The following is a 215,671-nucleotide window of genomic DNA, read 5'->3' on the forward strand; positions in this document are numbered from 1 at the left end:
TTGTGAGGAATAAATACTCAGTCACACTATGTCATTGTGGCATATAATGCATAGTATATATTTTGTCTCTTCTCCCAGTTCCTGAAATAGGGCTCCTAAAACCCTTGTAATTTTCTGAGTGAGAGGGATGCTAAGAGTATCTTTTATTTTAACATTTGTTCTTTGACCTTGGATCCTGACACAGGTTCTCACTTTTGTCGTAGTGAGGCAACTTTTGGTGGGCTCTTGGATAGCTTCAGGATGGGGGATGGTCACCAGGAAGACCAAGCCATGCCTAAAAGCTTAGAACTTTTAACCCCACCCCGCATCCTCTGGGGACAGGAGCAGCTAGAGATTAAGTTAATAACTGATCATGCCTACATAACGAAGCTTCCATAAAAATCCCTAAAGTACAGAGTTTGGAAGGCTTCCAGGTTGGTGAACACCTCCACATGCCAAGACAGCGGTGCACCATGACTCCACGGAGACAGAAGCTCCTGCACTCAGAACCCTTCCAGTCAGATGTACCTCTTCATCTGGATGTCCATCTGTATCCTTTATTATATCCTTTGTAATAAACTAGCAAACATGTTTTCCTGAGTTCTATGAGCCACTATAGCAAATTACCAAACCTGAGGAAGGGTTTGTGTGAACCCCCAATTTGCAGCCAAGTCAGTCATCTGGGGACCCACTACTTCTGGTTGCCATCTGAAGTGGGGGATAATCTTAGGGGACTGAGCCCTTCATCTGTGAGGTCTACACTAACTCCAGGTAGTTAGTGTCAAATTGAATTGTAGGACACTTAGTTGGTGTCCAGACATAATTGGAGAACTGTTTAGTGTGGGAACCCCATACATTTGGTGTCAGAAGTGGTGTGAGAGTATAGACAGAGGTTTTTCCTTTTATTTACACAGGGCTTACTATGCACATGCTCAGACACAAATATGGAAGATGGGATTTCATGAAAGAAAGAAAAAAAAAAAAACAACCCAAGAGAAGTTGTAACTGGGTTAGGCTTCTTGGGAGTCCAGAACTAGGGAGGAATTCTCTATTCTAGATCACTCTAGGGACCATGGCGCTGGTGGGTCTTTACACCACAGCCCCGCTCTCAGCTCCCCTCTGCCTTCCCTCTAGCTCTCTGCTCCTGCTTTTTGTTTCTTGTCCTAAATTTGCACCTTTTCAGCACAACTTTATTCTCCTTTGCTCCTCCATTCTCTGAACCTGAATGCCTTGCTGCAATTAAACAAATGGTTTTTACCTCCAAGTTAATGACAGAGATGATGACTCATTAATACAAGAAAGGTATTTCCCCTTCCAAGGGTGATGTATTCAGTTTTTTTTTAAATATTTTATTTTTTAGTAATCTCTACACCCAACGTGGGGCTCGAACTCACAACTCCAACAGCAAGATTTGCATGCTCCACCAACTGAGCCAGCCAGGTACCCCTGTATTCAGCTTTTGAGTTAAAAAAGAGAAGCTGTCAATCACATGTGGCTATCTTGGTAAGTAAAAAAAAAAAAAAATTAAAAATAAGTAAATGAATAAATAAACTTGGTTCCTCAAAATATTAAATAGAATTATGATATGATTCATCAATTACACTTCTGGCCATATACCCCAAAGAGTTGAAAACAGCGATGTGAACAGAAATTTGTGCAACCATGTTTGTAGCTGCATTATTCACAATATGCCACAAAAGGTGGAAACAAGCCACCTGTCCATTGATGAATAAATGGATAAACAAAATATGTTCTAGTCACATAATAAAATATTGTCTAGCCTTAAAAAGGAAGGAAATCCTGGGGCACCTTGGTGACTCAGTCAGTTGAGCATCTGACTCTTGATTCAGGCTCAGATCATGATCCTAGAGTCATGGGATCGAGCTCTGCATTGGGCTCCATGCTGAGCATGAAGTCTGCTTTAAGAGTCTCTCTCTCTCTTTCTTCTCTCTCTCTCTCCCCACTCACTCTCTCTCTCAAATTAAAAAAAAAGATGTTTTTAGAAAAGGAAGGAAATCCTGACACATGCTACAATATGGATGAACCTGGGAGACATTATGCCAAATGAAATAAGCAGACACAAAAGGACAAATATTGTAGGACTCCAATTATATGAGGGACCTGGAATAGTCAAGTTCATAGAGACAGAAAGTGGTTTCCAGTGGCTGGGAGAAGAGATGGGGAGTTAGTGTTTAATGGAGACAGAGTTTCAGCTTGAGGTGATGAAAGAGTTCAGAGATGGATGTTGGTGATGGTTGCCTGTGAATGTACTTAATACCATTGAACTGTATACTGAAAAGTGGTTAGAATGGTGGGCACTTGGGTGGCTCAGTCAGTTGAGCATCTGGCTCTTGATTTTGGCTCAGGTCATGATCTCACAGTTTGTGATTGAGCCCCACACTATCAGCACGGAACCTGCTTGGGATTCTCTCTCTCTCTCTCTCTCTCTCTCTGCCCCTCCCTTGCTTGCATGATCTCTCTCTCTCAACTAAACATTTTTTAAAAATGGTTAGAATGGTAAAAAATTGTTATGTTTATTTTACCACCATCTCAAAAATGTCTTTGGGTTTTGGAAAGTTAGAGGTAGTCAATCCATCTCTCATTTGAGTGAGAGCATTTCTTGTGTTAGTTGGATTAAAAGAGAAGCTGGCAGAACTGTCACAGGGAATGAGAAAAGGGAAGGAAACTGAGCCTTCAGTGTACCTGAGTCACATCCAATAGCATATTCCAGGATCCATCTATTACCAGGAGATGCCAGGGCAAGGGCACCAAGGAAAAGATGACAGAATAGATGGCCTGCCAGGATGATGGACCTAAGACACATCCCAGCACCCAGGAAAGTTGCCTCCTGGAATTTAGGTCCTTGCTTGTCTCTGTACTTCAGGGAAGCTGTTCACTATGAAAGCACATAAGTTGTATCTCTACCTGTTTTGGGTTTCAGAGATGTCATCTGCCAGCCTCCCAGTGAACTTTGTAAGGGTTCCCAGCAATGCTTCTTAAATCGGAATGCTTTGGGTATGAGTAACAAAAAAGTCCAATTAAACTGACTTAAATAATGTATATTTAAAAAGAAGTCCCAGGTAGAGTGGATTCACAATTAGTTAACCCTTGGGGCACCTGGGTGGCTCAGTCGATTAAGTGTCTGACTTTGGCTCAGATCATGGTTTCGCAGTTTGTGAGTTCAAGCCTCACATAGGACTCTGTGCTGACGATGCAGAGCCTGTTTGGGATGATCTCTCTCTCTCTCTCTCTCTCTGCCTCTCCCTCACTCGTGCTTTCTCTCTCTCAAAACAAATAAATAAACTTTTAAAAAAAGTTAATCCAGTGGCTTCAACCAAGTTCTTTCCATTGTTTTGCTCTGCCGTCCTGAGCATGTCACATTTGAAAGACCATTTCAAGGTCTTTCTTAAGAATGACCTCCTTCTTCAGAAGATTCCTAAAAGGGATGCCTGGCTGGCTCAGTTGGTTAAGTGTCAACTCTTGATTTCAGCTCAGGTTGTGATCTCACAGTTCGTGAGTTCGAGCCCTGTGTCAGGCTCCACACTGTCAGTACAGAGCCTACATGAGATTCTCTCTCTCTGCTTCTCCTTTGCTCATTCTCTCTCTCTCTCTCTCTCTCTCAAAATAAATAAACATTAAAAAAAAAAAGAAGATCCCAACTTTCCCTCATGTTTGAGTGTCCATAATGGGCTTTCGTACCCATTCCTGAAGCAGTCACCTACAGATAGAATGGGATTAACATGATACCCCTGAGTTGGGGATAGAGTTCTCTTTCCTGAGGGTTTTTACCTGAACAAAACTGGGAACACTGTTAACAAAGAAAAAAAGAATAGAGTTTGAGTGGACAATCCAGTGTCTGCTAACCCCCCAGATAATGATTAGCTCTGGAGATTAATTGAATCTTGGAAAGAGTTATTTTGGGCTTGCCTCTGTATTAACTAAGTGGATGAAGAGTCTGATTTCTGATACTCTGGGCCAAAGATGGCTCACCTCCAGGTTTCACTCCAGCCTGTGAGAAGGGGAAAGAGAAGAGTGGAGGGCATGCTCTTTTCTTTTTTAGGTCATGACCTCAGCACACAGAGTCCTTTCTATTTCCTGCCCCAAGTATAACCTGGCTCCCCACTGAGAGACCTCAAAGCCCTCCCCAGAGGATGCTAATCCTTTTCCCACTCTCCTGGTGTCCTCCATACTCTCTGCCTCTAGTCCCAGATCCATGAGCCCCCGTCTTGAGTAAACTCAGAGGCTCACAGCATCTGGCTGAACCACCTTCTATGCCTTTCCATTGCTGATGTCTACCAATCAACCAGTCAATTCATTAATCAACCCTTATTCTTAGCAGACTTTGGCATCTAGCTCATCCTTCCCCCTGACCCCAGTTCCTACCACCATATTGATGACTTTCATGGTTGTAAGATGACCCAAGACATGGTCAACCTCCTGGTCATTGTCCCTGCTCTTTCCCTGCTCATTCCAATTATTTTCACCTTCACTCTATTTTAGCTACCACATCCTTTGACCATATCCTGGACGTCAGTTTCTCCTGGAACTAGTCTTACATTTCTCTGGCCACCAGTTGTATCCTCTGTTTTTTGTTTTTTGTTTTTTTTTTTCAGTTGTTTCAGGCTTAGCAGTTCTTTGAACTCCAGAATCCTTTGACTATTCTACTTTTTCCCTCTCAGGACCCTCCTTCCTTCACAGTCCAGCATAGATTCCCTGGTCCTCATTTTAGCCACTTTCTTGCCAGTGCTGGAGTAGTAGACATTGTGGACTACTGCCCAACATCCACCCCAATCCAGATGATTGATCCAAGCTGGTCATGGTCATTTCCTTTTGCTTTCCAGGGGAGGATCAGGAGTGTGACTCACTTCCAGCACTAGAGAGTAGAGTGAGGTGAGGAGAAAGGGGCTCCAGGAAAGATTTTCCCATCAGAGAGACAGAAGAATTGATTTTCTTTCTGAGGATGAAACAACAAGGGCAGCAGTGCAGAGAGATGGAAAGAACCTGGATCCCTGATGATGTTTTCAAGCCCCAAATCAACCCCTTCTATATTTTGCCTTCCCTCTGGGTAGCCTCTATATGAGATAATACTTTCTTTTCTATTTCAGCCAGTCTGTGTCTGGTATTCTGTTACCTTCAGACAAAAGCACCCTAACTAACATAATTCTAGACTTCCAGCAAAAGCTCAGCCTTGGATCAATGTAAATTTCCTTCTATTCTATTTTCATATTTGTTCTGCTAAGACTGATAGAGCAGTGGGTCCTCTAAAACCTCAGACATCTCTCTACCATCCACCGTTAGAAGGAAATTCCCAGTTCTCCCCATCCAACCCCAGCCTCTGTGATTAGGGTTGCAGAAGACCTAGTTATTACCTGAAGTGGCCAGATGTCTTGGTCAGGAAATCAATTTTTGAAGTTCCCAAGGAAAGTGTGTGTTATGGGTTTGGATGGAGTGGAGGGAAGGGAAGATCCTGGGATTAAAGGAAATCCAGCATTCGTGAGAAGGATAGAGCAATTTTACCCAAATAAATGGAGTGAACCAATCATTCCCAGTGCCCGGGCTGAGTTGGAGACAAAGAAAAGCTTTCTGCTCTGTGTCATGGGGATGGCAAGGGACAGGAGCCCCAGGGAAGGGTAACTGAGGGGGGCAGAGGGGCAGAAATGTAGCTCCACGCACACTGTTTCAGGAACAAATGTAAAAGACCAAAATAGACATACTAGATGCCAATGCTTACAAATTCTAAAACTATCTGAACTACTTGGCAAGGCCTGATGGGTCCCTGGGTGTGGAGGTGGGAGGCAGATCCTGTAGGTGGGAAGGCCCGGGCCCCTGTTGTAATCTCAGTCACGTAGACTGCTGCAATAACCAATTCATGGTTTTTAGTTCTCACTGCCACCCTGGAATTCCGGTTTTCCCTGTTGGCTCTCTTTTCCTGTTCACCATAGCAACTGTTTTGAATCTTCTTCACTCGCATCAAACCTCCCACCCCTCTGCCTTCTTCTCTCTCCGCAGATACATCTGCCTCTTATTTCCCACAGAAAATGGATGCCATCTGACTAGGTCCTGCCCTCACCATCCTCAGTTACCCGCAACTGTACTCACCTTTTCCTCTATCCCACAGACAGCAGTACTGTCCAATAGAACTTTCTACAATGGTGTAAATGTTCTGTATCTTCACTGTCCAATATAGTATGAGCCACATGTAGCTACTGAGCACTTGAAATATGGTGAGTACAAATGAAGAACTGAATTTTAAATTTCATTTAATTTTTTTTTAATTTTTTAATGTTTTTTTGTTGTTGTTGTTTGAGACAAAGAGAGACAGCACGAGCAGGGGAGGGGTGGGGGGGGGGAGACACAGAATCTGAAGCAGGCTCCAGGCTCTAAGCTGTGAGCACAGAGCCTCACGCAGGGAGAGAGAGAGAGAGAGAGAGAGAGAGAGAGAGAGAGCACACATGTATGAGTAGGGGAGTGGCAGAGAAACAGGGGGACAGAGGATCTGAAGTGGGCTTTGTGCTGACAGCAGACAGCCCCATGTGGGGCTTGAACTCACAAACCGAACCATGAGATCATGACCTGAGCAGAAGTCAGACACTTAACTGACTGAACCATCCAGGCACCCCCCAATTATTTTAAATGTAAATGACCATATATGGTTAGTTTCTACCTTTTTAGGCAGCACTGGTTTAATGTAACTCAAAGAAAAACTGTTTTGAATACCAGGGCACTGGGATCTCTCCTAACTCTGTGACATCCCTAAGCAGTAGACTCTTGATCAACTTGTTACAAAAATTCTGAATTAGATAATGAGAGGGAAGGAAGAGAGGGTCAGAAAGGCATGTTCATGAGAAATTGCCATGGAGAAATACAGAGGGAAAAAAGCATCATTTGACATGCTTTTTTTAAAATATTTTTTTTAATGTTTATTCATTTTTTGAGAGACAGCGAGTGGGGGAGGGCAGAAAGAGAAGGAAACAGAATCTGAAGCAGGCTCCAGGCTCTGCACAGTAAGCCCAGAACCTGCAGCAGGGCTCGAACCCATGAACTGTGAGATCATGACCTGAGCCGAAGTTGGATGCTTAACTGACTGAGCCACCCAGGCGCCCCAATATGCTTTGTTTTTTTAGTGGCTCCAGTTGCCAAGAAAGAAACCACAGTGAATCCTGGCTCAAACATTGTACTCCTGAAGGAGAATAAGAGGCTCCCTTCATAGTATCTTTACTGCAAATCCACACTGGTATTGACACCAACACAGAGTCTGGTGGGAGGAGGACCTAAACACCAGCCAGGTGACAGTGTGGTGTCAGTTATTTCAAAAGGAATCCAGTTATCTTTGTTTGGATTCTCTACTGAAATGCAAAATGTACACAACACAAACAGAACAGTAAGTGACTTGCATGTCCCTTTGTGTAGCTGATTTTGCTCATTAAAATTTTTTCTAATGTTTATTTATTTGGGGGGGGGGCACAGAGAGAGAGGGAGACACAGAATTGGAAGCAGGCTCCAGGCTCCAAGCAAGCTGTCAGCACAGAGCCAGACACGGGGCTTGAACTCATGGACCTCGAGATCATGACCTGAGCCAAAGTCGGACACTTAACTGAGCCACCCAGGCGCCCCTGAGTTGTGCTCATTTTTTATCATTCTATCACATTTCAAACAGTTACACATCTTTTGAAATATAAAAAGTTAGAATACCACATCCTCCTACCTCCACCGACCTCCTCTAAATGGCTAGCCAATGGCTCTGAGATCATATTTTGGGTAATTTTTCTCCTTTGGTTTTAAACGCTTTTGTCATATGCTAAGTACTCACCTATCTTTGTGTTCAATACTTGACTCTATCCTGTTTCATTAATTTATCTGTCAGTTTCCTCACTAGTGCCCTTGCTTTATATTGTTCTTGCTACCTCCTGTGGCCACGGGCTTATTGGTGAACAGCTCTTCCGTTGGTTTCTGGGTATACACTCCCTTCTGGTTTTCCTCTCCTTCCCTGATGCTTGTTCATCCCCTTGGTGTTGGATCCTTTAGGGATCCATCCTCAGCCCCCCCTCCATGTCACTATACCTTCTCCCTGGGCAGATTCCCTGCCTCCATTCTTGCCCCTTCTGTCTGCGTTCCACTGTGCAGCCAGAGTGATTTTCACTAAAGTGTAAGTGAGGTGTTACGACTCTGCTTACAAATCCACCTATTGCTGTCAGGAATAGATACTTTCCTGACTCCTTAACAACAGCCTTAACAACAGGATACATTCCTGACTCCCTAACAATAGGAGGTGGGAAAAGACTGAGTTTCCCCCAAAGTGGACCCTGAGACAAGGATTCAGGTGCAAGTAGTTTATTTGGGAGGTGAAGTTAGGAAGGGCACTGGGGAAATGGGACAGGGAGGGAAGGCAGTCAATATAAGAAGCATTCAAGAACAGGTCATGCTGTAGGCATCTGGGGCTCAATCCCACTAGGGACCTCTGGGAAACTGCACAGACTGCATCGTCCCACCTGAGAGCAGTAGTTAACCTGAGTCTCCCAGCCTAGGAGCCTGTATTCCCTGAGAGCTACACTTCTTTCTCCCTCTCCTTCCCTTTCTTTCCTCCCAGCCTTTCTTCCCTCCCTCCACTCTTCTCCCTTTCTTCCCCTTCTCCCCTCCTCCCCTGCCTTCCCCAATGGGTCCCTGACACCATGTCTGTTATGTGACCCCACCCACAACCTTAAGCTGATTGGACTAGAGATAAATAGCTAGACCAATCAAATTCACTCCTCTGGGACTCCAGAATTAAGCCGTAGGTCTGGGCTTTGACAGGAACTGTGGCCAACCTGATGTGGCTGCCCTGATGACCTTGTTTGGTGACATGCCCTCGGAGCAGTAGAGAAGTCCAGTGCTTAGAGAGATATGCAGTGGGTACACAGAGAAGCAGGCAGAAAGAGGACCCCCCAGCTTCAGACAAACTGCAAGTGCAACCTCAGAGCAGGACATTTTAGTTTCCATGTCTATTAGTAAGTTCTTACCACGTTGGGCCACGTTTCCTGCACTTGTTAAGATGATAGTGTTTCCTCAAAAAACTACCTTTTCTGCTGAAGGAAGTCACTTGATTTTCTGACTTGTAACCAGAAACACACACACACACACACACACACACACACACACACACACTCGCCCTTGACTAAGAGAAATTCACCCAAGCCCCATTCCATTCAAGACTTAACTTCCTACTTCACAAAGAAACAGAGACCACCATTCTTGACACTCCACTTTGAACATCTTTGAATGGCTCAAATGTTTCCATATTAACTACCTCTCTCCCCCAATCTCCTCTTGATGCTACATTTCCCATTAAAAAGCACCCTTGGGGTGCCTGGGTGGCTCAGTCAGTTAAGCGTCCGACTTCAGGTCGGGTCATGATCTCACAGTTCATGAGTTCGAGCCCTGCATCGGGCTCTGTGCTGACAGCTCAGAGCCTGGAGCCTGCTCTGCATTCTGTGTCTCCCTCTCTCTGCTCCTCCCCTGCTCACTCTCTGTCTCTGTCTCTCTCTCTCAAAAATAAAAAAAAAACATTAAAAAAAATTTTTTTTTAAAAAGCACCCTTAACCCTCAAGCTGAGCTTAGAAGGAAAGTGGTCCACATCCGGTCTCCACTCTCTTCCTCTAATCAGTCCTTACAAGCACTATTATTTTGTGGGGAAGTGTGCCATTCTAAAGATATGATTTTAAGTGTCTATGGGATTTTTAGATCTGGGGGTTCATAGATTGTACCAGTGTGGAGCTCAGAAGGCAGATTTGGTCTGGAGATATAGATTTTTAAAACAGAATGCATGAGTATGGTAGAAAAACTTCATAGAAAGGTAAGAAATAAGTTTCTTGACAAACACTAACTAATCCTCCAATTCCCTCCCCAGAGACCATCTTGTATATCCCTCCAGACACAGCCAGCTTCATGGACATGGGATCTGTGCAGTTCCATTAAGGACCCATACTTAAGAGAGACCTGAGCTTGGTCTAATGCTCTGCTGTTGCCATCTTGAAGTTCCTTATCTTGAATAAGGGACCCCCCTGCACTGGTCCCCCAAATTAGTAGTAGGTTTTATTTCCAGCTATATTCCATGCATAGTTAAACACGTGATATACACATATACCCCTCTTTCCATCTCCTTTTCTTTTAGCATTTGGTGATTCTAAAAGAATGTGTGTGGATGAAATCTCCCAGGGAGAAGATACAAAAGTTATTAGTGCAATTTACCAAATATTTCTGCTTCTTCTGTTTCTGGGTGAGATTGCATTTCCTGATTCCCTGGGACCAAGTTCCTGGGGCCAAGTGACTAGTTTTGACCAGTGAGTTAGGGGCAAAATGGAATGCATCGTTTCTAGATCAGAGCATTTAAATGCCACTCTAAGACCTGCCAGATTTCTCATTCAAGAGTTCAAGATAGTGGCTATTCCATTAGTTTTGTTTTCTGAGTGACTACGATGAGCAGAGCCTCCCAGGTGACCCATGGTGAATATTTATTGTGGATGAGAAATAAAACGACATCGTTTTTAAGCCATGGGATTTGGGAGGGCTGTTTGTTATTGCAACATAACCTGTCATGACTGATAAAAATATAAAAAATGCTGAGGCAGAATTTGCTGGAACTGACACATAAAAGGAGAAGAGTCCTAGAAAGATACGACAAAGAACATAGAGGCAAAGACAAAAAACTAGGAGAAAGGGCCCAAGGGAGTCATGAAGATCAAGGGAATAAATTGCTCAAGAGGTAGAGAGCGGTACATGGTGTTGGTCCAAAAGGCCAGGTGAAATAAGGAACAAAACATATCACTAAATATGGCAACTGATAACTTATTGGTAAGCTTATTAAGAACAGTACCCATGAGGGGCGCCTGGGTGGCTCAGTCGGTTAAGCGGCCGACTTTGGCTCAGGTCATGATCTCACGGTCTGTGAGTTCGAGCCCTGCATCGGGCTCTGTGCTGACAGCTCAGAGCCTGCAGCCTGTTTCAGATTCTGTGTCTCCCTCTCTCTGACCCTCCCCTGTTCATGCTCTGTCTCTCCCTGTCTCAAAAATAAATAAAAAATTAAAAACTTTTTTAAAAAATTAAAAAAAAAATTTTTTTTTAATTAAAAAAAAAAAAAAAAAAGAACAGTACCCATGAAGTGGTGGTGGGAGAAATAGCAGACAGAGGGCTGAGGAAGCGGAGAAGGAAGAGCATGAGATATCATTGTCTGAGTTCAGCAGAAAGACCAGGATCCCTGCCACGAGCACTTTTGAGAAGGGTCGAGAAAATTTGCATTCAATCTCACCTTTCTTCCGCTCTCCAGTCTCCCGAACTGAGAGCCAGGAGGTAATGTAGCCCCTGGTGCAGCTCACATGAGTAAGAAAGTAAAATTTAGCTCAGACTGGAAAAGTAAAAATTGGCTTGGCCGCTTAGCAATCTGGAAGAGCAGTAATGAGTAAAGTCAGCTGCAAAAATAACACCAAACAGTATTTCACTGTACCTGTAAAGTGATAATACCACCACCCCCAATCTTTTTTGTTTTAAAGATAAACTTTCATTTTACTGTGGGGGATAAGCTTAGGAATCCCCCAGGCTTACATCAATGGGTTAACAAGACATAAAGAAATACAAAGTCATAACATGCTCACACCCAAGTTTGGGTAAACCAGATCGGCACCCCAAGAATAGGGCACCCCAAGAAAAGGGAGGCGCAAAGGTGCCAGAAATAGGGAGGTGCAAAGGCAACCCAAAATAGAGAGGGAGAGGCAAAGGTCTGAAATAGAAACGGTGCAAAGGTGCCCAATATATAGGTATATGAAATAAACAAGATTAGATGTTCAGGGTGGAAGCACCCCAATTTAGTACTATAGCAGAAAAGCTGCTTTCACAGGAGAATAGGACCAGGTTAGGTAAATTGGTGAATTGGACTATGGACCACTGTGCTGCAGGCAAAGCAGCCCAGAGTGGAGATGGTTAACAAAAGAAAAGGTGCCTTATTAACCCTGAGGTTATTCCCCCATCTGTCTCATCCCCTAGGCTGGCTAAGGTAAACAGAGGTGCTGCCTCACGTCCGAGGTAAACAACCTTCCTCCCGACTGCCTGATGCCCGGATTTTGTGTTATATTGACCCAAACCCCAAACACTGTATATCTTCAAAACCCCCCTTTTCCCTCACGTCCCCAAGTTAATGTTCTTAGTTTCTTTATCTCTTTGTACATGCCCATCACGTTTGTAAACCTTCTGGCATGAATGGATACAGGGCAAGGACCCTTAATCAGGGCTTTTGTCTTTTCTTGTACATTAGCCATCTCTCGCTTTAATCCTCATCTGCTCTTTTGCTGGCCAAAAGAAAACTTTAGACTTAGAATCTACGACATTTTACAACAGTTTTAAGTTTGCAGAAAAATCACAAAGATAGTACACAGCTTTTCCATATATCCTATACCCGGTTTCCTTGATTATTAACATCCTACATCAGTATGGTACATTTTTATAATTAATCAATATTGATATATCAATATTAACTAAAGTTCATATTTTATTCACATTTCTTTAGTTTTTAAATGATGTTCCTTTTCTGTTTTAGGATCCTATCTAGGTTATCACATTACATTTAGTTGTCATGTCTCCTTAGCCTCCTCTTAGTTGTGACAATTTATTAGGGTTTTCATTGTTTTTGATGACCTTGAGAGTTTTGAAGGGTATGTTAGGTGTATTGTAGCACCCCCACTCCCATTTTTTTGAGTGATTGTTGCTTTCTTACTGAGAAATATCATCCTCTAAAATAATAAACTATCAGAAAATTTGCTATTGGGAATTGCATCAATAAGAACGAAATACTCCACTTTTGCCTGGAGGATCTAAATCACAACCTTGCCAAAGAGAAGCAGCCTCAAATTGCATCTCAGGTACAAAGCTTCGGATAAAGGGTTTCTAGACACAACATTCAACATCCATCTTAGGTTTATTGCTTCCAAGGAAGCAGGGCCCTGGGTCCACTTTGCAATCCAGATCTAAAGATGACCGTTGTATACAAACCTGCTTTGCTCTGAGTCTATCAAAATCTGTTTTCATTTAAATTTAATCTAAACCCCACCATTCCCCATAATCCTATGATAGCTCTGTCCCTTTAATGATGCCCCTAGATCCTCTGGCATGAGCTTTTTCTCATGGAATGAGTCAGTAAACCTAGTTTTGTTGAATGGTAAGTTTGTTTCTGATGGTCTTAGGCAGACTGGCCTACATCACACGTGTAACTCAGGGGGCACAGAAGAGGGCAGAGAGTGGATCTAGAGGGTCACGCAGGAAATATCCAGTATAGAAATAAAGCCCTCTTCCCCTCCCAGCCCCAGCAGATCTGATGCCCCCCTCCCACCCACCACCCCCATCTACAGACCAGAGTGCTGTGGAGGATGTGTGAGAGGGAGGAGAGGAAGATCTTCATTCACCCAGTGTTCACAGACATCTGGGGTTGAACAAAGGGTTGTAGAAATGAATTAGTCAGTCTCTGAGTGGGCCTTGAGACAGTAGAAAGATCTAGGCCCCTTTATTAAGTCACAGTGGAAACACTGGGTCTCCTGACCTTTGAAAGGCTGCCCCTTTCCCCTAACTGAAATGAGTCCAAAAAAAGTCAAAGAAAAAAGGGGATAAGGCAGAATTCTAAAAATGCCCTTCCTTTGAACACCATCTTTGTGCAGGCATCTGGGGGAGGCCGGCCGGGGCAGGGTTATCTGCCAGCCAGGCCTGTAGGACTTCGCTTCTCTTGTTTATCCCCGGCCACATCTGGGGCAGCTGCCAGGACCTGCCCCCACTCTGCCGTCATTGGAGGAACTCAAACTTAAAGGCTCCTGCTAAGAATCAGGATGTTTCATTTTCCTCTTACTGGTGGGCTTGCTGTGGCTGGTCTGGGAAGGCTGAGCCCTGGTCCAGACCCTTGTGGACAGTGAGTCTCTCGCCATGGCAGCCTGCTGCAGCTGGAATGATGTTTTCCAGTATGAGACAAACAAAGTTACCCGGATCCAGAGCATGAATTATGGCACCATTAAGTGGATCTTCCACATGATCGTCTTTTCCTACGTTAGGTAAGTGGGGTGCGGGGATGACCCCGGATGTCTGCAGGGGTTGACAGCACAAGAAACCTCAAGGTGCAGCTTCTGGTGCACGCCTGAATTCCACGTGGTTTTAAATCTGAGACTTTTTTCTGATAGCAAGCTGGGGCTGGAGGTGGGAGTGGGTGTTGGGGTGGGAGAGGCAGGTGGTTGGAGGGGGGTGTGTGGGAAACAGTGCCAGGCTGCTGCAAAAAGAAGCCACAAGAGGCAAAGCCATACTCAGGGTTCTACCCCAGGCCTGCCAGGGTGAGCTGGGCAAGGCATGCCCGGGAAAAGTGGGAAACAGGGCAACACCCTGGATTCCTAGGGAGGAAACAAGGATTCGGGGCACGCCTGGTGATAATGCTGGCATCTGTCTGAGTCATCACTGCTTAGGGGAGGAATAGGACCAGACTTGTCAATGTAACCAGGTCCTCTCCAGTGGCAGAAAGGCCCCCCTTGCTCATTTTTGGTTTTGGTTTTGTTTTTTAAGTTTACTGAGATATAATTCACACACTATACAACTCTCTCGTTTGAAGTGTACAATTTAGCAGTTTTCAGTATATTCAGAGTTGTGCAACCATCACCACAATCCATTTCAGATTTTCATCACCTCCAAAACCAACTCCACATCCCTTAGCCATCACTCCGAACCCTTTGCTCACCTGTAGCTCTGGTGACCCACTGATCTACCCTCTGTCTCTAGGATTTGCCTGTTCTGCACATTTCATATAAATGGAATCAGGCAGTATGCGGTCCTTTGTGTCTGGCTTCTTTCACTCTGCATTATGTTTTCTTTTTGTTTGTTTAGGTTTATTTATTTATTTTGACAGAGACAGCACGAGCGGGGGGAGGGGCAGAGAGAGAACCCCAAACGGGCTCTGCATTGCCAGCACAGAGCCTGATGTGGGGCTGGAACTCCCAAATGGTGAGATTATGACCTAAGCCAAAATCAAGAGTCAGGTGCTTAACTGACTGAGCCACCCAGGTGCCCCTGCATCATGTTTTCAAGGTGTATTCATGTTGGAAAATGTATCTCTATTTCATTCCTTTTGATGGCCAAGTAATATTCCATTGTATGGATAGACTGTTTTCTTTTCTTTTGGTGGACATTTGGGTTGTTTCCAGTTTGGGGCTATTATGAATAATGGTGCTATGAATACCAGTGTACATGTGTTTGCATGAACATGTTTTCAGTTTTCTGGTGTACCTACTAGTGAAACTGAAAGATCATTTAGTAACTCTACTTTCGACCTTTTGAGGAACCACCCACCTGTTTTCAAAGCGGCTGCACCATTTCATGTTCCCACCAGCAGTGTGTGTCCCATTCCTCCACATCCTCAACAAACACTTGTTCTTGTCTGCTTTTTGGATCATGGGCATCCTAGTGAGCTGTGAGTGGTTCTCACTGTGGTTTTGATTCAGGGTTACCTAAAGGCTAATGCCCCATTGCTCTTTGTGATGATAATAATGAAAACTTGCATCTCTATAGGCAGGCAGTGTAGTTTACTGGCTAAGGGTTACAGCAATTATTTTATAATCCTGGGTAAATTTCCTTGGCCAGGTCACTTAACCTCTCTGAGCCTCCCTTTCTGCATCTGCTCATAGAGTTATCATAATTAAACAAGAAAAGGCATGACAAGTGCTTATCAGTGTCTGGCACAGGGTAAGAGCTCCACAAATAGCAGCTATTTAAAAAAAAATAATCTTTTTGACTTAAAAATAGAATTATCATAGAGGCGCCTGTGAGGCTCAATCAGTTAAGCATCTGACTCTTGATTTCCACTCAGGTCATGATCTCACAGTTCATGAGTTCCAGCCCCACATTGAGCTTCAAAGCCTGCTTGGGGTTCTCTCTCTCTCTCTGCCCCTCCCTTGCTCATGTAATCTCTCTCTCTCAAAATAAATAAATAAACTTAAAAAATAAAATTACCACAAGATCCAATAATTCCACTACTGGGTATTTACCCAAAGGAAATGAAAATTCTAACTTGAAAAGATATATGCACTCTTATGTTTATAGCAGCATTATTTACAGTAGCCAAGATATGGAAGCAACCCAAGTGTCCATTGATAGATGAGTGGATAAAGAAGATGTGGTGTATATATACAATGGACTATTACACAGCCATAAAATGAATGAAAGCTTGCCATTTGCAATGGACAGAGCTAGAGAGTATAATGCTAAGAGAAATAAATCAGTCAAGACAAATACCATATGCTATCATTCATATGTGTAATTTAAGAAACAAAACAAATAAACAAACAAAGAAAAAGGGGATGCAAACAAACAGACTTAAACACAGACAACAAACTGGTGGTTGCCAGAGGGGAGGCGGGTGGGAGGGATGGGTGAAATAGATAAAGGAGATTGAGTACACTTATCCTGATGAATACTGGGAAAGGTATAGAATTGTTGAATCATATTGTACACCCAAAATGAATACAACACTATGTTAATTATACGTGACTAAAACAAGAGTCTATTTTCATATACATTCTCTCCTTTGACTACCAAAGTAACCATGCCCATGCCTGGGATTTGAGGTCTGGAAATGTGGATTCAATAATCCTTCACTTCAGGGTCCATAGGTGGCTCAGTCGATTAAGCATCCAACTTCGGCTCAGGTCATAATCTCATGGTTTGTGAGCCCACATCGGCCTGTTAGTGCAGAGCCTGCTTTGGATCCTCTGTCCCCCTTGTCTCTCCACCCCCTCCCCCGCTCATGCTTGCTCGCTCTCTTTTCTCTCTCAAAATAAATAAACATTAAAAAGTTTTTAAAAAAAAATCCTTCGCCTCTTTAAACCTTGGTTTCCTCATCTGTAAAATGAGGACAAAGTTTGTCATAAGAATTAAGTGAGTTACTAAATACAAAGTTGCTTGAGAAATACCTGGTGTATGGCAACCCCTTACCAAGTATTAATTCTTATTAATATTATTAGGATTATCATGATTTGATTCATATGTTTATTACGCAACAAATACTGAATAATAAACACATATAGTACATTCTAAAATAAGGCTCATTACTTAAGCCAGGTATCATAGAACTGATGATGAAGGACAGAGTTAGTAAATGCTCCTTTATGCACCAATAGGTAGATCGTGTGTCACAATTCCATGTAACAGGTGACGTGATTTCCTGATATTCCTGGCACACAATTTCTTAAAAGCAAATTATTGTATACATAAGAACAGATTGCTATGAGAATGCCTTATAATGATAAATATTTTTCTGTCATATGGGGGAATCTTACCTTACATGCATTTAAGGCCCTCAGATTCAGTTACACATGTTCAATGGGAGCCTGGAGAGACAGCACAGTTTAAACAGTGCGATGACTCAGTGATTGGGTGCCCCAGACTAAGCATGAGGGGGGTACTTGAGTTGGGGATCCTTCAGTCAGTCTCTGTTCCCTCACGCTTCTCACAGAGTGACCACCTGGCACCCTGCCTGTGAATCTCAATCCATACTCCCCACCCAACATGTCCCTGAAAATAAGCCACATCTTTCACCTTCACCTAGAGCAAAACTGGAAAAACAGTAACTTGGTCCAGAGTCAGAGGAAAAATGGACTCTGATGGACTTGTTGGAAGGTAGAAGGTCTGTTCGCTATGCTTTGTGGACAAGTCAAAGGTTTAACCAAAGGCAATTAAAAAAAATTTTTTTTAATGTTTATTTATTTGTGTGTGAGAGAGAGACAGAGTGCAAGCAGGGGAGGGGGAGAGAGAGAGAGGGAGACACAGAATCCGAAGCAGGCTCCAGGCTCTGAGCTGTCAACACAGAGCCCGATGCGGGGCTTGAACTCACAAACTGTGAGATCATGACCTGAGTCGCAGTCAGACACTCAACCAACTGAGTCATCCAGGCACCCCTAACCAAAGGCAATTTTGACAGGACATGATTTTTACCTTGAGCACTGACTTTAGAAGGTAACCCCTATGTAAAATGCTACTCCATTTTTTACATTTTAAAATATAAAATTAAAGAAAAAATATTGCCAGCTTTGTTTTTTTACTCTATGGTAATGGAATACCTATTTATATTCCACTGAATGGAGTCCCATGGACAACAGCTTAGGAAATCCTGCCTTAAGTTTTACTGTCAGGCCTCAATTTGACCATTGACATCAAATGGGACTGGTATGAACCACAGGGGGAAATCCTGACAGGCTCACGTAATACTCAAGACATACAGCAGCAGCAGGTCGTGGGCTCTAGCTATGGAGTTCCAGGTTCAGAGTCTGCCCTTACTAGGGTTGAAAAGGCAAAGAGCCAGGATAATGAAGTAAGATGGGGCTTCAGTTATTGAGACTGGGGTACAAGGCAGGGGCTGTCAATAAAAGAAATAAGACTGGTTAGCTTCTCTTAGTCCCTCAAAACCAAGTTCAGATTGGAATCAAAGGCAGGGCTGCAGCTACAGGCAGGGTCAAATGGCCCCAGCTCCTGGGTTGCAGGAGTGTGCAGACAGGATGCTGAGTAGGCCTGTGTTAGTCAGAATTGTTTGGATAATAAGTGACAGAGACCTAACTCAGGTAAGCCACCACATCACACAGTGGAAGAGATGGGACTGCTCTCAGACATGGATGGTTCTAAAAGCTCAAACTATGTCATCAGGGCTGGCTTTCTCATCGTGACTCCATTTGGCTTTGTTCTTGAATAGGCTCTCTATGTAGCAAGATGCCATACTCACATCCTCAGCAACTCCAGAGGGGCAAGCAAGTCTTTCCTGATAGCTCTGGCATGAAAGTCCCAGGAAAGTCTCTGATTGGTAGGGCTTCAGTTACATATCCATTCCTGAATCTAGCCTTGTGGCTAGAGGCATGGTGTCACCTGATTGGCCAATCCTGGGTCATGTGCTCATTCCTGTGGCAGGAAGTAGGGAGAGAGTGGCAGGGCTGAATGAGAGTGGCAGGGCTGAATAAACCACATCCAGTGACTTTACCTTAGGAAAGAAGAATACCGTTCCCAGAAGAAATGGGAAAAGAAGGGGGGGGGGATGGGGCAAAGAAAAAAATAAACATTCATTACAAGGTTTTTCCAAAAGCCAGAAATTTCAGAGACTTCTGAAGTCTACTGCTTTATCCCTGGCTTGTCTCAGCCCCGCGCCTGGGCTGTGGAGACTCTGCCCCAGGTTATTGCCATGGCAGGGACCTCGGGATTCTCGACAGAAATTTCCTCTGAGAATCAGCTCCTAGAATTCCACAGGATTTTCTAACCCATGACTCTGGCATGGGAAGAATGGGATAATGATGATTATACTCCCAGGAAAACTGATACCAAAAAACCTGAATGACAATAAAAATAACTTCCTTACACTGCTGGCTTTATTTGTATCATCTCATGACATGCAGGTATTCTTTTCATTATTGCACGGATAAGGAAAGGGAAGCTATGAAAGATGGAGTTAATTTCTGAAAGATCATCCAGGTAGAGAGTGGGTTTCAAAAGGGATTCAAATCCAAAACCAATGCAATGCTCTTAACCCAGAAACCACACTACTGAAGTGTTTACCTGGCAGAGTGCAAAAGCCCAAGTACTAGGCCTCCTGAATCCTTGGCCAAGCGTTCTTTATTCTTCACCTTGATTCGTCTTTCTGGGCTGGCCTGGGCGAGTGCAGGACAAGGAGGGAGGCTGGGATGAGGATCCCATTAGCTTGTCCTTTTCCATTACTCATTCATTCTGGCAAATAAATTTTAGACTATCTACTACGAGTTGGGCACTGTCTGTTGCTCTAGAGATTATAATAGTGAGTGAAACAAAGTGCCTACAACTCATGGGGCTATATGCCAGTGGAGGAGAAAGATATGATACCAAAAAGCAAAAAAGACATAATAAAATGTCTGATGGTGATAAATCTATGAAGAGTAATAAAGCAGAGAAGAGGACAGACAACGAAGATGGGCAAATGTGAGCATGTGTGATAGAGGCATTTAGGTTAGATCTGCACAAAGAGAGGGACAAACCATGACGTATCTAGAAGAGTGTTTCTGGTGGGAGGGTACAGTAAGTCCAAAGGCCCTGAGGTAGAGATTTGATAGGGTGTTCAAGGAAAAGCAAGGGGGTCAGGTGGTTGGAGCAGAGTGAACAAGTTAGCGAACCGAGAAGTGGTGTGTGGACTGGCGAGGTAACATGGATGGGGTTGGAAGGGCAGATCATTCAGGGCCTTAGAGGCCACTCTGAGTTCTTTGGATTTTATTCTGAGTGAGTTGAGAAGCCATGCGAGGATTTTAAGCAGAGAAGTAAAAGAGATTTGAAGATTTCCCTCTTCCCTGGAGACTAGTCCTCTCAGAAGCTTCTCCAGTGATACAGAAGACTAGAGACGATTGAGAGAAAAACAGGAAAACAGACTCCATTCAAACTGCTTCTTCTCCCTCACCCAGTCAACCTCTACTTAGGCTAACAGAGAGCGCAATATTGTCCTGCACAGCCTCGGGCTGTCTGTCACCATGGAGACAGTGCTGTTGTGCTAGTTTGTGGCTGTTTAAATGTAGCTCCTGGCTGGCTGCCTGTTACATGGGAGGGTTGCCACACACCTTTGAGGCTGGGCCTGTTCCAACTGAGTGGAAGGGAGTCTACCATAGAGGTGGGAGGAGGCACCGGGGGCAGGGGAGGGGCAGGTCCAGCCCATGCACAGCCCCTCTGGCCCCTGCCACTTGAGGGCAACAGAAACAGGAAGAGATTTGCCACATTCTCATCCCACTCTGGACCCCGCTGTGTGATGTGATAGAGAAGGGGGGTCCAGAGAAGACCCACTTCAGGAGGAAACAGCTCTAGGAGGAGGAGAATCCAGCCACCTGATCCACATATCTGAAAGCAAAAAAAAAAAAAAAAAAAAAAGAGGAACAGCCAGAAGGACCTGGTGAAAGCCAGAACCTGGTGAAAGAGGAGGGAGGAGCAGGGGCTGAGCGCAGAGAGATTTGGAATTTGTTTCTCAGGGCCCTGGGAAGCCACTAAAAACTTTTACAGAGGGGAGTGAAACCATTTGATGCCTGTGTCTAAAAGTGCTCTCAGGCCTCTGTGCAGAAGGTAGACTGTAGAGGGCAGGAGTGACAAGGGGAGGGCAGTGAGAAAGCCACCAGAGTCACCCAGATGAGAGAGATGGCGACCTGGATGAGAACGGGGCGGCGCAGGTGGACCAAAGTGGGCAAAGCGGGGATATGTTTTGGAGGCAGAACTGACAGATTGCTAGGAGGTAGAAGATGACTCTGGGTTCTCTGGTGGCCGATGACGCCTTGTACTGACAGGAGGAAGACCAAGGAGGCAAGCTTGCCAACTAAGCATTGGTAATGATGTTGAGCAAGCAAACAACTACTACCATCTATTGGCATCCCTCCATTAATGTCTAAACTAAAACATTAAAAGAGCTGGAAGCACATAGTCAAAAAAAAAAAAAAAAAAAAAAGGTGCTTTCAAATGAATAAATTTAGCTTTATGAAGGCCCTGCCTCGTTGTCCTGTTTTTCTCATTTTGCCCTAGAGGCCAAGGCTTCTCTGTGGACCAGCTGTCACACACCCACGGGCTTCTGGAGACCAACACTCCAGCCCAGGCCCCCACCCAGGGCAAGCACCTCCCAGCCCTCCTGGGTTTTTAGCATAGCACTGAAAAGAGAAAGGACCCGAATATATGGATTACTCACAGAGCAGCATGCGTCAACTGGCCAACACACAAGATGCCAAGAAGAGGAGGCAAAGGTGGGACTGGAGAAGCCAGCAAGGATCATGTTATGAACAGCCTTGAACTTCATCCTGAGGATACGGAGAAAGCATGAAGAGTCTTCCCCACCCTGCCACCAACATTTCATTATGAAAAATTTCAGCCATTTGGATTGCCTTTTCTAAACCGTATTTCCTCTCAAACTCAGCAGAGTGGATTCTGTTTAGAACCAGATACCCTGCCCAATATAATACTAACATCTCCTTATTACAGAAGAAGAAACAATGACCCAGAAAGGTTCAGTAACTTACACATGATCGTGTAGCTGGTAAGTGGTAGAGCTAAGATCGAACCCAAGCTTCTCACTCCAGAGTGCAAGCTTTTACTAAATAATGGAGGAATGGAGGAGACAGGAGCACAAATGGAGACAGCGAGACCAGTCAGGAGGCTACAGGGCAGTCCAGGTGAGAGCAGATGGTGACCTGGACTGAGGAGGTGACAGGGGCAGAGGACAGAAGTAAATGAATAACATGAGGAGGATAAAACAACAGGATTTGACAATTGAATGGTTGAGGGGTAATGAGGGAAAGGATGTTAAGGAATGTTTCTGGATTGGGCAACTGATGGGTGGTGGGAGAACTTGTTGGGATAAGAAACGTTGGGGTGGGGGGAGCCCATTTGGGGCAGAAGATGAGTTCAGAATTGGAGGCACAGAGTTTGACATATCTATGGGACTTACAAATGTAGACACTTAGTGCGTAGATGGATATGTGAATTTGGAACTAGAGATGGAGATCTATGTATCACCAGCATATAGATGGTAACTAGAACCATGGAAGTAGCTACAACTGGCCAGTAAGAGAAGATGTAAATGAGAAGGCAAGAGGGCTTAGAACAGACCCCTGGAGAATGCTGACCTTTAAGTGATGGGGAGCACAGAAGCCCCCAAAGGATTCTCAGAGGGGGTGGCCATGGAGATGCAAAAAAGTCAGGAGAAGGTGGATTCCAGGAAGCTAAGGGAAGAAGGGGAAGGAGGTGTTGCATGGTCATCAGTGTCAAATGCTGCTGAGAGTTTTAGGAAGATCAGATCTGTAGTATGTCTATCAGATTTAGCGAGGATGACGTTGCTGTTTACTTGGCAAGAGAGGCATTAGAGAAGTGGTGGAGTGGGAGCCAGACTGGAGTGGGCAGGGGAGTGAATGGAGATGCGGAAATGGATGTGGTGACTCACTCTTTCAAGGGAGTTGGCTACAAAGGAGAAGAGAGGCATCGAGTGGTGGTGGGAGAAGAATGTGGGGTCATGAGAGGATTTATTTTTAAGATGGGAAATGATGTTGAGTGCAGATGGAGAGGAGGCCAGAGAAAGGGAGATGATGAGATAAATGAAAATCATCATCACCATCATCATCACTGTCACCAACTAACAACCACAAAGAGAGCTTGTTCTTTTCTGGGACTAACTGTTAGACATTTCTTCCTTACTTTGAGTCCAAATCAGTCTCCCTGTAATTTTCCCCGTTAGTTAGAGTTCTGTGATCTCTGTTGTAGTTGACACTCTTCAAATGGCTGCACCCTGCTATTGTATTTTTCCTTTACTTTAAAGGAATAACGCCAGTCCCTCTGGCCATGTGCCCTCAACACGGTACCCAGATATTTTAATATCTCAGCCACTCCCACACAACCACGCTCTTGTTTTGTCAAAGCCCTCTTAAAAGTGGTCCATGCACTCTGGCTTTGCTGGTGGAAGCATGAAATGGTTCAACTTTTTGTGGTTTGGCAAAATGAATTGAAATATAAAATGTATGCATCCTTTAACCCAGAAATTTATCTTAAGGTGTGAAATTTATCTTTGGTGTGAAAAGATTCTTTTGCAAGTACATGCCTGGCAGTGTGAGAGAGGAAGATGGAGAGGCAACAAAGCACAGTGCTTAAGAGAACAGACTGAGCCTCAGTGGTGAAAGACTGCATGCTTATCCTTCCAAGATCACGAACAAGACAAGGATGTCTGTTTTCACTGCTGCTATTCAACATTGTACTGCAAGTTCTAGCCAGAGCAGTTAGGCAAGAAAAAGAAATAAAAGGCGTCCAAATTGGAAAGGAAGAAGTAAAAAACCACACTCAGATAATACGATCCTATATATGGAGAATCCAAAAGAAATCACAAAAAGCTATTACAGTTAATAAACCAATTCAGTGAAGTTTCGAGGTACAAGATCAACATGTAAAAATCAGTTGTGTTTCTATACACCAGAAAGGAGAAACTCAAAAAGAAAATTAAGAAAATAATTGCATTTATAATAGCATCCAAAAGAGCATAAGCTGTGGGGCCAGGGTTGCTACACACGTGTCTTAGTCTGTTGGGGCCACTATAACCACAGATGGAGTAGCGGCTTATAAATGACAGAAACTTCTCCCGGTCTCTGGTGAGAATGCATTTCCTGGTTCATAGACAGCCATCGTTTTGCTGTGCCTTCACACGGTAGAAGGAGCAAGAAGCTTCTGGAAACTTTTTTTTTAATTAAAAAAAGAAAAGTTTATTTATTTCTGAGAGAGACAGAGCGTGAGCAAGGGAGGGGTAGAGACAGAAGGAGACACTGAATCTGAAGCAGGCCTCAGGCTCTGAGCTGTCAGCACAGAGCCCAATGCGGGGCTTGAACTCACAAGCCGTGAGATCATGACCTGAGCTGAAGTTGGACGCTTAACCAGACTGAGACACCCAGGTGCCCCTGGAAACTCTTTTATAAGGGCATTAGTCCCTTCAGCTTTCATGACGTAATTACTTCCCAAAGGCCCCACCTCCTAATGCCATCTCATTAGGGGTTAGGTTTCAACATTTGAATTTTATGGGCAGGTCACAAACATTCAGTCTATAGCACTATGTGAACTTAGGCTCACTTTATCTGTTCCGCAGTTTGCTCAGATATAAGGTGGGAGAAATTCTAGTACCTTCCTTACAGGGTGGTTTCGAGGGAGGTGAGGGTTGAAAGAGTTAATACATATTGTTTATATATACTTAAAAGAATGCTTGGCACATAGAACTCTATCAGGGTTACCAAAACAAACAAACGAACAAAAAAATTTACAACTGGAAAAACTGACCAAAACTTCCAGTTACATACCAACCAGTAAGAGACAGGGGGCAAATTATCACAACTCACTTAGGTTGGACTACATGGAACTGCTGATATTCTATTCCTTTGGGCTACAAAATGAGCAGTTTCATATGTTCCAAACTAAACACCAGAATGTTCTGTAACTATTAAAAGTGATTCCATATCATAGGTCTCTCTTTACCATACATATATCACTATTGTTGTAGAAGGATTTAGCAATAGGGGCACCTGGGTGGCTCATTCTGGTAAGCATCTGACTCTCAATCTCGGCCTAGGTCATGATCTCACAGTTTGTGAGTTTGAGCCCTACATGGGGATCACTGCTGTCAGCCTGCCAGCACAGAGCCCGCTTCAGATCCTCTGTCCCTCCCTATCTGCCCCTCCCCTGCTTGCAATCTCTCAATAAATAAATAAATATTTTTTTAAAAAAAGAAAGATTTAATAATATATTATTAGTAAAAATAGCAAGTTCCACGGAGCATGCAGAGTGTGGTCATGTTTGTGAGTCAAGATGTGGGCATAAACAGATACCTGGAAGATACTCTCACTTTCAACAGCAATAACTTCTGGGAGGGAGAATGTTGGGAGCGTTTCATATCCTTTGTGCACTTCTGTGAAATTTACACTTTTACAACAACTAAGGCGGTTTTCTTGAAAAATGTGGCTCATAAAACCTGAACAGAGGGCTGCTATCGCTTGCTGCCTATTGAGGCCACAGGCCACTTTACCACGACCCAAGGGTGAAATATTATGCTTTTCTCACCAAAGCTTAAGACAACACTAGTTGTTTGTTTTGTTTTCTTCTGGATGATATAACACAATGTTGGCTCCTATGGGCTTAGGGTTATCTAACATTTTGGGGCTTCTAACATAAACTTCTGCCAATTTGTGTGGTCTATGGTTTGTACTGGCATAACTGAGTTTTTAGTTCAAGGTCAGGATTTTACATGTATCCATTATTTTCCCTCTAATTGATAAACATTAACTAGTAGATTAAGATTCACTCTTTGTTCTCTGTGCAGTTGAATGTGTAGACAGCATTGTGTCCTGGAGTAGGAGTTCTTTGGATGAGAGAGAGAATTCGGGAAGCGTGAAAAGGAAATGCTGGCTAATGGAGAAGAAATGCAATGGCCAAAGGGCATTAAGAGGAAAGATGATGTCTTAGTCAAGCTGTGAGTTATAAGGAACTGAAACCCCTTCGCTCTAGCTCAAGGAAAGGTGGGGTAGGGTGGAAAGGGTTGCAGCTCTTATAAAGCTACAACAGGCCAACTATATCGCAGTCGACTGAATAATGGCCTGCAAAAGATCTCCACGTCCCAATCCCTGGGACCTGTGAATCTGTTACCTTATGTGGCAAAAGGAACTTTGCAGGTGTGATGGAGTTCAAGGCCTTGAGATGGGGAGATTGTCCTTGACTATCTGAGTGGCTCTGATGTAATCACAAGAGTCCTCGAAAGAGGAAAAGGAGAGGCTCAAAGTGAGAAAAAGGAGACATGACAACAAGAGCTGAGGTTGGAGTGACATAGCTACAAGCCCAGGAATGCCAAGGCAGCTTGTAGAAGCTGGAAGAGCTGAAAGAGATTCTCTCGTGGAGCCTCCAAAAGGAACCAGCCCTGTGTCGCCTTGATTTTAGCCCTGTAAGGTCAATCTTAGGCATCTGATCCCCAGAACTAAGAGAAAAAAATTGTATTGTTTCAAGACACTAAGTTTGTGATAATTTGTTACAGCAGCAATGGGAAGCTAATACAATCAGTACTTAATTTGCCTTGGGGGTGGATGTTCTCCTCTGCTTTCTTCTCAGTTCATCTCTTGCTGTCCTTGGCCCCTTACTGACCTCCCCCCACTGCTGAGTGGGCCAGGGATGGAAATAATCAGATTCTTCTCTTGGGATTTTAAATATAAGAAGTAGAGACACAGAGGACATAGTGCCCAGGGCCCATGGTTCCTTTAGGGGCCTAGAGAATGTCTGTTGGCCGTGGGGTAGGTGTCAGTTACCCGACTTTGAGGGCAGTTCATTTTCAAATCCCACCCTTTCGCTGTGTGAGCCCAAGCACAGTGAGGGAGAGCCAGGCTTTGCCAGGAGGCGCTTGCAGCCTGTGGTCCTCTGAGGACTCTCTCACCACCTGGGCATGGGCCAGGGCCCCCTGAGGTGCCAGTATGAGAAAGCCATTCACAGTCAGAGCATGTGGGTCCTCTCTGTAGTGGGCACCTTGGTCTACACCTGGTGATTCGGTGCTGTGTGCAAGCCTCAGGCTCCACAGCTGAGCTATCCTCTGTCCTTCTCTCCTCCCCACCCCTCCACAGCCCCCTCTGCGGCCAGACCTGCCCTGCTGGTGAGTGCCTAAGTCCCTCAGATCAGTCCACTTCCATCTCCCCAGACTCCTCAGCTTTCTGCCCCAACATTTCTTTCTCCGGTCCTACCAAGCACCACCAAAACCCAGCCCTTTCCTGCCGGTGTGCTAGAGGGTCCGATGGGTTTGCCGTCTCCAACATGCACAGAATTGCAGCTTCTTCAAGCTGCAAGTTCACAGGGATCAGGGAGCCAGGCAGCCCTCCCCTTGTTCAAGGACTACACCCGTGGCAAGAGGTGACATGGCTTGTCTGAGTCATTAGGGATGGTCGTTAGGGCAGGATACCACCAACTCTTTCTTCTCCTCTTTTTTCCTTTGCTGCAACTCTGAAGCATTTTAATTCTTAAAATGGTAAGTTCGTTATCATACAAAGATAAATTTTCTGACTTATGAAAGGGTTGGATTCCATTATGGCTGATTTATGATATGTTGTGAATTCTGGAATGAATATGACAGATTTGAATCGAGCTTCCAAATGGTGGGCCAAATGGACCCAGTGTTATTCTGTGGGAATGTCGCCATATCCAACAGGGAACACTGCACAGACCATGTACATATTGCAATGCTAGGCTGAGACACATTGTTGAACAAGTATTATATTTGTCTATGGAGTTATATGGAATGGCCCTTTCTTATATATGCTGATTGGACCTCAAATCTGGATCTCTAGCCCCAATGTCCTTTTTGATGAGCTTTTTTAAATGAATGGTATATAAATACTAAAACATGTTGAGAATAATATAATAAACACCCATGTACCACCATCCAACTTAAATAAAACATTACTGGGGCATCTGGGTGGCTCAAGTTAGTTGAGCAGCCAACTCTTGACTTCAGCCCCAGGTCATGATCTCATGTTTCATGGGTTCCAGTCCAAGTCAGGCTCTGCGATGACAATGTGGAACCTGCTTGGGATTCTCTCTCTCCCTCTCTGTCTGCTCTTCCTGCGCATGCTCACTCTCTGTCTCTCTCAAAGTAAATAAATAAGAACTTCTTTAAAAATTATAAAAAAAGAAATAAAATATTACTAATCCAGTTTTAGCTCCCTGTAAACCCAGCCTGGATCCCATCCTCTTTCCTCTCCCCTTATAAACACCATCCTGAACTTGGTGTTTGTCATTCTATGTTTTTATAGTTCTACAACATTTGTGTATATCTACAAAAATATTTTCCTTTTTTTATTGAGGTGAGATAAAATAACCATTTTAAGGTGATGAAGCCAGTGGCATTTAATAACACACCATATTGTGTTTACACAACCTAGGTCCCAAACATTTTCACCACTCTAGAAGAAAACCACACGCATTTGAAGTCACCCCTGCTCCCCACCCCCTTGCACTCATCAATCTACTCTCTGTCTCTATGGATTTACCTATTCTGGATTGTTTCATATAAATAGAATCATACGATGTGTGACCTTTTGTATCTACCTTCTTTTATAAAGCATGTTTTCAAGGTTCCTCCACAATATAGCACGTCTCAGTGCTTCATTCCTTTTTTTTTTTTTTTTTTTTTTTTTGAGAGGGAAGAAACGCATGTGCAGTCATGTAAGGGACAGAGGGAGAAGGAATCTTAAGCAGGCTCCATGCCCCGCACAGAGCTAGATGCAAGGCTCAATCTCACGACCATGAAATCAGACCTGAGCCAAAATTAAGAGTCAGATGCTTAACTGACTGAGCCACCCAGGTGCCCCTCATTCCTTTTTATGGCTAAATAGTACTTCATTGTATGGGTAGACCATGTTTTGTTTATCCATTCATCTACTGATGAACATGTGAGCTATTTCCATCTTTTGTCTTTTATGAATAGTGCTGCTATGGGCATGCGTAGACAGGCATTTGAGTGTAAAATGTTGTTTTGGATTTCTTTAAATTTCGTATTCATACTGTGGCATGTTTTGTTTTCTCAATATTATATTATTTCCATTTGTTATGAGTAGCTCTTCATTTATTCTCACTAGAGCATCCTATTGTATGAATCCAACAATTCATTTACCCATTAAATATTTAAGGACATTTAGGGTATTTTATTTTCCCTCGTACAAATGATGCTGCCATAAACAGTCTTGTACCTAACTCTTTGGGCACATGTATAAGGATTTCTCTAGGGAGTGTACAAAAGCATGGAATTGCTGGGTCCTAGGAGATGCACTTCCTCGAATGCACTACATATTCCCAAATGTTAGTTGTCTTTTCAATAGTCTCCCAGGGTTCTCAACCCTGGCTGTGCATTAGAATCACCCAGCAAACTTTAAAAATATATATAAGTACCTGGATAACTCCCCCAGACCTACTGAAGCAGAATTTCCAAGGATGGAACTGGGGAGCAGCAATTTTGAAAGCTCTCTGGGGATTATACTACCCAGCCAAGGCTAGGAACAGCAGCGACCAAGTCATGGCCCACTCTGTCTTTGGTTTCATAAGGCCAGGTCATAGAAGGCAGCCACTGGCTTACACTTCCTAAATCATTTGGATATTAGGTGCTGGCCAGAGGGAAGAGACCAAATAAACACATGCTGAATGAATAAACAAAGCATTTAAAATAAAGTCGGAATTTGGGGCGCCTGGGTGGCGCAGTCGGTTAAGCGTCCGACTTCAGCCAGGTCACGATCTCGCGGTCCGTGAGTTCGAGCCCCGCGTCAGGCTCTGGGCTGATGGCTCGGAACCTGGAGCCTGTTTCCGATGCTGTGTCTCCCTCTCTCTCTGCCCCTCCCCCGTTCATGCTCTGTCTCTCTCTGTCCCAAAAATAAATAAACGTTGAAAAAAAAAAAAAGTCATATAAAATAAAGTCGGAATTATTCAGGGCAATGGGAGACAGGAAAAACAAACGGTGGTGGAATCTACCATTTTGAATTCTTCTTCTTCTTCTTCTTCTTCTTCTTCTTCTTCTTCTTCTTCTTTTGAGAGAGAGGGAGAAGGAGAGAGAGAGAATCTTAAGCAGGCTCCACACCCAGCGCAAAGGCTGACATGGGGCTCGATTTCACAACTGTAAGATCATGACGGGAGCCTCAATCAAGAGTTGGATGCTCAACTGACTGAGCCATGCAGGCGCCCCTACCATTGTTGTTAATTCCACTTTCCCCTTCTCTTCCTCACACTTATAATAATTTAAATTGATATTCTAAAGAAGGGATTAACAGGTAATGAACTGACCAAAGGCAGGAAACCAGAGTCAGAGCCAAATCATGCATGAACACGTGTAGCACAGGGTTAAGAGGTCTGGCTCTGGGCTAGAAGGTAGACCAGTTGAGGACCTCAGTATTGCCACTGACGATCTGTGTTATCTTGGGTGCATTCCTTTACCTCTCTGAGCCCATTCTCTCATCTACAAAAGGGATGATTATAGTAACTATCTCCTATCACTGTGAAGATTAAACAGATGATGCATATGGAGCACTTGGCATGTACTAATTGCTCAATAAAGGGCGGTTACTATTATCAATATTATTTATAAGCCAGGTGAGTGTTTCTGGAAAACAGGTGGCTGACCTGCTGGGTACTTCCTTAGGTGTTGATGTGTTGCTTCGCCCCAGGACAAAGCAAGTGGACCAATCTGGAGCTGGACTTTATTATTTAAGAAGCTGTCCTATAAATTAGAGTCTGTATTAGGCAGTATTGGAGGTTGACATCAGGGGCAGTAGTTTCCAGATAGTGAGTGCTCAGTGTGCACTCAGCATATGATGCTGAGGAGTTTGCACACGTATCTCATTTCATCCTCACAACAACCCCTAAAGTAGGTATGACTATTCTTCCCACTTTACAGATAAGGAAAATGAGTCACAGAGAAGTCAAGTAGCTTGCCCAAAGTCACCCAGCAAAGCTAGGATTTGAATGGAGGCAGCCTTCAGAACCTGCCCCCCAAGTCCCCGCACTGTGCCTCCCTTGAGAAAACCACTGATGCTTTTCTGTGTCTGCCACTTAGCTTTGCTTTGGTGAGTGACAAGCTGTACCAGCGGAAAGAGCCTGTTATCAGTTCTGTGCATACCAAGGTAAAAGGGATAGCAGAGGTGAAAGAGGAGATTTTGGAGAACGGGATGAAGAAGGTGGTGTCCAGTGTCTTTGACACGGCGGATTACACCTTCCCTTTGCAGGTGAGCACTTGCCAGCCACCCCCTCCCAGGACTCCTCCCTGGGCACTGTCCCCAGGGCCTTGCCTCCCTCCCTTGGGACCCAGAGCCTCACTGCAGAAAAATGCTGGCCCTATTTTAAAAAGCTCTGTGAAAATCCCAACTGAGAAAACCTAAAAATTGCAAAATTGGGTCAGATCCAGCAGCTCAAAGACGATTCTTTGCTTTATCAAGTCCTACAGGGTTTCTCAGAATAGCAGCGTGTCCTGGTGGTGCATTTAAAGCACGATTTGATTCACTCACACTTGATTTATGCACAGCTTTTTGGAAGCAGGGCCATCAAGTCAGCAAGGTCTGTCTAGATTCAGAAGGACAAAGAACTTCCTGCCTGGACAGGACTAGCCCTTTTATGTGGTTTGTGTGGCATTTTATCAACAAAAATGTCTCCAGGAAAACATTTTCTCAAATACATTTTTGCACAAAGGAAGGATATAGATGACAAAGAAAGGAAGGGTGTGCATCACAGAGAAAGTGATGTGACTGTCTATATTTGCAAGAAGATAAATAAAAGCAAAACAGTCAAAAAGGAGAAATCAAAGTAGGAATGAGAAAACCAAAGAACAGATGGGGGTGGGGGTGCCTGAGGGACAAAAGGGCACTTTTGCAGCCTCTGGGAGCTGGGGTGCTCAGCAAAACCATGAAACCCAAGTCACTGTCTGTCGGTTTCTAACAGTGGGTCAGTAAGATCTCCAGCTATTACCCGGGTTGCGGGATGCCGTCTGCCCTTTAATTAAAATCCTGGATAATCTGAACAGCATTCTGATGAAGCCAACACTGCACCCCTCTCACCCCGCCCCGGGTTCTCTTAAGTTTCGATTTAATGGGATTTTACTGCGTCCAAAAAATGACAAGGCTGCTTTTGAGGCTGGAACGGAAAATGAATACTCAGTCAGTTAGAATGCCCCTTTGCTTTCCCTCGGCTCAGTGGGGTGGCTCATCAGCTTTGATATTAAGCCCTCGAGCGCAGTCCACGTTGCTCCCAGACCTGATTTGCTCCCAGACCTGATTTCCAGAGTGTGGTTTAGAAAGGTGGAAGGTTCGCCCCCAAGCACTAGGCAGGCTAGATTATTCTGATTAAGTAGTTCTGCCCTCCAACGTCTGGCATTTGCCTACTCTCTCCTTTCTCTACAGGGAAACTCCTTCTTCGTGATGACAAACTTCCTCAAGACAGAAGGCCAACAGCAGGGGTTATGTCCTGAGGTAAGGAGGGGACCAGAGTGGTTGGCAGGTAATAAGGGTCGCTGGAGGGGGCACAGGTCAGAGGAAGATAATGAACTGCTGATGCTATCCTCCACCCCCCACCCTAAGGTCAGGCTCTGGTTCCCCTAAGACTGGCCGTTAAACCTCCTCCCCAGAAAAGCGGAAGTCAAATGTGCATAAACCAGTCATCTCATTTCTTTTTCTTCTTCTGTCCTCAGGCCTAAGACGGGGCTGACCTCATTTTCTGAGGCCAGGGGAAAGTGCTGGCTGGCACCCCTTACTTCCCATTTCCTGCTGAGCCTTTGAGCTTGTCTCTTGGCCCAGTTCTGCAGCCACAGAGGTGCTTGGACCAGGCCCCCTCCCCCCTCCCCCAAGGGCCTTCCCTGAAAGTGGTACCTGGTTACATCTACCTTTTGGATCTTTATTTATTTTTATGTTTTGCTGACATATAACTCATATACCATAAAGTCCACCATTTTAAAGTGTAGAAATGAGTGGTTTTTAGTATTTTCACAATGTTGTACAACCATAACACTACCTAATTCTGGAACATTTTCCAAATGTTCCCCAAAATAAGTCCTGTACCCGTCAGCTGTCACGCCCCACTCCCCACTTCCCTCAGCCTTTGGCAACCACTGATCCACTTTCTGTCTCTGTGGATTTGTCTGTTCTGGGTATTTCATATCATTGAGATCGCACAGTATGTGGCCTTTTGGGTCTGGTTTCGTTCACTGAGCATCATGTTTTTGAGGTTCATCCATATTGTAGCAGGTGTGTTTCTTTCCTTTTTATGACTGAGTCATAGTCCATTGTATGAATACACTACACTGTATTTGTCCACGTATCAGCTCATGAATACTTGGGTTGTTTCTACTTTTTGGCTGCTGTGAACATTTGTGTATAAGTTTTTGGTGCAGGCACAGGCACCTGCTTTTCTGTATCTTGGAGACCCGCGTTGCTTACTCCCCACTATCCCATCCTTCTCCCTGCAGTTTCCCACCCGCAGGACACTCTGTTCCTCTGACTTGGGCTGTAAAAAGGGACGGGTGGACCCGCAGAGCAAAGGTATGTTATGTTTCTTCTCTGGGATCCTGGGGGTTGGGGGTGGTCTGGTATCTTGGTGACATTCACAAATGCCCTAAAGTTCAAATCTTTAGACTCTGGCTCTCAGATGCCTTCTTCCACCCTCACCAGGCCCTGGGGGAGCCTGTGTCTGCCCCCATGCCTCTGCTCTGTCCCCAGAGGACTAGGAATGTGATCTAATTCCCCAGGGAGGGCAGCTCCTGAAAACCTCCAGAATTAGCATCTTCAGGGTTCTCACTGACAGGAAAACTGAATGGCCCACAGTACCTTCTGTGTATGCTGAACTTTCCCCTTTGAGTTTCCCTGGAGGTTGAGGAATATGAATTGTACCCTCAGGGCACCTGGGGACCGGTACCACCATTAACCGTCAGAATTTCTCTATCTCTTACTTGAACTTAAAGAGGCACATGACAATTAAAAAATGACCACAAAAAAGAACATATCTTTATATGTTATAACATATACACATACACAAAAAAAGGCCTATGGATGTCACACTCTGTTCCTTTAGATGTATATGTCTGTCTGAGTTGGTATAGAGATCATTCAGACATTACTTACTATTTAACTTTCCCCCTCGGAATCTGCGAGTGGCTCTGATGCTCCAGAAAGATGTGCCGTGCTCATTCTGTGGCTTATGCACATCCCTGGTCCGGGCTGTACACCCCTAAGTGGCTCAGATGCCCACTTAAAAGCCAGGTTCTAGTCCATTCATGCCAGGCGAGAGAACATGCCCTGTTCGGCTCCTTTCTCAGCATCTTTTCTGGCAAAGAAACCAAAAGAGCCAACAGCTATCCATGGTCTCTCTGTGTTCTCTCCAAATCTTTTTTTAAAAAAGCTTACCGTCCGATGTGTTCTCTGCTTAGGTTTCCTTATGTAAGTTTGTGGTTCAAATGAGGTTTTGTGGAAGTTAAAACTGCTTGGGCTGAAAAGCATAAATAAATAGTCTCTTGCTTGGGTTGAGTTCAAGATGTGCCTACAGTTTTCACACTTGTGCTTTTTTGGCCCCTTGGCCCCACCCCACCCCACCCCACCCAGGGATCCAGACCGGAAGGTGTGTAGAGTATAAAGGGAAGCTGAAGACCTGTGAAGTCTCCGCCTGGTGTCCCATCGAGGCAGCGAAAGAGCCCCCCCGGTGAGCTGCAAGGTTGGGAGAGATGTGGTGGCCCTGACCAGTGATCAGATAAAAAGTCTTGAAAAGTCCTGGGTCCTACTGACTTGGTGACCCTCTGTCCCAGGCACACCAGTGGTCTCTGTGGGGCCCATGCTAATTGTTAAAATATTGCAATAATTCTGTACTGGCTGGTAAACAACTACTACCCTGAGCACCCTTGGCTGCCCCTGGACCCCTGGCTGAGGACCCCTGGAGCCCTCCTCCAGCACTACCGCAGACCTCATTCTGATTGGTCAGTGTCCATACTGAGTGATTAAGTATGGCAAGGTGGTAAGAAGGGGGGGAAGAAAGGAAAAGGGAAGAAAGGGGAAGGGGAGGGGAGGGTAAAGAGGGCAAAAAGGGAGGGAGGGAGGGAGGGAAGAGAAGTTTTCTTAAATTAAGTGGTCACAGTGGCACACAGATTTGTTGATCCCTGAATTGATTCTTCTCTTTAAATTTTTTTTTTTCAACATTTATTTATTTTTGGGACAGAGAGAGACAGAGCATGAACGGGGGAGGGGCAGAGAGAGAGGGAGACACAGAATCAGAAACAGGCTCCAAGCTCTGAGCCATCAGCCCAGAGCCCGATGCGGGGCTCGAACTCACAGACCGCGAGATCGTGACCTGGCTGAAGTCGGACGCTTAACCGACTGCGCCACCCAGGCGCCCCTTGATTCTTCTCTTTAACACACAACGTCAGGCCCAGAAGGCAGAACTTGATGTTAAATCTCAGAAACCACAGGGATTGGTGCATTTCAGCAGAAGAACAGAGAGACCCGGATTCAAATTTGACTCTAACATTTCCTTGCTGTGTGACCTTGAGCAAATGGCTTGACCTCTCTGAGCTTCAGTTTCCTTATTTGTAAAATGAGGCTAATAGTTGCCCCTACCTCACGGGACTGTTATGAGAATTAAATGAGATGATACTTGTACAGCAATTGCAAAGTGAGCCCCATGCCTGGCTTATAGTAGTCAATAATGTGTGCGTAGACACGCATACGATTTATTTTACATGTAACTATGCACAAGAGACTGTGCTAAAAAAATAGAAGCAGACCCAGATATGGAGTAGGTCCCAAGCCTCTTGTAATCTAATCAAAGAGATAAGACATGTGCATAGAGAGATATAATTCAAGATAGAAAGTTAAGAGTGTCATAAGAGAGAAATAAAGGACTTTGATCCTTAAAGTTTCAAAATCATGTAGTCCTCTTATTCTTAGAATGTTGCCCAGAAAGCATGGGATTTAGGATGTTCTAAAAGTAAATGGTCTAGCATATAGTAGGCATTTGTTGTAAATAAGATTTTTTTTAATGCAAATGCCAGAAATACAACTTAAACTGGCTTCAGGAAAAAAGAAAATGTTATTTTCTTATTCCTGTAAATGAAGAGTCCAAAAGTACTAGCTTCAGGAAAGACTTGATCCAGGCTTCAAATTAAAATGATGTCATTAAGATTCTCTCCCTTTCATTCTGTCTCTTCCCACCTCCATCGCACACCCACCCTCCAGTTATTCTTTCCTCCGTTTTGGCTTTCCTCACACTGTGGCCCAGGGAACTCCAGGTTTACACTGTGTTTACTACTAGTAATCCTAAAGAAAGTGAGTTTTTCTTTTCCCAGTATTTCCTACAAAAGCCCTAGAATGTTTTCATTGGCCTAAGTCATGTGACAATCTCTGAACCAATCACTGTGGCCAAGAGGATTGAGTTATACTGTCTAGCAAGCTCTGGGTCACTTGCCTACCCTGGGAGCGGTAAGGATGGGTAGGAGATAGATTCATCCTCACCCAACCTTCTGGGCTGAGAGTGGGAGAGACATGGCTTTCCCACCGGGAGAAAACTGAAGTGCTTCTAACAGAGGGGGAATGGATGTTGGAAAGGCAAAAACTGGTGTTCTCTATAGTTACATCTTTTTTATTCTGGAATAGAAAGTAGATCATTCTTGGTGCCCCCTTCCAAATATGTCTGTCCTTTCCCGGTGCTACTCCCATTATATATACCTGCCACCCACTCAGGCATGCCAAGCAATAAAGTACCAGTTGTATCTCTTTATTCATAGCCAGTTGTCTCCATCTTTAGCCGACTGTCAACTGCATGAGGACAAAAACCTTGACTGTTTTGTTTAGCACTACATTCCCAATGCCCAACCCTGTGCCCAGCAAAGTAAATATTTGCCAAATGAATGGATGGATGGGTTGTGGGGGGCACCTTGCTACAGTCTAGGATTTGGTCTCCTCTAACTCATGGAGAATTTATGCTACTCAGAGCCTCTAGAGAATGAGTGATGAAGTCAACTCTATGTGTGTGGCCCTGTGCTAAAGCCTGGGGATGCCAGTCCAAAAAAAAAAAAAAAAAAAAAAAATCATTATCCTAGCCCTGCAAGAACTCCAAGCCTATTGGGAAAGATACAAACAAGGGTGTGCTGGAGCTGGCCTATACTAGCTCTGAGCCCTTTATGCTCATCCCTTCCCAACTCCAAGTTCAGTGATACCTACTAGTAGCTTGAGATCGGCCATGGTGGGAGGGCTTATACTACAGTCATCAGTAATTGCTACAGATCAGAGCTCCACCACCTCACCGCCCCCCCCACCCCGCCCGGAGACCTGGTTGTTAAATATTTACCAGCACACCACTGCACATACCTAAACACAGAATTACATCAGAGTGTGAGAAGAGTTATAGTAAATGCCATGGGGTCTCAAGAAAAGAGAGCTTCTTCCTCTTTTTTAGATTTTTAGCAAGGTTTTGCCCACTAGACTACATTTCTCTTCACTCATTGCAATGACCCAAGCCAGAAACCAGAAGCCTGTGATCCCGTTGGCCCACTGACCCCCACCCGGCATCTCTCTCTCTCAGGCCTGCGCTCTTGAACATTGCCGAAAACTTCACAGTGCTCATCAAAAATAACATTGACTTCCCTGGCCACAACTACACCACGTAAGTGTCCAGAATGTCAGACTGTGTTAGCTATCTACTGCCATATAACAAATAATGCCAAAACTTAGAAGCTTAACAACCAACATTTATTATCTCACGCTTTTTCTGTGGGTAAGGAATGTGGGAATTACTTTGCTGGGTGTTTCCGACTCAGGGTCTCTCAGGTGGCAGTCAAGCTATCTGTCAGGGGGGACTGCAGTCACCTCTGGGCTTGACCGGGGCTGAGAATCCTCTTCCAAGTGCACTCACCTAGATGTCAGCAGGGAGTTCAGTTCCCCACCATATGGACCTCTCCCTAGGACTGCCTGAGTATCCTTAGGAATGGTGTCTGGCTTCCCCCACAGCGGGTGATCTAAGAGGTACAGAGAGCAAGCCAGCCAGACAGTAAACAAGATGGGAGCCTTTTATGACTTCATCTTGGAAGTGACACAGCATCACTTCTGCCATATGCTATTGGTCACATAGACTAACCCTGCACAGTGTAGGAGGGGACTACACAAGGGTGTAACTCCAGGGACTGAGGACCCCTGGGGCCCCTCATGGAAACCAGCTAACAATTGGCTCACTCCTATGAAAGAGATGGGTCTCAGTTTCCAATAGACATTTTTGTTGGTTTGTTGCTTCTCATTGTGTGCAGGAGAAACATCTTGCCGGGTGTAAACATCACTTGTACCTTTCACAAGACTCAGGATCCACAGTGTCCCATCTTCCGACTAGGAGATATCTTCCGAGAAGTAGGAGATAATTTTTCAGATGCTGCAATTCAGGTTGGTGGCTTCTTTGTACAGTGAGTCAGGGGATCTCAAACAGCCAAGAGGCTGGGCCTCCGGGTCTTAATTATAAGGCTTCCTTCACTGAGCATTTAGTAAATCTCACACTCTGCATTACCTCATCTAATCAGGCAACAAAGCTGTGGGGGAGATCCCTGGTTTCCTGTGGCTGCTGTAACAAACTACCACAGTCTTGGTGGCTTACAACAACACACTTTTTTTTTTTTTTTTTTTACACTTCTGGCAGTTGGAAGTCTAAAGTCAGTTTCACTGGACCAAAACCAAGGTATCAGCAGGGCCATGTTCCCTCCAGAGGCTCTACAGGAGAATCCGTTTCCTTGCCTTTTCCACCTTCTAGAGCTACGGTCCTTGCATTTCTTGGCTCGTGGTCCCTTCCTCCAGCTCTGAAGCCAGCTGCATGGCATCTTGCTTCAGTGGTCCCACTGACTTCTTGTTCTGTGTCAAGTCTCCCTCAGCCTCCCTCTTATAAAGATACTGATCTTTTTGAGAACATTTATAAAAGGAAACATGTAGGGCCCATCTGGATAATCCAAGATAATCTCCCCATCTCAAGATCCTTAATTTAATTGCAGTCTCTTTTTCCCTATAAGATAATATATCCAAAGAGTCCAAGGATTAGGACCTGGGATTGGAATATCTTTGGCAATGATTCAGACTACCATACTTGAATTAGTCAGAATTCTTCCAGTTGTACGTTATAGACATCCAAACCAAATGATGTGAGCAAAGAATAAATTAAAAAGCATCTGGGGGGCAAAAAGAAACCAAATAATTGGTTTAAGCCAAAAAAAAAAAAAAAAAAAAGAGCCATATTAGCTCATATAAAGACACCAGGGGAAATGGACCTTTTAGTACAGCTAAGGCACTTTCCTACCTTGGAAATTTTCTTCCTTTCTGGAAAAGTCTTGCCCCAGACATACCATTAGCTGTCTCCCTCACCTGCTTCCAGTCTGTGCTCAAATATAAGTTCAGTGAAGCTTTCCCTTACCACTTCATTTAAAATGACAATTTCTAGGGGCGCCTGGGTGGCTCAGTTGGTTAAGTGTCCAATTTCAGCTCTGGTCATGGTCTCACAGTTCATGAGTTTGAGCCCCATGTCAGGCTCTGTGCTGACAGCTCAGAGCCTGGAGCCTGCCTGGGATTCTGTGTCTCCTTCTCTCTCTGCCCCTCCCCCACTCATGCTCTGCCTCTCAAAAATAAATAAACATTAAAACATTTTTTTAAATTTTTTTGTGTGTTTATTTTTGAGAGAGAGAGAGAGAGCATGAATGGGAAAGGGGTAGAGAGAGAGGGACAACAAATTAGAGGTGGGCTCCATGCTGTCAGCGCAAGGCCCGATGTGGGGCTTAAACCCACAAACTGCGAGATCATGACCTGACCTGAAGTCAGATGCTCAACCGACTGAGCCACCCAGGTGTCCCCCCCCCCAAAATTTTTAAGTGACAATTTCTAACCCTATCCAGCACTATCTGACATACTATATAATTTACATATCCATTTGTCTGTTGTCTGTTTTCCCTGACTAGAATGTAAGTTCCATGAGGGCAGGGATCTTTGGCTTCTTTCGTTAGTTTTTGTATAATGCTCAGCATAAAGGACACTGAATAAGTATTTGTCGACTGAATGAAGTGTATGATAGCAGCAGGCATGGCTGCATCCAGGAACTCAGATGAGGTCTTTAGGAATCTGGCTCCCCATCTCTTTGCTTTTTCTTTAATGACAAGGTCACTCTCAGGCAGATCGTCCTCATGTCAAGACAAAGGCACCAGAGCCTTTAGAACTGCACTGTCTGATACGGTAGCCACTAGTCACATGAAGCTATTTAAATTTAAATTAATTGAGATGAAATATTTATTTCCTTTGTCATGCTGGCCACATGTCAAGCACTCAGTAGCCACATGCAGCTAGTAGAGACTTTATTGCACAGCATGAATATAGAATATTTTCATCACAGAATATTCTTTTGGACAATGTGGCTCTGAACTCTCACACTCTCTAGCTGGTGGTCCCAACCAATAGAGGACCTCTTTTTTTTATGGTTCTGGCAAAATGTCTCAGAGAGGGCTCTGATTGGTCAATCTTGGGCCACATACCTATTCCTGAACCAGTCACCAGGTCCAGAGGGATGCCTAATCCTGACTGGCCAGGCCTAGATCATGTTCCCACTCCTGGAGCTGGGAGAGGCGACAGTCCCATCCAAACCACTCAGTTGGGAGAAATGTTTCCCAAAGAAACTTCCAGGGACTTTTACCAGGAGAACTGGATGCTGAGTGACAGAAACATCAGATATTCACAATAATATGTACAGTGCTTGGCTTAGTGCCAATAAATGATAATTGTGATTATTCTGTATTATTTCCCCTTTCTCCAAGTCAGAGTCTGCTTGTTTTTCATCTTTCTATCCCTAGCATCTAGATACTGTCTTGAAATACCATATTATATCAATTCAAAGACATACTTTTTTCTGAAATATTTAATATTTATATTTCTGAATCAGGAAATACTTTAGATTCATGGAATTTCACAGTTTAATTGACAACATTTGTTATGTTCCTTCTCAGAGGAACATAAAAAGAAAATTATGTATCTGATAAGCAATGGTGTCTAAGATTCAGTGAAATAGGACAGTCAGTGTTCAAAACATGTTTGTAGAAAGAAAGAAGTACCAAGTAGAGGTAAAAGATTAAAAGATTCCTTAGAAGTTCAGAGAAGAAAAAGGTGACCCTGAACTGCGGAGAATGGGGTGGCTGAATTGACAAGGAAGGATGTACATTAGGTCTTGGAGGCAGATGAGGACTTAGCTAGAGAGATGGGTGGGAGAAATATTTCAATGGGAGAAAAGGACAAGGGCCAAGACTTAAAAGTTCAAAGTGTACCCAGAAATTCCACTCAACATAAGTAGACACAGAAGAGAAAGGACATCATATGTCCACACAAAATCTCGTACTAAGTGTTTGTACATAAGCTCGTACATCAGCAGCATTATTCATAATAGCTAAAAGGTGGAAACAATCCAAATGTCTATCAGAGGATAAATGGATAAATCAAATGTAGTCTTTCCATACAAAGAAGTATTCTTCCACCACAAAAAAGGAATGAAGGATTGACACAGGCTACAATATGGATGAACTTTAAAAATATTACAAGTGAAAGAAGCCACACACAAAAGCCACACACATAATCACCTATTATGTGATTTCATTCATATGAAAGTTCAGAAGAAGGAAGTCTATAGAGACAGAAAGTAAATTAGTGGTTGCTTAGGGCTGAGGGAGGGGAGAAAGGGGTGTTGACTAAAAGTTCAGGGGTTTCTTTTGGAGGCAATGAAACTTGTAAAATTTATTATGGTGATGGTCACACATATATGTGAACGTACCAAAAAATATTGAATTAAACACTTTAAGTGCCTAAACTGTATCTCAATAAATCTGTTAAAAAAAAAAAGAAATGAAAATTTCAAGTGCTTTAAGGGAAAAGTATACACAGTTTGGAATAAGAGCTTTCTCCAGGGGGTTGTTGGGAGGTAAAGCAGAAAAGATATGTGATGGGGCACCCTGAATTCCAGTGTAATAAACTTCAACTTCATCTTTAATGGGAGGAGGGCAGTCAAGGTGTTGATTATGGGAGAGATTTATTGAAAGTTGTATTTTAGGAAAAGAAATCTAACGGTGTGTCCCAAATGGGAAGAAGAGCAGGGAGACGCGTTTGCAGCTACTTGTGTGTGTTAGATGGGCTCATGTACTCATGGCTCTGAAATTTAATCCGTGTTTTCCTCTAAAAAGAAAACCTTTGGGGTGCCTGGGTGGCTCAGTCAGTTAAGCATCCGACTTCAGCTCAGGTCATGATCTCATGGTTCGTGGGTTCCACCCCCACATCAGCCTCTGTGCTGACAGCTCAGAGCCTGGAGCCTGCTTCAGATTCTGTATCTCCCTCTCTCTCTGCTCCTTCCCCACTCATGCTCTCTCTCGCTCTCACTCTCAAAAATAAACATAAAAATTTTTTTTAAAAGAAAAGAAAAGAAAACCTTTGCCTTAATGATCATCCCTATGCAGGGAGAGGTCTGGTAGCTGTGTCCCACATGCAGCAGGACTTGCAAACTGTGTCTCCTTGTCTTCCCCAGGGAGGAATCATGGGCATTGAGATCTACTGGGACTGCAACTTGGACAGCTGGTTCCATCGCTGCCATCCAAAATACAGTTTCCGTCGCCTTGACGACAAGACCACCAATGAGTCCTTGTATCCTGGCTACAACTTCAGGTAACAGCGCTCCAGGTCAGACCGGCCACCACTGGCTCTGCACAAACCTCCAAGGCCAGGCTGAATTGCATAACCAGCAGCCGGCAAGAATTAATTTTGGTTCCCAAGGCAACAAGATGAATGCAAAAGTCCTCTACGAGCTAGGGAATGGCTGGATTTTTGTATGAATTTTTTTTTCTTTTGGAAAAAAAAAAAAAAAAACAGAAACAAAAGTAGGCAAACAGGGAAGAACATAGAGAAGAGTATAAAAATCACCCGTAAGTCCTCAACACTGAGATAATGAAAGATAGCCCTCTGGTGAGTGTTCCTTCCTCTAACTGACTCTTTTATGTGGCTGCTAGGAGATCGTATCATGCTTATAACCTGCTATTCTGTGTTTGTGCGTTTGTTTTGCCATATCCTGGGTCACTCAGAATTCGTTGTGACCATCACGTTAATGATGCCAATGGTGGGAACGTAATGATATCAACAGCCACAACTTAGGGAGGGTCTTCTATATACCAGGCCCTGGACATCATCACCCCTCTACCTCACGTCAACCCTGAAAAGGGGATATTAGTGTTCCCAGGTAGAGCTGAGAAAGGTGAAATGATTTGCCCAGGACCCACAGCTAACAGTAGCTCCATAATACTAACTAACCTAGGTCACTCTGACTCCCAAGCCCATGCGCTTTCCCTTCCATCTCATGATTTTCTCACCCGTGCCTCCATTACTGGACATTTGAGGCACTTCTAGTTTTTCTATGACAAATAATTCTATGCTGCAAATTTGTGTACATAAATCTTTGAATTCCAGAGTGTTTCCTTAGGATAAATTTCTAGAAGTAGAGTTATTGGATCAAAGGTTATTAACATTTTACCATACGTTGTAAAATTTTTTTTTCTAGGACTCTTTTTCATTTCTCGGTTTCATATTTGGTTCTTTCTCAAAGCCATCTATTATTGTTTCGGTGAGGTCCCTTCTTACCTTATGGATCCTCTTCTCTGTCTGTTCTACTGTATAACCTCTTTCAAATTGACCCTTATCTGTAGTAACTAGAGTGGGATTTCTTCTTCCGAAGCGTTGGAGTATTTGTTGGTGGGTTTCAGCAAGAAAGACCTTGTGCAAAGTTCTGTGTATACTGTGGGATGTGAATATTCCTCAGTGGGGATTATGTAATTTTGTAATCTGCCAGGACTGTGTGACATCTATCCATTAACCAGTTTGGGGGTTAATTTCTGGGCATTGGATGTCTTCACTCTGCTAAAAGTATCCCATCCCTGCTCCCTTGCTATGTAGGGCTTCTGCAGCTTCAGCTCCCTTCCCCATAGGTGTAAGACTCTAGCTCCTAGATACAGATCTGGCTGGGGTACCCCTAGGGCACAGACGCATGGCCCCAGTTCCCCCCATCACTCATCTCTAGCACCTAAAAAATATCTGTCCTTGTTTTGAGCTCAGTAATATATTGATATGACTTTAATAGGTATATATATATATATATATATATATATATATATATATATATATATATTATCTTGTATTTCTTTCTGTATGGGAGGTGGTAGGCTTACTGTACTAGAACATCTTAAAGACTCCTGAGGCTACAATGCGTCCACACCGGCAGTCTTGTCTGACTTTTAAGGTTCTTTGATGCTTCTTGCTTCTGGACTTCAACCCTATAAGAATTGATTAGAATCCTGGTTCCTCTTCACCATTTAAACAGGCTGGTGCTGGTTTGGTGCTGACTTACTCTTGTTTTGACCCTCTGCACAGTTCACTCCTCTGCCCCTGACTTTTCCCCAGTGGTGATCCTGTGCCATCCTAACTTAAGTTTCCATGTTACCTCCTATGTCTGGGTTATTTTTTCAGCCCATTCCTACCATTCTGTCTCAGCACTAACTTGGCCTTTAAGTTTGAGGCTCCATGACCTCTCATTGCTTCTGGGTGCCAGTCAGGTTTTGGCAACTGTAATTATAGTTGATCATTTTGGGCCCTGGTTCCAGACACAAAGTAGGCTTATGCTGTTCCCTTTTCAAAAAGAGTTGCCAATTACATTCCTAGAATGGGGGCTAGCCATCATTTTGCCTATGGAGCCCGTAGGAAATTGATATTGGCATTCCTCATTTATTTACTCATCAAATATATATTGAAGAAAACATATTGTTGTGACAGTGGGTTTATATTGGTAAACAAAACAGACAAAGTTACTACTTAGCCTATATCTAGTAGGGCATGAATATAAGTATATTATAATACGTAAGACAAAAATATAAGAAAATCCAACAAGGCAACATCATCAGTCATCAGAAAAACAAATTTAAACCACAATGAGATACACCTACACACCCCCCAGAATAGGTAAAAATTTTTAAAAGCCTGGCAATTCCAAATGTTGGCAAGGAGAAGAAGCAACTGGGACTCTCCTATTTCCCTGGTAGGAGTATTAGATGGTACAACCACATTACAGAACTATTGGGAAAGTTCTTAGAAAGTTAAACACACATCTATCCTATAATCCAGAAATCCCACCCTCAGGTAAAGAAACAAAACCTAGGTACACACAAAGATCTATACATGAATGTTCACAACAGCCTTAGTTGTAAGTACCAAAACCCAGAAACAACCCAAATGTCCAGCAACAGGTGCCCGGAGAAATAGTGATATATTTATACAATAAAGTACTAGCTAGTATAAATAAAGAAGGAACACACTGCTCGTACATGCAATGGCATAGAGGAGTCCCACCAACATTACATTGAGGGAAAGGAGTCAGATTGAAACAAGTCATACTACATGATGCCATTTATATGAAGTACAATAGGCAAAAATTTTCCGTGATGATAAAAGACAATGGTGGGTGCTGGGCTGGGGGTTGGGGGATGGGAAAAGGCAAAATAGGAACTGATTGGAAAGGAGCACAGGAGAGTTTTCCGGAGTAGTGGAATGTTCTAGATCTTGATAGGGGTATAGGCTATACCGTGTATTCATTTGTCAAAACTCATCGAACTCAACTCATAGGACTTGTGTACTTTATTATACATAAATTATACCTCAATAGAGAAAAAAAAAAAAAACTCCAACAAGACCATTTCAGATGATGATAAATGCTCTGAAGAAAATCAAACAAGATACTGTGATGTAGGGTTGGGGCAGAGAGGGCTGGGGAGTGACCAGAGAAAGCCTCTCCAAGTTCAGGGTGGGACCCCTACAGATACCGTGAGTTTTCCTAAGGACTGTGCTTTCCTAGTTAAGAAGAGCAACTGCACAGACAGGAGCCCATGTTAGTGGAATCATCTTGCAAAAATGTGTAGCCTCTCTGAATACCTTTGGTATTAATGGTCCAGACCAGCTGTTCTCACAGTGTGATTCCCAGCATCAGCATCACTTGGGAACTTGTCAGATGCAAATTCTCAGGCCCGGCCCTGTACCTACTAAATCAGACACCCTGGGGATTGTCTTCACAAGCCCTCTAGGTAAGAGCCTCTCAAGTGTGAGAACCACTGATCTAGAAACTTGGTACTCAAAGTGTGGTCCTGGGACCAGCAGCAGCACGGGCCTCACCTGGGAGCCCGATGTAATGCAGAATCTCAGGCCCTATGCTTGATTTACTGGATTCAAATCTGCAATTATTTTTCTGTTTTGTTTTGTTTTAATGTTTACTTATTTCTTTTTATTTCTTTTCTAAAATAATTTTTGTTTAGTTTATTTTTTTAATTTATATATAAGTTAGTTAGCATATGGTGTAACAATGATTTCAGATTTCTTAATGCCCCTTACCTATTTAGCCCATTGCCCCTCCCACAACCCTCTAGCAACCCTCTGTTTGTTCTCCATATTTAAGAGTCTCTTATGTTTTGTCCCCCTCCCTGTTTTTATATTATTATTTTTGCTTCCCTTCCCTTATATTCATCTGTTTTGTATCTTAAAGTCCTCATATGAGTGAAGTCATATGATACTTGTCTTTCTCTGACTGACTAATTTCGCTTAGCATAATACCCTCTAGTTTCATCCATGTAGTTGCAAATGGCAAGGTTTCATTCTTTTTGATTGCTGAGTAATACTCCATTGTATATATATACCACATCTTCTTTATCCATTGATGGATATTTGGGCTCTTTCCATACTTTGGCTATTGTTGATAGTGCTGCTATAAACATGGGGGTGCATGTGCCTCTTCAAAACAGCACACCTGTATCCCTTGGATAAATACCTAGTAGTGCAATTGCTGGGTCGTAGGGTAGTCCTATTTTTAATTTTTTGGAAACCTCCATACTGTTTTCCAGAGTGGCTGCACCAGTTTGCATTCCCACCCACAGTGCAAAAGAGATCCTCTTTCTCCACATCCACGCCAAGTTGTTAATGTTAGCCATTCTGACAGCTGTGAGGTGGCATCTCATTGTGGTTTTGATTTGTATTTCCCTGATGATGAGTGATGTTGAGCATTTTTTCATGTGTCAGTGGCCATCTGGATGTCTTCTTTGGAGAAGTGTCTATCCATGTCTTTTGCCCATTTCTTCACTGGATTTGTTTTTTGGGTGAGTTTGATAAGTTCTTTATAGATTTGGATACTAACCCTTTATCTGATACGTCATTTTCAAGTATCTTCTCCCATTCCGTTGGTTGCCTTTTAGTTTTGTTGATTGTTTCCTTCGCTGTGCAGAAGCTTTTTATTTTGATGAGGTCCCAATAGTTCATTTTTGCTTTTGTTTCCCTTGCCTCCGGAGATGTGTTGAGTAAGAAGTTGCTGCAGCCAAGGTCAAAGAGGTTTTTCCTTCTTTCTCCTTGAGGATTTTGATGGCTTCCTGTCTTACATTTAGGTGTTTCATCCATTCTGAGTTTATTTTTGTGTAGGTGTAAGAAAGTGGTCCAGGTACTTTTTTCTGCATGTTGCTGTCCAGTTTTCCCAGCACCACTTGCTGAAGAGACTGTCTTTATTCCACTGAATATTCTTTCCTGCTTTGTCAAAGATTAGTTGGTCATATGTTTGTGGGTCCATTTCTGGGTTCTCTATTCTGAGTGTCTGTGTTTGTGCCAGTACCATACTGTCTTGATGATTACAGTTTTGTAATACAGCTTGAAGTCCAGGATTGTGATGCCTCCTGCTTTGGTTTTCTTTTTCAAGATTTCTTTGGCTATTCAGGGTCTTTTCTGGTTCCATACAAATTTTAGGATTGTTTGTTCTAGCTCTGTGAAGAATGCTGGTGTTATTTTGATAAGGATTGCATTGAATATGTAGATTGCTTTGGGTAGTATTGACATTTTAACAATATTTGTTCTTCCTATCCAAGAGCATGGAATACTTTTCCATTTTTTTGTGTGCCTTCTTCAATTTCTTTCATAAGCTTTCTTTAGCTTTCAGTGTATAGATTTTTCACCTCTTTTGTTAGATTTATTCCTAGGTATTTTATGGGTTTTGGTGCTATTGTAAATGGGATCCATTCCTTGATTTCCCTTTCTGTTGCTTCATTGTTGGTGTATAGGAACTGCATTTTATTTTTTTTTTTTAGTTTATCTATTTATTTTGAGTCAGAGAGAGAGAGAGAGAATAAGCAGGGAAGGGGTGGGGGTGGGAAATACAGTGGATCTTAGAGAGCCTGATATGGGGCTCAAACTCACAAACTGTGAGATCATGACCTAAACTGAAGTTGGATGCTTATCAGACTGAGCCACCAGGTGCCCCTCAAAATCTGCATTTTAACAAGATTCCCAGAAGATTCATGTGCACATTGAAGTTTGAGTTCATTTTTGTTTACTTGGTTTTTTTGCCTACACGATGTTTTGAAAGTTGAGGCATTCTACATAAAATTCTGGACTTCCTACTTTTCTTGAAAAATTTAACTATTTAGGGGTGAAAAAAAAACTAAACCATTTGACAACTGTGGGTTCATATCCCACACAGCAGGACTCAGCTGGAGGTATCTGTCGTTCCCTTTGGAAAGGGCATATGTTTTTTTTGGTTTGCCATTGTCCCCACCACTCCTTATTCCCTTTTACCTGGCCTGCATCACTCACTTCTGTCATCTGCCTGGTCCCTGTAGGCATATGAGTTTGAGACCCTTGACTAAAGGCCATCTGAGATCAAGACAGGATGCTTTTTGCCTCCTCTGGGTCAGTGGAGTTTCATCCAGGGCCCTGAAAGCAGCTCCTAGTTTAGATAATGTTTTGATATCCCCTGCTGCTCTCCTGAACAGACTTAAGGCCATTAGCAGAAGAGACGATTGGATCAGTGGTCCCCTGACTGTCTTTGCAGGCTCTCAGGCTGTTTTTTGTTTTTTGGGGTTTTTTTTGTTTGTTTTTTTTTTTGGTTTTTGTTTTTGTTTTTTTCAGCAGTCTGCAGAAGCATGTAGGGCAAAGTCCCAAACAGATGTTGGCAAATGCCCTTTGAATTGCTGAGCTAAGCCTGAGAACATCAGCTCCTGGAGAGATCTGAGCTTTCTGAAGAACTGAGGTGGTTATGAAGTTAATATTCTTTTAGAACAAAATGATAGACATGTTGTCTGGAATGAGCACCAAAAGAAATCTTTGGCTAAGAATAGTCAAGTCCTGATGGAAAACTGGACAGGCTACTTTCAAATAGCCACACAAAAGAGAAGGGAATTACAGGTTAAGTGAGGTATATGAAAAAATATATATAACTTCCAAAAACATAGAAGTTGAAGAAGTTGATCATATTACAGAATTTTGTCCTTTATCAAAAGATCCATGGCAAATGGTCCTTATTCAGTGAACATGTGATTCAGTTTATTTACAGCAAGTATAAAGTAGGGCAGACCCACACCATATGCCCAATGCTCCTTTCTGGTTCAGAATGGGTACATCCATGTGTTAGTTTCCTGTGCCTGCTGTGACAAATGACCACAAACTTGGTGGCTTAAAACAACAGGAGGGTATTCTCTCAGCTCTGGAGGCCAGAAATCTAAAATCAAGGAGTCAGCAGGGACACACTCTCTGAAGTCTCTAGGGAAGGATCCTTCCTTGCCTCTTCCAGCTCCCGGTGACTCTGGGTGTTCCTTGATTTAAGGCCACATCATTCCAGTGATGATCCTCCTTCTTTACATGGGCTTCTCCTCTGTGTTTCTGTTTCAACTCTCCTCTCCTTTCTCTTATAAAGACACTGGTCATTGGACCCACCCTAAATCCAGGATGATCTCATCTTGAGATCCTTAATCACATCTGCAAAGGCCTTATTTCCAAATAAGGTCACATTCACAGGTACAGGGATTAGGCACTTGGACCTACCTTTTTGGGAGGCCATTATTCAAACCATTACAGTGTGCAAAAAACATCCCACTCAGAGCATGGACCACTGACTACACATACCAGACCCACCTGGTACCTTTCTAAGAACATCTCAGACCTTCTAAAACCATCCCCTGGAGGGTGAGGCCCAGGAATCTACCTTTGAACACACTTCCCATGTGATTCTTATCCTGAGTTCAAGAACCACTGTACCAAGACCCTTTTGCTTTGTGTATTAAAAAAATAAATCACTCAGTAGAGCAGCAAAAGAAACAACAGTCATGGAATGAGAACAATAAGAAGCAAAGAAATCAAAACCCCTCTGCCCAAAAATAGGTGCTGAAGCACCTGGGAATACCTAACCGATCTCAACATCACATTTTGAGAGTTAAAAGAAATTAGAGTTTCAAATGCTCCATAGTATATTCTGGCAGAGCATCTGTATTCTGGGTGTATTCTCTCTGCACCTGTAAATAGATGGTCAACTAATAACTCAGAAAGAAAATACCTTACCTAAAAACCACCACCAAAAGGTGGTAAGAGGGAGGGACAGATTTAAAAAGTTTTGTGAGGCATGTGGTTTAAGCCTTCCTAATTATCCATGAAAACAAAACATTCCACTTTTCCTGACTGCAACACTGGGGAGAGCTGTGTATTTGGGCCGATTGTGATTTGTGCCCAGGTCTTAATTTATAAAGGTGGCTGAGTAATGACACGGAGAGGTCACTGTCACTGGAAGAATTTTATTACTTACATTTCCCAAGAGGAGGGGCACACCATGCCACACAAGCCCACAGGGGAAGGACCAGATTTGTTGGGAGGTGGCCCAGAACCTTTACTGTGTTTTCCATGGGACAGGCAAGACAGGGCAGCGGAAACAGCTTAGGATTTGGCTGGCCTGAGTAATGTGGGCAGGCTCTGGGCTACAGGTGCAGTCTCCAACTGTCTGGTACCTGGCCCTGGGTGACCTGGCACTGGGGAAATATTGGCCGGGGCTTGAGGGGGTGGTTGGGGATATGGATTCAGTATGGGGTATGGGCTCCTAACATGATTTTCACTCACTCCACAAAAGCTGGATCACAGGGAAGATATAAACAATTTGGGCTGTTAGTTTGGCCCTGTGATAACAGATGCAAATAGACAAACACAAAACCTAAGAAAATACAATTAGAACAGATTGCTGAGGGGCACGTATCCCCAATCCAGCAATTAGTATCTAAAGTCCCTCCACCCCACTTTGTTCTAGAAGCCAAACCCTCTTAAGAAATAATCAGATTTGCTTGAAGCTATTTTTAAAGATTTCTCTGCTCATTGTGAACCCTGTATTGGTTAAAAATTGTTGATTTTAATCTTAAATGAAAAGCAGATTTTCCATAGCTCTGTGATTGTGGAAGAAGAAGAGGTGTTGTACGGAAATGATCTTCAGTTTCAAAAGAGTAATTTGTGGGTTTGGATTATGTTTTTCACTCTGTCCACTGCAGCAGAGCTAGAGGATGAACAAGAAAAACTAGCCTAGCTCCTGTTTGGGGTTTTCCTTTCATGAAATACCAGCACGTTCAGATAGAGCTTTATAAACATGGTTCCTTCTCCTCCTACAGATATGCCAAGTACTATAAGGAAAACAACGTTGAAAAACGGACTCTGATAAAAGTCTTTGGGATCCGTTTTGACATCCTGGTTTTTGGCACCGTAAGTCTCTGCTCCCAGCCACTGGCACCTCCATTCCTGTGACTGCATCCTAATTATTGTTGTAGTGCCTGAAGGGGTGAATGTTGCCACCATAGTCATGAGCTGGCACTGTGCATCAGCATGTGGGATAAGAGGGGGAAGAAGTGTCCTTGGGGTCCTGTCCACAATGAAGTCATCTGATGAGTACAAGAAAGGGACTGGAAAAAAATTTTTAATATTCAATTTAAAAAACGCTCTGAGGGGCTCCTGGGTGGCGCAGTCGGTTAAGCGTCCGACTTCGGCCAGGTCACGATCTCGCGGTCCGTGAGTTCGAGCCCCGCGTCGGGCTCTGGGCTGATGGCTCGGAGCCTGGAGCCTGTTTCCGATTCTGTGTCTCCCTCTCTCTCTGCCCCTCCCTCGTTCATGCTCTGTTTCTCTCTGTCCCAAAAATAAAATAAAAAACGTTGAAAAAAAATTTTAAAAACAAAACAACAACAACAAAAAAACGCTCTGATGCTTAGGGGCGCCTGGGTGGCTCAGTCGGTTAAGCGTCCGACTTCGGCTCAGGTCATGATCTCACAGTTTGTGAGTTCAAGCCCCATGTCGGGTTTTGTGCTGACGGCTCAGAGCCTGGAGTCTGCTTCAGATTCTGTGTCTCCCTCTCTCTCTCTGCTCCTTCCCCACTTGTGCTCTGTCTCTCTCACTCACTCTCTCTCTCTCAAAAATAAATAAACATTAAAAAAAATACTCTGATGCTTAGAAAAAGAGAAAGAGAAAGAAATCCCTTTGCAACTTTGAGCCAACTCAAACTGGCTTAGGGGAAATTTTTGTTTTAATTTCACATAGTTAAAAAACTCAGGGGCAGTTTTCAGGATTCAGGCATGGCTGGATCCAGATGTTCAAATAACATCATTAGGAATCTGCCTCCCTCCATTTCTTACATATGTTCTCCTCTGTTTTGGCATCATCCTCAGCTGTCCATTTCTACACAGTGGTTTCAGGCAGCTCCTTATATCTTGCCAGGTTAGCAATCTCAATACAAAGAGAACGTGTCTTTGCTAAAAGTTTCATCAAAGGCCTCAGGCAGATGCCATTGGCTCTGACTGGCCCAATATGAGCCCCATGCCCACTGCTGAAATAATCACTATGTTTGGATCATACCATACTCTCAATGGCTGATCTTGGACTTGCCTTGAACCAGCTCCTTGCCTGCAAACTACATGGACCAAGTACGGACAGAGACGGTTCTCCAAAGGGAAACTGGGGTGCTATCTCCAGAATAAGGAGGGAGGGGATGCTGGGCATGCAAAATCCATAGATGCTCACAATGCCTTCTCCAACAGTATATTATTTATGTCATATAGTGCTAAGCAGCACAAGAGTCAGTGAGATAGAAACTGAGAGGACAGAAAGACCACCGAGAATAAAAACCACAAGGGCCCCTAAGGGAAGACCATGCAGACATTCTTCCCCTCTGCTTCCAAAGTAATCGTAAACCACTTTTAGGGCAAACTTGTCTGAAACTCTCACCTTGTATGGAAAAACAACAAACCTTTAATGGTTCTCCTCTTGGTGTGTGGACTCCAGTGCTTCTTTGTTTAAAACACTCATGTTTTTGAGCACATCCCAGAAGGCAGAAGCAGAACGAATGGGTATCCTATTTTCAGTCTCTGCGGCCTCTGTTACCGTGAACAACTTGGACTCGTCTATGGAAGTCACGGTCACAGACTCCCTCCTCTGCTGGAGCTAACAATTACATGTTAGAGCAAAAGAGCACTGCTCTGAATGTCAATGAAGTAACCTTTTCCATTCTGTTTTCAGGGAGGGAAATTTGACATTATCCAGCTGGTCGTGTACATTGGCTCAACCCTCTCCTACTTTGGTTTGGTAAGGGATTCTTTCCCGTGCTTTAGGAAAGTGATTTGGCAAAAAGAAATCTCGCTAACATGGCCCTGGTCTGGGTTTTTTCCCAGGCCACTCTGTTCATTGACTTTCTCATCAACACTTACTCGAGTAAATGCTGCCGATCCCACATTTATCCATGTTTCAAGTGCTGCGAATGCTGTGCAGTCAATGAATACTACTACCGGAAGAAGTGTGAGACCATCGTGGAGCCCAAGGCGGTAAGGCGCGTCGCGTCAGGAGGTGCCAAAACACCCAGAAAGTCCATCAGATCACTGAGAACTGTGCAAAAATAAGGCCAAAATCACAAGTGTAATCCCATGGTGGACAAGTGTCTGGACTCTACCCTGATCCACCACTCTCAGATGAATCCTTTTTGGTCTTAGGGAAGAATAGAAATAAAAATAAAGAGGCAAGATAGAGGGAGAACAAATTTTTATGTTCTAGGACTTGTCAATTTCATCAGAGTTATTAATTTAGGTCAGCAAAAAAAAAATAATAGTAAAATGACTTTGGAGAACAATTTGGCAGTATCTAGTAACATTTAAGTGGGACATACTTTACAGCCTGGCATTTCCACTTCTCTATACCTGCCCTTGAGAAGTACACTTGATCCATTGCAGCACTGTCTGTAACAGTGAAGAAAGAGCATCTACCCAAGTGTCCAACAGGCAGACGGTGAAAGAAACTATGACTGGTCCATAGCAAGGAGTACCAGGCACCAGTTTAAAAGAATGAGGTGGATAATAATAAGAGCAAACATTTTACAGCACTTCAAAGTGCCTCATATCTATTAATTCACTGACTCTTCACAACAACCCTATAAATAGATGCTACTATCATCTCTTTCTAAAGATGAGGAAGTTGAGGTGCAGGAGGGTTAAATAATTTGCCCAAAGCCATACAGCTACTCAGTGGCAGAGCTGAAATTCCAGCTTTAGGCAGGCTGGTTTCAGAATCCAGAATGCATCTTCAGGACCACTGTGTCATAAGTACTGGCATGAACAAACATCCAAAATGCGTTGTTGAAAGCAAAACAGCAAACTACAGGACAACATATATGTATGGCATGATATACAGGCTAAAACACAACTACAGACATATACTTACTTTATGTGTTTTCTACATGTATATTATATGTGTACACATATACACACAAATACACACATATATTCTATATATATGTATTCTCTATATTTTCCACATTTATTATACACACACACATTTGTGTATAGGGAGGGTAACATGTACACTGAAAGTTACTGGACACACACAAAAGTGACAACAGTGATTCCTTCTGCAGAGGAGCCTAGAATGGGGGACTTGTCAAAGGGAATTTTAGCTCATCTGCATTGTTTCAACTTATTTAATTTGGGTTTTAGTAAGCAAGTCCCCTACACTTGGTTCCATGATTTCCCCCCATCAAGGAGAGATCTCCAGTACCTAAAACAACAAAGAAGATTTCTTTGTCTTTCCCTCATCCAAGAATATTATTGTTCTTTCCCAGCAGCTGAATGCACAATTCACTGGCCACTGTACATGTATTATACAATTTGAAATAAAAGTTCATTTTGAAACTGAAAACAATTACCATTTCACGGCCCAAGATGGGATGAAACTCGACAAAAATAATAAACAGCTTAAGTTGCAATAGTACAGTTTTCTGGAGATATTCCATCTAGAGTAACTGAAATTGAGGGAACACAACAAAGGACTTTTACATCGCACGTGGGAGACTTAAAAATAGCAGGTGGTAAACCGAGGAGACTCCAAGCCGGCATATTACGTGCATAGGGCTCCACAGCTAATTTACCTTTAGACTCAGACATCATTCTTGGCTAGCAAGAGTTTTGGGTCAGCTTCTCTACAGTATGTTGTTGGGTAAATAGGAATAACATTTGCCTTTAGATATGTTTCAGGTGTGTGATTGTTGATAATTCTGTACAAAAATGGGTAAAAATTTTAACCCTTTTTTCCTAGACATTAAAATATGTGTCCTTTGTGGATGAATCCCACATTAGAATGGTGGACCAGAAGCTACTTGGGAGAAGTCTGCAAGGTGTCAAAGGTGAAAAAATCCCAGTAAGTTAAAACATTTAGTCTTTTTTTTAAAATAAAATTTATTATTAAATATAAATATATCTATCAATTTGGGTGAGTCACAATTGATGAATTCTAACACAGTTAAGTACATGTAACCAGCACTCAGAATATTATTAGCAGAAACACTTTTCATGCGTCCACCCAATCACACTACCTTCTCTTAAAAGTCATCACTATCCTGCACCCAAAGATTAGTTTTATCTCTTCCATAATTTTATAAAATTTGAATCCTATGTGTATTTATTTATTTTTTTTTTAAATTTTTTTTTTCAACGTTTATTTATTTTTGGGACAGAGAGAGACAGAGCATGAACGGGGGAGGGGCAGAGAGAGAGGGAGACACAGAATCGGAAACAGGCTCCAGGCTCCGAGCCGTCAGCCCAGAGCCCGACGCGGGGCTCGAACCCACGGACCGCGAGGTCGTGACCTGGCTGAAGTCGGACGCTCAACCGACTGCGCCACCCAGGCGCCCCGAATCCTATGTGTATTTAGTATATACTCTGTGGAGTGTCTGGCTTCTTTCATTCAACATTATTTTTGTGAGTCATCCATAACACTGAATATAGCAATAGTTCATTCTCATTGTGTATCATTTCCATTTTATAAACATCCAATTTATTTATGCCTTCTATTGGTGATGCACATTTGGGTAGTTTCCAGTTTGGAGCTCATGCCAAAAATTCTGCCATGGTAAACATACAGTACCTACAAGTGGACCTGCTGGATCAGAAGACAGGCATATGATACTACCAAACCATTCTCTAAAGGGGGTGGTTTGTTTTTTGTTTGTTTTTGAGAAGGGAAGGGGCAGAGAGATCGGGAGAGAGAGAGAATCCCAAACAGGCTCCTAGCTGTCAGCACAGAGCCCCATGCAGGGCTCGATCTCATGAACCATGAAATCATGACCTGAGCTAAAATCAAGAGTAGGTCACCTAACCATCTCAGCCACCCAGCCACTCCTAAAGGAAGTGCTTTAATTCCCACTCTCCTCAGCAGCTCTGATTGCTGGATAGCTTCACTAACTGTATTATTTCTATAGCTGCCATAATAAGTCACCACAAATTAAGTAGCTTAAAACAACAGAAATTCATTTTCTCACAATTCTGGAGGCTGTAAGTCTGAAATCAAAACATTGGTAGGGCTCCGCCTGAAGGCTCTAGAGGAGGATCCTTCTTTGCCTCTTCCAGCTCCTGGTGTTTATTACACCTGCTAGGACCTCTGGTACAATACTGATTAGAAGCTGTAATAGCAAGCCTCTTTGTCTCCTTCCCTATCTCAGGAAGAAAACTTTCTATATTTTACTATAGTATTTGCTGTAGGTTTTTTTTTTTTAAGTTTATTTATTTATTTTTGAGAGAGAGAGCGAGAATGCAAGCAAGTGGGGGAGGGGCAGAGAAAGAGGGAGAGAATGAGAATCCCAAGCAGGCTCCACACTGCTAGCACAGAGCCCGATATGGAGCTCAAACTCATGAACCTTGAAATCAAGACACGAGCTGAAATCAAGAGACAGACACTTAACTGACCTAGCCACCTGGGCACCCCTGCTGTAGGATTTTAATGAATGCTTTATTAGATTAAGAAAAGTCCCCTCTGGGGGCACCTGGGTGGCTCAATTAGGTGAGTGTCCGACTTCAGCTCAGGTCATGATCTCACAGTTCGTGAGTTCAAGCCCCGCATCTGGCTCGCTGCTGTCAGTGCAGAGCCCATTTCAGATCCTCTGTCCCTCTCTCTCTCTGCCCCTCCTAGTTTGTGCTCTCTCAAAAATAAAATATTAAAGAAAGAAAGGAAGAAAGGAAAGAAGGAAGAAAGGAAGGAAGCCCCTCTGTTCTCAGCTTGCTAAAAATTTTTATCATAAATGGATACTGAATTTTAAAATAATGCTTTTTTCTGCTTTTTAAAAAAATGATCAATGAGCTTTCCTTTTTCTGTTATGTGGTGAATTACACAAATTGATTTCCAAATATTAAGCCAACCTTGTATTCCTGCAATAAAATCAACTTGAATGTAATGTATTATTCTTTGTATTTATTGCTGGATTTGATTCACAAATACTTAAGATTTTATATCTCTTATTGAGAGAGGCTGGCCAAAATTTTTCCATTCCTGAAATGTCCTTGCTGGATTTGGGTGTAATGTGAACTTGGGGCAGGGAGGAATACACACAACATAAAATTTACCATTTTAACCATTGTAAAGTGTACAATTCAGTGACATTTAAAATTCAAAATTCAAAAGTTTATCCACAATGCTGTGCAACCATTGCACTATCTAGTTCCAGAACATTTTCATCAACCCACAAGGAAACCCTGTATTCACTCAACAGTTACTCCTCATACCCACTTCCCCCTGGTCCCTGGAAATAATTTTTTTCCTGGCAATCATCCATCTGCTTTCTGTCAGCATGGATGCACCTATTTGGGACATTTCATATAAACAGAATCATACAAAATTCGTATGATTTTTGTGTCTGACTTCTTTCACTTTTCATAATGTTTTCAAGGTTCATCCATGTTGTAGCAGGTGTCAGTACATTGCTCGTATTTTTTTTTAGATGAATAATACTCCACTGCATGGATATAACATATTTTTAACAAACTATAGAAATGATCTCTGAAAGTACAAGTCTTTGGACATAACATTTTTTTTTTTAATTTTTTTTTCGACGTTTATTTATTTTTGGGACAGAGAGAGACAGAGCATGAACGGGGGAGGGGCAGAGAGAGAGGGAGACACAGAATCGGAAACAGGCTCCAGGCTCCGAGCCATCAGCCCAGAGCCTGACGTGGGGCTCGAACTCACGGACCGCGAGATCGTGACCTGGCTGAAGTCGGACGCTTAACCGACTGCGCCACCCAGGCGCCCCGGACATAACATATTTTTATCCATTCATCCGTTGGCAGACATTTGGGTTGTTTTTACCCTTTGGCTACTGTAAATAGTGCTGCTGTACGCGCTCATGTATAAGAACTACTTAATTTAAAGGAATGTACTCAGGGGCACCTGGGTGGCTCAGTAGGTTGGGCATCTGATTTCAGCTCAAGTCATGATCTCACTGCTCATGAGTTCAAGCCCCATGTCCGGCTCTGTGCTGACAGCTCAGAGCCTGGAGCCTGCTTCAGATTCTGTGTCTCCTTCTCTCTCTGCCCCTCCCCAACTCACACTCTATCTCTCTCTCTCTCAAAAATAAACAAACATTAAAAATAAATAAAGGTACAGACTCAAACTCTGTGAATGAAGGTCTGTGTTACAAAGAACAGATATGAATTATGGCAACTTTTCTTGGAGGATAACAAATGGATTTGCCAGAAGAAGGAGCCTGGTGGAAAGAGAGAGGGCAGAGCAAAGTCAACAAACATTTACTGCCTATAATGTGCTGGGTACCGTCCTAGGCACTGGGGATACAGCAGTAACAAAGCCCCAGCTTTCATGTGGAAGAAGAATCATCAGGAGAACATATCAATTAGGAAGATTATTTCAGATAGTGATAAGGACGATGAAGAACACAGTATCTCACGATGCGCCAAGAAAATGACCTGGGTGGCGGGAACTCCCTAGACTGGGGTGGTCAGGGCAAGAAAGTCTCTCTGAAGAGGTGATACCTGCCTTGAGGCCTGGCTATTCTGAATTTCACTTTCCAAATCTGTAAAATGGAGATAAGGACACATATCTCATGAGGTTCTTCAAAGGCTAAATAAGTCGAGTTTATAAAACACTAGCATAGTCTTGATACATACATACATTTGATAAATGAAAGCTACTATTCATGGGATATTAGGTGTAATTTTATAAATTAATACCAAAATTAAAGAACCTAGACACCTAGGGGTTGTCATTGCTGATGGGCTTGGGAACTTGACTTTTTCAGAGACCCTCAACGGACTTCACAGACTTGTCCAGGCTGCCCATGTCTCTCTGTGACCCACCCCCTATACCTGGACAGCCGGAGGAGATGCAGCTGTTAAGTGAAGTGACTCCTAGATTCGGCGACAGCCCTGCCTGGTGCCAGTGTGGACACTGCCTCCCGTCCCAACTCCCTGAGAGCCACAGGTGCCTGGAGGAGCTGTGCTGTCGGAAAAAGGCTGGCGCCTGCATCACCACCTCAGAGCCATTCAGGAAGCTCGTCTTGTCCCGGCGCGTCCTGCGGTTCCTTCTGCTCTACCAGGAGCCCTTGCTGGCGCTGGACGAAAACGCCAACAGCCAGCTGCGGCACTGTGCCTACAGGTGCTACACCACCTGGCGCTTCGGCTCCCAGGACCTCGCTGACTTTGCCATCCTGCCCAGCTGCTGCCGCTGGAGGATCCGGAGAGAGTTTCCCAAGAGTGAAGGCCAGTACAGTGGCTTCAAGAGTCCTTACTGAAGGCACGGGGCTGAGCAGTCATGTGAACATGACCTTTGTTTGCAACCTGAGCTTGACCTGCAAAGATCTGTGGCCAAATTTTCAGCCAAAGGGAAATGTGTTTTCCTCTCCTGCAGCTCTATGTGTGTCAGAGAGCAGACCGAACAAATAGGCACATAAGCCAGAACCCCTCAGCATGGACCGAGTCAAGAAATTCAGATTGATGTCTCAGTTCTGTCACTGGGAAGTTGTGTGATCCTAGGCCTTTAACCTCTGTTCCTCGTTGCCCTATTACCCAACCTATCTCACAGAGATACTGGGAGGACAAATTGGGAGAGTGTACATGAACTTTCTTGTTCATGCACAAAGAGCTACATGAATGCAGAGCCTCCTTATGAGGCCAGAGTGGGATAATGGACAACTACGAACAAACCCTAACAAACCGTTTGGGTGCTGGTTGGAAAATGTGGATGATTAAAAGTGGCCACAAATTCTTCGGCGCTGATGCCTCAGAACCTGAGGGTTATGTCTCCTCCCCTTGCATCTGGGCAGCTCTGATTGCTTTATCCAGTACTACAAGTAACGCTGTGCCAGCTTTGGGGTCTTGGTCTTGAGGCTGACAGGAAGCTTCCGCTTCCTGTCCCTTGACACATCTGCTGTGAAGGAAGCTAGCCCCGGTATACACGTCCATCCTGAGACCACCCTATTGTGAGGAAGCGCAAGTGGCCACATGGAGAATAGAGATACCTGACCAGTCCCCAGCTTTCAGGCCTTCCAAACCCACTCACTAGACATGGGAAAGAAGCATTCAGGTCATTCCACACCCTGCTCACATATTACTGCAATTGCATGAGACGCTTCCCAGGGAACCCACAGAACAAAATTGTTGCTGTTCTTTTTGTCTTAACGTTTATTTATTTTGAGAGAGAGAGTGAGCACGTGCAAGCGGAGGACAGGCAGAGAGAGAAGGAGAGAGAATCCTAAGCCGGCTCTGCACTGTCAGCACAGAGCCTGACGGGGGCTCAGTCCAACGAGCCATGAGATCACGACCTGAGCTGGAATCGAGTCAGACGCTTCACCGACTGAGCCACCCAGGCACCCACGGAACTGTTGTCTTAAGCCACTAAATTTGGGTTGTTTGTTACACAGCAACAGATGACTGGGACAGAGAGCAAGCCTGACTCACTGGAACAGAGGCTCAGCCTATACCTGGACCACCACAGAAGTCCCTTAGGGGCTTAGGTGTCTGTTCAGCAATTCTATCGGGGCTGCAGACCAAATCAGGTAACCCACCAGACCAGCTCTGGAATCCATCCGATCTCACTGCTGAGCTACCCAATACGTTCTAATCCACATCCTACTTCTATGACTGGAAGTAGCTACTGCTGTTAAAAACTAGAAAAGGCCACGTTTATGCCTTTAACGTTCTGTACTTTGCAGACAATTAGAATGGATGAGGTTTGGATGCTCCTTCAAAAGTAACTCACACCCAAACCTTTACCATTTCTATATGTCAACTGCTAAGAATATGAAAATGGAGAGTCAGGAGGTTTTAGGATCCTCCTTCAGGATTTCCTTTTCACGGTTTTGGCACTGGAATTGATTATTTCTAAACAACTATTTTAAAGAATAAATAGAGACCACTATTCAACACTGTGAGTGATGAAGGATCTGTGATTTTTTAGCACATATTCCAAGATTTGCCATTTAGATACTTTTTTGAAAACCAGATGCTTTCTACTGTATTAATGTAAATCAAATATGAACAAGACACTTTTTTTTTTGACCCAGGATTTTATCTGGCTTTAAACTCAGGAATAAGCTAGGCCAGACTGAACTTTCATTTTTGCTACTGTTCAGAGGTAGTAGATAGGACTTCTTATATATATGAGATCTTTTTGAAAAGTGAATGATACATTACTTCTTCGGAATTTAAACTTTTACTCCTAGTATTCTATGTAAGAGCTACAGACCTCCATTCTGACAGCCTCTGAGCCTTTATACTTTTTTTCGGGTTTTTTTGTTTTTGTTTTTGTTTTTGTTTCTGGTGCCTTCTCCCTGGTTTCTATCACCTCTGGAGGTCCCAAATGGAGTCAGAATGTGGAATGACAGGTAGTCACTGGATCCACCTACTATTCTCCTCTGCCTTCCTCACAGATGCTTTAGGTGAGAGAGTGATGTGTTATGCCAACCGTGTGTGAAATGTCTGACACTTCCTGCAATAATATGCACCACATTTGTAACTTGTTTTTAGCCTACTGCATAAAGTAATGTCATCAGCAAAGGCATCCCAAGGAGAATCACGCTTTGTAGGGACTGTTTCCTTGGACTTACTTCCATTATTCTATATGGTAATTGCCGGGTAGTCACTGTTTCCTGTCTGTGTTCATGCTTTTTTTGTAAACGTTGACAGATTTCATGTAGCATTGGTAACGAACTTGCATTCCTCTCTTCAGAGGGCACAAGTCTTTGAACACTTCCTAATTCTAGCTTGGCAATGTACTTGTCTTAACTAGACTGTTTTGATAATAAAAAGTAATGTATAATTTATGATAACTGAAGTGCTCCTTTTACTTCCTTTTCTCAGAAGATCCCCAAATCACAGTCACTCATTGACACTTTCATTCAACATATATTCACTGAAGCACTATGACATAGTAAGATATATATTCGGTCTCTATTCCCAGTTCCTGACACCAAGATACATATTTGGTCTCTGTTCCCAGAGCTCCTAAATCCCTTGGAATTTTCTGGGTGTTAAGAGTGTCGTATATTCTAATGAGGCAACTCTTGGTGGGCTCCTAACTTCAGGACGGGGGCTGGTAACCAGAGAGACCAAGCCATCATCGGAAGCTTAGAACTTTGAGCCCCACTCTGCATCCTCCAGGACGGAGAGGGGTTGGAAATTTAGTTAATAATTGATTGTGCCTACGTAACAAAGCCCCCGTAAAATTGTCTAAATTGTGAGATTTGGAGAGCTTCTGGATTGATGAATACATCTACATGCTGGAAGGGTGGTGTTCCCCAACCCCACAGGGACAGAAGCATCTGTGCTCAGGCCCCTTAAGGACCTTGCTCTATGTACTTCTTCATTTGGTTGTTCATCTGTATCTTTTATTATATCCTTTATAATAAACCAGTAAATGTAAGCAACGGTTTCCCTAAGTTCTATGAACCATTACAGCTTGACATTTGGTGAAATCAGGAGGGCGTAGTGGCTTAAATGCAAATTCCCTTCCCCAACCTGTTCCCATAGAAGAAGTCACCTAGACAAATGACCTTCTTTGGCATATGGAGCAGATGCACTTTCTGCTGACCCCTGAATAGTTTGAGTTCTCTGCCACCCATGGAATTATCCAAAAGACAATCACATCCTCCTGTGGGAGCCACAGGGCACCTCACTCTCATGATACTGCAAAACATTACTGCCTCCCACTGCCTCTGGTTGTTCACTCTGTTCCCAAATGCAACCTTCTGGCCTCTGATTATGTGATTAATAAACTGCTGCCAATTTCACCTGTGTAATGATGGGTATCATGCATTTGGCCATCTCCAAAATCTTAGGATGGGAATCCTTCCCTCACCAATGGGGTGAAAAGGAGGTGATTAAAACACCCCTAATTCCTGGCCAACTGGCCGCCCTCAAAAATTAAAAGGCTCGGCATGGTTTCTGCACAGTCACTGTCTGTATAAAGCCCTGCCTTGTAGAGCCTGCAAGAAACTGGGACCACCACCCCCCTTTTATTCAAATGAGCCAAACGTGTGCACTGGGTGTGGTTTTTCACTTCCTACTGCTTATATATTTCTCAACCCATATTCTAATCCCATGCAGTCATCATTCTGGGAATCCCGAGTGTCCCCTGACTCATTTCTGCCCTCTTTGGAAGAGATCACTATCTTTTTTTGCTTTTACTGTGATCTTTCAGTTTCCTCTTTTCCAGTCCCAGAAGGATTACAAATTATGTTTCCAGACATGATTCACAGAGAGGATTTTGCATTTCTAACATCCTTAGTTCCTCTTAATTGTCAAGGTCACATGAGACTGAGTCTTCTGGAATCAGCAGAGGAGGTAGCTAACACTGACTGGCCATTTTAACCAAATAATTGCCTTTTTTTTTTTTAAGTTCATTTTATTAATTTTGAGAGAGAGAAAGAACAAGGGAGGGACAGAGAGAATGGGAGAGGGAGAGAATCCCAAGCAAGCCCTGCACTATCAGTAAAGAGCATGACACGGGGCTCGAACTTACAAACTGTGAGATCATGACCTGAGCCAAAATCAAGAGTCAGATGCTTAACCAACTGAGCCACCCAGGCACCCCTAAATAACTGCCATTCTTGACAAGGTTGAATAAGTGTCTTATGCAAGCTTGTTGAGTATGGTAACTTATGAGCTATATTTTATTTCCCAAGCAAAAAATAAGCTCCTCAAAGGCAAAGGGTTCATCTTGGTTTGGGGTCCATTGCATGCCTATTCCAGCACATGGTACAGTAGGAAAGAGACTCTGGAAACTGATCACCTGAAGTCAAATCCTGCTCACTCACTAATTAGCTCAGTGGCCTCAGGCAGTTTATCCAATTCTTAGAATGCTCAGTTGTATCTTTGTGTCCAAGGGTTGTTTTAAGTCTTAAATATTATAAGTGTGAATGTATGTAGAGCACTTCGCTCACCACCTGTTGCAGTGTAAACACTCAATAATGTTGGCTATTATTATTTTTTAAAGTTTCAGGGGCACCTGGGTGGCTCAGTCGGTTAAGCATCCAACTTCTGCTCAGATCTCAGATCATGATCTCGCAGATCATGGGTTCGAGCCCCACACTGGACTCTGTGCTGACAGCTCAGAGCCTGGAGGCTGCTTCAGATTCTGTGTCACCCTCTCTTTCTGCCTCTCTCCCACTTGTGTTCTCTCTCCTTCTCTGTCTCTGTCTCTATCTCTCAAGAATGAATATCAAAACAATTTTTTTTAAATAAAGTTTTAGCCATAGGTCTAAATATGCTAGCTAGTCATTGATGTTATTTTTTTAAGTTTATTTATTTATTTTTAGAGAGAGAAAAAGAGAGACAGCATGAGCAGGGGAAGGGCAGAGAGGGAGAGAGGATCCCAAGCAGCTTCCACGCTGTCAGCATGGAGCCCAACTCAGGGCTCTATCTCACAAACCATGAGCCAGATGCTTAACCAACTGAGCCACCCAGGCGCCCCTGTTATTTGGATGGTGCCCTAGTATCACTCCTAAACCCCAGGCCCATATATTTAACCACCTCTAGGTATTCTACTTAAAATACTTTAGAGGCAAATCAAATGGGTACAAAGGAGAAATTACTATCTATCTCTGCTCTCTCCACCTCACCCACAGGTGCTCCTCCAGAAGTTCCAAGCTCAGTAATAGTGTCACCTGCCATCAGCTCAATTTCCCAAACCAGAAATCCAAGGGACAGTCTCCATGTCCCCTGTCCCCTTTCTCTATCCCCATTCCATTCAATCTCAATTCCCTCAGCAAACATTTACCGAGCAACCCAGCACTGCACAGTTGGTGTGGATAAACAAGTAAACAAGACAGGCTCCCCTGGAGGCTAGGTGCAGCGAGGGAAGCAGGTAAGCGATATGTAAAGAAATGAGATGGGAATGGCTTGGGATAAAGGATATGAGAAAAACAAGCAGCATGCTGTGAAGAAACAATAGAATTACTTCTGACAGGGGTCAGGGATGGCCTCTCCAAGGAAGTGGCATTTAAGCTGGATCTGAATGTCAGGAAGTTGACAAGTTGGAGGAACACAGGGACAGCAAGTGCAAACACTGAAGTGGAAAAAAAGTGTGTTCCACGAGCTGTCAAATGGCGAGTATGACAGGGACATTTACTATACAGTCCTCGTCTTCTGGGTCTATTTGGGGAGGGACTTGTTTTCTTACTGCTTCATAAATGGTGTGGGTCCATCCCAGTGAACCAGAAGGTTAAAGAAAGGCAAAATCCACACAGGCAAGAGTAACCATGGGGGGCTTTGTGGAGCTCGTGAGGCATGAGCTGGCCCTCCCTAGACGAAGAGAGCGGGAACATGGGACACACTGTCTGGTGGGATGAGAAGAGGCACTGCTGACAGGAACAGCAGCATGAAGCAGGCCCAGAAAGAAATGAGAATGTATGTGCTCAGATTACTGGTAGACCTGGCTGGCTCCCCAGAAAGGAGATAAAGATTAAAAAGAGACTGATTTGAGGAACTTCCTTAAACAAAACAAACAGAAAAAAAAAAAAGCGTAGATGTTTGGACCAATTGCAAAGTCAAGATGGGGCAACTCTTGGGTTGCCCAGGGACATGAGGAGAGCAGTGACTCAAGAACATCCTTTGGGCAGTCATGAGGATGTTGGCTGGAGGGGAAACCTAGAAAGTTGGCTGGGATCATATAGAAGTGACTAAGGAAGCAACCTGACAGGAACCCATGGAGGAGGGGAAGGAAAAGAAAAAAAAAAAAAAGAGAGAGAGAGAGAGAGAGGTTAAAATGGGAGAGAGCCAAAGCATAAGAGACTCTTAAAAAATGAGAACAAACCGAGGGCTGATGGGGGGTGGGAGGGAAGGGAGGGTGGGTGATGGGTACTGAAGAGGGCATCTTTTGGGATGAGTACTGGGTGTTGTATGGAAACCAATTTGACAATAAATTTCATATATTTAAAAAAAAAAAAAAAAAGGAAGCAACCTGGACTCCTAAGTTGGTGATGGTGACAGGAAGAAAAGAAAGAATCCAAGAAAGAATTGTGTTAAATTCCTTCAGGTCCAACAATGGGGGATTGGTCAAATACGTTAAGGCACACTCATGTAACAGAGTTGCACACAGCAACTTAAAATGATGCCAGAGATGGGTATCAAATGACACTGAGAGACAGTCAAGGCAGGACACAATGTGCATGACATTTTTCCTTAAGGACAAGGTGAGCCTTTAATAAGAGTGCTCTCTCGCTCTCTCTCTTTTCCAGCAAAGATAGTATTTGTTAAAAACCTTTAATCTTTCTTGAATGTACATTTAAGAAGAGCCTCCTCATTCCTCATTGGAATATACCATGGATAATGGCAAATCAATTTAGAGATATCAGAAAAGGTCAATGGCATTTCCTGAAATCCAAAAATCCAGATTAAAAACCATCTTTTCAGTTTTCCGTCTATCATGGTTTGTTTAGGTAAGTTAATGAAGAGTTAGCTTACGGCTGGCTCTCTACCCTGTCATGGGCTGAAGTCTGCACCCCCACTGGATGCACATGTTGAAATACTAACCCCCATTATCTCAGAATATGACTGGTTTGGGGGATATAGCCTTCAATGAGGTGATTAAGGTAAAATGAGATCATACAGGTGGGCTCTATTCCAATCTGACTGGTGTCCTTATAAGAAGAGATTGGGACACAGGTGCAGAGGGAAAGGACTAGGAGAGAAGCCTAGAAAAAATGAACCATGTTGATACCTAGACAGATGTTGGAGTTTTACCCTCCAGAATTGTGAGGAAACAGATTTCTATTCTTTAAACCACACTGTCTAATCGAGTGAAGAAATGGGCAGAAAACATGAATAGACACTTCTCTAAAGAAGACATTCGGATGGCCAACAGGCACATGAAAAGATGCTCAACGTCACTCCTCATCAGCAAAATACAAATCAAAACCACACTCAGATATCACCTCACGCCAGTCAGAGTGGCCGAAATGAACAAATCAGGAGACTACAGATGCTGGAGAGGATGTGGAAAAACGGGAACCCTCTTGCACTGTTGGTGGGAATGCAAACTGGTGCAGCCGCTCTGGAAAACAGTGTGGAGGTTCCTCAAAAAATTAAAAATAGACCTACCCTATGACCCAGCAGTAGCACTGCTAGGAATTTACCCAAGGGATACAGGAGTGCTGATGCATAGGGGTACTTGTACCCCAATGTTTATAGCAGCACTCTCAACAATAGCCAAATTATGGAAAGAGCCTAAATGTCCATCAACTGATGAATGGATAAAGAAATTGTGGTTTAGATGCACAATGGAGTACTACAGGGCAATGAGAAAGAATGAAATATGGCCCTTTGTAGCAACCTGGATGGAACTGGAGAGTGTGATGCTAAGTGAAATAAGCCATACAGAGAAAGACAGATACCATATGTTTTCACTCTTATGTGGATCCTGAGAAACTTAACAGAAACCCATGGGGGAGGGGAAGGAAAAAAAAAAAGAGGTTAGAGTGGGAGAGAGCCAAAGCATAAGAGACTCTTAAAAACTGAGAACTAGGGGCGCCTGGGTGGCGCAGTCAGTTAAGCGTCCGACTTCAGCCGGGTCATGATCTCGCGGTCCGTGAGTTCGAGCCCCGCGTCAGGCTCTGGGCTGACGGCTCAGAGCCTGGAGCCTGTTTCCGATTCTGTGTCTCCCTCTCTCTCTGCCCCTCCCCCGTTCACGCTCTGTCTCTCTCTGTCCCAAAAATAAATAAACGTTGAAAAAAAAAAAAAAAAAAACTGAGAACTGAGGGTTGATGGGGGGTGGGAGGGAGTGGGGGGAGGTGATGGGCATTGAAGAGGGCATCTTTTGGGATGAGCACTGGGTGTTGTATGGAAACCAATTTGACAATCAATTTCATATTAAAAAAAAAAAGAAATAGACTAGCTTTAGGGTATTTTTTCTGATATACAATTTTTTTATTATAATAAATATTTCTTTATTAAAATAAATAAATAAATAAACCACACTGTCTATGGTGCTTTGTTATGGCAGTCCTACCAAATACACCTCCTTTCTTTCTTTTTAATTGTAACAAATATATCCTGAATATAAAACATAATGCTTGGACTTGGCAGTTCGTCAGATACTGAAATATAGAATTTCCATATGATCCAACTATTCCACTTCTAGGTATACCCAAAAGGACTGAAAGCAGAGACTCAAATACATACCCATACACAAATGTCCATAGCAGCATTACTGACAATAGCCAAAAGATGGTAACAACCCAGTGTCCACCAACAGATGAGTGGATAAACAAAATGGGATGTATCTATACAATGGAATATCATTTGGCCATAAAATGGGATGGAGTTCTGATACATTCTACAACATGGATGAACCTTAAAAACATTATGCTAAGTGAAATAAATCAGACACAAAAAGCCACATGCTGTATCATTCTATTTACACGAAATAGCCAAAACAGGCAAATCCATAGAGACTGAAAGTAGAATAAAGGTTACCAGATGCTGGGGGAGGAGGGAAATAGAAAGCTGGTGTTTAATGGGTTCAGAGCTTCTATTCGGGAGGATAAAAAAGTTCTAGAGATGGATGGTGATGACGGATGGTGATGATGGTTGTATAACATTGTAAATATACTTAATGCCACTGAATTGTACACTTAGAAGTAGTTGAAATCAAATTTATGGTATATATATATTTACCACAATTTTTTAAATTGCCAAAAACAAAACCAAAAACTAATGCATAGGCAACTGAGCAATTTTTACATTTTGTGGATATTTCTTTATGGTATTAAAAATATGTACTTTCTTTACAGCATCTAGACTTTCTTTTAGTCTGAGTCTCAAATGGAGGCTGCGGCCAGCTTTCTGTTCAGATTTCCTCATACCCCCAAAGGCATATAAATGTGTCTTGTAAGCAAATATTCCAGTGGAGACCCCAGCAGGGCCAGCAAGCCAGAAGAACAATATTTGCAAGGATGTGCAAGGAAGAAGGGATAAGCCAGAGGTTGGTGGGTATAAATCTTACCTTTGGCTTTCTTAGGGTGCAACTCAAGCACTGACCTTGCCTGAGGCATTGACTTTGCCATCCACCATCAGGAAAAAAAAATGTCTACTTTCCTAATGGGAATAACTGCCTTCACTTCAGATAAAGCGCTAGAGGACAAGGTTCACAAAGGCACTTGCTGATCCCTGTGTTGAGTCAGGCTCATATGCAGGTAGGCATCGAATGTGCATTGCGACCATTCACAGTTTGAGGACTGCCTGGCACGGCACTTGGATTCAGCTTTGCTTGTTCAGGGTACGTCTACAGCTGTTCCTGTTGCCAGGAGAGCAAAGTGGTTGGCCTCCACGGAGGGTGAGGTGGGAAAACCTGTCTGCAGCCAGGCAGAGCCAGTGAGCCATTACTGAGCGTCTTCATGATGCAGAGGCTTCTGAATGTGCCACAGAGGCCTCATCAAAAAAGGGCTGGGAAGGTCGTCCTGGAAATGAAGGTGGCACCCAGGAGAATAAAGGGCAGCTGAAGCTGCTGCCTCATAGAAACACATCCAAATGTCGACCTGAAGCAGAGGGGTAAAATGACAGTGAGCAGAACATTTTAGAAGAGAAAGGAATTCCTGTGGGAAATTCACTTTAAATAAATCCAATCTAAAAGAATCTACATCTACAAAAGAAGTAAATAGTGTGGGTGAAAGTGATTTTTGTTTTACAAAGGGGTTCATAACAAGATAAGATTCCTTTCAATAACATTTCAATGAAATTATATAAAAATGGAGTTCTCCTTTTTAGGAGCTAATCTATCAAAGAGCCTGGGCGGCAAACAACTAGCTGTGAGAACCCTTGAGACCTCATCTTAGTTTTCTTATTTGCAAAAGGAAAAGGCAGGGCTGAATATGATCTCTTAAGCACTTTTAGTATGAAAATGATTCCTCCAGGGATGCCTGGGTGGCTCAGTCGGTTAAGCGTCCAATTTCAGCTCAGGTAATGATCTCACAGTCTGTGAGTTCGAGCCCCGCGTCAGGCTCTGTGCTGACAGCTCAGAACCTGGAGCCTGCTTCGGATTCTGTGTCTCCTTCTCTTTCTATCCCTCCTCCACTTGCACTCTGTCTCTCTGTCACTCAAAAATAAACATTTAAAAAAAGAGAGAGAAAAATAAAATCCAAAGTCCATACCATCGTCTCTGAGGCCCTATTTGATCTGGCCCCTGACTACCTCTCAGGGTCTTAGCTCACTTCACTCTCCTCCTTGCCCACTACACTCCATTCATACTGCCCTCTTTCTGCTCCTGGAACATACCAAGCTTGTTTGTACCTCAGGGCCCTTACACTTGTTCCCTCTGCCTGGGATCCTTTCTTCCCGATTTTCAGAGTTGGCTCCTTCCTGATGTTCAGATCTCAGCTCAAATGCACTTCCTTAGAGAGGGCCTCCCTTGAGCTAGTAGATATATAAGGAATTCAACACCCAGCCAAGGATGCACATTCTTTTAGGGTACGCATAGAACATTTACAAAAACAGACATTAATTAGAATATATATTTCCTTCGATGATCAATATGATACAGACTAGGTTCTCCAACTGCGTATCAATGAAATTAGAAATCGATTTTTAATTTTTTTAATTAATTAATTTACTCATTTTGAGAGAGAGAGAGAGCAGGAGAGGGGCAGAGAGATAGGGAGACAGAGAGAGACAATCTCAAGCAGGGTCTGTGCTAATAGCACAGGGCTTGATCCCACAAACCATAAGATCATGACCTGAGCCAAAATCAAGAGTCGGTTAATCAAGTTTAACCAACTGAGACACCTAGGTGGCCTAGAAATTGATTTTTTAAAGATGGATTTTAAAAATGTTTGGAAACCAAATAACATATTGCTAAATGACTTTTGGAAATATTTAAAACTAGATAATAATAAAAACACCATGTCAAAATTGGTGGGACACAGCAAAAGCACTACTTTAAAGGGAAATTTATAGTTTTAAATACATTTATCAGGAAACAAAGTTTAAAAAGACATGACCTACAGTCAGTTAAGTGTCCAGCTCCTGATTTGAGCTCAGGTCATGTCTCACAGTTCGTGAGTTCCACACCCGCCTTGCGCTCTGCTCTGACAGTGCGGAGCCTGCTTGGGATTCTCGCTCTCCCTCTCTCTCTCTGCCCCTCCTCTGCTCGTGCCTTCTCTCTCTCAAAATAAATAAACAAACAACAACAAAAAGACATGAGCTAAGCATTCAACTCAAAACACTGGGAAAAAAGAGCAGCAGAACCAACTGAAAGAAACAAGAAGCAAGTAATAACGATTAGGGCAGAAACCATTGAAATACAGAGCAACAGAGACAGCTAATAAAACTAAAAGCTGGCTCTATGAAAAAACTAAAAAGACAGAAGCCTTGCCAGAGATGTGTGTCTAATAAAAAGAAGCAAATAAACTAAAGAAAAAGTAGAACATAATGACAGTCACAACAGAATTTTTTTTTAAATATTAAGATGATTATAAACAACCATGGGATAATAAATTTGCATGGCTTTCTCTGACTGCCCCTACTTACTATTTTTATTGTCTGTTGCCTATCTCCTGGCACTGGAATGTAAATTTCTGGAGGCAGAGGTTTTTGTCTGTTTGGTTCCAGATAAACACCACATACTGTATAACTATTTGATGAACGCATGGATGGATGTCCCCAGTAAACCAACACAATGAGGTCAGGTGAGTTCTTCCCAACACAGATGTTTCGGTTTGTCTTCAGAAGATTTGCCCAGGTACAAGGACAACTGCAAAGGAATCCTGGAAAAGGTCTCTGGAAGCTGATCCTACCAATGATACAGGGCTACCACACCTTGGTTATTTTGGGAGCCACTCAGAGAAGCTATGACTTTCTGGCTCACAGGCCACAACCGTGCACACATCCTGGATATGAGGAATAACAGAAGGGAAAATAGTTTGGTGGTCCCACAAGAAGTTAAACATAGAATTACCATAGGATGCAGCAATTCCGCTCTTAGGTATATACTGCAAAGAATCAAAAACCAAGGACTCAGACTAATACTTGCACACACGTGTTCACTGCCACACTATTCACACTAAACAAAAGGTGAATGCAACCCCAATGTCCATCAGCTGATGAGTGGATAAACACACAGGATATGCCCATACAACAGAATATTATTCAGCCAGAAAAAGGAATGAAACACTGATGTGTGCTACAATATGGATGAATCTCAAAAACATTATGCTAAATGGAAGAAGCCAGACACAAAATGTCATGTGTTGTAGGATTCCATTTATATGAAACATGCAGACGGGGTGAATCTACAGAGACACAAAGCAGATTGGCAGTGGCCAGGAGCTGGGAGGGAGAGGGAAGTGGGGAACCACTGCCTAATGGGTGTGGGGTTTCCTCTTGAGGGGATACAAGTGATCTGGAACCAGATAAAGGCAGTGGATGCACAACACTGTGTGTATGTTAAATGTCATGGAATTGTTCACTTTGAAATAGTTAATTTTATGTTATGTGAATACACACACATACCATACACAATACACAATACAGACCAAATACACATTTGGCCAAATGGCTACGTGTTAACATCAATAACCACAGCCCAATGTCTCTGCCATAGTACAAGCATAAATCCGAAGATTTCCCAAAGGTTTGTTATTTCAACTTTACTATTACATTTTACTAATCAAATTTTAAAGTTTGAATTTTATAGTATATGAACATTAATTCCCTAAGACTGTCCCCGGGATTGTTCCACTGAACAATTGGATATTGATTTGATGTTCACTTCAAATTGTTCAAAGGCAGAGCTAAGATACTTTTGGCTGTTTTGCCAGAACAGAGCACTGTTGATAGTGATGTTGCTATCAAATTATCAAATTTTCCTTCCTTCTAGAGACTATACCATTGTGGTAAAGACATGTCCTCCTCAACTTCTGTACTTGAAAACTGTGTTGACAATGATGATGCATTTTCATGGAAATGATCCCACAAACTAAAGCTTTGCATACTGTTTGAGGATACTTCCTGAATATTTTCAAAAGCAAGCTACAGATTTTTTTCACTCGTATTTTATTTTTATTGTATTTTTTTCAGGTTTTATTTTTAGGTAATCTCTCCACCCAATGTGGGGCTTGAACTCATAACCCCGAGATCAAGAGTCTCATGCTCCACCGACTGGGCCAGCCAAGTGCCCCTCTTCACTCATATTCTAAATTTCTTCTTTCTTTTAATGTTTATTTATTTTTGAGAGAGAGGTAGGGGGAAGGGCAGAGAGAAAGGGAGACAGAAGATCCAAAGCGGGCTCCATACTGACAGCACCAAGCCCTATGTGGGGCTTGAACTCACAAATTGTGAGTTCATGACCTGAGCTGAAGTCAGACACTTAACCAACTGAGCCCCCCAGGCACCCCACATATTTTAAATTTCTATTATCTTCAGGCCTTTATTCTTATTCAAATTATTATTTAGCCACCAAAAAATCTCTCCTAATAGCCTGCCTATCAATTTTTCTATTAAACTTTTTGAAAGTTCTTTTTATTTTGAAAACAAAATCGTGTCAATCATTATTTTACTTTAGTTATAAATGTATTTTATTTATTTTTTAATGTTTATTTTTGAGAGAGGGAGAGTAAGAGAGACAGAGTGTGAGTGGGGGAAGGGCAGAGAGAGAGGGAGACAGAATCTGAAGCAGGCTCCAAGGCTCTGAGCTGTAAGCACAGAGCCCAATGCAGGGCTCCAACTTACAAACTGTGAGATCATGACCTGAGCCGAAGTTGGATGCCCAACCAACTGAGCCACCCAGGTGCCCCTCTAAATGTATATTTAAACTACTGATAACATTTCAACATATAAAGAACCTAAGGAGACCTTTTTCATTCCAGTTACAACTAGAATACTCACCTACATTCAAAAGTGAATATTAATGTAGTAACAACATATTGCAATAACTTATAGGCCTCATTCATACTGCTCACATTGATACTCTGATTGGAGACGATGGTTACTCAGGCAATTCCACATTCATTGATGGCGTAAAAGTTCAGAGAGGCTAGAAATGATGCTGAAGTAGTCAAATGATTACTTGTCTTTCCAGAAACTGAGACCAAAACCAAAGTCAAATGGCAGATTTGGGCCAAACAGAAAGCTGAGGCCAATGGGTCCCACCTCTAATAAAAAGGCTAATTACAGGGAACAGGAGATGAGCCTTCTGGATATTTCTCAGGGCAGGAAAGAGGCAACACTTACCCTCAGCTGGCTCAAAGAAAGTGACTGTAGTTTGTCACCTCACTTCCCATTTAATTTCCTACTGACAGAGAAATGATAAAACGAGAAAAGAGGAAGTAATTGAAGAGAAAAGACGCCTCTTTCACAAACACTTCCTCTTGGTTGAGCTAACTCCCAGGCACGCCATACATCTCTCGTATCTCAGCACAGCTCATGTCACACACCGAACACTTGAGAGTTATCAAACTATTCAGATGCATAGTGTTCAGACTACACTTAAGAACAGGAAAGAACTGGGAAAATTCCAAGAGAAGGCTTTGTGATTTGCTTACATGAACTTAGAGGTGACTATTATCTGTACCCAGACAATGGAAATTCAAAATGTTATTATCAGGTAGATATTTTTGGAGTGTGACGAGTCCTTCCCTCTGTGCTTTTGTTCTCTCTTCGCCACCAATTATTACCAAGAGAAATTTTTAATGACAGACGGGGGCATAATAACTAGGAAAAAAGCAACATTTCCAGAGTGTTTTATCAAACACTAATGAGACTGAGCTTTTACTCAACTGTAAAATGGGATTCTGAGTATCACTCACATGTAGGTGGTTTTCAGAATAGACAGTGCTATGCAGAGCCAAAGAAACCTGTATTCCATTGTGTTGGATTTAGATCTGCTAGAGCTATTTATTTGGCTAATAAAATACAATAATCGCTGGGGGCTGGGAAAGATTAACACACAGTTCTGTGTATTCTAGAAATTTCTTTCTGTCTTCAATAGAGAACAAAGTAGATGGGTTTTGTTTGTTTTTTTTTTTTAATCCTGTTTCTAGGTTTATATTAGGATTTAACGACTATATATTTTTTTGAGTATTTATTTATTATTGAGAAACAGAGAGAGACACAGCATGAGCATGGGAAGGGCAGAGAGAAGGGGAGACACAGAATCCAAAGCAGGCTGCAGGCTCTGAGCTATCAGCACAGAGCCTAACGCGGGGCTCAAATTCACAAACCTTGAGATCATGACCTGAGCTGAAGTTGGATGCTTAACCAACCGACCCAGCCACCCAGGCGCTCCTAGATGGGTTTTCGTTATGAGACAAGTTACATAAAACGTGCACCTTTATTGCTTTTTGTTGTTGCTATTGTTTTGTTTCATTTTTATTCAGACTTCCAGGTAGGCATGAAGTGGTTGGATATGAGATCAGGAAAAGTGAGGTTTAGAGGCTACATTTCTTGGAAAGCCTTCCTGCTTCTTGCAACAGTCCCTTCTGTTTTTTAACAGATCTAGTTCAAGTTTTACCAGTACAAGTCTCTTGAGAGTGAAGCTTGGGGTGCACCCAGGGAGTGTGGTAAGCACTGTCAACGGACAGTGAGGGCCTGGCTCAGAATCCATGCTATCATGAGCCTTCCTGAAGCTAGTTAGTCTAGCTTAGTCCGTCTGAGAGTTACCCACTCACCCCGCTTGCCAAGGGACTTCCCCAGCTTTAGCAACGAAAAACCCCATGTCCTGGCAAACTTTTCAGTCCTAGGCAAACCGGGGCGGCTATCACCTAAGGATTTACCTCTCTTGCTTTAAGCTGTACTATATACATCCTGGGTGGGTTTCAAATCACTATAAACTTTTCAAGTTAAATCTGTGTGCTTTGTAGACTTTGTCTCTTTATATCACCTACCACAGTATCTTTTTCTATCCTTGAATAGGACTCCCACCTAGTTACCAGAAAATCATCATTAAATGAGGCAAGCATTTCTACTGTTATAAATATTTATTTTTCCACTTATTTTTTAAGAGAAAAAATCCAAATTCACACAAATGGTCTTAAATTTTTTTAAAGCTCTCATTTTGTTTGGGTGAGAGACTTATCTTCTGTGCTTATAAAACTTATTTTGTAGGGGGATATCATTGTCCTAAATGAGTTAGCTTTGTACATCTCCCTTGAGCCCTGGTCCTTTGCCACATACTTGAGTGTACAAAGAAAAACATACACTGAAATCCTCCCAGAAGGAAACAAACAAAACTGTCCCGAGATTAATCACTAACTAAAGTCCTTAATAATAAATTAAATTCTTTGTAGCTTAATCTGAATTAAGAATCTTATGTTCATAATACTTCTATGGAGTTAGTAACCTTATTAGTTTCCTATTGATGCTGTAACAAACTGCCACAAATTTAGTGGCTTAAAACAACACAAATATATTATTTTATAGTTCTGGAGGTCAGAAGTCCAAAATGGGTCTTGTGGGCTAACATCGAGGTTACATTCCTTCTGTAGGCTGTAGAAGGAATTCACCTGTTGCCTTTTCCAGCCTCCTTCCTTGGCTCACGGCCTCCAGCTAGCAATCTCTTCCCTCTGACCTGCACTGCTGTTGTCCCAGGCCTTCTCTGACTATGTCTTCAGCAGCCCCTCCTTAACATTTTTGAAGGACCCTTGTGAAAAGCTCACCTGGATAATCCAGGACAATCTCCCCATCTCAAAATCCTTAACTTAATCACATCTGCAATGTCTCTTTTGCCAAATAAGAGAACATATTCACAGGTTTCAGGGATTAGGACATGGATGTGGAGGGGGCACATTATTCTGCCTCCCACAGTAATTAAGACACCATCTTAGAAAGTTACCAGATTTGACACTAATGGCACTGTATCTTTGGGTCTTATTTTCCTGAGTCTGTTGGATAATCCTTCCAAATATTTAGAATCTAATAGTTGTAAGTAAATTTGAGATATTTGATGACACTGTATGCTAGCATCAGGGAGCATGATGAAACGTACGGGGTTTCCAATAACTATCACCTCCATAAGCAAGATTTCTCCCATGTCAAGTTGACCCCCACAATCCTCATTATCCCTTAATCTTGGTACACACCAAGTAGTCGAGCCACAAAAACAATCCCACATAACACTGCACACTGATTTAGAGTGAACAAAACAGCTTCACCGCATCTGAAGGCTGCATAATGAAATAATTAAGAGCCAAGATTCTGGAATCAGACAAACATGGACTCAAATCCTGGCTCAACTGCTTGTATGGACTCTCAGAGTCTGTTGTTCTCTTCAATGCCTACCTCATGCTTCATGGGAGACTGAATGAAATGAAGTTTATGAAGCATTTAGCAGTGTCTTGGCTGTTGTTATTACTATCATAAAGACAATGCCATACTTGACACTGTAACACTGATCTCCATTTGACATAAAGAAACACTGCCAAAAAGTTAATAGCTCTAAGGATGCACAACCAGCAAATAACCATATTCCAGTGCCTGGCATACACAGGACCCATTCCTGAATACCTTGTTTTCAATTAGAGCAGACCCAGTCCCTACATGTCAACCTCACAACTGTCCCATTATCTCCTGAGTTCGCAATTTCATCCCCTATGCATCCTCTACTCTCTGTCACCTTCCAAAGGGGGTGGTGTCCAAGGTCTTTTTTACATCCAAGACCAAATGTCAAAGGCACTCGGATTTCAAAACACAGTTACAGAAAAACATCCCGTTCAGCAGCAAGAATATCATACTTCCCATTTTCTCCGTTTCAATAACCTGTAATCCCTGCTACCATGAATGAGAGAAGACATTTGCGGAGCATATATCTGATATAGAATTGTACCCAAATACATAAAGAACTCTTAAAACTTAAAGGGGCAAATCACTCAATTAAAAAAATGGGCAAAGGATCTGAACAGACATTTCTCCAAAGATGTACAGATTGGCCAACAAGCACATGAAAAACTCAATTATCATTAATTATGGAAATGCAAATCAAATATACATACAAACATTTACATGTTTGAGTATGGGTAGATTACAGTCCATATTGATTATTTTCAGGAATCCTACTGAGCTATTAGAAAATTTTTTTTTTTCAACGTTTATTTATTTTTGGGACAGAGAGAGACAGAGCATGAACGGGGGAGGGGCAGAGAGAGAGGGAGACACAGAATCGGAAACAGGCTCCAGGCTCCGAGCCATCAGCCCAGAGCCTGACGTGGGGCTCGAACTCACGGACCGCGAGATCGTGACCTGGCTGAAGTCGGACGCTTAACCGACTGCGCCACCCAGGCGCCCCATATTAGAAAATATTTCTTGTTAAAGGGACTCTGGGTTGGATAGGGTTGGGACACACAGAGGATTATCTGTGATTAGCACATGGCCTCTAAAAGAAGAGGGTTTTTTTTTCTTCCACAACAGCTTCAGGCTTAAGGACTCCGTGGGGAAAGAAACAGTAAAATTATAAAATAATTTATTCCTCACTTTTGCTATCAACATGTTCTATATTTAGGGGATAGGCTGTTTCTGGAGGTATATATAATTATACATTTGGACTACATGTATCTGTCATTATGTTATACAATGACGTATTTCACAAGGTCTATGTGCCAGATAAGTAAATCTTACATCTTTTAAATGCCCGAACATTTAATTTAAACATTTTTTTTCATTAAAGATACTCCTGAACAAAGAATACAGCTTCATCTGACAGGCCTTTTGTGGCTCAAGACCATTGTAACAAACATCATTCTTACCATGCTATAACCAAATGATGCCCTAAGGTGCACTGAGGTCAGCCACCGCAAGCCTCTCAAATAAATGGTCCTAGACTTATGCGCTTTTTGGAGTTTTTGGCTCTACTTTTCCCAAAGACTTGTTTTTATGGGCTATTAATTTCTTTTTTACTGCTCTTAGTATTGGTGGCTTCAGGCAATTCCTCCCTTTAATTGGCTGCATTGATACAAATATTTAATGCCCACATTACTGGTGACAGTACATCTTTCACCTCTTGGAACCCAGCACTATAGCCAAAGTCTTTTCAATTCCAAGTTTCAAAGCCTACTAGGTTAAGGAGGGGAAAAATTAACATTAATTATGAGGCTATGAAGATATCTTAGTGGCAAAAGTGAAGCAAGGGGGCAGAACCAGGAAACGAAACTCAGCAGAAACCAAAGAGGCCATTTTCTTAGTCGCTCTCACCTCTGTGCCCCTTTGCCCATTTGTCTCATTCTTTTGTTTCTGCAGACTCCCCTCCTGGGCTTCTCCATGGACATGACTCTGCCACAACTGGAAGGTTACATCAACTCAGTTCTGGTCACTTGCAGAGAACAAAGAACTTCTTCTCTCCAATTGCCACAGTCCCAGAGGAGAGAATCGGGTTGGCCCTTTGGGGTTAGGTTTCCTCTGTGGCCCAAATGATAAGGTCACACAGTATAAAAATGGCTGTTGGGGCCACCTCTGCAAGGGAGGGCAGTTTTTAGAGGAAGAGCATGGTGGTAAACTGGCTTAGTGTACAACAAAGGAGCCAGATGATTCATATGTCAGAACTTAATCTAAATTAAAAATAAGCTCTGTGTGAGGGCCCAAGGAGCTCCCCTGTGAAGAAAAAAACATGAGGCTTGGCCCCATTTTTGTGTATGTAAATTGTTTTTTTCTGAGGCCTTGGTTGTCTACTCCCTGTTTCTTTTCTTTTCTTTTCTTTTCTTTTCTTTTCTTTTCTTTTTTCTTTTCTTTAATTTGATATGATTCACACACCATACAAATCACCCTCTTAAAATGTGCAGTTTGGTGACTTTTAGAATATTCACAAGGGTTCTATAATTATCACCATTATGCAATTTCTGGAACATTTCATCACCCCAAACAAATTTCATGCTCATTGGCAATCAATCCCCATTATTCTTTTCCCCCAGCCCTAGGTAACTGCTAATCTACTTGCTACTTTTCCTACTCTGGACATTTCATTTGAACAGAATCACATAAGATTTGGCCTTTTGTAACTGGCTTTTGTCAGTTAGCATTATGTTTTCAAGGTTCATGCACATTGCAGCATGTATCTGGGTTCCATTTCTTTTTATGGCTAAGAAATAGTCCATTGTCTGGACATACCACATTTGTTTCTCTATTCATCAGCTGATAGACGTTTAGGTGATTTCCACTTGTTGGCTACCAGGGATGATGCTGTGAACATTGATGCACAAGTTTTTGCATGAACATCTTTTCAATTCTCTTGCTGTACAGAACACTGTCATCTGGTAATTGTGTAACATTTTGAGGAACGGCCAAACTGTTTTCCAAAGGGGCTGTACCATTTTACTTTCCTGCCAATTATACAGCAGTGTAGGAGTCTTCCAATGTATCCATAGGCTTGCCATCTTTTTGATTGTCCCTCATCTTAATTATAACCATGCTAGCGGATGAAATGGGATCTCACTGTGATCTTGATTTGCATTTCCCTAGTGCAGGACACTGAACATCTTTTTATGTTCTTATTGACCATTTTGTATCTTCTTTGTAGAAATGTCTATTCAAATCCTTTGCCCATTTTCAATTGGGTTGTCATTTTACTGATGACTTATAAAAGTTAAATAAGAACTCTTAGTTAGGATATTTAAGATACTATACCCTTATCAAATACATGATTTGTAAATATTTTTCACATTCTGTATTCTTTTCATTTTCTTGATGTCCTTTGAAGCACAAAAGTTTTACATTTTGATGAAGCCCAATTTGTCTTTTTTTCACCTGTGCTTTAGGCATCATGCCTAAAAAACCACTGCCTAATCCAAAGTCACAAAGATTCACACCTGTTTTCATTTGAGTCTTACAGTTTTGCTCTTATGCTTAGGTCTTTGATGCATTTGGAGTTAATTTTTATACATGGTATGAGATAGGGGTCCAACTTCATCATATGCATGTAGATTTCCAGTTGTTCCAACACCATTTATTGAAAAGACTTCTTTCCTTATTGAATTATCTCGGCACCTTTACTGAAAATCTCATTTTTTAAAAACTAAATTCCCAAGGTTGCTCAGTAACTGACTATACTCAGTCAAGTATACAGCAAATATGCAACTGGATGTGACTTAAGATGTAGGTATGTGAAAAGTCCCAGCTGTAATCAGCAGTTACTTTCACTTTATATAAACTAAGATTACTCTGGCTAGTACAATGGATATATTTTTATTTATTTATTTTGAGAGAGAGAGCGCACGCAAGCAGGGGAGAGGCAGAGAAAGAGGGAAGAGAGAATCCCAAGCAGATTCTGGGCTGTCAGTGCAGAACCTGATGCAGGGCTTGATCTCACCAATCTCGAGATCATAACCTGAGCTGAAATCAAGAGTTGGACACCTAACACTAAGTGACACCCAGGTGCCACTATATTCACTATCTTGACTAGTGATAGTTCCCTGGATATATACACATGTCAGACTTAAACAATTGTACACTTTAAATATGTGCAGTTTACTGTACGTCAATTATACCTCAAGAAAGTGGTTTTATTATTTTTATTTTTATTATTTTTTAAATTTAAATCCTAGTTAGCATATAGTGTAATAATGATTTCAGGAATAGAATTTAGCAATTCATCACTTACATATAACACCCAGTGCTCATCCCAACAAGTGTCCCCCTTAATGCCACTTACCCATTTAGCCCATCCCCCCACCCAACACTCCACCAGCAACCCTCAATTTGTTCTATTTAAGAGTCTCTTATGGTTTGTCTCCCTCTCTGTTTTTATCTTATTTTTGCTTCCCTTCCCTTATGTTCATCTGTTTTATTTCTTTTTTTTTTTTTAATTTTTTTTCAACGTTTTTATTTATTTTTGGGACAGAGAGAGACAGAGCATGAACGGGGGAGGGGCAGAGAGAGAGGGAGACACAGAATCGGAAACAGGCTCCAGGCTCTGAGCCATCAGCCCAGAGCCTGACGCGGGGCTCGAACTCACGGACCGCGAGATTGTGACCTGGCTGAAGTCGGACGCTTAACCGACTGCGCCACCCAGGCGCCCCATCTGTTTTATTTCTTAAAGTCCACGAGTGAAATCATATTTGTTCCTCTGACTTATTTCACTTAGCATAACACACTCGAGTTCCATCCATGTTGTTATAAATGGCAAGATTTCATTCTTGTTGATAGCTGAGTAATATTCCATTACACACACACACACACACACACACACACACACACACACACACACCTTTTTTTTTTTAAATTTTTTCTTAACGTTTTTATTTTTGAGACAGAGAGAGACAGAGCATGAACGGGGGAGGGGCAGAGAGAGAGGGAGACACAGAACACACCCCACATCTTCTTTATCCATTCATCAGTCATTGGACATTTGGGCTCTTTCCATACTTTGGCTATTGTCGATAGTGTTGCTATAAACATTGGGGTACATGTGCCCCTTCGCACCAGCACTCCTGTATCCTCCGGATAAATACTAAATAGTGCAATTTCTGGGTCATAGGGTAGTTCTATTTTTAATTTTTTGAGGAATCTCCATACTGTTTTCCAGATGGCTGCATTCCCACCAACAGTGTAAAAGGGTTCCTTTTTCTCAGCATCCACGCCAACATGTTGTTGCCCGAGTTGTTAACGTTAGCCATCTGACAGGTGTGAGGTGGTATCTCATTGTGGTTTTGATTTGTATTTCCCTGATGATGAGTGACATCGGTTGGCCATCTGGATGTCCTCTTTGGAAGTGTCTGTTCATGTCTTTTTCCCGTTTCTTCACTGGATTATTTGTTTTTGGGTGTTGAGTTTGATAAGTTCTTTATAGATTTTGGATACTAACCCTTTATCTGATATGTCATTTGCAAATATTTTCTCCCATTCTGTCAGTTGCCTTTCAGTTTTGCTGATTGTTACCTTCACTGTGTAGAAGCTTTTTATCTTGATAAGGTCCCAATAGTTCATTTTTGCTTTTGTTTCCCTTGCCTCTAGAGACATGTCAAGTAAGAAGTTGCTGCAGCTGAGGTCAAAGAGGTTGTTGCCTGTTTCCTCCCCTAGGATTTTGATGGCTTCCTGTTTTACATTTAAGTCTTTCACCCATTTTGAGTTTATTTTTGTGTATAAGAAAGTGATCCAGGTTCATTCTTCTGCATATTGCTGTCCAGTTTGCCCAACACAATTTGCTAAAGAGACTGTCTTTTTTCCACTGGATAATATTCTTTCCTTTGTCAAAGATTAGGTTGCCATATGTTTGTGGGTCCATTTCTGGGTTCTCTATTGTGTTCCATTGATCTGAGTGTCTATTTTTGTGCCAGTACCATACTGTCTTGATGATTACAAGCTTTGTAATACAGTTTGAAGTCTGGAATTGTGATGCCTCCAGTTTGGTTTTCTTTTTCAGGATTGCTTTGGCTATTTGGGGTCTTTTCTGGTTACATACAAATTTTAGGATTGTTTGTTCTAGCTCTGCAAAGAATGCTGGTGTTATTTTGATAGGGATTGCTTTTAAGTTTTTTTTTTTTTTTTGATGTTTATTTATTTTGGAGAGAGAGTGCACACACAAGTGGCAAGCGGAGGAAGAGCAGAGAGAGAAGGAGACAGGGGATCCAAAGCAGGCTCCACACTTTCACTACAGTGCCTGATGGAGGGCTCGAACCCACAATCACGACCTGAGCCAAAGTCAAATGCCTAACCGACTGAGTCACCCAGGTGCCCCAAGAAAGCAGTTTTTAAAAACAGGTAAACTAAGGGCAAGAATGTACATGAAATAACTTTCTTTTCCTAATCATTTTTCAAGATCAGCTTCTCTGGTTGGTCCTAAGGATAGATTACCAACTAGTAATTTAGGAAAACTTGTTTATACATTTCTCTTACCTGCTTTGTTCCCAAACACAAGCAAACCATTTAAATTCAAGATTTTTAAGGCTGGGACCATCTCATTACTATTGGATAAGTATGAATGAGAGCTAGAACTGAGTTTGGGCCCTTAAGGAAAGCATTTTTAAGTTCCCTTCCAATGAGAATTTAGCAACTGGATTTTCCTTTTCTACATAGAATTTAAGACCTCCCAAAGGCACCAAGCTCCATTTTGGCAGAGATTTCATCTATCTGTTCGCCCTCATACCCGTAGCATTAAGAATACTGCCAAGCACACAACAGGCACTCGGTAAATATCTGTCAAATGAATGAATAAAATTCCACTTAAGCTGTCACCACCTTTTCTTGGGACCATTTTGGACTGAGGCAGGTAGCAGTTCTATGCCTCCTTCTAACTCAACAATTCCATCTCGAGAGGTAGATATTGTCTGTTTTCTCCAAATTTTCTTATTATTCACTTTTTTGTATCTGGATAAATAAGGTGGTATGGCTTAGGAAACTCACATCCAAGAAATGAACTAAAATATCATATCAAAGATTATGCCTAGGATCCACAAACTAGAAGCAACCAGATAAGAACAGTTAGGAAAATCACGGCATACCCTCTGTAAGAAATAGTCCATTTATTAAAAATGAACATTATTCATGCTCTGTCTCTCTCTGTCCCAAAAAAATAAACGTTAAAAAAAATGAACATTATAACTAGACTGCAGTAACATAGAAAACAGTAGTGTAAACCAGAAAAAACATCATCATTGCCTATGATTTACAAACTACAATTTTATACACATCTACCTGTGAGAATTCATACTTCATGAAGGCAGGCTGTTTGGGTTTGTTCTGTTCACTGAACAGTGCCCAGCGTATTGAAGGTGCTTATTAATGCTTGTTGAATGAATTAATGAAACTAAATATAAAACATATCTTTGAAAACATACCTGAAAGGGAATGAGCAAACGTGGAAAATTATGTTCGAGTAGCGGAACTGTGGGTGTTTCCTCCACTTCCCTCTATTTTCCAAGTCTCCCTAAAGTTGTGATAAAACCGTCTCAGTTGAAAGGATGGTCACAGAAACCCCTTCCTTGTCCTGTAGCTAAGGAAGCATCTGAATTGGAGTAGGGATGCGACCTGACTCCAATTCCAAGAGGGCCACTTGAAAGGGTGTGTGACTCCAGCCAAGGGCTCCTCGGGCACCTGACATACAGGCTTCTCCTCCAGAGGTTGAGAAGGCACAAGTTTGGACCTCCAAAGGGACTACTTTTTCTTCTATGCTGCCCCCGTCCCCGACAGGTCACTCGTACCTCCTAAACCACCTAAAGGAGTCGCTCACTATCCCCCCGCCCTCCCACTTCAGCCCCCCTGAGGCGTAACTCATTCCCAAGGGAGCGGTCACTCTCTCCTCCATGGCTCTATCTCCACTAAGCCGGTCACTTGTTCTCCCCGGCCCTCCAGAGGGCCATTCATTCACGGAGAGAGGGTCACTCCTTCCTGATAGAACCAATGCCACTTTGCGGGGGTCGCTCGCTCTCCCCGGCCCTACTGACGGGGTCACTCGTCCTCAAGGGGGAGCTCACCCCTTCCCCATCGGCCCCACTCTCCGTGGAGAGAGCCGCTCGTACCGAGGCGGAGCGTCGCCTTCGCCCGGCCCCAGCCTCGAGGCGCAGCACCGCCTCCTTCCGGGCCCTGCCTCGCGCGTGGCGGCGCCGCGAGCTCCCGGAGGCCTGGGCGGGGCTCCCGCGCGGATACGAGGAGCGGGCCGGGCGGCCGGGCCCAGAGCGCCGAGCTGGGGCGGCGGGACGGCAGCCAGCGCGGGCCATGGCGGGCTGCTGCGCGGCGCTGGCCGCCTTCCTGTTCGAGTACGACACGCCGCGCATCGTGCTCATCCGCAGCCGTAAAGTGGGGCTCATGAACCGGGCCGTGCAGGTGCTCATCCTGGCCTACGTCATCGGGTGAGCGCGACCGCAGGCGCTGTCCCCGAGGGGTCCCGGGGTCAGGAGTGTCGTGACGGCCGGGAACTCCCCTTCTGCGTCCCGCCCGTGCACCTGCTCCTCGTGGCCTAGGTCACCCGGTGAGCCCCTCGAGCGGCCTCCAGGTGCTGTCCGCGAGGGGTGGGGGGGGCGCGACCCGAGACGGGTGACACACCCCTCCCCGGACCCTGGCCTCCGGGGGACCGGGCTCTGAGTCAGGAGACAGCTTTGATGTTGTGTTTTCAGGGCAAAGCCTGGCTAGACCTTCATCCTTCCTGCTTCTTGTTCTCTGACTTGCTCCGTGTTGTCCTTTGGCGGCGGGGGTGCTTTGTCCTAAATGGCTCAGTCTTTGCACTTCACTTCCCATTCTAATGATCAGCTGACAGAAAACAAGACTTGGGATTTCCATTTGGTTCCTTTTGGGTCTGTGGCTTCCGGTCCTTTCCTTTAAGTACCGTGTGGTAACCCAAGAGAGTGAAGAGGTCACACTTCTAAAAAGCATTTTAGCATTTCAGTTCCTTTGTTTTGTGAAGTGGTTGGGTTTTTGGTATAAGTACTTTACTTAGCCTCATCATTCTCTGTGCTCCCTTTTTATGCTTCCATATGCTCTGCCACCTTCTAGTCTCACCAAGTGCTTAATTTTAATTGAATGCATCCATTACAATTTAATGACACTCAAAGAGGAGGTAGAAATTAACTTACCAATTGGGCCCACTTTCAAGGTCCACCTGGGTGTTACAGCGTCTACAGCTGATGAGCTGACATGTTATCTACTCTGGCATTCCTTTTCTTGAAAGGCTTAATGCAGTGGTTCCCAGCTGCACATTAGAACCTTTTGGGAACCTTTTAAAAATACAGATTGCTGACTCCCATCCCCAGACCTGATTTCATTGCTACAGAGTATGACTGACTCCCAGCGTGATTCTGATGTGCAGCAAAGTTTGAGAACCAATGTCCTAGTGTTTTCTAAACCTACCTGATTGTGAAAGATTCACCTGAGGAACTGTATAAAAGTAACAGATCCCCCACCCTGGAGTGGGGCTTGGAATCTGTTAACACCGCTGTTGGGAATTCACATGGTCTGGCTGTTAGGTATGGGTTCTAACAGCTGTCAGCTGAGCAGCAGTAAGCACTGACAGGATTCAATAAAATGGTTTCCCACATATGGGCTCTACATCAGAACCACCTGGCCCACTCCCAGGTTTGGATTTATTAAGTCTTATTACATACCACCACCAGTAACTCCTTGCCCCCCAGTGATTGTTGATGCACCTTAAATTTTGAGACCTGCTTCTAACTGGTTAAGTAAACTCAAATTGCTGGATTGGACCGGAAGCACTTAGAATCAAAAGCTCTCAGCTTTTTCCTCTTGGCTTTCGATCCTCAAGGGAGGATTAGTTTAAATCTACCTTAGGGTATCTATAAAGTTCTAGACTACAGAAAGTGTCTATAGCTGCCCATAAAGATGTGAACTATCACATTAATACATCTTACATTGATAACATGATAAAATATTTTGGATATATTGGGTAACATAAAATATATCATTATAATTAATTTTACCTGTTTTTCTTTTGTAAACCCCCTGATTTCGAATCCGAGAGACCACCAAGGAGCCGATACCGATGCAAACGCACGAGGGTTTATTTGCAAGCTCGAGCTTAGGCCCAAGTATACCCGACACAGGGGAGCAGGGACTTGGACCCCTAGGTTAAGAGGGGTAGCAGTTTTATAGGGGCCAGTGGCCAATGAGATTGTAACACACACAGAAAGTTGCGTATTCATGTCAGTCCACACGCAGGTGGCCAATTGAATTACAATTTACCCCATAGTAACTGTTTGAACTAGCCTATCACTCTGGTCAGAATTGGCGTGCAAGTTTGGCGAGCAAAAGGCGGGGTTTACATTATTTGGCGGTTAGGGGTTCTGCATTCCTAAATGAGCCGGTTTCCAGTAAGGGTGTGCTCAGCGTCTTGACTAGGGTGGGGGAGTGTCTTAAGCAATAAGTAGGTCATGTGGGGGTTATACATGAGATGGTGGGTGTAGCATAAAATGGAGTTAGTCTTGCTCTGCTTGTCCAGGGGTAGGGGATTTTTGTAAAATTCCTTGGGTCCCACACTTTTTACTTTTTTAACATGGCTGTTAGAAATTACATTACATATGTAGCTTGTGTTCTATTTCTGTTGGGTAGCACAGCTTTCCAAAGTTCCCATAGAGTGTGTGCTACCTTGATCATGAGGATTTATAAAGCAGTAAATGCTTTGCTTTTCCATCTTCTATGATCAAAACTGACTCAGGAAATTAAAGGCATTTTTCTTTTTTTTTCTTTTCTTTTTCCTTTTTTTTTTTTAAACTCATCTCTTAGCTTCCTAATCCAATTCATCTTAGACTGGACATGGATTTCTCAGTTATCTGATTCTGTCATCTATCACATGATGAGGCAGTAGTTAATCACATAGTGATTCGTGTGAAACCATGTGTCTCTGATTTAGCAACTCACTGTACTCTGTGGTAAAATAAGCTTCTGTGTGTCTCAGTAGAATTAAATGAAAGCTTACATTGCAGCTAAATTCCTAGAACACTTGAAGAAAAGGACTTGTTTGGGGAAAAGCCTACCTCTAGGTTGGACAATGAATTTGGAGACTGCTCAGACCAGCCAAACCCATAAATAACCAAAGCCAGTGATTTTTTGGAGTCTTAGCAGCTAGAGCTTATAAGGAGAGGAGAGGGATGCTAGCATTTCTTGATTCTAGAAAAAATAATAATGGTCGCTGGTAGGTGTTTAATAACAGCTCTGGTGGAAAGGAGTTCTCACTTGTAGTATTAGCCAACTTCCATGGTGTAAATCCTCCCATCATGGCCAATTTTAGCCTTTTGATGGCAACACAAACATTGTTCTAAACATTTGACATGCATTAACTTATTTAACCTCACAACTATCCTATGAAGTCCTATCATCATTCCCATGTTATTGATAGGAAAAACTGAGGCACAGAGAAAGGCCAAAGTTATGCCTAGTGAAGGTAGAGCTTAGAAATGAACCATGATCATTGACTTCAGTCTAGGTTCCAGTGTCCTAACCACTATGTGCTAATGCCTTTAGATTTTTTTTAAGTTTATTTATTTGAGAGGGAGAGAGAGAGAGAGAGAGAGAGAGAGAGAGAGAGAGAGAGAATGAGAATACAGATGGGGAAGAGGCAGAGAGAGGGGGAGAGAGAGAGAATCCCAAGCAGGCTTCGAACTGTCAGTGCAGAGCCTGATGCGGGGCTTGACCTCATGAACCATGAGATCATGACCTAGCCAAAGTCAACGCTTAAATGGCTGAGCCACCCAGGCCCTCCTTTAATTATTCAAGCTGGTTGCAACACCCTCAATTCTCCCCAGAGAAGAGAAGCATACATGGGACCTGAATTCTTGGAGAAAAAGTATGAAACTAATATAAAAAGTTACTTTAACAGTGAGATTCTCTTTTCTGGAGGGAGTATAGCATACAGGACAAGAAAAGAGGCTTCAGAGGCAAAAGACTTGAGTTCAGATCCTCACTTTGTCATTCACTAACTGTGTGACCTTGGGCAAATGACTTAACCTCTCTCTGTCTTAGTTTCCTCCTCTGTAAAAATAGAGAATAATAGGGGTGACTGGGTGGCTCAGTCAGTTAAGTGTCTGACTTTTGATTTTGGCTCAGGTCACAATCTCCCAGTTCGTGGGATAGAGCCCCACGTGCAGAGGCTGCTTGGGATTCTCTCTCTCCCTCTCTCTCTGCTCCTCTGCTCATGCATGCACACACTCTCACTCTCTCAAAATAAATAAATAAACTTTAAGATAAATAGAGAATAAATTTTAAAATAAATAGAGAATAATATCTGGTTATAAAGTGGTTAGGATTAAATTAGTTAATAAATATATAGAGCTTAGATTAGCACCTTGGATTAGAAAACACCCAGATGGTAACTATTATCATAATTTTTATAATTGCTTTGGAGATTCTGCAGGTCATAGTGCATTGAAAGTGCTCAACTATAGCTTTTGAATGTCAAATAAAGACATTCATTGAGTACTTTCTTTGTGCTGATCACTGTGCTAAGGGCTTTACCTACATCATCTCATTTATCTCCCACAAACCACCCTGTGATTTATGTTCTATATGCCCATTTTGCAGAGCCCCCCAAGTTAAACAGTTTTGCAAATTTGCATAATTAGTTAATGTTGTACTGTCAGCCTCTGGCTATCAGAGACTCCTTAGTATCAATTCAAAGTCACTGAATCCTAATGGCAATTTAGAGGAGTGTTTTATTTTGTAGGTGGGTGTTTGTGTGGGAAAAAGGCTACCAGGAAATGGACTCTGTGGTCAGCTCTGTTACTACCAAAGCCAAAGGCGTGACTGTAACCAACACTTCTACACTTGGATTCCGGGTCTGGGATGTGGCGGACTATGTGATTCCAGCTCAGGTATGCCTCCCACCATGGCTTCTAACACTAAAGCTTCTCATTAGCTCCTTTCCCTTTACTGACTTTGCTCTCTTGATTAATGATTCGCCGAGTTCTAACATCACTGATGCCCAGACTGATTTTCTTAGTCCAAGAAAGCAACACAGGCAGATCCCTTTCTGGCTTGGGGTCAAATAAATAATATTCAACCAGCTAGGTTGCTTCAGCTCTAAATCATGGTTGGCTTAAACACAGACAACTCGGCCTGTCTCAGGCCCTGAAAGGTAGAGAAGCAAATGTTTTAAATCCTGGGAAAAATTCAGGTGGAAATACCACCATTCCACACTTTGTATTTGCTTTATTGTTGTAAATCCACAAGGTAAACCTTTGCAGACAGTGTAAAAAGTTTATCAGCAGTTCGAGACCAAAGCCAAACCAGAAGGAAACAGACATGCCCGTATAGGATTTTGTCAGTAATAAAGGTAAGGGAAGAAAGTGATACAGCACCCTAGTATCCAGTCTGTTAATTGACACAGCTCCAAGTTAAGTATTAACTGTCTTTAGCCATGATAATGGCTGTGGTCCATGGCCAGACCCTGACATATCCCTCCAGATGCCTTATATGCTAGGGTCCTGGGGTGGCTAAATGCAAATAAGCTGTCAGCTCCTGGCTCAGAGCTAAGCAAGGAGTTGAGAAACTCTCTTTCTTCATTTCCCTCCCCCCACCCCCGACTTCTCAAGAGAAGGGTTTTGTGGGGAGCCCAGAGAATACCAAAGCTAATGAGGAATGAAGGTCAAATGGAACAGCGGATTCATAGTTTGCTGGAGGCAGGTGGTCCTGTTGGCATGCATCTGCGTCAACAGAGAGACCTCTGCTTCCTGTGAAGCCATGGGGACCATCATACCCAGTCTGTTTACTGGGGCCAAGGAAGACCGTGGACCCACTGCTTCTGCCCCTCAGTGGAAAGGAATAGGCAGCTGCTCTGCCTTCCAGCTCAACTCTGGGCTGGGGGCTGCGTGAGCCCCACAGTGCTCTCTCTTCATGAGCTTGCACAATGCCCTCTGCTTCTTTGCGGATGGGCCACAAACATTTGTTTGCAGTGCTCATCTCCAGACTGAAGTTTCCCTGAGCTTAAAGTAGATAAGAAATAGGGGTGCCTGGATGGCTCAGTCAGTTAAGTTTCCGACTTACGCTCAGGTTATGATCTCATGGTTATTGAGTTCGAGGACCACATCGGGCTCTGAGCTGTCAGCCTGCTTCGGATTGTGTGTCTCCCTCTTTCTCTCTGCCCCTCCCCTGCCTGAGCTCCCTCATGTTCCATCTCTCTCTCAAAAAAAAATCAAACAAAAAAAAGCCAGGAGAGCCTTGGGCATCATGCCACATCCTCATGCTTCTTCAAGACATTTCCTTGTCTCCCAACTTGGCTTGTTCTAGATCTTTCTTTGGAAGATGCTAGCTATTCCCAGAGCTTCCAACACCTTGTCAGACCTGGGGGTGGAGAGGTCTACAGACATTTTGATCCCTGAGTTACCCTGATCCTCCAGATGGCTCCCGGTACTGACTCCACTCTTCCACAGAGTACGAAACACTAACAGAAAGCTTCTGGTATTTCATTTTAGAATGCCAGTGTTCAGTGAGGGGGAGGTCCAACTAGGATTTTTGGACATCTTTTATTCCTTATGTTGGAAGGTCCTTAGCAATTCTTCAGTCTCATCCCCAGTGAATTGTTCTCTAGAAACTTTTGTTTTCTAAATATTGATTTTTTTTTTATGTTTTATTTATTTATTTTGGCGGGGGAAGGGGCAGAAAGAGAAAGAATCCCAAACAGGCTCTGCACTATCAGCGTGGAGCTTGAACCCACAAACTGCAAGATCATGACCTGAGCCAAAATCAAAAGTTGGATGCTTGGTGGGGGGTGCCTGGGTGGCTCAGTCGGTTAAGCGTCCAGCTTCAGCTCAGGTCATGATCTCGCAGTCTGTGAGTTCGAGCCCCGCATCAGGCTCTGTGCTGACAGCTCAGAGCCTGGAGCCTGCTTCAGATTCTGTGTCTCCTTCTCTCTTTGCCCCTCCCCTGCTCATGCTCTGTCTGTGTCTCAAAAATTAATAAAAACATTTTTAAAAAATTAAAAAAAAAAAGAGTTGGATGCTTGGGGCACCTGGGTGGCTCAGTCAGTTAAGCGTCTGACTGTGGCTCAGGTCATGGTCTCACAGTTTGTGAGTTCGAGCCCCGTGTCAGACTCTGTGCTGACAGCTCAGAACCTGGAGCCTGCTTTGGATTCTGTGTCTCCTTCTCTCTCTGCCTCTCCCCAACTTGTGCTCTGTCTCTCTCTCAGAAATAAACATTGGAAAAAAAAAAAAGGAGTTGGATGCTCAACCGACTGAGCCACCCAGGTGCTCCCTCTCCAGAAACTGTAAATCAACCTTTTGGCACATTCCTGGGAGGAAAAAACAACCTTCTCAAATGGAGAAGTATCAATTGCTGACCCTGATTTAATCTTCTCTAGAATGTTTTATTTATTTATTTTAATTTATAGAAAACCAGCCAAATTTGGGGACTTTGGTGGCCTTGCGTTTTTGTACCTCTGAGGTAATCTGTTTGGCAGAGGATGTCTTGAGCACTTTTTGGGTCTTTTCCCTTAACAAGCCAAGCTTTATTAAGGAACCACTTCAGATTATAGACATTTTTTTCCATTGAGGGAAAATTCACATGTCATAATATTAGCTATTTCAGATTGAAAAATTCCATGGCATTTAGTACTTTCATGATATTATGCACCTATAACTTCCTTCTAGTTCCAGAACATTTTCATCACCCCAAGAGGAGACCCCATACCCATTAAGCAGTCACTGCTCATCCTACCCTCCACTTTACCCCTGCCTCTGAGACACCCACTCACCTACCTTCTGGCTCTATGGAAATTTCATAGAATCATAAAATATGTGGCCTTTTGTGTCTGGCTTCTTTGACTTAGCATCATGTTTTTGAGGTTCACCCAGTTGTATCCTGTTTGAGTGCTTCATTCCTCTTTATGGCCGAGTCCTATTCCATTGTAGGTGCACACGTAGGTATAGATAACCACAATCTGTTTATCCATTCATCTGTCAATAGATACTTGGGGTGTTTCCACCTCTGGGTCACTATGAACAATTCTGCCATGAACACATATAAACAGTAGCCACCCCCCACCCCACCCCGCCCGTCCACAGTTTCAGTTACCCATGGTCAGCCGTAGTCTGGAAGCAGATGGTGCTCCTGACATAACCTCAAGTCAGTAGCAGCGCAATGCTTCAAACATTCACCTCACTTCATGTCTTCACATAGGCAATTTATCATCACCCAAAGAAGGGTGAGTACAATACAGTAAGGTATTTTGAGAGAGAGAGAGAGAGAGAGACTAAATTCACATACCTTTTATTATAGTATACTATTATAATTATCCTATTTAGTATTAGTTATTGTTGTTAATCTCTTACTGTGTCTAATTTATTTATTTATTTTTTAAATGTTTATTTTTGAGAGAGAGAGAGACACACACACACAGAGTGCAAGCAGGTGTGGGGCAGAGAGAGAGGGAGACACAGAATCCGAAGCAGAGTCCAGGCTCTGAGCTGTCAGCACAGAGCCCGACGTGGGGCTCAAACTCACGACCCATGAGATCATGACCCAAGCCGAAGTTGGACACCTAACTGACTGAACCACCCAGGTGCCCCTTACTATGTCTAATTTAAAATTTAACTTTATCATAGGTATGTCTGCATTGGGAAAAAACACAGTATATGGAGGGTTGGGTACTATCTGCATTTTCAGGCATCCCCCAGGGGTCTTGGAACGTTATCCCCTTGCAGATAAGGGGGGATTGTGGTACAAGTATTTACTTGAATCCCGTCTTCAGTTAGCTTATAAACTCTCAGAGAACAAGATATAAAAAAAAAAGATCAGGGTTGTTTTTTGTTTTTGTTTCTTTAATTTTTAGTGTTTATTTTTGAGAGAGAGGGAGAAAGAAGGAGAGTGTACCCAGGAGGGAGGGGCAGAGAGTTGGGAGGGCGGGGGACAGAGGATCTGAAGCAGTCTCTATGCTGACAGCAGAGAGCCTGATGCGGGGCTTGAACTCACGAGCCATGAAATCATGACCTGAGCTGAAGTCGGTGGCTTAATCCCAGGTGCCCCAAAAGATCAGTTTTTAAAATGTTTTCTGCATGACATATGGGAGAAGTGAAAGGTACTGTCCTATTAAATGAACACCTGGCTTTCTTTATGGCTTGGCCTGACTCCTCTGAAGGTAACACAGTGGTGCTCTCTCCCCCCTTTCTCCCTCTGCAGGAGGAGAACTCCCTCTTCATCATGACCAACATGATCACCACCGTCAACCAGACCCAGGGCCTCTGTCCTGAGGTAGGCAGCTTCTCAGGAAAGAGCTTCAGGCCCCTCTCCCCCACCTGACTGACTACATGGAATTTGTTTTCACTCTTTCTTCTTTTTCCAGCTTCCAGATAAGACCACTGTGTGTAAATCTGATGCCAACTGTGCTGCTGGCTCTTCAGGCACCCACAGCAACGGTATGAGCATGTGGCTGTGACCCCACAGTAGACATTTAGCGTGGGGAAGGCAGCCCCTGACCAGACTGCCTCCCCTGTGGGGCTTCTCTCCCAGAGAGATGTTCGGGACGAAGAAATCCCCTACATTCCCCAGTCCTTCATATGACCTTGGGTGAGCCTGGTGTACCGATTAGGCTCTTAGGATCTTCTCGACATTCACCTGTTACCCATACTCCAGAGGCCACCCCAGATCTTGTCCTGTGCCATCACCCTAGGCTTGCTGCTGGACTCAGGCAACTGGTTTCCTCTAATTTGTGGAAACTGTATAAAGCCTGTAACTGGAACAGCTCAAGATCAATTGCACAGGATGTTATGGCGGTGCTTCCCCTTCTCTCCCTTGCAAAAGTAGAAAATAGGTGCCCCTTGCCCCTGCAGGAATTGCAACAGGAAGATGCGTGCTGTTCAATGAGACTGTGAAGACGTGCGAGGTGGCAGCCTGGTGTCCAGTGGAAGATGACACACATGTGCCTGAGTGAGTCCTGCCCAAGGGAAGGCGGCAGGGGAGTTAAGCCTGTGTGTTGTGCTCTTGGTGTCTTTGTGGAATCAGGCTTCCCCAGGGCCGGGACCAACGGCAAGGTGGGCCACAGCATTTGTCACTTGCGAGAAGAGTGCAGATGATTTATTTCTATGTTTGGACTTTGTCAGTTGCAAGTAACTAACAGGAAACAGTTCTTGGTGCCTCAAGCAGGACACACACATGGCAGGGGCAGTTTACTGTCCAGCTAACTATGAAGAGCCCAGCACGACTAGACCTGGGACTCAAAGGACAGCTTCAGAGTTTCCACCTTTTGACTCTGCTTCCCCCATATTGGCTTCATTTGCAGGACTGTGGTGTAGTCCTAGGAGGCATCTCTGGGCTTATATTCTCCCAAGTCTCCCAGCCCGGTTGTCCATAAAGATTCTAGACCTGTCCATCATCACATCTTCAGCCACATCCCTCCACCCATCACTGTAGCCGAGGCATGGATTTTGCTTATCAGCTCAGGCCTGGGTCACCTGCCCACCTCTGGAGCTAGGGCGCAGTCATTCCCACCCAAATCACATAGCCTGAGAGTAGAGAGGTGTGGCTTCCAAAGGAAATTGGGGGATCATTACCAGAAAAGAAGGGAACAGATGCTGGGCAGGAAAATAATTAGTGTCCACTGTAGTGTGTTTTATAAAGGAGAGCAGGCTCAGGGCTGCCCTAGAATAACATTCTTCCCATTAGTAATTTGCTCACTTTGATTGGGTGGGTCAGAGGTAACGCTCTCAGAATTGCTTGCAACTCCAGCCTTCCTGACCCAGAGTTCAGACAGAGGCCTGGATAAGCCTGGCAGGGAGCCAGCCACGTTAACCTCATCTGGGGTACACTGCAACGGAAGAAACGGCTGAGAGGTGCCGATTGCAAGATTGCCGAGGGCAGCAGCTCAGGCTAGGGAAGGAAATACTAAAAGAAAATGAATCCTAGCATTTTTGAGCTGCAAAGGGTCTTATGGAGCTGTGCTCCCTAACATCGTGCTACTGGCCATGGGTGGCTGTCGAGCACTCAAAAGGTGTCTGGAACCAAATAAAATGCTCAGTGTAAAATGTACTCCAGAGCCTGAAGACGTTATGGGAAACAAATTATATGTATGTATATTATATATATGATACTATATACATATATATATGATACTTTGTGTTTACCTGGTGAAATAATACTTCAGATATATTGGGTTATTATAGAAAAGTTAGTTGCACTTGTTATTTTTACTTTTTAATGTGACTACTAGACACTTGAAATTGCAAGGTGGCTTGTATTTGTGTCTCAGTATATTTTCATTGGACAGCACTGTTATGTATCTAATCGAGTGGAAGATGATTTTTAAGTATACACTGATAACATGAAATAACATGAGTCACATGAAGAGAAGGACATTCCCATTCTTATTCAGCTTCTAAGCTTATATCAAGGAGGAAATCCTGGTTTGGGTTCTTTTAGAACTTGCTGATTTCCATTTCTCATAAATTACAATCCCCAGATTCAGCACCTTGGGCAAACAGTAATATTAAGTAGAACTTTTTTTTTTTTTTTTTTTTTTTTGAGAGAGAGAGAGATAGTGTAAGCAGGGGAGAGGGGGGGTGGGGGGGGGGCAGAGAGAGAGAGAGAGAGAGAGAGAGAGAGAATGAGAATGAACGAACGAACTCCAAGCAGGCTTCACTCTAGGCATGGAGCCTGACATAGGGCTCCATCTCATGACCTGAGCCGAAATCAAGAGTTGGACGCTTAACTGACTGAGCCCCCCCAGGTGCCCCTTAACTACAACTTTTAGTAATCCTGTTTTGATATGATTATATTTATTTGAACAATGACCTCTGACTTGGGGCAAATGATATTTCTTATGGTCATGATGGAAAGTTTCATTTCAAAATGAATGTCAGTAAAAAACAGTCAGTTGATCCTAAAGGCAGGAACAACACAAATGTCCATCAGAGAAAGAGATAAACAGATTACAGTCCATCCATGCAAAGGAATAGGACACAGCCATAAAAAGAGAATGAAACGTTAGATGCTACAATGTGGATGAACCTAGAAACATGGTGCTAAGTGAAAGAAGCCAGACACAAAAGGCCACATATTGTATGAATCTGTTTATATAAAATGTCCAGAGTAGACAAATTTGGAGAGACAAAAAGTAGATTATTGGTTCCCAAAGGCAGGGGGTAGGGTAGGGCATAGGGGTGGGGGGAATAGATATTAGTGCTTAATGGGTACAAAGTTTCTCTTTGGGGTGATGAAAATGTTCTAGAACTAGATGTGTGATAGTTGTACAACATCGTGAATGTATTTAATGCCACTGAATTAACACTTTAAAATGGTTAATTTTATATTGTGTGGATTACACCTGCATTTTTTTTTTTTAAACTGTGAGCTAGGGGCACCTGGATGGCTCAGTCAGTTGGGCAACTGATTCTTGATTTCAGCTTGGGTCATGATCCCAGAATCCTGGGATCATGCCCTGCATCGGGCTCTGCACTAGGCATGGATCTTGCTTGGGATTCTCATTCATTCCCTTTCTCTTTCTCTCTTTCTCTCTCTCTCCCTTCCCTCTGCTCCTCTCCCCCACTTGTGTGCTCTCTCTCTCTCTAAAATAAAATTAATTCATTAAATTTTTTAAAAAATTAAAAAAATAATAAAACAGTTAAAAGTTTTACATATGAGTTAGACAGATGTGGGGGGAAAGCTATGGTATAGAGAATGGCAATAGTTTGAAAAACCCTAATATAATCCATCCCTCTTGATACAGGGATGTGGGAACTTGAAGCCCTGAGAGAAGTACCTTGGTCAAGGCCTTTCTTGGCATCAGTGGTGACAGGTTCAGCTGTCTTTGCTATGTGGACTCGCTTCTGTCTCAGGGTTAAGAAGACTATGGATACTGTTTATAAACTCAAATATTCCACCTGGATCAGGGAAGCCTCCCCTGCCCCCTCCCTGCCTGCCCTTCCCCACAGAGGGGTCTGCCCCCAGCACTGGATTCTCCTGTAGAGACGCACCAAAGAAGTGGGGTCCCCTTGGAGACAGATTTACCGTGTACCTGTCAGCCAGGAGCTGATGTGGCACTTCCAAGGAGAGAGTGCCAGCAGACACGTGATTTTTGTGTACTTTTGCGATGAGGTCAGGATCCACCCTGTTGGTGAATTCACCTTTGCTTGGACTTGTAAAACCCGATCTGTTGAGCATTCCCCTGAGGGCACCTGAGTGAGGAGATGCGCTCACTCTGAAACCCTGAAACCCCGAAACCGGCTGCAGGCTGAATAATTTCAAGGGAAGCTACCAGGCATCCTTTCTCCTTAGCTATTCCTCAAACTCTTAAATGCCCACTGCCTTCGGCAAGAGGCATGACAGGAAGAAAAGGAAAGGTTTAGTTTACCCTCCTCTGTTAACCTAGTGTTTATGCAGAGGACGGTAGAAAATGCTCGAGAGGTTATCATGTTTTTTCTTGACAAAATGACATTGTAGGACACGTGTCTGTGCTTTTTAAAAATATTACATAAGGAGGAGGGCATACATCTACTTGTACTTTTATTAACAATATGTTACGTTATCTTTTTCAGACCTGCTTTTTTAAAGGCTGCAGAAAACTTCACTCTTTTGGTTAAGAACAACATCTGGTATCCCAAATTTAATTTCAGCAAGTAAGTGGTGGCCAGCTGTGTGAGTTCACCAGTGTCTTAGAGCAACTTCTGGCTCCTCTTTGAGGTTTCCCTCACTTCATTTCTGCTTCCTCCTGACTTTAGGAGGAATATTCTTCCCAACGTCACCACGACCTACCTCAAATCGTGCATTTATGACGCCATAACAGATCCCTTCTGCCCCATATTCCGTCTTGGCAAAATAGTGGAGAATGCAGGGCACAGCTTCCAGGACATGGCCATTGAGGTAGGCAGAGGCCCCTGGCTTTTCTGACACAGCCTTTAACGCATCTTGTTCTAGAATGGGCCCCGAGGAAAGCTTGCTGTCTCTGCTCACAACCTGCAGGGAGGTATCATGGGTATCCAGATCAACTGGGATTGCAACCTGGACAGAACCGCCTCCCTCTGCTTGCCCAGGTACTCCTTCCGCCGCCTGGACACCCGGGATGTGGACCACAATGTGTCCCCCGGCTACAATTTCAGGTAGGCGTGAGCTTGGGGCCCGGTTCTCTTGTGTTGGGGGGTGGGGGGCGACAGTGCCTGGATCACTCCCCAGCGGGGGCGTCCGTGCCCACCAAAGACCGCACTCGGGCAGCCTCTGAGGGCAGGTGGAGAGGTATGTACCAGAGTGTTCCTAGTAGATCTTGTGCCCACAGTATCCTGGCCCATGAGAGCCTCCTGTGCCCCTTCTTACTTCAGAAATCATGTTGAGGGGCGCCTGGGAGGCTCAGTCGGTTAAGAGTCCGACTTCAGCTCAAGTCATGATTTTGCAGTCTGTTGAGATCAAGCCCTCCGTCACGCTCTGTGCTGACAGCTCGGAGCCTGGAGCCTGATTCAGATTCTGTGTCTCCCTCTCTCTCTGCCCCTCCCCTGCTCAAACTCTGTCTCTGTCTCAAAAATAAACATAAAAAAAAAAAAAATCATGTTGATACAATTTTCAGAGTAGCCCAGAGAGGCTGGCTGCTTGAGCTCCCTTGGGCCAGCCTTCTAAGACCCCTGCTCACTGATTTTGAGGAGTGGGTGAGCTTGTGATCCTCCAGTCTGAAGACCTCTGGGGCCTGACCCAGGAATTAGTTTCTCAAAGACCCAAGTCTGCCTTTGGAATGCCCAGGGTGCAGGAGATACAGGCTTAAGCCTCAGGAAAGGCCTTTGCTAGTACTTCCCTACCGAAAGTACCAAGTATTCATGTCCTGGGACTGCCACAACAAATTACCACAAGGTGGGTGGCTTGAAACAACAGGAAGTTATTCTCTCATGGATGTGGAGGCCAAAGTCCCCAAATCAAGATGTCAGCAAGGCCAGCTACCTTTTTTTGCCTTTTCCAGGTTCTGGGGGCTCCCAGTGTTCCTTGATTCATAGACTCATCACTCCCACCTCTGCCGCTGTTGTCACACAGCCTTCCCTCTGTGCGCATCCCCGTGTGTCCTCTCTTCTTACAAGGTCACCAGTCATATTGAATCAAAGTCCACCCTAATCCAGTCCGACCTCATCTCAACTAATTCCAGCTGCAAAGACCCTATTTTCCTATTTCCTTTTCCCATTCACATGTTCCAGGTGGATTCGAATCTTGGGTGACAGTGTTCAGCCCGGTACAGCTGGTAATCTGATGGGAGGACCAGGGGGCCAGGGTCACGTTTCCTGAGGCAACCAGACCCGTAGCCACGTACATTGTTGTGTGCCCTTTGTGGCATCTCTCACGCATTTTGCCACTCAAAAAAAGCATCCCCACAAGGGGCCACCTGAATAGGTCTGAGGTGCTTTTGTGTTGCACTTGTCTCCCTCTAGTGGTGACGTGTGCAAGCCAATACGGGATCACAGAAACCTCCAGAATTACAGTCAGCTATCATTTTGAACCACCTGACTCACTGATACTAGGGCAGATATTTGGATTTTTTTTCCCTAGTAAAGGAATTAGATTTGTGTTGCTGTCTCTACTGTTACACAGTTTAGAAACCATTGTGGAAAAACCTCAAGCTTGGGTCAGAACCTCAGAACAGAGAGAAGCCGATGGGAACCGTCACCAGAAAGACACCCATCCCCTGACCTCCACTAGCACCAGGCCCCACCTGAATTCCCCAGGCCTGACCATGACATAGAGGTTGTGGGCCAGACTAATCATGGGCCAAGAGTTTAGGCTTCTCTGAATCAACGTGCTATATGTATAACACGGGCAGCAAATGGCATCATGGCTCAACAGACCCCCCACTATCACCATTCCCCCATGTGTATGTTTTTTTTTTAATGGCTTTATTGAGATATAGTTTACACAACACTCTTCATCCATGTAAAGTGTGGGATTCCGTCATTTTTAGTTCATTCACAGAGTTGTAGCACTCTCGGCGTAATTTTGGAACATTTTCATCCCCTCAGTGCGAAACCCCTTCAGCCATCACCTGTATCTTCCCATCTACCTCAGTCCCTGTCAACCATCATCTGCTTCCTTTCTCTCTGGATTTGCATAAATGGAATCACACACTATATGGATTTCTGTGACTGGCTTCTTTCACTCAGCATCATGTTTTTTTTCCAAGGTTCATCCATATTGTACATTTATCATTACTTCATCTCTCTTTATGGCCAAAGAATATTCCATTTTGTGGATATACCACATTTTATTTACTCATTTATCCATCGATGGGTCAGTTCTTTAAAAAAAAAAAATGTCCAGGGGCGCCTGGGTGGCGCAGTCGGTTGAGCGTCCGACTTCAGCCAGGTCATGATCTCGCGGTCCGTGAGTTCGAGCCCCGCGTCGGGCTCTGGGCTGATGGCTCAGAGCCTGGAGCCTGTTTCCAATTCTGTGTCTCCCTCTCTCTCTGCCCCTCCCCCGTTCATGCTCTGTCTCTCTCTGTCCCAAAAATAAATAAACGTTGAAAAAAAAAAAATTAAAAAAAAAAAATGTCCAGCACTGATTCTGTGAGTTTTGTGGAGTTTCATGGCCAGCTCCATGCCCCTACCTACAAGGCAGTCCTAGGGCTAGCTGCTGGCTGGCTACATGCTGTTGGTGACCAGGATCTCCTTGAGAGAGGCAGGTGGTTCTGCTGTGTCAAGGAGGAGGTTCAGAGCATGAGGTTCCAGCTCCACCGTAGGAGGGGACAGTGATGATAGAGTAGTTCTGGTGCCCCAAGGGCCCTGGCATCCTCCTGCCAACAGCCCAGCCCACATCCTGCGCAACCCACATTAGCCGGGAGAGGCCCTGAGGTGCTCAGGTATCATCTGTCCAGCAGGCAGTGCCGGCTCCCGAGGGCCTCGGGATTTCTGCTCTGATGTCCCCCTTTCCCTAGGTTTGCCAAGTACTACAGTGACCCGACTGGCGCCGAGCACCGCACGCTCATCAAGGCCTACGGCATCCGCTTCGACATCATAGTGTTCGGAAAGGTAGCCTGGCTGCCGGCTTCTCTCGGGGCTCTGGTTCAGAGCTTCCGAGTTCTGAACCCCGGGCTTCTGGGTTCGCCAGGGTCCACGGGCCCTCTCCCCACCTCTTATCTGCTCTTGCCCACCTCTCTCACAACTTTGTCCTTTTCTTCTGTCATTTGTAGGCTGGGAAATTTGACATCATTCCCACCATGATCAACATTGGCTCGGGTTTGGCGCTCTTAGGGGTGGTGAGTGACTTAGACCGCCCCTCCCCCACCCCCCCAGCTGCCCGCCCTCCTCAGCAGTAGTTAGCACAGTGAGGTGAGACCCTCCACTGGCATCCTGGTTCCTCCCCTTGACACTTGTTTCTGGAATCAACCCTCCAAGTTTCTTGCCCTTGCCCCCAACCCCACCTCCCCTTCCCTTCTCCAAAACCATGGCCCTTGGGGCCTTGCCTTCTCCTGAGAGGTGGAGCCTTGCCCTTTCTATCCTTGAAAGATTCCAGGCTTTGTGGGAAGGGGCATGCATAGAATAACAGGGGCTGAAGCATCCTGTCTCGCTCTTTCTCGCCCTGTGCTGCACTCAGGCGACAGTGCTGTGTGACGTCATAGTCCTCTACTGCATGAAGAAAAGATACTACTACCGGGAGAAGAAATACAAGTATGTGGAGGATTACGAGCAGGTAGGCCACCTCCTGACCTCCTGCAGGCAGGAAGGTCCAAGCACCTTGCCACCTCCGCCTCTTTTTTGTGCCAGTGGTGAGCACCTGGGGCGCTGGGCCATCTGGGGGGAGACCCGGGTGCAAAGTTGGCACTCCTTAGACATGTGGTCACCCCAGGCAGCGGCACACTGCTCACTACCCTCATCCTCCGCTCCATTTCTAGACCATCTGTACTAGTATTCACTTCATACTTTTCTTCAAACGGGCTCACTCTGTAAAATCTAGCCTCATTTTAATTAGTGACATCTCAGGTTACTTATAATCATGAATATTATGACAAAATCTATGTCCACACACTCCTTAAACTTGCCTCACATAGCAAGAGGGGTTGGGTACCATGCTTTTTGAGAACCCATGCACCGGGCTAAGCTGAGTATGTACAGTTATGAAGGGCTGCCCAAAGTTCTCAGGGTGAGTGCCTGGCTCTCGCCTGCCCCAAGTGGCCCAGGCTTGCCTATGGGCAGCCCATGGTGTCTATACATCTATCCAGAAGCGTATCAGTCAACGATAAGCATACCTTTCTTTGCAGGGGCTTGGCAGTGAGATGGACCAGTGATGCCTCCACACCTGGGCTCCCCATGGCCCTCATCAGAGCACAGCGAGGAGGGAGAAAAGGCTGCCATTGTCACCCCAGAGAAAGTTCCAGATTCTGAGTCCATCTCCACTGCACAAGAACTTCATGGTTGCCCAGCTGCTCCCGTGTTTTGTGTGTAGGGCGTGTGTAGTAAACCACCCTGCACAGTGGGTCACCTCAATGTGGGGTTGTTGGGGCAACCTCTGGCCTAAGGGCTCTGGCCCTACTGCCGCTGCTGGGCAGGGCCTCCTTCAGGACCAGCCTTCCTCAGGGGCTCCAGTCTCCAGGCCACTGCGAGACCGGTCCAGCTGGGGCCCAGCAGCTCTGTTCAAGCACTTTATAAGGGAAGGAAGGGCACCTGGGTGTGGTCACTGGCTCTTGGTCACCCGGTCCACTCTTCCTCCCCTCAATCCATACTGTCATGGGACAGAGTTAGCACGTCTCCTCGAGAAGAGGCATGTCGAGGTGATCAAGCACCAAACATTAAAACGATTTTCTCAATCTTTGTTCTCATAGCATGAACTAGAACTTTCCTCTCTTCCCTTTTACTTCGACCACTAAACCCATTTGTTGTCACAGCTCACCATGTTCAGAAAAAGCTTCCTGAAACAGTCTGTTGTTGGGGCTTTAGGCATCTTCCCCGACTTCGACCTTCTCTTGAAGGCCTCGGCATCTTGATATTTGTAAGGCTGTGTTCCTACAGAATTTACAAGATTTTGTCCTGTGGTGACTGTCTTTTTTTTTTTTTTTTAATGTTTTTATTTATTTTTGAGACAGAGACAGAGCATGAGCAGGGGAAGGGCAGAGAGAGAGGGAGACACAGAATCTGAAGCAGGCTCTGAGCTGTCAGCACAGAGCCTGACGAGGGGCTAGAACTCACAAACCGTGAGATCATGCCCTGAGCTGAGGTCGGACATTTAACCGGCTGAGCCATCCAGGTGCCCCCTTGTGGTGACTAGTCTTACATGTGCATGTGGTTTTTTTTACATAAAACTGTGGTCCTGCACTATGGGGGACACAATTTTAAGTAACAAGAACATGGCTTATCCTGTCCCCTCCCCATTTGCTTTCCAGAAGTCTCCAACCACAAGCAGCACCACCTACACCTACCTTGTTTGAAATGTTAATGAAGTTATTTCTAGCTTCGCCTTCACACCGACTTAATTCTGCATGGAGTCTTCAGGATCTCCTTAAAGAAAGCTGCTTGCCCCTCCCCCCCCATCACGAATTCATTTCCAAGTACTGAAGGGAACGTTTATTTTAGAAGTGCCTGCTTCTGCTGCATAAAACCTGGGCTTTTCTTGCTTTGGGGGGGGGGGGGGGGGGGAAGTTTACCGAACCCCTTTGAATAAAAAGCTCTGGTTCGTGCTGCCTCTTTGAAAACAACGCCTGCCTGAACACATGGATCAAATGGAAGTGGACGTTTTAGGGATGGCTTCTCATCTCGCAGGCTAAGAACGGAGTTTCTGGACTGGGGGCCACTTCTTTCGGCCTCAGCTCAGATGGAACGCTACAGCCAGCTGGGGTGAAGGGTGGGGGAGGGATTGCTTATTTTACTCACCAGGCATCTTGTATTCAGCTATATTCCCACGTGCTGGCACTCCCTGGTGCTGCTGCTTCACCTTGCACTCGTGGATGGACTTTCAGGAGTCTCAGGAACCCTTAAAACTCAGCAAAGGGATGCACCTGTGTGCATTGTTTTTAGCTTTCATCAGATTCTCAGCGGGGTCTTTGAATAGGAACACCTGCTCTTAAAGACCCATATTCCAATAATCACAGTTCTGCAGCAATAGAACAGGAAGTTTTCAGAACTTATCTGCCATCCCTTCATGACAGAAAACCGAGGTTCAAAGCCAGTGAAGCAATGCTCTGGGCTCACTTCATGTTTGGAGTACAGGGAACCCCCAGCCTCTAGTCTAGAGGAAGCATCAGTTCTGAAACAGTCTCCAGACGCCACGAAAACCGGCAACTGTCCAGGTTCTGTAGAACGCTGAATTTGCTGACAAAGAGCCTTCAGACAACAGACTTAAGTAAATTTCTGAGCCTCAGTTTACAGGTGATGATCCATAAAGCAGGCTAAATACCTACCTCTCGGGGTGATGTGTCCTGTAACCTGCCTGCTCACAGGACAGTGTTCCGTGTGCAATTAATGCGGCTCCCAGAGCTGTTCATCTGGTTCGTCTCCACTGGGAGAATCTAGCCTGCTAGAGCAGTACTTCTCAGACTTTAGCGTGCACATGCGTCACCCGGGTATCTTGTTTAAGTGGGGCCTGGGAATTTGCATTTCCAAAGCACTCTCAGGAGATGCAGATGCTCCTGGCCCGGGGACCACCCTTTCAGTAGCGGGATACTAGGAGATGGTTATACTGGGCATGAATAATGTAATGCTGAACACATTAGCCCTGGCTTGGGCATTTGATCTCATAGCCTAAGGAAGGAAAACACCCATAAAGACGATGTCCTAGAGACACCTGTAAACAACAACCAACAAAAATATCCCCCAAAGGCCCAGGCTTTGCACCATTTTGCTGTTTATTTCAAGTTTACAGAGAAGCTTAAACATCTGTGGAAAAAACACCAAAGGCTTATTTTTCTCTTAAGTTCATGTACTTTTTAAGTGATAAATACACAGTATTTAACTTTGTACACCTGATAAAAGGAAAATGCATAGTAGAAAGGATCAGGAATAAAACAGAAGCATCAGGCATTAAATCAAACACAGAATAGAAAACTCAGCAGTCCCACAGAACTCGGCCCATAAAGCTGTGAAGAGGATGGGAACCGACGACCTGGAAACATTCCCTAGCACCTTGGAAGCAAGTGGAGGTCATGGTTCTTCCTCGCCCAGCAACGCAAAGCTCCCCTTTGGAAGATGAGTGAGAGCAATAGGTTGAGCCTGTGTGTCCAAATGCTCAGGTATTCGCCTCCTTGTTCCAGAAGGGCTTTTAGGATGGGAGCCCTAACTCACAGGAAAGGCCAGACCCTGGGAAGCCAGCCTCTCCAGCCCCCAGAGCCAATGAGGGGCTAGCTAAGGCTTTCTGCGAGCCCCTGGTAAGCCTGCGGAAGAGACGGGGGATGTGGAGCAGGGCAGAGGAAGAAGGAGCAAGAACTAGCACAAGGGCCCAGGTTGCTTATACCAAATTGGTCCCACAGATGAGCCAGCAATGGAAGAAACTGATAGGGCATCCTTTGGCTCACCTAGAAAAGCTGCCCGTGACAGCTTCTCCCCTTTCCTGACAGAGCCGGCTTCTGAAAAATCAATGTTTGTGCTCTGAGAGAATGGTAGCTCTACACTTTATGGTACGGCCCTCTGCTTATACTTTCTGGGGGTAGTGATTCCTTCCCACAGCTTTCTTTGGTGATTCTTTGAAAAAAAAAAAAAAAAAGTTATGAATACGGGCCTCCCCCCCACCCACCCGCCTAAACAGCAGGCATTACCCATAGGAGGAAATCCGACATGGGGAGTTTCATGGTGGAAGAAACAGTCTTGCCTGATGCAGCTGTATAAACACAGAAGTTCTAGAACGCAGAAGCTCCACATGCTGCCCGCCCTCCCTGGGCAAGCCACTCGCCCAGGCCAGAGTCCACACAGACAGGCTGGGACCTAGGACAGGGTGACTTTAACTAACGCAAGGTGCTTACTGCAAACTAACCAGACCCCATCTGCTCCCAGAAGGGGTGTTGCCCATATACATAAACAAGCGCAGGAATGCGAGAGGAAGTACCAGGTTACAAAAAAGAAAGTAAGCAGGCCAGACAACCCTTCATCTGATGGGTGTCCTTTGCTCTTAGAAACCAGCATTCCCTAATTCTGTATCGTTTGCAAGATATCAAGAAAAGTCTGGCTAAATAAATGACACTCAAGAGCTTACGAAGATCTGTGGAAGCCAGTAACACTCAGGTTCCGTGAATAAACCAGGCAAGGGCAGGAAGGCCTTGCTTCACTGTCTCTCTCCAAGAAGTCCTCCTACCAATAATGATCAGACAGAAACTACAGAAAAGCATGGCCTCTGGACCCAGTTACTGACGCTATTTCCCCCAAGCCAGAGTCCACAAAGCACTGGGAATTTCCCAGGGCAAAGGCCTTCTAGTTTTCCTCCACCTTGAACTTCACACTCACCCGTGTCTGGCTCTGGAAAAAGTTGCACTTGAATAGCAATGAAAGTTCCCAGTATTAGTTGGAAGTCAAAAAGGTAAACCTTTTCTCTCTGGACTTTTGGCTACAAAACAGAACTCCCTGTGCCAAGCCCTGGTCCTCGTGGACCCTGAGGACTGCTCTGGGTGTCAACAATCTTCTCTAAAAGGGTGCCCCAGAGTTATTGGGTAGATCCTAATAGAACTTTGCCTGTCAGGATGAGAATCAAAGTATTTCATAACTGGCCCCCCAGAAACTAAGTGTTTCACGGACTACAACAATCAGCTAGTATTTAAGAAAACAGAACCTTGGCGTCTCTAGAATACACAAGTTACCAACAAGCTAAACTGCTAATATACAGGCAGAGGCTCTAACTGGGATCTAACATGCCTGAAGCCGGGGAACATATCCTGGAAGCTCGAAATGACCCCTGAACTACTCTAGAGTTCAGTCTTGTTAGAGAATTGAAAATATTTTGTTTACTCTTAAGCCATGTAATGTACATGGAAGTGTAGGATTTCACCCTGAAGTTTTTGTAATTTAACAAGAGATTTACCAGAGCTCAGTTAACTATTTCAGAAACCTGCTGTGACCATCAGTCCTTTAGGTGAACCCTTTCCCCCCTCCCCAAACAAGCACAGACTACCCTTCTGGGGGTGGAAAATCCCCCTTTGTGAAGCAATTAAGCTTCAAGCCCTTTCCCTTTTCCTGACTACAATTCCACCCATAAAAAAATTTAAAGTCCTTCTTACAAATAAGTTGCATCGAAGCTCCCTGCAGCTACTGAGGGCTGGCCCTGCCCTGACTCCGGGAGTCCACAGTCCTGGAAGGTGCCAACTGGCTTGGAGTTCGGGGGTTTCAGGGTTTGTAGGAGGAATCACACCCCCTCTTCCTCTCCCTTTCAAACGCAGCAACTAACTCTGTGGTCTCAGCCCACACCGCCAGAGTTTTCTGCCAGTTTTTCATGATTTTCAAACCCCACACATTCACTTGGTATATCTGACATGGTTCTGAGTTCACAATGAAAGATTTTTGGCATAAAAACGTTTTAAAAAGCAATTGTCCCAAAATGCATGTGGCTTTGGGTCTGCAACTCCTCACACCTGCCCGTTCAGCCAGCCAGCGGCCAAGGTCGATGTCATGGAGTCAAGTCTTTTTTTTTTTGTCCCCTTTAAAACAACAAAGGAAGGAAAAAAAAACAAACAAACAAACAAACACCAGAGATGACGGTCAAGGCTCTACACACGTGCTGGGTTTCCGTAGGACATGCTGCTATGGAAACGCAGGGTGCAGCCTACATGCGAGGTCGCGCGTCCGGGCAGCTACTCCATCGCCTCGTCGGGCCGCAGAGGATGCATGCGTGCGCGGGGGCCGGGGGCCGGGGCCCCCCAACTCTCGGCGCGGGGACCGCCTTTCACAAGAGCACTTCCTCCTCCCCCACGGGGGGCGGGTCGGGGCCCCGGAGGCTGTCTTCGCTGCCTTGCTTCCTGCTCACCGAACAGAAAACCCACGTTAAGGCAAGGCTGCGGTGGCCTGACCAGCGTCTCCCACGTTCCCACACCACCTGGAACGTCATTGACTTGGCTTTTCCTTCTAGATGCTCTCCCCTTTTCTTGTCTATATAAAAGTTTCAAAGGAGACTCTGTAACCCCCTCTGTGAATGGAAAAGCAGCATCATTTGCTAAAAATAGAAAGGAACTATATAAAAATAGATGCGAACCTATCCCTGTAACACCTCAAATCATCCCAAGTGAGTAGTGTGCCGCCAGCTTTGGGGCCTGTTCATGGGGTTTTTTTAGAGATCTTGATGGGTCCCCCACCCCACCTCAACCTTATTTCTTTACGCTAAGATTGAAGATTCTTCAGTCACCTGAAGGTGAGCTTCTTGAGGGGCAGCAAGCAGGCCAACCTGCATATGTCTGCAAATGGTGGTCAAGAGAACTGCCCCCCGCACACAGGCCCAAGAGACACCTTGGATGGAGAGAAGGCCCCTCCTCTTGGTGATGTGAGTGATCAGAGCAGAAGAGACCAAGGAGGAAAGGCATCCCTGTGTCCCTGAGAGCCCATATCCTGAAGCTAGACCTGCCCGGGGGACAGACTGGGCTGTTATGGGAGCTGGGAACGAAAATCCCTGAGAAGAAGGCTGAATCCCTTGCCACCAGCAAGAGATGACAGCCCCATCTAAGGGAAGCCACTGGGCTTGCCACATTGAACTAACATCTGCTGTATGTCCCTGGCCAGCAGGGAAACTCTGTCCCTGCACAAGAGAAGAGAAAAGCGTGATGTCTGTACATTCCTAGGAAGAAACATCTCTTTGTTTAAAAGGCAAGCTCATTGGCTTTTTATGTTTCTGCCACAGAAGAAGGGGTCAGATCTCCAGGGAGGAAAGCGGTAACTAGATGTCAAATCAGGTCCCTCACTTCTGCCCTAGAAGCACTGCTTGGTCCAGCTGTCTTTTAGTGCAGATGGTCGGCTGCAGGCCTTGGGCCCCAGGCCTCCAACACCTGAATAAGCCCTATGAACTCAAGTGCTGGGTCATCTGGACAATCGAAGCATCCCACCAGCAGGCTGAGGGCAAGAGCAGGTAATGCCCAGGTGCTACTGGGACTGCAGGTGAGGGAATAAAGGGGAACTAAAACCCTCTGGGCCAATCTCAGTCTGTTGGTATCTTGTGATTTTGAGCTCACTGAAAATAATGAATGACAGACTTGCACACAGAGGGGAGGTCAACCCTAACACTTAAGGTTGAGAAGAAAAAGACCTGGCTGGTTCAGTCCATAGAGCATGCGACTCCTGATCTCAAGGTTGTTGAGTTCAAGCCCCACGTATGCGTGAAGCCTACTTAAAAAAAAAAAAAAAAAAAAAAAAAAAAAAAAAAAAAAAAAAAAAAGCCTGCTCATTAGGCTTCCACTCTGTCACCATGGCAGGTCAAGGAGTAGACAGGGCCACCCTGTCATCTGGCAGCAGAGAACTGGGGACCAACCTAGCAGGGAGGAGGCAGTCTCAGGCTGCCAACAACCGGCTGGTTGCTAACTGCCGCTTTCCCGGAGCGTAAACAGTCCGCTGCATGCCTATATAAGCCCTTGACTCCTGTGACACAGGTCATTCCATCTCACCAAACACAAAGGCTGCTGCTTGTATGTGAATGGTCATAGCAGCATTCACTTTGAGAGCCAAAATGGAAACAGTGTCCATCACTTAATGAAGGGATGTATAAAATGTGGCCTATCCATACAACGGAATAGAATTTGACCATAAAAAGGAATGAAGCACCGACACCTGCTGAACCTTGAAAAATGACGCCGAGTGAGAAAAGGCAGACACAAAAGGTCACATACTGTACAATTCCATTGATGTGAAATGTCTAGAATAGGCACCTCCATAGAAACTGAGAATAGATTAGCACTGGCTGGGAATGGGGAGCTAGTGGTGATAGCTAAGGGTGCAGGGTTTCTTCCGGGGCTCATGAAAATGTTCTCAAATCGATTGTGGTGTTGGTTGTAGAGCCCTGTGAATATATTAAAAACTACTGAATCATACACTCTAAATGGGTGAAATGTGTACTATGTGAATTATATCTCAATAAAGCTGCTCTTAAAACACAGAAATGGCTTTCCAGTTATTGACCTGGAGCTCCCAGTTGAGAATGAGGTAGTGAGTGGAACTCAAAGGAAAGAACACTGGAATTTCTATCTTGCCACAGGCACTAGCAGGGTGAGAGGCAGCAGGGGTGCTGAGTGTGGACCGTCTCAGTGCACAGGGACAAAAATTCTCACCTGCCCTGGGAGGTGGGGTAATGCTGACAAGGCTATGTGTTTAGAAGATGGATGGCCAAAAGGGAAAAGGTTCAGATCCACCCAGGGGACAGAGGACTCTCACAAGGATTTGCAGCAGGCTGGAAGAGGGCTTATTTTCTAGGTCCTAACCCATCAGAGAAGAAAGGGTAGATACTGGACAGCCCCAGAGCACAGCATGCCTGATCTAAGCTCTGACCACATGGACCCAGAGCAGGGGCAGCCATGGGACCCTGCGACGCAGCTTCAATGCCGTTGACGTGCACTGAGAATGTGTGGGTACCAGACTGGGTCATGAGACCTGGGTGAATTCACAGGCATTCCGGGTGGAGCGCCATGCACCCCGCAGCCCAGCCCACATGCACGACCCGCCATCGGGTCCAAGCCCCTGGATGACCCTTGTTTTTATCCTAGGTCCCGAGGCCCAAGGTGAGCCTGGGCACAGCAGCCCAAGCTGGAAAGAGCCTCCGCCTGGGTGGGGGTGCCCCGCACTCTGCAGCTGCCCCCGCCCCCAGGCTCCGGCAGAGGCTACAGCGCAGGCAGGCAGGCATTACCTTGGGCTCAGACAGGGGCTCACACTCCCTGGTTGGTTTTTTGCTGGAATGGCCAGAGGGGAGGGAAAAGGGAAGTGAGAAGGGACACAGGATCTATGAGATGCCTGTCCCCCACCCCAGAGACACTCAGACCCCAAACACCAGCTTCACAAAGCTGCTGCCAGGGGGATATTGAGCAGGGCATCTCTGCTGTGACACACTGGGTCACATGAGAGAGAGGGCTTGCCTGTCCACCACAGGGCTGATAATCCCACCATCAAGCATGCATGCTTCTGGGCCACAAAAACACTTTCTGATTGTCAAGAGGTTCCCCCCCGTTATGCAAGTCTCCCTGAGAAAGGTATAACTCCAGTGTGGGTTAGCAGTCAGCAAAAGGAGGTGGGCTGAGCCTGGGGTGGGGCAAACCCAAACCCAGCAGCTTCTCTGATTTCCTGGAAGGTCTGGTCTGAGTCGTCCCAGGGATGGGCCCAGGCAGAGGGGGCTGGGCAAGGCTGCCCTCCGGCTCCCCACCCCACAGGAAGGCTGGTGGATACTCACGTAAGCAGGTTTCCAGGCGCTGACAATGAGCGCTCCTCCCGCCGGCTGCCCTCAAACGGGTTCCCAAAGGAGCGTTTCCGTATCATGGTCTTCACCAGGATCTGAAGGAGAGAGGAGGAAGCTGGGCCACCTGGGGGAGACTCCAGGCAACAGCCTCCCTTGTGCCACCCCCCAGGTGCTAGCTCCCTCTTCCTTTCTCTCCCAGCCCCCAACAGCTCCCAGGGCTTGTGGCTGGTGACTGGCCTTTGAAACACCCTGGGCAGCATCCCTCCCACCCAGGACACAAAAGCCAAAGCCATCATCAAATCTGACTAGTCCGCACCCAAAACCATTTATGGCTCCCTGGCTGTCAATAAGATAAGGTCCAAAATCCTTGCTCTGACAGTCTCCTATCTTAATCTCGTCTTGGTCTACCTGAGCCCCAGGGGGATCCTGTGCTCCAGAAGAGCTGGCCTGCACTGTCCCTCCTCTTCCAGGTGTTCCTGCATCTGGCACCATTTGTTTCACCTGAGCCATCGCTGCACATGCCCTCCTGGCCCATCAACCTGTCTCATCTTCAAATCTGGGCCTTTACTTTCAGTGCAAGCTATCTATGACCACCCCAACGAGAAACCCAACTATTGTTTTCCAGGTCAAATTAACAAGGGCTGCACTTTTATTTTAATTGAAATATAATTCACAAAGTAGGAAATTCACCATTTTAAAGTGTGAAGTTTAAGGGGTGCCTGGGTGGCTCAGGCCATTAAGTGTCTGACTTTGGCTCAGGTCATGATCTCATGGTTCATGGGTCCAAATCCCGCTTTGGGCTCTGAGCTGACAGCTCAGGGCCTGGAGCCTGCATCAGATTCTGTGTCTCCCTCTCTCTGCCCCTCCCTCATTTGTATTCTCTAAGATAAATAAATAAACATTAAAAATAATAATAAAGTTGGGGCACCTGGGTGGCTCAGTCAGCTAAGCGTCCGACATTGGCTCAGGTCGGGATCTCAGTTTGTGAGTTCGAGCCCTGCATAAGGCTCTGTGCTGACAGCCAGAGCCTGGAGCCTGCTTTGGATTGTCTCCCTCGCTCTATGCCCCTCCCCTGCTCACACTCTGTCTCTAAGATAAATAAACATTAAAAAAAATAATACGGTTCAATGGTTTCTAGAACATTCACATCACCACTATCTAACTTCAGAACATTTCCTTCACCCCAAGAAAAAAAAGCAGTACCCACACCCCATTTCCCCTCCCCCCAGGCCCTGGCAATCATGGATCTGAGTCCTGTCTCTGTGGACTGGTCTATTCTGGACATCTCACACAAATGCAACCACACAGTGTGTCTGGCTTACCACACTGCGCATCATGCTTTCAAGGTTCGCCCTGTTGCAGCTTGAATCAGTGCTTCATCCCTCTTCGCTGCCAAAGAACATTCCTTTGTACAGATAGGTCACATTTGTTTATCCATTCATCCACTGGTGGATGTGGGGGCTGTTTCCACTTTTTGGCTATTGTGAATAACGCTATGAACATCCAGGTACACATTTTTGTGTGTGGACATGTTTTCCACACAAAATGCTTTCATTTCTCTCGAGTACACACGCAGGTGTGGAATTCTTGGATCATGTTAGGACCATGTTCACATTCTGAGGAACTGTCAGGCTGGTTTCTACAGCGGTTACACCATTGTACATTCCCACTGGCATCACACAGGGTACTAGTTTCTCAGGGGGCTGCGTTTTAGTGCAGGACAGGAAACACCCCACCAGGTCTAAGTTGCTGAGGCAGCACCCCAGGGCACCGGGTGGTGTGACGGGAGGGCGACGGAGCTGAGAGGTGCCAAAGGTCCATCCATGTCTGAGAGGCGCTGGGGGCAGGCTTGTTCACTGCCAGTAGCGGGAATTTGCTGGTGTGCCCCCTCGTCCACTCTAACACAGACTGGGTCCCCTGCCTGGTTGGCAAACACCTGCCTGAGGAGAGGATCCCTTGGGAAAAGGTACCGTCCCTCATCTCACCCCGAGGCCCCAGCTCAGCTCCCTTCCTCTGCCTCCCTGTCTTCTGCCTCACCCCTACTGATCTGTCCCATCCTTTCCAAAACCCAGATCAGATTCCCTCACTCCCTGGCTTAAAATCCTTCACCCATACAACTCTGGAACTTCTACTGTTGCTGGCCAGAGAGCCAAGGAAGGTTCTGGAGAAAGGAAGCGAATTAGTCATTTTTGGTGATGCTTTTGGCTGCAGTGTCCTGCAAAGGAATTTTCAAGGAAAAGACTTCAGCCCCCTGAAGGGCTCTAACCCCCACCCCCTCAAGCAGAACATGGTGCCTTTTCAAGCTGTTTTATGTGCTGAACTGTTTTTGTGTGTGTGCTGCTAAGAAGAAATCGAAGCATTTTTTAAAAACCCACCGATTTACCAAAAGGTGGAAACACTCGGCATCTGAAAAATGGATAAACAAAATGTGGCCTATTCATACTACAGCATATTCTTCAGCCATGAGAAGGAATGGCATGCTACGAGCCGGATGAACCTCAAAAACATGATGCTGAGCAAAAGAAGCCAGACACAGAAGACCACATCCTGTGTGATTCCACTGACACGAAATGCCCAGGAAAGGCATATCCAGAGAGACAGAAAACCAACTGGGGGTCGCCAGGGGTCCGGAGGAGGGGAGAACAGAGTGACTGTTAACAGGTACAGGATTTCTTTGGTGGGGGAAATGCAAATGTTTCAGAACCAGAGGTGATGGTTGCCCAATACTGAAAATATAATAAATGCTACTTTATTGTTCACTTTAAAATGGTTAATTTTATGTTACATGAATTCTATGTCGTTAAAGAAGAAAAGGAAAACACAGACTTAGAAAGTGAAGGCTATGCCCTGTGGCAAGACACTCATGGTGCCTCCCTTGGGACTGTGTTCTGTGGCTTCTGGAACACACCAGCCCCTTCCTTCTGTGCCTTTGCCAGGGGTGGTCCCCTGGCAAGACTACCCACCCCGCCCCTCCCTGTGGCCTTGTCAAAGCAGCCAAACTTCCCAGCCCTCAGGACCCAGCAGAAGGGGCTCCTCCTTTGTGCAGCCTCCACTCTTGCTTCTCTGCGCTGGCCTGTCACCACGTAATGGCACAGGAGGGTGATTTTTCCCACTCCATCTTTCTTACGAGGCCAGAAGCCCCATGAGGGCCAGTGCTGTACTCCATTCATCTCTGTAACCCTGTGCCTGGAACACACTGGGTGCCAGGAAGGGACCTGGACCTCCCCACTCCAGCCCGCGCCCTCGGATGAGTACAGTAGCCCCTACTTCCTCCCTGGTGCCTACAGTCCATTTTCCAAGTGGGATCTTTCCAAGGCCAACTCAGATGGTCCTATTCCCCTGACTCAAATCCTGCACGTGCTCCCCACATCCCTTGGGACTAAGATTTAAGTCTTGGCTGTGGCCTCAGGTCTTGTGTGGGCTGGCCCCACCTGCTGCCCAGACTCATGTCACTGCCCCCCCACCTTCCTCGTCCTGCCTGGCTTTCTAAAGCTTCTTGTGGGCCTAGCTTCCACCCACCAGAGGATCACCACGTTTGCTCTTCCCTCTGCCAGGAACACCCTCGGCCCAATAGTACCGTGGCCCAGTTAACACTCTGCCATCTTCTCAGTGCACACCTGCTTCTTCCAGGAGGCCCTTTTCCAACCCATCACACTGGCCACATCCCCCTCTTAGGGGTACACATTGCAGCCCCCCTGTTACATTATACATTTATCTATTGGCTGTTTGCCCAGCATCTGTCTCTCTAGGACAGAGGATGCACCATGTTGGTTTTACTCATCACTGTACCCCCTGCTCCCAGACCCCTAGGGTCCGACATCTTCTCCCAAGAACATCTCGGGCCTGGAACAGAAATAACCCATGGTAGGCACCTGGATCGGACGCCAGCTGCCTCCCCAGCTGTGGGCACAGGACATGGGTATAGTGGGTGGATGAGAAAGAGTGAGTGTGGGTGAGTTTTAACAGTGAAGATCATGCAGAGGTCCCAGGTCAGGGAGGAGGAGGAAGATGTGAATGGATGCCCCACCCCAGTGGCTCAAGTTTTGGAAGAAGGAGAGAGAAAGTGTGTGGGGAAGCAGGAGGGAGAAGTGCAAAGCTGGGAGAGAAGGAGCCAGCATTTGGACTCCTAGAGGGGCATTTACTTGAGGCCAGACACTGTGTCTTTGTAGAAAGTCTCAGCAGTCCCCGGCCAGAGCCCAGGGCCCTGCCTGCCTGCTGGGGCCGACGTTGGCCAGACACACCCCAGGGCTTTCAAGGTGGCCATAGTGGGGTGGATTCTGCCCCTGGGACTGCAGCCCTGACCCCAGGACCTTGAGGATACTGGTCTCCCTCCTGGAGCCAGATGCCCCCCTAGGCAGGGAGGGGATTGGCAAGTGGGCGATTCCCAGAGTCTCCAAGGTTAAGCCTGAGGATTCCACATTCTGGCTCGTTTTTCCTGGGTCAGAACCTAAATGTCAGGCCATAAAAGGGGCCCAGGAGCTCCTGAGCACATGAATTGGGAGCCCATGCCCCTAGCCCTGGTAGCTGCCCACACAGCAGATGTGAGATTAGCTCAGCCGTCCACTCTGGAGCCTGAAGAGCCAGCAGATACGAATCCCACCTTGGAGACCTCAGCTTTAACTCCCACCCCTGGCACCTGCCCTGGTCCTCCTCCTGCTCCACCTGACATGCTCTGAGAGCAGGAATTCCAGAAGGGACAGTAGGATCTGTGGAGAGGAGCTACCGCTCTGCATAGTAACACAGGACCTGTCTGGAGACAGAACTAAAGCTACAAGATGCAGGGGCCTCCTGGTCTGATGTGTGTGTGACCAAGGCCGAGAGGCTGGTGGCTGTGGGTGAGGGACAGACCCGGCCATCCCCTGACTCTCAGGCCCAATATCTGCTTCTCAGATGCCCGCCTGTGTCCCGGCCTGTCCTCGCCGGCCCGCCTCAGGCTGTCCCTGTGCTCGGTCAGTGGTCCGTCCCGCCTTACCACGGTCGCCAGGCTGGGAATGTGTTTGACCGAATTCTCGACCTCCTCTTCGGTCACCTCGACCAGCGTGCAGTTCTCGTCCTCCGATGGCAACGGCTCCGCCCCGTGCCTCGTGACCCAGGGGTGCAGCTTCAACGAATGACAGGAGGGGTGAGGGGCAGGCAGCCAGCTCGCAGAGGCCGGAGAGCAAAACCAAGGCCCTGCCAGCGAGCAGAGCCAGGGAGGAAATGCGGGAGGGCAGAGGTGGTGGCCTGAGGTCAGGCATGCAAGAGAGCTGGCAAGCCAGGCAGAGGGTGGGGGGTGAGCGAAATGCGAGGAAACGTGGAAAAGACAGAGAGACGGAGAATGGGAAGGAGCCACCAGGCCGGGGTATGCGCCAGACTGCATTCTCCAGCTGGCCCAGGTCTTGACAGAAGTGATCAGATTCAGCATCTGCCTTTCATGGTGCCCAAGGAGCACCCATCACCCCTCAGCAACTCTCCTTCATGCCCGGAAGGCTCTGTTCAGAGCAGGCAGATCCTCCCCATTTCACAGAAGGGGAAAGAGAGGCTTGGGGAGGCACAGTGAGACCACTTAGAAGGACACAGTCAGGAAAGGACCCAGGCAGGGGTCTTTCCCATCCCACTACCCACCCCTGGGGTCCAAGCCCTTATCTGTAACCATTTGGCCTCCCTCTCCTCAAATGCTAGTTAGCTAGATGCCTAGGAGTTCCTGAAGGAAACCTCTAGATTTCTTAAAGAGTCAGATATGTGCATGTATATGGCATTGGCCAGGGTGTAGTGGGTGCACAGGGGTCTCTCCTGACAGTGCTTTCTGCAAAAAATGGAATTCAGCAGGTTCTGGGGGTGTCAGATTGCTCACTAATTTCCTTCTACCCTCACTGAGGTTCTTCAAAGGGATGGGGAGGGTCAAGGAAAGGGCCCAGGACTTCAGCAGCCAGGGTGTGGAGCACACAGAGGCCCCAGTCTGGAGGGTGGATGCCATCAGCCCAAGCCAATCGGAGTGAGCACTGGCTGCCCCACTGACAGCAGATCCCAATTCCACAATCACAGTGAACATGAGTACAAACCCTCCTCCCCACACCCCGCCACCACCAGCACCTAGCGTCCCAGACACTGAGGGCATGGGAGGGCAGTGGTGCCAAGAGGGCGCAGCACTGTGGATGGAGGGGCGTGGGGCCTGGCCGAGGCAGGGTTGAGCCAAACAATTCCAAGCAGAGGACATAGACCAGACCCCTGGTGCACATCCCATGGCAGAGCGGTGGCCCCCAGGTACCTTGATTTCTGGCACCACAATCCTTGATTCTGGGTTCTTGTCCAACATGCGGGTTATCAGGTCCTTCAAGTCCTCAGCTATGTCAGGCCTGGGGGTGGAAGACACATCAAGGGTGGAAAACATACACAGGACCACCAAGGGCTTGGTGAGGAAGATGACTTGGGACAGACAGGCAATACTCACTGATCTGGAAACTCCAGGGCCTGACTCTTGATCTTACTGTGTAAACACATGATCCGCTCGTCCATGAACGGGCACTATGAAGAGAAGTCAGGGACAGAGTAGCCGTCACTGGCTGGCACATCAGTCTGCAAGGGCTGCCACGTGCTGGCGTCACTCCACATGGGTTACAGCAGAGAAATAAATGTCCCTGTAGTAGCCCAGTCTAGTGAGGAAGCACTTCCCATGCCCCCAAGTTCTAGAAGAACCAGGAATGGACTTCCAGAAGGGCTAGAGCCCTTCCCAATCACACTGTGACTTTCCTCTGTAGCTGTGCTTTACTTTACCTACTCATACAGAAGCAAATACTCCTCCCCACCCACCTGCCCGGGAAACGATAAATACTAAGAACAATACATAAGATGTAGCGGCAACAGCAGTGACTGGTGAGGGCTTAACCTGGCCCAGGCTCTGTACTGACGTTTCTCAGAACCAATACTTCATTGGCTGCCCCTCTGCCTGAAATGTTCTTCCCACCAACAACTACATGGCTCATTTTCTCCCATCATTCTGATCAAAGCTCACCTTCTCAGGGAGGCCTTCCCGAGCTCCTATCTAAAGCAGACCGTTCCCCTCAATGCCATGTGATTTCTCATCAGAGCACCTATGCCTGACGTTATATTACATTTGCATTTGCTTATTGTTTAATTCTTGCACTGGGAACATCAACTCCAAGAGGGCAGGGATTTTCATCTGTCTTGCTTCCTACTTATTCTCCAGGGCCCAGGAACATCCCTGGTGCAAAGTAGCGTTTTGATAAATACCTGTTGAGTTAATGAATGCTTAAATTATTTCTGATGATGCTCTCAGAGCCTTAAGAAATAATAAATACTCTTCTCATTTTACAGAAGAGAAAAACAGAAGCTCACAGAGGTGGCATGTCTTAAGCAGTGCAGAGCTGGGATTTAGTCTAGATTGGGCTGACTATGAAGCCTGTTCATGCACCACCTCCCAGGTGACAATCAATGCTCTCACTCAGTGGAGGACCTGACCCAGGAGGAGGAGCTCAGGTATCGTGCTGGAAAAAGAAGCCTTTATGTGGGGTGCTCAGAAGGTTGGAAAAGGTCACAGAATGGGACCTGGTCCACTCCTGTCCAAGGAAAATTATTTCATTAAGAGCAGTTGAGATCAGAGTTTGGATTGCACAGGTATATCCATTTGACAGACTCATCATTAACCACTTAATATCTGTACATTTCATTATATGTAGACTTTACCCCAAAGCGGGGGGGGGGGGGGCAGGCAGGGGAGAACCACAAAAAACTTATGAGCTCTGGCTGATGACTGCATTCTGAAGCATATGGAGAAAGTGTAGAGATCTTAGCAACTTACTCTAAAATGCATAAAAAAAAATAAGGTTGAAGAAGGACAGACACGTGATAAAGCAAGCAGCGTGAATTGTTTATGGTAGAATGCAGGTGTGGCTGTGTGGGTGTTTACCACAGTTATTTCAACTTTGTTATATGATTAAAAATTATCTGAGCAAACACTGGTAGGGAAGATATTATAAACCATGAGACCAGTTTCTTAAGCTTTCCTCAACAAAGCCACAAGTTCATGGACAGGAAAAGTCCACATTTTTATTGCTCACATAATTAATCTGAACTTCAGAGTTAAAAACTGAAGTTCCTAAAAATCAATAATATAAAACAACAGAGAGACAAGACAGAACTCCCTAAATCAATAATGACAAATGGATTTTCACTTCCAATCCAATTCTATCCCTCCAAACAATAACTTCTGGGAACACTGCTGAGAAGCACATCAAAGCAGTCCTAAGCTCAGGAAGAAAGAGGGCAGCTACTGATTTGTGATATGGGTCTCTCGTTCAGGAGTAGGAAGAGAGGTAGCACATTTGTGGTTCTTGCCCTAACTTCATCAACTATTTACCACCTCTGGAACCTCATGCTAATCCTTCTATTTTAACAGATCATTCTTCACAGATATGACTACTACATACAGGCAGGTACATTTGGAAAGCCATCCTTTCCATATTCAGGTCCAACTGTGGAAATGGAATGATACAACTCAATGAATAAGCAGTCTCCCTGCAAGGGTAACTATTAACCAGGGGGCCGCCTAGCAACACTCAGGACACAGGACACCCCACCCTGTTACCTGGCCAAACACAAAGCAGTACAGCGTCACACCCATGGCCCAAACATCCAAAGCCTGTAAGAAAAAGAGAGCTTCGTGTAAGGGAACAGGGGGCAGTGAGGGGTGTCTAATGCTTCTGCTCCCCCAAGAATCAAAGCTTCTTGCCTTCCTCTAAGGAATCACCCCTTCTTGACTCCTGATCCAGGGAGTTAAGGTGAGATTGATCCCACCCCACTCAAGCCTGGCCAATAAGAGCTTCACTTCCCCCAGCCATTGTGATTGGCTTAAGGATAGGCACATGACCCAGGCCTGGCCAATAAGAACACCACTTCCCCCAGCCACAGTGATTGGTTCAAAGATGGGCACATGACCCCAGGCTGAGCCAATCAGAGCCAACCCCAAGATTTTTGCTAGGCCTCTTCAGAAAGAAGAATGTTCTTTCCTCTGAGGTTGGTAGGCTGATAGAAAGTAGCCTGGAGCTGTAGGTGACCCACCTACCTGGGCAGAAAACCAGTTCAAGAAAACAGTTGAGAGATGGAGAGATGGATTTCTGACTGAATCCCTGTATCTAGCCAAGCCGGATGCCACTCTTCATCTACATGATCCAGTGGATTCAGTTTAAGCCAGTGTGAGTTGGATTTTTGCCCCTTAAATCGACAGAGCTCCGCATCTCAGGCAGGTCCACACCTACCTTCCCAGAGAAGATCTTCCGGGTCTCTGAGAGCGACTCAGGCGCCATGAAGGCAGGTGTGCCCACGGTGTTAGAGAGAAGCGCATCACTGCCCTTGAACTCGTTGCTCACGCCAAAGTCGGCAATCTTGATGTGGCCATCTTCTCCCACCAGCAGGTTGGAAGGTTTGATGTCCCGGTGGATGATCTTCTGGTAGTGTACTGGGGATAGGGCGGACACCAGACAGGAGAGGAGGCAGGAACACCATGTGAGGAGCTCTATGTGGCCCACAGAATCCAGAAACACAGATATGGACCCCTCTGCTCTCTCACAGCCCCAGGCCTCTCCCAGCCTCCCCCTCCCAAACCTGCTGGATACCCACAGCTTTAAAAGATAAGGGAGAAAGAGTGTCTTTAAGGAAGTTCTCCCATCTTCAGAAAGAAGTAGTAGAACACTGACTGCCAATAATAATTAGTAACTGCCTGCTAGTCTAAGTTGTGGGTGCCGATGGTGCATGGAGAGTTTCTGCGGAGTCTGGCTGGCTTCCAGCTAGAAGTCTCAAGACTTGTGACAGTCAAACATATTTTCACCTACTAATGCCAACACTCAACCTGCTCACCACACCAACAATGACTGGAGCCGATCCAATGGAAGTGTGGGCCACAAAATAGGATTGGGGACTTGCTTAACTTGTTCCTGCCTGGATGTCAACCCATAGGAGAGAACAATCCTACAGTCTGGAAGACTCAACTGCATTTCTTTGGTGGTAGTGGTGATGATGATGATGGTATCAGTAATAGGGCCAGCAGGGCGGCACCTGGGTGGCTCAGTCAGTTAAGTAATAGGGCCAGCAGCTCCATTTGTTGAGTGCCCAGTCTGGGGCCTAGCCCCATGTTAAGTGCTTCTCACGGACCCCATTTAAATCTCATGACAATACTACGTGATAGGCCAGGTTAAAGGACAAAATGTTTAACAACCAGAAGCAGAAAGGACACCTGCCAATCTGAACTACTAATATGTACTGGCTGATTTCAACCTGGTGAGAGATACTTTATTCCCATTTTACAGATGAGAAAACTTAGGTTCCAGGAGGTTTAACAGGATCCCTATCCCAGGGCCACTGGGAATAAGGGACAATGCGAATAGAGCCCCTAACAGTGCCTGGTACACACAGAAAGTGCCAGGGAAAATGGCCACTATCGCTATTGCTCTTAATTTTTGTGGCAGAAAGAAGGGTTTCTGCTCATCAAGGGCATGGCTTTCCGCAGGTGTCCACGACTGCATCTCAGACAATTCTGTTTCCCACCCATCTGCCTGCACTCCAGGAGGGAAATTCCACTTTCTCACTTGCCATCCACTAGCTGGGATGCTAACCACCCCTGACTGAGAATCCTCCCACAGGCCCCCACTTACGGTACTCTATGCCTTTGATCAGGTCCTGGAAGTAGAAACGGGCCTGGTCCTCAGAGAGTGGTTTAAGGGTGGGCACTTCCATCACAGGCCTGAAAGGTCAACACATGCATGAGAAGCAAACCAGACACACTGGCCTTCGCCCTCTTTCACCAGCAGAACCAAGCACCACCTCACTCAAGAAGCTCCTGCAGCTCGAGAAGTTTCAGGCGTCATACCCACCAGGAGGGGGGACACTCACCCTTGGTTGACCAGCTCAAACACTGTAGGGAAGAGAAAGGGTAAACTGTTACATTGGGAAATTGGAAATCCACCTTCCTCTTCCTCCTCTACCTCCCAAATGCCCATAAAAACACCAAGAAACACAGAAATGAATATTGGGGCCGGGGAAAGGAAAAGTCCACTCAGCCCAAACTGGTCAAGGTCTTACTTAGGAGACTAGGGGTCAGAGATTTCTGATGTCCCTGGGACCCCTGGTCTGGCTGTACTTTTCATCCTCAAAACAGCCAAGGACCTTACAGCCAGGGGAAAACAAAGCAGGCAGATGGGACACAGGTGGGGATGGCTCACGGGCTCCTTTCTTCTCTCCACTCACACCTTGGAGATTCCAGGGATACAAGTGATACTAAACTATGTCCTCTTAAGTCAGGTCCCGAGACACCTTATGCCAAAGAACAGGTCTAAGGGGACACAACCCAATTTCTCTTTACTTAGACACAAAGAAGTAGCCCTAGGGGTCTTCAGAACCCCTGGAAAGTTTGGGTTCAAGAAACAAGAACATGTTTGGTTCAAGAAACTCCCACCTCCTCCACACCGCCAGGCTGTGTCAGGCTACAGACCAACAATGCTTGTAGATTCTTCCAGCTCCTCGACACCCCACACTTGGCACCATCAGACTCATCCCCGTGACTCTCGATCCAAAACAAGACTTGGAGCAAGAGGTGGGGGTGGAGATTTCCTCACCCTTCAAGGGCCCATCCCCTTCCTCTTAACCAGGTCCCTGCTTGGCTCCCATTCACGCACAATGTGCAGACGACTCCCACTGTGTGAGCTTCTTCCCAGTCCTGTATGTGTGTGGGATCCCCACTCCAAACCACCAAGTTAGCTAAGCTGTGTTCAGGGAATGCACAAGTTGTTGTTGGGGCTTTTTGTTTTGTTTTTTGCATTTTTAAAAACAGAGGTGAGGGGCGCCTGGGTGACTCAGTCGGTTAAGCGTCCGACTTCGGCTCGGGTCATGATCTCACAGTTCGTGAGTTCGAGCCCCGCGTCGGGCTCTGTGCTGACAGCTTAGAGCCTGGAGCCTGCTTCAAATTCTGTGTCTCCCTCTCTCTCTGCTCCTCCCCCGCTCATGCTCTGTCTCTCTCTCCTTCAATAATAAATAAAAACATTAAAAAAAATTTTTTTTTTAAATAGAGGTGAAATTTCCAAAACATAAAATTAACTATTTTAAAATTTACAATTCAGTGGCATTTAGTGTTCACGGTGTTGTGCAACTATTGCCTCTACCTAGTTCCAGAAAATTTTCACCCCCTCAAAAAGAAACCCTGTGCCCATTAGCAGCCATTCCCCTCCTCCCAACCCCCTCCCCCACAACCACTAACCAGATTTCTGTTCTACGGATTTGCCTTTTCTGGAAATTTCACATATATGGAATCATATGCTAAGTGACCTTTTGTGACTGGCTTTTTTACTTAATGTTCATACACACTGTATCACGTGTCAGTACTTCCTTCCTTTTTATGGCTGACTAATATTCCACTGTGGATATGCAACATTTTGTGTATCCAGTCATCAGCTAACAAAGGTTGTTTCCACATTTGGGCTATTGTGAATAGTGCTGCTATAACATTCATGTGCAAGTACTTGGGTGGATATCTGTTTTCAGTTCTTTGGGGTGTAAATACCTAAGAGCAGAGTTACTAGGTCATGTCTCATAGTTATTTTAATTTTGTCCTGCTTGAACAAACATAACTGGGACCATGAAGCTGTCCTTTAAGAAGTGAAAAATTCACATAGTGAATTTCAAACTCAAGTGGAAAAGGACTCTGGAGCTGTCTGTTGTTCTGAAATCATCTACCCACTTTGGAGTTTCTTATAGAAGAAACCAAAAGGTTGTTTCAAAGATCTCCAAGGGCTAAGGTGGTTGAGGGAAAAGAGCCAGCTCCTCAGATAAAAAATAAAGCTTAGGGGCGCCTGGTGGCTCAGTCAGTTAAGCATCTGACTCTTGATCTCAGCTCAGATCTTGATCTCAGGGTTATGAGTTCAAGACCCACGTTGGGTTCCATGCTGGGTGTAGAGCCTACTTAAAAATAAAAAAATAAATTTAAAAAATGGGGCACCTGGGTGGCTCAGTTGGTTAAGTGTCTGACTTTGGCTCAGGTCATGATCTCATGGTTCATGAGTTTGAGCCCTGTGTTGGGCTCTGTGCTGACAGCTCAGAGCCTGGAGCCTGCTTGGGATTCTGTGTGTGTGTGTCTCTCTCTCTCTGCCCCTCCCCTGCTCATGTTCTGTCTCTCTCTCTCTCTCAAAAATAAACATTAAACAAAAAAAACTTTTTAATAAAATAAAATAAAAAGGAAGCTTAAAGGTTCTGACCAGAAAGGAACTTAACTCCCTAAGGCCCTTTCCTGTCTTCAGGCTCATCAACCAGTGTTGGGCAAACCTGAGCTGGGGCAGATCTGCCGTGGCTTCAGGCTGTGGTTAGAAACAAAAGCAATGGCACTGAAGGTAAGGTGTCCACAGACAGGAGCTCTGGTCCCCTCAGCTCCGGCCTATCCCACCTTCATTATGGAAGACTTGACTTTCAAGAGCTGCTTCATGAATTTCTGTGCTTATTCCCAAGCACCATAATTTAGTTGGCCTGGAAGAAGCCAGCCTGTTGAAACAGGTCTATTTTCAGTCACTAATAGTTTAACCCCCTTCTACGGCTGAACAATGGGTGGGGAGTTTTTAGCCTCTAGAAATACTGACCACACTATCTGGGGGTCAGGCCTGCAGCTGTAGGACCCTTGCTGATACCTGCTACCCAGTCTCATGTGCTACCCTGTCTATCCTCGACACACGTCTGTGCCTGGAAACTAAAAACTAACCATGTCAGGACTTTCACTAGAATCACATACCCAAAGTCAGGCTAGCTCCTTTCTACACTGCTGCCTCAAAAAGAGAAAAACTCTGTCGATGAAGTTGCCTGATTCGAATGGCTTAGGAAACTCCTCTTTCAAGCTTGGGTCAGGTTCTTTTTATACTCATTCAACTCTGCTCAAAACCCTCCAATGGCTGCCTTCTTGCTCACAGCAAAAGACAAAGTCTTACAATGGTATAAAATGTCCTCTGCCATCTGTTCCCCACTGTCCTGCACAAATGTCACCCTGGTGAAGCATCTCAAGGAGCCACCCTATTTCCCAGTCCCCCAAACTGGAACTCCTGGTTCCCCTGACCCTGCTCAGGTTTACTTTTTTCCATGGTGTTGTCACCTTCAAAGGCTAAGCATAATATTTAAGTACTGACGGTGTCCATCTGTCCTTATGAGAGCAACAAAGTGCCCTGAGGGCCGAGTGTTCTTTTTTGTTTTCTGATAAACCTAGAACAAATTATGTTTGTTGAATGAACAACCAAACTCCCCAGAAATAGACAAAAGCCATGCAGAGTCCTGTCAGGAGCCCCAAGTGAGCAAACTGTGCTGGGAATGCCATTCTGGGACAAAAATTATCTTTTATATTTTATGACATCTGCTATAGCTCCCTCAACTTCACTCATTTGCCTAGTATGTTTATCATCTGGCCATTATGTACCACATAAACTATTATTTGTTTCATATTTTTCTTTAAATGACTCAGTTTAAAAACTCTGAGCTTTATCCTGGGTAATGACATCCATGAAATCAAGAGTTATTGTGCCACTATAGTTTTTCCTACACAATGGTAAATTAAATCTAAAAAGGTTTTTTAAATGTCTATCCGTGTATCACTTAAAATCATCTCATATATTTAAAGTGGTGATGGTAGGGGCGCCTGGATGGCTCAGTCGGTTAAACATGCAACTTCAGCTCAGGTCATGATCTCACATTCGTGGGTTCAAGTCCTGCATCAGGATCTCTGCTGTCAAACGCAGAACCCGCTTCGGATCCTCTGTCTCTCCCCCCCCCCCCCCCCATTTATTCCTCCCCTGTTCATTCTCTCTCTCTCTTTCAAAATAAATAAACTTGGGGCGCCTGGGTGGCTCAGTCGGTTAAGCAGCCGACTTCGGCTCAGGTCACGATCTCGCGGTCCGTGAGTTCGAGCCCCGCATCGGGCTCTGTGCTGACCGCTCAGAGCCTGGAGCCTGTTTCCGATTCTGTGTCTCCCTCTCTCTCTGCCCCTCCCCCGTTCATGCTCTGTCTCTCTCTGTCCCAAAAATAAATAAAAAACGTTGAAAAAAAAATTTTTTTTAAAAAACTTTGTATGGGGCACCTGGGTGGCTCAGTCAGTTGAGCGGCCGACTTCAGCTAAGGTCACGATCTCGCGGTCCGTGAGTTCGAGCCCCGCATCGGGCTCTGTGCTGACCGCTCAGAGCCTGGAGCCTGTTTCCGATTCTGTGTCTCCCTCTCTCTCTGACCCTCCCCCGTTCATGCTCTGTCTCTCTCTGTCTCAAAAATAAATAAACGTCAAAATAAATAAACTTAAATAAATTAAATAAACTTAAAAAAAATAAAGTGGTAATGATACCACATTTGGGAAATATTGCAAGTCTGTATTGTTCAGAGTTTAATAATGTTTCTTTCTCACATAATTTTTTAAAGTTAACATCTGATGTTATTTACTGTGTAGCTTCTAAATTGTTTCTTCAGGAAGGTTTTTAAAGTTCTAAAATTTGAACATGGAATGCACACTAGATGCTCTTAGGGAACTGAAGTTAACTTTTTCAAATGTAATAATGGTATTGTGACCACCTAAGAGAATGTTCTTATGTGAGATGCACACTGAAGTATTTATGGCCTGAAGTGTCAAAATGTCTGCTAATTTACTTTTTGGACAGTTCAGAAAAAAAAAAAAAATAGAAATGGATGGATGCATGGCTAGACTGATACAGCAAATATGACAAAAAATTATTAACTGCTGACTCTGGGTAGAAGATATACAGGCATTCACTGTACTATTTTTTCAGCTTTTCTATAGGCTTACATTTTTCATAGGAAAAACCTGGAAAGGGGAAGAGGAGGGGGAATGAAAAATAAAATGTCCTAAGCTACAACATTCTCTTGGAACTGAACCACAGCAATTACATGAGGAGAAGCTGAGCTCTGTTTTCAAACCACACCCATTCAAACCAGACCCCAGATGACCAATCACTCCTGTGCAACATAAGATTATCCCAGGATCATCCTCATGCTCATCCAGGAGACTTCTGGATTCTAGGCTGGGCTTGGCCACGCCCACTCCCCTCACCTCCTTGGTACCCCTCCCAGCTGTCATCTGTACCCACTTGAAATGCACAGGCTCACGTGAATGCCCACCAAGCCAAGTTGCAAGGACATATAACTATTGATCATGCATCCCTGGACCCAACAGTCTGCAGTCCAGTTTTGAATTAGTCCTGCCCTTTCTTCCTTCATCAGTACCTACAGTCAGGGCTCCCCCACATCTTCACCAGTTTTTAAAAATCAAGTCTCTGAGGACATGCCTGAGTCCTTCTGTTTCTTTGTGCAGTGCCCTCCAAGCCTCCGAATGCCCCACTGTGGCCTCTCAGGCTCTCCAACCTCACCCCCATCCCCTCTCCCTGGTTTACCCTGTCCCACCCACGTTCTTCTCAAACACACTAAGCTCTCACCAGCCTCAGAGCCTTTGCACTTGCTGTTCCCTATGCCTGGAATGCTCTTCCCCAGATGTAACAGGGCTGTGTCTTTGACATTCAGGTACCAAATCATCACCCCGTATGTGACGTGGCCCCTCAGTCCCTCTCTCTCATGTCATCCTCTTTAACCTTCTTCAGAGGATCTACCTGAAGTTAACTGGTTTATTTAGTTGTTGACTATCTGTCTTCCCTGACTAAAAGGTCAGCTTCTAAAGAGCAGAAGCCTCAACTTTCTCACTCACCAATGCATCCTTAGTGCCTTGAACCTGCCCAGCATTAGCAGGTGCTCAATAAATATTTGCAAATGAATAAACAGCCCCCGCCCCATAAAGTCCCAGCAAGCACTCCCTTCTACCTCCTGCTTCAAAGTAAGGCAGCAGCCTCACTCTGTGGCTCACTGTGGGGCCCAGCCTCAGCGGGAAAGGGGAAGCTGTCTGTCCTTGGTGGGAGATGCCAGGGGCAGGGGTTGCTCGAGAGAACCCCTGAGCTTTGGCAGGTGCAACTGCCTGAGCAGGAGCAGAGGAAGGCAAGGGCTCTCTTACCCATGTACAGATGGTCCTCGTTGGGGTCATCCAGGACCTATTGGCACAGCCACATGGAACAGGCCGGAAACACAGAGCAGGGGAGAGGAAGAGAGGGAAATGATATGAGCAGGGGGGAAGCAGCAGCCACGGGACTGCATTTGCCACCAGAAGGGCTGTGCTTTCCACTGGCTTTCCTGGTTTAGATGAAGGGCACAGGAAAAAAAACAGTGTGTGCGATCCAAATGGCCATCTGGAAAATAAACACCTTCTAGCCCAATCCTCAAGGGTCCAAAACCTCCCCCAGAAAGGAGATTACAGAAAGGAGAGGAAAAAGTCCTCCCCTGGGAAATGGGGGCGCCTGGCTGGGTCAGTCGGTAGAGCATGCAACTCTTAATCTTGGGACCATGAGTTTGAGCCCCACGTTGGGAGTAGTAAATTACTTTTTTTTTTTAATTGTTTTTAACTTCTCCCCTGGAAAATGTCTCAGCTTCAATAAGAATCCCCCCTCTCTCCTAGGAGACAATGGACTGATCCACAGGGTGAAAATTCAAATCCTGTCTGTGCTCTTCTGACTCCTCCATGAAGAGCCCCCATGACCTCCTGCCCCTGCAGAAAAGGACGTCTCCCTGCCCAGAACATCCATGGCACATTCTCTCTGTCCTCCTCTCATGGCCATCCTGCTTTCATCTCGTCATTTATTTCTATATCTCCCCCTCTCTGCAAAGGGCTGTATCCACCTCATTTGCCTCCGTGGTGCCCTGTACAGGACAAAGTTACATAGCAGGTGCTCAGAATGTCTGATGCATAGACTAACAAGCTGGCAAACAGCCTTGGATGAAGAGTTCAGATGCCACAGGGCAGTGGGGAGAGGGGAGATCCTGTCAGGACCCAGAGCCACTCACTAAACAGGTGTCTTTGGGCTTCCTCTAAGATGGGTGACTCAAGCATCAGTGAATTGACACTGTGAGACAGTGTGACAAGTAGAGATAGCCTGCAGCCACCATCTCTCTCCTTTGAGAAGAAACAAAGGCAGGCTCCTTGGCTGGACTGGTCTTCCCGCCTCTTCCCACATCGTCCTCACCTTCCCCAGCCAACCAACATCCACAGGATGAGAAAGAGATTTACCCTAGGCAGAAGCCCAGGGCAGCCAACCTGGAGCCCTAAGCCCTACCCAGTGGGAAGAGCCAGACCCAGGGCCTGGCCTACCTAGAGCTCTGCACCCGACAAGCCCCAGTCAAGGCATGGCTGCTAACCCTCACACCCACCAAAGGCAGGGGTATACCCCCAAATAGAGGCCACCGGCCCTTTGCACATGTTGTTCCTCCCTCTGTGATGCCCTTCCCCATCTTTCCCTGTTGTCTCCATCCAGGGAACTACCGGGACCATCTCAAATATCCCTTCTCCTGAGAAGACTTCCTCAGCCATTTGGGTCGGCTGGCTGCTGGCACTCCATGCTCCCGCAGGGACTGCGAACACGTGTCCAGTTACATGCTTTATCACATGCTGCTTATAAGTCCTGTCATCTACACCAGAGGTGCTCCAAATGTGGCTCGGGGACTCCTAGGGATCCCCAAGATGTTTTCCCAGAGTTCATGAGGTCAAAACTATTTTCACTCTAAAACTAAGATAATATTTGCCCTTTCCACTCTCATTCTCTATTAGTAGAGAAACCAGAAACCACATCACACGCGAGGTCACAAGAGGCTGAATGCAGAAGCAGATATGAGAATCCAGCCATCTTCTATTAAGCCACACATAAACAACAAAACTTTGCAAAAATGTAGAACTATGCCACTCTTCTCACCACAGTTTTCCAGAAAATATAGTTACTTTTCATAAAAATATATTGCTACATAATGGGATTATTGCTGTTTTTAAATGAATTAATAAATAATTTGTAAACTTCTCAGTTTTAAATTCTGATGTGGCAAATAATAATAAATACAACCCACATAAGCAAAACTTTTTGGGGGGTCTTCAATAATTTTGAAGAACATACAGGAATCCTAAGACCAAAATCTTTGAGAACTACTGATCTAGAACAGAAGATGGCAAATATAGCATGCAAGCCAAATCTGGCCCTCTGCCTCTGCCTGTTTTTGTAAATCAAGTTTTATCGGAACACAGCCACATCCATTTGTTTACATGTATAGGGTTGCTTTTGTGCTAATGTTATATATATATACAGTATACTTATATATATATAGTATATTATAACACATATAAATATAGATAGAAATACAGGTATGTAAGATACAGATATAATATATATATATTATATCTATATCTATCTTATATCTATATATATAAATAAAGAGACAGAAATGGGTAACAGGCAAGTTTCAGTATCCCTCTGACCCTCAATTCCTTTATCTACAAAATGGAAGTAATAAATAGTCTTAGGAAAGGGTGAGAATAACATGAAAGAACAGCAGTCAAGGAGTCGGGAGCAATAACTAGTACTCAGCCTTGCAATAAGCTGTTCAACGTGGTGCGGTTCTCCCTAGAAACTAGTGGTGTGGCATGTGGGCAATAACAGAGCCGAGACTGGACCATCACTATCCCTGCCTCCCTCCTCCCTGGCCCCCCAGCTCACCTCTACCAGCTTTACCACATTGGGGTGGTCCAGCTTCTTGAGGATGGCGATTTCCTGGTACACCTGCTCAATGGGGCCCCTAGGCTGGATGCAGCCTCCCGGAGCTGGCCGGGTGCCTCGGGGCGGGGGGCGACCTGGAGGAGACACAGGGTCAGGGCAAACAGCTTTTCCCCTGCAGATGGCAGCTGAAGAGGGGGCAACCCAAGTCGGGGGTAGGGGGGGTTTTGCCAGGGATGGAGTGGCTGATGTCCCCAGGGGCCTTAAGGAGCCTGCTTGTCATCTGTCTCCTCTGCTGCTGGAAATCAGTGAGGATGGAGACCCAGCCCCCTGTTCAACCTTCTGTTAATACCCTCCTTCCTGCCCCATGCCCCAGTGACAGGAGTCTTTGGGGCATCTACCTGGGCACTCTCTGTAGGGGACACCATCCAATGGGATCTTCTCTGTCTTGCCCCAGCCCTGCACCTAAGAACAAAGGCCTGGCCCACCAAACTCACGTGGAAAGCCTGCCTGTCGGATCAGCTTCTTTTTCGACAACACCTTCATCGCCTGTGGAAGACAAGACCCCATATCTCGGTTAAAATGGGGAGGAAGGGAGAGAGAGAGCTCCTTCCACTCCTAGGCCTGCCGAAGCTCTTGGTGCCCTGGTGGCCTCAGGACGATGTAGTGAGCGCCTCGTCATTGGAGTGGGTCAAGCAGCTGCAGGCTGGAAACGGAACTGCCAGGGTCCCCTCAGCCCTGAGAGTGCTTCCAAGGCTCCAGGTTAGCTTTCCTGACTGGGACCATGAGCCTTGGGACTCGCTACAACTAAATCAAGACATGAGTCAGCTGGAGTGATGGACGAGAGACTGGCTATTTTACACATGGGGAAACTGGGGCTCAGGTGTGATGTCACTTGGCCAAGGACACACAGCTGGCAAATGGGAGAGCCAGAATTTGAACCCAAGTTGGACTGACTTCCAAAGGCAAACGAGGGCAATTTGCCTCACTACCACCTGGTTCTTGGTACTGTGAAGGATGTAGAAATGGTAGCTCAGAGTAAGAATAGGGGACATTTGCTGAATTTATCCATTTTCTTTCTGAGCCGATCACTTTGCCTCCCCATTTCCCCATCTGTATAATGGGAACATCACTTCCTTCCTAAGGCACAAAATGAAACAACCTAAGGATAAAATGAGACAATAGCGAAGAAAATCTTTCAGGAAGCTAAATTCTGGAAAGGAGGGTTTTGCTTTGGACGAGTACAGGGATGGGGAGGGGGATATGGATACTTACATAATAGGTATTGTCATTTTCATTGTAGGCCAACTTGACCACGCCATAGGAGCCCTGGATAAAGGGAGATGCCCATGACATACTATCCAGAAGTTATGATCTGCAAAATGAGGACCCTAATACAGGGGCTGCAAACCAGCAGCCAATTTACCAAATCTGCTATGCAATTACATTTTGTTGCATCTGCAGTTTTTAGAAAGTTTGAGTGAGTTGCCAACATTTAAAACCAAAAAGATCAGATATAAAAATCTAGATTCTCAGCTTCTTTTGAAAAAAATCAGAAGATCTGGCCATATGGACCCATAATCACCTCCACATGTCAACAGTTTGCCATAGTCCTCTCCACTCCCTAATACATTACACCTAGCAGGCTTTGTTCATTTATATTACTCACTTGCTTTCTATTGATATTTGAGTTTTTGACCCCTGCAATAACACTGCCCATTGGCTGAAATAAAAGCAAAAATAGATGCGAGAGTACCTCAGGGAGAAAAAAACACCACCACTAATGTTGGTGATATGTTATTCCCTTGAAGCTGTCTGGGCTTCTGTAGAAACACATTAATATTTTGATGTAAAAAGAAAATAAACCAGATGGACCAGTGATGACAAAACCCTCCCCCACAACTTTGCCTCCAAGGACTCGTTCCCGCTCCCAGCTCCAGCAGGTTCCCTCCACCGTATCTGAGACATCCTTGGTAGATGCAGAAAACCAGCCTGGCTGCTCGGATATTTACCTTTCCAATTTCATCCTTCAGTGTGTACTGATTCAGCTGTACACAATCCTGCAATGTTAAGTAGAAACACACAGAATATGAATTGTAAGTTTGCAGCTAGATACGTTTTTCACAAAACAAACACATGAACCAGGACCCAAATCAAGAAAGAGAATATTCCCGACCCCCTGAAGCATCTCTCAGACACTGGCCCGTCTCCAAGGTGACCACTACCCTGACCTTTAACAACAAAGATTTTGTACATTGTAAAAAATATGGGGAGCCTGAGTGGCTCAGTCGGTTAAGGGTCTGACTTTGGCTTAGGTCATGATCTCGCAGTCCATGAGTTCGAGCCCCGCATCGGGCACTGTGCTGACAGCTCAGAGCCTGGAGCCTGTTTCAGATTCTGTGTCTCCTTCCCTCTCTGCCCCCTCTGTCACTCAACCTCTGTCTCTCTCGGTGTCTCAAAAATGAATAAATGTTAAAAAATATATATTTAAAAAAATGTGATCGGGGCGCCTGGGTGGCGCAGTCGGTTAAGCGTCCGACTTCAGCCAGGTCACGATCTCGCGGTCCGTGAGTTCGAGCCCCGCGTCGGGCTCTGGGCTGATGGCTCGGAGCCTGGAGCCTGTTTCCGATTCTGTGTCTCCCTCTCTTTCTGCCCCTCCCCCATTCATGCTCTGTCTCTCTCTGTCCCAAAAATAAATAAACGTTGAAAAAAAAAAAAAATTTAAAAAAAAAAAAAAATAAAAAAAAATAAAAAAATGTGATCATACATTATGTACTCTTTTAATACACATTTTTAAAGAGGTGTTCCTAAAACATTGATTTTAAATTAAACAAGTAATCCTATATAAGGACTATGTTGTCCAATATAAACAGAGTAACACAAGTGGAGAAAATCTGAGTGACTGTGGGCAGAGAATGGTTTCTTAACAAAATTTCTCAAAGATTCTTTTTGTACAAAAAGCACAAAAAACTCATTAATAACAACACCCTAATTTAAAAATGGGCATGGGGTGCCTGCGTGACTCAGTCGGTTGGGCGGCTGACTTCAGCTCAGACCATGATCTTGCTGTTTGGGAATTCTAGCCCCATGTTGGGCTCTGTGCTGATAGCTCAGAGCCTGGAGCCTGCTTCGGATTCTGTGTCTCCCTCTCTCTCTGCCCCTCCCCTGTTCATGCTCTGTCTCTATCTCTCTCTCTCAAATAAACATTAAAAACATTAAAATGCTTTTCATAAACATTAAAAAATTTTTAATTAAAAAATAACAAAAATGGGCAAAAGACTTGAAAAGACAGTTCTCCAAAGAAGATATACAAATGATCAGTAAGCACATGAAAAGACATTCAAAAAAAAAGAAGAGGCTTAACATCATGACTCATTGGGGAAATGTAAATTAACACCATACCCATTAGATTGGCTAAACTCCAAGACTGACCATACCAAATGTTGCCAGAATGTAGGGCATGGAGAACCTTTATACACTGCTAGTAGGAAGTTAAAATGGTGCAGCCTCTTTGGAAAGCAAGTGGGTAGTGTCTTAACAAACACCTCCTCTACGACATAGCCATTCTGCTCCTAACTTTATCCAAGAGACGTGAAAACTTGTGTCTGTGCAGACTTGCATACAAATGTTTGAAACAGCTTTATTGGTAACAGTCAAATACTGGAAACAACCCAAAAGTCCACTGACAGGTAACTGGATAAACAAAAAGTGGTCCATTGCAGACAATGGAATGCTAGGCAGCAATAAAAAGGAAGCATGCAGTAATAAAGACAAATCTCAAAATTGTTATGCCATCAAAGAAGCGAAGCCAAAAAAAAAGAGTGCATACTAAATGATTCCACTTACAGAAAATTCTTGAACTTGCAAACTAATCTATGATGATAAAAAGTAGGTCAGCGGTGACCTGGGAAAGGGGAAGAGGGGGGAGGGATGTGTTGTCGGGTGTGCTGGAAATGTCTGTGATCTTGACTGGGGTGATGTTTTTAGAGACGTATGCATATATGTTTTTAGAGACTGATCATATTGTACACGTGAAATATGTGGTTTGTTTTACTTCAGTTACACCTCAATATAGTTAGGGGGGAAATGTGAAGTGAAAAAAGAGGTAAAAATGGGAAAAGAAACACAATAGAAAATAAAACTTCAAGTGTTATCGATAAGCCCAACACTTCCCTTGAACCCCACCGCCACCCCAATTCTAACCCTTTCCCCAAACCTTGATGTCAGTTTGGTGTATAAACTTCCAGGCCTTTTTCTATGTAAATGCACGCATACGTGCACCTGTTGAAAATACAGAGCATTGTTTCGGGATAGGGCTTCGGGGAGGCGAAAACGATGTCACACTAAATCACTTCTCAACCTCTTTTCTCACTCAACATCACTGGAGACGGTTCCAGGGCAGAATGTGCACACAGACCTGCATCTTTTCATCTGCTGGATAGTGTTCCACAGCTCACAGAACCCTCCCTTCGCTACGTTAGTTGCACTGTTTCTCTCCAGTGTTGATTTCATCCCCTGAGTCCTGAAGGGATGTGACCAGCAGAAGTGGGGCCCTGCAGAGCTGTCCTAAGGGGTCTCACTGCCCCCTAATCCAAGCCCTACATATTGCTGAATTCCTCTTCCTAGATTCCGCTCTGATCATATCAGTTCCTGATGCTTCCAAGGTCAAGTTCTGACTCCACTCCTCTGACCTTGGCAGAGCCGCCTAGTTGCCCACCAAATACCAGTCTCCTCTTTCTTCCTTATAAATGGATAGCTTGGTGGCAATGGCCCAGGATGGAAAATTACATTTTCCAGCCTTTCTTACAGCTAGGGGTGGCCACACAGCCAGTAGGAGGCAGGCAGAAGTGTTGGGCAGAGCTTCCAAGAAAAAGGACAGACTTAGGAGGCAAATGCCTTTTCCTCTTCTCTGCTCCTTCTTCTTGTCTGGAATGGAGCTGTGAGGGCTACAGTCACAGCAGTAAGGTTTTAAGACAACAGAATCACCACACTGGTCCCCACTCCTCCAGATTTAGTTTACATGATAAACAAGCCCTATTGTGTTAAAGCCACTGTTGTGAAGGGGGGCAGGCCTCTGTTTCTCTAAGCTGATTCAATTCTAACTGAAATAAAGCCAAATTCTCTGTCTAGCCCTGTTGCCACGGTGCTCCACACATGGGCCCCATTCTTCAGCTAGCTGAACCCCTGACTGCCCTCTCCCCCATATCCTGTCTTCTACCTCTGGGCCTCTGCTCATGCTGTGCATCCCCCTTGCAGTGAATTCTCTGTGTGTACCCATCTCCAATTATGAAAGTCCTACCTAGCCCCAAAAATATAGTTCAGTATCAGCCCCTTTAGGAAGCTATTCTCAATGTCCACACTTCTCCCAATTAAATTCAATCATTTCTTCAACAAATATTTTTGTGCTCCTACTATGTGTCAGGTTCTGTGCTAGGTGCTGGGAAACATGACAGTGGATAGGACTGTTCCTTCTGAGCTTACATTCTAGCTGGGGAGACAGGCCAAAAACAATTCAACAGACACACAAACAATCAGATGGTGTTGAGTGCTATGTCAATAGGGTGACAGGGCAGGGAGGGGTGGCAGGCTGAGGCTGCTTACAGAGGGTGGTCAGAGAGGCCCTTCAGAGGAGGAGACATCTGAGTTGAAACTTGGCTGTCAGAGGCAGATGACCCTGCAAAGAGCGGGGAGGTTCCAAGCAGAGAGGACAGTGGGGGTAAAGGCCTAACAGAGGGAATGAGTGTGGACACCTGAGGAATCTAAGAAGGCAGTGTGGACAGAGCCTTGTGAGTCCGCAGCAGAAAGGTGGGGGGGGGGGGGGGGGGAAGGAGGAGCAGGAGCAGATCACACAGGGCCAGATGAGCCCTAGTGGGACTCAGTTCTAACTCCCAGAAGTTTTCGTACGAATCAGAAGAGACATGCACACACAGTGCCCAGCGCCTGCCTGGTGCCCTGCTGCTAGGCCGTGAGGTCTCTCACCCACCCCCATCTCCCGCACAACTCCCAGCCACCAGCACCTCCGTCTCCCCTAGAGGCTCTCTGTGGCCCCACTGCTCTGCCCACTCTCAGGGCAGGTCACCTGTCCCCCAGCAGCTCTCACCAAGAGCTGGTGTAAAAGGTCCGGCTCCCTTGGCCCTCAAACAGGATACAGAAATTCTGAGGTACAGAATTTTCTACACTAACAGGGTCCCCCAGAGATGGAGCCCCAGTTGCCCATGGTGGCAACTAACTCCATCATGCACCCTTTCTTGACCCCCTTCTCTTCTACTCTCATTCCCACCCCCACCTGGGTCTCCACGGCGGGGGGGGGGGTCACCTCTCAAATCAGTGTTCTAGGGGAGCCCCACCTAACAGAGGCCCCCCCCCCCATCGGCTGGGCCGGCTCACACACCTGCATGCCAGTGATGGAGACGTGGTGGGACTCCACCGTGGGCCGCCGGGGCAGCCTCGGCGACGACTGCGGGGAGCCCACGGGCGAGTGGGACAGGGCCGGGTGGACGCAGCGTCCATTCACGTCCAGCTGGGACCGCTCCTGCAGAGAGAGCTTGCGACCGCAGAGCTGGGGCCGGACCTGGGACCCGGAGGCGGAGGCGTGGAGGGGTACCTCTTGGCCATCGGCCTCCAGGGGCCGGTCCCGGGCCAGGCCGCGGTCCACCGCGCAGCCCGGCTCACACTCGGTGACCACGATGAAGGACTCCATGCCCAGGCGGATGCTCAGGGACGAGAGGCCCTGCAGGGCCTCACAGGGCTTCTGGCCTTCGCTGCCGCTGCTGCTCCCGCCCCCCAGCTCATCCTGGAGGGCGGCCCGGTCGCTGCTGGGCTGGCTAGAGACGCATGATGACATGGTGCGCGGGCCCGGGCACTCCCATCCGGCGGCAGCGCCACCTGCAGAGAGAGGAAGGGTCAGCACCCCTGCGGCCCTGCTGGGGGGTCTGTTCCTGCCTCTAGCTGACATCCTCAAGACATCTTGCAAAACATGATGCAATGTGATCTGAGTCTAAACAGAGGAGCACACTCCACATTTCCTTATTTGAAAAGGTCCTCCTCACACACATAAGAATCCCAAACCCTTCCTGGAGGAACAAAGTAGGAGAAAACCCCAAAACAGAAAACCCCTACAGCGCTGGCAGCTACTTTCAACTCAAGCCAATTGTTGCTAAACTGGATCTGGGTCTAGAATTGCCAGTACCCACCCCCCCCCCCACCACCACCACTTTTTGATGATGATGATGATGATGATGATGATGATAGAGAAGCTCTGAACCTACACATCAGGTGAGGTCTCTTGATTTTTTTTTTTAATTAGCAATTATTTCAAATATTTTTAAATGCTGGACCAGCCAAATTAAACACTTCCTCGTGACCATGTCTAGGCTGTATGACTTCACAATGGCAATGATTCAGACAGCACTTTACAGTTTACAAAACACCTTCAGCATGCCTGCATAATCTCAAAAGCACCCTAGGTTTGCTATTACAGTCCCATTTTGTAAATGGGGAAACTGAGGCTTGAGAGAAAGAAAGGGATTTGTTTAAGCAAAACCCACTGGCACAGCAGTCCAGTCTGGACTGGCCTCGGGCCAACTGAAGAGCAGGAGTCAGAGGTCACATCAGAGGAAGGAAAGGCACCCCTGAGAGTGGGCCAGGCAGCTCATGTTGTCTGAGGAGCCAGGCTCAACATATCTATTATCTAATGTTGTCTTAGTTCAGCTGCTACTTGGTGCCTGCCAGGCAGAAGGCAAACATGAAGTCAAAAGATTAGGATCAGGGCGCCTGGCTGGTTCAGTGATAGAGCATGCTCCTCTTGATCTCCAGGTTGTGAGTTCAAGCCCCACGATGGGTGTTTAAAAAAAAAAAAAAAAAAAAAAAGAACACCAAATAGCTTGGTGGTTCCTCACAAAACTAAACATTTACCACAATGACCCAGCAATTCTGTTTCTAGGTAAATACTCAAATAGCTCTATTCATGATAGCCAAACAGGGAAAACAACCACATGCCCATCAACAGATGAATGGATAACCAGGATGTGGTCTATCCACACAATGGAATATGATTCAGCCATAAAAGGAATGAAATACTCATACATGTTATAGTCTAGATGAACCTCGACAACATCATGCTAAGTGAAGGAAGCCAGACCCCAAAGGTCACATACGTACAATCCTCTTTATTTGAAATTTCTAGAATAGGTAAATCCATAGAAACAGAAAGTAGATTAGTGATTGCCTATGACTGAGGAGGTACTGGGGAGCACGGGAGTGAATGCAAATGGGTATAGGGTCTCCTGGGGCGCTGAACACGATCTGGAAGTAAACAGAGGTGGTACCTGTACAACACTGTCAACATTCTAAGTACCACTGAAGTGTTCATTTTTAAATGGTTAAGTTCATATTATGTGAACAAAAAAAGTTGACACTTCCTTAGACTGTCAATTCCTTCTGTCTCCGGGACAGAATATTAACCTTTGGTTCATGTGTTTGACAAATTCTGCTGGACAAATGTCACAGGTGCCACTAGAATTCAGGGAGTACATCCGCAGATGCCACCACGGCTCTCCATATTGATCACCCATATCACGAAGATGTCCGGCAAACAGTGGTGCTGAGCAGAGAAATTGTATGAATGAATGAAAGGATATCTCTTGATGACAGTGGGTGGCAGTGAGGGGATAGAGAGGAGGGTGTAGATGGGAGCGGAGGAGGTGGATGAGAGGCTGAAAAATGCCACTTGCCCTCTTACGATAGTCCTGTAAGAAGTATTTATGGAACAGCTTCTGTGTCAGGCAATCTGGACAGTAATGCAAGCAGATGGGGTCCCTACCCCTGTGGAGCAGGGGAAAGACCAATGGGAAAAGCATTAACAAAATCACTGCAGTGGCCCAACCCAGACACAGGTACAATTTATGAACAGAGAGTTCACGGTAAAAGATCAACCAAGAAACCCATCATATGACAAGATGCTCAGCCTTAGTTATGGTAAGAGAAGTGCAAATTTAAACTACAATGAAATGGTTTGATGGGTCCTCAAAACGTTAATTGTAGAATTACCATATGATCCAGCAATTCCTCTCCCAGGTATATACCCAGAAGAATTAAGAGCAGGGATCCAAACAGATACATATATACTCTTGCTTATGACAGCACTGTTCACAATAGTCAAAGGGTGGAAACAACCCAAGTGTCTATCTACTGTGAATGGATAAACAGAATGTGTTCTATCCATAAAATGGAATATGATTCGGCCGTAAAAAGGAATTAAGTTCTGACACATGCTATCCTATGGGTGAACTCTGAAAACATGCTAAGTGAAACACGCCAAATATTAAAAGACAAATACTCTATGACTGCAATTATATGAGGTACCTAAAATAGACAAAATCATACAGAAAATAAAGGTTACCAGGAACTGGGAAAAGGGGAACAGGGAGTCATTGTTTAAGGGGTACAGAGCCTCAGTTTGGAGTGATGAAAAAGTTCTGGAAATAGATAGTGGCGATGGTCTCTCAACACTGTGAATGTAATTAATGCCACTGAATGGTACACCTAACAATGGTTAAAATGGTAAATTTTTATTTTATGTATATTTTACCAAAATTAAGAAAATTTTTAATAATAAAACTATAAGGAATTACTACTTTTTCCATCTATCAGATTGGCAAAGACCAAAAACGTAATAATAGCACTATTTTGGTGAGGCTACAGAGAGTATGAATTGGGCACCCTTATGAAAGGAAATTCACTAGGGCACCTGGGTGGCTCAGTAGGTTAAGCATCCAACTTCGGCTCAGGTCAGGATCTCACGGGTTCGGGAGTTTGAGCCCCGCATCGCATCAGGCTCCCTGCTGTCAGCGTGGGGCCCACTTTGGATCCACTGTCCTCCTCCCCTCGGCCCCTCCCCACCCCCACGCTCGCTCCCTCTCACTCCCTCTCTCACTCTCTCAAAAATAAACAATAAACAAAAAAAAAAAATGGAAATTCACCAATATCTAACAAAACTCCAAATGAATATACCTTGGACTTAGCAATTCCTCACCTGAGTATTTACCCTACAGACAACCTCACACATGTAAAAAGTGATTTCTTGTGGCAGTATGATTTGAAATGACCATCCACAGGGGACTGAGTAAAAAAGATGAGGTACATGTATTCCCAGAGAAAACATGCGTTTATTTTACAAGAGGTGACTCTTGGGGCACCTGGGTGGCTCAGTCGGTTAAGCATCAACTTTGACTCAGGTCATAATCTCACAGTTCGTGAGTTCAAGCCCCTCATCGGGCTCTATGCTGACAGCTCAGAGCCTGCAGCCTGCTTTGGTTCTGTGTCTCCCTCTCTCTCTGCCCCTCCCCAACTCACACTGTGTCTATCTCTCTCTCTCAAAAATAAACATTAAAAAAGAGTTTTTTAATTAAAAGAGGTAACTCTACACAGCCTAATATGAATTAGCTCCATGACGCACTGTTACACGGAAAAAAAAAACCACAGCATTAGTATGCTGCTATTTTGACGTAACAGGAAAAAGGCCATACGTGTGAAAATCACTGTATATGCAACAGCATATTTCTGGAAAGGTATATACGAAAACGGTTAACAGTGGCCTCAAGAGAAAATGACTAGTTTGCAGAAGCAAGGGGACAGGGTGGGAAGGACTAACTTTCCACTGGGTACCATGGACAAATAGTAACTCTTCTGAGATGAATTCTTAAAAGAGGACAGCTGTGACCATGACAGGAGTTGGGATAATAAACCTAGAGGGCTGAGGCAGGGGGAGGGGGCAGCTGGTCCCACTCCTGTTCTTCTATCCCATCCTTACTGTGTCTGAGAAAGAAATCATTAACTGTGTTCCTGCCATGGCTTCCCTATCAGTGAAAGAATCCAACACAAGTTCAAGGTTCTCTGCGGTCCAGCTTGCTATGTTGAGTATTCCCCAGGAAAAGAAAAGCAGGGCCTTTGAAGTTCAACTGCCTGGGCTCACCACACACAAATGACTTAGCCCCACCTCAGCCTCAGTTTTCTTATCTATAAAATGGGAGGTAACCCATTAGTCATGAGGATTAAATAGCTAGCACTCAGTATCATGTCTGGTACCTGGTTAAGTGCTCAAAAAGCTATTCTTTCAATTACCTATTGAATGCCTACTAGGCTGGGTTTTGCCAGCCGTGTTCCAGAATGTTCCTAAGAGCTACTGATGTCCAATTGAGCCAGCCTGCTCTTGTGTGGGTTCCACAGCCCTCCCAGGGCAGGGGAGCAGAGCAGCACCAGTGACCTGTCTTCCCTCCCAGAACCACCTCTGATAGGACTGCAGCGTTCCTGAAAAGAAAACTGGTCTGGCAGCACCTAAGAAAGTTAATGGAGAATTTTTTTCTTGCCAAGAGAAAAACAATTGCTTATCGATCTTCACTTCAGGCCAAGGACACCAAGCCATCTGCCCCCAGCAAAGCTGCTTTTAATCAGTCTCCTTGACAAACTGGCGTCTGGCCAGGGCCTTGGCCCTTGAGGTCTGGAGGAGGCGGGAGAGGAGAAATGCTCCAGCTGAGATGGAGATGGGGGCCTCTGTGCTGCAGGGGCAGGTGTGTCTGGGTCTCAGGAAGGAGAGCCCAGACCTCAGGGCCTGGAGGCCACCTGGAGCCTGCCCAGGCCCACCCCGTCTGCAGCAAGGCCTGATAAGCAAGCCGGTCATTCACCCTGAGGAGGGTCATTTTCTACCACTGACCCCTACAGAGTCTGGCTCTGACCAGCTTTGGGGACACAGATTCTACAAGGGCACAGGCTCTATAAGGATCTGATGAAACCTATCAACACTCTGCCCAGGGCAGCGGAGCCTGGGTGCCTCACTCGGTTAAGCAACCCACTCTTGATTTCAGCTCAGGTCACGATCTCACAGTTTGTGAGTTAGAGCCCTGCCTCAGGCTCTTTGCTGATGGTGCAGAGACTGCTTGGGATTCTTTCGCTCCTCTCTGCCCCCCTCACCTGCTTGTGCTCTCTCTTTCTCTCTAAAATAAATAAATAAACTTAAAAAAAAAAAAAAAAAACACTCTGCCCAGGAGAAAAAAATCATACAAAGACAATGGTTTGCATAACAACAGCAATAGCTAACATCCAACTGAGCATTTACCTTGCACCAAGCAGGGCTCAGCCAGGTTCATTTGATCCCCCCAGGCTCTCTGCCAGGGAGGGACTGCTAAGCAAGGTATTTGGGGGTGGGGGGGAGCAGAATAAGAGGACCTTTCCGCAAAGCTCCTTGGGTTTGACTAAATGCTAAGAGTCCTCTCCCTGGAGCCTCCGGCCCCAAACCTGGGTCCTCTCTCCCTGCCCTCGAAGGCCTCCCCATCTCCCCAGGGCTGGTGGTGGCAAGCTCCCCCACCTCTCACGGGGTGACTCAGAGCCACCAGCCCCTTCCAGAAGCAGATGGACCAGGCTCCAGGCCAGGGTGAAGGGAAGCACTGCTTCCTCTGCCAGGAAGCCCAGTGGCCCTGGCCTCTTGGAAGCGTGCTCTCATTTCCTGGGGGTCGTTTCCAACCTGCGCCTGCTCACCAAATACAGAGCCACCACAGAGCCCAGGATAGCAAGTAGCCAGTGTGCCAGGGACGTGTGCCCCAACCTGAGAACAGCCTACACGGTTCCGGGCACCATGGGACAACATGGGGGCCCCAAATAGCTGTAAGGATGCCTTGGCCAAGGGCAGCAATGATGTCCTCCCTGAGATAACAGGCTTGGCCAGCCACCTCCTCTCTTACGTGGGGAAGCTGAGGCCCAGGGAGGTCCTAAAGGAAATTCACTCACCCATTTGTTCTTTCAAGTAATTACTGAGGACCTACTATGCGGTGGATAAACAAAACAGATGTGATTTCTTAAAAGCACAAATGACTGTATAAGTACAAGCGGGGAGAAACCAAGACAAAAGAGAACAGATCAGAATGGGGGGCGGGTCAAGGAAGGCCTTGTTTGGGGAAATTATATTTAGGCTGAGACCCACAGGGTGAGTAGGTGGTGAGGGGGCAGGAACTTGCTCCAGGAGGAGTGAGCTCTGAGAAGTCCCCAAGGCAGTAAAGGCGTGGGAGGGCTGAGGAACAGAAACACCACCCCACCCCTCCTGGAACTGGAGGCCGGTGTGAGCATGAGTGTGAGTGCGAGTGTGTGCAGGGGCTATGGAAAGGAAGCTGGAGGGGCTGGAGACAAGAACTTTATAGGAAGCTGATGGAGAACACAAAGGGCAGCCCAGGGCAAGGTCACAGGGACCCCATTAGGCACCTGTTATAGACTGAACTGTGCCCCTCGAAAAAGATATGCTGGAGTTCTAACCCCAGGACCTCAGAATGTAACTTAATTTGGAGACAGGGTCTTCACAAAGGTTATCAAGTTAAAATCAGGTCACTAGGGTGGGTCCTACTCGAATATAACCAGTGTCCTTATAAAAAGGGGAGAATTTGGACCTAGGGCCACACAGGGGAGAACCCCATGAGAACATGAAGGCGGACGCATGTTCAAGCCAAGGAAGGCCAAAGATCACCAGCAAGCCACCAGAGAGACATGAACAGATTCTCCCTCCCGGCACCTTGATCTAGGACTTCCGCCCTCCAGAACTGTGACACAATGCAGTTCTGCTCTTGAAGCCCCCCAGGCTGTATCCTCCCTCACAGCAGCCCTAGCCAACTAAGGCAGCTCCCACCTACCCAGGGAAGCCCACTGCCTCAGAGGCCACGGATTTAGAGGAGTTTCCCAACGCACGAGCGCGAGACCTGGGAGGCTCAGCTGGACTGGCCAACACAGCGCTAAGGTTTGATGCCAGCAGGAATATTCCAGATTCGGGCCTTGGCCCAGCCAAACAGTCTTATCAATTCGGTGACACCAACTCTTAGCAATGTATCTCCCTCAGCACTCCTTAGTTTGGAAGCACTAAAACTGTCTCCCCAGAAGACAAAGGCCCTCCCTTGGCAGACGGCAGGAAGGATAATGCTGGTGTTAGCGTGCACAGACCCGGTGCCCATCACAGTCCTTAGAGCAAAGAGGTGGCAAATGGTGACTCTCGGGTGACATCTGGCCACCAACCTATTTTGCTTGGCCTACCCTGTGTCTAAAACTATTTGAATGAGATGTCAACATTTCAAAGACGGCACATTTCAGATAAAAGTCATAATTTCCAGAGTCTCTTAAAGTACTGGACATTCTGATAGCACTGGGTCCATATTCTCTCCTGGCAACAACTCACTGCAGCTTTGGACAGGAGATAAGGTCAGTCCTCACCACTTCCCCTTGCCTCCTCAACACCCAGGACAGGCTGAGTGCCTGTCACACGCCCCCTCCCCCTTTTCCACATCTCACCCCTACAGGCCCTGCTTGGAGATGCATCGGATGACAGCGCTCAATTAGGGCACACGTCGGTGGTCACCTGCTCCAACCATTTCATTTCACCAATGAGAAAATGAACGTCCAGAAAGATTTACTGATTTGCCCAAAGTTAAGCGGTAGTTCCAGGAAAAGCTAAAATTGGTCTGAGTTTTTCAAGAAGGGGCTAAAAATTGCAAGTACAGCCCTGAAATGTCCACATGTTGCATCCTGAATAAAGTCCAGGCTGCGCAAAATCTCTAACAAAGGGGAGCAGACAGCCCATTCCTCTGACTTCCAAAACCTCCACCTGCTCGAGAGGGGTACAAAGACATGGGGTCTTAGGGTGGTCAGAAAAGAAATGCATAGGATTTGGGAATGGAGACAGCAACCTGACTTAACTTCTAAGTGCCAAGGCTTTACCTTTCTTGTTTACGCCTCAACTCTAGGACCTAGAACTTTCCAGAACACTGTTGGCACTCAGTAAATATTGGCTAGTAAATACAGTAAATATTGGCTAGAGGCCGTTGCTTGTATCACTCATCCCAAGTCTGCTCAGAAGTTTTCTTTACTTGGCCTTGAATCTATCTATGTTCCTTTAGTTTATAGCAGCAGCCTGATTTACATCTGGGAAACCACTCTTTCTTGTGAAAGGTGATTCCATGTAGCTGTCTGTACCATCAACTTCAGGGGTTCCCATATAACTTAAGTCTGCTCAATCAGGCGTGAATTTCTCTGGTCAAGTGATTTGATTCAAGAGTAGGTGTGTGACTTAAGTCAGACTACCAAGTCTTATTCTAGGGTTTGGCAGAAGTATTGCAAATGTCTCTTTCTATGGTACTTGGAACAAGAAGGATGGATTTCTAGAGTTATCAGGGGCTGGAGAGAACCCTGGCTTAGAATAAAGTCAACAGAGAGAGAAGAGAGGTGACAGAGAAGAACTGAAACTGGAGACATTGTATGGGTACCTGGATCCAGCCATGCCTGAAGTCCACAGATACCAGAAGCTTTTAACTACATGAGCCAATACCTATTTTTGCTTGTTAGTTTGTGATTGGTCTTCTGTCACTTACAACCAAGGTCTTGACTGATAGACAACCCAGAGCTGATTGACAGAAAAGCTTCCCCACTAAGCTTCTTGACAGATCAACAGTTGCCTACACCTTAAGGCTCTCAACCAGGCCAAACCACCAGGCAGCTGCAGGTTCCCTGGTAACCCAGATAGCCTTCACCTTGACAGTCAGGCAGAAACCAGAACTTCCAAAGTCTTTTTTTTCTCTCTCTAACCTTAAATAAAAAAAATCAAGGATGGGGAAAGGAAGGGCTGATAAATAGGACAGAGCAAAGGAAAGAAAGTGACCAGCACCTTCAGTACAAGAAATGTATCACTGTAGCAGCGGCCATGGCAGCTTTAGATGGGAGCCAGCCACCTGTAGTGCTTGCCAAGTGGCAGGCACTATTCTAAGCACTTTGCGTGTATCATGTCATCTAACTGTCACAACAACATTAGGAGTCATGTCCAGGTATCATGCTTATTTCACTGGTGAGGAAACTGAGGCAGAGAGTCCAAGTGACTTGCCCACAATCAAACAGTGCTTTGGGAAAGCACAGGTGTGAAACCAGAGGCTCCTGGAGAGGTGGGGCATGGTGATCAAGTGGCCGTCCCTTCTCCTGCACACAGCAAATGCTCCCTACGCTGAGGCTATTGCCAAGAAAGCATTCTACCGCTAGCAAGTTCAAGCCCCTCAACTGGCCTGAATTTATATTAAAACAAAAATTGTTTATCTCTAATCCCACCATGCTAACTTTATTCTTTTCATCTTCTCCTCTAACTCTTGTCCACATACATCACTTTTTGCAAGATGTAAATTAAAGTGTGCGTACAACTTTGCGTCCTTGCTTACGTATGTCAAAACAATTTGTGCACACTCCCAAGGCTTTCATCATCAGCGTGAAGGGCTGCAGATGGAGTCCCTCGGACCCAGGGAGGTGAGGCGACCTCCACGAGGCAGCCCAGCAGGTCTCCAGGGCTAGAAAACCAGGAGTCCTGACCCCTGCAGCCCCGTGTGCCCTGGGGGCCAGGATGCTTACAGAGCAAGAAGCTCAGGTGTCTTCCTTTGAGGCTACTGATTGGTGGATAACAGAATGTCGTGGAGAGTGGCTGGGATCACACAGCCAGGTGCACACTGGTGGTCCCCACCTTGAAGAGCCAGGAAGGGCCACTGGGTAGGTGAGTGTGGAGTGAGTGTTGGGGGTATTTGGCAAAGGGAGGTAGGAGCCATTTACTTCTTTCCTCCTCTCCTACTGCATCTTTCACTGAACCAAAGGAAGAGACAGGGAAACAACCGGAATTTCAGTTTGTAATGAAAAGAAAAAGACCTGGACTCCAACATTCTGCAGCTTGGCAAGCAGGAAGGGGCCAGCTCAGAACCCACAAGCACCCCTGCCTTGCCCACCCACAGGGCTCCTCCCTCCCTCCCTCTTCCCTGCTGTTTGGAGGTGATGCTAAATCTAGTTCCCTCCCTCCGCAGCCTCCAGCACAAAGCAACCCCAGCTAGTAGGGGCAAGGAGGGGCTGGGAGCTGGCTCTGCCTCTGAGGGACCAACCCTGTCCCCCACACCTGGACACAGAAGACAGGGGAATTGTCTGGGATGAATCTAAATAAACCCTCTTTCCATCAGAAGCCTCAAAGGCAAAATCCCAATGCACCTTTAAAAACCCATGAGGGAGGTGTTCTTTCTTCCACACCCTGCCCCCACCCAAACCACTAGTTCTCCATTTAATCTACTCTAGCCGAGGCTTATCTCTAGCACCACCCATGATGCCCCTTCCCCCATCCACTCACCTCCTACCTCATGCCCATGTAGGCAGAGGGGCAAGGCCTTGGCCTGGGGAGGGATGAGGGGGCATTTTCTTGGGGGACCATCCTCTCTCCTCTCCAGGTTGGAATTAGCATTTTTATCTCTGCAACTGCCGTCTCTCAACTATTTACAGAAGCCAACAGGATAAAAAGAGACAACATAAAAATAGTTGCTCAGCAGCTTTCAGGATGGGGTGGGGGTGGGGGTACAACAGACTCTTGGAATTTTCTTGCTCTCCTTTTCAAAAGGGAAAATGCTAGAATTATTTATCTTTTCCAAAGCACTCCCAGAGAGTTCACAGATCACTCACCTGGGAGTTCTCTGGGGACAGGGACCAAGTCCCAGCGCCCCTCAGCTCCGAGGACAGGGCTTGTCACCAACCCCCCTCCCCCAAAAGTGTAGGTTCAGTTCAGTGAAATATCATCAAAGTTCCAGAGCCAGCGCTAAGTGAAACGCGGCGCCCTGCTCTGCCCTGTTTCCATCCAGCCTTCCAAAAACACGAGGCAGTCAAAAACACAAAACAAAACAAAACTTGGCTTTTCTCTATGCTTAACATGTTTCATAATTGAAGAAAAAAGTTCAGCAGCACCACTACCAACACGACAGAAATGGAAAACACTGACGCCTGAAATCACTCCTTCCCCGTTTTGGTCACTAACATCCCCAGCAAGGAATGCCGGAGCCAGAGATCTTCGGAGGAGCAACGGCACCCACCTCCTTTGAAATATGCCAGATTTGGGTTGTGTTGAGGAAGGGATCCAATCAGGGAAGAAAGAAAAAATAATCACTTAAAACCTTATTTTTTCAGAGAGCAAAACCATACCCTCCTGGAAAAGGGGGATTCCATTCCATAAGAAAATGGGCATCATCCGCCAGCATATTATATTAAAAGGTATGTCAGGAAACTATACAGATCCCAGGGGCTTGGGCCTTGATTTTCTCATCTGTAAAATGGAGCCACTGTGACCTAGCTAGAGGGTAGCTATGGTGTCCATCTTCTGTGTGAAAGCCAGCTCACAGTTAACCCCCCCAAAGACAGTGTTCTCTCCTCCTCTTTGCACTCCTACTCAGCTATCAAACAGGGAAGGGCTGAGGGGCTAGTCTTTTCTGGGCTTCCTCCCAGCTTGGTTTTTGCTAGATTTCCAATTTCCGTGGTGGGCATTTCTGGCCAAGCTGTCGGGAGACTGAGCTGACTCCATGCCCAGCCACAGGGTTAGGGCTCCATCTGTCTGGTGAGGCTTTCTCTGCTTTGTGGATTCCCTTACCTAGAAAAAGTCTCACAAAATACATACCGATAAGATGACATGGGGACCTACATTTAACAAATCATCGAGACTGAAGAGAATGGAACTGAATGAAATCCACACTCTCCCTTAAGATCACATGTGTCACACCTGTGCACTGACCCTGGAGGCCCTGAGCTTTGGGAGGAAGCAGGATTCTTTTTTTTTTTTTTTTTTTTTTTTTTTTTTTTTTTTTTTTAAATTTTTTTTTTTCAACGTTTATTTATTTTCGGGACAGAGAGAGACAGAGCATGAACAGGGGAGGGGCAGAGAGAGAGGGAGACACAGAATCGGAAACAGGCTCCAGGCTCTGAGCCATCAGCCCAGAGCCCGACGCGGGGCTCAAACTCACGGACCGCGAGATCGTGACCTGGCTGAAGTCGGACGCTTAACCGACTGCGCCACCCAGGCGCCCCGGGAGGAAGCAGGATTCTTGTGGAGGGGGGCGAGCGAGACGCAGGGAGTTCTGAAAACCCTATTCCAGGAAGCTGTTCCCCAACTGATTTCAGAAACCCTTCCTTCCATGACACTCTTCCTGCAAACAGAGAGACACAATAATGTCTTATGCCCAGAGGTTTATTAATTGGGGGCTGAGAAGGCAGAGGAATGCACAAAGTGGCCTTAAGAAACCCTTGTGTTGGAAACAACCCAAATATCCACCAACCGATGAAAGGATAAACAAAATGGGGTCTATCCATACAAGGGAATATTACTCAGCCATAGAAAGGAAGCACTGACAGAGTCTACAGCATGGATGAACCTTGAAAACATTATGTTCCACAAAAAAGAAGCCAGACACAAAAGGTCTCCTATTATTAACAGGCCAAGAAGGCGACAAGCACAGCCTGAAAGAAAAAAAGGCCATTCCAAAACAGAGACGCAATTTCCTTAACTTCCAGGAAAGAAGACCAGAAATGAGGGAGAAGGCCGTTGCAGCACCGTGGAGCCAGGCATGCCTGAACCCCACACCCGGGGCCTGTAACCCAAGGGGGAGGAGCTAACTGGAAAAGCAAAACATCTAGGGCAAAATAGCAACACAAGGCCCTCTGACCCAAAGGAAAATCTGAAACAGCATTTGTCCCAAGTCTCCAGGATTGGGAAAGGATATGGGAGCTCTCTGCTTCCCATAGCCACTGGGAGGCAGCCCGCCGGGGAGAGGAAGGTTCTAAGCGACCCTAACCAAGTTACAGTATTTCGCCTCTCTGAGCCCTTCCATTAAATGGGTTCATGATGGGGGTGAGGACGACTCTGTGACCCATGTTAAAATCTGAGCCAAAATAGGCCTGGCCTGCCCCACCCAGTCCATCCCTTCCTGAGAGTACTGTCTCCCCACCTTGTAGCCCATCTTGGTTCCAAGTTGACATTCTCAAGGAGAGAACTCTGGGTTACTGCAGAAAGTTCCCTCTGCTAGGTGAGATCCCTCCCCTCCAACTCCCATCCAATCTGTTTGTTTGTTTGTTTGTTTGTTTGTTTGTTTGTTTTTAAGCCCATCCCTCAAGGCTGAGCACAAAGGACACCTCTTTCTGGGAGCCTCCTGGATTCATACCAGCCAGAAGAGATTTCACCAGAACCTCCATTGCCATCTGCTTCCTTCATTGCCACCACACTTATTCCTCCTGGTGATTCTCAACAGGGATGCTCCTGGCATTCAGGGCAGGACAATTCTTTACGCCTGGCATGGATCTGGCCTGCTTGCCGGACATTTTGAATCCCTGGCTCCCACCTACCAAAGCCAGAAGTGCTCAGCATCATTTTGACAACCAAAGTCACCAGACACTTTTCCAAACTCTTGCCAGGAAAGTAGGACCACCCCGATGGGAACAAAGGTATTAGGAATATGTTTGGCTTCTGGCCCACTCACAACTTGGGAGCAAGGGCAAGCCCAGTCAGCACCATGCCTGCTTAGATCTGTGTCCACATAGACTGGTTTAGTAAACAATTCTGGGCCTCTCAAAAAGCTGGGGGACTCTGCAAGGGACTCTGCTCTAAAACGAGCGGGCTCTAGGGCCTGACATACCCGGGTTGGCTGTGTGGCCCCCAGGGCCAGTTACTTAACCCCTCTGACCCCTCTATAAAATGAGGCTAACTCCCAGCAATGCTGCAGGATTGTTTCCACCCTCAATCTCCTCATCTCTACAATGGGAATAAAAAAATCTCTTCCTCTAGGATGTTGGTAGGAAATGAGAGGATGCATGTAACACACAGCACAGTATTTAGGGACTCATCAAATGATGGCTATTACTTTTTATTACAAAAATACACTGTGCTCTCACTACCAGTAGCTGTTTTCCTATGTCAGAAGGGTTTATGATGAGCAATCTGGAAGGAGATTTGAAGGCTCACCATGAAGCTGTATTTGCATAGCATGCACCCAGTTAATTCTTAAATTGCATGTTTCTGTGGGGTGGTTTGAGAGGAGGGGGGCTAACGTCCCCAAAGCCCTCCCCAGGTTGCCCTACCTCCCCCTGAGAACAAGGGAGCCTATGGGGATGGAGAACTCTCTCTTCCCTCACCCCGTGGGGGCAGAACCAGGGGAGGGGATGTGGTAAACGACAGTACCACTCTAGGGCACGTGAAGTTTCTATCTCTAGGGCTGTGGGGACTCCCAGAGTGAGGAAGATAAAAGTTGCCCCTAAGGAAGTGGACACTAGAAGTCCCACGCCAGGCCAGCGAGCCCTCTCTGAGCTCCCCGCCACACGGATGCCATCCCTCTCCGACCAACCTTCTGGGGGAGACAGGAGGGGATAAGGTGCAACCTCCTCAGCGCCAAGTGCAAGCAGCAGAGCGGCCGGCAGAGCTGTGAAAACACCCCGCTTCCCAAACTGGGCAGTGCAGAGAGTGGGGGGAGCCTGCAAGAGCTCCAGGAACCAAGACCCAATGCTAAGCGGGGCTGGGCCCAGAATCCCCGCGTCCCCAGGAGTCAAGCAGAGGGTGCCGGTGAAGGCACCTCTCTGCACTCACTGAGTGCTGCGGTCCCGAGGTAAATTTAGGTCAAAAGGACCGAGCCAGCGCGGTTCCGGAGGGCGGAGGCAAAGGGCCGACTAAGAGAGGCAAAGGTCCCCAGGCCCCGCAACTGCTGATCCAGGGTCCTGCCGCCTGGTGTCCAACCTACCAGGGCCTGGGCTTGCCCCCAAGACAAGCGGGGTGCGGGGGTGGGGTGCTCAAAGTCCGTCGGCCCTCTGCTCTTCTGCGCTCTGTAGCTTTCCCCACCTGTCAAACGCGAGGGGGTGGGCCTAGGCCGCCTCCAAGATCCTTGACGGCCCCGGCCGCGGGTGATACACGGGTTCCAAACTCCGGGACCGCCCCTGCCACCCCCGGCCGGGCGCGGCCCAGCCGAGGAGGCTACCCCGAGGCTCCGGGCGCCCCGAGGACGCGGGGGGAAGGGGCGCCGGGGGACCGGGTCCCCCCACGTGGCGGGGCGTGGGGCGGCGCACGTGGGGTCCTTTCGGTGGAGGGAACCTGGGGCCGGCCTCTGGGCTTTGTCTGCAATCCCGGCTGCGGCCCCCAGCCCCTAGGAGGCGAGGACGCCCGGGACTGCGGCGCTGCGGCCCCGACCCGCGGCCCCGCTCCCGTCAGCTCACCTGGGCTCCGCGCTGCCGCCGCCTCCCGCGCTCTGCGCCCCCGGCTCGGCTCCGCTGGTCTCGGCGCGGCCACGCGCTCCACTCCGCGGCCCCGGCGGGCGCGCAGGGGGCGGGGACGGGAGGAGCCGCCCGGTCCCGGCTGGAGCGCGACGCCGCCGCGGGCTGCGCGGGGATTGGCCGCGGCCGCTGGAAACCCGGGCGCGGAGCCGCCCTCGGCGCGCCCCCGCCGGCTCGGCCCCGCTCGGGTGAGGGCGGGGAGGTGGGAGCCGGCTGAGACGAAAGTAGCGGCAAGGCTGGCGGGGGGGGGGGGGGGGGGAAGGAGAAGAAAGGGGAGGAGGCGGCGGCTAGGGGAAGTGAGGCGGGGCCGGGAGCGGTGGAAGGAGGCCGCGGACCCGCGAGGAGGGGAGAGACCTGCCGGGCGCCCGAGCGCGAGAGGCTGCGCGGTAACTTTGCCCCCGGCCGCGGCGCGCCCCTACGCCCGTTCTCTCCGCGGCGGCTGCGGCACCCTAGGGCAGGCCGGACGCGCGGGCAGCGCTCGCATTGTTTGGCCAGACGCGGGGACTGCAGGGCGGCGGCTGAGTTGTGGAAAGTTCCCCAAGCCCGCGGGACACCCAGGGTCCCGCCTCGCGGCCTGGCTTCCGTCCCGGGGCTGCTGCCTCTGCGCCAGCTGCCGGGAGGTGGACGCGGCCTGATTCGGGTCACCGCTCATTCGGGGAACCCCCTTCCTCACCCGCCTCTCCACTGACCACCGCTCGGGGCCTGCCCTAAAGGCCGGGGAACACTGTTCCTTTCCCACCCCCACTCCACCGGATGTACCAAACTACTCCAAAACCAATGAAGTTCTAGCTTTCCCCCAAAACTACTTAGATGCTTTTTGTGAGATACATCATATTCTTCACAGTCTACCCCTTTGGGTGCCGTACTTTGCTGGAGCCTTAAGAGTGTGTTTAGTCCCCCATCTGGGACTAAACAGCACTGCAGGGGGAGGGAGAGAGAAGACCTCAAGGGTTACCTGACCTGCCGGCCTTAGATGGTTTTGAAACCCAGTCCTGAACCAAAAGTTACCCAAGGGATGTCTTCCCTGACCCTGCCAAGAAGCCAAAAGGGAATCAAGTCCAGAGGGGAGTCAAAGGCCAAAGTAATTAAAGGTTCAAAGTCCTCTTGTCAACTGGGTGGATTTCTGTTGAGGTCCTCTGGTATTTCCATGCTACAGGAGCCCTCATAGACAATTCAGAGCTTTTGGACAAGATGTACACCCTTTCTGATATTCACCAGGTCTCATGCGTTTGTGGTAATAGTGAAAACCCGGAAATAGCCTTCCTAAATGTTCATCAGGGGAATGGATAAACAAAACGTGTTATGGCCGTTTGATGGGATACTGTCAATAGTTCAAAGGAGTACATTACATCTATTTGTACACATATGGGAAGATCCCCAAACCAGAATGCTGTGTAAAGGAGCAAGTTGCAGAATACAGTATGATGTACAGTTTGTATTTAAAACCCCCACATAGTCTATCTTGTTCATGGACACATGCTTACACGTAAGTGTTTTTTAAAAAGGTTAATAGGGATTGGCTGTAAATTAAATTCATGACAATCTGCTACAAAGACGGGAGTAGGGACAGAGAATAGAGACAAGCAACCCAGACAGTTTTGTGCCTTTCATTTATGAATGTATTTGAAGCAAACGGTAAAATGTTAAGTCAGTTCTGAGTGGTGGATGCATGGTTCTTTATTTTTCTATAGTTTGCTATATTCTCCCCCAAAATATGTATTAGGGAGCATTTTGAACATATCTGACTCTATGTCAGGGGTCAGCAAACTTTTTTTGTAAAGGGCCAGATAGTAAATGTTTTTGGCTTTCAGGCCATGTGGTCTCTGTGACAACTTCTCACTCTGCCATTCTAGCAGCCATAGACAAAAATAAATGAATGGGTGTGGCTGTGTTCCAATAAAACTCTTATTTACAGACACTCAAATTGTATTTCATTTTCCCATGTCACAAAATATTATTGTTTTGATTTCTCTTCAACCATTTAAAAATGTTTCAACCAATCTCAGCTAGCAAGACTTCTAAAAACAGGCGACATGTCAGATTTGACCCATGTGAGCAATAGCTTGGCAACCCCTGCTTTACTAAAGAAACCAAAATAGATATTGGTTGATGTCTGTACCTGCTACTTGTTAAAATATACAATTCTGTATGTTTATATCATGTTACTAAATCATCTATGTCTTATTAGAACACTATAACTAACAGGCAGAAACTTAGATATACATACAGCTGTATAAAGCAAGAAGCCAGTTATGTGAGACAGGCAAGAAAGTGCCCATTCAAATCCAAACTCTAGCCCAAGATCCACTACTTTCTGCAAGAAGTTCCTGAAATGTTATGACCCAGGCCCTCCTTGATCTCTTCCCTCTCTGACCTCCTGTGGCAAGGACTATACCACGTAATGGATGCTCAGCCACCAGGTTGTCTCTATTCCTTCCTTTTCACTAATGGGTTCAGACTTGCCAAGAGAGCTATAAATTCCTGGAGGACAGATGAGTACCACATCTGAAACATTTGTTTACCTTTAGCATTGTGGTTGAAAGCAGTGACTTTGGAGTCAAAACAGATGTAGCTCAAATCCCAGCTTTGCTAGTTACCAGGTCTATGGTCTTGGACAAGGGATTTCGGTTTCATCAGCTGTCAAAGGGAGATAACAAACCTAGTTCACAGGTTCAGTTTAAATACAATTACGTGTGTGAAGATAACAGCTTGGTGCCTGGCACGTATGTGCTCAGAGGTGCTAACTATTAATATACTTAGTACAGAGCTTAAAACCCCATCAATTATGTGCCTTCCTTATTGAAGTGAATTAGAAAAAAGCAGAGAACATCATAATTGCCTTTCATTGACATTTGGCCTTTCTTATGATAGGAATCATCCCACTGAAGGAAACCATTTTCTTCTTAGAGATATGAAAATAAAAATTGGCTTTGCTTGGGGCATCTGGGTTGCTTAGTCAGTCAAGCATCCAACTCTTGATTTTAGCTCAGGTCATGATCCCAAGGTCGTGGGATTGAGCCCTGTATCAGGCTCCATGCTAAGCATAGAGCCCGCTTAAGATTCTCTCTCTCTCTCTCTCTCTCTCTCTCTCTCTCTCTCTCTCTCTCTCTCTCTCCCTCTCTCTCCTCCCTCTTTCTCTTTCTCTCTCTCTCTCTCTCTCTCTCTCTCCCCTTCCGCCCCTCTCCCCCGCTCATGCTCTCAATCTCTAAAATAAAAATTTTTTTAAAAATTGGCTTTGCTTTTTGGGTTTTTTCCTCCAAGAACACTAGAAAGACCTATTCTAGGCACAGATCTTGTTGTCTTGACAACACAGATTGCCAAGAAAATAAGTAAACAAAGCATCTGAATCTTATTTTTAAGAAAACTTGGACAGTACAAGGGAGGGGCTGAAAAGTAAGACTTAAAAATTATCCCACTGGGGCGCCTGGATGGGTCAGTCGGTGAAGCGTCCAACTTTGGCTCAGGTCATGAGCTCACAGTTCGTGGGTTTGAGCCCCGCATCAGGCTCTGTGCTGACAGCTCAGAGCCTGGCGCCTGCTTCGGATTCCGTGTCTCCCTCTCTCTCTGCCACTCCCCCTGCTCACACTCTGTCTTGCTCTCTCAAAAATAAATAAACATTAAAAAAAATTTTTTTTTAACTATCTCACCACATAGGACAGCATCATAAGCTCCTGCCAAGGCTTTGTCTTTTCCTTTAGGAACTGTTCTATGTTCTACTCATGGTGTTCACTGGAATATTCCACTCTCCAAACCTTGAACATCCAGGTAGAGAGAGCAGGATAAATCATGCTGATATACTTAATTCATTGAATTCCTTCCCATTCAACAGGAAAGTAGAAAAACACCGGTTGAAAAAAAAAAAAAAAAAAAGAAAAAAAGCCTGGTAAGTTTCCCTTCAATGAGCAGTGAGATTAATATGTTTATTAGTCTCAAACATAAACAACAGCATAAAAGGAGAAGTCAGCAGGGACACAGATGAAGCTCTTCGTTTGTCTTAGATGTGCTACGAGAAAGAAAAAAATCAGTGTAATACCCAAAAACATCAGGGCAAAATGTAAAATGCTCTGAACAAGTAGACGCATTCAAGGCATATAGGTCAATACAAAGGTGGTCCCGATGGGGCGCCTGGGTGGCGCAGTCGGTTGGGCGTCCGACTTCAGCCAGGTCACGATCTCGCGGTCCGGGAGTTCGGGCCCCGCGTCGGGCTCTGGGCTGATGGCTCGGAGCCTGGGGCTTGTTTCCGATTCTGTGTCTCCCTCTCTCTCTGCCCCTCCCCCGTTCATGCTCTGTCTCTCTCTGTCCCAGAAATAAATAAACGTTGAAAAAAAAAAAAAAAAATTCAAAGGTGGTCCCGGGATGAGGTTGAGAAGCCTGTACACCGGGACTGATCCTCACTAGTGAGGGGGCTGGATTAGGCCAACTCTCTGAGGCAGTCTCCTCAAGTGTAAAATGGTATTTGGCCGACAAGCATTAGAGATGGTATGTGTGGAAGTACCCAGCACAGTGTCTAGCCTATATTGGGCACTAGATAAATGACAACTATGTGCCCAATGAACTGGAAAAGAATGTTCACAAAAACATTACAGTGCTTTTCAAAACTCCAGGAACAGGCAGCTCTAGGGTAATGTAGCAACTGGGTTGGATTCCCAGCTCTGCAACCTACCAGCTGTGTGGCCTTGGGTGAATGAGTGACTTAATCTCCTTATGCCTTGGTTTCCTGTCTGTTAAATGGGATTAATGCTGTAGCCAACTTCTTAGGATTCTTGTAAAGATTAAATGTATTAGTATATTTACATAAATTACAACAGGGCAGTCTGTTAAGTGTTAAAATATTTGCTCCCATTTGCCCCAGGCCTGGAAACACTCAACACCAAACCTGCTGGTAGAGTTCCCACCATGCCAAGCCACTGGCTTGGGTCACTACACCTTTCTTCTCTGTAAGTTCTCTGGTGTAGACCCGAAGGGCCACTGGCTATATAGCTTCAATTCCCTCCTCACCAAACCCTTTCCCCATTTAAACAAATCATCATTTTGTTACATTCCTATATTAAATCACCCACAATTACACCAGTCTGACTCTTCCCTCACCAAATGCTCCACCAGGAAAAAAGCCAATGAGTTGTAACCCAGTTATGAATGTGGGGGTCACTCTGCTGTTTCCAACTGAATTGTGCCACTTACCTGGTTTAATGCTCTACTTAATAGAGGCTTTGTATTTTTACTTTGCACTGGCCCCACAAATCATGTAGTTAGTCCTGGTCAGATCTGATGATTTCTGGTTTTCAATGTTGATGCATGAGGGGTCGGCTGAGCAATGTTGTCCCATCTCTTGAACCTTCTTACACTGAGACAGAGTGATCACTTCTTAGGCTAGAAAGACTGTAGTTTAAATACATGGGCCAAAACTGACATCAGATGAGAGACTATATTTGGAAGAATAAAAAGAAACTGGTAATTGTGGTTACTACCTGGGAGGAAGAATTACTTTTTACTCTACAGCCTTTAAGAATATTTAATTTTTTCTATCTCCATATATAACCTTTCAAATTAATTTAAGATTTTTAATTTTTTTTAACATTTATTTATTTTTGAGACAGAAAGAGACAGAGCATGAATGGGGGAGGGTCAGAGAGAGAGGGAGACACAGAATCTGAAGCAGGCTCCAGGCTCCAAGCTGTCAGCACAGAGCCCAATGGGGGTCTTGAACTCACGGACCGTGAGATCACGACCTGAGCCGAAGTCGGACGCTCAACCGACTGAGCCACCCAGGCGCCCCTAATTTAAGATTTTTAAACATCAACATACCACTTACTGTCTCTATCTTTATAGAGTCTCTTGTTTCCAGAGTGGCTGTCTTTAGCCGGCAAATGCTCCCTATGAGTGGGAGTTGTTTTACGCTGTTTCAAAGAGCCCTGGAGATAAATTATTTTCCATCAGAAGGTTTAAATTTAACGGAGAAAGAGCCAATGATAGAAGCTGAAAAATTTGGTTGGTTCCTTGTTGCTGTTTTGGACTTGAAACAGAGTGATTTTCCTGTGAACACTGAGGGATAAGATAAATTTGCAAAGCAATAACTGGTTCTGCTTAATGGCAGGGTTGAGATGTGTAAATTAGATACTCTACATATTTGAGTGATAGCATCCACACACCTCTGAGCTTTAGACCTTTTCTTAATTTATAATCCCCTCATTCATAATGAATTCCTAGACTTGTTATCATCATCCTTCATTTATATAGTTAAAGAGAGAAGAAGTACAGTAATGTAGAAGACAGAAGAAAACAAATACCCAGAAAGTGACTGAAATCTGTTTCTTGTCATTGGTCTAAAAACCATAAACAGATCTTTTCCTTCTTAATTTCCAGTCAAGAACCAACATGTGCTTACAAGCACACACAGGCCCACCACAACCCCCCAGCTCAGTCCAACAAAGCAGGGAAGCTTCAGAAGGAAAATCTAAGTCTTAGAGAAACCTCCACTGACCCCCTGGAGAGACCTGCCGATACCCAGAAGAGCTGATGTCTGAGCATAGGTGCTAAATACAAATTCCTGTGATGATGCAGAATGTGCACAGATCCTAAGAAGATACTGGCAACTTTGCCCAGAGAGAACATAACCTTTAACACTTGTAATAGCTTATTAATAAAACAGCTGTTTATCAACAAAAAGTTGGTATCTTTTGCTATCAAAAAGAAAAGGGAGAAAACAAGTATGTATATTCTAGCAACAAAATAAGACAAACTAATCAGAATGCAGTTTATTGATAAGACAGACATCAAATACATCATTTACATGGAGGGAGGGGAAGGCCAAAATCTTATATTCTGTATAGCGGCCCAGCAGGGATGCTCTCACTAGAGATGATTTATCAAGGGCACCCCATGAGAGGGAAGTTCCTGATGCAGCTGCCGGAAGAGCATCGCGCATCGGTTCCTCTCCTGGGTCTTCCCCAAGGTGTGGTAGAGTCTGGCCTGGAAGTAAACAACATCTCTGATTTGCTCTTTGCAGTCGACCTTTGCAAAATAGTTCTTGGCTTCATTGAGATTCTCAATGGCTGCCTCCAGAGCTGATGGAAAATGGGAAAAAAGCACAATGTTTAACTCAACACTTTGCATACAGTTTTCAAAACTTGACATCTACTTTCATTGGTTTAACATGTACCAGCGATACTTTTATACTCTACTCTTTGAGAAGAAAAAAATACACTAGGGGGAGGTTTTAAAAAAGGTCTTTAGTCCTGATTTCCAGCCTGGTACTTGGTTCTGTAGGGTTAAAATAATCATTCACTTGCCCTCAACCTTCACACCAAGCATGCATGTCAAAGCACTTTAAATACTGCATAAATCTTAACATGTATTTGAGAACTTAAATACTATCCCAAATTTAATGTCTTCCTTCTTCTGGGTCCTAAATTTAATTTTTTTTCTGCAATAGTATTGCATAGCAATCTCTGTATGGTTCCCTACCTTCTGTTTTCTTTGGTGGATCATAAGCAGCTGCTGAAGCCACCTGGCACTTGGCCACCAAGAACATGGCGCGGCCTTTGTCCAGGACAGCCCCGTCAGCCAAGATGGGCTCAATGGCCATGTGGAGAAGACTTAAGGCCTGTTCTGGGATTCCAAGGATGAGCTGAAAAAGAAACATTGTGGTACTGTACCTACCCACACCCACTGCCCACTACAGAAAAGGCTTCATTTCTGAACCTTATTTCCTGAATGGCCATGTCTGGCTTATGTTCTCCCTGACATGTACTACATTTAATATGCACCACACTCCTAGAAAACACTGTATGACAATCTGACTTCAGATTATGATGGATACAGCAGGTAGTAGTTATTCACACTATAGGAAGGTTTTTGTCTTTACAACAACATTCAGAATCAATATCCTTTAGCTTGGTGATTCCAAAGGGTTAAACTTTTGTGCAAGAATCATTGGGAGAAGGGGAACCACTAAGAAATAACTCGAAAGTATACAGTAAAATAAACAAGAAACATCCATTTAACACAAAAGAAACAATAATGGAGGAACCGAGGAACAAAAAAGATGTAAGAAATATATAGAAAAAAATAGCAAAATAGAAGTCCTTTCAAATCTATAATTACATTAAATATAAATGAATTAAACTCTTCAGTTAAAAAGCAGAGATTAGCAGAGTAGATTTAAAAGAAACATGATCTGACTATATGCTATCTACAAGGAGACTCACTCTTGGTTAAAAGACACAAATAGGCTTAAAAAAAAAAAAGACACAAACAGGCTGAAAGTAAAAGGACATAAAAGAGATACTCCATACAAACAGTAGCCAGAAGATAGCTAGAGTGACTACACTTACATCAAACAAAACAGACTTCAAGTCAAAAACTGTTACAAAAGACAAAGGGCATTATATACTGCTAACGGGTCAATTCATCAAGAAGACACAATTATAAACACATACACACCAAAGAACAGAACTTGGTAAATTCTACAAAACATTTAAAGAAGAATTAACACCAATCCTTCTCATTCTTCCAAAAATAGAAGAGAAAGGAACTCACTTTGTAAGGCCACTGTTGCCCTAATACCAAAGCAAAATAAAGATATCATAAGGAAAGAAAACTACAGACCAATATCCCTTATGAATACACATGCAAAAATCCTCAACAAATACTAGCAAACCAAATCCAATAGCATATTAAAAGGATCATACACGGGGGCACCTGGCTGGCTCAGTCGGTGAAGTGTCTAACTCTTGATTTTGGCTCAGGTCATAATCTCACAGTTGTGAGATCAAGTCTTGCATCGAGCCCCACACTGGGGTCTGTGCTGGCCATGAAGCCTGCTTAAGATTCTCTCTCCCTTTGCCCCTCCCCCACTCACTCTCTCAAAAAAACAAAAAATCATACATCATAATCAAGTAGGATTTATCCCAAGAATGCAACAGTAGTTCAATATGTAAAAAAATCAATGTAATATACAACATTAATAGAATAAAGGAAAAATACCACATGATCTACTCAATTGATATAGAAAAAGCATTTCACAAAACCCCAACACCTTTTCATGATAAAAATATTCAGGAGTAGAAGGGAACTTCCTCAACTTAGTACTAGTGCATCTATGCAAAATCCACAGTTAACATCATAGTTAAAAATGAAAGACTGAACACGACAGGGATGTCCACTCTCACCGCTGTTGTTTAACATAGTGTTGGAAGTGCTAGGAAATCAAAGGCATCAAAATTGGCAAAGATGAAGTCAAGCTTTCACTTTTTGCAGATGACATGATATTACACATGGAAAATCCGATAGACTCCACCAAAAGTCTGCTAGAACTGATACATGAATTCAGCAAAGTTGCAGGATACATCAATGTACAGAAATCAGTTGCATTCTTATACACTAATAATGAAGCAACAGAAAGACAAATAAACTGATCCCATTCACAATTGCACCAAGAAGCATAAAATACCTAGGAATAAATCTAACCAAAGATGTACAAGATCTGTACGCTGAAAACTATAGAAAGCTTATGAAGGAAATTGAAGAAGATATAAAGAAATGGAAAAACATTCCATGCTCATGGGTTGGAAGAATAAGTATTGTTAAAATGTCAATACTACCCAAAGCTATCTACACATTCAATGCAATCCCAATCAAAATTGCACCAGCATTCTTCTCGAAGCTAGAACAAGCAATCCTAAAATTCATATGGAACCACAAAAGGCCCCGAATAGCCAAAGTAATTTTGAAGAAGAAGACCAAAGAAGGAGGCATCACAATCCCAGACTTTAGCCTCTACTACAAAGCTGTAATCATCAAGACAGCATGGTATTGGCACAAAAACAGACACATAGACCAATGGAATAGAATAGAAACCCCAGAACTAGACCCACAAAAGTATGGCCAACTAATCTTTGACAAAGCAGGAGAGAATATCCAATGGAAAAAAGACAGTCTCTTTAACAAATGGTGCTGGGAGAACTGGACAGCAACATGCAGAAGAATGAAACTAGACCACTTCCTTACACCATTCACAAAAATAAACTCAAAATGGATAAAGGACCTGAATGTGAGACAGGAAACCATCAAAACACTAGAGGAGAAAGCAGGAAAAGACCTCTCTGACCTCACACGCAGCAATTTCTTACTTGACACATCTCCAAAGGCAAGGGAATTAAAAGCAAAAATGAACTATTGGGACCTCATGAAGATAAAAAGCTTCTGCACAGCAAAGGAAACAATCAACAAAACTAAAAGGCAACCAACGGAATGGGAAAAGATATTTGCAAATGACATATCGGACAAAGGGCTAGTATCCAAAATCTATAAAGAGCTCACCAAACTCCACACCCAAAAAACAAATAATCCAGTGAAGAAATGGGCAGAAAACATGAATAGACACTTCTCTAAAGAAGATATCCACATGGCCAACAGGCACATGAAAAGATGCTCAACGTCGCTCCTCATCAGGGAAATACAAATCAAAACCACACTCAGATATCACCTCACGCCAGTCAGAGTGGCCGAAATGAACAAATCAGGAGACTATAGATGCTGGAGAGGATGTGGAGAAACGGAAACCCTCTTGCACTGTTGGTGGGAATGCAAACTGGTGCAGCCGCTCTGGAAAACAGTGTGGAGGTTCCTCAAAAAATTAAAAATAGACCTACTCTATGACCCAGCTGTAGCACTGCTAGGAATTTACCCAAGGGATACAGGAGTACTGATGCATAGGGGCACTTGTACCCCAATGTTTATAGCAGCACTGTCAACAATAGCCAAATTATGGAAAAAGCCTAAATGTCCATCAACTGACGAATGGATAAAGAAACTGTGGTTTATATACACAATGGAGTACTACATGGCAATGAGAAAGAATGAAATATGGCCCTTTGTAGCAACGTGGATGGAACTGGAGAGTGTGATGCTAAGCGAAATAAGCCATACAGAGAAAGACAGATACTATATGTTTTCACTCTTATGTGGATCCTCCTGAGAAACTTAACAGAAACCCATGGGGGAGGGGAAGGAAAAAAAAAAAAAAAGAGGTTAGAGTGGGAGAGAGCCAAAGCATAAGAGACTCTTAAAAACTGAGAACAAACTGAGGGTTGATGGGGGGTGGGAGGGAGGAGAGGGGAGGTGATGGGCATTGAAGAGGGCATCTTTTGGGATGAGCACTGGGTGTTGTATGGAAACCAATTTGACAATAAACTTCATATATTAAATAAATAAATAAATAAATAAAGTACATTAACAGGAAAAAAAAAAAAAAAAGACTGAAATCATGCCCCTAAGATCAGGAGCAAAAACAAGTATGTACATTCTTGCCACTTCTATTCAGCACTGTTCTGAAAGTTCTACATGGGGCAATTGGGCAAGAAAAAGAAATGAAAGGCATTCAAATTGCAATGGAAGAAGTAAAACTCTGTATTTGCAGAGTTACATGATTTTTTTTTTTTAATTTTTTTTTTCAACGTTTATTTATTTTTTTTGGGACAGAGAGAGACAGAGCATGAACGGGGGAGGGGCAGAGAGAGAGGGAGACACAGAATCGGAAACAGGCTCCAGGCCCTGAGCCATCAGCCCAGAGCCTGACGCGGGGCTCGAACTCACGGACCGCGAGATCATGACCTGGCTGAAGTCGGACGCTTAACCGACTGCGCCACCCAGGCGCCCCTACATGATCTTATATACAGAAAACTTCTAAAGAATCCTTAAAAACCTGTAACAGGCATTAAACAAGTTCAGCAAAGTTGCAGGATGTAAGATCAATATACACTAGCAATGAACAATCCAAAAATAAAATTAATTTTTAAAATTCCATTTATGATAACATCAAAAAGAATAAAATACTTAGGAATAAATTTAACTAAGAAACTGTAAGAATTGTACACTGAAAACTAGAAGACACTATTGAAGATATGAAAGAAGACCTGGGGGGCGGGGGGGAGCACCTGGATGGCTCAGTCGGTTAAGCATCCAACTCTTGATTTCAGCTCGGGTCATGATCTCACCATTCGTGCGTTCAAGCCCTGCATCGGGCTCTGCACTAACAGTGTGGAGCCTGCTTGGGATTCTCTCTCTCTCTGCCCCTCCCCTGCTTGCTCTCTCTCCTCTCAAAATAAATAAATAAAATAAAAAACTAAAAAGAAGACCTAGGGCACCTGGGTGACTCAGCTCGTTAAGCATCCAACTCCTGATTTTGGCTCAGATCATGATCTCATGGTTCATGAGTTCGATCCCCACACTGGGCTCTGCGCTGGCAGCAAAGAACCTGCTTAGGATTCTCTCTCTCCCTTCCTCTCTCTCTGCTCCTCCCTGCCTCAAAATAAATAAGTAAACTTAAAAAAAAAAAAAGAAAAGAAAAAGAAATTAAAGAAGACCTAAAAAAAAAAGACAGCCTGTGTTAATGGACTGGAAGATTTAATAGTGTGAAGATGGTAACACTCTCCAAATTCATCTACAGATTGAACACATTCCTTATCAAAACTCTAAATACTATTTTTATTGAAATGGACAAGCTATTCTAAAATTCATATGGAATTGCAAGAGAATACCAACAGCCAAAATGATCTTGAAAAAAGAAGCACAAAATTAGAGAACTCTTACTTCCATCCTAATTTTAAATTTACTACAAAGATATAATAATCAAACAGTATGGTATTATCATAAGGACAGATCAATGGAATAGAACTGAGAGTGCAGAAATAAATCCATACATTAATGATCAATATTTTTTTTATATATGAAATTTATTGACAAATTGGTTTCCATACAACACCCAGTGCTCATCCCAAAAGGTGCCCTCCTCAATACCCATCACCCACCCTCCCCTCCCTCCCAATGATCAATATTTTTGACACGGATGCCAAGACTACTCAATGGGAAAAGAACAGTGTTTTCAACAAGTAGTGCTTTGACACCAGGATATCCATATGTGAAAGAATAAAGCTGGACTCCTACCTCACCCCATATATAAAAATTAACTCAAAAATAGGGCACTTGGGTGGCTCAGTTGGTTGGGCATCTGAATCTTGATTTTGGCTTGGGTCAGGATCTTAGGGTTTGTTTGCTTGGGATTCTCCCTCCCCTCTCTCTCTGCCCCTCCCCTGCTCTCTCCCTCTCTCAAAATAAATAAATAAACTTTAAAAAAATTAACTCTAAATTGATCAAAGACCTAAATGGAAGAGCTAAAACTACTCAAAACCTTAGAAGGAAACATAAGTAAAAATCTTTGTGAACTTGGATTAAGCAACAGTTTCTTAAGGAGAACATCAAAAGCACAAGCAACAGGGGTGCCTGGGTGGCTCAGTCAGTTGAGTTCTGACTTCAGTTCAGGTCATGATCTCATGGCTCATGAGTTCAATCCCCGTGTCAGGCTCTGAGAGGCTCTGTGCTGACAGCTCAGAGCCTGGAGCCTGCTTTGGATTCTGTGTCTCCCTCTCTCCCTGGCCCTCCCCTGCCTGTGCTCTGTCTTTCTCTCTCTCTCTCAAAAATAAGTAAACCAAAAAAACAAAAAACATAAAAAAAAAAAAAGCACAAGCAGCAAAAAAAAAAAAGGATAAATTGGATTTCATCAAATTTTAAAACTTTAGTGCATCAAAGGACATGATCAAGAAAGTAAAAAGACAACCCCGAGAAAAGAACATATTTCCAAATCATATATCTGACAAGGGTCTAGTATTCAGAATACACAAAACAGTCTTACAACTGAACATCAAAAAGACAATAACCCAATTAAAAAGTGGATAAAGGACTTAGACATGTCTCCAAAGAATATATACAAATGGCCAAGAGCACACAAAAAGATGCTCAATATCATGAGTTATTAGAAAAATACAAATCAAAACCACGATGAGATAGAACTTTATAGTCAGATGGGTATAATACCAAAAAAAAAAAAAAGGAAAATAACAAGTACTGGCAAGAACATGGAAAAACCGGAACCTTCATACATTGCTGGTGAGAAGAGATGGTGCAGTCACTGTGGAAGTTTGGTGGTTCCACAAAAAGTTAGATATGGAATTATCATATGACCCAGCAATTCTACTCTTAAGTAAGTCCAAGAGAAATGAAAACATGTAACTACACAAAAACTTATATGTGAATGTTAAAAGCAGCTATTCAGGGGCACCTGGGTGGCTCAGTTGGTTAAGCATCTGACTCTTGATTTCAGCTCAGATCATGATCTCATAGTTCGTGGGATCTAGTGGGATCTAGCTCCAAGTTGGGCTCTGCGCTGACAGTGCAAAGCCTGCTTGGGATATTCTCTCTCCCTCTCTCTCTAAATAAATAAACAGTTTAAAATAATTTTTTAAAGCAGCTATTTATAATAGCTGACCCAAATGTCTACCAACGGATGGACAAAATGTAGTCTATCCATCCAATGGAGTATTATTCAGCCATTAAAAGGAATGAAGCGGGGCACCTGGGTGGCTCAGTCGGTTAAGCTTCCCACCCTTCATTTCAGCTCAGGTCATGATCTCACAGTTCATGGGTTTGAGTCCCGCTTCAGGCTCCACACTGATAGTGTGGAGCCTGCTTTGGATTCTCTCTCTCCTCTCTTTGGCACTCTCTCTCTCTCAAAATAAATAAATAAACTTAAAATAAATAAAGGAATAAAAGAATACATAAATAATAAAAGGAATGAAGCAGTGACACATGCTGAACGTCCCATTCAACATGAATGAACCCTGAAAACATCTTACTAAGTGAAGAAGCCAGACTACATAAGGCCAGATATTGTATGATTCCATTTATATGAAAGATCCGGAATAGGCAAACCCACAGAGACAGAAAGTAGCTTGGTGGTTAATGGGAGTTACTACTTAATGAGTCCAGGTTTCTTTTCGGAATGATGAAGATATTCTGAAATTAAACAGTGTTGATGGCTGCAAAACACTGTAAATATTCTTAAAACCACTGAATTGTACCCTTTAAAATGATTAAAATGGTAAATTTTATGTTACGTGAATTTTATCTTAATTGAGAAAAAAAGTCACTAGAGCTGGAAAACAGGTTAGAGTCCTCTGCTCCTTCCCTAGAGATTCTGACTCCATGTTTCAAGGCAAAGCCAGATAGGTAGATTTTTTTTTAATGTTTATTTATTTTTGAGAGAAGGAAAGCACAAGTGGAGGAGGGGCAGAGAAAGAGGGAGACACGATCAGGATCCAAAGCGGGCTCTGTGCTCATAGCAGAGAGCCTGATGTGGGACTTGAACCAGGAACTGCAAGATCATGACTTGAGCTGAAGTCGGATGCTTAACCAACTGAGCCACCCAGGTGCCCCCAGATATGCAGATATTTTTTAAATCTTCCCAATTTTTTTTCTTGCTTCTTTTTTTTAATGTTTTGTTTATTTTTTGAGAGAGAGAGAGAGAGCATAAGCAGGGAAGAGGCAGAGAGATAGGGGGACAGAGGATCTGAAGTGGGCCCTGCACCAACAGGCTGTCTGGGGCTCAAACTCACAAACCTTGAAATCATGACCTGAGCGGAAGTCAGATGCTCAGCCAACTGAGCCACCCAGGTGCCCCTTTTCTTTCTTTCTGTAAAGTTTATTTATTTTGAGAGAGAAGGAAAAAGCACAAGCAGGGTAGGAAGAGAGAGACCAGGAAGATAGAGAATCCCAAGCAGGCTCCACGATGTCAGCACAGAGCCAGCCCGACGCAGGGCTTGAACCCACAAACCATAATGTAAAACATGATCTGAGCCAAAATCAAGAGTCCGACACTCAACGGACTGAGCCACGCAGGTGCCCCTTCCTAATTAATCTAATGCATGGTTTGGGAAATCTCTGCTTTAGTTAGTAAATTCTCCTAGCGCCAGTGAGTTCAAAATGCATTCATTCAATAAATATTTATTAAAAGCCTATTATGTAGAGGTCCTACTAGGTACCAGAAGATACAGCAAGGAGAAAACAAAGTCCCTTTTCTCACGGCCTTTACATTCCTCAGGGGGAGACAGTAAACAAACATAAAATACCTTTTAACTTCCAAAACCTTTCAATGAACACACAACTTCCTCATTTCTTTATTTATCCCCTTGTTAATCAAGCAGAGCTCTGGGCCAGCTAAATCATTAATATGATGCAAGTGTCCTCGATGAATGGGTGCATCCCCTTTATTAGATACACAGCTCGGTATAGCCACCAGGTTCACAGCTTCAGACTTCCTGGAGGGCTTACACAATGAGACTGTATTCCCAGACTTCAGTATTAAGAAGTCAAAGCTCATTATTATCCCTTTCAAAACCAAAAAGCAGTAACAGACTAAGCAGTTCTTGAGCACAAATATGTGCTATAAAAACAGAGATCAGCTTACCTGAGCAAAAGCCAAGTTCAGCACCGTTTCGGAGGCCAAGTACTGTAACCGGTACTCCTTGGAGAGGGCCAGAGCCTGCAGGAGCACAGGCAGCGCGATGGTAGGGGAGGAAGACCGCCAGTATAGCTCGGCCACAGACAGCAGGACACTGCCCACAAAGACGAAGACATGGGATGAGAAGATCCAGCACAAAGGACCACCTGTAGGAAATGTTCAAGGGACTTCCCTTACCTGATCACCATTTCTGTATTCCTGATTTTCTGACAATGAATCAACAATTTTTGCAAAAGCTTGTGTGCCTCTGACATTTGGTTCTGAGCTTGTAGTACAATTGCTTTTCTGACACAGAAACAAAATAAACAAATGGTTATGCTGATATTTTACCAGGGTTGCAAGTATAGTCACTTTCAGGGTTACAATCTCTACTTCCTCAATTAGACTGTAAACCTCCCAAGGGGAAGAACTTTGCCTGATACAATTTTTGTTAAAAGAGGAGAAAAAAAAGTGTGCGTGTGTGTGTGTGTGTGTAAACACGTGTGTATACACCCCTCCCAGCACCCCCCCACACACACACACAAGAAAAAAACAAGTCTGGAATTACAGATATTAGAATGTTAGTGATTTTCTCTGGGTGATACTTATTTTCTCCCTATTACTCATCTGTATTTTCTAACTTCCTGTAATAAATAGGAAAAAAAAGTTTTTTCCTAAGCTAAAGTTAATAAATTAATCCACAGAAAAATAAGAATAAAGCATTTAACGGGGCGCCTGGGTGGCTCGGTCGGTTGAGCGGCCGACTTCGGCTCAGGTCATGATCTCACAGCTCGTGAGTTCGAGCCCCGCGTCGGGCTCTGTGCTGACAGCTCAGAGCCAGGAGCCTGCTTCCGATTCTGTGTCTCCCTCTCCCTCTGCCCCAACCCACTCGCATTCTACCTCTGTCTCTCTCAAAAATAAATAAACATTAAAAAAAAATTAAAAAAAAAAAAAAAAAGAATAAAGCCATTTAAGAACTACCTTATTCGGGGCTGGAATCTTCAAAGTTTCTTACCTGTATACACCCTCTATGCTGTTAAGAGCTGTGATTCCTGTAACAAGTGAATCAGCCAAATGGTATTTGCCATCATTCATTGCTCTGTCAAACTGTATTTTTTGATCACATAGCATCCATAGCTAATAAGAAAAAAAAAATTGAGGACAAAATGCAAGTGTTCACCTCGTTATTCAACAGATATAAAAATATTTCAGCATTTTTGAGATTTAAAAATTTTTTATAAATATTTCAAGGATGTAAAAAAGCCCTAAGAATAAAGTAACAAACACATGTGTGCCAATCACCAACTTTGTCAAAACACAACATTTTGATTTGCTTCAGATATTACTGCATACTAACGAAGTCTTTTGCAAATTCCATTCCTCTCTTTCTTTATCCAAAGTAAGCACCTGGGGCACCTGGGTGTCTCAGTTGTTAAGTGTCTGACTTCAGCTCAGGTCATGATCTAATGGTTTGTGAGTTTGAGTCCCGCATTGGGTAAACACGAGCCCCGCTTCTCTCTCTCCCTCTCCCTCTCCCTCTCTCTGTCTCTCTCTATGTCTCTCTCTGCCCCTCCTGGGATTCTCTCTTTCTCTGCCCCTTGCTCACTGGCGCCTTCTTTTTCTCTCTCTCAAAAACAAACAAACAAACAAATAAATAAATAAAACCAAAGTAAGCACCTGATTTGGTGTTTATCATTCCCATTCATGTTTTTATACTATTACAGCATATATTCTTACCCTTAAACAATATATAGTATGATCTTGTAGGTTTTTAAATTTTGCAGAAAGTAAATACCGCTGTACTTTATGTATCCTTTGACAACTTGCTCTTAAGCTCAACAGTATTTTTCTGGGACTTACACATGTTTGTGTGTGTGTGTGTGTGTGTGTGTGTGTGTGTGTGTTTTATTCAATATGAAATTTATTGCCAAATTGGTTTCCATACAACACCCAGTGCTCATCCCAACAGGTGCCCTCCTCAATGTCCATCACCCACTTTCCCCTTTAATACATGTGTATTAACAACTTACACATGTTAATACAAGTAGCTCTAGTTCATCCTTTCCACTAACGAATAGTTCTCAATTATACGAATATCTGTTCTCACAATGATGAGTATTTAGGTAGTGCCAATTTTTCACTCTTCTGAACAATGCTGCAATCAACATTCTCGTGCATCTCTGCTGGTGCAAGAGTTTATGTCAGGTCTACAGCAAGCAGTGGAAACATGGGTGGAGGACATACACAACTTCAATTCAATACAGTGCCCATTTGTTCTTCAAGTGGGTTATACCAATTTATACTTCCCACCAGTAATATCCTTGCCAACACTTGGTACTGTCAGATATTCTACCTTTGGCCAATCTGATAGGTATGAAATATCTCATTACTGTTGTCTGGTATTTCCCTGACTGCCAGCCAGGCTGAGCATCTTATCGTATACCTACTGGCCATATGTTTTTTCTGTGAACTGTGAATTGCCTTTTTTTTTTCTTCAACAGCTAGAACTATCACCAAAACTGTTCCATTGCATTAGCACTGCCACAGAACCACCTTAATTCTTTCGTTCCTACATCATCCTTAGGTGCTATCATCTCCCATCTTCTATCTTATGTGCAGACCACCTTCCCAGCTGGGCACTTTGAATTCAGATCATAGCCTGCTGAAGGCAGCGATGAGGCCCAAGCACACTTCACATGCAGCGGGGCACCCACACTATAGCTAATGCCACGGAGCCAACAACCTGTGGGAGTGGCAGCCTCAGTGACCAGCACTAGGAGACTCCCAGGCCATGGTCTCTTAAGATTTCAAATTCTCTAATCCATTGAAGACTAAACTTGGAAAGGGAGGGAAGAAGAAGGGGCTCCTGTAACAGGTTTCTCAGCCCCATTAGAGATAGATAAAGTGCAATAAGGAACACAGGGCCTGGGACTGCTTTATAAAATTAATTCAATTCCCTCTGGGCACAACATCTTCCCAAAGGTTATTTAATTCTGGGAGGAAGAGGTTAGAGTTGCCAAGTAAGAGACACAGCACCAAACTGAGACCTAATTCTTGATCTGTCCATGGACATGGATGATTTTCTTTTCTTATTTCCACACAGAGATATAAGGAATACAAACTTAAAACTATGAAGACAGAGAGAAAAAAAGTTCCCTAAATAAATCTTTAAATCTTGTATCAGAGTTTATTTTTCTGCCTTTTTTTTTTTTTTAAATATTTGCTTGGGGGCGCCTGGGTGGCTCAGTCGGTTGAACGTCCGACTTCAGCCAGGTCACGATCTCGCGGTCCGTGAGTTCGAGCCCCGCGTCGGGCTCTGGGCTGATGGCTCGGAGCCTGGAGCCTGCTTCCGATTCTGTGTCTCCCTCTCTCTCTGCCCCTCCCCCATTCATGCTCTGTCTCTCTCTGTCTCAAAAATAAATAAACGTTAAAAAAAAAAAAATTAAAAAAAAAAAATATTTGCTTATTTTTGAGAGAGGGAGAGGGAGAGAGCGAGTGAGCGCACATGTGCATGCACGCAAGTGGGGGAGGGGCAGAGAGAGGGAGACACAGAATCCCAAGCAGGCTCCAGGCTCTGAGCTGTCGGCACAGAGCCCAACATGGGGCTCAAACTCAAGAACTGTGAGATCATGACCTGAGCCAAAGTCAAACACTTAACCAACTGAGCCACCCATGCATCCTTCTGCCTTCTTTTTATTTTTTTAAAGTTTATTTATTTATTTTGAGAGAGAGAGAGAGAGAGAGCAAGTGTGGGAGAGGCAGACAGGGAGAGAGAGAATCCCAAGCAGCCCCTGTGCTATCAGCATGGAGCCCGATGCGGGGCTCAATCCCACAAATCCTGAGATCATGACCTGAGCCAAAATCAAGAGTCAAACACTCAAATGACTAAGCCACCCAGGCGCCCATTCTCTGCCTTGCACAGAGCTTAGAGGCTGGTATGCATCTATATTGACCTCAACGCACAGATGACACAGAAAGGAACCAAGACACAAAAAACCGAGAGGAAGCCTTAAAATATTCCACTCTGACAACAATACAGTAAAAACGGTCTCCTCGGAAATAAATCGGATGCCATGCAAAAGTTAGATTACCTGGGCATGCTGACTATTCGGCGGGAATCGTTCCTTCAAGTGCTTCAACACTTCCGAAGCTGCGGCAAAACAGCCCTAAATGGAAACACACGAACTGATGAACACACCTGTGTTGAAACTACATCTGCTACACCACTCATAGGATGTTGCTATGATTCACCTGCTTGTGGTATAGCACCCTAGAAGACATGAAGCAGAGACTGTCATACATCAGGGGGTCATTTTTTTTTTTTTTTTTTTAGGTTCTAGTATATTTTGTTCATTAAAATTTTTTTTTAATTTTTTTTAACGCTTATTCATTTTTGAGAGAGAGGGAGAGACAGAGAGTGGGTGGGGGAGGGGCAGAGAAAGAGGGAAGCACAGAGTCTGAAGCAGGGTCCAAGCTCTGGGCTGTCAGCACAGAGCCCGACATGGGGCTTGAACTCACCAACCGTGAGAATATGACCTGAGCCAAAGTTGGATATTTAACTGATGAGCCACCCCCTAAATTTTTTTTTTTAATTACACATGTAATGAATGTATGTTCACTCTAGGAAAAAAACTTACAAAATACATGTAAACAATAAGAAAAAGGCCAATTTTAATTTCACCAAAGATAATCACAGGAATGTTTGGGCACATATCCTTCTAAACTTCTCTTATGCACATAAATAAAAACATAAACATATTCTAAAAAAAGGCATATGTACTATTTTTGTAAATTACCTAGAACACTGTTTACTACATGGTAGGCATATTTTTTGACTGAATCAATCTTTCCAGTGTTAACAAATACAAAGTTATATCATCATAGTATTTTATTAGGTAAATGAACTATGATACATCTAAATGACCTCCTAGTTTGGGATAGTTTGGTCGTTTCTAATTTTTTCCATTTTAAGGATGCTACAGAGAATATCCTGGTGCACACACCTTTGTGTAACTGTCCACCTGTCCAGTCCTTTCCTTAGGATAAGACCTTTGAAGTGGAACTGGCTGGTCAAATGGTAGGCACTCCTAAGCCCTTTGATACACATTGCTAAATTACCCTCCAGAAATGTACCGAGAACTTTCATAACAGCCTTCTATGTCTTTCTCCTACCACAATTTTTAAGCGTTGCCTATTTGATTGGTGAAACTAGTATTTCACTGTATTAACATGAATTTCTTTAATGACTAGATTGAAAATTTTTCATGTTCTCTGGTCATTTATATTTTTTCTGTGAATACATATTCATCTTTTTTTATACCCTTATGTTCCTGCAATGTTTCTTATTGACTCCAAAAGCTTTTCAATGTGTCCTAATCCTTTGATTAGATGATATACCTTCTGTCTACATAGAAGCTCAGTTAGACCAAAAGTGAACTTTCATTTGAAGTAAATTAAGTAGAAATTACACTGAATTATAATAAAACGTCAATAATCTTTTTATTCTTAGGACTTTTAACTGGCCAGTCTTGCCAATGATTTCCATTGACTGCCAGAGGGAGGTGGGCATGTGGATCGAGGTGGGTTGTCAAAACTTTAGGCCAAGTAGAGAGACACACATTGCAGTATCCCCCAAAACACCCCCACTGCGACCTGCCTCTCCTTAGGCTGGAAGAAGAATACCAGATGGTCTAGAATCACACAAAAAGAGCAAGAGGCTGGCTGTCTTAGTACTTCCTCTGAGTTACAGGAGGAAGGTCAGGAACAACAATTCAGACCCTGTAACTTTTTTGTAGGTTCACTCACGCCCAAGTCATGGCCATACCAAAGTACAACAGCACCCAGTTTATTTGGAGGTCAATTTCAGAACACAATTCAAAGCACACATAAAGGAAATAAAAGAGCAAATGGAGACTCATGATAAAGCTGTCTTCTCCATAGTTGGCCAACTCAATTTCACAGGTGCCTCCCTAACGTGTATAATTAAAAATGTGACAATCATCAGCCCTGTGGGTACAGCTACCTGGTTGATGTTCTAATACTAGAAAAGTCTTTCCAAGACGGATTGAGGAGAAGGTGGGAGGAGACTGAATTGAAATTAAGAAGCCACTGCCTAGGAGCCCTGGGTGGCTCAGTCGGTTAAGCATCTGACTACGGCTCAGGTCATGATCTCACGGCTCATAGGTTCAAGCCCCACATAGGGCTCCATGTGGACAGCGCAGAGCCTGGAGCCTGCTTTGGATTCTGTATCTCCCTCTCTCTCTGCCCCTCCCCCACTCACGATCTGTTTCTCTCTCTCTCTCTCTCTCTCTCTCTCTCAAAAACAAAGAAACATTAATAAAACTTTTTTTAAAAAAGAAGAAGCCACTGCCTATGTTGTAGCTGTGCAATACTAAAGTTTCCCAACACATCCTGGCCACTGGAGCCAGGCAATGATGGGTCAGCAGGTTTTTCACATAAGCCTAGGGATATAAGGGAGATGAAGATGGAAATACTAATACAGATCCAACAGTAAGAAAAATCCCCCAGGAAGAATCATAGACGTCTAATAATTGGCCTTGGAGAAAGCTTCAGGGTTTAGACATTGAACCAAGACCAAGATTTTTTTAAGTAGATTTTCAGTCCAGAAGAAAAAAAAAAATCATTTCTATCCTACATAACTCAAAGGGAATTGAAAGGAAGTTATCCACTGTGTAAGGCTGGGGTTGGTGGGGAGAATCTGACTTCAAATAGCCATATGGGAAAACTTAAAGTGGCGTGTGAATTATATCTCAATGAAGTTGTTGGGGAAAAAAAGTCGCACAAGGCTCATACCAAATACTTAACTAAAAGTTCACCGACTCATTCATTACCAGTTGCTCCACTTAACCATGGTACCAGGAGAGGAAAAGAGATGTTAAAAAGGTTCCAGTGTCATTAAGCGGGTGGGGGAGAACCAAGAATGAGACGAACGTGCAGATTCCTGGGGAAAGCAAATGGCAAGTGCAGCTAGCTGGCAGCTGTTCTGCTGTCAGAAAGTGTGGGTGATGCTTCCCAGGTGCAGGAAGAAGGCAGCTGATGAAGGTGCATGTGGGACCCATCAGCCAGAGTCCATCCATCCCCTTTGTCTCCAGAGATACCGAAAGGATAGTAAAATGCTAAAATAAGTTTAGTGGAGGGAAGTATTTATAGACTTCTGAAAGGGTGGACACCATCCATAGATCCTCAGGCTGCAGATCAGGGAATACTGAGTGCTATCATACAACCTAACAATAATGGATGCCACAGAGAAGTGGAGAAATGTTATATGATCAAGGAAATGCACTTGTAGCCAAGGCAGTGTTTACTGAGATACAGCGCTTGGGTAAGAGGTTTCCCTGACTCCTTTCCCATGAAAGGAGACATTTTGGAGCAAAGGAGAGAGAAAGCCTAGAGCAGCATGACAAACCCTTTAATCAATCCCCTATAAACACAATCCTGTAAAATTACAAGGTTACATCCAATTCCCACCATCCTTCTTAGGAGCCAATCAGACTTGGGCTGGAGACTTAACATTAACTGGTGTAGATATAGGACTTAGCTCCCTGGATCTCAGTTTCTTGTTCTGTGAAATAGGGAGACTAATAAGGCTGAGAATAATGGTGCTATTATAAGGATTCAGTAAGATAATACAAGTAAAAAACCAAGCACAGGGCCTGGCACAGAACAAAGGTACATGAAACATCAGCTATTATCATTTCAGCAATACTTCTACTATGCTTTCCCAGCTCCTATAAACATACATAGCTCTACTACCTTAAGTTTCAAAGACTCCTTTTTATTCCAATTGTGACATAAAAACAGCTGACCTCTTATTCTCCTTGCCGATGCCACAAGAGATCCCGAGTTCAACAAGCTTTGTAGACTCCACACCCAGTCCATCTCCATTGACGGGATTTTACCCTTTCTGCCCCCTGCATCCAACCAGACCTGTCCGAGACATACCCAGTGCTTTTCCCCAGCAGCAGAGGAAAGAAACGGCAGAACCCCCGCGGCTCCGGGAGCACAGAGGCCCAGCCGCCAGCCTACCTGCTCTGCGTGCAGCTCTGCGAGGTGGCAGAGGGCGACGGCAAACGACTCTGTGTTGTTCTGCTGCACACCCGCATTCACCGCCTCCAGGCTGTTCATGCTCAGCAACATCTGGGCTTGCTGCAGCGCCATGGTGCTGGGCGAGGACACGGGAAGGAATTCCCTTCAGTCGAGAGCCCCAGGCTCCCCTCAGCCACACCCCACAACTACTTGAGTGGGACTGGAAGGGAGCTAAGGCCCTCTGCAGGCTCTGGCTTCATGGGAGCAGCTGCCTCCCACCGCCCGCCCTCCTGCCCTCAGCATAGGGAAAGCAGAAAAGCACCCTGGGTGTGCAGCCCCAAAGGAAACGTGGAGAGGTTATGGTACAACCGGAAGTTCCAAGCCGTAGACCCCCCCAACTGCCTCTAATTTTCCCTGTGGTCACAGCGTGTTAATTAGTTTTCACGGATAAATTCAGACCCGATGCCATCCTGGCACCATCTGCTCTGGCAACGCAAGCAGTGGCCAGTGTTCGCAGCTGTCTCAGAGCGCATCATGCCAAAAAATCATCTCGAGCACAAAAACAAGACTGCTGAAGGAGGCACTTCCTTTCATTAGCAAATTCCTAGAAAGAGCAGACTGTCTAGGTGGGAGGTGAGGTAGTGACAGGGCTCCAGGATTAAAAACCTCGTTCAAGAAGTTGATTTCCAAGCTAAAGGAGGCCAAATGGAAAATTAAACCTGGGACTAGAGACACTTCAGAGAACACACCTTGGCTAACGGGGAAGCCCAACCTGAGCAAATGTGGCTCATGCCTCCCATGGACAGGAAGCGACATTCCAGAGATTCCCACCCAGATCACAGGGGCATGGTGCTTGGAGCCAGACCACCTGGGTCTCAGCCTTGGCTCTGTCACTTGCTAATGACATCTGTGATCTTGGGCAGATCAGATGTGTGAACCTGAGACCTCAATGACCAGTGACCTCACAGAGCAGTTGGGAGGAGTAAATATGAATGAGCATAGGGAAGAACTCTACAAAGTTTGTGCAAAGTATAAAGTGTTTTAAAACTATAAGCATTTTCTTTAATCCCCTGCACGAACAACTTTCATCAAAGGCGGAAATGACTTGCCCGTTTGGCCTTTCATGGAACCACTCTGCTAGCTTCTGCTCATAGCTGGAAGGATGGCCCCTCCGGCCTAGACAGTCGGCTTGAAGACCCACCTGCGGCCATAGAGTCTCCAGATGGCTGTTTTCTGTGCAATGCTGATATCGATGAGCTCGGACAGGCTGTGTTTCCAGTGCAGGAGGTCAGAGTCCTTAAGGGCATCCATCAGTTTGTTTGCAGTCTTCCCAGCAAAAGCCCTCTGCTGAACAAGGGACTGGATTCCCAGGGAGGCAAGGTACTAAGGGGACAGATGTACCCATGATGAAAGGTAGAGATTACATGACAGAATTTGTTTTGCTCTTCAGTAATTTGGCATATTTCACGTTTCAGCACATGTAAACCGACAGCATTATTTAAAAGGAAAGTATCTACAGCCTGACCTTAACCCATATGAAATGTACTCCCGAAAAACTGGAGCTGGAAGAGAGGCGGATGGTAGACCTGGAAGAGCCAGGGCTTTGACATAAAAGGGGCTTGGACTTAAACACTTTCTCTGCTATTTATTCTGTGACCTAAGGGTCAGTTAGCTTCTTAGCCAGCCTCAGCTTCCTCATCTGCAAAATGGGTATCGACCCTATCATAAAAAAAATTCTAAGAATTAAAATAAAACAGTATGTGTCAAACAGTGCTGGGAACATTATGGAGTAGGAGACTTTTTAAAGGATGCCTATTATGAGCATAATTATCTTTTCATTAATTTCTGGTATAATTTTCAAAGATGAAAGCACAATTTAAAAAAGTCAGCTTAGGGGCGCCTGGGTGGCGCAGTCGGTTAGGCGTCCGACTTCAGCCAGGTCACGATCTCGTGGTCCGTGAGTTCAAGCCCCGCGTCAGGCTCTGGGCTGATGGCTCAGGGCCTGGAGCCTGTTTCCGATTCTGTGTCTCCCTCTCTCTCTGCCCCTCCCCCGTTCATGCTCTGTCTCTCTCTGTCCCAAAAATAAATAAACGTTGAAAAAAAAAAAATTAAAAAAAAAAAAAAAAAAAGTCAGCTTAGGGGCACCTGGGTGGCTCATTCGGTTAAACATCAGACTCTTGATTTCAGCTCAGGTCACAACCTCACAGTCTGTGGGATGGAGCCCTGCATCGGGCTCTGCGCACAGAGCTTGCTTGGGATTCTCTGCCTCCTTCTCTGCTCCTCCCCAGCTCATGCTCTCTCTCTCTCTCTCTCACACACACTCTCTCTCAAAACAAATAAATAAACTTAAAAAAAAGTCAGCTTAAATTCATAACAAAAAATTGTACTTAAGATGTCTATCACTTATTTTAAGGGGCATCTTACTTTTATCATTATATTCAATTCTGTACATACAAGTTTCCTTTCCCAAAATGAGTCAAATGGACAATTTACAGATTTTAAAAGCATATACAGTGTGTCAACTATAATTTTAAGAAAACATATACATTAAATTATTACACATATTACTTTCAGTTCTTCTGGACCTTGCTGCAAACCTCACAAGACGGAATGCTTAAGCAGCCTCACTACCCTTCGTGCATGTAGCTGTCAGCAGATGTTTTTGAGACAAAAGAAGGTTCTTTGAGGAACAGTAATCTAGATTCTGACCGTCATTACTACTACATGTGTGGAGACTATGCCCTTTAATTGCCCCTGAGTATTTGTCACCAAGGACTAAAACTCAGGTCCTTCCCTGTCACTCAAAATAAGAAAGGACAAATGTGCCTGTCAGGTTTACTGGTTCCTGGCTTTGTTTGCTTTTGGAACCAGGATCAGCAAACATGTTCTATAAAGGGCCAGGTAGTAAATAATTTAGGTTTTGCAGGCCACATTTGGTCTCTGTCACATATTCTTCTTTGTTGTTGTTGTTGTTTTTACCCGCAACTATTTAAAAATGTAAAACCCATTCTTAGCTTGAGGGACATATAAAAGCAAGCAGCAAGCCAGATTTGGCCCATGGGCTGAAGAGTTTGCCAACCCCTGATTTAAAAATAAACCTTTCTTGGGGCACCTGGGTGGCGCAGTCGGTTAAGCGTCCGACTTCAGCCAGGTCACGATCTCGCGGTCCGTGAGTTCGAGCCCCGCGTCAGGCTCTGGGCTGATGGCTCAGAGCCTGGAGCCTGTTTCCAATTCTGTGTCTCCCTCTCTCTCTGCCCCTCCTCCGTTCATGCTCTGTCTCTCTCTGTCCCAAAAATAAATAAACGTTGAAAATAAATAAATAAATAAATAAATAAATAAATAAACCTTTCCTGAAATTTTTCTAATATGTGGAAGTCAATGTTGATCAATAAACTAAATAAGGACCTCATCAAATTGATAAGTAGAACTTTTATAGATGTTATTAAGATAAAGGGAGCAGAGAGAAACCCATCAAATAGAATTTAGTGATTTCATTAATAATTAAGGTCATATGAAACTACCAAGAATAAAACCACACCATTTATTTAAATAATCTCACAGGGAGATGAGCCTTACCGGTAACCCAAAATGTACTGCCTTCTTCACAGAATGCTCTAGCAGAACATAGCTATCGGATCTCTTCTGCCCCAGGACATACAGCCAGCTCTGGTAAGAGAAATCATCAGGATATATCCTAACTATGATAATGCTTAACGTTCTGTTCAAATATCAGTGTGGTTATAAGAAAGATTCAACAAGAGAACAGACAAATCCTCTAAAATTCTCTTTCATGAAGTATGAACCTAAATGAAAACCATTGAACACATTAAAACTGTCAGACTGAAATAAACAAACCACTGATCTTCACCTCTGACAGCAGTGAGTGGCAAGTGTCCCAGGGGGGAAAAAAAAAAAAAACATGAAGCCCCCATACGGCCTTTAATTGAGAAATCGAGATTCTCAGGGACTGTTCAATGAAGTCTGTGTTCTACCTATGCTTGGTGTTTACACTTTCACAAGAGGATGTCTCATCAAGTTACTAGGTGTTGTATTCACTTTTTTGTTAATGCCAATGTTTAATGTGTTAGCTTTGCATTAAAATCTGTAGACAAGAAATTCCCCCGCAAAGCAAAATAGAAATCATGAATTAAGAAAGATAATGATGGGTTGCCTTTCTGAATTCCCACAACCACCTAACTAGTTTCCCTTCATTGCTAAGGACCTTCTAACAGCAAAACAACCCATTTCGAACGGGACCTTCAGAAGGCCAACTCAACACAGGGGCAAAGCTTCCGAGACAGGAGGGGATGGCTCACCAAGCAATGCTGGAGACACACATGATCGTTGGACTCCTGGGCAATCCTAATCGCCTCTTGCAGGGCGAGCTCTGCCTGCTGACTAGAGACAGACCGAACATTAATAACTCATTAACAATCACAAACATGTTCAACCATCTTAACAGGAAGGCATCTGTACGGTAATTAATCTGAGGTTGGAAGCTCTAACAATGACCTTATTCCCTCAGAGGCACTTCCTCCCCCAGCAGCGAGAAACATTAACAGAGGAGACAGAACATGTCCTTTCTAAGGTGGATTTCTACTACAAAGGGCAAGAAGGAAGGGCTTTTCTTGATCTCAGCTCCTAAGATTTTTATTTTAATTGTCTACCACTGGGAGGATGGACAAGGAGAGGATACAATATTTCACTTTTCACTGCACTCCCTTCTGCATTATGTGAATTTTTTTACAATGGCATTTGATAATTTTGTATTTTTTCAAAACTAGTTTTAAAAAGTATTTTGAGGATACTCACTTCTGAGATTTTTTTCCTGCTGACGTGGTTCCCCTCCATCTGGGAGATCTGAGCTAATCTCAAGATCTGCAGAAATTCAGCCAACTATCCTTGGCCCTACTGAGCTGTCACCTCTGAAAACACCCACAGAAATGCAATCTGTAACCCACCTTGTAGTGTTTAATTAAATACTACCGTTAATCACTTTCTACTTGTTAATTTTATCTCTTCAACTACTTTATAAGCCTGCAGAGGGTGAGCTCTTAAACTTTGGGTTTCCCAGTGGCAAGTCACAGAAAAGAAGTTCATAAACACAGGGTTACTGAAGATCTCAAAATAGAATCAATGGGTATCACTTATTTAGGAAACATTTACATAAGGAATTTTCTTTCACCTCTAGCATCAGCCTCACGCAATCCATTTTAATTAGGGAGAGCTGGTGTGTTCCTCAATAACCACTTGTTTGAATAAAGAAACCAGATACATCTATCAAAAGGTAGATTCCCAGGTAGATTAAAGACTGCTTTAAATCTCTATTCAAACATTAAGTTAGCAGGGGTACCTGGGTGGCTCTGTCAGTTAAGTGTCTGACTTTGGCTCAGGTCATGATATCACGGTTCGTGGGTTCGAGCCCCGCGTCGGGCTCTGTGCTGACAGCTCAGAGCCTGGAGCCTGCTTCGGATTCTGTCTCCTCTCTCTGCCCCTCCCCTGGTCATACTCTTTCTCTCTCTCTCTCTCTCAAAAATAAACATTAAAATATATATATATATATATGTGTGTGTGTGTATACATATATGTATATATGTGCGTGTGTATATATATATATGTGTGTGTGTGTGTGTATATATACAAATACATACATACATTAAGTTAGTAGAGCTTAGGGAGGGCTGACCTGCTACCTTATTAAACAGAGACTCACAAATTGAAGGAGTGATCTGTGCATATATCTGGAGAAGTGTCCCTTATGAAAACAACAGCACTCCCCGACCCTTTATCCTCATCTATCACCTGGATACATTACACTTATATTTAGTGTTGTTTATGGTTTATCTCCCCCACTGGCAAGCTCCATGAAAACAGGGGCTTTTTTCCCCCTTTTTTCACTGCTGTAACCTCAGCATCTAGAACAGCACCCAGTACACCATAGATGCTCAATAAACAACTATAACGATTTTCAAGAAGTCCCCACAATCCTATAAGCTGCGTGACAGAGATGAATACGGGCCCACAGCTCCAGGACTAGAAACAAAGAAGCATGGACCCAAGTAAATTAATTTAGCAATTAATTTCATGCAGTTAGCTACCTATCTGTTGATATTGTAAATATAAAGAAATTCTGCACAACAGATTATTTGTATCTAGAATGCTAGATACAAATTTCTAAATCCTACCAGAAACTGGTCTAAACACAGAAATCGGTTAATGGTAGATACTACAAATAGTGTTGCTATTTATTATGACAACTAAAAAATGGAAGGCCCCAATTAAGAGGTCATTACAGCTGGGCAGGCAAAAAGAAGTCGACTGTCAAAAGATAACATGGAATCTCATAAAATCATGGAGTTTGGAGTAGCCTTGAACCTTCCTGAGTCCAACTATCAATGTAATGCTTAAATTCTCTCATTGACACCTCTGGTCTAGGCTTGAGCACCCCACTGGTCCTTCCTTAGAGGTTCCATGTGGAAAAACCTTATCATGAGGAAAGCACTGTCTTTCCCTTGCACATCCTAGCTCTCGTTCTTCTCCAGGAATCTAAGCTGTCTTCACATGACCTTTTACTACATGAAGATGCCAAACACATGCTTGGCTAAATCATTTTCTCTCCAGGCTCACCATTCTCATACTCTTCCCACACTGTTCATATGACATGGCTTTGAACACCTACAAGGAGAGTGTCCCCTACACAAGCTCCAGCCTGTCAATGTCCCTTTTAAAATGAGACAATCAGAAATTAACAGAGGGCCACAGAGGGCCACCTGGGTGGCTCAGTCTGTTGAGATCCGACTCTTGATTTCTGCTCAGGTCATCATCCTAGGATTGTGGGATTGAGACCCATGTCAGGCTCTGCACAGAGTGTGGGGCTTGCTTAAGATTCTCTCTCTCAGGGCTCCTGGATGGCTTGGTCGATTAAGCGTCCAACTCTTGATTTTGGCTGAGGCCATGATCTCACAGTTTCTTGAGTCTGAGCCAGAGCCTGCTTGGGATTCTCCCTCGCTCTCTGCCTCTCCCCCCTCCCCCCCCCAAAATAAATGAACTTTAAGTTTCTCTCTCTCCCCCTGTCCCCCCTTCCCCTGCTCATACTCTGTCTCTCAAAATAAACTTTTTAAAAAAGTTTCTCTCTCTCTCCCTCTGCCCCCCTCCCCTACTCACTTTCTCTAAAATAAAAAAAAATAATAAAAATAAAAATAAAAGAAATCAGTAGCATTTCTGACCCATAGTGCAAGGGGTAGAAGTCTCAGCTCTTGAACTTTGGACACCATATTTACAGTAACATACCCTACAGTCTCTATTTAAAGATGCCTGTAGCAGAGACCACATTTCTCTCAAATGAGAAAAAGTCACGGGGGGCAGGGAGACCCCTTCAATGAATAATTCCCAGTTTTTTTACCCTTATTCACATTATTTCAGTTTCCAAAATAGCCCCCATGTTTTAAGGTTTTATTGACATAACTCCATTTACTAAATAATTGGGGAATTTTCCTATTTTTATTCATTAAAATCATAAGCATATCTTAACAATGGCATAAGCCAGTGTCACCTCACTGAGCTGCCTGAATTCTGTCCAAAAGCACAAATATGTGGCTTAGTGAGCCGTACAGTGTTTTATCCAGTAAAGGTACAACTTCATTTTGGCTTTTTGAAATGCTGAAAATAGCTTTTGTATCCCCATCATTACCTCCAAAAATTCCTTTTGGGAATCTCTGGCCTAATGACCTAATTTCCTTTTAATTCAAAGGCTATTGTTCTTAGAAGTAAGGAAAGAGGCCATATACTAGCTAGTAATGCTCACTGGTGACACCAGGGGGCAGACTGCTTAAGGAGAAGGTCTTCATTAACTGCTGTCCATGGAACCTCCCTCTTGGGAAGTTATTGACAAGCCCAGGTAGGAGGGTATCTTTCTTCTTCTTCTTCTTCTTCCTCCTTCCTCCTCCTCCTCCTCTTTCTTCTTTTATTTTGAGAGAAAGAGTGCAAGCAGGAACCGGGCAGAGAAAAGGAGAGAGGGAACTCCAAGCAGGCTCCACTGTCAGCGCAGAACCAGTCGAGGGCTCAATCCCACCAACCATGAGATCATGCATGACCTGAGCCAAAATCAAGGGTCCCACGCTTAACTGACTGAGCCACCCAGACGCCCCTTTTGATTTTTCAACACTGCATTTAAAACCTACATCTCCGTTAACATTTGAGAGTTGATTTCTTCAGTTTCTGCAGAAACAAAAACCTATCAACTCACTAGTGACCGAAGCGGCAGTGCAGGGCGGCCAGGTTCAGCGCGGCGTATCGCAGGCTCCGGCCGTAGCCCTCTTCCCCATTACTTTTGCTTTCGGCCCCAGTAAGAATCAAGCGATCAAAATAATGAAGGAGGCTGTGTGTTGAACTGAAGACATCTTGAACCCGGAGGTTGTTTAAGTAGCTGAGATAGTGCTGAAACAAGAAACAATCCACATATTTTAAATGTTCAGCTTCCACTGGCTTGAGACTAATTCAGAGCGTCCTACTAGCTGCAAATACCCGTGTTCCTCCGCCCTCCGTGAAGACAGTTTAGCTTCATGTTTTCCCACTGGCAGGATGAAGCAAGTTCAAGATACAGTGGTTTGTTTCCTCCCTAGGAATGGGCTAGGAAGTCGCCAAATGAAAAATGGGAGCCCCATTATGATCTGTGTCAGAGTTTTATGCCAAATATATATCCACTATGCCACTGGTTATACTAGGACCCGAGGGTGATGGGGGGGGGGGGAACCTCACCTACCTCAGGTATTAAGGAAGACTGTAAGCTCAAATATAAAAATTTAAAAAAAAATTTTTTTTAATTTATATTTATTTATTTTGAGAGACAGAGAGAGAGCAAGCAGGGGAGGGGCAGATAGAGAAGGAGACAGAATCCCAAGCAGGCTCCACACTGTCAGCATGGAGCCTGATGAGGCACTTGAACTATCATCTGTCAATAATTCACATCCTCAGAGAGATGATGAATGAATGGGAATAGCAACAGAAAAGGGATTGAAGAAACCCCTAATGGCCCAGGGACGAGGGGGTAGGAGGGAAAGCTTTGCAACCCAGGCTTATAGACTTGCCAACAACATTTCTTTCCAAGAAACTGGGCCAATGGGACAATCCTTATTTGCATGGCTCTTCAATATAAAGAGTAGCCTGATTGTGGCTTTCCAACTCAAAAGACTCACCGCTTCAGCAAAATCAGGATTAAATTTCAACAAGTTGTTCAGTTCTTTCTGCAGAGAAGCTGGAGTGAGGGCTTTTGTCTCATCATTCTTTAACAAAGAAGCCTGAAATTTAAAGATGACAACTCAGAAGAAAGACGTGGCCGGTCAACATACGGAAATGTATACTGACTAGGATCCCCTATGTTCCTTCCCACTGCTCCTCTCTCCTCTTGGCCACAGCGTTTCCTCTTCCTGAGACAAAAAGCCTGCCAACTCCCTCTCCCCATCCACACACTCCTCACATGCCTTGCCATCTCCTACTTGTCCTTCAGGACCCCATGTAGACTTTAGTCACTTGCTTATATCAGCTTTTAGACTAGGTAAGGTCCTGTAAGTCCCTACATGCTCCCGTAGGCCCCTGCAGGAACCCTTCCTGCAGTACTTAGCAACCTACATTAAAAGTGCCAGTGTGGGGCGCCTGGGTGGCGCAGTCGGTTAAGCGTCCGACTTCAGCCAGGTCACGATCTCGTGGTCCGTGAGTTCGAGCCCCGCGTCAGGCTCTGGGCTGATGGCTCGGAGCCTGGAGCCTGTTTCCGATTCTGTGTCTCCCTCTCTCTCTGCCCCTCCCCCGTTCATGCTCTGTCTCTCTCTGTCCCAAAAATAAATAAACGTTGAAAAAAAAAATAAAAAAAAATAAAAATAAAAAAAAATAAATAAATAAAAGTGCCAGTGTGACCCCACCCCGGACTGTGAGTGCCTTCAGGGCAGGTAGTGTGCACTTCCAGCCTGGCAAAGGGCCTCACAGCACCCAGATGCCCTACTCCTGGCTATCTGTTTCAAGTAGATGGTACCAGCAATGATTATATAAAATATGTTAGAAAACCAGTCCTAAATTAATTATTAGTACTTAACTTGATTACAAACTCTTCAACTTTACCTAGACAAATTTTTATTTGTAAGTAATAATAATTTCTAATTTCACTTGAATTCATTATATTATAGAAGATTCCAAAACATGGAAAGACATACGGAAGAAAACAAAAATCATCTGTAACCCCTCCACCCAGAAATAACACTATTGATATGTCAGTGTCTTATTCCAGTCTTTTTTCTATATGTGCATACATAGACCATATTTTTAATAAAACTAGAACACTGTATATCATTTTACTTCCTGCTTTTCATTCAATAGTATAAAGTTTGTCTCATCATCAAAGTCTTTGATAATATGATTTTTAAAGCAAAAGTATTAACCCTGTGACTGCCATATTTATTGCAAATCCTTTTTCCTATTTTATTGTTTGCCTTTTAGTTTTGTTAGAGTGTGTTCTGACATGTAGACGTTTTTAATTTTTATGCTGAAAAATCAAATGATCTTCTCCTACATGCTTTCTTCCACAGCTTTTATGTTTAGAAAGTCGTTCCCCACCCAGAGATCAGTTAAAAGTTAATATGTAGTTCCTTCTGGTCTAATTATAGCTTTAAATATTCACATTTACCCTTTAATCCACCTGTAACGGACTGAATGAAGTGTGAGAATGTGGTGAGGCTCTAGCTATACTGTCTCCTCCATACTTCACTGGTTGTCTAGAGGGTTTTTTTCTAATCTGAAATTCATCTGCAGGGGTGATTCTATGACTTTTCAGCTAGACCTAAACAGTACATCTTTCTGCAAAAAGAAAATTAATAGGGGCGCCTGGGTGGCGCAGTCGGTTAAGCGTCCGACTTCAGCCAGGTCACGATCTCGCGGTCCGTGAGTTCGAGCCCCGCGTCGGGCCCTGGGCTGATGGCCCAGAGCCTGGAGCCTGTTTCCGATTCTGTGTCTCCCTCTCTCTCTGCCCCTCCCCCGTTCATGCTCTGTCTCTCTCTGTCCCAAAAAAAAAATAAATAAATAAATAAACGTTGAAAAAAAAGAAAATTAATAACAAAATAAGGAGAATTAGAAAAGTAGAACAAAATATCAAAATTCTAGGCTCAAAAAAAAAATGGGAGAAAAATATTCAGCTTCTGTTTCTGAGCAAATGAAAAAGTATGGCTCAAAAGCACCAGCAAGACATGTTTGGGGTTAAAAAAAAAAAAAAAGAAAGAAACGTTAGGAGTGAATTGTATCGGTGTCTGCAACTTGAAATACATCAAAAAATAAGATGAAATGGTGGCTGGATAGAGGACGTGTAGGTATTGATAAAGACAGAGCAAAATACTAATTGTGGCATCTGGGTGACGGGTATATAGGTATTCACTGTGCAATGCTCTTCAACTTTTCTTTCTGTTCGAAAATGTCCATAATAAAATGTTGGGGGAAGAGAAGTAAGTCTTCCAAAGCACATTTTTGGCCTGTGTTAGTCATACACTATTATAAAATGAGCATGCATTATAACTTTAAGAAAAATAAAATCATGGGGCACTGGGCTGGCTCAGTTTGTAAAGCATTCAATTCTTGATATCAGCATTTTAAGTTTGAGCCCCACAATGGGGGTAGAGATTACTTAAAAATAAAATCTATAAAAAAAAAAAAAAGAAGAAAAGAAAAAGAAAAAGGAAATCACACACAAAATCGGAAAGAACACATAACCACAACTGTATTGTTAGTAAAGGAAAGAGGACCAAGAATAAGGAATAAAGCAGATTCACTAATAAGCCTACCAACGAAACAGGCGTATGTGATGACATATCTTTTTTAAAGTTCATGATAAATAACAGAATTAACACATACCTGTTGAGAAAGAAAAAATTCTGCTTGTTTTTGGGAGAGAGGCCCACTGCAAGATACCTCCTCTTCTCTGGAAAAGAATAAAACAAAAATAACAAGGAATTACACAACACGGAAGGGTGAACTAGGTAATGGGGATTAAGGAGCACACGTGTGTTGAGCACCAGGGGTTTATGAAATGTCAAATTACTATACTGTACACATGAAACCAGTATTACACTGTGTGTTAACTATAATGGCATTAAAAACTTAAAAAGCCAAACAAACAAAAAAGAATTCCACAACAGCAAGAACGGTAATGCTAACCAAGTCAAATGGCTTCATCAGAAGATCTCAAAAACTTTTAAAATTAATTCTCTCCTCTCAGGAATAGAAAAGACATACTTAAAAAGTGATGTTGAATGACCTGCCAAAGTTCACACCATGTAACTATGGACAGCTATAGACCTAAATTCTACATAGCATGATCTTTCTACAATGCGAATCTATCGTGGTACCCAGCTTCCAGAATAAAATCCACACTGGGGATTTTATTATAGCAGGGCAGGTGCAATGCTCCATGAGTGATCCTAGCTACTACCTCTCTCCTTTGCCTTTTCTTTCTCACCCACATTCCCAGCCTGATGACGTCCTCGCAGATCTCCTACGGCACCAAGATGCCCCTGCTGCTCCCTTGGCCTGAAAGCCCATTGTCCCGCCCACTGTTGGACTACGGTACACCATCCATCATTCAAGACTAACTGACATGTGATGTTCTCCCAGAATCTCTCCTGACATCTCTCATTTGAGCTGCCACTGTCTCCTACTAGAGAGGCTGAGCACAGCACCTATGCATTGCCACACCTGGCTGCTCGTACTTGCAACTGGATGCCAATACCTAGTGCCATGCCTAGGAATAAAACAGGCACTCAAGAGATTCGGAAATGAATGGATGGAGAGTTTCTAACTCCTTGCTACAGATACAAGATGTGGGATACTTCAGAGCAGGAGAAAGTGGCTTCTCCTAAGACATAACCATTTGCCTAGAAGTTTAGATTATGCAGATTTAAGACAAGGAATATACGGGTATAAACCTAGACTTGACAAATCTGCATATACTCAATAGAAAAGTCTTATTTTGAGAGGAAAAGTATGAGTAATCCCTTTTGCCACATGACTCTAAGAAATGCCTGCTCTACAAGATTTTGATAAGTATAAAAATCAATATTTACTCATAAATAATGTTTTCACAAGCACTCTGCATCTAATACAAGCAGTTTTCAAACTTTCACATAAATAATATATAAATGGATACTCTGAAAGAAGAAAAAATTCTTCTGAGGTTATGTAATTTGGAGACAGTTGTATGCTCTATCTTAATTCGAGATTAATGATGCACCTGAGAGAAATCCAACAAAAAGAAACTTCATTTACTTATTTTATTTTATTTTTTTAACATTTATTCATTTTTGAGAGACAGAGAGAGACAGGGGCATAAGCAGGGGAGGGGCAGAGAGAGAGGGAGACACAGGATCTGAAGCAGGCCCCAACGCGGGGCTTGAACCCACAAACCGCGAGGTCATGACCTGAGCCAAAGTTGGCCGCTCAACTGACTGAGCCAGGCACCCTGAAACTTCATTTACTTTTGTTTAATATATCATTTACCAAACTAATTGACCAAAGAATCCTTTCCTCACATCTTTTATGAAGTACTAGTGTTCTACAGAAAACACTTTGGGAAACACTGCTCTAATATTCTCTTGGCTTCATTTCTTTCTTTTTTTTAATGTTTATTTTTGATAGAGCAGGAGTGGGGGAGGGGCAGAAAGAGAGGGGGACAGAGGATCCAAAGCGGGCTCTGCGCTGACAGCAGCAAGCCCCATGTGGGGCTCAAACTCATGAACCATGAGATCATGACCTAAGCTGAAGTCAGACGCTTGACTGAGCCACCCAGGTGCCTTTTTTTTTTTTTTTAATGTTTATTTATTTACTTTTTAGAGAGGAGAGAGTGCAAGGGGGGGGTAGGGGCAGAGAGAGAGGGAGACAGAGAATCTGACACAGGCTCCAAGCTCCAAGCTGTCAGCATAGAGCTGAGCTGGACGGACATGGGGCCCAAACCCACAAACTGTGAGATCATGACCTGAGCCGAAATCAGACACTTAACCAACTGAGCCACTCAGGCACCCCTCTTGGCTTCATTTTTGTTAAATATTACTTAATAATCCCTAAGCAGTGTATCAGATTCTGTAGCCATCAGAGCTGCCAAGAACCAGCTCTAGCCCAGGTCTAACAAAGATCAGTAACACAATAGTGACCTAGAGGGAAATGGAAAAAAATTCACAGGCCAAGTTCTCAAATGGAAAACAGTTAAGTATCAGGACAGTAAGAAGTCCTTTTCTCTTAGCACACCGCTTTAACCAAGGTTAAACCCAAGGCTTGGCATAATTATATATGGCTGCATGCAAAAAGGCTAGAGACAGGTGAGACTCTGAATGAAACTAGACACAGGCTTCTGGTTCCATCTGCCTCTAAAGTCCACAACACTCAGGGTACCTGGCTGCCTTGGTCAGTAGAGCAGGCAACTCTTGATCTCGAAGTTTTGTTTTGTTTTGTTTAATTTTATTTTTTGTGTGTTTATTTTTGTGAGATAGTGTGTGAGAGGGGGAGGGGCAGAGAGAGAGGGAGACACAGAATCTGAAGTAGGCTCCAGGCTCTGACCTGTCAGCACAGAGCCCTACACAGGGCTCAAGGCCACAAACTGTGAGATCATGACCCGATCCAAGGTTGGACGCTCAACCAACTGAGCCACCCGGGAGCCCCTTGATCTCGGAGCCCCACGATGGGTGTAGAGATTACTTAAAAACAAAATCTTAGAAGTCCACAATGCTCACAGTTACCAAATGCTTTATTTAAACCCTTCCCCTGTCCCTGAAAATTGGGGGTAGCTTATAAGGAAGGACACAGGAGCAATAAGGTTAATAAAATAGAGAAAATCAGCATCATGCAAACTGATTCTATAAGAAACGGAAATACAGTTCCCATAAATGAAGATCGAATTTGGTTCTGGCCTCCATGGTGGCAATCATGGCTGACATGAACCAGCTTGGGAAGAGCAAGTAAAAACCCCATGGCCCAAACCATCCTTTACTGACTCTTCCTTGGTTTCCTTAAGGCCTCACAAATATATGCAGGAAAAAAGTAATTCTTAAGAAGCTACAGAAGTGGGGCGCCTGGGTGGCGCAGTCGGTTAAGCGTCCGACTTCAGCCAGGTCACGATCTCGCGGTCCGTGAGTTCGAGCCCCGCGTCAGGCTCCGGGCTGATGGCTCGGAGCCTGGAGCCTGCTTCCGATTCTGTGTCTCCCTCTCACTCTGCCCCTCCCCCGTTCATGCTCTGTCTCTCTCTGTCCCAAAAATAAATAAACATCGAAAAAAAATTAAAAAAAAAAAAAAAAAAAAAAAGAAGCTACAGAAGTATTCAATTTAGGAAAAAGGCTACCCACTTAGGAAAAAGGTTCAAGTATACCTTGCTTATAAATTCAGTTATTAGCTGAGACAGAATTTAGACTTACTAGTCTATAAATCAAGGGCACTTAAGTTGGGTTTAGGGATGGGCTCTAAGAAGTCCATGAATCTTGTAAAACTGTACTCAAAAGTTGGCAAAGATGTGCATTTAAAAAAAAATGTTTACTTATTTATTTTGGGGGGGGGGGGGGGCGAGAAAGAGAGAGAGAGAGCAGAATCCCAAGCAAGGGGGCTTGATTTCATGAACTGAACTGTGAGACCATGACCTGAGCCAAAATCAAGAGTCAGATACTTAACCAACTGAGCCACCCAGGTGCTCATGCAAAGATGTGCATTTTTTTTAAGTTTATTTATTTTGAGAGAGACAGAGACACCATGCACAAGGAGGAGGAGAAAGAGGGGGACAGAGGATCTGAAGCTGGCTCTGTGCTGACAGCAGAGAGCCCGATGCGGGGCTCGAACTCATGAACCGTGAGTTCATGACCTGAGCTGAAGTTGGATGCTTAACCAACTGAGCGACCCAGGTGCCCCAAAGATATGCATTTTTTTTTAATTTTTTTTTTAACGTTTATTCATTTTTGAGACAGAGAGAGACAGAGCATGAATGGGGAAGGTCAGAGAGAGAGGGAGACAAAGAATCTGAAACAGGCTCCAGGCTCTGAGCCATCAGCACAGAGCCCGACGCGGGGCTCGAACTCACAGACCGCGAGATCATGACCTGAGCCAAAGTCGGACGCCCAACCGACTGAGACACCCAGGCGCCCCAAGATGTGCATTTTTGATATGAACCTAGTATATGGCATTTGTAAGATTCTCAGGAATCTGGAAATTCCTCTAAAGGGCTTAAATCTACCACTGTAACTGAAATTTTTTTAATGTGAGATTAATCAGGGCTCCTGAGTGGCTCAGTCAGTTAAGCGTCCAACTTTGGCTCAGGTCATGATCTCACAGTTCATGGGTTCAAGCCCACATCGGGTTCTGGGCTGACAGCTCAGAGCCTAGAGCCTGCTTCAGATTCTGGGTCTCCCTCTCTTTGCCCCTTCCCTGCTTGAGCTGTCTCTCTCTCTCAAAAATAAATAAACACTTAAAAAAATACATATGAGATTAATCAATCCACAAAGGTTTTATTTTTTTGTTTTTGACCACTTGCAATACGTAAAACACCAGTTTAGGTCCTGGAGGATATACAGTGTGCTAACAAGCTTAATCTTGGGGAAAGCTGAGGCCAGCCCAGGTGAAAAGATGGCAGTAAATGGTAAAGGCCAAGGGTGATATGAACTCTGTACTGAGAAGTGGGAAAATCACTTGCTAGTTGGGAAGGAGCAGAGAAAATGATGAGGAAGGAAGAAGACATTTCAGGAAACAGAAACAAAAGACGCCAGGGATCCAAGCTCAGAAACTAAAGGTAAGGTCAGACAGGTCAACTGTGGAAGGCCTGGAACACCAGGTGAGGAGACTTTGTGGAATCTGGTGAGGGTTCTGAGCAGGGTATTGACAGAAGCAGGGGAGGCGAGGGACTGAGACAGGAACAGTTACTAAATATCCAAGGAGGAAGCAAGGACCCTAGCCCTTCTGAGGTATGTGACCAGAGAGCATGATGCAGCCACACTGCCCTCCACCTATGCTTCCGATATGCCAGCTTCTCCTGTCTTGGAAGCTGTGTGCTCTGGCAATTCCCCTGGCTCCTTCATTACCTAGCTCCCAGTCCAAAGGCCCCTCCCCAGTGGAACCCCCAGTTACTCTCCACCCGTGGGTCCCCTCTCCTCTTGATTGCACTGCATTGCTCTGAAACTACATTCCTTATCAGTTGGCTCTCTATCATCTGACCTTCCCCCACATAACCCCTCGAGGACTGGACTTTGTCCTCCTGGCTGATAACACAGCACCTTAACAGGGTGCCTGGCACATCGGAAGCACTATTTGTTGAATAAATTAACAAATTTGGGAGATTTATATTAAATCAAGGGAAGAAATACCAGAGAATTTCTACTTCTGTTAGTTCCTTTTAGGAGTAAAGAGAAGCTGTAACTGCAGCAGCTTGCAGACCAGAAGCCTCCACCACAGACTCAAGTGGGGCAAACCTATCAGCCAGCTCCTCACTGCAGGCCGTTGGCAACTGCCAGTAAAGGAAGCACAGAGGCTCAGTTTCAGTGTGCCCTCTCTTCTGTGATGGCTTTTTTAATTTTTTTAATGTTTATTCATTTTTGAAAGAGGGACAGACAAAGCGTGAGCAGGGGAGGGGCAGAGAGAGGGAGACACAGAATCTGAAGCAGGCTCTAGGCTCTGAGCAGTCAGCACAGAGCCCGATACAGGGCTCGAACTCACAAACCTGATCATGCCCTGAGCCGAAGTCAGACGCTTGACTGAGCCACCCAGGTGCATCTATGATTGGATTTGTTTTTAATGACAAACACGTGTTGACTGAATATTTATTCCCTCCCTTCTAAATTAACAGTCGGGTTCCTCCTTCCAAACAGGAGTAATTTCATTGGAGGACGGGAGATTTACAAACTATACAATATTTCTTTCCCCTTTCTAATTTTAATACAAATTTCTGGGGCAAAAAAAATAACTTTCCTGAAGAAAAGAGACCTGAAAACATTCCAATAACTTAAAAAAGAAACAAAGAAAGAAAAGAATAAAAGGACTAAATTGAGAAACTTTTCATAAATGCAATAAAACATTAGAAAAGATCACCAGAAAATAAGATTTCCCTCTTTAAAAGAACCAAGAAACGACTGCAATATATTCTTTTTTTTTTTTTTTTTTAATGTAAATATATTCTAGGGACACCTGGCTGGCTCAGTCAGAAAAGCATGCAACTCTTGATCTCAGGGTCGTGAGTTCAAGGCCCATACTGGGTGTAGAGATTACTTACATTAAAAACAATTTTAAAAACCCTCATTATAATACTTAATGAGAATATTTAAATAATATACCTCTTAATTTCAGTGACAAAATTCAGTTTACTATATGTATGCTATTTTCTGAAGCTATACCTTTTTCTTTGATCCAGAAATGTCATTTACTGGAAAATTATAAAAATTTACATTGGTGTACATTTTTTTTACCATTACAGAGCATTCTGCATGTTGTACATTTTAAGTGAAATAACATTCCAGTTTCATCTTTGAAGATATAAAATTGTAATAAGTACACAATTTGATTCTCAGTTCTTATGGTTTCAAATTGTTCACCCCTACTTTTTTAAGTTTTGTGGTTTTTTTTTTTTAAGAGAAAGAAAGCGCCAGTTGGGGAGCGGGGCAGAGGAGAGAGAGGAATCTCAAACGGACTCCACGCTCAGCATGGAGCCCAATGTGGGGCTCAATCCTAGGACCCTGGGATCATGACCTGAACCAAAATCAAGAGTCGGGGCACTCAACTGACTGAGCCACCCAGGCGCCCCCCAAAATTTTGTATACATTGTAAATCACTACACACTTTTTTTCCTTTTCTTTTTCACACAATGTTACATTAGTTTCTGGTGTACAACATAGTGATTTGACATGAAATGATACATCTTCATAGCAAATACACTGGGTCACACACAAATGAATTCTTAGAACAGGATAAAAACAAAAAATGTAGCTAGACCTAATTAAATGGGATTAATTTAGGAGAAAGCCAACGCAAAACAAGTCTGAATTTTAACATTTTACAAGACGTGACATTCTGCTACTTGAAGCATATTAAGTAGCCAGAACAAAGACTACAGGACAGCCCCAATGCACTCCTTAGGGGGGTCTCAGCTAAAAAAGAAACAAGAGAATAAGAATAGCCAGTATTTGCTGAACATGTACTACACGCCAGGCACAGTTCAGAACACTTACACGGACTTGACATTTGATTGTCACAACAACCCTCTGAGGAAGGAATCAGATCCCCCACTTTACGGATGAAGACACTGAAGCACAGAGAGGGTAAGTAACTGGCTCAGAGACTCACAGGGAATAAGTGGAAGAGTCAGAATTCAAACCCAGCAGTCCGAGGCCACAACCACTCTTAACCCCACACTTTCCTGCCTCTCCACTAGGGGAAAGACATTTGTAAGCAACGATAAGTAAGGGAGGTTTGGAAGTATTTAAAGGTACTATATAATCCCTCGAGCCCAGAGCCCAAGCATGTGCTAAACAAATCACAACCATACAAAGGCCACTCACAGGAACCACACCCCACCCCCCCCAAGGCAGTTAGCCAGCCTTCTTACGGCAGGTGAAGCTTACTTAAATCAGAGCTGAGCACACTGCCGTGTAATGATCTGTTGGGTGTCAGTCTTCCACACCACACTGTGGGCTCCTTGAGATCAGGGAATATGGAATATACACATATGTATACACACACATGTGTTTTTCCCTCCAAGTAGCAGTAGTTTATTTGGGAGGTGATCCCAGGAAACAGTTCGCGTGAAGGGGAAGCAAGACAGCAAAGTGAGGGAAGGCAATAAAAAGTATGTTATGAGACCACTCACTAGTGTGAGTGACAGACTGCCTATGTTGATTTTCTGCATTCATTCACCCAGCACACACAGGCACATTCTATGAGACACGCACTACACGGAGCACAGGCAAAAATGCGATGAAGCAAGACAGAGAAGGGTCTTAGATCTGAAGGGATGCCAAGGCAGAAGAAACAGATACAAACGAGTAAGCACATAAATGTAACAAGTTACTCAGTGAGAAGAGCTATGAAGGAACTAAAGCTGCCAGGAATATTTGGGATGGAGGTTACTTCAGGTATGTGGTCAGCGAAGGCCTGTGTGATGACACTGGAGCTGAAATCAGAAGAAGTCAGGGTGGAGTGTTCACAAAGCAAAAGCACGCCTGAGCAGGTGGACTCCTGAGAGTGAAGGGGAGAGTAAGCAGCAAGAGGTAGGGAGGATGATGGGGCCTGATCACACAGGCACTGAGGCTGTGATAAGCTTGGATTCTCATCTAAATTTCAAGGACAATGGCTGAGGCTTTGGAGCAGAAGGGTGACATGGCGTGATTTACATTCACAAAGATTCCCCCGGATGCTGCATGAAAAATAGATGACAGGGAGGGGTGCCTGGCTGGCTCAGTTGATAGAGTATGAGACTCTTAATCTCAAGGTTATGAGTTCGAGCCCCATGTTGGGTGGAGTGATTACTTAAATAAACAAACAAACAAATAAATAAGAAAAACAGATTGCAGGGAGACAAGAGTGGAGGCAAGGAGGCCAGTGAAGAGGCTACAGAAGTCATCCACTAAGAAAATGCAGTGTTTGGGCTGCAGGGGCAGCAGTGATGATGGAGACAAATGACCTAAGTCCAAACTATCATGGGGGTGTCTGAGTGGCTCCGTTGGTTATGTGTCGGACTCCTGATTTCAGCTCAGGTCGTGATCTCACAGTTCGGGAGTTCGAGCCCCGAGTCTGTCTGTCTGTGTCTCTCTCAAAATAAATAAATAAATTACAAAAACAAAAACTATCGTGGAGGAACAATTGACTGGCCTGCTGAAGCCCTAGCTGTCAGGGTGACAAAGAGGGAGGAACCAAGGACACTCCAAGGTTTTGAGGTTAAACATCTAGATGAGCAGTGCCACCTCATCCCCAATGCTTAAACTTCCGTAGGCACTCAATCCATTTTCACTGACTCAGTCATTAGCTCCTGCTGGATGCTGACATGGAACACTATCAGTCGGGGTACCAGCAGGAAACAAATGGCACATTCAAACACGGTGATTTGAGAAGAGTTTAAAAAAGGACCACTTAAAAAACCAGGGGCAGGACACAGAGAAGCCATAAGGGACAATACAGTCCCCAGGACTGGTAACAGTGGGGCACCTTACACCCCAGGCCAGGGAAATCTTCCTACTTCCCCAACCCCAGAATGCAGGGAGGACCACCTGATAGGAGTATGACCCTACAACCAGTCCACCATGACCCTGAAGTAAGGGAGCAAGTGGATCAACACCCTGTCCCCACTCTCCTCACTCTGGATTTCCCACCAGTGCCTCCCAATCAGATGTCAGAGGGCAAGGAGCCCACTCACTGATGCAACCCATATGGGTCCACTTCTTGGATCTGGAGAGGCAAAAAGATGGTAGCCAGCATGTGAACTCTGAATGAATGAGGATTTACTAAGCCTGTAATTATGCTATTTCACAGGAAAGGGATGCCTATCCGAAAAACCCAAATTACCTTATAGATACATCAAGTTCTTCCTTTTCCATTTTTCTTTCCCCCTCCTCTCTGCTGGTCAGTTCCATGTCAGTATCCTCCACTGACTTTTTCTCACCGTTTTGGAAGTACTGTTGAAGGGCGGTGTACAGTTTAAATACTTGACTGAAAGAAAGCTTACTGTATGCCAAGATCATATGGCGCAGAAATAAACCTATAAAATAAGACATACGCAGGTGAAGGCATTAATTGAAATCCAGGTTACACAGAGTTCATACTATATGTTGCAATCTTGCTTCAAAAGCATCAAAAAGAGACGTTTGCAGTTTCTATTCCCTCCACCTAGAATGTTCTTCCCCATCTCTTACAAAACTGGTTTCCTCTTCTAATGCGTCGCGCAGTCCCCAATCCACTCCCCACCCCTGCACTCCATCATCTTTACCCATCCAATATCTTTTTTCATGGCTATTGGAACTATTTGAATTATCTTATTTACCTACTTACTTTTCACCATCTGGCCCCACCCTACCAGTACGTGATCTCCTTAAGAGGAAGGTCCCTATCTATCTTGTAAGTCCAGAGCCTGGCACACAGGCGATCAACAATAGCTGATGTTGAATAACATAAAAACTACTGTGTGAAAAAGCCAAATGGATGCAGCATGGATATAAAGCTAATAGGACAGCATCAAGAAAGTTCACATATGCCCTCAATAACATATTCCTACTTAATTCTTTTCATAAAAGTTTAGTTGGTGACCCTGACTTAGGGAGTTGCACAATGCAGACCAGGAGTCCAGAGGACTGTGGCAAGGAGCCATGAACCCCTAAAAGCCCGCAGGACTGGGCTAATAGTTGGACTACTACAGACAAAACAGAAGACGCTTTTCTACAAGACAATTATTTAAACATAGAACAAAATGGCAAGGCAGTAAGTACAAACTAAAACATGCCCCACTGTGTTTGTTCAGAGGTAGCAGAGTAATGACAGCTGTGATTTAGAAAGCTGCTCACTTCAATGAAAATATTCTCTGCTCTCCTTAGAAGAACTTCATACCTACTACACTCGTTTTGTGAACCTCTGGTTCAGTTCCAGAAAAAGAATCTGACAGGTCATCAAAAAATTGTTCCATATCCTTCAATTCGCCTTCAGCCATCAGTTTGATTCTGAATGAGAAAATTGAGGTGCACATTTTAGGAAGGCCCTTTAAACATCTTTCCATGTTTCACATTCCACAATTATCTCCAATAAATCTATTTTAAAAGCAATTCAGAGATTCATAGAAAATGGTGGCACATAAAACAAACTTGATAATTCAAAATGTCACTCCCATTATTCTGAAAAGTATCACCGTTTTCATCATAAAACCTGTCAGAGTAACACATCAGCTAGCAAAATGGAACTCCCTGCAGCAAATAAAAGAACAAGGTAGATCCATACAGAAAAATAAATTTTGAAATAGGTTTAATGTTAACTACCATTTTTCAAAGAAAAAAAAAAAAGTAGGGGCACCTGGGTGGCTCAGTCAATTAAGGGTCCAACTCTTGGTTTCATAGCTCAGGTCATGATCTCACGGTTCGTGAGTTCGAGCTGCCCATCAGGCTTGTTGCTGTCAGTGCAGAGCCTGCTTCAGATCCTCTGTCCTCTTCTCTCTCCGCCCCTTCCCGGCTTGTACTCTCTCTCAAAAATAAATAAAAAACGTAGCGCCTGGATGGCTCAGTCGGTTAAGTGTTCATGGGTTCAAGCCCCGTGTCAGGCTCTGTGCTGACAGCTCAGAGCCTAGAGCCTGGAGCCTGCTTCGGATTCTGTCTCCCTCTTTCTCTGCCCCTCCTCCACTTGCACTGTGTGTCTCTCTCTCTCAAAAATAAATAAACTTAAAAAAAATTAAATTAAAATAAAAAACATTAAGAAAAAAGTAAAGTTCTTAGGAAAACTGAGTTTTTGTTTACTGAGACTTACAAAGATATGTTTTTAGAGAATTCGTTACCATGTGCGCTTCTCTAATTTTCATCTATGTAAACATATTCTCATATATACAGAAGAAAAGGAAGCTTACCTGATCTGTACTGAATTTGCCAGTTGGGGACAAGATTCTTCAATTAACTTGTATAGTTTAGACAGTGTAATATCTGGGCCCTGGGTAAAGGAGATAGGGAGATTATGGATAAATTTTAAGGAGCTGGAGAATGATAAACAGTTGTAAACATGAATTTCTCTCTGCTTTAACAATTATTCCAAACATGAACTCTCAAATCAGGAAGAAAAAAAAAAAAAAAAACTAAAGCACTAAAGTAATACTTTACATTTGCATAGCATTCTTGTTTCATCTGCAGAATAGTTTAAAATGGGAACAAAACAGGGGCGCCTGGGTGGCGCAGTCGGTTAAGCGTCCGACTTCAGCCAGGTCACGATCTCACGGTCTGTGAGTTTGAGCCCCGCGTCAGGCTCTGGGCTGATGGCTCAGAGCCTGGAGCCTGCTTCCGATTCTGTGTCTCCCTCTCTCTCTGCCCCTCCCCTGCTCATGATCTGTCTCTCTCTGTCTCAAAAATAAATAAAAACATTTAAAAAAAAAAATGGGAACAAAACAGAGACCCTGCCTGTAGTCTGAGGACCTGCTGTTCTTTCCTTCTTAATTTTGTAATCATGGCAAAGCTGTAGCCTCTCTAAGCCCTAACTAGGGCTCAGAAACCTTCATCAGTAAAACGGAGATAATAATAACCATCTCCCTTGCTTGTGCCAGAAAGAGTAAAAAAAGGCTAAGTGCTTCATAAACTGGAAGACATTATACAAACGTAGGTGTCCTATTTTTCACAAACATAATCTTACGTGATCCTTCCCCAAACCTTGTAAGGTAGGCAGACATACTATGCGCCCAAGTCCATAAAACATACCAGTAGAGACAAGGAGTATGCAACCTCAGCTGTCAACACTACAATCTAGGGGCGCCTGGCTGGCTCAGTTGGTGGAACGTGACTCTTGATGTCAGGGCTGTGAGTTTGAGCCCCACCTTGGGTATAGAGATTACTTAAATACAAAATCTTTAAAAAAGAAGAAGACGACAACTACAATATAATTGAGGTTTAAAAACTAAACACTGGGGGTGCCTGGGTGGTTCATTTAGTTTGGCATCCAGCTCTTGGTTTCAGCTCCGATGGTGATCTCACAGTTGTGAGATCAAGCCCTGCATCTCTGAACTCTGTGCTGATGGCTTGGGGCCTGCCTGGGATTCTCCCTCTCTCTCTTTGCCCTTCCCCCCCTCACTCACTCTCTTGCTTGCCTGCTCTCTCCCTCTCTCAAAATAAATAAATAAACTAAAAAAAAAAAAACTAAACAGTGAATCTTTTTTGGAGAGTAAGTTGACACTATACATGCTAATTTCAGATGTGGCTAACCCAGCAATTCCACTTGTAGGGAAGGTACATTCGGCATGCATTGTTTGAAATGAAGAAAAACTGAAAAGCATCTATAAGTCCATTAATAAAGAGTTAATCTATAATTTATAATAAATTATAAATGTATTTAAATATTAATTAAAGTTAGGAGTTATGTTTCTTTTCTTATTGTGGAATACACTGTAGCTGTTTAAAAAAGAAAAAAAAAAGAATGAGGTAGCTCTATTCAAATGTGCTGATATGGAAAGGTCTCCAAGACTGGTTAAGTGAAAGGAGCAAGCTGTAGAATAGAAGTCACATTTATGTAAAAAACAAAACAAAAAAAAAAAAACTTTTTAAAAATTTACGCAGAATTAAAAGGATACATATATATATATATATATATATATATATATATATATATATACTTAAAACCATATGCCTCCATCTATCTATATACAGGCATTTAGCAAAAGGTCTAGAAAGATCCATTCTGGCCTGTGGCCAAACGAACGAACATTAACAGTGATAATCTCTGAGAGGGAAAAGGATTGGAGGCCATGCAGAACCATAACCTTTCACTCCATCAATTTTAGGATCAGCTGAAGTTTTTACAATGAATCTTTGTGTGTTAGTTAAGTAGTTAAAAATTAACAAATTTGGGGGTACCTGGGTGGGTCAGTCCGTTGAGCAACAGACTCTTGATCTCAGCTCAGGTCATGATCTCACAGTTTCTTCAGTTTGAGACCCACACTGGGCTCTGCACTGACCATGCACAGAGCGTGCTTGGGATTCTCCCTCTCCCTCCCTTTCTGCCCCTTCCCCACTCTCTCTCCCTCTCTCTCTCTCAAAATAAATAAGTAAACTTTAAAAAATGGATTTTTAAAAATTAACTGTTTAAAGCCAAATTTTGCAAAGGAATTGGGAGTCTGGTTGGAATGTTACTACACCACATAGTATTCAGCCAGACAAAGAACCCAAAGGAAAATCTAGGACAAAAAACACGGTATGAGCAAAGGCAGAAAGATGTATGAGTTAAAACACAAGTACTGTTTTGTTTTTTTTCTCTATTACCAAATCTTTTAGTATTATAACTTTTATTTCAATAGTGGGGAAAATGTATTTGTAATAATAGTAATGAGGCTAGGACTGGGAGCTACAAGTAATAGAGACCCCATTCCTTTTATTCAACCAGGTGGGCAAGCCACTTAACCTCTGTGTCCTCAGTACCCCTTCTCTCCCCCAACATACGGGTGATAGACTATAAAAAGTCAAGTATATTGATAATGTGGGGGCCCAGGACTCCAGATCTTTGTTTCTGCCACCACTGCTCAATAGCCAACTGCTCATCCTTCAGTACCACTTCTTCTAAGACCTCCCACTCCACCCGAGTTCACACATCTGCCACAAGAGGGTTTATTCCATTTCACTTATTCCACACGTTTACTTAGGCGCTCTACTCAGCTGTGGGGATATAAGAGTGAACAAAAGTAGGATAAAACACTGCCCTCATTGAAGTTAGTCTACTAAGGGAGAGACATTAGTCATAAAATCATACACATAAATGAAAACAAAAAACCCCACAACCTATATAAAAGAAGGTACATGCTTTATGAGAATACATGAAAATGAAAATAGTTAACACTGAGCATTTACTATGTGCCACAAACTATGTGCTTTCCATGGATCTTCTAATTTAATACAGCCATCCCCAAACATAGTTTCTATCATTGTCCTCGTTTTACAGAGAATCCAAAGACCCAAGTAGATTATAGAACTTGCCACAGTCACACAGCCAGTACGTGGTGAAACTATAACCTGAGTCGGCGAAATGAAATAAAACATGTGAGGTGCTTAGCAAACAGGAAGTGTTCAATGTTAGTTATAGGTCATTATTACTACTTATTGCGGTCCTCTAGGTGCCTGTATGATTCATCTGTCTCCAACTCTCAGGACTACGTGTAGCCCCTTTCTATAGAAGACGCAGGATGTCAGAAAATAACTCTTACCCAGTCACTCAGCTAATAAATGCTGGAGCCAAATATGAACCTGCAAGAAAAAAATGCATGTAACAGCGCCTAGCGCATGGTAAGCACTCAGTTAGCAGGTGGTATTAACTCCTTTATTTATTTTTATTTTTTCGGTCCTCCAGGGCTGAAAGAGTATCTGATGAACACTCGCGCCCCCAGGCCCAGTGCGGTGTCCCGCACAGAACAGGTGCTCAGAAAAGGTTTGCTGAATGAGCGGGAGCCGGTCGGTGGGGGCCGCTCACCTGCAACAGCGGCAGGAGCAGCTGGTTGAGCCTCCGCCGCTCCATGAGGCTGACGGCGCCCTCGCCCGTGCGGCCCATCTCGTTCAGCAGCACCAGCACTGCGATCTTATACGGAGTCACCCAGTCCTTGATGCCGAACACGTTGGCGTGCACTACCCCATTGGTCATCATGGGGTTGAAATACAGGCTCTCGTGGACGCTGGCCATGGCGCCCCGGGACTAAGCCCAGGAGCCCGGCCGACCGCCGGGTTCCCGCTTGAAACACACCACAGCCAGCCCTAGGCCTCAGTTCGCCCGCGCTGTAGCCCAGGATACGGGCATCTTCGCCGTTGGCCAATCAGAGAAGCCAGACCAAAGCACATGGAAGGGCTACAGCCAATCAGAATGCCCAGGGGTGCTGCGCAGGGTGGGGCAAAGGCGGTGTACTTAAAGACTGAGTCCCTACAGAAACTCGAATGAAAGGAGCAGGTTCCGGGGTGACTTGGAATGGAACCGTGGAAGGGAGCTGACGCTTTGGAACCGGAGCTGAACAGGTTGTGGTGCGGCGACTGCCCTTTTGTTTAATTCGAAAACAGTTAAAATTGAATTTTGAAACGAAGCAACAAAATTAAATTTGTACCTTTAAAATTTGTATTTGATCCATTATGTTAATTTCTAAATTCAAAATTTGAGAGTTTCATTAAACTCTTTTAAGACATGATGAAGCATTTTTTTCTCAGTACTTCACAAATGCCATTTGGAGACAGCCAAGTCAGGTTGCAAGTGACCTTGCATCCTTACATGAAATGGAAGGTAACATCACTTTCATTTAGTGAGCCTCTGTTTCCTACCTAATAAACTACAAGATCCGTAGTCTGGCATTTGTATCCCTCCAAAATCAATCCCTAGACAATATTTTAAATCTGATTTATTACAATTCCCCTTCCATTCATCGATATCTCTCCCAAGACACTTCTCTATAGCCTGACTTATTATTAATAATGATTTGCCTGTGTAGTAGTGTCTATGACCCTTGAAAGAAAAACCATGTCTATTCAACTTTGGCTATACACATGCACTGTGCCTAGTAGTGCCTTGTGTTTGTTTTTGGAGAGTTGTGGGTGTTTTGTTTTGTTTTGTTTTTTAAGGTTTATTTATTTATTTTGAGAGAGAGAGAGATGCTCAGGGTGGAGCTGGATTCAGGGCTTGATCTCAGAACCGTGAGATCATGACCTGAGCCAAAATCAAAAGTCGCAGGACTTAACTCACTGAGCCACCAGGCATCCCCTAGGGCCTTGTTTTTGTTGTCTCAATCATTATTTTGTTGGATAAGTAATGAATGAATATGTGGTTTTAGTTCACAAAAACAGAAAAGGAGGCAGGTTATATACAGACTAAATAACTGTGCCAGAAAAGAAGTTATTGATAGCTTGGAATACAAGACCTTGATGCCATATCTTGAGAACTCTTCCCATGTTACACATACAATTACATATATTTTGGACATATGACTGTGCATTTCACCACATACAATACCTATGTAACCGTGTCTTATTTATAAAGGGGGAAACTGACTTTTTTGCAGGAAATTTAATTCGTAAATAACTTCTTTCCTTGCCTCAGTTTATTTTTGTAAAACCATCCCCCTTCCCTTTTTTTTTTTTTAATGAAAAAGCATACTTAACATTTCACAGCTCCCTCAGAATCTTTTTGCATGGTGGGTATAGCATAGAATAAAAGTTGGTGAAGGACATTTGTGGAACTTTTATTCAACCTTAAAATCCTGAATAGAAACACATTACTGAATGTAAAGAGGAAAGTAAGTGTTTGAAAATCCTAAGTAACAATTTTACTCTAAATTGATAAGACTTTTGAGTCATTCATTTATTTATTCAATAAATGTATGCTGAGCTCCTACTATATTCAAGGCTGTTCTAGATGCTGGACATAAAAGTGGTGAACTTCTAGACTAAAAGTTGCAAACTGGTGGCCTCTGAACCAAATGTGGCCCATCAGATGTGTTTTCTCTTTTTTTTTTTAATTTTTTTTTTTTAACGTTTATTCATTTTTGAGACAGAGAGAGACAGAGCATGAATGGGGGAGGGTCAGAGAGGGAGGGAGACACAGAATCCGAAACAGGCTCCAGGCTCTGAGCCATCAGCACAGAGCCCAACGCGGGGCTCGTACTCACGGACGGTGAGGTCATGACCTGAGCGAAGTCGGACGCTTAACTGACCAAGCCACCCAGGCGCCCCGTGTTTTGTCTTGCATAATGTTTGCCAACACTTAAAAATTAAGAAATTTCAGGGGGCTTGGGTGGCTCAGTTGGTTAAGCATCTGACTTTGGCTAAGGTCATAATCTCCCACTTTGTGAGTTCAAGCCCCACATCAGGCTCTCTGCTGTCAGCTTGGAGCCCGCTTCAAATCCTCTGTTTCCCTCTCTTTGCCACTCCCCTGCTCGCTCTCTCTCTCGCGCTCTCTCTCTCTCTCTCTCTCAAAACTAAATAAACATTAAACATTAAAAAAATTTTAAGAAATTTGATACCTCTGAAAAAGTCTATTTCCAGCTTCACTTGAAAAATTAGAATATTTGGCAACATGGTTTATTCCTGTGGGGTAATAATTAACTGGATATAAGAAGCAAGAGCCACCTTTATTCAGGGAATGCTGTCCCCAGATCACAATAGTCCTCGCCATTCATTATTGCCTCTTAAAAGGCAGCTCGAGTCACCCATTTACCCTACTTTACCCATTGGTGCAGCTTCACCTGGACATTTGGGTTGGAAATTACTGTTTCCATCTGTATATATTTGATTTTAAGAATGTGGTTAAATGTTACCAAAATTCTGAAACCATTTTAACTGTTAGGGATGTACTGCACCATTATGTAACCATTTTCATAGCAATTTGTTCAAGCCTTATCAAACCTTGGGTTTTTTTTTTTTCTTTTTACCAATGATTTGCATAAGTAACTACCTCTGATGGACTGTGTGAGTGCCTCAAGGGCCGGCACCCGGTTTTGTTTTTTCAGTCTTTGCAGTGACATAGGCACCTGACATCTGGTATGTGCTCATTATTGCCAAGATTCCTTTGAGTCAGCTGTGCTTCAAATCCTTAAAATTCACTCTAAAAATATTTCTGAGTACCTATTCTGTGCCAGACATTGTGGTAAGTCCTAGGGATACAGCAGCGAATATAGAAACTAGTTATTTGACCTCATAGAAAAAAAAAGTGGCATAGGTCACGAGTCAAAAATCCCTGATGAATCACCCTGTCTCTGGGAGACTAAGAAGGACATCCTGTTAGAGATGTGTGGTTGGCCTCCCTTACTTTTTTTTTTTTTAAGTTTGTTTATTTTGAGAGAGGGTGGGCACACATGCATGAGTGGGGGAGGGGCAGAGAGAGAGAGAGAGGGAGAGAAGGAGAGAGAGAATCCCAAGCTACCTGCGCAGAGCCCTACGCAGGGCTCTAACTCACGAACCGTGAGATCATAACCTGAGCAGAAATCAAGAGTCAGAAACCTAGCCAACTGAGCCACCAGGCGCCCCTGGCCTCCCTTACTTTTAACTATGAAAACTGAATGCTGGGAGCACCTGGGGGGCTCAGTTCTTTGAGCATCTGACTTTAGCTCAGGTCATGATATCATAGCTTAAGATTTTGAGCCCCATGTTGGGCTTTGGGCTGACAGCACGGAGCCTGCTTTGGTTCCTCTGCCTCCTTTCTCTGCTGTGCCCATACTCTCTTTCTCTCCGTCTCTCAAAAAAAATTTTTTTTTGAAAAAGAGTTTAAAAATATGAAAAATGAAAATTGAGTGCTGACCTCCTACACCTTTCACATTTCAAAGCAGCCCTCCAAGTCAACAAAAGAATCAAGGATTTATAACTTGTAGTGGACTTTGGCTTATTTTTGTGTGTGTGTTGAGCATTCTCTACTATCTTCCCCAAAATGTGTTGTCTTTGATTTGAACAAAGTTACTGAACATGCCCGTCTGAATATAGGGATGGGCATATGGCCCTAGTAGAGCCCATCAGATCCTTCTCCAGGATTGCCATATGGACCATGGAAAAAGAAGAATCCCTTTTTCTCCTGGGATGCTAGGTGGGGCTGTTGATGCCACATTCTCTGCTGCCAGAATAAAGGTAACCTGTAGGAAGAGAGAACAAGGCCAATTTGCACAGAGAAACAGAATCAAGCAGAGTTGAGGTGGAGGGAGGGGAGAAAGAAATAGACAGCTGTGGTACACTGACTTCTGTTTCTACCTTGAGACCATAGTTCTTGCAACTCATTCTTGAACTGCATTGGCTTTCCTAGCAGCCACAAAACTTAGCAAATGTTTGTTAGTTTGCTTTGGGGCTTTTGTTTTGTTTGCTTTTCACTTTAGCTCGATTGAGGAAGGTTTCTGGCTCTTGCAACCAAAATCATCTTTATTAATATATATTTGAAAATACTAAAAGCAAAGCAGTTTATCCTGTCAGACCTGTTTAGTTCCCAGAAAAACCTTCAGGGTCCTTGATTTGTTCCTATATGAGCCTTCATCTCATCTTATGTGCTATTCAGTTACTGTCCCCTTTACTTCCCCAGTCACCAAATACTCTCCTGCCAGTCAGAGAAAACGTGATGCAAATCTGGCATGACTGATGAAACAAAAAGAGAGTTGGCCTGGGAATCAGACTCCCCAGGATCCAGTCTTGGCCTTAAAACCAACTAGCTCTGTGATTCAAGCAGCCACCTGGAACTTGAGCCAATCACATTAACAAGGAAAGGTTTGCAGGGCGCCTGGGTGGCTCCAGCAGTTAAGCATCCAATTATTGATTTCAGCTCAGGTCATGATCTCATGGTTCGTGAGTCCGAGCCCCACATCGAGCCCCCCTACCCACCTCTCAACAATAAATAAGTAAACATTTAAAAATAAAAACAATGAAAAGTTTGGATGGGAAAGAAACCTGCAAGCATCACCACTATCTAATTCCAGAATATTTCTAAAAGTTTGTTTGTTTATTTAGAGAGACAAAGAGAGAGAGCACACGTTGGGGAAGGGCAGAAAGATGGGAAGAGAGAGAATCCCAAGCAGACTCCACATTGTCAGTGCAGAGCCCAATTCGGGACTCAAACACACAAACAGTGAGACTATGACCTGAGCCAAAACCAAGAGTCAGAGGCTTAACCAACTGAGCCACCCAAGTGCCCCTCTAATTCCAGAACATTTCAATGACCCAAAATGAAACCCCAGACCCATTGGCAATCACTCCTTGTTCCCCTTCTCCTCAAGTCCTGGAAGCCACTAACCTTCTTTCTGTCTCTATAGATTTGTGTATTCTGGACACTTCTTATAAATGGAACCATACAATCGGTGGCCTTTTGTGTTGACTTGCTTTTTTTTTTTAAAGTGTATTTATTTTGAGAGAGACAGAAAGAGCCCAAGTTGGGGAGAGGCAGACAGAGAATCCTAAGCAGGCTCTGCGCTGTCAGCACAGAGCCCATTTCGAGGCTCGAACTCGCAAAACCATGAGATCATGACCTGAGCTGAAACCCAGAGTTGGGCACTTAACGGACTGAGCCACCCAGGTGCCCCTGTGTTGGCTTCTTTCATGTGGCCTAATATTTCTGAGGTTCATCCGTGTAGCTTATGTCAGAACTTCATTCCTTTTCGAGGCTGAATAATATTCCACTCTAAGGATAGACTACACTATCATTTGGCTCTTGTGAAGTCATGCACACATTCATGCACACATTTTTGTGGGAACATATATCTTCCACTCTTTTGGGTATATTCCTATGAGCGGAATTTCTGGGTCATACAGTAACTCCATGTTTAACTTTTTTAGGAACTGCCAGACTCTTTTCTGTAGGTGCACCATTTCACATTCCCAGCAGCAATGAACGAGGGTGGCCTCTACATTTTAAAGAACATCAGGAACCCAGCCTGCTATTTAATCAGGAGTCATAATTAGCAATGCCATGATTATGAAAGAACTGAGTAATTATCGAGGTGTTTTAAGTTTTTCTGAGTAATGGATGACTGTACTCATGATTTTCTGTATCTCTGCACACCATACTCTCGCGAGTAGAAGTACGCCAAATAGAACCAGTTTTCCCCATTGCTCATTAGACAGTAGCTTTCCAGCAGCTAAGTGCTGGCACATCATCTGCACATCCCAGAACAGATGGGAAAGCCAGTGGTGTCACCGAGCACATGCTTTACCTGCTGATGGGTTCCAAAACTTCTGAAAATGACAACCCCTAACCGTGGTTTTTGTGCAATTCTAAGCATCTTGTTAGAGGACACATATAATTGCTCGGATTGCCCTGAGCAAGGAAAATGTAATGTGTGAACCAGGTCTCCTGCATACATGCATAAACAATCTCTTTTGATAATCCAGGAAAATCCAGCTGAGAGAAAAGAAAATAACTCCTATTAAATAAAATGAGCCCCGACTTTGAGAGAGTCACGTAGAGTCTCAGAGCTCAATTAATACAGAAAGTTCTGGGTAATTAACTGAGCTGCTGGGGAAACTTGATCTCTAGCCTGACAAGCATCACTAAGTATTTCCAGACCCAAGGTAACATTCCAGCTTCTCAAAGCTCATGACCTGAATTGACTTCGCTCCCTGGGGAAAGAAACTCTCCTTGTTGTCTCTGGACCTCTTATTTCATCTAAAGGAAACCTCACCATCCACAACTGGAAGGATCAATGAACAAATGAATTAACTGGGGTTGGAGTTTACACTTCTGTCAACTCTCATCATTTGTGTGCTTGAACCACTTCGCGTATCTCTTAGTGCTAATAAGCGGGAGATAATATGCATTACATAATTTTCACAAGCATATGAGTACATTTTGCACATCATTTTCATTTCTTTGAGGATACCCTGACTCTCTCTCAATACTTGACTAGATGGCAGTTTCCAGAAACGGCTGCTTTCAGTAACAGAAACGGAAACTGTATTTGTTCATTGCTTTTCCTTCTTTGCAGGATGTTAATGCCTTAGTTTGTAAAAAATTGCATACATTTTAGTTTGCAGGGGTTTCTGGATCTCTGACATTTAATGAACATCTAGTGCCAAACAGCGGCAAGGTAGTTCCCTACTGCAGCAATAATGCTGAGCTCTGCTAACCCTGGTGGAGCTCCATCATAGATCTGGGGGCTGGCTGACTGGGTACCTGGAATGGCCGTGACTGGGACCCCTGGAGTGTGGCTCTATGTGTCTCTCCTCTTCTGGCAGGCTACGCCAGAGAATGTTCTCCTGTGTGTAAGAAAGTAGAGACAAGTCCCTCCTAGAGTCCTCAGCTCCATGGGGACACACAGCAGTATCTCTGCCACATTCTATTAGCTAAAGCATAAGACTAGCCCAGGTCAGGGAAATAGGCTCTACCTCTTTAGCAAGAGAAGCTGCAAAGTCACATGGTGACAAGTGTGGGTACAGGGGGCAGTAAAGAATTGGGGCCAAAGTGCTATCGACTAGAAGCAGTCCCTTCTCATCCCCTTGAGAAGAACATCCTTGGACCTCAGTTTATTTAGGCAAAAGGGAAAATTGGGTCCAAGAAGAATGGATCTGATTTTTTATGTTTTTAATCTTACCAACCAGTTGTATAAAAAGATGTACGAGCTGTCTTAGTTTGCTCAGGCTGCCATAACAAAATGCCATAGACAGGTGGCTTAAACAAGATTCTTGTTCTCAGAGTTCTAGAAGTCGGGAAGCCCAAGACCAAAGTGCCAGCTGATTCAGTGTCTGGTGAGAGCTCTCTTCGTGGCTTGCTGATGGCCACCTTCTCAGTATGTCCTCCATATGGCAGAACTAGGGAGAGCTCTCTGGTGTCTCCTCTTATAAGGATCTTATCCTTTCGTGAGACTCCACCCTCATGACCTCATCTAATCTGTATTACTTCCAAATACTTTCACATTGGGTGTTAAAGCATCAACATGTAAATTTGGGGGGCACACAATTTAGTCCATAGCATGACCTAAGTTTAGTAATCTTAGTATCTTCATTCCTTTTTAATCCTTTCCTCCAAATACATCTCACTTCACATTGTGACCAGCTGTGAATAAAACGTCCTAATCTTAGGGTTGCCTGGATGGCTCAGTCAGTTAAGAGTCTGACTCTTGGTTTCGGCTGGGGTCATGATCTCACAGTTTGTGAGTTCAAGCCCTGTGTCGGGCTCTGTGCTGACAGCCCAAGTCTGCCTGGGATTCTATCTCCCTCTGTATCTGCGCCTCCCCTGCTCGCTATTTTTCTCTCTCAAAAATAAATAAATAAACTTTAAAAAAAAAAAAAAAAAAAAAAAAAGTCCTAACATTAGAGGGCGCCTGGGTGGCTCAGTCTGTTAAGCGCGGACTTCAGTTTAGGTAATGATCTCACAGTTCATGAGTTTGAGCTCAGCCTCGGGCTCTGTGATGACAGCTCAGAGCCTGGAGCCTGCTTGGGATTTTGTGTCTCCCTCTCTCTCTGCCCCACCCCCCTTGTATTTTGTCTCTCTCTCTCGCTCTCTCTCTCTCTCAAATATAAATAAACATTAAAAAAATTTTAAAGTTCTAATATTAGAAATCAAAGTAGAACTTAATTTTGGAGTTTCAGAGATTGATCAGAACAAATGGGAAACATATCCATACCATAGAAGACACTGATTTCTACTAGAGTTCAGGATATAGTGTGTACTTGATCTAAAGTTTGAAGGAATGATTAGCTAGTCTTTGTCAAGCCAGGTTTGTTGGAAAATTCAAGGTGGTTTCATGCTTCCCAGCCAAAGCATTGGAGGTCATCTTTCCCATAAGCTTCTGGAACTTCTGAGCATTACTCATTCAATCTTAAAACCTGCATGATTCTTTCAATCTTTATTTTCAGGCTCTTAATGGCCTTGAACCACAAAAACAATTAAGTTGCCAGAGAAAGTTTCTAATATCCTGTTCATCTGAAGTTCTTTGAACAGGTATTTTATTCACTGCATGTGTAAGGAGAGAGAGGAAGGAAACACTTCTTCAGTATTTTCATTTTGTCAATTAATGAATTAAAGAATGAACATCTTTAAGGAGAGAGAAAGGTTTCAGGGAAGAAAGCCAATATCCTAGAGAAATGATGAGATTAATCTGTTCAGAGAGTATATGAAAAGTACACTGATCTATGGGACGTGTTTATAGACTGGCTATCCACTATCAGCCTCTACAAAGGTATG

General features: G+C 44.5%; 4 protein-coding genes, 1 long non-coding RNA gene and 1 other non-coding gene across 10 annotated transcripts; 3 read left to right on the forward strand and 3 right to left on the reverse strand.

Annotated features, from left to right (window-relative positions):
* Nucleotides 1–13,794: 13,794 nt before the first annotated feature.
* On the forward strand, nucleotides 13,795–62,490 carry P2RX7 (purinergic receptor P2X 7). 2 transcript variants are annotated; one of them, XM_030292460.1, is made up of 13 exons: nucleotides 13,831–14,036; nucleotides 31,085–31,253; nucleotides 32,421–32,489; nucleotides 33,482–33,554; nucleotides 34,611–34,707; nucleotides 37,579–37,659; nucleotides 38,297–38,426; nucleotides 42,571–42,707; nucleotides 51,524–51,614; nucleotides 53,415–53,480; nucleotides 53,567–53,716; nucleotides 55,476–55,577; nucleotides 59,464–60,904. In XM_030292460.1, the coding sequence occupies exons 1-13, from the start codon at nucleotides 13,912–13,914 to the stop codon at nucleotides 59,953–59,955; spliced, it is 1,782 nt and encodes a 593-aa protein (XP_030148320.1). In that variant the 5' UTR covers nucleotides 13,831–13,911; the 3' UTR covers nucleotides 59,956–60,904. The 2 variants fall into 2 exon arrangements, with proteins under 2 accessions (XP_030148321.1, XP_030148320.1); XM_030292461.2 differs by lacking the exon at nucleotides 31,085–31,253 and having other exon boundaries at nucleotides 13,795–14,036; nucleotides 59,464–62,490.
* LOC116738397 lies at nucleotides 18,554–30,043 on the reverse strand. The gene is made up of 3 exons (XR_004344284.1): nucleotides 30,007–30,043; nucleotides 21,683–21,791; nucleotides 18,554–18,909 (listed from the first exon to the last, which is right to left on the reverse strand). It is a non-coding gene; the product is annotated as an uncharacterized LOC116738397 (long non-coding RNA).
* Nucleotides 62,491–86,249: 23,759 nt separating the features above from the next.
* On the forward strand, nucleotides 86,250–104,759 carry P2RX4 (purinergic receptor P2X 4). Its single transcript, XM_030292467.1, has 12 exons — nucleotides 86,250–86,415; nucleotides 90,735–90,882; nucleotides 95,183–95,254; nucleotides 95,346–95,418; nucleotides 95,833–95,929; nucleotides 99,532–99,612; nucleotides 99,715–99,856; nucleotides 99,956–100,092; nucleotides 102,891–102,984; nucleotides 103,146–103,211; nucleotides 103,550–103,645; nucleotides 104,214–104,759. Exons 1-12 carry the CDS (start codon nucleotides 86,282–86,284, stop codon nucleotides 104,238–104,240), a joined length of 1,167 nt encoding a protein of 388 aa, XP_030148327.1. The 5' UTR covers nucleotides 86,250–86,281; the 3' UTR covers nucleotides 104,241–104,759.
* Nucleotides 104,760–106,772: 2,013 nt separating this feature from the next.
* On the reverse strand, nucleotides 106,773–155,001 carry CAMKK2 (calcium/calmodulin dependent protein kinase kinase 2). Of its 4 annotated transcripts, XM_030292462.1 has the most exons (17): nucleotides 154,921–155,001; nucleotides 139,265–139,758; nucleotides 134,886–134,933; nucleotides 134,149–134,202; nucleotides 133,371–133,422; nucleotides 132,877–133,010; nucleotides 130,299–130,335; nucleotides 124,169–124,190; nucleotides 123,931–124,019; nucleotides 122,539–122,738; nucleotides 121,869–121,922; nucleotides 119,715–119,788; nucleotides 119,532–119,619; nucleotides 118,257–118,385; nucleotides 113,279–113,379; nucleotides 112,742–112,784; nucleotides 106,773–109,880 (listed from the first exon to the last, which is right to left on the reverse strand). In XM_030292462.1, the coding sequence occupies exons 2-17, from the start codon at nucleotides 139,715–139,717 to the stop codon at nucleotides 109,716–109,718; spliced, it is 1,743 nt and encodes a 580-aa protein (XP_030148322.1). In that variant the 5' UTR covers nucleotides 139,718–139,758; nucleotides 154,921–155,001; the 3' UTR covers nucleotides 106,773–109,715. The 4 variants fall into 4 exon arrangements, with proteins under 4 accessions (XP_030148322.1, XP_030148323.1, XP_030148324.1 ...); XM_030292463.1 differs by lacking the exon at nucleotides 118,257–118,385; XM_030292464.1 differs by lacking the exon at nucleotides 112,742–112,784 and having other exon boundaries at nucleotides 109,714–109,880.
* Nucleotides 155,002–161,717: 6,716 nt separating this feature from the next.
* Nucleotides 161,718–206,834, reverse strand: ANAPC5 (anaphase promoting complex subunit 5). The gene is made up of 17 exons (XM_030336772.2): nucleotides 206,522–206,834; nucleotides 202,935–203,014; nucleotides 201,935–202,044; nucleotides 200,900–201,092; nucleotides 191,243–191,309; nucleotides 188,551–188,652; nucleotides 187,602–187,792; nucleotides 183,673–183,754; nucleotides 182,933–183,022; nucleotides 180,558–180,739; nucleotides 179,357–179,492; nucleotides 175,402–175,476; nucleotides 172,326–172,447; nucleotides 171,509–171,616; nucleotides 171,278–171,425; nucleotides 162,442–162,604; nucleotides 161,718–162,041 (listed from the first exon to the last, which is right to left on the reverse strand). The coding sequence occupies exons 1-17, from the start codon at nucleotides 206,726–206,728 to the stop codon at nucleotides 161,830–161,832; spliced, it is 2,268 nt and encodes a 755-aa protein (XP_030192632.1). The 5' UTR covers nucleotides 206,729–206,834; the 3' UTR covers nucleotides 161,718–161,829.
* Nucleotides 199,785–199,857, forward strand: TRNAK-CUU. The gene has a single exon. It is a non-coding gene; the product is annotated as a tRNA-Lys (tRNA).
* Nucleotides 206,835–215,671: the final 8,837 nt, after the last annotated feature.

Source organism: Lynx canadensis, chromosome D3, assembly GCF_007474595.2.
Source record: "Lynx canadensis isolate LIC74 chromosome D3, mLynCan4.pri.v2, whole genome shotgun sequence".
Lineage (NCBI taxonomy): Eukaryota > Metazoa > Chordata > Mammalia > Carnivora > Felidae > Lynx > Lynx canadensis.

Bases quoted from the DNA above. Each gene is read 5' to 3' on its own strand.
- P2RX7 (XM_030292460.1), top strand. From the start codon at position 13,912: ATGGCAGCCTGCTGCAGCTGGAATGATGTTTTCCAGTATGAGACAAAC. The intron at 32,490-33,481 runs GTAAGGAGGGGA...TTCTCCCTGCAG, and splicing joins AGCAGGGGTTATGTCCTGAG to TTTCCCACCCGCAGGACACT. The intron at 37,660-38,296 runs GTAAGTGTCCAG...CATTGTGTGCAG, and splicing joins CCTGGCCACAACTACACCAC to GAGAAACATCTTGCCGGGTG.
- P2RX4 (XM_030292467.1), top strand. From the start codon at position 86,282: ATGGCGGGCTGCTGCGCGGCGCTGGCCGCCTTCCTGTTCGAGTACGAC. The intron at 99,857-99,955 runs GTAGGCAGAGGC...CACAACCTGCAG, and splicing joins TCCAGGACATGGCCATTGAG to GGAGGTATCATGGGTATCCA. The intron at 103,212-103,549 runs GTGAGTGACTTA...TGCTGCACTCAG, and splicing joins GTTTGGCGCTCTTAGGGGTG to GCGACAGTGCTGTGTGACGT.
- CAMKK2 (XM_030292462.1), bottom strand. From the start codon at position 139,717: ATGTCATCATGCGTCTCTAGCCAGCCCAGCAGCGACCGGGCCGCCCTC. The intron at 124,191-130,298 runs GTAAGAGAGCCC...TCTTCCCTACAG, and splicing joins CGAGGACCATCTGTACATGG to TGTTTGAGCTGGTCAACCAA. The intron at 119,620-119,714 runs GTGAGTATTGCC...TTCCACCCCCAG, and splicing joins GCCCTGGAGTTTCCAGATCA to GCCTGACATAGCTGAGGACT.
- ANAPC5 (XM_030336772.2), bottom strand. From the start codon at position 206,728: ATGGCCAGCGTCCACGAGAGCCTGTATTTCAACCCCATGATGACCAAT. The intron at 202,045-202,934 runs GTAAGCTTCCTT...TTTCTCATTCAG, and splicing joins GCAAATTCAGTACAGATCAG to AATCAAACTGATGGCTGAAG. The intron at 171,426-171,508 runs GTAAGGGAAGTC...CTTTGTGGGCAG, and splicing joins AATACAGAAATGGTGATCAG to TGTCCTGCTGTCTGTGGCCG.